Source organism: Corythoichthys intestinalis, chromosome 4 (assembly GCF_030265065.1).
Source record: "Corythoichthys intestinalis isolate RoL2023-P3 chromosome 4, ASM3026506v1, whole genome shotgun sequence".
NCBI classification, from domain to species: Eukaryota; Metazoa; Chordata; class Actinopteri; order Syngnathiformes; family Syngnathidae; genus Corythoichthys; species Corythoichthys intestinalis.
In genome coordinates this window covers 28,030,363-28,301,605 of record NC_080398.1, presented here as the reverse complement: position 1 = coordinate 28,301,605, position 271,243 = coordinate 28,030,363, and the positions used below count along the sequence as shown (strand labels likewise).

Here is a 271,243-nt window from a genome sequence, read left to right as displayed (position 1 = left end):
CATTTGATGGTGATTTTATGCAGAAATGTGAGAAATTCCAAAAGGTTCAGGAACTTATTCATATCACTGTATGCTTAGTCCTTTAGGTCATAATAGTAAAACGCAAGGCCCGGAGGGCAGATCCGGCCCACCAAATGATCTGGAGTGCCCCGCGAATGCAAATTATGGGCATCGATTTCATGGTTCTTTCCAAAATCAAAATTGCAGATATTACATGCAATTCTTTTTTCATTACTAGTCTTCCTTTTACTTGCTTCTGATTTCAAAACCAGCTATTTTTCAAGATGTCATATTTATGTACTAGTAGGGCTGGATGTTTATAACTCATTAGCTACAATTGACAGCAACAGACATCAGAGCCATTAGTTCATTCGCTGCCAACCCTCCAATTTCAAATGGATTGAATGTCTACTGGTGACATTTCTATTAGAGATCGGACGATTTAAAAAAAAAAAAAAAAAGTGATCCTTTTCTGGGCCAGATTATGCACTCAAAAAGATGTGAGAAAAAATAAGCTTCAAGCCGATGCATTTTAGGCTATGTTCATACTGCAGGTCTTAATGCACAATTCCGATTTTTTTGTTTTTCTGTTCTTTTTGCGTTCCAGTTCAGACTGCCTTTGTCCATTGAGCCCGTTCAAGTATTACGCATGCACACTAATTCGCAGTCCGACACGCCCTGAGCAAAACTGACCCGCATGCGCAGAAGCATCATAACAAATAACTACTTATGCTGGCTGTATTTCATTCCAGGGTGATCATATTTTGATTTCCAAAAAGAGGACACAAATAACAGACATTAATAATCCCAATTTAGTCTCTTATTCAAATTTTACATGGACTAATAAAACACATGACGCACGCACATAACCTTTGCGTATGTGTGTCAGTTTTCCCCGACTTGGCCATGTAAGCAATACTGAAATATTGCTCATTTGGTGCACAGACAGAAAATCGAGCATTATCAGGCTTATCCTTTTCTTCATTTTATTTTTTTAAGACTGGTCAAGCCCGCCTGCAACGTAAAAGCCGAGTTCAAGTTAGGCGCTAACGCTAATGCACAGCTCCATCCCTAACGTAGTGCCCTGTCTCCCTCGCTCTTTGCTGACGTAATTGCTGCATGAATTCCGATTTGGGAGACTTGACAGTTCAGACCTCCGCCACATTCTGGAAAAACGTGGCCCGGATCGGATTTAAACCACATACGAAAGTGACCCAGATCGGATTTGAAATGCTCCACATCTATGCGACTTGTCACGTTCAGACCGTCAAGGTAATGCCTCACTCAAGTCGGAAAAACACGAAAAAATCGGATTCGTGCAATAAGACCTGCGGTCTGAACCTAGCCTTAGATTCAGGGTATCTTTATCATAACAATGTCATTATCATTGCTCAAAAACCTCTAGAAATCCACTTGAATTGGCACTGGATTACAAGTATATGAAATCATAGACTTCATAATATTGACAGGACACGGGGCGTGGGGCCGATTCATAGGGGGCCTATCTCCATCAAAGCTAACCGAGTGGAAACACAGACAAAGAGCTTTTTACGTTGAAAATTCTTGTGAATAAATGCTTGAATCCCTGATTATATATATATATATATATATGTATATATATATATATATGTATATGTATATATGTATATTTATATATATTAGGGCTGTCAAACGATTAAAATTTTTAATCGAGTTAATTACAGCTTAAAAATTAATTAATCATAATTAATCGCAATTAATCGCAATTCAAACCATCTATAAAATATGCCATATTTTTCTGTAAATTATTGTTGGAATGGAAAGATAAGACACAAGATGGATATATACATTCAAAATACAGTACATAAGGAGTATTTGTTTATTATAACAATAAATCAACAAGATGGCATTAACATTATTAACATTCTGTCAAAGCGATCCATGGATAGAAAGACTTGTAGTTCTTAAAAGAAAAATGTTAGGACAACTTATAGAAATTTTATATTAAAACCCGTCTTAAAGTTTTCGTTTTAATAAAATTTGTAAAATTTTCAATCAAAAAATAAACTAGTAGCCCGCCATTGTTGATGTCAATAATTACTTACACAATGCTCATGGGTGCTGAAGCCTATAAAATCAGTCGCACCCAAGCACCAGCAGAGGGCGGCAAAACTCCATAAAACACAATTAACATGTGGGCATTTCACTCTACTGACATTTAAATCTGTCTGAGCGGGACATGTGTGTTAATTGCGTCAAATATTTTAACGTAATTTTAAAAAATTAATTACCGCCCGTTAACGCGATAGTTTTCACAGCCCTAGTATGTATGTGTATATATATATATATATATATATATATATATATATATGAACATAAAACAGTCGCAATTCTAGGTTAAAAGCAAAAAAACAGGCAGTTAGTGGTTATTTTACGTAAATATTGCGAATGTGATGCCATTGTGTTTAAGCCAATGTGGTGCCGCCTTATCACAATAAAGAGCTTTTTATGATGAAAATTCTTGTGAATAAATTCTTAAATCCCTGAATTCCTTATAGATATGAATGTAAAACGGTCTCGATTCTTGGTTAAAAGCAAAAAAAAAAAAAACGGGCAGTTAGCATTTATTTTACGTAAATATTGCGAAGTAGGACGCCAATGCTGTTGCGGCTAATTTCTCCCATTGATTTTTTTTTCTCCACATTTCAAAATGCATGCATGGTACAAAAAACATAATAATTACCTTGAATCCTCGAACAAATCACTCCTGAGACAATCCTTCCTGTTTGTATGCGGTACAGCTTTTGCACTTTTTCAATCGAAATCAGGCGTTAGATCGCTGCGTGCGTGTGTTTGAGAATAACTCCTCTTGATGCTAGGTGTGGGCAGGCTCCCTACCCGAAGGCGAGGCGCAGTGTTAGCGCCCCGAATCCCGTCAATATATTATGATGTCTATGGTCAAATTAAATATTTCCATACTCATATAGAACCATTTCTGCACACTTCTAGGACAACTACTTATCACTAGTGAGACAAAGCTGTGTCCTTCCTGAAAACTATAGTACATATTTGTCACTTCTACGAGTGAAATAACAAAATTCGATTGTTTTCTTCCAACATCTTTAAAACGCACACTATAGGTTAATTGAACACACTAAATTGCCCATATGTGTGAATGAGCGTGTGAACGGTTGTTTGTCTAAATGTACAGAGAATACACTACTGATTTAGAAGGCGTCTGGACACAGTAGAATAACTTGGCAACACATACAGACCGAAATCTGATTGGACAAAGAGAAAACTACAAAATTACGAAAATAGACTGTTGAGAATGAATGATTACGATTTCATTCGACACATATTAGAATTTTGGTTTTAAACCGCTGACAGACACCCACGTGCGGTGGTGTTAATAAGCCAAAGAAAAAGCGAAATTTGTCGACATCCTGAGTTCATAAACATTTTGGATGCTGTAAATGTGTTGGAATGGCCATCCCTAGTGCTTCCGAGTTCGTGAACGTTTTCATATTGCTGACTTTAACTGTGATTTTTTTTTTTTTTTTTTTTTTGAGGGGGGTTTTATTTTGCTTTCATGTCGAGGGACAACCCAGCGAGTCACTGTGTCCAACGCGAGTTTGCAGAAAATCTCTTACGGGGAGAGCGTGATTTCTTTTGACTCACCGCCCACTTTTTTTTCTTTCTGATGTGAATACTGTAAATTGTCTTCCAATAATAGCGATAAAAAAAAAAAAAAGATGCAACAAAAACGAATCGGTTTTGGCCTCTGTTCGTCTACTTTCCATTCTAATCCGTGTTAACAGTACTTCTTGTAGTGCTAGTCGTGTTGAAGATGTTTGTTCTTTGGGCATTAACGACAACCTCTCAGTTGGAAGGGAGAAAATAGAAAACATGTATAGAACCAGGCGCGAGCTGAATGCCTGAGTAAAGTAAAAAAATGAGTTAAAAAAAAAACAAAAAATTTCTTTTCTATGAGTCCCAAAGTGAGGCACTTCATTTTCAACTGCAAAAAAAGCATCATGTAAATGTGGGTTTGGGAGGGCGATTTAAAAAAAAATGTACATTGTAATTTATGCATACATATATTTGTAAATTCTATCAACAAAAAGGAGCTTTTGTTACTCGGACTCTTGGTGGTTTACCTCATTTGCCCCCGTGGCCCTTGACCCGCCCCCCTTGATGGTAACCTCCCCAAAGATTCTCGACACTGTGCTTCCTCGCTCCTCTTCTCTCTAACGAAGGTGATGAGAATGTAAGCAGCCCGGCACACGCTTCTCTTTTCTCTTCCTGCGACGTGATGCAACCACCAGACTTTCAACAAAAAGAAAAAAAACAAAGGAGACGCTTCCATTTTTTTTGGGCAACATTCTCAGAATTTAAAGAAAAAAAAAAAGTGACAAACGTGCGCACAGAGAGCATTTATGTGGGCAACATGAATCATATGTAGTAGATATATAGAGACAAATGATTATGGTTTATCTAAATGTGTGATAAACTCAGAACACTGTATTGCACGAAGTTTATAAAAAAATATGTTGAAGAATCAAAGCTGGCTTTTGTTGTTCTTGGCTTTCCTCATAATGTTTTTTTCAGAGGTTTCTGAAACTAAGTATATTTTTAATTTGATAATCATTAGGGTTGTTCGGATCATGTTTTTTTGCTCCCGATCCCGATCATTTTAGTTTGAGTATCTGCCGATCCCGATATTTCCCGATCCAATTGCTTTTTTTTTTGCTCCCGATTCAATTCCAATCATTCCCGATCATTTTTCCCGATCATATACATTTTGGCAATGCATTAAGAAAAAAATGAATAAAACTCGGACGAATATATACATTCAACATACAGTACATAAGTACTGTATTTGTTTATTATGACAATAAATCCTCAAGACGGCATTTACATTATTAACATTCTTTCTGTGAGAGGGATCCACGGATAGAAAGACTTGTAATTCTTAAAGGATAAATATGACTTTGTATATTGTGACTAAATATTGCCATCTAGTGTATTTGTTGAGCTTTCAGTAAATGATACTGCAGCCATTTAACTTCTGCCCAAATGCATGATGGGAAGAGCAACCATGACTTTGCGTATGGCTACCAATTGATATATCTTCTCTGCGTTGGGAAAGAACATAGGGTGTTAAGAAAATGATCAACTACTACCTTTCTTCCCCACATTCCCACGTTATATTTAATTGCCGAGAGAGGTATTGTAAGGCTTTAGCCACATAAAAAATGGCTCCAAAGGCTGCCAAAATTCTCTCTACTCATTATACGCTGCCTTTTAGCATCATCTATAGGCAAAACGGCGTCTTTCTAGATTGAACGCGACAATGCGTGAGTGGGTCGTGCAACGCATACGTTAATTACTTAACGTGATTAATTTAAAAAAAATTAATGACCGCCGTTAACGCAATAAATTTGATAGCCCTACTTTAAGCCAAAACTACTCTGGATGAGTGTAAGACATTTTGTCTGTAACGTGAAATACAATTAGAAAACGATTTAAATAAAAAATATGTATATATTAAAAAAAGGCTTGTCCGACATTTTTTTGCCGATTCCGATACTTTGAAAATGACGTGATCGGACCCGATCGATCGGCACATCTTTAATTATCATTAGTAAAGTTGTCTGATAATGACTTTTTAACAGATATCCAAATATCAGTGTTGTCACTAACGTGTTAGTATGCAAAGCAATACTTTATTAATTCATTTTTACAAACCACTAATCTGATTAGTTTCCTTAGTGTGTTACTAGTTTATTTTTGCTTCATATTGTATGTAGAATGAAGACTACTGTAGTAATGTACGAAGAGCATTTTGAATAGAAAATGTTAGAAAAGTTCCCGCTACGTGTTCGTTTCCATGGTAACCGCTCATAGATATTACCTGTTTTGGTTTCGAGTCACACACGCTAAGTGTTTTGGGACTGAGAAAGGCGTGTGACAGGGCGGGTGCACATTCAAGCCGAGTGCAGCCAATTGTTAAGATGCGCGAGGGAATGTTGATCTGTGTGCGTCCATGAATGAACGTGAGTATTTTTCCTTCATTCCCAGGGTTCCAGCGATAGGTTGGGGCCGCTACATGCGCGGCTGTTTTGTAGCTTTGCCATTGCAACGGCGGGTAGTCGTCGTTCCCGCTCATCCTCGCGAAGTCAGCGACCATTACTTACATCATATTCGTGTTGCACATTTATGCCATGAGGTGACATACATGTGACATGTGTTGTAAGTCCAATTGAGTGTAAAGTGCCTCCACGTTTTGTGGCCAAATCGACTGCATGTGTGAACGGCGTACTTTCGGCTTGGGCGCGCGCATTCACCCCCACCTTTGTGTTTATTGCACTGTGCAATTAATTTGTGTGTTGTTGATTATTGTGCAGTCAATTTGCATTGTTTTACATTGGCACTGATATGCTGTTAACTCTAAACCCTAACCTGAAATTCAGAATTTTTATTTGGCGTAATCTTCGAGTTAGTGGGATTTAATTAGTTGGTGGAGTTGATTTCAACAAATTCCATGCAGTTTGTCAGTTATTTGTTAGTTTCAGGGCGCCGGAGTGGCTAAGATAGCACAAGTCAATGGTGGTTGAATTCAACCCCATCAAATAATTAAACCTCGAAGATTAAGCCTTACGTGTAAAATTATGATCTTCCCCTTTAAATTCAATTATCACAAAGTCAATTACATGCAAGGACAGTTTTCTGTTGACATTCTTGTTTTGAGGCGGCAAAGGGAGAACAATTGGTAAAAAGTAACCGATAAATTACTTTCAAAGTAACTTAGTTACTTTGATAATAAAGTAATCAGTAAAGTAACTAGATTACCTTTTGAGGCGTAATCAGTAATCAGTAATTAAATTACTTTTTCAAGTAATCAGTGACAGCACTGCCTAATTTTGTCTGACTCCAAAAATCGGATACTGTTATCAAACCGATACCGATATATGCGGTCGTGGACTTAACATATTATGGCTAATTGTATTGTGAGGCCCCACTGGATGCTTTAATAATGATAATAGTTAATAATTTCCAAATAATAGTTTGTTTAGATGATATTTTGGAGACATCTAATGGTCATTAAGCATAACTACGTTGCTAAGCTGTGACAGTCCCTTGTACAAAGGAAGACGGCTTCTACATTCACTTTAGCTCCTTTCAGACTTATATCCTGGTAAATTTCTGTTTAAAGTGACATGGGATTTATGCGTGTTATGGCTTTCAGACATGGGGAGATGTACCGGGAATAACCCGGGTTGTATGTCTGAAAGCAGTGTTGTTTTTGGCAGCCCTTTGAAATTTGTTTTAGTCTTAGTCTTGTGGACGATAATACTTATTAGTCTTAGTCATATGTTAGTCATCTCAAAATGGGTTTGTCTTCGTTTAGTTTTTGTTGACTAAAACTCGACTAATTTCGTCTAGTTTTAGTCGACCTTTAGTCAAACTGTTTTTGTCTGTAAAATTAAAAATTTGACTCAAAAAATGAATGAATAAATAAAGGTTTCCGACTATTTCTAATTAATATTGAAAGACGAGCACATATTGTAGCATCTACAAGGACAACACCAACTTGGTGATAATACACTCTCAGCAGGAAAACGGTACATTATTTTCAATTAATTATAACAGTGTGGACGCCACAAACTGGGGGGGGGGGGGTGTCCAAGAGTTTAAGGGGACGCTCGCTGTTAGCATTAGGCTAATGCTAATGCGAATGCTATGCTAACGCTATGAGTTACATTTAATGTGTGATGATCACTCAACACAGACATTTAAAGGCTAAGCAACATTGCATATTCTCTCTGGCTAAGATAACAAAGCAAATCTTGCCATGTGTGGCGCAACACGTAAAATTAGTGACACAACCAAACACTGCTACGATGCAGGCAAAACTACATATAAAATGGCACACGTTGAGAATAAATGACGGAAACTATTGCGCATTTTTGTCTCGTTTTCGTCTCGTTATGTTCTAGTGTCCCAAAATATGTTTTTAGCTCGTTATTGTCATCATGAAAAAAAGTGTTCGTTGACGAAATATTTTCGTTATCGTCATCGTTGACATAAACAACATTGTCTGAAAGGGGCTTCTGATTTATTATCCCGTGTTGGCGACACGGCGCTCACTGTGCAGGGAGGGCGGCTGGCGAGATTTTATAACCTGGACATTACGTCATTTTTGGTCGGCGTTGGTGACAAAATAAACCACATATTTCTAAAGATGGACGATGGACTGTCACTTCCTCGGCTTTACGATTCAATAGCAATTTAATTTCGTTACTTTTCCAGTTTCATTTTGCTATTTCCACTTCACCATGTTGGTAATTGAGATGCTTGTTTACCGCGTTTAATCTTACTATGAAGAACGAGGTAATGACGATCGGCCCGCCATGATATCAGCCTTCGCGCTGTGACCCGGAGATTCAGCAACTGCTTTCACACATGCCACGTCCTGGGTAATTCACGAACATTATACTAGGACACGACCCGGTTAAAGTGATCTCCTTGTCAGTCGACCCGGGGTTCAGGTATGTGTGAAATGGCTGTTTGAAAGCAACACTCATATTGGCCCAAAACCAAGAATGAAAAACCAATGTCAATATTATCCGATATCATTTTAAAATGCTTTTATCGGTCTATTATATCGAGTAGCTGATAATATCGGGCAACTCTAATGATTAGCGGAAGAAATTCATTTTTTTTCTCCTTTAATTTTGAGGAAATTCAAGCTTATAAAATACAAGAAAATGTTTGACTAAAAAAGTCCTAAACGAGTATCTTAGAGGGTATGTAGCGGCAAAGGGGGTGTGAGACATCAATAGAACCGTTATGTGCCAAGATAACAAATATTGATAAAGTTAACAAAAAAATCAATCACATTAATGAGCAATTATCGAAAATAGATCGAAAATGACGAACATTTCCGAAAGTGTTCCGGAAACAGCCGAATGGGGCGGGGACGTCACGACAAGTGATTGACAGTCGAGGCGGAGCCAGGTGCCATTGTTTTTGATCAACGAGAGAGTAGCATTCGGGTTTGTTTGACCAAAACATCACTAGAATGATTCAAAACTGCTGTGCTATGTGGTGTACAAATAGCTATTTATCGGAATATAGTATCCATGAGTTCCTGAACGCGAAAAAAAAAGCTGGACTACGCAGACAATGGGTAAAGTTCGTCCGTGTGAAGAGGGCTAATTTTCTAGACCCAGCCTCCGGCACGGTTTTCTGTTATTTTCCACCTGAAAGCTTCTCGAACTATGGACAAGTGAAATCGGGTTTTGCTAAAAGATTGCTGCTCAAAGGAGATGCGGTGCTGACCATACACGCGCAGCCAACTAAATGTCCCGAGATATCTAGAAAGAGGACGATGACTGGCAAAGGAGGCTAAGGCTAAGCAAAGGAGGGGAGCAGTCAAGCTTGAAATGGCCAGAGTGAGTACTCTTTTATAATAAAAAAATGTCACGCATTGGATACAGGATTGGACACATGTATAAATTATCGTTCGTAAAATATATAGAACAAATCCTCTGATCCCATTCATATTTGTGTCTGTTGGCAGAGCGAAAAGCTATGATAGCGCAATAAATGATAATTATTCTATGCATTCCTTTATTTTGCAGTCACGGTGTATCAGCTTCACAAAAAGATATGCAAAACAAATCATTGGTGTTTCCCACACGATCTGCTGCCGATGTTTCATCAGTGTCATTGCTCCCCTCAATGACCGTTTCATTACGCTGCATTGGCGTTCGTTTGGGCTCAAATTGGTAACCTAAAACACCGATTAAAGCTTCGTAACTCTCCTCGTCACCATTAGATGAACATTCGTTACGTCCTTCTACGTCGGATTCATCGCTGAAACTAGAAATGAAATTGTCTTCCATCATCGCCGCCATTCAGTATTAAAGCACTGAGCCTTTTTCTTGTTGAAGAAACACCCCTCACTGTCAATTCTGAATTCTCTTTTATTGACAACGAGGGGTGTTTCTTTATGAGGGAACGTGGAATATGTGCAGGACGAACACAATGCATCAGCATAAACAGCTCAAAACACCCCTAATTCTCCCCTCACTAGAAGGAATTATATTGATGCAGACAGGCGCTGCCCCCCTAGAGGCCGGTGGCACTCTCTTCACTTGTCGTGACGTCACGCACACAATCTGCCAGATCTCGGGCGCCGGTCGTTTTAGCTTGACAAACGAGGCAAATTTCTCTCATTTTCTTGTGTGTAATTACACGAAGTGGCATGATATGAATACAAAAGGCATGCGTTTATGGATAAATGATGGAATATTAACATTTTCCCAGGGCATGACATACCCTTTAACTAAAAATGATGTAAAATGGTTTTATCAGTCCACATTTTTTTAAATTGAAAACTGGCGCCATCACCCTGCCACCTGGGATATTGCATTCAGCAACTAATATATAGTGAAAGTTATTCAAAAACCAGAAAGTTTGGGCTTTTGTTTGCTTGTTTCTGTTTTCTCAATGCGAATGATGGCTCTGCTTATGAAAGTACACTTGAACATAAATGTAAACCAAGACGTGAAAGTTTCTGAGGTGAGAGTTAATTCATAAGTATAAAGTATTTTTCTTTTATGGGGGAATAAAATACACAATTTACTTCTAGAGGGCATCACATCTCTTTTTGACAGTGTGAGAAGTGATGACTTTAGAAAAATGGTAATTCGTTCAATTCATATCATGACCACACTCATATCTCAAATCATCTTGGCATCGCCAGCATTTTTGGCTGCGTTGTCCAACTTAGACGATATTGATTTTCAGTAGTACACCAGTGCTTCTCAATTATTTTCTGTTATGCCCCCCCCCCAGGGAGACGTAGACGTTCCACGCCCCCCCAACTCTGCCGCCACTGTAAATATACCGTAGTATCATTTGTATATAAAATTCCTATTATTTAAAGTACACCTCTGCATGACACTGTGTTCTTTTTTAAATTAAAGAAAAAAAGTAATATAGATGCAAAAGTTAAAAAACAAAACAAAAAAAACCCACATCCATACTGTAAAAATACACTCAAGATACATTTTTTGGCCATTTGATACTGAAAAATAAAATTTCATAAAATCAATAAATAATGATTTCAAATTGTTTAGCAACATTAACTCACGAGGAAAATATGCCAAACAATTAGACCGAAAAAACAAAAATTAATTGAACAAAAACGACCGTTATTGGACAGAGGGACAGTTTTTATTTTTCCTGCAGGCAGTATCAGCTCCTTTCCTATGGTGTGGGATTATTTTGCACTGAGCAACTTGGTATGCAACCTTATATGACGCTGACAGTGCTTGCTGGTTTACTGATGTAACACTGACAAAGCGGGAGGATTGTTGGCAATATTCGGCACGTTTTTGCTGAGAAAATAATCCCTGCAACATTTTTAGACAAAGTAAACAGACTGGCCTTTCCTCATCTCCCACTGTACTAAAAGTCAAAGCCAAATGCTACAAACGCTTCGTCATATTTCCTTGTCTAAGCTTTTTATATCGCCAGTGCTCTTTGCTGTGTGCTCTTGTTTGGTTAAAAAATATTGCGTACACGATGAAAAAGAGAGCGGCACTGCCACCCACTGAGTGGATGTGCAATGGCGTACCGCACGCAGGCTATTTTTAGACCGTGACGTCGCATCGTAAAGCGGAAGTAAAGCCGAAGTGGGACATTATAGACCCGCCCTCGCATAGACCCAACGTAAAAAGTGCTACTTTTTCGCCGGTAATCTTTCAAAAACGAACATGCCGATCACGCATTGCTTTTTTGGAACTTGTAGAAACGACTCTAGACATTACGACCATGAAGGATGTTTTCTTCATACGTTCCCGGAAACCATAAACTCGAGAGGAAAAAATGTGAAAACCGAATCAACTTGCGCGGACTTTAACGCCAGCTCGGCGAATCCATTCACGTTTCATATGCAGTAAACATTATGTTGGTTGGCATGGTAAGCCATTTTTATATTTTTACTTTATTTTTTTAGCGTAACGTTGCGCCGTACTGCTTCTGTCTGACAATGAATGACCTGTAAAGAATTACAATGGTATCTGACTGCCACTGTTACCGTTTCTGTTATATATATATAACAACTTTAGTAAGGGGGAAGTGTAAATAAATTATAGGATTAAGATGTGTTATCAATGAAAAAATTAAAAGTGTTCGTTGGCTGTCACTGAGCGGCATTTGCGATCGCTACACAAAGCTAACTAAATTACCCCCAAGAACGATAAGAGACGTAGGACAACCAGAGGATATATAAGAAAGACAGGGCTGATGGTAAAGGATCGCTTGTTGAAATCGGAGAATGTCATTGTCAGTCGCGTCGATAAAAAAAAGCTAAAGCTATGCTTAGGTCGGCTCGTTTTTTTTCGTCTTTTTCAGCCTTCGACACTAAAGCCATCTCTTTAACTCAGTACTTCTCAAATAGTGGGGCGCGCCCCCCTGGGGGGGCGCAGAGCGATGCCGGGGGGGCGCATGTGACCTCGGGGAACATGCTTATTTTTTTCTGTTTTTTGCCGTACTGGAATAAAGTGTACTTGCGCATCCACTCAGTGGGTGGCAGTGGCGCTCTCATTTTCAGAGTGCGTGCAGTGTTTTTGAACTAAGGATGAGCACTCATCACACAGAAAACAAATTTGAAGAGCAGTGCACCGCCGCCGTTTTCGAAAGCCATTTTCCGACCGGACTCACTCACGCAGCGACCCACTGTCTTGTCCGGTTCTCACGCCGCCGCCCGATAAGTGCCATTTTCGGCTTGGGATCGTCACGACGACCGCCCTCACCTACGGTTCTACCTCGGCCGCCGAGAATGCGCTTTGTTCGTGCCGTTTGCCTTTTAGCTTTGACTTTTAATACTGTGGGTGATGAGGAAAGACTGTTTACTGTGTCTAAAAATAATTATAACGGACCGCCAGAAGCCAAATCAATTAAGACGCCACTTAAAGACATTCGACCCCAATCTCATTGATAAGCCGCTTGATTGTTTTTCAGCGAAAACGTGCCGAATATTGCCAACAATCGCCCTGCTTTGTCAGTGTTATATCAGTAAACCAGTGAGCATTGTTAGCATGCTCATTGCAAAATGACTCCACACCATTGCAAAGGAGGTAATACTGAGTGTGAGCAGCAAAAATAAAAACTGTCCTTCTGTCCAAGGACACTCTTTTTTTCCTTTATTCATTTTTGTTTTTTCGGTCATATTTTTTGGCATATTGTCCTCATGAGTGAAAGTTTCTAATCAATTTGAATTTGTTATTATTTATTGATTTTATTACATTTTATTTTTCTGTATCAAATGGTCAACAATGTACCTTGAGTGTATTTTTACAGTTTGAATGTGACTTTTTTTTAAATTCAGGCAAATTGATGCACGTCAAGTCTTCTCTGTTACAAACAAAACTAGGCCTGCAAGCAGGACTGAACGGGCCCTCGCAGTTTGGCGCAACTCGGACACCATGCAAACTCGGACGGCATGCAGGTCGAGGTGGTGGCAGACAACCCCCCTCTACATCTCCCAAGTTATGACTGTTCAAAATATGAGGAGAGAGAAAATGATGACACTCATAATCACTTTCCTTTTGGACCTTTCTGCTTTACCCAAACCTCAATAATTTTCATCAGCCATCTCAACACGTCTTAAGGCTTCCCTTATGCAGGTTTGAGGTTGATTGATTTTTTTTTTCCCTTAGAGGAGGAGTGTGTCCCGTAAAAAAAAGTGCATTTCCTGCTCCCACTAGGAGGCGCCAGGCACAATTGGTAATATTTCAATCCAGTCCTGTTCAGGCTGGGATACCTCACACACATGCCAGATTTAAAAGAGATTGAACGTTGTATGAGGGAGTTATCAGTCATTATCCGAATTTGGCGTTTAGCCGAAAAAATGGACGACTTTGGCACCTCCCCTAGGTCAGGCCCGTGAATATAAACACACCATTTTGATAAATTAAGATTCCATATGTCTCATGAACAGTCTCGCCAATTTTGAGGATGATCAAACTAATTCCCTCCGTGCCAAGGTCTCAAATGTGCACACTGAAAATCGATAAAAATTTCGAATTCAATCCAAAATACCCGATTTCCTGTAGGATTTGGAATGTGTGTGCATGAGACTTTTTGGAGCAGTTTTGCACAAGGTATCGACTCCCCAAATTTCATCACTCTATGTTAAAAAAAACTAATAGGAAACGCCTTTTTGAAAAATTCAAGGGGGCGCCACTGAGGCATTTTGTTACATTTTTTCGTAACATTGCAAGATTATCGAACGTTATCCAAAGCCGGAGTTTTTGTGCATATTCAAGCCTCCAAATGTAAACTCCTACTGTGAACCCATGAAAATTTCACATTCTATCCAAAATATCCGATTTCCTGTTGGATTTGGAATACGGGTGCAAGAGACTTTTTGGAGCAGTTTTGCATAAGGTATCTACTCCCCAAATTTCCTCGCTCTATGTTGAAAAAACCCAATAGGAAAGGCCTTTTTTAAAACTTCTTTCTGTCGCCACTAGTTGGCACTGTAGAGTTGATGCAAATGACCCCTACAAGAACCTTCAGGGTATGACTCTCAACAAACACGGGAAGTTTGGCGCAGATATGTTGTATATCTGCCGAGTTATGACTGTTCAAAGTTTTTTGCGTGACAAATTGTTGACATTCATTTTCACTTTCCTGTTTGGACCCCTCCGCCTCAACGAAACCTCAATATTTTTCATCAGGCACCTGAACACAGGTCTTAAGGCTCCCCTGATGCAGGTTTGAGGTCAACAGATTTTTTTCCCTTGGAGGAGGAACCTGTCTCGTAAAAAAAGGCATTTCCTGTTCTCACTAGGGGGCGCTAGACCTAATGGGTAATATTTCAATGCACTCGTGTTAAGGGTGGAATACCACACATACATGCCAAATATGAAAAAGATTGAACGTTGTGTCAAGGAACTATTAGTCATTTACTGAATTTGTCATTTTGCCGAAAAAATGGCCGACTTTGGCACCACGCCCAGGTCAGACCCGTGAATGAAAACGCACCATTTTCAAAACTTAAGATTTCATATGTCTCCTGAACAGTCTCACCAATTTTGAAGATGATCCAACTAACTCCCTCGGCGAAAAGGTCTCAAATGTGCACCCTGTAAATCGATAAAAATTTCATATTTGATCCAAAATAACCGATTTCCTGTTGGGTTTGGAATATGGGTGTAAATGCTTTTTTGGAGCGGTTTTGGACAAGGTATAGACCCCCCAAATTTCATTGCTCTACGCTGACAGACCCTAATGTTATAGGCCAATTTTAAAATTTCAAGGGGGCGCCACTGAGCCATTTTGTTATATTTTTTTGCAACGTTGCAAAATTATCGAAATTTACAATTTTCCGGACGTAAATTTTTGTGACTTTTCGTGCATGTTCAGGCCTCCAAATTGGCCGTTTTCATTTGCCCTGGAAAAAAAAAAAAAAAAAAAAAAAAAAAAAATCCTTTGCAAAACAATAGGGCCTTCGCACGCTTAGTGCTCGGGCCCTAACAATGTTAATAAAGTTATTCTTTATTATAAGTTGATCTATGTTACTTTTTTTCTTTATTAGAAAAAAAGGACACAATGTTAGGCAGATGCGTATTTATAATAGTAATTTTATAGACAAATAATACTACTTACAGTGGCGGCAGAGAGTTTGGGGGGGCGCGAAACATTTACGTCTTGTATGGGGGGGCGTAGCAGAAAATAATTGAGAAGCACTGCTTTAACTGAACATTTTTATGTTCTTCCACATCTATGCCAGTCAATTTGGCACCAGGCACATCATTTTCGGAGAGAATTGGTAGGTTTAGCGCTGTAAACATCTCCTTCGTACACAATTTCCATTCATTTCCTATTAGGGACAAACGGTGGCTTGTCCTAGCTTAGCAACAGTAGCTAATGCCATGAATATTAATGAGCGGAAGTGACATGTTGCTTGCGGTACGCCATTACACTTTATTCTAGTACGATAAAAAAGTATGTTCCCCAAGGTCACATGCGCCACCCCAGCATTGCACTGCGCCCCCCTGGGGGGTCCCGCCCCACTATTTGAGAAGTACTGTAGTACGCGTATGGGGACTTTTAAAACACTTTTTTTCAAAGTAAGACTGGATCAAAAGTGGATCAAAAAAATTTAAGCTGTTTTGCCATGCACTTTCGACCTTCCCTGTTACAGTGATGCCTGATGTATTAGCATATAGATGGAAAGTGGCAGATGGTTTGCGTTCACCTATTAGCGTGACGCGAAAGCCAATAGAAAGTTAACTGAGATATTTTCCCCTTTGCTTAACCGTGTGAGCGCATCAGTTTGTGATTGGGTCCATCTGGTGCCTCATGCATGTTTTACACGGCTGTCGTGGTCCCAACACGGTGGCCGCATTTTCTTGACCTTCGCTGACATCATTCTGACTTAGAGCAGGTGCAACAGCCATCAAATTCCCCGCGGTACTTCTTGTGATTTGAAACTTTTCTGACTTGTTGACTTTGTCACATAAGAGTCAGACATGATGTACAATGCAAGGCGCGCCGTGAACCTAAAATAGTGGGAGCGGTATTTTGGGGTGAAAGGTTGTCTGTAGTCTGAGTTTTTGTAGGTGACAGATTTTTTGTTATGTGTGAGAAAAACTTTGAAATGTGAGGTGATTTTTGTGTTAGTGCGAGAGTTTTCGATGTGCCTGTGAGTCATTTTGGTGAGCATAGGATTTTTTTTTTTTTTTTCTTTTCATCTGGATGAGTTTTTGCTGAAAAGAGAGTAGGAAAGGTATTTATTTAGGGGTGCTTGTTTGGAAGAGAACATTTTAATGAGTGTGAAAAGTATTTTGGTGAGAGAATTTAAGTGTGTGGCAGTTTTATTGGGGGAGTGAGGTATTTTTAGGTGTCAATGTGAGGTTATTTTCTTAGTATGTGTGAGAGGTATTTTGGCATCTGAGAAAGATTTGCTGTGGTGTGTAAGCGCTTTATGGTGTTTGTATGAGAGTAGTAGGAGCATGTTTTTGGTTCATATAAAGAGGCTTCTTTTGTATATGTGGAGGGGTGCAGCTATCAATTTTTTTAGCAGTCGATTAAAGGGTAAGTGAAGAATATTTGACATTAGGCTTAAAGTGCCTACGACAGGATTCAAAAAAGTATTAAAAAGCATTATTATGTGAATTAGAATCATATTTTGAGACGATTCGACTATATACAGTGGGGCAAAGAGGTATTTAGTCATCCATGAATTGTGCGAGTTCTCCCACTTGAAAATATTACAGAGGCCTGTAATTGTCAACATGGGTAAACCTCAACCATGAGAGACAGAATGTGAAAAAAAAAAACGGAAAATCACAGTGTTTGATTTTTAAATAATTTATTTGCAAATCATGTTGGAAAATAAGTATTTGGTCAAGACCAAAAATTCGTCTCAAAACTTTGTTATGTACCCTTTGTTGGCAATAACGGATGCCAAACATTTTCTGTAACTCTTCACTAGCTTTTCACACACTGTTGCAGGTATTTTGGCCCATTCCTCCATGAAGATCTCCTCTAGAGCAGTGATGTTTTGGGGCTGTCGTTGGGCAACACGGACTTTCAACTCCCTCCAAAGATTTTCTATGGGGTTGAGATCTGGAGACTGGCTAGGCCACTTCAGGACCTTGAAATGCTTCTTACGAAGCTACTCCTTTGTTGCCCTGGCTGTGTGTTTGGGATCACTGTCATGCTGAAAGACCCAGCCACGTCTCATCTTCAATGCCCTTGCTGATGGAAGGGGATTTTCACTCAAAATCTCTCGATACAGGGCCCCATTCATTCTTTCCTTTACACAGATCAGTCGTCCTGGTCCCTTTGCAGAAAAACAGCCCCAAAGCATAATGTTTCCACCCCCATGCTTCACAGTGGGTATGGTGTTCTTCGGATGCAATTCAGTATTCTTTCTCCTCCAAACACGAGAACCTGTGTTTCTCGCAAAAAGTTCTATTTTGGTTTCATCTGACGATAACACATTCTCTCAGTCCTCTTCTGGATCATCCAAATGCTCTCTAGCGAACCGCAGACGGGCCTGGACGTGTACTTTCTTCAGCGGGGGGGGACACGTCTGGCAGTGCAGGATTTGAGTCCCTGGTGCGCATTGTGTTACTGATAGTAGCTTTTGTTACTGTGGTCCCAGCTCTCTGTAGGTCATTCACTAGGTCCCCTCGTGTGGTTCTGTGGCCTATACTACGAACCGAGTTCAACCTCCCCAGAAGTAATCCAGTTTACCATCGGGTAACCGGAGTTGACAAAACCTGGTTGTCTAGTTTGAAGTCAATCGGTGCTACGACGCTGATTATGAGGTTGATTAGTCGAACCTGTGTCAACCCAGTCAGAGTTACTGCGCGTTCACATAAAAGGGGGCGGTGACCAGAGTCAAACACTACTTGTGACGATGGCACGGGCACCTTACTTCACGGAGGAGGAATGCGCGATGATCATGCGGAATTATGAGGAATTAAAATCCACCCCCACCGCAAAATCCAACACCGCTTCGGCGAGTAGAGTGCAACGGGTCTGTTGACAGCGAATTTACAGATCATGTGATTTGTGAATGCGTCAATATGCCAGTTTACTTATGTCCATGAAAAGAAATAAAGCCTGCTGTCAGGACAATAAAATAAGATTTGGTACATTAACAGTAAGAAATAATTGTCACGCATCATCACACGAAACATGATGATTGTATGTTTAGTCCCCTTGACTGTACGAATACGTATGTTCTTTTTTTTTTTTAGTTTGGGCCTAAAAAATCCAGCCCGACCCGACCCGAGTCCGATCAATAAACTTGATTTGCAGGCCCGAGCCCGACAACCAAGAAAAAAAATGTTATATTTGTGAGGACTCAGAAGAAGAAGGAAATGCGGGGATGCCATGCGTTGTTGCGTAAATAAAAGCCCGTCTTTTGTAACGATTTTTCACAGTTAAACAAGACTGTAAGATGCATATTCAATAAACATTTATATCTTTTATATTTGTGCGTCTGTCCTATCAGTGGATTTGACATTTAATTTAATCTCCTCGAGTTGGCAGAAAAAAACGCAAGTTTTCTCAATGTTTAAATAGTCTACATATTTCTATGATTATTATAAATGCATCAATTTGAAGCGTTTCCATACCCCACTCCGAATCGCACGGCATACAGTGTTCTTACGCAGATATTCAGCATCACCGATGGAATACATATATTGTCCCTGGCGAAAGAGCGCACGGACAGGCACACACAATCTGCGCGGTTGTGAGGGCCTGACTCAGCGGGTTACATTAGTGACGTCTGCCTAGATCAGTTGGCACAGGTAAAGAATTCCCTCAGCTGAAAATCTGTATCTTTCATGGAGAACATCTGCCGGGTACGCCAGCGGATTCTGGCGGTCCCGAAATACCCGTGCCCTCCGGAGAGAGCCCCTCACAATCCGCGCGCCAATGTCGTATGGGTCGTCCAAGTACGCTGTCATTGTCAGGAGGACACATCCGCGGAGGAGTGCTGTTTAAATAGAGCGTGGTTAATTGGAATCCTGATGTTAAGCAAGATCTAACTCTGACACGACCAGGTTTGGCGTGTGGCGTGTGTTGCCATGGCAACACTTCTCGGTTCCAACATATCCACCTTTCGTAGTCTCGTATAGCCGCGAACTTACGTCGCACGTGATAAAGTTACTCTCGAAGTTACCCTGCTAAGCCAGAAAACCGGCTTCGTAGTATAGGCCACTGGGATTTTTGCTCATCATCTTGTTATCATTTCGACGCCACGGGGTGAGATCTTGCATGGAGCCCCAGATCGAGGGAGATTATCAGTGGTCTTGTATGTCTTCCATTTTCTAATAATTGCTCCCACAGTTGATTTCTTTACACCAAGCGTTTTACCTATTGCAGATTCAGTCTTCCCAGCCTGGTGCAGGTCTACAATTTTGTCTCTGGTGTCCTTCGACAGTTCTTTGGTCTTGGCCTTAGTGGAGTTTGGAGTGTGACTGACTGAGATTGTGGACAGGTGTCTTTTATACCGATAATGAGTTAAAACAGGTGCCATTAATACAGGTAACGAGTGGAGCCTCGTTAGGAGAAGTTAGACCTCTTTGACAGCAAGGAATCGTGCTTGTTTGTAGGTGACCAAATACTTATTTTCCACTCTAATTTGGAACTAAATTCTTTAAAAATCAAACAATGTAATTTTCTGTTTTTTTTCCACATTCTGTCTCCCATGGTTGAGGTTTACCCATGTTGACAATTACATGCCTCGCTAATCTTTTCAAGTAGGAGAACTTGCACAATTGGTGGTTGACTAAATACTTATTTGCCCCACTGTATATGTGTAGGGGTGCAGCTATTTTTTTTAGCAGCTGATTAAAGGCAAGGGCGTAGGTTTGGTCTCAACATTGGTAGGGACGATATTACAGCATAACCTGCATGTACACTTTTTGCTCGGGATGAGACATTAATAAGACCAAACAGATTGGGTGAATGGGGGTCAGGGCTACATTTCTCACGAATATGAACCTAATTAATTGATATGCTAAATCAGTGGTGCTCATGACGTCGATCACGATCGACCAGTCAATTGCAAAGCTAGTGTGGGTAGCTCACCGCCCCCCCCCCCAAAAAACACTTTGAAAAAAAAAATAAATAAATAAACGTACATAATTATGATTGTTGTGTGTATGATGTGTTGTGTGAGCTACATATGAGGTTACGCAGCGCCCCTCTCTCTCTAAGCAGCTTCTTGCTAACGTTTCTCTAGTTCCATACTTTCCAGCAGAGTTCACTAACTTTCTCACAGTGTAGTTAATGTTAACAGTAGAAAACACAAAGAGAAGGACACTTCTCTCGAGGCAGCTTCCAACTTGATTTTTGCAGGTTAGCAAGTTCACACAGTTTAATGTTATGCTAACACTGATACAGGTCAGACCTACAGTAGCAAAAAAAAATGGTGTGTTCCCCACTTCTAAAACAATGATGTCTTTTTATATTTCTAACAATGGCTGCTGCTGGCTGACAAAAAAAATTCTCATATCTCTAATATCTAATGTGCGTATGTGTGAGGGTCAGGTCATCAGCCAATCAAATGTGCGTTTAGGAGGAGAAAATTAACCTGCACATTCAGCAAGTGAAAAGATGTACATGTAAATCTAAACATAATGAAAATAATTCACTTAACAAGGGTGGGGTCAGTTACAACAATTAAAACATATGGGAAGACAATATGAATGACCTATAGACTCTACTCACGTGACGTCACAGCCACGCCCCCGCGCCATGTTGTCCGGATACTCGTCATATAAATGCATTAGCGCTTCGTAAATTCCTCCTATTATTGCACGTTTTACTGCTCGTCAACATTAATACTCAAAATGGTGAAGTCGTGTGTGGCGGTCGGTTGCAATAATAGAGAAGATAGACAGAGAGACTTGAAGTTTTACCGGATTCCGAGGGACCCGGAGAGAAGAGCGAGATGGGCTGCTGCAATTCGACGCGAAAACTGGGCTCCAAACAACTACCACAGATTATGTAGTAGTCATTTTATATCTGGTAAGATGCATTTAATATATATTTAGAGGGTTTTGGGCTGACAACCACAATTAAGATCATTGCTAGGCTAATCGCCGACAACATACACGTATGTATGTAGTGAGTGCTATCGCTAAACCATATAAACATTAAAAGCCCTAGCTCCATCGACAAATGACATGAAATACATTAGACTTGGCAGTGGTTGTTAGCAAGAACAAAAGATTTTGAATTGAAAATTTCGTAACTCACCTTCCGAGCACAAGATTCCTGCCGAATTTTCGTGTACGAGGACCTGTTTCACCCAACCAGCAACGTAGCATTTATAAGCCTCCAAGCTCTTAAAGTTTTTCAAACTTTCGTGAGAATAGGCTGATTTTGTGTGGACAAGATAGTTGTAAATATCAGGATATCAGATGTCAGGCGAAGCCAGCGGGTCGAAAAACATCGATTTACGCATCAAATACGGATCTGGCGAATGGATAAACTGAAGCTTTTCCACGTAACGCCTTTTATGCAACGGATCCAATGAGTTTACAGCGTCAGATAACACCGGGGCTTCCATGAATTGCTCTATAACTTGCTCGACTAATTGAAAACAATGAGAATAGGTCTGAAAAAGAGGTACAATATGGCGGCCGGAAACAGCAACACGCCCATTTTGTGACGTAGGTGAGTAGGGTCTATATAACTGAAGTCATTTCATAATGGAAATAAGGTTGTTAAAAGTTGCTGGGAACAATTTGAGCATCCTGAAAAGTTGGTAGTGTTTTGTCCCAACCGTCCATATGCAAACCTACGCCCACGATTAACGGGTAAATTCATAATTTTAGACATTAGGGCTTAAACTGCCTGCGACAGGATGAAAAAGTCTTAAATAGCATTATTATGTGAATCACAATCATATTTTGAGACGATTTGACTATATACAAGAATTTGGCAAAGCGCAGATGACGAGAAATTAGTCTTATTTAGCAACGCCTACCGTTGTAGGGCTCGAGCATCCCCAACAGGAGGATGACATCGGCAGGGTCATGATTTCATCTGATTTAGAATTCAGCCCATTGAGGGGGAATTATTCAGGAGGAGGAAAATGCGACGAAAAGAGCCGCAAAATGTCATTGTTTCAGTCTCTCTAATCCAATATTTTTACAGGATATTCTTTTCATCGAAGTATTTTCCCCCAATTGCTAAATATATGGTATGATCATGACAAATAAGTCTTGTGCTAACTGGAATATGAAATATTAAAAATTAGAGATGTCCCGAACGATTGAGATGCCGATCGATCGGGTCCAATCACGTCATTTTCAAAGTATCGGAATCGGCAAAAAAATATCGGACATGCCTTTCTTTAATATATATATATATTTTTTAATTAAATCGTTTTCTAATTGTATTTAAAGACATAATGTGTTACACTCTTCCAGAGTCTTTAGTTTAAGTTTAAGGTAGGGTTATCAAATTTATCGCGTTAACGGCGAGAATTAATATTTATTACATTCATCACGTTACAATATTTAACGCAATTAACGCATTCGCTGCACGACCCACTCACACATTGTCACGTACAATCTATAATGGCGCCATTTTACCCATACAGTATATGGAGCTAAAAGGCAGCGTAAAATGAGTAAAGAGAATTTTGGCAGCCTTTGGAGCCTTTTTTTTAAATGGCTAAAGCCTTACAATCCCTCTCCCAACGATTAGAATAATCGTGGGAAGCAATGTGGGGAAGAAAGGTAGTAGTTGATCTTTTTCTTAACACCCTCTGTTATTTCCCAACGCAGAGAAGATATATCAATTGGTACCGCGACGCACAGTCATGGTTGCACTTCCCATCATGCATTTGGGCAGAAGTTAAATGGCTACAGTATCATTTACTGAAAGCTCAACAAATACACTGGATGGCAATATTTAGTCACAATATCCAAAGTCACATTTACAAGTCTTTCTATCCGTGCATCCCTCTCACAGAAAGAATGTTAATAATATAAATGCCATCTTGAGGATTTATTGTCATAATAAACAAATACAGTACTTATGTACTGTATGTTGAATGTATATATTCGTCCGAGTTTTATTCATTTTTTTCTTAATACATTGCCAAAATGTATATGATTGGGGAAAATTACCGGAAATGATTGGAATTGAATCGGGAGCAAAAAAAAGCAATCGGATCGGGAAATATCGGGATACACAAACTAAAACGATCGGGAGCAAAAAACATGATCGGAACAACCCTATTAAAAATGCATTTATTCAGTACGACAGGGCAAAATTAATGCATAATGGTCAAAACTGGCAACTTCTTCCTTTTGTCATTTCCCTGCCCCGACTTCGGAGACGGAGGAAAGCGTGTCAACAAAACAGGAGGCGTGACAGTTAGCCGACATGCTAACCCGAACCGAGTGATGTTTCAAAGTCTTATTCTTGGCCTTCAAAGCGAAAAATCACACAAAACTACCCAGGATCAAATCACACGGCGGCGGGGTTGTCGACGGTCTTCGCCGATCGGCAACCTGCCCAGCAGCGAGCAAATTACAGCTCGTCCGTCTCGTTCCCCTGCTGCGGGCAGGAGAGCTGGACAAACCGGCCTACGTCGGAGGAGCGCGTAGCTGCCTAATACTGTTGAAATTTGCCCCCCCGGCCAAGGCGCACGGGAACAGTGATGGCCGAACAAAGTGCTGCTCTGCCGATGCTGCCCCCGCGCGCGCCAACCGGGAAGGCCTAACTTCGCGCGTTTTCTTCTTATTTTTAACCCTTTGTACTGACTCCATGTTTCAAAAGTTTGAAGAACACTCACCGAAAACAGGTTGACAATTTATTCGTTGACAGTGGTCAAAAACAAGGCAAAAACAGACAACGGAGGGACAATTCTGGATCCAAAACAAGACTACATGTTTCCGAGCAGCAAAAATCTGTGTTATCTCAGTGTCCAGTCTTTTTAAAGTCCTTGGTGAAGCAGGCCGTGTCGAAAGTGTGTCCGAAGGTGTGTCTGGGCGTTGCTTTTGGGTCTTCCCCTCTGTGGCCGGTTATGGGCGGCTTAGGTTCGTGCGCGGATGGGACGCCCGCTATCAACTTTGTTGTCCGGGCTGGCTGTACTTGTTTTAGGACAAAGCGCTTTGTCCTTGGAATTTGCTGGGAGAGCTGATTGCAAGAGTTGGTGCGTCAATCTTGTTCGTGACGCACGCGTTGGGCTTCTGTGATAAGACGGCATTGTGTATCTCTTCTATTTCTTCTCATTAAACTATGGTGTGCTCTTTATTCTATATTAGTAGTGCAGTCTTACCGTAAATATGAAAATGATACTATTTCCTGATTAATTATATTACGTGTGTTAGAGTAATGCAAACAGTTAGACAGTGCCTACGAGAAACTGTACTATTTTTCTCATCTCCCCCTCATTAGCCCGGATAAGGTGATACACTTTACTGTGTCAAAGGGCATGTAGTGGAGTCTGCTTAAACAATAGTTAGATGAATGTGTTAGACTAATGCAAACAATTATATGGTGTGTGCGATGACGGTACCTTTTCCCTTCAATACGAATATGGCATAAAATAATGCTTTACTACACGGCGAAGATGTAAACAGTGAGAGAGCGGCATGCAGTTGTTGTGCAACATGGCAGGATGTCTCTGAGGAGAACTTTTCTACATGTCCGTCCATGATCAAACATAAGAGTGTGTTTGTGTATATCACATTATGGCCTTCAACCTCCATCATTTCGCAAATATTATTTGGACTACTTCTCAGCAAACATGCAACTAGTGTCCGCCTCCCACTTGTGCACCCGCCACACACTATATATACACAAGCGAGGCTAGAATGTCACATAGATCCAATTTCTGCCCAAAGGGAGTGCTTACTGCTGAGCATGCCTGTGTGCAGGTGATGTAAAGACAGATGCGGCTTGTGACACTAATTATCCCGACGGGAGGTGTCCGATATGTTTAGGCCTTGGTCGAGGGCGTGCGGAAGGTGCGAGCGCATTGAGGTCAAGGGTGGAAAAGTAAACGACGGGGAACGCATAGTTGAAATTCACGGGTAAGGTTTCCGAACTTCAGCATTGACGGCCTAATTATAGAGAGGCTGGTCAGGGGGTCTCTTGGTATGAAGGTCACTATTGAGTGGAGGGAGAGGGAATTGAAGGAAAATCATTCGTGGGGTAGATTAGATTGACATGGCAAAACATGCAAAGAAACGATACAAAATGAAGAGAAATTTTCGAAATATAGGTTTTAAATGTAAATCAGTGAAGAAGTGTGACTAAAGACTACACTGCAAAACAGTGACATTCATCAAATAGAAAGCAATACATGTTATGTACATTATGTCGCTTATAAAGTGAGTCTATACAGTTCTCAGATGTACAAAATCTTACATTTTTTTGTGTGTGATACATTCAAAAATAAACACTACAGCCTCAATTTTTAAAATGTAGTACAAAATGTGATTGCATACCTGTTGGTGGTCGTCTTTGTGGCAGGAGACAAAGTGGAAATGATGAGGTATTGAGACTTAACTCATTGACTGCCACTAACGGCGATAGACGTCTAATCCATTTGACATCTACCATTTATAAACTCATTTAAATTCACATGAAATAGTACTTTGGACGTCTATCCCCGTCAATGGCAGCCAATGAGTCTTAACTCTATGATGTTAAAATTGACTAATTCAAACAATAATGAAAAAAAAAATGAGAATCAGACATCATCAAATTTCCATACTAGGTGGCGCTGTTCTTCTGCGGCAAGCATTTTTGCCAGGAACTGACAGGATTTGAAAGGATAATAAAAAATAGCCCCCCGACAATGAGAATCGCCCCCGCCGCACCAACACAGGCCGCCGACCAGGACAGCTGGTGGTGTAGAGGGACCGTGTGATCGCTGGCGAGCAGAGCCAGCACCGATTGGTGGAACATCGCGATGGAGATGAGGACCAGGACGCCTGAAAGTGTAGAAAATGAAAGCAATGATTTGCAAACAGTTGTTTTTGTCAACAATGACGATAACGAAAATATTTTGTTAACGAGCACTTTTTTCGTGACGATGACGAGACGATAACGGGCTAAAAATGTTGTTTTGGGAGACTAAAACATACAGTGGTATGAAAAAGTATCTGAACCTTTTGGAATTTCTCACATTTCTGCATAAAATCACTATTGAATGGGATCTGAGTTTTGTCAAAATCATACAGATGAAACTATAGTGTCTGCTTTAACTAAAACCAACCAAAAATTTATAAGTTTTCATATTTTGAATGAAATGTTTATTGTCATCATCATCGGCATCATTGACAGTTACAAAATGTGGGATAATTTGGCCAAAGGAGGAGAATCATTGACATTGTTTGGGAATAATTTGCCCCAAAACACCGATGACAGACAAAAGAAGACGGGAAAAAGCATATGCTTATCAATACCCGTCCCCCTACAGCCCGGGACGCACAGTCTAGCATGGTAGAGTTGCATACATCATATTACATGAGCTTTTATCTTCCGTTTTTTGCTTTTGTCCATTTTTTCACTTATAATCAGTGTTGTTAATCTTACTGAAAAAAAGTAATTAATTATAGTTGCAAATTACTTCTCCCAAAAAGTAATTGCGTTAGTAACTCAATTACCTGAATGTAAGAGTAATTAGTTACTTGGCAAAGTAATTGGTGATAATTACTTTTTTTTTTTTTTTTTTTTCCTCAAAAAAAAAAAAAAAAAAACATTGGCCACACTATGTGAAGTTTTTTGTGAAGGTTTTTGGTACAATTGGCCCGAGCCCAATTCTTTACCCTAATTTACCCTTTACCCTGAATCAGCTGTTAAAAGTTGTTAAAATTGCTCCCATTATTGCATTAGTTCCCTTCTCTCTACTTTCGACATATGAAAGTTTTAAAACTGTTTCATCATTTAAAGATAGATTCAAGTCAAGATTTTGCCGATTTAGAAGTATTTTAGATAAAAAGTTTCTTAGGTTCGCTAGGAAGGTTCTCTACAAACAGAGCCGTCCTAAAAAGTCTACTGCTTTAAGATGGCAGCTGTCTACTAACTCATTTAATGCCATGTCTGTCATTTTGCATCCAGTTATATCTATGTACAGTACATGTGATATCTACCATGTCTACCATATCTACCATAACATGCGGGCGTAGTTTGTAGGCTATCGGCAACAACATGTATTATTGGAGCTACCTAGCATCGCATTTGCTCTGCGTCACAACTTTCTTGCCTCCTCCCTACTCCTGCTCTGCTCTGTCGTCTCGGTGAGTCCGTCTCCCTCAGACTTTTCGACCAATATAGTAACGCATAGTAACGCATGCCTTTCCGTCCTCAGTAACGGTAACGGCGTTGCCAGGATGAGAAAAGTAATTAATTAGATTACCCACTACTGAAAAAAATAAAGCCGTTAGTAACGCCGTTATATTGTAACGCCGTTATTAACAACACTGCTTATAATCATCCCAAAAGTCATTGATGGCCATGGCACCAGGGGTGAAAGTAGCTAGAATTTCTTGCCGGAACTCCCCGACGTGAAGGATCGCCACGGAGCCAGAAATTTTATTTACCGTATTTTTTTTTTCTTTCTTTTTTTTTGGGGGGGGGGGGGGGGGGTGTCAAACCTCTTAAACTACTGAAATGCAAAGAAAACTGTTTTAGCACAGTTATTTGTATAAAACATACAAAAACTGATTTTCATTCAAAATTGTATTTTTTCAATGATTTGCAAAATAAAAGTTAACAAACACAGCAATAACCCCAACATCCATCTCTTAATTTTTATTTTCCCTCATTTCCTCACATACTAAATGCCAAATCTTAATTTCAACTACTTAAGAGCATGGGATGTATATTAAAAATGAAGTTAATGTAAACATTTATTTTTGCTTTCTTTTTTTATATATAATAATGATAAAAGCAACATACATTCAGAAAAATAATTACTTATATTATGCACAGTGAAATGGAATTTATTTTGAAGATCGCGCAAACAATGACTTCTTCAAATCATAAGGAAATCAATAAGTAGCCTAACATACTGTAAATGAACAAATATAAGTCCAAAGTGCACATTGACAGCTAAGATGTTCTGAACCTTCCAATCAGAGCAAATAAAACTAAATATGATAAATAAGCCTCCTCAACTCCTTCCTTGCTCTTAAAGATTTGATCCATTTTATGTTGAATTGCTCTTTTTGTGTCGCATCAATTCAACATTTTTTTTTTTTTTTTTTTTGCTGTTCCAGAAAACATGCACATTTGAACCAATCTAACCTAACTATCTCTGTTGATCACATGTTAGTATGTCAGCCAATTAAACAGATAAATGAGTCCAGGCATTTTGCTTTGCTGCGTGCATTCGCACATTGACGTGACTCATCATCGTCAGACTCAGATGAATGCAGCAGCTGCGGAAACCTCCATGCCGTCCGTGGAATAAAATCAATAATATATATTGGTGGAAACGGACTACGTTACACAAGCACTTTATTATGCTTGTTGTGTAAGTAAATCTAATGTTGGTAGACTGTTATCTTCTTGGAGAAGAAATGCATGTGTGGCAGCTTAGCATTATTATTTTTTTTTTCTTAGCGTTTTGAGAGTTGCCGTCATATTTTCAGAATCAAAGCACCGTGTACCGGAACAGCATTCCGGCCCTGAATATTACACCGGAACAGCATTCTGGCCCTGAATCTTATGCCGGAACTGCGTTCTAGCCCTGAATCTTATACCGGAACTGCGTTCCTGACCGTTCTGGCCCACTTTCACCCCTGCATGGCACTACGCAATATTGTCAAGGTGTTGGCCGGACATGGCCGTTGGTTTGGTGTAGGTCGCATTGTAAGAAAATTCTGTCCAATGAGCTTAGCGTCCAGTCAAGCAGCTCCATTTCAGCGAACGTTAAAAGCACATGCAGATTGGTGATCTAAGTTTGCTGCAGGGCTTATCTTCAGGACGTACAATATTATGTCTTAGTCTCTGTCCCTGACATTCAATCATCCTTTTGTTGTCTTTTTGTTGTGGGAACATTTTGTTGTGGATGTGTGTGCCAGTGGAGTTATGTGTCATTTTGGTTCGAGTAGCGATTTAGAACGGTTTCCTTGTACATCTTTTTGAAGTAACTAAACTAATTTTAATGAGGATAGTATGCAAACAATGACAGAAGGGGAAAAAACGAATAAGTGAACCATCACATTTAATATTTTGTGCCCCCGCCCCCTCCTTTGGCAGTAATAACTTCAACCAGACACTTCCTGTAGCTGCACATCAGTCTGGCACATCGATCAGGACTAATCTTGGTCCATTCTACAAAACTGCTGTAGTTCAGTCAGATTCCTGGGATTGTCTGGCATGAATCGCTGTCTTTAGGTCATGCCACAGCATCTCAATGGGGTTCAAGTCTGGACTTTGACTTGGCCACTCCAGAACGTGTGTTTTGTTGTTCTGAAACTATTTTGAAGTTGATTTACGTTTTCCAGGTCCTGAGCTAGCAAAACAACCCCAAATCATGATGCTCACTCCACCATGCTTCACGGTGAGGATGAGATGCTGATGTTGGTGAGCTGTTCCGTTTTTCCTATACCCATGACGTTGTGTGTTACTCCCAAACAATTCAACTTTGGTTTGATCAGTCCACAAAATATTTTGCCAAAACTTCTGTAAAGTGTCCAAGTGCCTTTTTGCGAACATTAAACGAGCAACAGTGTTTTTTTGTTGTTGTTTTTTTTAGACAGCAGTGGCTTCCTCTTTGGAGTCCTACCATGAGCACCATTCTTGGCCATAGATTTACAAATAATTAATGTGTGCACAGAAATATTGGACTGTGCCAGTGATTTCTGTAACTCTTTAACAGACACTCTAGGGTTCTTTTTTACCTGTCTGAGTATTCTGCGCTGAACTCTTGGCGTCATCTTTGGTGGACGGCCACTCCTTGGGAGAGAAGCAACAGTGCCAAACTCTCTCTATTTGTAGACAACTTCACTGACTGTTGATTGATGAACATCAAGACTTTTAAAGATGGTTTTGTATTCTTTCCCAGCTTTATACAAATAAAAAATCCTTGATCCCAGGTCTTCAGACAGCTCTTTTGACCGAGCCATAATGCACATCAGACAATGGTTTTCATCAAGAGGTTTCTTACCAGGTGTGTGTTTTATAGTGGGTAGGGCAGCTTTGAACTACCCATCAGTGATTAGGCACACACCTGACTTACAATGTTTGGTAAAAATTGGTCTCAATTGCTTTTCAAGACTCCTTAGGCAGAGGGTTGACTTACTAATTTTCCCCTTTCTGTCATTGTTTGCATGTTATCCTCATTAAAATATGAAAACCTATAAATGTTTGAGTGGTTTTAGTTAAAGCAGACACCGTATTTTCATCTGTGTGATTTTGACAAAGATCAGATCACATTTGGTGGTGATTTTATGCAGGAATGTGAGAAATTCCAAAAGTTTCTGGTATTTTTTCATACCACTGTAACAACGCTAATCCCAGTTTTCGTCTGACGAGACGAGAATGAGACAAAAATGCGCAATAGTTTTCGTCACGTGTTCACATTGTGTGACATTTTATGTGTAGTTAGTCTGCATCATAGCAATGTCTGGTTGTGTCACTTACAGTGTGTGACGTGCTGCCCCCCCCCCCCCCCCCCCACTCACCAGTGCAGTGTCCTCACTACTCTCCAGTCAGATGCAGTAAGATTTATTTTCTTACTTTGGCCAGAGAGAATATACAATGTTGATTTAGTCTTTAATGGTCTGTGCTGAGTGACCATCACACACTAAATGTAACTTGTAGCATTAGCATAGCATTTGCGTTCGCGTGAGCATTAGGGTAACACTACGAGTGAGCATCCTCTTAAAGGGTACCACGGATAGAAAATCTTAAAAGATAAATGTTAGTATGAGTTATAATAATTTGATATTAAAACCCCTTCCTAATGTTTTTGTTCCAATAAAATTTATAACATTCTGAATAAAAAAATAAACTAGTAGCTCACCATTGTTGTTGATGTTGCAGGGCGGTGACGTCACATGGCCACTCTGCCGTACTTCATAGTGCCACTCTTTAACTATGTAAGGTAGTGATTTAAATACACCACAAGGAGTCAATAGCGAGTTTTGAATTAATAAGAGATCAAACCAATGAGTTTGTTTTGTCCCTCGACTGACACCGTACTTTCCTGTTTAGTGCGGGTCCATTGTGATTTATGTTCATTTGAGTGTTGCCTTCACAACAAACAAGAAAGATAATGGCTCCCAGCATCATAGATTGTATATTGTGACTAAATATTGCCATCCAGTGTATTTGCTGAAATGTTTAGAGTTTGACCAAAGTCTGAGTAAGTTTTAAGTGTATTTTATATATCTATTTAAGTGTATTTTATATATCTACTTTGATTGTGGATTTGTGAATGCCAGTTCTCTTTGCATTGTTGTTTAACTGTGTGAGAATAGGGCCTCATTAATACAGATTGAAGCAGTTTTCTTTTTGTGAACATTATTTTTTTAAAGATATGAAGATTATTTTTGTTGTATTTCCACTATATGATACTTATGTTTGTTGTGAAGGAGTTGCCGAAGCTTATGCCAATAAACGGCGCGGTCCGAGCTTCGAATGTCAACGCCTGTGTCCACTGTCATTTCTCTCTGCCTACTCACCCCACTTTGGATTGAAGCAGTGCTTCTCAATTATTTTCTCTTAAGCCCCCCCCCAAGGAAGACGTACATGTTTCGCGCCACCCCCAAACTCTCTGCCGCCACTGTGAATAGTATCATTTGTCTATAAAATTACAATCATAAGTACGCCTCAGCCTAACATTGTGTCTTTTTTTTCTATTAAAGAAAAAAAGTAACAGATCAACTTAAAATAAAGTATAATTTTATTTACATTGTTTTGTTTGTAACAGAAAAGACTTAACGCGCAACAATTTGCCTCAATTTAAAAGAAAGTCACATCCAAACCGTAAAAATACACTCAAGGTACATTTTTGGCCATTTGATATTGAAAAATAAAATGTAATAAAATCAGTAAATAAAAACAAATTCAATTTGGTTAGAAACATTAACCCATGAGGACAATATGCCAAAAAATTTGACCGAAAAAACAAAACTGAATGGAAGGAAAAAAATGTCTTTGGACAGAAGGACCGTTTTTATTTTCGCCGCTCACAGTATCACCTCCTTTGCAATGGTGTGGGGTTATTTTGCACTGCGCATGCTAACAGTGCTCACTGGTTTACTGATATAACACTGACAAAGCGGGACGATTGTTGGCAATATACGGCACGTTTTCGATGAAAAATAATCAAGCGGCTTATCAATGAGATTGGGGTCTAATGTCTTTAAGTGGCGTCTCATTTGATTTGGCTTCCGGCTGTCCGCTGTAATCATTTTTAGACACAGTAAACAGTGGTCTTTCATCATCTCCCACTGTATTAAAAGTCAAAGCCAAAAGGCGAACGACCTGAAAAAAGCGCATTCTCGGCGGCCAAGGGAGAACCGTAGGTGAGGGTGGTCGTCGTGACGATCCCAAGCCGAAAATGGCACTTCTCGGGCGGACACGTGAGAACCGGAGAAGACAGTGGGTCGCTGCGTGAGTCCGGTGTTGTACCAGGAAAAAAAAGCCGGAAAACGGCTTTCGAAAACAGCGCACAGCTCTTCATATCTCTTTTCTGTGTGCAGTGTGGACTGTGCTCTTGCTTAGTTCAAAAATACTGCGCGCACTCCGAAAATGAGAGCGCCACTGCCACCCACTGAGTGGATGCACAAGTACACTTTAATCAAGTACGGCAAAAAAATAAATAAAAAAGCATGTTCCCCAAGGTCACATGCGCCACCCCTGGCATCGCTCTGCGCCCCCCTGGGGGGGCGCGCCCCACTATTTGAGAAGTACTGGATTAAAGGAAAACTACGGCGTCAGTCAAGGGACAAAACGCACTCATTGGCTTGAATCCTAATTAATTTAAAACTCGCCATTGACACCTTGTGGCGTGCCACCTTACATAATTAAAGCATAATTTTGGGTTTTTTTTGTTTTTTAAAAAGTGACACGTGGAATTCCGGCAGCATGGCCATGTGACGTCACCACCCTGCAACGTCAACAACAATGGCGACCTTGAAAGAAAAACATTAAGAGGGGTTTTAATATCAAATTATTATAACTCATACTAAGATTTATCTTTTAAGAACTACATGTCCTTCTATCTTTGGTTCCCTCTGCGCCCCCTGGGGGGCGCGCCCCACTATTTGAGAAGTACTGGATTAAAGGAAAACTATGGCGTCAGTCAAGGGACAAAACGCACTCATTGGCTTGAATCCTAATTAATTTAAAACTCGCCATTGACACCTTGTGGCGTGCTACCTTACATAATTAAAGCATAACTTTGGTTTTTTTTTGTTTTTTAAAAAGTGACATGTGGAATTCCGGCAGCTTGGCCATGTGACGTCACCACCCTGCAACGTCAACAACAATGGCGACTTTGAAAGAAAAACATTAAGAGTGGTTTTAATATCAAATTATTATAACTCATACTAAGATTTATCTTTTAAGAACTACATGTCCTTCTATCTTTGGTTCCCTCTTAAACTCTCGGACAACCTTTTTTACATACAGTTCGTCGCGTCCAGGTGGATATAATTATAAGAAAATAATGTAATGTTTTCCTGTTGAGTGTGTATTATCACCAAGTTGGTGTTGTCCTTGTAGACGCTACAATATGTGCTCGTCTGTCAATGTTCATTCGAAATAGTTGGAAAACTTTATTTGTTTATTTTTGGAGTAAATTTTTTTTAACTTTACAGACAAAAACATTTTCAGTAAACGTCGACTTAAAACTGGACAAAATTTATGTCAAAAACTAAGCTAAACACATTTTAAGATGACTAAAATATGACTAAATACTACTTACTAAATACTGTATAAATATCCAAAAGTCTATGACCAAGACAAAAATTAAAAGGGCTGTCAAAAACAACACTGTTTATAAAAATGTCACTCTGTCGACGAAGGTTCTAACCTGAGAAGATGAAGCAGAAGGACGCCGGCTTGAGGAAGAAGGAAACACCTTTGCTGAGAGTCATGATGATGCAAATGGAGCCCGTCACCATCATGGTGAGACTTAGGAGAGCCAAAACGGCTGCCGCCAGATTTAAGTCTAGAAGAGTGACAAATTTGACAATCCAGAGATGATGGGGGGTGGTTTAGGAATTGTGGGGGAATAGCAGAGGATTGGACATGTGTTCATGACAGGTCTACAAATTGATCATCAAAATATACATTATTAACCTAAGAATTGTCCAATTTCGGTTAGTATTTTGATCTCATTAGTCCTCACTGGAAATATTGATAAACTCTGTAATTAACAAAATATTATGAAACATCTACTTTTAACTCCAGAAAACTGACAGTTACATAAGCTGCGTTTCCATTACCCCTTGTATTCGTTAGTCCTCACTGGAAATAATGATAATTAGAGCTGTCCCGACTAGTCGACGTCATCGATGACGTAAATGCGTCGACAGGCAAAACATACCGTCGACGGGTAATGACGGGTTAAAAAAAAATTACACGCGGATAAAGTATGGCAGGCGCTCGCGATGCAAGCGGTTGTTACCGGCACCTCCAAGGGGGCCACTGTTATTCTCAATGTGACCAGCATTGTCAGATTGAGTGGAGAGGAAGAAAGTGGGCGAGCGAGAAACAGGGCGCGAGATAGGTGTGATTTGGGTAAATGCGCGGGTAGCGCGGAGTTAAGTGGCTGCATCCCCCACGTTTTTGTTTTGGTCAATAAAAGTATCCATAAAAAGCCATCCGAGGCCTCTCGGTGTTTGTATGTACGCCGCCACCTTCCTGAGGAGGAAATCGGACGAACCGATGACAACGAGCCAATTGAATCGCCGGTTCACTCCTCACTACGGCGAGGAGTTGAAAACACCGCCAATTACCAAGAAGGGCAAAATTGGTAACACGGTGAAAGCGGCATAACGCGAAAGGCGGACCAGAATAGGAATTATTTCAAGGAAAATATGGAGGGTGCCAATGTATGTACTCTTTGCTAAGCTGAGCTCGCACACCACGGTAGCACGTCGGCTATGAACGAACACTTGAAGCGCCGTCACCCAGCTGTAATTTTTGAAGACACCATGAAACAACAAGCTAGCGGATTGTAAGTCCATACAACGTTCTAACAATTTTTTTAAATTGAAGTTGCCTTTATGTGCGTCGTATCAACGCGCATTTTTATTTAATAAAATTATTAATATATATACATAATATTATTATATAATAATTTATTTAATTATTATTAAATTTATTAGGATCATGGAAGCTCCCACTTACTCAGAAATGTGTGAGTATGAAAATAATCGTTTGTGGCAACACTAATTCCTATTTATTATTTTTGAGGGATTAATGTTAGGATTACACTTTGCAATATGAAAAACACATGAATTATACATTGCCACCATTTCATAAATATGTTTCCTATTTGCCCATTGCTTCCTTGGAGTTGATAAGCCAAATGTTGGTGGAAAATGAGCTACGTGCTGATTTGGCCCAACTTGAAACAGAATTTTCTGGCAGGTGAACATGGACAGGTGCAACCCATATAGGCTGTGCCAGTATGTGTGAGTGAGGCCTTGATGTTATCAGTAGTCCTAGTAACGGGCATCCCATTGATAAGTGAAGATGACGGCAAAGACGAATGACAAAAAGATTTTGTATGTTTTCCATTCATTATAAAATCGTGCCTTACTTTTGCTTGTCGTCTTCTTGAAGACGACAGCGTTTTCCCCCGAGGTGAAGAATTTGAAGTAGGTGCAGTTGGATTCTGTGGAGGAAAAGGTAACTTTAGTACAACATAGTGTATATGCATGCACACATGTGCTGCGGATGGCTGCTGGTCTTGTGCAATGTGTCTTCTACGTATGCATCCATGCACACACTATTGTCCTTCAAGGCATAATTTCTATTTATAGCCAAGTGTTGAGTCGGAATACGTACAGACACACACATTGCACATATGGCGCTGCCAGCAGTGGTGGGAGGTAAAACATACTTCATTATTATAGAGAAGTGCAGGTATGTTTTGTTTACTTTTTTAATATTTTCACTTATGCTCTCTATTTTGGAAATTGTCAAAAAGTATTTTTTCTGGCAATTAAAAGAAGTATTGTACAGTCCCTGACAAAAGTCTTGTCGTTTATCCATTTTGCAGGAACAATAGCTAATAACTAAAGATGCACCGATACCGATACTAGTATCGACAGGGGGCGCTGATCCGGCCCGAAATGGTGGTATCGGTATCGGCGAGTACCAACAAAGACGGCGCCGATACCATTTACCGGTCCATTATTATAACATTTGACCACAGCCTTTTTCTCCTCCTGGCGCTCACTACACTCTGTCTCTGTGTTGTCTGATGACACGTGAACACCAAGCAGCTATCGCTATTGGCCTGCTCTAGACCAATGAGAGCGGGCCAATAGCCACTCCTGACCAATCAAAAGGGGGCTTTTTCATATGGACGAAAAACAAACCAGGAAATATGGCGGCGGTCGGGAAATATTTCCAAATAGAAATCCCGTCGATTAAAATCAATGGCTGCATGCAAGATTTGCGGCCTGAAAGTTTGGAGATGTGGAGTTAAATCGGCCAGTTTCAATACCTCGAACTTGATAAAACATTTGAAGACGAAACGTGAACGAACACAACGAATTTGAGCCTGCAAGAGCAGGACTGCTATCCAGAGGAAGAAGGCCACTGGACCGGAGCAACAATCTCTGGTCAGTTCACTTCGTCTACTTTACTTTTATTGTCTTTTACTGAAAGAAATGCCGCAGTAATTTGGGAAGTGTTTCCAAAGTAGGGTTGCCACCTTTCAGAAATAGAAATAAGGGACTCCCACCTCCCGAAAAAAAGGAGAGACGGGATGCTGTGGTCAATTATTATTACTTATAATTGTTAGCGTCCGCAAATGCGGAAACAAGGTTGAACCTCGAAGCAGACAACAAGCGGGGGATACATAAAAGGGTTTAATGATTGCAAACAAAAAATAACACGCGATCGCGGGATAGTAGAAATAACAAAAGGAGTCCATGACAGCAGGTCGACGGACAAACTCGAAGGTTAACTAGAAGGTTAACTAAGACGATAGGCAGCGGTTACAAACGAGAGCAGCACACTAACAGAAAAACCCAATGCAGGGGTGTAACAAGCAAATGTAGCGAGATCATTGTGCCAGATGTCAAATAGCGATCAGCAAGGCAAATATCTCGGCAGCCTTCTCTGAGATCACCCGTGCTTAAATGCTGCGTTGATGAGCCTGCATTGGATTCAAGTGCGATGTCAGGAACGCCCCCACTACCAGCCCAGCAACAAAACACAATCTAGCCAGCAGCAGAATGTGACAATAATTTCATGAAAGTTGCACTGTTTGGACTTTGAGAGGTTTAAAAAAGTTTATTCAGTTCATTCAGAGTTTATTATTGAACAAAAAAATGTACCTCAAAGACAAAAACATGTTACTTAACATAAGCGAATTAAGTAGTGGTGCTGTGAGATCCAAATTTAATATTTTGTATGACATCCATGGGCTTCGGCAATGATTCACACAATTTATTGATGAAGTCATCAGGGACATCAAAGAAAGCAGTCTTGCATGCCTCCCAGAGTTCATCAACATTCTTGGGTTTCGTCTTCCATGCTTCCTCTTTCATCCTGTTCATGTCTGGTGACTGGGCTGGCCAGTCCTGGAGGATCTTGATTTTCTTTGCCTTGAGGAACTGTGAGGTAGGGATTGAAGTATGTGATGGAGCACCATCCTGCTGCAGAATTTGTCCCCTTTTTATGGTTAGGAATGTGAGAGGCAGCTAAGATTTGTTGATATTTCAGACTATTTATGTTGCCTTCCACCGTGCAGATCTCTCGCACACTCCCATACTGGATGTAACCCCAGACCATGATTTTGCCACCACCAAACTTCACTGTTTTCTGAATGAATCTCGGATCCATGCGGGCTCCAGTAGGTCTCCTGTAATATTTGCGGCGACTGTGGTGTAATTCAATGGAATATTCATCTGAAAAATCCACCTTTTGCCACAAAACAGTGAAGTTTGGTGGTGGATTTCAAATGGATTGGACATCAGTTGCTGTCAATGGCAGCGAATGAGCAAATTCCAGTTTATTTTTAATGTGTAAAATGTATCTGGCATGTGAGTAAATTAATCCACAAAATTCAACAAGAAACAATTTAAATTTGAGACATGAAAAGCTGATTAATGGAATCCAAGCATCGTGTGCCATTGAAACAGTGTGTCAGTTACAATTTTTTAAAGGATGGGTGGGCGAGTCTTTGGTTGTTCTACTATGAGGAAAACAATGTGATTGTTTGATATGTCACTTAATTTAAAAATATTAATGCTCAACCACCAGGTGTAAAAAAAAAACAACAACAAAAAACATTTTTATAAGAGGCTTGTTTTTTTTTTTTATCCAAACCAAGTGATTTGAATGTAACCAATCAATGTTCCACTTCTGATTAAAGGGAACCTTGGACTTAAAGACTTGTAGGCTCCAACAAGCCACAATTGTTCCCTAACAACCCTGACCCTGACCTAATTTCTTATTAGAAACACATAAAATATTGACATTGATCTAAAAATCTATAATATTTAGTACATGTTTTGACCTATGGAGGGTGCCATGTTTTTATACTTGCAATAGACACTCGGGGTGATGACGTCCTAGATTGTCACTGTCAATCGACGAATACTACCCATGTTTCGCCAAAATGTTTTACATCTGCGAAACGTCTACAACAGGCGAATTTGACACCCAAAGTACTACCTTGCGCTTTCAACTTGTTTTATTTGGGTGCATACAGGCAGAACGTACTAAAGAATGCCTTAAGAAAATACTTAAACGTAGTTATATCAAATAAGGATGATTTAAATATGCTACGTGACAAATGTGGTCAACAGATCAACACTGCTTTAAAGCTACCACAAGAAAACACAATGTTAAAAGTAAAAAGTAAAAGTGTTTTTGAGGCCGCGTACAAGGAATTTGCAGTAACCCCGTGTTCTGCAATTCCTTCTACGTGGCGAGACGTCCAACCAGGCCCGGAGTGACTAATAGGGAGCTTCTGGACGATTCCCGATTGTTTTTTCCCAGACGCATCCTCACGTGTGCAGACGAAAAATACAGCAGTCAGCTCTGCCCCCTAATTGTAGTCTGTACTGAGCCAAATTAGCTGCTATCTCGGTGCTCGGATTGATAAAAAGAGCAAGGGTGGCGCTGAAAAAAATAATTAAAAAGAGAAAAGCACTCGTGAAAGAATCTGCAAAATGCGCAAAAATAGCTAATTTTTTTCATGCAGCGACCTCGCTGCCTCAAACTACAGAGGATTACAACGAAAGTGGTAAGGCCAGATGGCGAATAAAATACAACTTGCACCGTGTGATACGACAATATGTAATTGTGGAAACTTTGGCTTCTTGTAGCACCTCACAAGGGATATGTGGCAGCAAGCATTAGCCATAATGAACACACCACAGGTGCAGAACTGGAAGGTAGGATTGCAATGTTGTTCAGTGATTGAAAATTAGAATTAATATAATCAATTACGTGGCGTTTTTAAAGTGCCATAAAGCTGACTTGAATTGATCAGAATGCATTGTTATGTTCAAAATTGACTATTTCTTTAATATGTGATTTAATGTCAGTGGCAGTGGAAGTGGTGAGGATGGGATTGCTGCCATTGATGCTGTCAGTGTTGAAAAAACAGGCGAGGCATTGTAACAGTGTGAACAAGCAAGCTTCAATTCTAATATGGTCACATTTTATGCCCAAATGATAATAGTGGCTCATTTATTTATCAAAAATTAGATTGCAATCAAACTATACATTTGAAAGTGATAGATGTTAGATGCAATTGACCTGTATATTTTACATATGCATACACATTTATATTACATATTATACACATTTTATATACACAGAATTACAGTACACGGCTTTAGAGAACACTGAACTTAACACGTGTATGTATAATAACATTATTTTAAATGAGTGGGACGGTCTGAGGCATGAAATTCCAGGGCCGAAAATGAGTCCCACTCCGGCCCTGCGTCCAACACATGCCCTCATCGGTTAAAAGCGGCGAGTACTTCTATTTGTGTTTTTATTGAGTCTTTTATTACCTTTTCATTGCCTCAAAATACGTTTTGCATGTGTTTCCCTCTCATACTTTTAACTCATTCACTCCCAGCCATTTTCACCGGAGCAAGGCCCTTCGCTCCCGGGCGTTTTGCTGGATTTTGACTGATTTTGCAAGGCCCACAGAAAATTCTGTTGTATTGCTATATAAACATGGAACCCACCAAAAGAAAGATTAGACTCTCTTCTTTCATAAGAAAAAAAGTTAGTTCATATCTTTTTCCATTCTTTAGAAACCAACATTAGAAAATTGCTTAGTTTGAGCAATTTTCCAATTTCTGATGAAAAAACAGAGAAATTGAGCTTTTTGTAAAAACATACATTTCAAACATAACTTTGACTTTAACACAGCTATTTTTCGCTTTTGTGACAACCCAAACCTCTGAATAATGTTTTTGTTCTACGAAATAACATAAGCAATAAGACAAATAGAGCTTTTGATTGCAAATTAACAATTTATTTACACATAACTACACTATTGAACTGTTGAACTATTTGCCCACATGTCAACGGGGAAAGCTCTCAGCTGCTCCCGGTTGAATGAGGTGGCTCCCAGTAATCTGATGAGTCCGGATCAAGATCGGTCCCACTTTTTTCATCATCTTCATCATATTCATCGTTGGTTTCAAACCCGGGCTCAGGAGTAACGCAACGTGAGCTCCGCAGAAGGCGTGTGGAACCTGACGCTGTTGTAGCCGTCACCGTCTGTCTCATCAAGATAGATTTTTTTTTTTATCCTTCTTTGACTATGGTTTCGTTTTCTTTTCAAACCACTCCTCCAGTTTGCCTTTTTTTTCGATCGTTCTCCACATTTTTCTCAAATTCTCACGCGTCTACACAAGATCCCTCCAACTTCCGTTTCCTGACTATTTTTCTTCACTTCCTTTCTTGGCCCGAGATGAGTTCTTACAAAATGCGCTACTGCCCTCCAGTGGCCAGTATTATTGCTTTAAAATGAGTTTTGAGCATTGTGCATTGCAGTTTAGGTGCAACAAAACCTAGAGATGCTCTTGTAAAAAAAAAAAAAAAAAAAAAAAAAAGGTAACAGACGTATGAATAGGTTTTTGGGACACTGAAACAATTAAAAATAGAACGTATTTGTACATTTTTGGGAGCAAATGAGTAAAGCATTGTGTTTTCTTGTGGTAGCTTTAAAGCAGATTGTTGATCTGTTGACCACATTAGTCACGCAGCATATTTAAACGACTCTTATTTGAAATTCTAACATTTAAGTATTTTCTTAAGCTATCTTTAGTATGTTCTGTCTGCATTAGAGCAGGGCGGTAAACCGAAAATTGACCATCACCGAAATTCTTCACGATGACCGACGTAATTTTGACCATGTCGGTAAATTCGGTAATTTAATAAAACAAGAAAATACAGTCTTTTCATTCCTCTTTGGCGCTGTGTTGTTCGGCTATGTTCATTCCCCTTTAAGAAAGCAGACAGTGTGCTTACGTATGGAGTCACGTGGTTTTCAGGAAGCCAAACAAACAGAAGCCCGGTAGGCTAACGCTAGCAGCTAACGCCACAAGTAAACGGGATGGAGTCGGGCTTAAGTTAGCTTCGCCAAACTTTCACCCGACATTAAGTAAACTCTTGGCGGGTTCCAGACGGACTTTCACCCGCTGTCCTCCCTGGTTCTCACGATATCAGGAGAGGATGCTTTCAATGCTTTGTTCTGGTAGCCAAGCCACAGGCTAACGCTAGCGGCTAACAGCGGCTACAAATGAACGTGAAAGAGTCGGATAGCGGCTCTAACCTTGTCGAAACGGCTGAAATTAATGAGTGGACTGGGAACGGATTTCATGTAGCGTTATTTGGCATCTCTGTTTGATTTCTCTGAAAGGTTTCATGATGGTAAAGCACTCAGCATAAAGTACAATCCAATAGTGAAGCCTATATATAATACGACAGTTTAATGGCCACAGCTATTTTTCTGTATGTGTTTACTTTATTCTGCCATAATAAAACCTTAAATGTTTCATTGGCATCAGAGCAATTCAGCCTTAATCTGGTTGTGTTTGTGTAGGGGGGTGCATGTATTAAAAATGTTTCGGGGGAAAAAAAAAAACAAAAAAAAAAAACCTTGACGTAAACACTTGTTTTGAATAATTATTTCACAGCAGCCATTACCAATAAGTTGTCTGAAGTGTACTGTTAAAGCTACAAGTCATTTGGGTTAGAATAATATGTTTGCACAGTCGTCATGTTGATTTGTGTAATGTACATTTTTCAAGTCATGCAAGCTGTTATAAATTTTCACACTAGAATTCTTATTGTTTACAAGATTTCTTTTAAATACTTAATGTTTAGACTGCATTTGCGATTTTTAAATTGGAAGCTGGATGAATAAATTTAATGAGAAACGGTTAATTTGTATTCCATGCATTGATTCAAATTTTCAAATTATATAACAGTTCGCTTGGGCGAATTTATCGTCATTTATCGTTATCGAGGTAAATATGCTCAATTTATCGTGATACGTACTTAAGGCCATATCGCCCAGCCCTAGTCTGTATGCTTCGAAACAAAACAAGCTGAAAAAAGCGGTGTAGCACATTTTGGCAGAACACCGTTTTTTTTTCTTCCTATTTTCATCTCATCCCATCGTACCTGTTCATTTTGCTTTTGCTGCTCATTTTGTGAAACATCGACAGTGCTGTCTTGCTCATTAATGTTCCTCTCGGGTTCAAATTGAAAGGGTTGAACAGATTACTAATATAGCACTAACATACTATGGAAGCCCGTTAGCTTAACCACGTGACGTTACCGCCCTGCGACGTCAACAACAATGGCGACCTACTAGTTAAACTAATTATACAAATTGTATGAAAACAAAAACATCAAGAGGGGTTTCAATATTAATTTATTTTAACTCATAATAACATTTATCTTTTAAGAACTACAAGTCTTACAATCCAGACCCACTTGGCAACAAACACTCTAAGTGGGTCTGGCATGCCACGAAAGATGCGCATGCCGAAAACCACCTTATACCCACTGTGAAGTATGGGGGTGGGTCAGTGATGCTGTGGAGCTGTTTCGCTTCTAAAGGCCCTGGGAACCTTGTTAGGGTGCATGGCATCATGAATGCTTTGAAATACCAGGACATTTTACATCAGAATCTGTTGCCCTCTGCCCGAAAGCTGAAGATGGGTTGTCACTGGGTCTTTCAGCAAGACAATGACCCTAAACATATGGCCAAATCTACACAGAAATGGTTCACCAGACACAAATTCAAGCTCCTCCCATGGCCATCTCAGTCCCCAGACCTTGTTTTGTTAGCAAAAGGGGGTTGTACAAAGTATTATCACCAGGGGGGCTAATAATTGTGACACACATTATTTGATGTCAAATAATTTTTTCTTTATGTGGGGTTTTTTCCCCACTGAATGAATGCACTTGTATTGAAGGTTGGATTTTTCTCTTTTTTTCCATTAAGGTCCCATATTGTTTGAATTAGAAAAATATATATATATTAGAAGCTAAAAACCATATTTTTCAGGGGTGCCAATAATCATGGAGGGCACTGTAAATATTGACAGATTATTTTACAATTAAATATACTGTACAGAAAGTAATTTTGGAACATTTTTGGTTTGTGGTGTGCCGCGACCTTTTTTTTCAAAGTAAAAACGTGCCGTGACACAGAATAGGTTGAAAAACACTGGTGTAAGTGAGCAGCTTCAGCGGATTTGAGTGGACTCACTCAATGAAGCGCTGAATAAAGCTAAGCATTTTTCTGCTATATTGTTGTTTAAAAATAATTTGGTGGGACAGTAACATGTTGAAAACTTATCATACTTATTACATTTGAAGTGCTTAAAAAACATTTTTCAAAATGTATATACAAATATAAAAGTTTTTTTTTAAGTGAAAAAACAATGTACTCTGTGTATCTTTTTTTCAATACTAAATCTGAATAAATACATTGAACAAACACAAAAATAAATAAATAAATTTTTTTGTTTGTTTTTTTTTGGGTGAGGGGAGCGGGGTGGGGCACTCCTTTGCGGTTTTTCACTTATCGCGGCGGGTTCTGGTCCCCATTAACCATGAAAAACGAGGGATCACTGTATTTAAATTATTGCATGCTACTTATGGCGAGAGAGGTCCAATTAATTTAAACCAGAAGAATTGCAGCGAATGCTCGTTTCAGGGCCATTGACGGCAGTAGATGTCCAATCCATTTTTAACTGGGAGGGGCGACTGAACGAACATTCCGTCTACTGCTATTAATGTCAGTAAATGACTGCCCTGTAAGGGTTTTTTTTGGGGGGTGGGGGTGTTTAAAAGAAAAAGTTATGTAAATTGCAAATTTTTTAACCTCTGATTATGGGTGAAAAAAACATTTTTACGAGCGCAGCCATTTTGTGACAACAGTAATACCCATGAGCATACGCATTAATAGCGACTCGAACACAGGTGCATGTGATGATGGGTATTAGAGACATCACAATGAAGGGCGGGCTATCTGGAATACTCGCATTTGATTGGCTTAAAAAGTCCTGACATTGATTAAAAGAGAAAAATGAAATCCTTTCCACTGTGATGGACATTATAAATAAAGATGTCCCGATCGATCGGCATCAAATCATTTTCAAAGTATCGGAATCGGCAAAAAAATATCGGACATGCCTTTTTAAATTTTTTTTTTTTTTTAATTAAATCGTTTTCTAATTGTATTTAAGGTTACAGACAAAGTGTCTTACACTCATCCAGAGTCTTAATCACATTAAAATATTTAACGCAATTAACGCATGCGCTGCACGACCCACTCACGCGTTCAATCTATAATGGTGCCGTTTTACCTATATATAGAGCTAAAAGGTAGCGTAAAATGAGTACAGTGAATTTTGGCAGTCTTTGGAGCCTTTTTTTAATAGACTAATGCCTTACAATCCCTCTCTCAATAATTAGAAATATCGTGGGAAGCAATGTGGGGAAGAAAGGTAGTAGTTATCTTTTTCTTAACACCCTATGTTATTTCCCAACGCAGAGAAGATACATCAATTGGCGCCACTACGCACAGTCATGGTTGCACTTCCCATCATGCATTTGGGCAGAACAGTTAAATGGCTACAGTATCATTTACTGAAAGCTCAACAAATACACTACAGTTGTGGTCAAAAGTTTAGAGTGCTGCTCGAAAGTTTGTGAACCCCACAGCGATGGTCAGATTTTTTGTAAAAAAAACTAAAATAACCTTATTAAATGTTAAGTTATACCCAAATCCACAATACTGACATTCCAAATAATGGACTGAAACAAAAGAAATAGTTATATTGTCATTCTTTATTTAACAAAAGTGGTTGATTTAAGAAAAACTCAGATATCATGTGTGCAAAAGTATGTGAACCCCTTCAGTTAATAGGATATTGCGCCTCCTTTTGCAGAGATTACCTCAACCAAACGGTTTCTGTAGTGACTAATCATCCTCTCACATCTACTTTGGGGGATTTTTGCCCATTCTTCCTTGCAGAACGCAGTCAGTTGAGAGAGGTTTGATGGGCGTCTGGCATGAACTGCTCGCTTCAGGTCCCGCCACAGCATTTCAATGGGATTTAGGTCAGGACTTTGACTGGGCCAGTCCAGAACACGAATCTTCTTCTTTTTCAGCCATTCCTTGGTTGTATTGCTGGAATGCTTTGGATCATTATCATGTTGCATGATCCACCTTCTGCCAAGCTTTAACTTCAAAACAGATGGCGTCAGGTTATGTTCTAGGATTTGACAATATTCCTCAGAATTCATGATTCCCTGGACTATGTGGAGTTGTCCAGGTCCTGAGGATGAAAAGCAAGCCCAGATCTTGACATTCCCACCTCCATGCTTCACTGTTGGGAGAAGGTTCTTTTGGTGGTATGCAGTGTTGACTTTTCGCCAGACATGGCGGTTTTGGTTGTGACCAAACAGTTCAATTTTGCACCTACATCAGTTGATGAAAACTCTTTTTAATTTAGTCTCGACAACACAACTGTTAAAAAAACAAAAAAAAAACTACTGAATTGATTGATTAGGAAATCAGGTTGAAATAATAGAAAATTCCAAAATGTTGAGGGGGTTCACAAACTTTTGAGCAGCACTGTACATACACTTGTGAAGAACATAATGTCATGGCTCTCTTGAGTTTCCAGTTATTTCTACAACTCTGATTTTTCTCCAATAGAGTGATTGGAACAGGTACTTCTTTGTCACAAAAAACATTCTTGAAGTTTGGTTCTTTTATGACTTTATTATGGGTTAACAGAAAAAGTGATCAAATCTGCTGGGTCAAAAATATACATACATGGATCTGAAAAAGCGAATCATTGAAATGAACATGTCAGGAAAGTCACTTGGAGCCATTTCAAAGCAGCTGCAGGTCCCAAGAGCAACAGTGCAAACAATTGTTTGTAAGTATAAAGTGCATGGCACTGTTTTGTCACTGCCACGATCAGGAAGAAAACGCAAGCTATCACCTGCTGCTGAGAGAAAATTGGTCAGGAGGGTGAAGATTCAACCGAGAATCACCAAAAAGCAGATCTGCCAAGAATTAGAAGCTGCTGGAACACAGGTGTCAGTGTCCACAGTCAAGCGTGTTTTGCATCTCCATGGACTGAGAGGCTGCCGTGCAAGAAGGAAGCCTTTGCTCCAAAAGCGGCACCTTAAGGCTCGACTGAAGTTTCCTGCTGATCACATGGACAAAGATAAGACCTTCTGGAGGAAAGTTCTGTGGTCAAACGAAACAAAAATCGAGCTGTTTGGCCACAATGCCCAGCAATATGTTTGGAGGAGAAAAGGTGAAGTCTTTAACCCCAAGTACACCATGCCTACCGTCAAGCACGGTGGTGGTAGTATTATGCTGTGGGGCTGTTTTGCTGCCAACGGAACTGGTGCTTTACAGAGAGTAAATGGGATAATGAAGAAGGAGGATTACCTTCAAATTCTTCAAGATAACCTAACGTCATCAGCCCGAAGATTGGGTCTTGGGCGCAGTTGTGTGTTCCAACAGGACAATGACCCCAAACACACATCAAAAGTGGTAAAGGAATGGCTAAATCAGGCTAGAATTAAGGTTTTCGAATGGCCTTACCAAAGTCCTGACTTAAACCCCATTCAGAACTTGTGGACAATGCTGAAGAAACAAGTCCATGTCAGAAAGCCATCAAATTTAACTGAACTGCAATGTTACGTGCCAAAGGCGGCTCGCGAAGAGCGTAACATAAAACAAGCCACATAATTATTCGAGTGGACACAAATTTATTTACAGAACAATCAAACTCGCAGTGAATATATACAGAATGCCAACGAAGCGTGACTTCAGGGTAAGCCCAGGCCAAAACAACAAACAAAAGGAACTACACTTAAACCTCACCCGCTAACTAAACCCTGATCACGTAAAAGGAACAAAGAAAAGACAGCGTCTAACCTAACTTCCTACTCTATACAAAACAGGAGAAAACGGGCTGAACAGAAATGGCGACTTACCCTTACTTGCTTCAGTGCTCTTATTTACAGTGGTGAACAAAAACGATCCAATAATGAATAAACACAAAAAGACCTCACCGAAAAAAGCGGGAGTGTATCAAAGTAGCGATCAAATGCAAACAAGAGTGAATGGCGAGCAAATAGCTGGCGAGGAGGACCGCGACAGAATGCTATCAAATGCGACCTCCGAGAACGTTGACAGCAGCAGGTTTAAGAAGCTTGGCGCCTTTTTCCGTGGCCAATCAGCGTCGGTGACATCGTCGGTCCATCCTGCGTCGATCAGCTGTCGTCACAGTGGGAGGGGAAGCAGCCAGCTGGTGGAAGTGACGATCAGCTGACTGGAAGAATCTCAGAAAATTAACTATTAAACGGCCAGGGCCGTCACATGCACCAATTCTGTCAAGAGGAGTGGTCAAAGATTCAACCAGAAGCTTGTGGATGGCCACCAAAAGCACCTTATTGAAGTGCAAATGGCCAAGGGACATGTTACCAAATATTAGCGCTGCTGTATGTATATTTTTGACCCAGCAGATTTGGTCACTTTTTTCTGTTCACCCCATATAATAAAGTCATAAAAGAACCAAACTTCATGAATGTTTTTTGTGACAAAGAAGTATCTGTTCCAATCACTCTATCAGAGAAAAATCAGAGTTGTAGAAACTCAAGAGAGCCATGACATTATGTTCTTCACAAGTGTATGTAAACTTTTGACCACAACTGTAGATGGCAATATTTAGTCACAATATACAAAGTCACATTTATCCTTTAAGAATTACAAGTCTTTCTATCAGTGGATCCCTCTCACAGAAAGAATGTTAATAATGTAAATGCCATCTTGAGGATTTATTGTCATAATAAACAAATACAGTACTTATGTACTGTATGTTGAATGTATATATTCGTCCGAGTTTTATTCATTTTTTTTCTTAATGCATTGCCAAAATGTATATGATCGGGAAAAATTATAGGGAATGATTGGAATTGAATCGGGAGCAAAAAAAAAGCAATGGGATCGGGAAATATCGGGATCGGCAGATACTCCAACTAAAACGATCGGGATCGGATTGGGAGCAAAAAAACATGATCGGAACAACCCTAATTATAAAGGTACTCTTTCTCTTTAAGGGGCGGAATTAGTACTTCATTTTTGTTTATAAATATCTACTTCTTACTAATAAACTAGAAACTGTGAGTACTTTTGAAGCCTCTGGATGCCAAAGAGCGAGTGAAAGACAAAAGACGGCGGTAAAAAAAGGTGTGGAAATGGTGCCGACATATGAAAGAAGAAGTGTGGGGACGACGAGCGCAGATGGAGGGGTGGTGAAAGCTAAGGAAGAAAGAAGGGAGCCACAGATGGAGGAGGAGGAGGTTGAGGGAGCGAGGGATGGTGGAGCGAAGAGGGTGCGACACAGGGGGTTAGTGAATACTGCATTAGACCTCCTATCCCTCGGTCCCTCGCTGTCCCTCTCCCTCATTGCCCTTTCACTATTTTTAGACAAAAACTGTGAAGTAGACAGATTCCACTCGGCTTCCCGAGCGCATAGTGACAAGTCTCACCCACTGAGCATTACGGGCTGTACATGCTTGTACATACACACACACACATGCATACAGCCAATGTAGACGATACTTATCAGCTTATGTGCGATCCCGCTCGCTCATTATGCACATATTGCATTCAAAGCTCTCAAGGGCCTGACGAAAAGACACCGAATAGTGATGGCAAGTTGGACGAGGAAACAGTTGTTTGTTGCTCCAAACAAACATGGCCGCCATCTGCCAGTGGCGCAAAGACGTGTGAGAAACATTGTCACAAGCAGACTGGCTGCCATCACACATCAACAGACTGTTGCGTACACACAACCGCGCCTCTTCACTCTACTTTATGTAGAATAATATTACATAATACTCCACGTGGCTTCCCACCGGTCTACTTCAATCAGACAACGACTTGTATTGTGTTTTATTAATGTTTTAATTGGCATGTGGATTGTGTATAGGGAAGCTGACCTAAATGCATAATATGTACACAGTATGTACACTTCATATTCACTCCTCTCATATTAATATTTATGTTTTCAAGGCCCTCACTGATGATTCCACTGACTTGAGTGCATCACTGTCATTACCATGGAGACCCTGACTCACTTATTTTCGTGGCCTGCTCATGTTATACTAGTGCGAGCGTGGGTGCTCATTTCACTGTTCAGAGTTGTTTTCAAGGTGTGTACAGACCTTTAAAAGCCTTGTATGCAACTATTAATAACAGGAGACAACCTCTGAAGCGGATTTTTTTTTTTTTTATCATACAGGTATCAGTCTCTCATGTTGCAGAAGCGCATGCTAGCATCGGTGCTAATTTTACTGTTTACAGTTGTGTGCGATGCAATAAGCGGACGAGAGCTCAATTCTTTTTAAAGCGGCAATGACTGTTGGATGCAAAGTAGGCTTAGCCGATTTCAACTCATTGGCAAAGCGTCCTATCCATTTGAACTGGGAGGATTAGCAGCATTCGTTCATTTGCTGAAAGTCCTTCTAGTTCGAGTGGTTTGGATGTCTAATAGTGAAAAAAAATAATTCAAGTTCAGCAGAAAGTTGAAAAAAAAAGTCACATGATTGGATGTCTCATCGTAAATGGTACTTAAAGAGTTTAAAAAGAGATCGTAGCGCAGTTCAAAAAAAAAAAAAAAAGTTGATTTTGGAAAAAAACAGTTCTAGATATGTTGATGTTTTGTAAGACGTTTATTACGACCATGTTGATGTAAATTGTTAAACTAAACAGAGACAACGACATATACTATGCATTACTAGAAAACCCAGCGTAGGCCAACTCGGCCTTTCCCGAGACAAATACTCCGAATATTCCCAAGCAATGGCCGATTTGGCCTCTTCTCCAAAAAAAACCCCCAGAAGTGCTTTTGAACTAGCAGGTCGTTGTCCGACAGACAGCAACCATTAATATGTAAAAACTAAAGATGCACCGATACCGATACTGGTATCGGCGGGGGCGCCGATTCGGCCCTAAATGGTAGTATCGGTATCGGCGAGTACCAACAAAGACAGCGCCGATACCATTTACCGCTCCATTTCCAGTTTTTTTCTCCTGGCGCTCACTACGCTCTGTCTGTGTTGTGTGATGACACGTGAACACCAAGCAGCTATCGCTATTGGCCTGCTCCAGACCAATGAGAACGGGCCAATAGCCACTCCTAACCAATGAAAAGGCTGCTTTTTCATATGAAGGAAAAATAAACCAGGAGAAATGGCGGCGGTCGGGAAATATTTCAAAATAGAAATCCCATCGATTAGAATCAATGGCTGCATGCAAGATTTGCGGCCTGAAAGTTTCGAGATGTGGAGTTAAATCAGCCAGTTTCAATACCTTGAACCTGATAAGACATTTGAAGACGAAACGTGAACGAACACAACGAGTTTGAGCCTGCAAGAGCAGGACTGCTATCCAGAGGAAAGGGCGCTGGACCGGAGCAACAATCTCTGGTCAGTTCACTACGTCTACTTTACTTTTGTGTTTTACTGAAAGAAATGCCGCAGTAATTTGGGAACTGTTTCCAAAGTAGGGTTGCCACCTTTCAGAAATAGAAGTAAGGGACTCCCCCCTCCCGAAAAAAGGAGGCTAATAGAGAGACGGGATGCTGTGGTCAATTATTAATACTTATAATTGTTAGCGTCCGCAAATGCGGAAACAAGGTTGGACCTCGAAGCGGACAACAAGCAGATGATACGTACATGGGTTTAATGATTGCAAACAAAAAATAACATGCGATCGCAGGATAGTAGAAATAACAAAAGGAGTCCGTGACAGCAGGTCGACGGAGCTCAATACTACAAACTCGAAGGTTAACTAAGACGATAGGCAGCCATTCAAAAAGCCAAAATAAAAACACTCAAATACCTGCACAGGGTAGAGGTTACAAACGAGTGCAGCACACTAACAGAAAAAAACCCAATGCAGGGGCATAACAAGCAAATGTAGCGAGACTATAGTGCGAGATGGCGATCAGCAAGGCAAATATCTCGGCAGCATTGGATTCAGGTGCGACGTCAGGAACGCCCCCACTAACAGCCCAACAACAAAACACAATCTAACCAGCAGCAGAATGTGACAATAACTTCATGAAAGTTGCACTGTTAGGCCTTTGAGAGGTTTAAAAAAGTTTACTCAGTTCATTCAGAGTTTATTATTATGAATTTATTTTTACTTTCTTACTGTTGGGCTAGTATTATACTTTGTACTAGTCTTTCTCCTATTTTGCAAAGGTAAGCAACAGCCTGACAAAGCCTTGATAGCAATGATTTCACATCCAATTATGTAGCTCTATACATATATATATAAAACGGGGTGGTATCGGTATCGGCTGATACTGCACAGCCAGGTATCGGTATCGGGGCCAAAAAATGATATCGGTGCAACACTAGTAAAAACAACCACTAGACATACATCCTGTTGGTTTGCGGCCCAAACGTTTGTGTCAGTTCAAGTCAAGCTACATTTATTTAATTACATTTATTTATGACAATTGACACTTTTTACATTTATTTAACTCACTTCTCCTATACTCCACACACAACGACAGAAAAAAATGGCCCAAATGTGTGCATTGTTTTGAAGGGGAAAAAAAGTGTCTTAGAGCTGCAATTTGAACATAAAGCAGGAATTGTGTCTATAGTTTAGAAGGACTGAATCAGGGGCATGGACATTAGTTGTGGTCATTGTGTCTGAAGTTAATGTATGTGTAGCAGTTGCATTTCCATATAAACGGCTGTTGTCTGTCGGACAACGACTTGCCAATTCTAAAGCACTTGGGTCATTTTGGCCACCTCTAGGTTTTCTGGGGGAGAGGCCATATCTGCCATTGCTTGGGACTAGTAGGAGCACCAGAATTCTCTGGGACTTCTAGTTTTAAAATCCTAACCTGAATCCTGAAATCCAACTAGCTTAACGCTAATATAGAATGGAATTCGCCATTCACACACTAAAATTAGAATCACGGCGCAAAATTTAACGCTCAAACAATGAATATTTACACACAAATCCCTAAGGGACTTTCGTGGACAAGAATTATAACAGCTCTCACTGGCATATACTCTTTGTATGCTGGATAAAAACAAGTTATAACAATTTTAATCAACAGTACCACTCTCTTCTACAACTTTATGTTACCTTCAGTGCTTTTTGCGAAGCACCACTGACTCCAATTAGCCAAAATGGACACCAATCAGGGTCAGGGAAAATTAATACATTTCCATAATTATCTTTAAATGTCATTTTTATTTCTGAAAGGGTAGTTTATTTATTTTATGAAATATGTACAGGTAGTCCCCGGGTTGCAACGGACCAGACGCGTCGTTTTTGTTTTGTTTTTTTAATGTTGACTTTTATTTTGTGACGCATGTTTTTATTTTGGCGCAGGAAGCGTACAACAGAAAGCTAGCGCATGTACAGACACACCCACTCCACGCACGCACACAGAGCAGCCGAGTGACAGAGGTGACAGCCTGCACAAAAATTTGTTGCTTGTGAAGTATCCAGCGGCGACAGTTACATATAATCCCATTTGTACTGTTTATTGTACTGTGTATTGTATTTTAATTGTGGTCGAATACTTGTTTGTATTTTTTTGTTTTGATTGTTTTTGATGATATGCGGACGCTAACTGATACATGCTAATCATTTGTTATTGCTTTACCAGCAGCTACTTGTAAACACAAATTTTGAATTGCTGTTATTGAAGATGGGAATTATTTAATTTCATTTTATTTTAGTTTCATTCTGCAAGTGTTGATGTCATGAGCAGTTGAATTAAGTCAGCAAACCACAAGGATGTCTAACATCGTCATTTCGGAGCTTAGCTCACCGTCTAGGACTTTGCGCCAACGTTTTGGCGAGGATGGTACAATAACGTATAATACATGTTTTTGTGTATGTATGTATGTATATATATATATATATATATATATATATATATATATATATATATATATGTGTATACATTAGGGCTGTCAAAATTATCATGTTAACGGGCGGTAATAAATTTTTTCAATTAATCACGTTAAAATATTTGACGCAATTAACGCACAAATGCCCGCTCAAACAGATTAAAATGACAGCAAAGTGAAATGTGTACTTGTTGTGTTTTTCGGAGTTTTATCGCCCTCTGCTGGCGCTTGGGTGCGACTGATTTTATAGGCTTCAGCACCCATGAGCATTGTGTAAGTAATTATAGACATCAACAATGGCGGGCTATTAGTTTATTTTTTGATTGAAAATTTTACAAATTTTATTAAAATGAAAACATTAAAAGGGGTTTTAATATAAAATTTCTATAACTTATACTAACATTTATCTTTTAAGAATTACAAGTCTTTTTATCCATGGATCGCTGTAACAGAAAGTTAATCATGGTAATGCCATCTTGTCGATTTATTGTTATAACAAGCACAGTACTTATGTACCGTATGTTGAATGTATTTATCCATCTTGTGTCTTATCTTTCCATTCCAACAATAATTTACAGAAAAAATGGCATATTTTATAGATGGTTTGAATTGCGATTAAATAATTTTAAAGCTGTAATTAGCCCTAACATATATATATATATATATATATATATATATATGGGGTGTCAAACGATTACAATTTTTAATCGAGTTAATTATAGCTTAAAAATTAATTAATCGTAATTAATCGCAATTCAAACCATCTATAAAATATGCCATATTTTTCTGTAAATTATATATATATTCTGTAAAATAACTTGTTGGAATGGAAAGATAAGACACAAGATGGATATATACATTTAACATACGGTACATAAGGACTGTAGTGGGCATTTCACTCTACTGTCATTTAATTCTGTCTATGCTGTCCTCACTCCGAAGCGTCTACTTTTTCCAAAGCTAGACAGCTAGTGAACGACGCCTTAATAATCAGACTTCTTCCTTTTTCATCTGATTTATTAATAAAATGGCCTCAAACCATTGTCCTCTTTAAACCGCAGTGAAACTACAAAAAAAAAGTACACAAGCATTGCTTTAGCAACAACGTTAGCTTAGCACGCTATACAGGTTCACTAAACATAAACAAAAAGCGTCTCATACAAAAAATATAACATTTCGCTTACTAACATAATATGTACATTTTTTACAACAACCATACTTACGGACAAATCTTGACCAAGGATCATATAAGCACAACATTACAACATAGGCATCAGCCCGAGACGTCGTGCAGCCATATTGAACTGGCAAGAAAGCAATAAACCATGTCGCAAAGCGACCACAAGAGTTCGCTGTTAGACAGCACAAAAAACCTTGCTGTAAAACTTACCAAAAGGCAGAATACTGTCTGAGCGGGACATGTGCGTTAATTGCGTCAAATATTTTAACGTGATTAATTGGAAAATTAATTACCGCGCGTTTACGCGATAATTTTGACAGCCCTAATATATATATATATATATATGTGCATTTTTTTAAAAAGATGCTTTGAGGTATTCAAGGGGTTAATTCCGATCTACACGGTTATATACACAGGTTATATAGTCAGCACAGGAGCGGACCTCGTTTGTAAACCGGGGACTTCCTGTATACCTAATAAATTTTTTTTTATTTTTTTTTAAACACCCCAATTTGTGAGCCATAGTTTTTTGTATTACCTTCCTTGCATTTTTGAATTGATTCGTTTCATTTTTCTATATTTGTATGATTTCATCAGGTCTGATGTTTCAAATACAGTTAGTGAAAACTATTGCTTGCAAGAGGCTGGCTTTATGTTAATACTCTAGCCAGATTGCCGGGCCCCATTGCAAAGTCGATGCCAGTAGGGCTCCCCACTCACCTCCTGGCAGTTCAGCGGGGCCACAGCTAGCCCTCTCGGGGTCCACGTCGGCCACCCACAGGGTTCGCACGCAAGCCTTCCACAGACCATAGTGCGCCATCTGGCAGGTTTGGTTGCCACCAAAGTTCTTGGGCTGTGCCAACTCCACCCAAAACTCGGTTCCCACTCCTAGCACAGTCAGCGTCACGCCCACCGCGCAAACTAGGAAGGCCAGCTTGATCTTGCCATCCTGGCTGTCACTCATCTTCTGGTTCCGCCTCTGAGTGCGGCTGCCCTTCAAGGCGGCCAGACCTCCACCTTGGCCTCCACCCGCTTGCCCCACGCGGGCCTCATCGTCATGGGGCACGAAGAAGTTGTTCCACATCTCGAGGTTGGATTTTTAGTAGCGATAAAAGAGTGTGGCTTTATAATGGTGAATGAAAAAATGACATCTAATACGAGATTACAATCAAATATAAAAAAATGTATAAATGGAATAAAGGGTGTGAATGAAGCTGTTTCCCTTTTCCGGTCCTCTGAAAAAGAAACAAACAAATAGATGAGACAGAATAAATCCAGTTGATGGCCTTCAAATTGCTCCAAGATGTGGTCCAATCACTTTTTTGCAGGAAAATTATACTTGCACTCTACAGTATATTGTTTGCAAATATGCTCACGTACAATCCTGATCAATAATAGAATTTGTATTTTGTTTGTTTTTTTCTCTGTCCTAACAGGGTACTCATTTAACTTAATGGGTGCCATTGACAAGGATAGACGTCCAATTTCTTTTGACTAGAAATTCAAGTCAAAATGATTGGACATATAGCGCCATCAATAGTACTGAAACATAAGCATTAAAGCCAGTCTTCCTGTATTAAATGAATTGGATGTCTATTGCCATATAATGCATAGAATGAGTCAACACTATGAGAGGGTAAAAAAAAAAAATCAACTTTAGTGGTATGAAAAATCACACAGATGGAAAGTGTTTGCTTTAACTAAAACCACCCAAACATTAATAGGTTTTCATATTTTAATGAGGATACTATACAATAAATGACATAAGGGGGAAAAATAAGTAAGTGAACCATCACATTTAATATTTTGTGGCCCCCCCAGCTTTGGCAGCAAGAACTTCAACCAGACGTTTCCTGTAGCTGCAAATCAGTCTGGCACATCGATCAGGACTAATCTTGGCCTTAATCTTCTCTACAAAACTGCTGTACTTCAGTCAGATTCCTGGGATGTCTGGCATGAATCATTGTCTTTAGGTCATGCCACAGCATCTCAATGGGGTTCAAGTCTGGACTTTGACTTGACCACTCCAGAACGTGTATTTTGTTCTTCTGAAACCATTCTGAAGTTGATTTACTTCTGTGTTTTGGATCATTGTTGTCATGATTGTTTGTATTCTCAGTTCATTTTCCTGTATTCAGCACCTGATTGAGCCAGCTGGGCGGGGTAACGTGACACACCTGTGCTGCATTAGGAAGGCTCAATATTTAAGGAAGCCTGTCACCATCTGCAAGTGTCGGATTATTGCTTGCTACTTGCCTTGCTTACCGCCTGTGTGTTCATCGTCAGCCTTCGAGTTTCCCGACGTTCTACGGTTGTATTTTGGTTTGGTCATCTTTACGTTAGTGCTCTTTTGGGCATTGTAGTTAGATTCTTGTACTCTGTTATATTCATGCATTCTAGCGTGCTCTCTTGGTTGCACTTGTTAAACTCGCGTTTGTTAGCGTGCTCTCTTAGTTGTTCTTGTTAAACTCGCGTTTGTTAGCGTGCTCTCTTAGTTGTTCTTGTTAAACTCGCGTTTGTTAGCGTGCTCTCTTAGTTGTTCTTGTTAAACTCGCGTTTGTTAGCGTGCTCCCTTTGTTGTACTTATTAAATACAAACATTTACTCTACTGATCTCCTGGTCTGTGTTTTGGATCCACATTAACGGCTTGCCGTTCATAACAGAATAATCCGACCACATGGATCCCACAGACTTGGAGGGGTTTTGCTATGCTCTGGCTGGTCACGGCCGCATGATCAGTCAACATGAGCAATCGCGACGCGAATTAGTGGAGATGATCAGTTCTTTAACTACAAGGATCGAAGACATGACATCCCCTGTACAAGCTGGTGGTACCGTTAATGTGGTCGCGGCGTCGGAACAATCCAACCCGCCGGCATCTTTTCGGGAGCCTATGTTGCCACACCCTCATCGTTACGAAGGCGAACCTGGCGCATGCCGACAATTTTTACACCAGTGCTCCCTCATCTTTGATCAGCAGCCATACACGTTTGCTAATGACAGATCCCGTGTAGCATACGTAATGAGTCTACTCACCGGTAAAGCTGCTACATGGGCCATGGCGGTAAGCAACACAAGGTCAGCGATTCGTGATTCATTTGAAACTTTCGAGACGGAATTCGTGAGAGTTTTTGATCATCCGGTTAGGGGCAAGGAGGCAGCCAGCCGCCTGCTGGATTTTTTTCAGGGTGATCTGACCGCGGCTGACTATTCCATTCAGTTCCGCATTTTGGCGGCGGAGTGTGGTTTTGGTGACGCAGCGCTGTGTGGAATTTTTCGACGCGGGCTGTCGTCTGAGATCAAGGATGAGCTGGCTTCCCGGGACACGCCTTCGAGTCTGGAGGAGCTGATTTCCTTGTCCGTCTCTGGATGGTCGGCTGAAAGAACGCGAGAGGGAACGGGCCGTGGAGCGCCAGGGATGTCCGTGGCCGTCGCCGAGAAGCTGCCCGACTGCCATCGGTGCAGACGGCTTCGTTGGCTCGCCGGTCGTCCGGGCGCCGTCACGGAGTCCAGGCTCGATGAGGGAGGAGTCCATGCGAATCGGCGGTGGGCGTCTCTCTGCGGCGGAGCGACGGAGACGGATGAGAGCAGGTGTGTGTCTGTACTGTGGCTTGCCGGGACACCGTCTCGCCGCTTGTGACGCGATCCCCTCGCGCCGACCTGGTTCTGCTCTTCCTGTGGTTCCCCTTCCCCGAGGGGGTACGGAGTTCGGGCATGACAATGTTCCATCAAGTGAGTCGCCTCGCGAGGAGTTAAAAGAACGAATAACCCCCCGGGGTATTACGAGATTGCAGTTACAGGGGGAAATGTCGCATGGTGGGGTAAATATTGGGATTACTGCTCTGATTGATTCAGGGGCGGACGATTGTTTTATGGATCGGAGTGTTGTCGAAGCACTTAAATGTCCATTAATAAAGCTCGCTAGGCCCAAAAGGGTTTTAGATCTCGATGGGCGACCCCTGGCGGACGTGACGTTTATTACGCCGCCACTTAAAACTAAGCTGTCAGGGAATCATTTTGAGGTCCGCAGTTTTCTGGTTATGCCATGTAAATCGGCCCCAGTTGTGCTGGGGCTTTCCTGGTTAAAGGTGCATAACCCTAATATTGACTGGACCAAAACACAAATAGTAACATGGAGTACGTTTTGTTATGCGCACTGCTTACGTTCTGCATGTTTACTTCCCACTCAAGCGCAGACGGCCACCGAGCCGGTTAATTTGGTGAACGTTCCTGTTGAATATCATGACCTCCAACAAGTTTTTAGCGAAGAGCGTGCTAAGACTCTACCACCACACCGTCCTTACGACTGTGCAATTGAATTGTTGCCTAACGCCCCACTACCCAGCTCTAGACTGTACAAAATCTCTAAACCGGAGCAGGAGGCAATGAGGGAATACATCTCCTCTTCCTTGGCTGCTGGCCTCATTCGTCCTTCATCTTCCCCTTTGGGGGCGGGGTTTTTCTTCGTCGGCAAAAAAGATGGGGGTCTTAGGCCGTGCATCGACTACCAGGGTCTCAACGAGATTACTATTAAAAATAAATACCCGCTGCCGTTGTTGGATTCGGCTTTCGCTCCATTAAAATCAGCCACCATATTCACAAAATTAGATTTGCGCAGTGCTTACCACTTGGTCAGGATTCGTGAGGGTGATGAGTGGAAAACCGCCTTTAAAACCCAGCTCGGGCATTTTGAGTACCTTGTCATGCCTTTCGGTCTCACAAACGCACCTGCCGTATTCCAGTCTCTCATAAATGATGTATTGCGTGACATGTTAAACATTTTTTGTTTTGTATATTTGGATGACATTTTAATTTTCTCAAGAAACGAGCAGGAACATCGCCAACATGTCCGCATGGTTCTACAAAGACTTCTCGAGAACAGATTATTTGTCAAGGCCGAGAAGTGCGAGTTTCACCGTGGGTCGATACAGTTCCTGGGTTTTATTGTGGAAAAAGGAAAGCTCAGGCCTGATCCTGCTAAGATCCAGGCGGTGGCAGAGTGGCCGACTCCCACGTCACGTAAGCATTTACAAAGGTTTCTCGGGTTCGCCAACTTTTACAGACGTTTTATTCGCAATTACAGTATGAGAGCCGAGCCACTCACTAGATTGACTTCTAACAAACGGCCCTTTGCATGGTCTCCGACGGCAGAGGCTGCATTTTTAGGCTTAAAACGGGCATTTACAAGTTCGCCTGTCCTAGTCCACGCTGATTCTGCTCTTCCTTTTGTGGTCGAGGTTGACGCATCAAGTTCCGGAGTGGGGGCCATCCTGTCCCAGAGGTCTACGGTCGACCAGAGACTGCACCCGTGCGCATACTACTCCCGCCGCCTCAGTCCGGCGGAAGCGAATTATGATGTCGGCAACCGGGAGCTGCTCGCTATCGTGCAGGCATTGCAAGAATGGAGGCACTGGTTGGAGGGAACTGAAGAGCCGTTCCAGATTCTCACTGACCACAAAAACTTAGAGTACCTTCGAGCTGCCAAGCGCCTCAACTCCCGCCAGGCCCGTTGGGCGTTGTTCCTGACCCGCTTTAATTTTGTGATCACTTACCGTCCAGGGTCGAAGAACGGGAAGCCCGACGCCCTGTCGAGACTCTATGAACCATTGGAGGAGGGACCTTCGGAGGAGCCGGTGGTACCAGACAACCTGATTGTTGGTGCACTGCGGTGGGAGGTCGAACGTCTTGTGGAGGAGGCTTTGCGGGGTGTAAGGGTGCCGGGAGGCTGCCCCGCTGGCAAATTGTTTGTCCCAGATGCACAGCGCGCAGGAGTGCTAAAGTGGGGCCACGCTTCAAAGTTTGCCTGCCACCCGGGCGTGTCCCGCACGTTTTTTCTAGTTTCACAGAGGTTTTGGTGGCCGGGCATGTGCAAGGACGTCACGGACTATGTCTCTGCTTGCAACGTCTGCGCTCGAGGCAAGGCAGTTCATCGTCCACCTGCGGGATTGCTGCACCCACTGCCTGTTCCGTCTCGCCCCTGGTCCCATGTTGCGCTGGACTTCATCACTGGTCTCCCACGATCCAGGGGCCATTCTGTCATCTTGACTGTGGTGGATCGGTTCTCCAAGATGGCGCACTTTGTCGCGCTCCCCAAATTGCCCTCAGCTCTAGAGACTGCTGACCTGTTAGTGACTCATGTATTTCGGACTCACGGCATTCCAAGTGACCTTGTGTCAGATAGAGGGCCACAATTCATCTCACGTGTTTGGGGGGCATTCTGCAAGGCCTTGGGGGCCACATCCAGCCGGTCTTCTGGTTACCACCCGCAGTCAAATGGGCAGACGGAACGCGTCAATCAAGAACTGGAGGCGGCCCTTCGCTGTGTGTGCCAACTGCATCCGGCCTCCTGGTCATCACACCTACCTTGGGTGGAGTATGCCCACAACACCCTGGTTTGCTCGGCAACTGGGAGGTCACCATTCATGACCGCATACGGGTTCCAGCCTCCGTTGTTCCCGTCGCAGGAAGCCGAGGTGGTTGTGCCGTCTGTCCAGGTCCACTTGCGGAGGGCCCATAAAGTCTGGAGGGACGCAAGGGCAGCACTGGTCCGCACAGCAGCCCGCAACCGTCGGATTGCTGACCGCCGCCGAAGGCCTGCTCCGGTCTATCGTCCGGGCCAGATGGTCTGGCTATCAGCGCGGGATTTACACCTTGCTGGAACTTCTAGGAAGCTGAGCCCTAGATACGTCGGTCCGTTCGCTGTGGACGCTGTGGTGAATCCGGTCTCTGTCAGACTGAAACTTCCATGCTCCATGAAGATCCACCCTGTTTTCCATGTCTCCCTGCTGAAACCGGTCTCCACCTGTCCCTTGAACCCTCCGCCAGTGCCTCCTCCTGCTCCTCGTGTTGTCGACGGTGGGCCGGTGTATACGGTGCGTACAATTCTTGATTCTAGGAGGCGGGGTAGAGGGGTGCAGTACCTGGTCGATTGGGAAGGTTATGGCCCAGAGGAACGCCAATGGGTCCCCCGCTCCTGGATCCTCGATCCGTCGCTGCTGCGGGATTTCCACTCCCTTCACCCCACGAAACCAGGTGGTCCGCCAGGGGGCGTCCGTTGAGGGGGGGGTTCTGTCATGATTGTTTGTATTCTCAGTTCATTTTCCTGTATTCAGCACCTGATTGAGCCAGCTGGGCGGGGTAACGTGACACACCTGTGCTGCATTAGGAAGGCTCAATATTTAAGGAAGCCTGTCACCATCTGCAAGTGTCGGATTATTGCTTGCTACTTGCCTTGCTTACCGCCTGTGTGTTCATCGTCAGCCTTCGAGTTTCCCGACGTTCTACGGTTGTATTTTGGTTTGGTCATCTTTACGTTAGTGCTCTTTTGGGCATTGTAGTTAGATTCTTGTACTCTGTTATATTCATGCATTCTAGCGTGCTCTCTTGGTTGCACTTGTTAAACTCGCGTTTGTTAGCGTGCTCTCTTAGTTGTTCTTGTTAAACTCGCGTTTGTTAGCGTGCTCCCTTTGTTGTACTTATTAAATACAAACATTTACTCTACTGATCTCCTGGTCTGTGTTTTGGATCCACATTAACGGCTTGCCGTTCATAACAATTGTCTTGTTGCAGCAGCCATCTTCTCTTTAGCTTTAGCTATCTGACAGACGGCCTCAGGTTTTCCTGCAAAACACCCAGATAAATTTTGAATTTATTCTTCCATTAATGATTCCAAGTTGTCCAGGCCCTGAGGCAGGAAAACAGCCCCAAATCATGATGCTTCCTCAACCATTCTTCATGGTTGGGATGAGGTATTGATGTTAGTGAGCTGTTCCATTTTTCCTCCACACATGACGTTGTGTGTTACCCCCAAAAATCAACTTTGGTTTCATCGGTCCACAAAATATTTTGCCAAAACGTCTGTGGAGTGTCCAAGTGTCTTTTTGCGAACATTAAACGAGCAACAATGTTTTTTTTCAGACAGCAGTGGCTTTCTTCGTGGAGTCCTCCCGTGAACACCATTCTTGGCCATAGTTTTACATATAGTTGATGTGTGGACAGAGATATTGGATTGTGCCAGTGATTTCTGTAAGTCTTTAGCCGACACTTTAGGGTTCTTTTTTACCTCTCTGAGTATTCTGCGCTGAACTCTTAGCATCATCTTTGGCGGACGGCAACTCCTTGGGAGCGAAGCAACAGTGCCAAACTCTCTCCATTTGTAGACAACTTCTCTGACTGTCGATTGATGAACATCCAGACTTTTAGAGATGGTTTTGTATCCTTTCCTAGCTTTATACAAATCAACAATCCTTGATCACAGGTCTTCAGACAGCTCTTTTGACCGAGCCAGATGCACATCAGACAATGTTTCTCATCAAGACATTTTTTACCAGGTGAGTGTTTTATAGTGGGCAGGGTAGCTTTAAACCAATCATCGGTGATTGGGCGCACACCTGACTTAAAATGTTTGGTAAAAATTGTTTTTAATTGCTCTTTAAGTCTCCTTACTTACTTATTCTTCTCCCTTCTGTCATTGTTTGCATGCTATTGTCATTAAAATATGAAAACCTATAAATGTATGGGTGGTTTTAGTTAAATAAGACACAGCTTTTACATGTGTGATTTTGACAAATATCAGATCACATTAGATGGGGATTTTATGCAGAAATGTGAGAAATTCGAAAAGGTTCAGATACTTTTTCATAGCACTTTATTTGTTTTTACTCATTTTCATTTTATTAATGTAGTTTTTATTAACATGTTCTAACCTGGAAATGTATTTACTGTATATTTAAAAAAAATACAATAATTATTAATGCTATTATTATTATTATTGAAATATAATACTATAATAAAAATCACTAAGATTTAACTTTTTTTTTTTTAATTACCAAAAATAGTCATTTGCCCAATAATGTGTTAAAGATCCTATGTGTCAAAAAATATACAAAAATAACAATAAAAACGGTCACTTGCATTTTAAAGGGTTAAAAGTCTTGAATAGCTGTCCACTGTAGTGACCACTGTCCCTGTGAAGCCTCCACATTTGGTCCGGCCCCCTGAACAAATTTTTTTAATAGTGTTATTTATTTGCCGGCTTTTTTCTGTGAAGAACCCAGAGAGGGTTATTTGGTTATTATCTATTTAATTAATAGTGCTATTAGTATTTATTATATCATATTGTATTATGTTCTATTATACAATGTTATATTATATTATTATTATTTTTTATTTACTTTTGTTCTGTGAAGAATCCAGAAAGTGTTATTTGATTGATTATTTGATTTGATTAAAAACAATAAATTTTTACATTTAGGCACTCCTTGTCACACCTTTTCTGTTACAAACTGACCCCGGCTCCTCATCAGAGAAGGGAAAAGTTATGTGGCTCTCACAGGAAAAAGCTTGGGTACCCCTTCTGTAAAGGCTAATATAGCCGCAAAAATAATGAATGTGTGAAATCGGCTGACAATATACAGTACACACTGAAACATATCTATTTATTGCTTTGTGTTACTTCAGGAACTAACAAAAAAAAATCCATCGTTACAAGGGTCAAATTTGGTTAGAAATTTGGGAATATGATCATCAGCTGTAGTAAGAAACCAGAATCTGAACAGAGTGTGCAAAAAACTCAAGACCAGGGGTGTCCAAACTTTTTGCAGAAGGGGCCAGATTTGGTGTCGTAAAAATTTGGGGGGCTGACCTTGGCTGACGTGTTTTACGTGGAACAATTAGTGCTGTCAAATTTATTGCGTTAATGGGCGGTAATTAATTTTTTAAAATTAATCACGTTAAAATATTTGACGCATTTAACGCACATGCCCCGCTCAAACAGATTAAAATGACAGCAAAGTGTCATTTCCATTTTTAATTGTGTTTTTTGGTGTTTTTCCACCCTCTGCTTGCGCTTGGGTGCGACTGATTTTATGGGTTTCAGGCTACAGCACCATACGGTAATTATTATTGACATCAACAATGGCGAGCTACTAGTTTATTTTTTGATTGAAAATTTTACAAACTTTATTAAAATGAAAACATTAAGAGGGGTTTTAATATAAAATTTCTATAACTTGTACTAACATTTATCTTTTAAGAACTACAAGTCTTTCTATCCATGGATCGCTTTAACAAAATGTTAATAATGTTAATGCCATCTTGATTTATTGTTATAATAAACAAATACAGTACTTATGTACAGTATGTTGAATGTATGTATCAGTCTTGTGTCTTATCTTTCCATTCCAACAATAATTTACAGAAAAATATGGCATGTTTTATAGATGGTTTGAATTGTGATTAATTCGGATTAATTTTTAAACTGTGATTGACTCGATTAAAAATTTTACTCGTTTGACAGCCCTAAGAACAATATGTTTAAACAAATTTTAGCAAGCCATTCTGTGCGTCACATTTGCTTTATTATGTTTTTTAATCAATAATTTCAACAATCTCACAACTAGCATTTGTGGCGTTCTCTTTCGACTCTCGGGCTCTTGCGAAATACTACTGTGAAATAAACTAGCTTCAAGTTGCTTCAATTTCTCACAATGTATCTTCCCTGTAATCTTGTCGTACATGTCAGCGTGTCTTGTTTGGTAATATCGCCTCACATTAAACTCTTTAAAAACAGTGACTATCTCTTTGCAAATAAGGCGGACACAGTTGTTGCATATTTTCGTGAAGAAATAGTCAAATTTCCACCTATCCTTGAAGCGTCGGCCGTCACAGTCAACTTTTTTTTTGTTGTTGAATGTCGTCATTTTAGAAAATTGGGAGTAAAGGGTCACATGTGGTAATGTTGCTTAGAGTGCTGCTGCCTTTTAGTGGGTAAATGAGGAGCAACATTTAGAGTGTAAGCTACTTGATATGCTGGTAGCAGTACTGGTGACCAATTTATTAAGTCTGTGTGCGGGCCAGACGTTATTGATTTTAGGACAGAGGCTGGGGGCTGGATGAAATTTGACCACGGGCCGCATTTGGCCCCCGGGCCGGACTTTGGACATGTCTGCTCTAGACGATGCGCCATTTCCTGCATTTAAACAATGCTAATTTCTAGATTTGTATGAATTTCATTGCGTAAATTTAAGTGGGGGTCAAGGTGAGTGCCATACTAGACCACCCATCTTTTATTGTCCCGCCACAGAGCTCTGTGGAGTCGCCCCACTGTGTCGGGCTTGAATTTAGATCCTGTCTGATCTGAGGGGGATAACACGATGCCACAAATACCCTACATCCAGCATCACGTCATGGCAGATACCAGGAATCAGGTGTGTGCGGGAGCCAGGCATATAAAGCATTTTCCGCTCGCCCCCTAAATATGCTGGAGTACCCGTGGGAGCATTTCAACAAGGTGGCAGCTGACCCACGATGGGTGTGAGGCAGGTGATAATTCACGCCTGCACTAGAGTGCAAACCGCACTAATTGACCCATATGGGGGGTCTGATGGGTCACACAGTGGACAAACAGGACAGAAGCCCCCCCAACAAGTTTGTAGTTCACTTAATTCCGAGCTTTGGGCCAGTGGTCTCAAAGGTTTTATAAAGGTATTGCGCTGCATGAAACCACCTGTTGATTTTAATGCTGGATTATGCTGTTAATTAATCATACTGGCCACAACTAAGTTGAAATAATAACATAGATGGAATCGGATAAGTCACATTATTAGATTCAACACAGCACAAGAGGGAGGGCGTAGTAATATTAAAATGTACTTAGTATTAGTGACTAGTTACTTATAGTAGTATTGTTTCTATTTATTAATTTTTTTGCTGGTCTTTAACGTATAAATAAATAGTTCAACAACAACAAAAAATGACCAATGCTATACAAAAATAAAGCTTTGCGTCTTGTGAAGCATCTTTGTATATCTACCGACTATTTCCAAAAACTGGAATTTCATGAAAAGTTTATTTTTATGGCAATTCACTCATTGGCTGCCATTGACAGTGATAGATGTCCAATCCATTCGAAGTAGGGTTTGCAGCGAATGAATGAACGTTACCTCACGATATAATGAGTTATGCCGAGTTGTAATATTACTGATTGATAGTCCATTGCAAAATTAATTCACAATATTTATCACCATCAACATGATAATATAGTTACAGGTCTAAAACACAGAAAAAACAAGTGGATTATAGAATACAAAATAACTAGGGGTGTCAAACGATTAAAATTTTTAATCGAGTAAATTACAGCTCAAAAATTAATTAATCGTAATTAATCACAATTAATCGCAATTCAAACCATCTATAAAATATGCCATATTTTTCTGTAAATTATTGTTGGAATGGAAAGTAAGACCGAGATGGATATATACATTCAACATACGGTACATAAGTACTGTATTTGTTTATCCATGGAAAGAAAGACTTGTAGGTCTTAAAAGATAAATAAAAATGATAAATAAAATATATCAATATATAAATAAATAAAATATATATTTATAAAAATTTATAGAAAATAAATAAAAGATAATAACTAGTACAAGTTATAGAAATTTTATACTAAAACCCCTCTTCATGTTTTCGTTTTAATAAAATTTGTAAAATTTTCAATCAAAAAATAAACTAGTAGCCTGCCATTGTTGATGTCAATAATTACATACACAATACTCATGGATGCTGAAGCCTATAAAATCAGTCGCACCCAAGCGCCAGCAGAGGGCGGCAAAACTCCGAAAAACACAACAAGTACACGTTTTACTTTGCTGTCCTTTTAATATGTTTGAGCGGGGCATTTGTGCGTTAATTGCGTCAAATATTTTAACGGGATTAATTTAAAAAATAATTACCGCTCGTTAACGTGTTAATTTTGACAGCCCTAAAAATAACATTTTCAATTTATTATGTATAATGACAAAAATATTTGTTGTTTTATATGTGATGTTTAATTTTATTATTTGCGGCACTCTATTAGAGCTGTAGTTGTTTTTTGTGATATAGTTACAAATTTTTAACTTTATTTACATTGATATCATTTTATGTATTGTATTTTATTATTATGATTGATTTTTCTTCATTTGAGAGCATTTTGAAAATGTTACTTTGTATGCAAAGAAAGTTTTCTAGAGGGTCAGCATTAATTACATTGCATAGATTTTATATATATTGACACACATATACAATATCCATTACATATGTAAATATTTAGAAAAAAAATAATCTAACATGTCAGAAAGGATCAAGTTTGACCTGCAACTTTACATAAGACAAATGAACACTTGAACCATAAAGTACTATGTTGGTTACATAATAAGTTGTATAAGGCGGAAAACACTAAGGTGACTTGTTCCACTCGGAGACCCCCAATTTGGCCAAATTTCAAAATTGTCCGATATGCACGTGTGATACATCGGACGTTGGAAAGCTTAAAATCTCAATTTTCTGAGGGAAGAAACATTTTGAACAGGAGGGCATTTTAAAAAAAAAAAAACTTTTTTTTTTAAAACAGCAAAACCCTAACTGGAGGCGAGAGCGGAATTAAAGACGTCACGATTTTCACGATATTATCGCGTACTTACGTTGTTTCGATCCAAAAACTCCACGTAGCATGTATCACCGAGTGTCAAGACACAGCTGTGAATGGCCACAGCTGGATATTTTTGGGATTTTATGGGTGAAACATGGTGATATAACAAGGGTCGCGATGCAGAAATCGCAGGAGTGGTTGAGATTTTCCTTTTCATATAGTTTACCCTTTTAAACATTATTTTTCTATTGTTGTTTGTTTGGATCGATTATTTATCATCTAATATATTAAGAGTATTAAGTAAGAATTTAGGGTCATTTGAATGAAATTGTATCAGACTGAATCTTAAATACCAATGCTTTTGCAGACATGCATGCAAAATAGAATAGCTCTTTGCACACATGACAGTTCATAACAGGACTTGTACTTCTCCCCCTAATTTTTACTTACCCAAACTTTGCTCGTACTTCAAATTTGAGCACTCCTAATCATTCTTGTTTGTTCCTATGGGAAATTTCCAACTGTATGAAATCAACAAATTAAAGAAAAAAAAATTCTGACCTGTGGTTGGGTGTTGAGTTGAAGAGACGTCGCTAGAAAGTTAAACTAGAGAGTGCTCATGGGGTAGTGAAAGAGAAAGAGCCACAGACATAGAAGGAGGAGCAGGGAGTAAATAACCCGAATGGAAAGTAAGTAAAACAGGGGAGGGGGGTCAGTGTTGCCAGACTGACCGGGCTATTTTCAAAGACTCGGGGTGGGAGAGAAATACATTATACGGATTGGTTAGATATGGGCTTCTTTGAAAAAAATTGGTTTCGGATAGAACCATTTTGATTTATGTTAACAGTTAAACTTGTATATCTACATCATGAAGTTCAGATATGTTGATTGCTTACAGCAGCATCTTCACTCTGATGAACTGAACAGGCATTTTAAGATCCCACGTGTGAGCTGTGAACTGCATGTCATGTCTGATTTGTAAGTGGACAGTCGAACTGGACAAAAAAAAAAAAAAAAACATTTTAAATATGAGATATAGAATTAAATTGTGTTAGATGTAGTCAGGGGCGGAACTTAGGGGGGTGCTGGGAGGGCGACCGCACCACAAAACACAAAACAAAACCAGGTAGTCCCTGGGTTACAAATGAGTTTCATTCCTACGTTGGCGACATAACCCGAATTTCCCACATAAGTCGGAATCAACCCTTTCAGTACCCCAGACTCTAAAACTAATTTTCCTAAAAGTCCAAAAGTATTTTGTTTAATGATGGAAGATACACTGCCCTCTGGTGGCAGCGTTGGGTCTGGCTTGACTATCGCCTCGCAGACTCGTCTGACATGGATAAAGCACAGCTGCGTTCTGGTTTGCTCCACATAACTCTGTAAGTTGTTTCAACTATTATATGTTTGTGTATGCATTTGTAACTAAGGTTAGAGCTAAAGTTTGTGAAGCCACGTGGGAGCGATTTGCTATGAAAATTGTAAATACAGTCCCTGACAAAAGAAACAATTGCTAATAATCTTTTAATTAGGGCTGTCAAACCAAATAAAATTTTTAATCGAGTTAATTACAGCTTAAAAATTAATTAATCGTAATTAATCGCAATTTAAACCATCTATAAAATATGCCATATTTTTCTGTAAATCATTGTTGGAATGAAAAGATAAGACACAAGACTGATATATTCATTCAACATACGGTACATAAGTACTGTATTTGTTTATTATAACAAATCAACAAGATGCCATTAACATTATTAACATTCTCTTAAAGCGATCCATTGATAGAAAAACTTGTAGTTCTTAAAAGATAAACGTTAGTTCAAGTTATAGAAATTTTGTATCAAAACCCCTCTTAATGTTTTCGTTTTATTAAAATTTGTAAAATTTTCAATCAAAAAATAAACTAGTAGCTCGCCATTGTTGATGTCATTACACCATGCTCACTCCCCAAACCCATAAAATCATTTGGACTCAAGTGCCAGCAGAGGGCGCACAACAACAAAAAAACAGGTAACAAGTAACAAGCGGACATTACACTGATGTCATTTTAATCTGAGCGGGGCATGTGCATTAATTGCGTCAAATATTTTAACGTGATTAATTTAAAAAATTAATTACCGCCCGTTAACGCGATAATTTTGACAGCCCTACTTTTAATATTTCAATTGGTTTCAGAAAAGGCTCATATGAAAGCTAAGACCCTCCCAAATGATGCTGAATGTACAAAAATATATTTGTTTCGCTGAAAAAAGATTTGTAATTTAATGAAGACATAAAGGTCAAATTTTGGCAAAAGTTTTGTTGCCTACACAGGCCATTTGGGGGGCCCTAAGCAAAATAATGCAAAGGGGCCCATATTTTTGGCCCACCATTTCGTCACAGTGTACAGTGAAACTCATACATGCAATCCAAGCCATACGTCCATATTTTGTATATTAATCAGATTTTGTTGCACTGCATACTTCAAACTTCTCACACCAAATGATTGTCAGTTCTTACAGTATAGCGCCAAACCTTTGTCTAAAAGAGGAAAGAAAGAAGTTAAGGAAGAACTTTTTTTTTTTAGGCTTGTAATCAAGTATCAAAAGTCAAATAATGCAAACTGTAGTAAACAAAATAGAATATAAATTAAACAATTGCCAGATTGGGGGCCCCCTAGTTGTCAGGGGCCCTAAGCAGCTCCATAGTCTGCGTATAGACTGGGCCGGCCCTGTGCCTACAGAAAGTAGTGTGAAAATTGAACAAGAAATGTACTTCAAATACAAAAATATGTTACATAACATTAGCGAATTAAGTAGTGGTGCTGTGAGATCGAAATTTAATATTTTGTATGACTACCATGGGCTTGAAGGACTGCATCCATGTTCGGCAATGATTCATACAATTTGTTGATGAAGTCAATAGGAACATCAAAGAAAGCAGTTTTGCATGCCTCCCAGAGTTCATCAACATTCTTTGGTTTTGTCTTCCATGCTTCCTCTTTCATCCTACCCCAGACATGTTCAATGATGTTCATGTCTGGCTACTGGGCTGGCCAGTCCTGGAGGATCTTGATCTTCTTTGCCTTGAGGAACTTTGAGGTAGAGATTGAAGCACCATGGAGCACCATCCTGCTGCAGAATTTGTCCCTTTTTATGGTTAGGAATGTAAGAGGCAGCTAAGATTTGTTGATATTTCAGACTAATTCTGTTGCCTTCCACCCTGCAGATCTCTCAGGGTGCAGAAAATTAAAAAACTGTGGCATTTGCCAAGGCCCACAGCCTGTCAAAAGGATGGACGCTGGAAAAGTGGCAAAAGGTGGGTTTTTCAGATGAATCTTCCATTGAATTACACCACAGTCGCCGCAAACATTGCAGGAGACCTACTGGAGCCCGCATGGATCCGAGATTCACTAAGAAAACAGAGAAGTTTGGTGGTGGCAAAATCATGGTCTGGGGTTACATCCAGTATGGGGGTGTGCGGGAGATCTGCATTAATAACATTTAAGCTAAGGGACTTTTGTTAGGCAAATTAAGCTAATATTACCTACTAAATTTACATATAGATCAGACTAGATGGACGTTTGAACACCAATTGTTTTGTGTCAAGTGTTTTGTTGTTAAAATGAGTGTCGTTTACAACATAAGTGCGCATATGTGTTTTTACAAATTGTCAAAAGTGAAGTAAAAAGCTTCAAACACCAATTTCCTTCTTTGCTGTCTGTCTAGCTAAAAAACTTCCCGTTCAAACTGAATATATCATATTAATAAAGTAAAAATAAGATACTATGAGGTACAATAAGATACTGTTTACACAACAACAAAAACGACTGGAGACAAAATGCGGACTGTAAAGTCAAAATCACATAAGTCGAGTACGTCGTAACTACCTGTATAGTGTTTTAGAGTGCAAGTGAAATAAGAAAGCATGTTTATTTCATATAACACGCGGTATTTTATGCTCCTGAATGAAATGGACCGCTTGGATGTGTGTGGCAGCAAATGATATATTTTTTCAACTTTTTGAATCCCGCACTATGAAAATTAGTTACTTCAGGCTAGAGTCTCGGGTTGAGGAAGAAGGCGAATGTGAAATCAATGAATGTGAACATCTCCACTATACAGCCATACTATTGTATGCAGAATGACGACGTATTCAGCCGATTTTGCGGATTAATTCGTTTATTTTTCGCATCACGCCTGCCCAATGTGCTACAGGCTTTTGTTGCTACACTATGGAGAGTGGTGTGAGCCTTTTCTGGTTTCAAAAAGATCCTGTTCACCGCAAAGAATGGGTAAAACAAATCCGACAATCGAGGGACTATTGGACAGACGAGGAAGTGAGTAATCTACGCGTTTTTGTATTACCGTGTTTTTCGGACTATAAGTCGCGTTTTTTTTCATATTTTGGCTGGGGGTGCGACTTATACTCAGGAGCGACTTATGTGTGGAATTATTAACACATTATGATATAATTTCACATGTTATTTTGGTGTTTTGCAGTGACACTGATGGTTTTGTAAAGTTGTTAGCATGTTCTTATGCTATAGTTATCTAAATAACTCTTTATAGCTATGGCCACGTTCGTGTTCTGCCTTTGGCTGTGTATGTTCAATTGTATTATTGACTTTTTTATCTTGAAATGGCTGCATTTAGTTTGTGGCGCTTTCACGCCCACGTGAGGGCGCACTCGCGCTTGTTTACGTGACACGCCAGAAGAAGACGGACAGCTACGTAGCTCTGAGTGAGTTGAGTGGGCGAGTTAGCTAGAGAGAATAGACGGCTGCGAACCTACTTTCATTGTTTATGCTTTTAAATCAACTCTACAGAGGCAACGCCTGCGTGTATCATCTTTTCTGTTGTTGTTGTGTGTTTTCCACCCGCGATCGGACACTTAGAGCCAGTTGTGTGGTTGTTTGAACGATGTGCTAATGATAGCGAACGCAATGTAACCTGTTACTTATTACTAATAGTACCTAATTATCATTTATTTACGTTGATGCGAACCTGTTTTCTATCGAGGACCAAATTGATTCAGCAAATTGTACGGACGTCGAGCATTGTCTTTTGGGAGTTCGCTGTATAGCCACGACCGAGCCTTAACGTAGGACAGTATATAAACATTTCGTTGTTCATACACTGTACACTGTACATTTATTTAGCATGTTGTTCTCTATTGTATTTTTATATTAAATTGCCTTTCAAGATGACATGTCTGTTCTATGTGTTGGATTTTATCAAGTAAATTGCCCCCCAAAAATCGACTTATACTCCGGTGCGACTTGTATATGTTTTTTTTTCTCTTCGTTGGGCATTTTATGGCTGGATCGACTTATACTCAGGAGCGACTTGTAGTCCGAAAAATACGGTATGTCAACTACTGGGATCATGGCACACGGTTTAATAAAAAGGTGGCTTGCATTTTGTGGATGACAATGCTCCCTGTCCACCAGGAGTGGCACTTTAAAATATCTCTGACAGCCCCACCCGCTTGACCGATTGCCTAGAAGGGCCCGCAAAAGAATTTCCCCTTGCACCACACAAACACACATATACTAAACGATCGTCTTGAGGGGCCCGCGAATAATTGCCCACTAGCACCACCCATTGGACGATCCACTTGGAGGGTCCCGTATATGTTCAACACACCCGGGCCCTGTTCATATTTGTTCCGCCACTGGATGTACTGTATGTTTTTTGGTTGTTGTTGCTTATTCTGGTTAGTTTCGAATCATTTCCTTGTGACAGGTCTGTCCGATCTGGCAACCATGGAAGGGGTTGCAGCCTGGTTGGCTGACATCTTTCTGTATTAAATTTCCGTTTATGTGCATGCATTTGGCGACCGTATACCAACCGGTAATGTTAGGAAGTAGTAAGCTGAAGTGCCACAGGCTTATGTCGTCCGCGTACACGTCGACACACGCATGAAGTCAGCCGCGCCAACGTTATTGAAAACATGTCTGTGTCTGTCATGCACTCGCCATGGTTGTGTGTGTCTATTTTGGAAAGCCACCTGTTAATGACATTAAGTGAGCGTGAAGGGGTGTGCGCTTATGCGGCTCGTTTTACTGCAGGATAGTGAGGTGAGGGAATGATTAAGAATGTTTAAAGTGGTCCCCTGCTACATCACGGATTCAAGTTGTTTACAATATACAGTCCAAATTTAGATTTTAGTTGTTTTGAACTCATTTGTAGAATTTAACTGTAGGATCTCGACTTATGTTAAGAGTGTTGTTTATTTCGTAGACGGTCGCAGTTTCTAGTGGCCACTGTGGGAGGCTGTTTAAGGCGGCTCCTTTCGTTCCCGTTAACCCTTTCTCTGCCATTGAAGTTGAGAGACGTCCAATCATGCGGCTCTTTTCATTCTTTTGTTGTCAATTGAAATGAGTTTATCACTAGTGGACGTCCAATCCATTTGAACAAGATCGGTGGCAGTGAATATCCACTCGTTAGTTCACTGCCATTTCAAATAGATGCCTTTCGCCATCAATGGAAATCAAAGAGTTAAATATGTCTGTTTTTCATTAAGTAGAAACCGAAATGTCACAATGCTATTAATTTTGGGTCATTAAAAGGTCCGTTCCCTTTCATTTTGGGTCACTTTTTTAATGTTAGATCATAGACTTCATAATGATATTGACAATTGAAAATTCTTGTGAATAAATAGTTAAATCCCTGAATTTTTTTTATAGATATGGACGCAAAACAGTCTCGATTATTGGTTAAAAGCAAAAAACAAAACAAAAAACCGTGCAGTTAGCATTTATTTTACGTAAATATGTCGAAGTACGATGCTAGTCTGTTAGTCAATGTAGCGGCCGCCAAATGTAAACAGCTATTCCGGTGAAAATTCTTGTAAACAAATGCTTAAATCCCTGAACTCTTAATAGATATGGACGCAAAACAGTCTCGATTCTTTGTGAAAAGCAAAAAAAAAAAAACCCTGCAGTTAGAATTGATTTTACATAAATACGCCGAAGTGTAATGCTAGTCTGTTAGTCAATGTGGCGGCCGCCACATGTAAACAGAGCTTTTCCGGTGAAAGTTTTTGTAAATAAATGCTTAAATCCCTGAATTCTTCATAGATATGGACGCAAAACAGTCTCGATTCTACGTTAAAAGCAAAAAAAAATGTGCAGTTAGCATCTATGTAAATACGTCAACGTATGATGCTAGTCTGTTAGTCAATGTGGCGGCCGCCATATGTAAACAGAGCTTTTCCAGTAAACATTTTGGTAAATAAATGTTTAAATCCCCCCTGAACTCTTCATAGATATGGACGCAAAACAGTCTCGATTCTTGGTTAAAAGCAAAAAAAAAAAAAAACCTGCAGTTAGAATTTATTTTATGTAAATATGTCGAAGTACGATGCAAGTCTGTTAGTCAATGCGGCGGCCGCCATATGTAAACAGAGCTTTTCTGGTGAAAATTATTATGAATAAATGCTTTAATCCCTGAATTCTTTATAGATATGGACGTAAAACAGTCTCGATTCTTGGTTGAAAGAGAAAAAAAAAAAAAAAAACGAGCAGTTAGTATTTATTTTACGTAAATATTTCGAAGAATGATGAAGAATTATAACCTTGAGTCCTCAAACAAATCACTCCTGACCTGGGGTGAAAGTGGGCCAGAACGGTCAGGAACGCAGTTCCGGTATAAGATTCAGGGCCAGAACGCAGTTCTGGTAAAAGAGTCAGGGCCGGAATGCTGTTCCGGTATAAGATTCAGGGCCGGAATGCTGTTCCAGTACACGGTGCTTTGATTCAGAAAATATGACAGCAACTGTCAAAACGCTATGTAAAAAAAAAAAATAATGATAATGCTAAGGTGCCACACATACATTTCATCTCCAAGAAGAAAACAATCTACCAACAACAGATTTACACACACAAGTGATAACAAGCATAATGAAGTTGCTTGTGTAGCGTAATGTTTGCATCGATATTTATCATTTATTTTATTCCACGGACGGTATGGTTTCCACAGCTGCTGCAGTTATCAGAGTCTGACGATTATGAGTCACATCAATGTGCAAATGCACGCAGCAAGCAAAACACCTGGACTCATTTATCCGTTCAATTGGGTGACATACTGATATGTGATCAGCAGAGATAGTTAGCTCTGATTGGTTCACATGTGCATGTTTTCTGGAACAGCAAGAAAAAAAATAAGGTTGTTGAATTGATGCAACAAAAAAGGGCAAAACATAAAATGGATCCATCTTTAAGAGCAACGAAAGAGTTGAAGAGGCTTATCATGTTTAGTTTTATTTGCTCTGATGGGGAGGTTCAGAACATCTTAGCTGTCAATGTGAACTTCTGACTTATATTTGTTAATTTATGTTAGGCTACTTTTTCAATTCCTTATGGTTTGAAAAAGTCATTGTTTGCGCGATCTTCAAAATATATTCCATTTCACTCTGCATAATATAAGTCATTTGTACTTATTTTTCTGAATGTATGTTACTTATATCTTTATTATTGAAAAAGAAAATGTTGACATTAACTTTAATTTTAATATACAATCTATCTTAAGTAGTTAAAATTGAGATTTGGCATTTAGTAAGTGAGGAAATGAGGGAAAATAAAAATTAGAAGATAGAGGTTGGAGTTATTGTTTTTGCTAACTTTTATTTTGCATATCATTGAAAATATACAATTTTGAATGAAAAATAAATATATAAAATTTCTGGCTCCGTGGCGACCTTCACGTCGGGGAGTTCCGGCAAGAAATTCTAGCCACTTTCACCCCTGCTTCTGACACAATCCTGTTTGTATGCGGTACAGCTTTCATACTTTTTCAACCTAAATCCGGCGTTGAATCGCTGCATGTGTTGACTAACTGCGACCGACTGCGAATAACTGAAGCAGACTGTAGGACGGCCCCCTACTTGAAGGCGTTGCGATGTGGCTGACAGATGTGACCCCTCAATACAATTATGAAGTTAAGATTGGGTGTGTGAAAGGGTCACGTCTTGTTGGTTTTGGGTCACCCACTATTGATTTGGGGGCATTTCCAGATCACTTCCTGTTGATTTGGGGTCACTTTCTCTTAGTGTGACCACTTGTTGATTTTGAGGCATCTACAAGTCACGTCCTGTTAATTTTGGGTTATTTTCTGTTGATTTTAGGGCATTCCAAGTCATTTCCTCTTCATTTCAGGTCATGTCCTGTTGATTTTGGGGCATTTCCGGGTCCCTTCCTGTTCATTTTGGGGCATTTAAGTATCACTTCCTGTTCATTTTAAGTCATGTTCTAGTGATTTAGGGGAATTTCTAGATCACCTGTTGATTTTAGGGCATTGATGGGTGCCTTCCTGTTTATAAGGGGTAACTTCCTGTTGTATTTGGGTCATGTAAATGCTGTCCATACATTATGTATAACAAGGGAGCGTAAGAGTTTGTGGAGTTGAGGTGACCAGTGGAAAACGGGACAAAACAAGCCCAAGGCTGTGTCAACTCCTGTCTACTTCAGTGACAGTATCCAGGCATCGCACTGCAGCTTTTTATTTCTCCATCCTCTAAAACAAGTCCACTCGTAACCATGCAGCAGCTTGCCATCAACGGACAGAAAAGGTCCATCCGGCCGCAGACGGAGGCGATCAATAATGCACCACCGCATTGCTGATGCCCCCAACCTTTTCGGCACATCGCTCAAGTGCAGCTGTCAGCGGGCCGGCAATCACGCGCTTCAACAGAGCGCATACATGTATGCATGTGTGCGCTCTGCATGATATGAAGTTTGCTCCACAAGAAGCCTTGACACAATTAGCGAAAATCTGAAAAGTAGCCCTTAAATGCGATATGGCGGCAAAAAAGTATTAGTTTTAAATGCAACTGGATTATAACTTGTCTACATGAAGCACCTCCTTTCAATTTACCATATTTGTATGGCATCAGGATGCTGGCAAAGCAAAATTATAAATATTATCCAAAAAATTGGAGCAATGTGCTTGGACACTGTATACCAGGCTGACTTGGTCACTGTTAGCATGTTGCTATAAAGTGTTTTTGGGCCAGAGTTTTATATAATTGTTTTTTTTTTTTTTTTTTTTTTGCTATTGCCCGGTTTTTAGGTGCACCGCACAGCTTGCACACTTTGCACGATTCACACCATTCTGACTTTCAAACTTTCCAAAAAGTCACGAGTCAATTTCGCTCCTAATGTTTTTTTTTTTGTTTTTTTAACCCAAAAATTTCTTAATGCAAAAACATAAAAATTTGTCATTTTAAAAAATGCTATTCTTTCAAGAGTTTTGGTTCCATTGACAAAATTCACATACCAAAAAGCTCGGCTTCTTCCCACACCTTTTCGAGCTACATATGTATGTAAATATATGTTTTGTAATTTTTATTGTCACAATTGCTATTATTTTTTTACCTCTTATTGTACTTTATAACTGCTTAAAATCAATCAATCAATCAATCAATTCAAAAGATCAAAGTGAACAAAAACTATCAGTTTTTGGTAAAAAATGTAGAATTATGCCAAAATTTGACAATGATCCCATAAATTTCTAATGGCACATTCAAATTGCAACAAAACATGTCCATTAACACCTGCAAAAAATATTCATTAGTGGTCACTATTTTTGACAAAAAATTTTTTTTTTTTAAATTGGTGCCCAAAAATGTATATGAAGTAACCTGGGAATGGCCTAAAATCATCGGGAAGTGACCAAAAATCAACAGAAAGTCAGCTGTAAATACTCTAAACCAACACAAAGGGACCCATTAACGCCCCATAGTCAACAGAGGTGACCAATGAACAAGAAGTGTCCAAGAAATGCCCAACAAACCCAAAATGGGAAGTGACCAAAAAAACTACAATACGAGTACCATAGGAGAGCAAAGCAAACCAGGTTGGCATGGAGGCATATTGAAGTAGCACTGTTTTAAAATACTTTTCACAATCAATCTTTTATCTAAGATGACACATACATTTTTAGAAATGACCCTAATATTTTGACCGGTGAGTACAGATCCATATATGCATAAGGGCATCCTCTGCTCGGTCTGCAATGTTGCCTCTGAATGAAGATCAATGAGGGAAGAGCTCCCCAGAATAACAATCAGCACTAGTGGGAGTTACGTCATCCACCATTTAAGGGATCGTAACGTGTTACATATTAGGAGGGCCTTCTGTTGCTTTAGTCTTTCACTGCCATTGACAATGATAGACGTCCAATCAATTGGCACTTTTCTTCCTTCTGAAGTGAATTTAAATGAGTTTATCACTGGCAATGTCCAATCTATTTGAAGGGAGGGTGGCAGCCCTCCCACTTCAAATGGACTGAGCCTCTACCTTTGTCAATGGCAGCAGATTAGTTAAAATGTGATAACAGAACATAAGTTTATTGCACAGAAATAGCACAAGAGTGCAGGATGGCAAGATAAATCAACTTTTATTATATTAATGATAAAGGGGAAAAAAGTCGATACATATATTGAATGGCAAGTGGGTTGGACTGATGTCTTATACGGCATACAAAAAGTAGAGAACAGCGCCATCTTCTGGGTATAACAACTAATTTAATAGCAAGGCAGAGAACGAAAAGTGGTATTTGGTATGTGGCAAAATTGATTTTAACATGTGGTAAAATGTATTTTTGCATGTGGCATTTTTTTGCCTCTCTAATTTAGTGTGATCGCCATACTAGCAAGGATTTAGACCGACTTTTAGAGAACTTATTAGATTTACAAAACAAATGCGCGAATAGTTCCGATAAGTAATTTTTTCTAGCTTTAGTTCTAGCTTTAGAAGAGAGCAAAGAACCAGACTAGGCTGATGCTTTAAAAAATATCGGCTTGATTTAAATTGTACAATTACAATATATGAAACTATTTCACTGGATTTAACAGATTATAAAGCGTACCATCAATGAACAATTTTAAAATACATAGAATATACGCATGTGCTGATTATTAGCTATTAGTGCATCATTGTACTGTTTGTCATTTGTTCTTTTGTCTTTTTATTCTATTTAATTTCATTCATGGTGTGATGAAGCATGCCTTGAGCCCTTTAAACTAAAGAACGGCACATTGGATCAGTCGCTTTGTCAATTTTTGATAAAAAGGTTGTTGTCCTAATGGTTCATAATTTTCATTATAAACATTAGAAATGGGCTAGACATAAAAAGTGTTTTATTATTATGATTCCTCCTATAATGGCTGGAGTTGTGCTTGTTATGAGTTTCCAGTACAACACAAGTCGTAAGTATTATTCATGTGTTTATTTGGTCTTGTCAAAGAGGTGAGACGATTCACACAAATGAAACAGGAAAAAAATCATCACCGGGTCCAAGCACAAATTACAGGTCAAATCTTTTAACAAGGGACGTGAATGGCAAAGCGAGGCAAAGTACAGGAGAGTGACGCCTTTGAAAGTACGGACGTGGTGGACTTAAGAAGGGTCAGCCGGATGAGTTTCTTTGTCCAATTATCGTGAAATCATCCGATTAAGGCTTTTGGTAAGCTAAACCCCCAATAAATATGTTTGAGTGCGGCCTGAACAAAAGCTGTTCAAAGAAAGGATCATTAGAAAAAAGTGGATGGAAAACGTCCTTTACTGTAGCTCAAACTTTTTCTACAGGCTGAGTACAATGTTGATGTTACAAGCTGGAGCCAGTGAAGCTACACACAGTATCGGAACAGTTAAGAGTTGACATTCACACAACACATTCTCTAGCGATCGTCCTGAGGGGGGCGAGGGGCAGTAGTCTGACAAAAACAAACAAACAAATAAAACCAAAAAAAAAAAAAAGAAACAATGACATCATCTCTAGTCTTTCTAATGGCTGCGAAATTTAACTGGACGTTACAGCTAGTGAAGAATAATAAGTACGAGGTGGCAAACCAAAATGCCCTCATCACCGTCTTGTCTTTTCCTTGCCGTTGTCGTGTTCATTCCCCTCGATGCACCGTTGACAAGTTCCTTCCATTTAAATACAAACATTGATGTATTACGCCCCCCCTCCCCCCAAAATGACATCTCCGGCTCGCAAAGTATAAAAATTGTTGACCCCACCCCTGACCTTTTTAACACACGTTTCACAAAAACCTTAGACCCCTCCCCACCTCCCGCTGAGGAACCCCCCGCACAAGCAGACCAAGCCCACTTTACTTTTCACATATGGTGATTTCCACGAGAAAAAAAACAAACTATAATCATTCGTTGGGCTAATCTGGTCATGTGGGAGGTCAAACCTACCCACCCAACTCCCTCCCCCATCAAATCCCCCTTTTTCTCTCCATCGCACCTCCTCTACCAGAAGTCCCGGCGATGATACGCGTCTGGGTCGCAGTACTTGGTCACCACTACTCTGTTGGCAAATTTCCTTCCTGTTAAGCCCTGCATGGCTTTCTGGGAATCAAAAACGGACATGAACTCCACAAAGATCTGCAGGAAGGGAGACAAGCAGTTTTAGAGAGGATACTCAATTCTATATAAAAAATATTACACATGCACTTTGTGTTTTTTTTTTTAGGTTGTTTTTGCTTTTGATCTTGTTTTGGTGGTGGAGATTTCCATGTGTTGAAAAATCAATGAAAAAATATTAGGGCTGTCAAAATTATCACGTTAACGGGCATTAATTATTTTTTTTAATTAATCACGTTAAAATATTTGACGCAATTAACGCAGATGCCCCGCTCAGACAGATTTATATGACAGTACAGTGAAACGCTCACTTGTTAATTGTGTTTTATGGAGTTTTGTCGCCCTCTGCTGGCGCTTGGGTGCGGTTGATTTTATAGGCTTCAGCACCCATTTACCATTGTGTAATTATTGACATCAACAATGGCGGGCTACTAGTTTATTTTTTGATTGAAATTTTTACAAATTTTATTAAAATGAAAACATTAAGATGGGTTTTAATTAGGGCTGTCAAAATTATCGCGTTATCGCGCGGTAATTAATTTTTTAAATGAATCACGTTAAAATATTTGACGCAATTAACGCACATGTCCTGCTCAGACAGTATTCTGCCTTTTGGTAAGTTTTACAGCATGGCTTTTTGTGTTAACAGCGAACTCTTGTGGTCGCTTTGCGACATGGTTTATTTTTTTCTTGCCAGTTCAATATGGCTGCATGACGTCTCGGGCTGACGCCTACGTTGTAATGTTGTGCTTATATGATCCTTGGACAAGATTTGTCCGTAAGTATGGTTGTTGTAAAGAATGTACATATTATGTTAGTAAGCGAAATGTTCTATTTTTTGTATGAGACGCTTTTTGTTTATGTTTAGTGAACCTGTATAGCGTGCTAAGCTAACGTTGTTGCTAATGCAATGCTTGTGTACTTTTTTTTTGTAGTTTTACGACGGTCTAAAGAGGACAATGGTTTGAGGCTATTTTATTAATAAATCAGATGAAAAAGGAAGAAGTCTGATTATTAAGGCGTCGTTCACTAGCTGTCTAGCTTTGGAAAAAGTAGACGCTTCGGAGTGAGGACAGCATAGACAGATTTAAATGACAGTAGAGTGAAATGCCCACTGCAGTCCCTATGTACCGTATGTTGAATGTACAGTGGGGAGAACAAGCATTTGGTACACTGCCATTGGGAAAACCCATTGGCAGTGTATCAAAACTGCACCGATTGGCACCCACAATCAAATACTTGTTCTCCCCACTGTATATATCCATCTTGTGTCTTATCTTTCCATTCCAACATTTTACAGAATATATATATAATTTACAGAAAAATATGGCATATTTTATAGATGGTTTGATTTGCGATTAATTGCGATTAATTACGATTAATTAATTTTTAAGCTGTAATTAACTCGATTAAAATTTTTAATCGTTTGACGGCCCTAGTTTTAATATAAAATTTCTATAACTTGTAGTTCTTAAAAGAAAAATGTTAGTACAAGTCTTTCTATCCATGGATCACTTTAACAGAATGTTAATAATGTTAATGCCATCTTGTTGATTTATTGTTATAATAATCAAATACAGTCCTTATGTACCGTATGTTGAATGTATATATCCAACTTGTGTCTTATCTTTCCATTCCAACAATAATTTACAGAAAAATATGACATTTTATAGATGGTTTGAATTGCGATTAATAGCGATTAATAACGATTAATTAATTTTTAAGCTGTAATTAACTCGATTAAAAATGTTAATCGTTTGACAGCCCTAATATATATATATATATATATATATATATATATATATGTGTGTCAGAAAACAGACAAGGCTGAAAAAGCAGTTTCTGCTCTTGAACCCCTCTTTAAAACACACTACTGTATTTAGAGCCAAAAGAACTGTTGTATTTGACAGAACAATATGTCTATATGCTGCCATAGCAGTTTCATGGCGCATTTAGCCCCCAAACTATTTTTAATTTGTCCGTTTTACCCTGGAGACCCCCGTTTAGACACTGCGCAACCGCTTTTGTTTCAACCCAGCCATAAAAAGTAAGCATATTATTCAAAATGTATTTCATCTTAAGCTTAGAATCATTAATTGATATCTAATATTTAGTTGAAAAAAAGACTTTATAAGATTATTCACTCACATATTTGAAACTTTAAACAAATTACAATGAAAAAAATAGTGTCTGTAAATAGGTCACAGATATCAACCTCATACCTATCGCTTAATTGTATTTTTTTTTTTTTTTTGTTACAGTCACATTGTGCCTGATATTTTAGATGATAATCTATCCCAACAAAGAAAAATTGAGGGGGGGAAAAAAACGTTAGAAAGGGTAAATATTAGGGCTGTGAAACGATTTTTTTTTTTTTTTTTAACTCGAGTTAATCACAGCTTAAAAATTAATCATAACTCCAATTCAAACAATCTCTAAAATATGCCATATTTTTTCTGTAAATTATTGTTGGAATGGAAAGCTAAGACACAAGACGGATTTATACATTCAACATACTGTACATAAGTACTAACTGTATTTGTTTATCATAACAAATCAACAAGATGGCATTAACATTATTAACATTCTTTCGGTTAAAGGGATCCACGGATAAACAAATAAAACACTAAATAACTTTCTATTTAATTAAGTTATTTTATTTATCTTTGTCGGTCATTTTGTTATGTTTGATGCTCCAAACTGCTATTGCTGAAAAGAAATTACTCAATAAAAACAAAGTTTTAAATTATTTAAAAAAAACAAAGGTTGGAGTAACAAACAGGCTAAAAAGCTAGAATCTGCTCCTGAGAAAAAGCTAACATTAGCAACGATTTGCAATCCTATTATTGTAATTATGCCCAAAATTTTAAATAGCAATTAAATTAAATAACCGTAAGTATTGTCACAAATATTATACCATTGATCTGTAAGTATTCTAGTTTATTATCTACCAACTCAATAGCTTTCATTAACAGTAAGACATTCAATCCATTTGAACTAGGAGGGCTGGCAGCGAATGAACATTCTTCGCTGCCAACCCTTGTAGTTCAAATGGATTGGATGTCTAATGGTTACAAATTAATATAAATTTGCAACAGTTTTTTCCGGAATGACCTGTAAATCCTCACCTTGCCAGTGCCGGGCACTTCCAGGCCGTCGACGGGCCGCGGGATCTCGATGCTCTTGACTTGGCCGTACTTGCTACACTCGTCCCGGACGTCTTCCACAATCTCCTCATACTCTTCATCGTCAAGCAACTCTTCGGGCGCCACCATGTTCATCAGGCATAGCACCTCGGTGGGCAGGCCACCCATTTGGGTGACTGTGCTGTTCAGGCCAGGCACCTGCAGCGTGACGGGGGTCTGGTTTATACTGGTCTGTAGGGAAAGAGCAACAACAAAGTTTGGGAGAGAGACCAAATCATCTCAACTCTTATTGAGTTACGTTACAACTAAGGCTTTCACAATTATTTGGATCATCGACGAATCACCAGTTTTTGGTTTCTGTTTGTGGTCTGTCGACTAATCGGCTTGTCGACTAATCGGCTCAGATATAATTTTCAAGTTTTGAAACGCATATATTTGGAATTATCCTTTTTTTGATTGGTGATACCGATATGCTTTCATCGAGGACAACATATATCACAATATTAACCCCTTGATGCCTAACACTGAATAAAGCACATTACAGGTCAAAGCTGCCTCAACCTTTACTTTACCAAAGATATCTGTTGTCGCCATTTTTTTAAATACATGAGATTACATTATTATATACAGTATATAATGTTATTATTAGTTATTATATCATCATCTATTTTCATTAACTTTCTCAAATTGATTTAGCATCTACCCGAAAGCATAAACAGGACTAAAACATTTTTAATTTTAGAAATAAGGGATTAACTTTTTTTCTTGTTTAAAAAAAAAAACAACACATTAGGGCAAACATTTTTTAAATAAATTATTTTAAAAATTACAGATGCATTTTTTCCTTTTTTCATAAACTGCAGGTTTCAACAGGCCAAATTTAAAAGACTTTTTAAAGAACATATTGAATACAATTTAAGACCCATTTACATCAATACCTGCAAAAAAACCCAAAAAGGACAAAGGAAAATGAGCGGGCAGCACAGGTAGTTTCGCTTTGTAGTTAGGTTTTGGCGTCTACAAATATCGAAACATTTAAAAGCGAGCCTGAGGTTTATGCATATTCCTAAATAAAAGTAATGTCAATTGATTTTTAAGACCTTTTAAATCGTATTTAAGACCTTTTGTGACATTTTAGGGGAATTTTAGACCTTTTAAGGCTTTAAATTCAAATGATTGGATTTAAGATTTTTTTTTTTTTTTTTTTTTTACTTTTTAAGACCATGTTTTCATTTAAAAAGGTAAAAACTTTTCTAAAGTATTTCCCCCCTTTTTAAAATCTATTCTTTTAAATAAATTCATTTAAAACAAATGAAGCCATTTTTGAAATGTTATGGTCAATATGTGAAGAAACCTGGCCTAGCTTTGCCATTGCAGTGAAATGCATTGAGCAGTATGTTAAAACTATTTCAAGACTGTCGTTTTCCAAGACTGCTTTAAAGGAGTGTTAATAAATGGCTTGTAACAACACAGGTAGTCCCCGGGTTAAGACGTACTCAACTTCCGTGATTTCGACTTTACGACGCTGGAGTTTCGACCACCATTTTGTCTCCAATCTTTATTATTTTTGTCGCATAAAGATTTTATTTTTATTTTTTTATTATTATTTTTTTAATATGACGAGTTCCGTGTTCACTAAACGGGAATTTGTTCAGCTTTACAGACAGCAAACAAAGCAATTGTGCTTTTAACTTCCTTCACTTTTGACAATTTGTAAAGCTGTAACATACATATGCACACTTATGTTCAAAACAACATGCATTTTAACATAAAATACTTGACACAAAACAATTGGTGTTCGAAGTCCATCTAGTCTGATCAGTATGTAAATTTAGTAGATTAAATTAGCCTAATTGGCCTAACAAAAGTCTGCTGGCCTAAATGCTACGACTGCTAACGTATTTCTCATAGCAAATCGCTCAAACAGAACTCCACAAACTGTAGCATTACACGCCCACCCCTACTTAGAAATTCGGGTTACATCGCAAGCGTATGAACGGAACTCGTTCGTAACTCGGGGACTACCTGGAGTCATAATTTCAAAATTCCTGTCAAGTTTTCTGAAAGAAACGCTGAAGTATTCTTAACCCTAATTTGATCAGCATTTACTCCAGTAAAAGTGGTAGCACATACCAGAGTTGCGTTCTTGGATCCCACACTGGCCCGCTGTACCAGGAGTTTCTTGTCTCCCAGTTGCATACCGTTGAGCCCGGCAATCGCCTGCAATCAAGCCAAGCCTTTCAAAGTGTCCGTCACCTTCACGATTTCGGTTTCACAGATAAGCTACCTGGTCATTTAGATTGACGTCAACGTATTCGCAGAACGCATATCCTTTAGACAGGCCTGTAGCACTGTCCTTGACCAGGTTGAAGGCCTTCAGAGGGCCAAATGACGTCAAAAGCTCCTTCACCTGGTGAGGAAAAAAAAAATAAAGATTGCAAAATACTATCCAAGAATGAGGTTTTTCGAAGTCAACCCATCGAGAAGCACTGACTAAAACGCTCGGTCGCCCGTAGTTACGGTGCAACCACAAACCTGGTCGTCATTTAGGTAGTTGGGCAGCCCGCCGATGAAGAGTTTGTGGGCCGAGTCGGGCACTACTGTGGAGACCACTCCTGTGTTGACAACAAGACCTTTGAGGACAGCAAACAGTGCCAGCTCCCATACATATTTACGCAAATGGTGTATGAATAATGCCAACAGGAGTAGTAATAGTAAAAACCATTAATTGTCTGTGTACCAGGCACATAGACACTGGGGTTCTCGCTCATGCCCGGCAGTGGCTGGTAATCGTGGGGACGACGAATTTTTAGGCTTTGGCCTTGAAAGATGATTCCATCAAAAGCCATTGCCTGTGTTGTCTCATCCACTGAGCGGAACTGGACAAAAAAAAAAAAAATCCATGTTATTGTGCCATTATTTTCCAAAGACACAGAGTGTGAGAAACTTTATAGGGTCAGGACAAACCTCAAGGAAGGCAAAATTCTTATCTTGATTGATCTGCACCGCAAGCACCGGGTTGCCCGGTGCCTGAGTGAGACCACCGAGACGCATCTGAGCATTAAAGAAATCCATCATTGACTCCTGGAAACAAGGAGATATTCAGAACGTCACCCAAACGAGGAAGTTTCTAACAAGTCGACTTTATAATTTTTAGTGTCTTAACCTCAGTGATCCCAAAGGGGATGTTCCCCACGTAAAGCCTTCGAGCCTGTCGGGTCATCTGGCTGCCCACGACTGGCACTGGGGTGGGAGTGACAGCCAGGCCGTCTGGAGTCATGGTGGGCAAGAGGGCTGTTGCTGGGATCTGGCCGGCAGCTGGGGAAACAAATCAGAACATTTTACAAACATGTACAAGGTGAACTTATGTCTTTATATTGAAACGACAGACAACAACCTGATTTTATGCACCCCAACGAAAATCTTGTAAAATAAATTGAAAACAAAAAAACGCAGATTTAAAAAAATTTTTTTTTATTTGTAACAATAGAGAAAAGTTGAGTTGTCGATAATGACTTTTTAAACAATAATCAATATTGAAGTACTCCAAAAAAACAGATACGGATACATGCAGTCGTGCAATTAACATGCTATTGCCAATTGTAGTCTTATTCCCAAATGGATGATTGAATTGCGATAAATGTAACAACTTCAAGGTTTTCCAAATAAAATAAAACATTCTGTGAAAAACAAGAACAACTTCAACTGAAGTTATAGAAAACAAGTACCCTCTGATATAAATAATATAAATTGAAATGAGCCAAAATAATCATAATTAAAGAGTATTATAATACTAAGGGGCTGTGAGATATCAATAGAACCGTTATGTGGCAAGATAACAAATATTAAGAAAGTCAGCAAAAAAAAAAAATCACATTCATGAGCAATTACCGAAAATAGATCGAAAATTAAGAACATTTTCGTATGTATTCCGGAAACAACTGAATGGGGCTTTGACGTCACAGCAAGGAAACAGAAGCTCGAGGCAGGTGCCATCGTTGTTTATTGACGAGAGAGTTGCGCTTAAATGGTTCAAACCTGTCATGCTATGTGGTGTACAAATAGCCATTTGTCGCAATGTAGTACCAATGAGTTCCCGAACGCGAGAAAAAGAGCTGGACTACGCAGACAATGAGTAAAGTTCGTCCGTGCTAAGAGGGCTAATTTTGCAGACCCAGCCTCCGGCACGGTTTTGTGTGGTACGCATTTTACACCTGAAAGCTATTCGAACTATGGACAAATGAAATCAGGTTTTGCAAAGAAATTGCTGCTGAAAGCAGATGCGGTGCCCGCCAAATACACGCAGCCACCTAAAGGTCCCGAGATATCAAGAAAGAGGACGATGACGTGCTCTGATGACCCCCCCCCCCCCCCAGGCTAAGCAAAGGAGGGAAATGGCCAGAGTGAGTACTCTTTTATAATAAAAAACATTTCACGCATTGGCTATAGGACCGGACACATGCATAAATTATCGCTCGTAAAATATATACAACAAATCCTCTAATCCCATTCATATTTGTGTCTGTTGGCAGAGTGAAAACCTATGATAGCACAATAAATGATAATTGTTCTATACATTATTTTGCGGTCACAGTGTATCAGCTTCACAAAAAGAAATGCAAAACAAACCATTCGGTGTTTCCCACACGATCTGTTACCGGTGTTTCATCAGTGTGATTGCTCCCATCAATGATCGTTTCATTAGGCTGCATTGGCTTTCGTTTGGGCTCAAATTGATAACCCAAAACACCAAAGAAAATGTCATAACTCTCCTCGTCACCATTAGAAGAACGTTCGTTACGTCGGATTCGTCGCTGCAACTAGAAACAAAATTGTCCGCCATCATCGCCGCCATTCAGTACTAAGCACTGAGCCGGGTGTTTCCTTGTTGTGACGTCACGCACACAATATGCTAGATTTCCGGGATCTCGGGCGCCGGTCGTTTTAGCTTGACAATCGATCCAAATTTCTATCATTTTCTTGGTGTTGCGATGTGTGTAATTACACGAAGTGGCATGATATGAATCCAAAAGGCATGCGTTTATGGATAAATGATGGAATATTAGCATTTCCCCAGGTGTTGTAATACCCTTTAAATAAAAAGAATCATTTATAATTAAATCAAGTCTACAGTCGATACCCCAAAGAGCAACAAGGGTAGTTGCAAAAGCATTACAAATACAGGTAGTACCCGGTTTACGAACGAGTTCCGTTCCTACACTTGCGCCGTAGCCCGAATATCCGCATAAGTCGGAATTAACCCTTTAAGTACCCTTAAATTTCAAAATAACTCCAAAAACATGTATTATACATCATATTAATGCAATAAAGTTATTTAAAAAAAAAATAATAGAAAAAAACCACTGTGAGGAACGCTGTGTTAACTGCAGTTATAGTCAATGACTATTCGGGCTTTACTCGCGGGTGAGTCGCCTTGCCGAGAGAAAAGGGCGCTCTAAAGAGAGTAGGGAGGTGAGGAAGGGGGGATATCACTGCCGCTCAGGTCGCCTCTCTCAACGCGAACCCGCCGACAGACCTCAAAAAGCCGGATCGGAACTCGTAAGAGGAGTCGGCGCCGGGGGAGAAGCAGCAGCAGCAGCAAGGAAACAAGGAAGCGGCACATCTCCCGGCGGCGGCGCTGCTGGGGGAGGAGGGGATTCTGATATGAAGAATGGCAACGGGAACTCGGTACTGTTTACGCGACCAAGAAAAAAAACGACTGGGCTATCGACTATGGTCGAAATCACCCAAGTTGAGTACGTCATAACCAGGGGACTACCAGTGCAGGCAGGCAATCGAAGGACATGCCAAAGCAGTGACAATTCCCGAGATGCATTTTTGCTGGAATTTTGCAGATTTTTGTATTTTATTACTTTTCTTGTTTTCTTAGTGACTTTATTTCTGATAACGCAGTCTTTTTTATGTCATGAGTTTATAATTCATTATTTTTCAATCTTTAGTGTTTAATTTTTGCACCATGAATCCAAATGGTCTGCTTACATAACTGATCCCAAGCATCTTCATTTGGGGAGATCTATTGCTCAATACGCACAACTGCTGTGCAAAACTGTGACCAGCCCTTGTACAATGGTAGAGGGTTTTTACAATCACTTTGAAGGCAACATGCATTATGGCCCAAATTATCCAACATAATTTTAAAATGCTTTTATTGGCCGCCATTATCAGCTACCGATACTATTGGACAACTCTAGATAAAAGTTGAATAAAGGCAGTATTTTTATGAAGTGGCTACCCGAAACCACGGAAGATGGCCAACAATAATGTTGTACAGAAAAGATCTTATTTGTCAACAGCCTAGCCGTAATTTGTTTGTACGCTGCCAGCTGTAGCGATTTTAACTCCGTACAAACAACAGTGACAGTACCTTGCATGGCTTTGTACTGCATGGGGCTGATGTTTTCAAAACCAGGTGGCGGGACATCCCAGTACTTCTTCACCTTTATCTTCTTCTTCTCACGGTGCGGAGAACGGCTGTGGGATACACACAAGACATGGAATCTGAGTATCAGTCTTTTAGCAGAACAATCAATTGAAGGTCATGCCAAAAAGCATGTCACAACAGTGTTGAAACATTTGTGGCAAGTTGAACACACTTGTTTTTTGTTCTGTAGGCTGGACATTAGATTGCGGCGTAACATAGCTTTGCGTTCAGTTTGCTGTATTACCTTGCAGTATTGTCCTTTGGGTAGCTCGATGGTGAGCTGAAATGACATTGAAGGGAGTTCACAAAAAGATTCTCTAACATTTTACACTTGTAGATTCCTAAGGAGTCACATCCGACACGATCGGCAAGATTTCTCAAAACAGTTTGGGTGGGAAAAAAGTGCTTCTTACTTCCTCACACTCATTTAAAGTGCCTGGACGCTTTCAGTGCATGTGCAAACATTATGGCTCTATTTTGTTACTTTTATTCTATTTTTAATCAAATATTGCCATAGCTATAATGGAATTTTCTTTAACTCATTCGTTGGCACTGGCCTCAATGGCGCTGAAACATCCAATGTCGGTATTAATTCCCTGTAGATAGATTTTTAAAAGACAGATTTTTGTAAGGTGTGCATTTGCTGCAAAAATAGAGTACGCCTAATTTACCAAGGCGTAAAACCCCCAAAAATGAATGAGCAATTGGCTCAGAAAGTGCTTCATGCTATGAAAATGTGTCCTTCCGTGAGTAAAATTACTTATTTGCGACACAAATTTCAGAATGTAAATAAAATGTACAAAATCAGTTTCAAAACAAATGAAATTGGTTGACGCTGAAGAGGTCAGACAGATGTTCCAGCTCGGTGGTCCAGACGTGGATGAATAGAGAGACTCACCTGCGTCTGTGTCTGCGATCCTTACTGTCGCCACGGCGATCCCGGCTACGTCTGTCCCTGTCTCTGCTCCTCCTCTTCCGGTCTCGGCTACGGCTACGGGAGCCAGAGCGGCGGTGGTGCCGGTTCTCTTTGTCCCGCTCGGCTGGGGCACAAAAAGAGAAATTGTAAATGAAAATGAATGACAAATGTGTCATAAGGTTTTTGTATATTACTGAATACTTTAAAATTGTCCCTTTATTCTTTCACCTTGGCACATTTAACGAACCTCTTACAGTAGAAGAGCAAATCTAGCGTAAAACTGACAAGAGTTGCAGGAAAAATTACAGGTTGACATTTTAGTAGAATGGCTATCAAATTATAGTATGGACTAGGGTTGAACGATTTCGGGGGAAAAAATAATTGCAATTTTTCTGGTCGCTACTACGATTTCAGTTTTCTTTAAAACAAAACTCACAACCTCCTGTGCCAATCAAGCAAATTTTAAATAAACTGTTGCCTTGGCAAGCTCAAAATTGAAAGATCTAAATTTACGATTTCAATACAAAATCAGTTTATCTTTGAGCCCTAGTACGGGCCAATGATTTTCAACTGGTGGGTCAGGAGTCATTATGAGAGGGTCACAGACGGGGAAAAAACGACATGTTAACAACTGCACTCGCATATAATGTTTCGAGGTCATCGAATAGTGCAAGCAATATATGATCATGTGTCATTTACTGTCACATTGTTTCATTTTGTTTTTTTATATCCATGGCTCACAAACGTTCTCATACAAATATTTACTGTAATCATTACTTGACTATTGTTTTGTAAGGTAGCAAGACTAGTGTGTTGCAATCGATGATACATAGTACATACATTTGATTTTGACATAGCAGTTGTACTATATCAAGTTCCCACTCAAATTATTAAGGAACTTAAAGACTAAACATTTCACAAGATTTTTTGTGATATTTTGAGCTATTTAGCGGCACGTTTTTGTTTACGTATGTGATTATTTTAAAAGTTTACATCGAATTGTAGCACTACGCAAAAATTACAATCCATTAATTTGAAAATGACTTGTAGCTCAATTTTACGCATTATTAAATTATTCTTCCTGCAGTTGGATTTGCGTGCTTATTCAATTTTTATTTGCAAGTATCTGCACTTACACATAAAGCAGATCTTTTGCAACACGGGTTTAGAAACCATCGAAGACACCACACCGCGATAATAAAGCTACTGTAATATTTTAACCATATGTCGTTTATTATGAGTGTCATCATATATATTTTGTATTAAACACGTGATTCGCTACAAACTTTTCCGTAGCAATAGTAACAATCGGTCCCATTTTGAGCAAACGACGGCGATGCCTTCCAGTAAATAGACCGAGCCCGAGTAGCACAGCGTCATGGCGGCAAAAAATATCAACGGAATTGGTGGAAATGCTTTAGAATAATGCTTTCAAAAATACGAAAATTGCTTACCTTGCTTGTTTTCGGATAGCTGCCGCTCAAATTCATCGAAGTCCGACATATCTGTAGGCTTCGGCGGCTTTCCGCGTCTGCGTTATTCGCTCTAGCTAAAAAGTGGACCTCGAATCCCACCCCCCTAAAAAAAGGGTCGCACACGGAAATTAGCTTCGACTTGCAACCCCCCGGAGAACGACTATGTTCGGATTAGCATATAAATCATAAGTGATCTTTATTTACAAAGCGAGGGACAAAGTCATTGGAGGGAAAAAACGTGGCTTAGCCCCGCTAGCATTAGCAACGCAAAGTCCAGCAAGAAAAAAAGGCCTGGCGCAGCTTAGCTTAGCGTGCTAGCACAGACAACGGAATGAATGGGGACTATTTCACCGAACGCCAAACATAAACTCCGAGGTTCGCTAGACATCCAAAAAGCACAGTCGCCCGGCTTCCAATTCCAAACGCGCGCTCTTTAGAGTTTGGAGGTCAACGAAGAGTATAAAGAACACAATATGCCCGCGTTTCTTTCTCCCTCCGTCTCCCTGGTCCTCCTCAACACCGGAAGCTGATTAACGGGCTTCCGGTAGATGGCAAGTTAAAAATATAAAGTATTTTTATTTTGGGGAAGTAAATTAGTAATAAAACACACTTTTATGTTTATTTTTCTTCTGGTTATTTTATTTATTCATTGTACCGTGTGTGTAGCATATTTTAAATTCACGGATACAGAAACCAACAAAATCATATTTTACATTGCTTGGAAAATTTCACATTCTGAAAGTTAAATTCTGTGAATTTTCTCCAAATTTCGAAGTGTATTGTGAGTCTCGTACGTTTATTAACAAATCGAAAGCAAATTATTTTTTTCATTGTTTTGTTTCTTAATTGAATTACGTGAATACATTACTTTATATATAACTTACTGTAATTTGTTTATGGCGGAAAACACAGACAAGACTGAAAAAGCAGTTGCTGCTCTTGCACTCCTCTTTAAAAGAAACTGCTGTATTTTAACCCAAACCAACTGTTGTGTTTGATAGAACAATATGTCTATATGCTGATATAGCAGATTCATGGCACATTAAGCCCCTGAACTATTTTTAATTTGTCAGTTTTACCCTGGAAACCCTCGTTTACAGACGTCGCGCAACCGCTTTTGTTTCAACCCAGCCATTAAACGAAGGTAATTAATCTTATTTATTATTCAAAATGTCTGTCATTTTTAGCTTTGGATCATTAATTGATGTTTAATACTGTATTTCATTAAAAAAAAAAAAAAAAAAAAAGACTTTAAATTATTCACTTGCATATTTTAAACTTTTAAACAAATAACGTCACAATGAAAAAAAAATGTCTGTAAAAAAGTCACGAATATCTACCTCATAACTATCGCTTATCTGTATTTTTTTTTTTTTTGTTACTGTCGCATTTTCTCCAATATCTTAGATGATAAATAATGGATCCAAACAAAGAAAAATGAATAAAAACGTTTGAAAGGGTAAATATATGAAAAAGAAAATCTCGACCACTCCTTCATGTCTGCGATTTCTGCATCGCGACCCTTGTTATATTACTATGTTTCACCCATAAAATTCCCCCAAAAATCCAGATGTGGCCATTCACAGCTGTGTCTTGACACTCAGTGATACATGCTACATGGAGTTTTTGGATCGAAACAAGGTAAGTACGCGATAAAATCTGGTTAAAGTCATGGCGTCTGTAATTCTGCTCTCGCGTGCTCTCAACTTCAGATAGAGTTTTGCTGTTTAATTTTTTTTTTTTTTAAATGCCCTCCTGTTCAAAAATTTTCTTCCCCCAGAAAAGTAAGATTTTAAGCTTTCCAATGATGTATCACACATGCATATAGGACAATTTTGAAATTTGGCCAAATTGGGGGTCTCAGAACGGAACTTCAAGTCACCTGAGTGTTTTCCGCCATATGACAGTATAAGATGGAAAGCTTGATTATTTATGTGTATCTTTAGTTTTGTTTTCATTGTCCCGTTCTTATTTTTTTTACTCCATTTGAGTCAGAGAATGTACATTTCTCATTGAGATACTAGTGTATTTAAAACACAAACACTCATTATTGTTTTTTCCCCCATATTTTGTATTTAAACATTATTTTCTCCATTATGAGAGGTAGAAATTTGCAATTTGGATACTTAAATACTTTTTAACGGTCTTTTACTGTACATTTGTAAAAGATGTTGCCTTTTCATTACAGTTCATTACATCCTTACATCTAACAAGGCATGTGTCAGATACCGGTGTCAAAGTTTACCGTGGCATGAAAACTTAATGGTTTCAAAACCACTAAAATTTTCCGTCATACCGTAGTACAGTATTAGGTATTTTCTATGTCCAAAAAAATGCAGCGAGAAATGGCTTGAAGTGGTAGCGCTTATCCCTACCCCTCTGGTTGTTGCTCCGTCCAGTGTGTCGGTGACACTGCTGTCACTGTCAAAACTACACCTGAACTTTTTCAAAAACCCTTCAAAAAAGTCTATTCTCGTGTGAGAGTATTTGGGCTACCGAAGAGAAACAGACAGCCGCGGCTTAGAGGGGGAAGGACAGCCAATGTGCAGGCAACACCTCCAACATTTCACATTTGCATGACCATCATCCGTCACTTTACACAAAATTTAAGGTAAGTAAATGCTGTCATGAATGTTTCCTAACAGCTACAAGAGTTCAAATCCAGCGTGTTTCGTTTTTAGCAATGGTAAAACAAATACCATAACGTAAGCTTGTTAACCTGGCCGGTTAGCATGCCAAGACGGCTAACTAGTTTTCTCTCTATTAGCGTGCTTTTGTAAAGTCTACCGCCATTGTAACATCCTTTCAAAATAACATTTTCATAATAGAGCCTTTGGTGTTTTTTCTCTCTGGTGACTTTCTATGTTGAGAGAGGGTGTGTGTGTGTATAATGTGTAAATACTGATACGAATCATACACACAAGCTGTCTCTTGCTCTCACTCTCCATTAATATTCAACTAATTAATATTAATAGTAGTTGTGGCATATCGACCCAGAAAAGGTGAACATACTCACATTCCTGCATCATAACTTGGACTGGGAGATAAATATGAAGAAAATGAGTACATCTCTAAAAATATTGAGATGGAGCTTTAAAGTCAATGAAGTGCCTGCAAAATAAAATAATTTTATTTAGAAGTGTTTTTACTTTTTTATGGAAAAGAATTATTTTTGTACTAATGTTTAGCAACTAGAGCTGTGGCTGTGGGTTTAGTCTCGAAGTTCTATTTATTTCATTTAAAATATTTCAGTTATTTTTTAATTTTATTTATTTTAACATTATTTCCATGTTGATGTTCCAATTTGCAAATATGTATGCTGTGATAAATAAATAAATAAATAAAACTGATTAATGGGGAAAAAATTAACCCATTCATCTCAAAATAACACATTTTAGAGCTATAATTACAATACCCTGATACAGTGAAAATGTGGTATTTTTGCTTAAGGTTATCATACCATCAAAATCTCATACCGTCACATGCCTACATCTAACTCCCTAAAACTGTGTCCGCACAAGGGGTGCAAGTGTACTGTAGCCTATCCCAGTAAACTTTGAGTGAAAAGCACCTCAAAACCGGGATTGGTCGCCAGCCAATCAGACAGAACACATATAGACAAAATACTAAATAAATCACCAGTGTTACTAAGAATAAATACAAAATTCAAAGAGACAAAACTTTAATTAAGGCAAAGTCAAGTAATTAAATAGGAACGACAAAAACATCAAGTAGACTCAAAACACAGTGACAATATGTAAAGTTCTCATTGCTTACAATTACGTAATGGCTTTACGAAAACATTTTTGCAGATTGCAGTATTATTGTAAGGTGTGAATACAAAGTGATTAGATTTACATTGTAAAGAAAATGCAGCTAACATTATCTAATTACTGAAATGGCATTACAAGTCACATTTAATTTTTAAACAGCATCACAAACTATGTCTGAAGGGAAGAAAAGATTATACCAAACCTTTGGTCTGACTTACAAAAATCCGAATGACGATGTTTTTTTTCGTTTTTAATTCATTCATTCATTCATTCATTTTCCATGCCGCTTTTCCTCACGAGGGTCACGGAGTTCGTTTTTAATTTGTTTCTAAATTACATTAGTAAGTAAATGAACCCCTATGAGAATAAATCATTTCTCCGTACCTGTAGACTTTCTTTCATCTACTTTAGCTGTTGAACAGCTTCATATGTCAGTGTGTCTGAACCTGTAAGCGATAGGCAGAAGTAAGTAGTTTTTCTTCAGAGCTTGCACCCTGTTAACAATCTCCCCATCCAGCGCCATGTAGCAGCGGCGAGCGTATTCCAGCAGTTTCTCCTTGGATGGGTCAAACTCTCCAACCACTGCCACCTTCTCGGGGGCTGCAAGCATGAGCTCTGCGATAGGTGTGGTAGAAGCCACGGTGTTGCGATCCACGCCATGGATTTGGAATGCCTTGGACATGTTTTTGACACGTTGGTATGTGAGGAGGATTTTCTTATAGCGGAAAAGCACTCCAGCAGGGTCTTTTACTGGATTATGGAACATAAAAATAGTATGTTAAAAGAGCAAAATGGCTGTCTACAGTGCTTTGACAACAATCCAAACTCCTCTCAGACTTGGTTCTGTTTTACTTCATTTTAATATATATATAATTCAGCGTAAGTAACTACAGAGTAGAGTATCACAAAACACTATTAATCAACTAGAGGAGCACTCGAGAGAGCAGACCTCAGCCTCAGCAGCCAAATTCAAAGCACCGCAACATTTGGTAGCGAGTCGGAACCAAACCTTTACCCTCATGCCCCTAAATATCATAACTCATTCTCTTCTCATCATATCACCTACCTTGCAAATTTAACTTAAAACAAGCTAATTCGTTATCAAGTTACCTTGAAATTTCTTTTCTGACCTCTGCCATAGACTCCATAATGTATTGACGGCTCAGATCGGTCATGCACTGCGCCTATTCACAAACACGCACACAGCGATCTAACGCCGGATTTCTATTGAAAAAGTACAAAAGCTGTACCGCATACAAACGGTAAGGATTTTCTCAGGAGTGATTTGTTCGAGGATTCAAGGTAATTATTATATTTTTCATACCATGCGTGCATTTTGAAACGTGAAAAAAAATCAATAAGATAAATTAGACGCTATTGCATCGGCATCATAGTTCGCAATATTTAGGTAAAATAAATGCCAACTGCACGTTTTTTTTGCTTTTAACCAAGAATCGAGACTGTTTTACGTCATATCTATGAATAATTCGGGGATTTGAGCATTTATTCACAAGAATTTTCACCGGAAAAGCTCTGTCTACATCAGGTGGCTGCTAGCTACATTCACTAACAGACTAGCATTGTACTTCGGAATATTTACGTAAAAATAAACGCTAACTGCACATTTTCTTTTTCTTTTTTTTTTGTGGATTTAAGCATTTATTAACAAGAATTTTAATCGGAAAAGCTCTGTTTTACGTCAGGCGGCCGCTAGCTACCTGACTATAAGCCGCCACCCACCAAATTGGACACGAAAACAGTATTTGTTCATAGATAAGCCGCACTGGACTATAAGCCGCAGCTGTTCTCACTGTATTATGGGATATTTACACCAAAACATATTAACTGGTAGCACTTTATCTGACACCGGCATCATAAGACCAAATGAACCACCATGAAGCTTTGAACCAAATGGCTGTAAAGCTTCTTCATTGCTTAAAGAAGCTTCATTTGGCCATCACTGCTCCCTTGGGGGAGACAGTCAACCTCTGCTGCCACCTGCTGTCAACTTTGTTGTCATCGAACATGCCACCTAGCATGCATTGCACCTCTACAGATGTACATAACAATCAAAATTCATGTTCTGTGCTAAATATTTCTTCAGTTACTGTTCTAGTTGTTTCATTAATTGTTAGTTATGAAATGTGGCAACACTTTATTTGACAGTGGCGCCATAAGACCATTATAATCATGAAATCACACTGCCATGACCTTTAATGACTGCTTATGACAGATGTCATTTTGGGTCATACGGCCAGGTATCTCACTTTTGAATAGTTGTAAAAGATCCAAACTGGATATATATGGAATTAATGACATAATTAGTGGATGATACTTAATGAAATCTGTCATAAGCATTCAGTAATGCCCATTAAAGTGTCATGTTACAATTATGACGGTCTTATAGAAGTGTTATGACGCCGCTGTCAAATAAAGTGTTACTTATTAACCCAAATAAATAAATAAATAAGCCACACTGGACTATAAGCCGCAGGTTTCAAAATGAGGGAAAAAAGTAGCGTCTTATAGTCCGATAATTACGGTACATTCACTAACAGACTAACATTGTACTTCGACATATTTACGTGAAATAAATGCTAACTGCACGTTTTTGTTTTTTTTTGCTTTTAATCAAGAATCGAGACTGTTTTACGTCCACATCTATAAAGAATTCGGGGATTTAAGCATTTATTCACAAGAAATTTCAACTAAAAAAAGATCTTTGTCTATGATTCCACTCGGTCAGCTTTGACGGCCTCGCCAACAATGATTTATGATTTATTTATCGGCCCCACGCCCCATGTCACGTCAATACATTATGAAGTCTATGCCTCTGTGCCATTGACCTCATTCCCCAAAATTGAATCAAAGCTTCCATTTCATTTTATAAACATATATAAAGATATAATCCAAGTTTGATAACAATCCCTTTATTTATTCATGAGTTACATCTTGAACACAAACAGGCAAACAGATTTACGGAACCGAATACATAACTGCCACTTTCCGTGGTAGGGTTCACCTACTAGCGGAAGTACTTTTTGCCAATTTATACAGATTACCTCGATTTTCAGGACTCAAAAGTATTATGATAAAGTGACATACAAAAGTACATTTTAAATAGAAAATCTTAGAGCACTTTATTATTATTATTATATTAAACACTAGAAACTGCAATTTCGGGAGAAATTACACACCTTGGTCTTTCCTCTGTGGAGATACAAATCTTAGCCCCACTCAGGTCTATCAATAGAATGGACCATAATGCCAGTCAATGGCACTAAACAAAGTAAAAGCCATTAGAAAAGATTGGGAGAATTGGACGTCCATGGCCGTCAATGGCATCACCCTCCATAAGCGGCAATCCAATCAGGGACATTTGGGGGACACGTCCTAATGATATTTAGTCATTTTCTGTTGATTTGGGAAAAAAAAAAAAAATTCCCATTGAAAATGAATGGGAAAAATTTTGGACGTCCATGGACGTCAATGGTATCAACTTACATAAGCGTCAATGGAATCCAAGTACATTGGCATCAATAGAATGAACAAACATGAAGAAATGCCATTGGAATTAATGGGAAGTTTGGACGTCCATGAACGTCAATGGCATCACCCTCCATAAGCGGCAATGCAATCGGGGACATTTGGGGGACACGTCCTAATGATATCTAGTCATTTTCTGTTGATTTGGGGGAAAAAAAAAAATTCCCATTGAATATGAATGGGAAAAATTTTGGACGTCCATGGACGTCAATGGTATCAACTGACATAAGCGTCAATGGAATCCAAGTACATTGGCATCAATAAAATGAACAAACATGAAGAAATGCCATTGGAAATGAATGGGAAGTTTGGACGTCCATGAACGTCAATGGCATCACCCTCCATAAGCGGCAATGCAATCGGGGACATTTGGGGGACACGTCCTAATGATATCTAGTCATTTTCTGTTGATTTGGGAAAAAAAAAAAAAATCCCATTGAAAATGAATGGGAAAAATTTTTGACGTCCATGGACGTCAATGGTATCAACTTACATAAGCGTCAATGGAATCCAAGTACATTGGCATCAATAGAATGAACAAACATGAAGAAATGCCTTTGGAAATGAATGGGAAGTTTGGACGTCCATGGACGTCAATGGCATCACCCCCCATAAGCGGCAATGCAATCGGGGACATTTGGGGGACACGTCCTAATGATATCTAGTCATTTTCTGTTGATTTGGGGAAAAAAAAAATTTCCCATTGAAAATGAATGGGAAAAATTTTGGACGTCCATGGACGTCAATGGTATCAACTTACATAAGCGTCAATGGAATCCAAGTACATTGGCATCAATAGAATGAACAAACATGAAGAAATGCCATTGGAAATTAATGGGAAGTTTGGACGTCCGTGGACGTCAATGGCATCACCCTCCATAAGCAGCAATGCAATCGGGCACATTTTGGGGGAAACGTCCTATTGATATCTAGTCATTTTCTGTTGATTTGGGGGAAAAAAAAAATTTCCCATTGAAAATGAATGGGAAAAATTTTGGACGTCCATGGACGTCAATGGTGTCAACTTACTTAAGCGTCAATGGAATCCAAGTACATTGGCATCAAAAGAATGAACAAACATGAAGAAATGCCATTGGAAATGAATGGGAAGTTTGGACGTCCCTGGACGTCAATGGCATCACCCTCCATAAGCAGCAATGCAATCGGGGACATTTGGGGGACACGTCCTATTGATATCTAGTCATTTTCTGTTGATATGGGGAAAAAAAAAATTTCCCATTGAAAATGAATGGGAAAAATTTTGGACGTCCATGGACGTCAATGGCAGCACCCTCCATAAGCGTCAATGGAGTTGGGGACGTTTGGGATATACGTCCTATTGATATCTGGTCATTTTCTGTTGATTTGGAGAAATTTAGTTTTTTCCCCATTGAAAATGAATGGGAAAATTTTTGGACGTCCATGGAAGTCAATGGTGGCACCCTTCATAAGCGTCAATGGAATTGGGGAAGTTTGGGGGACACGTCCTATTGATATCTGGTCATTTTCTGTTGATTTGGGGAAATTTTGTTTTTTCCCCATTGAAAATGAATGGGAAAAATTTTGGACGTCCATGGCCGTCAATGGCATCGACATCCATATAGTCAATTGAATCCAAGTACATTGGCATCAGTAGATTCGACATGCATGGCCGTCAATGGCATCAATGCAATGTAAATTCCATTGGAAATCCCATTGGAAGTGAATGGGAACTTTTCCCATTCGAAATGAATGGGATAGTTTTTGGCAAATTTCCGAGGAAGCGTAATTTTTTTCCAAATTCTGTATACAACTTTTATGCCCCTCACCGTCCCGGAATTTTTGATGGCCAAATTATGTGATTTGGTCAAAAATTGTAGGACTAGATACATTTTGAAAGTTTTTTTTTTTTCACGGAAAATTGCCGTTTACGGACGAACGGAAAAATTTTCGGGGCCATTTGTAAAGTTTCCTGTGTCACGCTAAAATTCCGGTCGTGCCGATACTTGAACGGTGCCGATCGGTCTAACGGTTCGGGCTGTGAAGCGCGCGTTTTTTTTCCATTCAAAATGAATAGGAAAGTTTTTGGCAAATTTCCGGGGAACCGTAAATTTTTGCCAAATTCTGTATACAACTTTTATGCCCCTCACCGTCCCGGAATTTTTGATGCCCAAATTATGTGATTTGGTCAAAAATTGTAGGACTAGATACATTTTGAAACTTTTTTTGTTTTTCGGAAAATTGCCGTTTACGGGCGAACGGAAAATTTTTCGTGGCGGTTAGAAAAATTCCCATCGTCACGCGAAAATTCCGGTCGTGCCGATACTTGAACTGTGCCGATCGGTGCTACGGTTTGGGCTGTGCGTTGGCTCAAAAAAACGCGGAGAATAAGATGAATAAATAATAAGTACAACTAGAAACTGCAATTTCGGGAGAAATTACACCTGGTCTTTCCTGTGTGGCTATACAGATCGTAGCCCCGCCCAAGGCTATCACTAGAATGGACAAACATGCCTATCAATGGCATTAAACAAATTAAATGCCATTAGAAATTAATGGGAAATTTGGACGTCCATGGCCGTCAATGGCAGCACCCTCCATAAGCGTCAATGCAATCGGGGACATTTGGGGTACACGTCCTATTGATATCTGGTCATTTCCTGTTGATTTAGGGAAAAAAAAAATTCCCATTGAAAATGAATGGGAAAATTTTTGGACGTCCATGGACGTCAATGGTATCAACTTACATAAGCGTCAATGGAATCCAAGTACATTGGCATCAATAGAATGAACAAACATGAAGAAATGCCATTGGAAATGAATGGGAAGTTTGGAAGTCCATGGACGTCAATGGCATCACCCTCCATAAGCGGCAATGCAATCGGGGACATTTGGGAGACACGTCCTACTGATATCTAGTCATTTTCTGTTGATTTTGGGGAGAAAAAAAAAATTCCCATTGAAAATGAATGGGAAAATTTTTGGACGTCCATGGATGTCAATGGTATCAACTTACATAAGCGTCAATGGAATCCAAGTACATTGGCATCAATAGAATGAACAAACATGAAGAAATGCCATTGGAAATGAATGGGAAGTTTGGACGTCCATGAACGTCAATGGCATCACCCTCCATAAGCGGCAATGCAATCGGGGACATTTGGGGTACACGTCCTTTTGATATCTTGTCATTTTCTGTTGATTTTGGGGGGGAAAAAAAATTTCCCATTGAAAATGAATGGGAAAAATTTTGGACGTCCATGGATGTCAATGGTATCAACTTACATAAGCATCAATGGAATCCAAGAACATTGGCATCAATAGAATGAACAAACATGAAGAAATGCCATTGGAAATGAATGGGAAGTTTGGACGTCCATGGACGTCAATGGCATCACCCTCCATAAGCGGCAATGCAATCGGGGACATTTGGGGTACACGTCCTTTTGATATCTAGTCATTTTCTGTTGATTTGGGGGGGGGGGGGGGGATTCCCATTGAAAATGAATGGGAAAAGTTTTGAACGTCCATGGACGTCAATGGTATCAACTTACATAAGCGTCAATGGAATCCAAGTACATTGGCATCAATAAAATGAACAAACATGAAGAAATGCCATTGGAAATGAATGGGAAGTTTGGACGTCCATGAACGTCAATGGCATCACCCTCCATAAGCAGCAATGCAGTTGGGGACATTTGGGGGACACGTCCTAATGATATCTAGTCATTTTCTGTTGATTTGGGGAAAAAAAAAATTTCCCATTGAAAATGAATGGGAAAAATTTTGGACGTCCATGGACGTCAATGGCAGCACCCCCTATAAGCGTCAATGTAGTCAGGGATGTTTGGGGGACAGGTCCTATTGATATCTGGTCATTATCTGTTGATTTGGGGAAATTTAGTTTTTTCCCCATTGAAAATGAATGGGAAACATTTTGGACGTCCATGGCCGTCAATGGCATCGACATCCATAAAGTCAATTGAATCCAAGTACATTGGCATCAATAGATTCGACATGCGTGGCCGTCAGTGGCATCAATGCAATGTAAAAAAAAATTCAATTGGAAATCCCATTGTAAGTGAATGGGAAATGTTCTCATTAGAAAAAATGAATGGGACAGTTTTGGGCAAATTTCCGGGGGACCGTAATTTTTATCAAAATTCTGTATACAACTTTTATGCCCCTCACCGTCACGGAATTTTTGATGGCCAAATTATGTGATTTGGTCAAAAATTGAAGGACTAGATACATTTTGAAACTTTTCTTTGTTTCCCATTAAAAATGAATGGGCCAGTTTTTGGCAAATTGCCGGGAAACCGTACATTTTATCAAAAAATTTACCGCTGTCATTTTTATGCCCCTCGCCATCCCGGAATTTTTGACGCCCATCTTGTGTGTTTTCGTCAAAAATTGACGGACTTGTAACAGTTTGAAAGTTGTCTTTTTTTCCCATTAAAAATGAATGGGCAGGTTTTTGGCAAATTTCCGGGGAACCGTATATTTTTTCCAAATTGTATTAATAACCTTTGTTCCCCTCCCTGTCCTGGAATTTTTGATGCCCAAATTGTGTGATTTGGTGAAAAATTGTAGGACTAGATACATTTTGAAACTTTTTTTTTCTCATTAAAAATGAATGGGCAAGTTTTTGTCAAATTTCTGGGGAACCGTAAATTTTTTTCAAATTCTGTATACAACTTTTATGCCCCTCACCGTCCCGGAATTTTTGATACCTAAATTATGTAATTTGGTAAAAAATTGTAGGACTAGATACATTTTGAAAATTGCTTGTTTTTTCCGGAAAATTGCCGTTTACGGACGAACCGAAAAATTTTCGGGGCCGTTTGAAAAATTCCCATCGTCGCGTGAGAATTCCGGTCGTGCCGATACTTGAACGGTGCCGATCGGTGCTACGGTTTGGGCTGCGCGGCGGGACGAAGGATTCCCATTCAAAAAAAAAAAACAGAATAACATATAGGGGGGAGGCCGTAGAATCTCACTACCTGATCTTTCCAAAGGAAAGACCAGGTAATAAAGTTGCACAACAACATAACCTTGTTCTTTCCTTCAGAAAGACCAAGGTAACTACAAGTACTTGTATAGTGCCAAATACTACATAATTTACAGTTTGCATTAAAACTTAGTTAGCTGGTTATTTTGTATTCACATTTTTTTAATGTGGAATTTGTTTTTTTAGTTGCTAAAATGATTGAATTTATCCGTGTAATGGTGAATCTAATTACCTTGGTCTTTCCAAGGGAAAGAACAAGGTAATGTTATTGTACAACTTTATTATTATTATTCAATAATTCTCCGCGTTTTTTTGAGCCAACGCACAGCCCAAACCGTAGCACCGATCGGCACCGTTGAAGTATCGGCACGACCGGATTTTTCGCGTGACGATGGGAATTTTTCAAACCGCCACGAAAAATTTTCCGTTCGCCCGTAAACGGCAATTTTCCGAAAATTAAAAAAAGTTTCAAAATGTATCTAGTCCTACAATTTTTGACCAAATCACATAATTTGGGCATCAAAAATTCCGGCACGGTGAGGGGCATAAAAGTTGTATACAGAATTTGGCAAAAATTTACGGTTCCCCGGAAATTTGCCAAAAACTTTCCTATTCATTTTGAATGGAAAAAAAACGCGCGCTTCACAGCCCGAACCGTTAGACCGATCGGCACCGTTCAAGTATCGGCACGACCGGAATTTTCGCGTGACACAGGAAACTTTACAAATGGCCCCGAAAATTTTTCCGTTCGTCCGTAAACGGCAATTTTCCGTGAAAAAAAAAAAAGTTTCAAAATGTATCTAGTCCTACAATTTTTGACCAAATCACATAATTTGGCCATCAAAAATTCCGGGACGGTGAGGGGCATAAAAGTTGTATACAGAATTTGGAAAAAAATTACGCTTCCTCGGAAATTTGCCAAAAACTATCCCATTCATTTCGAATGGGAAAAGTCCCATTCACTTCCAATGGGATTTCCAATGGAATTTACATTGCATGGATGCCATTGACGGCCATGCATGTCGAATCTACTGATGCCAATGTACTTGGATTCAATTGATTATATGGATGTCGATGCCATTGACTGCCATGGACGTCCAAAATTTTTCCCATTCATTTTCAATGGGGAAAAAACAAAATTACCCCAAATCAACAGAAAATGACCAGATATCAATAGGACGTGTCCCCCAAACTTCCCCAATTCCATTGACGCTTATGAAGGGTGCCGCCATTGACTTACATGGACGTCCAAAATTTTTCCCATTCATTTTCAATGGGGAAAAAACTAAATTTCTCCAAATCAACAGAAAATGACCAGATATCAATAGGACGTATATCCCAAACGTCCCCAATTCCATTGACGCTTATGGGGGGTGCTGCCATTGACGTCCATGGACGTCCAAAATTTTACCCATTCATTTTCAATGGGAAATTTTTTTTTTTCCCCAAATCAACAGAAAATGACTAGATATCAATAGGACCTGTCCCCCAAATGTCCCCGATTGCATTGCTGCTTATGGAGGGTGATGCCATTGACGTCCAGGGACGTCCAAACTTCCCATTCATTTCCAATGGCATTTCTTCATGTTTGTTCATTCTTTTGATGCCAATGTACTTGGATTCCATTGACGCTTATGTAAGTTGATACCATTGACGTCCATGGACGTCCAAAATTTTTCCCATTCATTTTCAATGGGAATTTTTTTTTTTTCCCCAAATCAACAGAAAATGACTAGATATCAATAGGACGTTTCCCCCAAATGTACCCTATTGCATTGCTGCTTATGGATGGTGAGGCCATTGACGTCCACGGACGTCCAAACTTCCCATTCATTTCCAAAGGCATTTCTTCATGTTTGTTCATTCTATTGATGCCAATATACTTGGATTCCATTGACGCTTATGTAAGTTGATACCATTGACGTCCATGGACGTCCAAAATTTTTCCCATTCATTTTCAATGGAATTTTTTTTTTTTTTCCCCAAATCAACAGAAAATGACTAGATATCATTAGGACGTGTCCCCCAAACTTCCCCGATTCCATTAACAATTATGAAAGGTGCCGCCATTGACGTCCATCGACGTCCAATTCTCCCATTCATTTCTAACGGCTTTTACTTTGTTTTTTGCCAATGACTGGCATTATGATCCATTCTATTGATAGACCTGAGTGGGGCTAAGATCTGTATCTCCACAGAGGAAAGACCAAGGTGTGTAATTTCTCCCGAAATTGCAGTTTCTAGTTAATATATGAGTTTAACTTTTCCATTTAAAAACTAAATAATATTTTTCATATTGTGATATTAAATATTGAATACTGTTTGTCACTCAGTAATCTTACTAAAACAATGATCATTTGGGCCCTTGAAAACATTAAAGTGGCTCCAATTTCTAAACTGCCATATTTTTGTGAACCCCACCAATTGAAACTAAAGCTTTAAAATCAGAACTATGTAAGGAAAAAATTGTATTGCCCTGATACTAAGATATTCCAATTATGTTGTAAGATCTCTTATCATTTCTTACCTCTTTGCCTCTCTCTGATCCCTCTGAATAGTCTCCTTCTCTTCAATAATAGTTTGTTGCTGTGAATGGGATCTTGCACAGGACCTTCTCCAGGCATCATTTCCTCCTCTTCTAGGTAGCCATCATTTTCCAAATATTCATCCGATTCCCCCATGAGTGGAAGAGGATCTCATAAAATAATGAAAGAGTTATACTGCTGTTGCTCATTCGCAGTTTCAAGAAACCACTGTACTGTTAATCTGGAGACGATTTATCTTGTTATAATTGTATTACCTGGATTTAAGTTTCGATGCTCATTCATCAGCGGTCTCGCAGAACTGTTAATGCCGCTGCCACCAGCTGAATTACTGGCAGTGCTGAGGCCATGCAGGAGGGCTGCGGATTGTGCCGGAGTGAACAGAGCATTCATGGAGGCCATCTGGTTGTTCATTGGATTGGAGACGTGGTTTTGGGAGGGAGCTGCTGATGTCACAGGGGGCCTTCGTTGGATCAACTGGTGAGAGGGTAAGCGTGGCGTGTCTGGTTTTTGTTGCTCTATGAGAAGAAGAAACCACTCAATATTTTAGTAAGATCCAGGAAGCTACTATCAAGTGAACTCAGGCCAGGTGCAGCAATTGGTTCAGCAAAAGAGTATTGGAATCTGTCAAAACACATCTTTAAGATATGCCGTTTTTGTTAAAATTTTAAAAATGCTTTGTAGTTTTTGTCTTTTTGCTTTTAGTAAAATTGAACTGATTGTTTATTGCGTTCATTATTACATATTAAATCGACTTTGTTCTCTTGGCAAGTATCGTATAGTTGTCCAAAGAATGGGCATCATATAATCATAAAATAGGTGATTTACACTCGTAGTACGCACTTATGTACACTTCAACTGCTGAATATATCTTACTCAAAAATGAATGCACTCGTGAGGTCAAATAGCAAACTAGTCCACCGATCTAAAGGAGGATAAAAAAATTCTTTCCATGTTCTCATACTTACCAGCAGAACGTTCACCCTCTCGTCTTTCCCTCCAATTGAATCGTCTTGACTCGTAACCTGTAAATGCAAAATTGTCAAAATCTGGATGGTTAAACTGTAGGGCTAGGCAACTACTCAAAAGTTTAGCCATAAATTTGGTTTCTAAAAAGAAAATCACACGAAGAAAAGAAAAGAACAAACAGTTGAATACAATTGAGAATGATATTGTGACAAAAAGTGATTTTATTTCAAGATCATACTGTCCAGTCTTAATATATCGTATGTTATCAACTGAATGATCTCATCACCATTACTGTACTTGCCTTGATCTTGTCGCTGGCTTTTTGTAGACGAAATAAAGCAGTCGAGCTGGCACCGCAGGAAGTCCCGCTCCTCTTCCAGGTCCTCAATTCGTTTCTGAAGCCAGGAGTTTTTCTCCATAGAAATCTGCAGCTGCGTCCGAAGGTTGGTGATCACCATGTAAGAGCTGTTCACGTGGGAGGTGCCAGCAGATGGCGGTGACTCTACAAATGAAAAGATGAAGATACATGTTAGGAAACCGAGTTTTCAATATCTAACATCCAAATTTAGTAAGGACTTTCACCTTCAAAATTTTGGTCATTTTGGTTGAAAAATCCTTGCTGCTCAAAGTTGCTTTCCTCCAGCGGAATCGCGATTTCGTAATTGTCTTCATTTTTTGGAACTTAGTAGGAGGAAAATATAATAACACATTATATTACATTATTTCTAAGGGAACATTTAGAGATTACGCAGACCAGTAGCTTACTCTGTAGGTGTAGAGATCCTGAGTGGTTTTTGGAAGTGGATGCACCATCAGATCTGTGTCCGTTCTCCATCATCAAAATCTTAAAATGAATAAATAAATAAATAAAAAATACCAATTGATTAAATTTATTACCTTATGTGTATTTCCAGATACACAAATTTTACAAGATACTATATTATTGTACGCGCACGTAATACTGTATTCTTCTTTTGAAAAGATTAAAAAAAAAAAAAAAAAGAACTCAATTATCAACAGAGAGGTGTACACTAATGAGGTGTCTACTCATCGAAGGCTTCGTGACAGCAGACATTTCTGTACATGCTATTTCAGTATATATAGAAATATATTTTTTAATCTCACATTAAACAAGTATTCTGTACACCCATATTACTACGTTTAGTTTTGCCGGTGCCGAGTCAACATGCTAGCGAGCTAATCAAAGCAAGGCTAGGAACGAGCTAGCTGCCAAAATAATACCATACAACATCATTTTCGTTTCATTCCAATGTTTCATTCTGTCTTTTGGACAATACATTTTATCATTTCGGTGTCAAAAGGGTCGAAGCGGGTACGGTACGTACCAGTTTAACGTTCGTAATAACCTTGTGACAAACATGTAATAAAACGTCGTTATTACTCCGTCATGTCGCCATTTCGCAAGCCCCTCAGCTAGCTAACAAGCTAACAATAACACTATTATTATTGCCATCAATATGACGTCATTTCCGGCTGAAAACCATTTACAAATTCTATTAAATTCGTAAAATGAAATAAACCTAAGTTTTTGTTCTAAAATGTAGGCTTTAAAATAATAACTTTGTTATAAAAATAAAATAAAATAATAATTTTTTTAAAAAATCACCGTTGTTGGCGCCTGTAAAAGTCAGGCAGGACAGGTAGAACAAGTGACTCCGGTGTCATGTTTCACTATTTACTGTTGACTCCCGAGTCATTCCTGTCGTCAAAACTATTTGCGAGCACGTTCACCAATCGTAGTGCGCAAATCTGACCACATTTTAGGTAAGATTACGAGGTTTATAATGACGCCAATTTGTTTGTAGGTTAACGTGTGTTGGATACTTTTAAGTTGTGTTTGTGAGCCGGTCCGGACTATGTTTGTCACCTGAACTTACACGACAGGTGTGGCACTTTTGACCGCTTTGACTTCGAGCCAATGTTTGCACATTTTGGTCAGTCTTACATTGTTTCAATTTATAATTTTTTAAGTTTTAGGTTTGAGGTCTGTATAGTTTGTGATTTGTTTTTATCCACTGCATTAAAAAAAGTACAAAAAAAAAAAAAAAAAAGTTGTATGTATTGCTTTTAAATTTCTTATGAGGCTTTCTCAACGCCTCGTATTTCTCATTTGTTGTCGTGTAGTGATTGTGTAATACTGCTGTGATAATTTACTAAAATAAATGTGTAATCTATCTTTTCTACGTGCTTAGCGATGCCCGCAAAGTACGACGGCCTGTCCCACTGCAAGCTTGCCCTGGTGTTTGCTGTGCTGATGGACCTTCTGGGTGTCATATCCCTGCTGCTCGGGGTCTTTGCACCACTGGAGATCCGAGGACGAGACTTTGGGGATTTTCTAGTGTACTCAGGAGCTCTGCTGGTGCTTCTGTCCTTGGCCTGTTGGGTCTTGTGGTACAGCGGCAACATTGAGGGTCTGACCTCACGCAAGGAACTGGGGGGTGCTATGGGCAGCGCTGTGGACCGCCTGGCCCGTTCCTTGAGCAGGAGGATAAGACTACCCAGGACTCGGAGCAGTCCGACATAAACACTGGATTACCTGCATATACGCACTGCCTAAAGCAAAGAATTGTTATTATGTACAGGGCCCAACAATTGGATTAAATAAATCGTACCGAAATACATACGCGTTTGTATAATATTCGGCAGTCATCCTCATTATAGTACAAGCCAGAACTGAAGCTATGAAATAAATCTTTTTTATGTACAAGAATGATTTCAAATAAACATTAGTTCAACCATATGCAACACTGCATTCAAATACTGCATACAACACAGGAATTAACACATCTTTGGCTTCAGAGATGGCATTAAAATATTAAAACAATCAACCCCCAACAGAGAAAACCATATGAATAAATAGATACAATATGCACTTAGGCTCACTTTTAAAGTGTTGAGTTATTTGCATGTACTAGTGTTCACCTCATTAACAATGTACTTAAAAGAAATAATATATACAAAGAAGATGAATGAACAATGCTGCAATCATCTGCTTGTGTTCATGATCTACATATGGGTTAATGACTTCTGAATGAAAAATAAATACAATATGTATATCTGGCAGAGATGTCCTTTAAAGTGTATCCGAGTGAAAGCATCTTTACTGCCATCAAGTAACAGAATTGTGACACGTTTGAATAACACCGACAGCAGAAAAGGCACACGAGGCTTTTTTGGGGGAACAATAGAAGATTTGACCAAGTATGTGGCATTTGAGTCATATTAGACGGCAGAGTTGGTCACAAGCGTGGCCGGATTCTGCCAAATGATCATGTGACTGCGTTCGAATCGCTGTGGCGTCACCTGGCACAACTCCACTGACCCGTCGCTCTCATCGTCACCTTGGGGCAAAAGAAAAATCAGTCAAAAAAGGTCACACTAGTTTATTTTCTTTTGACTCACCGATACGGAAGTTAATGTAGCCTTCCCCTCCACTGAGGATAAGCTGAGAGCTTGTAACGTCTTTGCTAGCAGTCGCCATCAAGCAACCTGAGATTTAAAAAAAAAAAAAAAAAAAAAAAGTCACTTAAAAACACGAATCTATCACATCACAGAGTCAGAAGCTATGAAAACTATACAAAACCTAAATACTAGGGCTGTCAAACGATTAAAATTTTTAATCGAGTTAATCACAGCTTAAAAATCAATTAATCGTAATTAATCACAATTCAAACCATCTATAAAATATGCCATATTTTTCTGTAAATTATTGTTGGAATGGAAAGATAAGAAACAAGACGGATATATACATTCAACATACTGTACATAAGTACTGTATTTGTTTATTATAACTATAAATCAAGAAGATGGCATTAACATTAACAGTCTGTTAAAGCGATCCATGTATAGAAAGACTTGTAGTTCTTAAAAGATAAAACTTAGTACAAGTTATAGAAATTTTATATTAAAACCCCTCTTAATGTTTTCGTTTTAATATAATTTGTAAAATTTTCAATCAAAAAATAAACAAGTAGCTCACCATTGTTGATGTCAATAATTACACATTGCTCATGGTGCTGAAACCCATAAAATCAGTCGCACCCAAGTGCCAGCAGAGGGCGACAAAACACCAAAAAACACAAGTAACAAGTGGACATGACACTGTGCTGTCATTTTAATCTGTTTGAGTGGGGCAAGTGCGTTAATTGCGTCAAATATTTTAAGGCGATTAATTTAAAAAATTAATTACCGCCCGTTAACGCGATAATTTTGACAGCCCTACTAAATACCACAGTACATGACTGCAGCACATACACATCACAAGCTAAAAAGCCATATGGCATTAACCCTTTCGTAAACAAATGATAGCATTTAAAAAAAATTTTTTTTACAGGGCAGTCCTTTAACCCGTTGGCCGCCATGGATGTCGTTCGGTGTCCAATCCATTTTGACTGGGAGGGGAGAATGAACGTTCATTCATTTTAATTCACTAACTTAGCTTATAATAATATAATATAATAAAACTTCAATAATGATTCATATTTAAGTTTTTTTAATGACCAAAAATATTGACTTGCTCTATAACCAATCAATCAATCAAATTTATTTATATAGCCCTTTACAAAACCCGAAAGGTCCCAAAAGTGCTTTACAACAAAGACAAACAAGGCTCATAGTAAATAAAAGGCAGGAAAGTATTTTACAATGACATTAGGAAGATGAAAAAAAAAGGAAAAAGAAACGAAACAACGCATCACGATAAAAGTCAGACAGCAAATAAAACAGATCAAATCCAAAAACATTAAAAACGCTAAAGAAGTAAAACCAGGCTAAACTAATCTTGGGGAAAGGCGAGTCTAAAAAGGTGTGTCTTTAAACGAGATTTAAAAAGGCCCAAATTTGTAGTAGTGCGGATTTCAGGGGGAAGACTATTCCATAACCTGGGCGCAGCAACCGCAAAAGATTGGTCTTCCCACTGTTTGAGTTTGGACCTCGGAATGCAGGCAAATGAAGTTGGCCGGTAGAGCGAAGAGTCCTGCCAGAATTACGGATGGTTAAAATTTCCAATAAGTAAGAAGGAGCCTGGCCATTAATAGAATTAAAAACAAACAGTAAAAGTTTAAAATCAATTCTAAAATGGACTGGAAGCCAGTGGAGCGATGATAGCACGGGGGTAATATGTTCACGTCTAGGTGTATCTGTTAAAGGGTAACTATAAAGGGTTAAAGGTTTTAAGTGTCAACTTTTGCATGGTTGTCAACTGTAGTGACAACTATCCGTGAAAGGGTTAAAGCACTCATTACCTGGTGCAGCAATGATAAAGCGGACAGCTTGTCGGTGTCCATGATAACATAGCTGGGCTGTTGCAGAAGAGCAATATGGGATGGAAATTGCTTCAGACGCTGTGGATGATAAACTCATCATTAAATGGGAGTCTTACAAAGTAAATGAAACCATCACTTCTTACACCATGACACTTACTTATGGACAAAGGGATGGAGATGATTGCCCCGCCTGCCGTACCCACCCACAGACGGCTGGAGATGACACACAGAGAGGTGATCTGAAGAGGCGAGAGTGTCAGGAAAGCCGGGCCTGGGGACGTGGATGAAGAGGCATTAGCAGCAGTAATAGGAAGCAACCAAGTAAAAATAGAGTGGTGCCCTTGGGATATATGTTAATTCATTGGTCAATCCAATTAAAAGAATGGAAATGTCCTTAATCCGCGCCAACTTCCTCTAGGAAAACTCAAAATATAAAAGCACTTTATGAGATATAAAACATACATGAGTGCAGTACTTTGGCCACCTGAGGGCAGCATAAAACTAATACAGAGAGGATTACAGTCCCCAAGTAAACTGCAGTAATATTTGTAAGTTTTTTTAAGATGATAAAGAACATATGCAGCAAAGCAGATGCTACAAGTGAACCTGTCCATGAGGTTATGCAAGGCTAGTTAAAAATGCATTGTGAAAGTCAATTTAGCGTAAAGTTAAGTGTTTTTTCACATTCACAGTACATGCATTTGTCAATGTTGAATGTTCAGTATGACAGCTTTAGAGCTGCTTCTTTCGAAGAATTGTGCCAAACTGCTACTTGTCTTAGTTAATTGAAGCTAAAATTCTATATATATCAATAATGTAATATGGTTACTCGTGAGACATTCATATGTCAAAGTACAACTATCTTTCAATTCCACCTAAATTGGTTCTTTCCATTAACTTTCTAGCGTAGTTATGTGTGAATATCCCTTGGAATATTTAATCTCCCTCGACAAATGAAAAAAATATATTTTTCATTCAAATTCTTCACATTCTTTGTAACAATTGTTAAAAATTGTAACAATAAAAAACAAATTTCACTTTAACCTAGTAACAAATCCTGTTTAACTTCATAATTGGCGCACACACCTAACGATTTGGTAACCATAGTAGCAAAATCCACTTCCTGTAACGGCTGTCCAGTTGCCCAGTCAAAAAGTCTGAGAATGGAGTCGAGTCTGCAGGACGTCCAGACGCCACTTCCTCCAGCACAGAGGAAACGAACCTGCTGCTCACTGCGCTCCGAGACTGGAAAAACATGCTGCAATGACAAAAAAAAGCTTGTAGATTCAAACTCCCCCAGAAATAAAACAAACAATCTTTCTGTTTTGTTACCTCCACCTTTCTCTTGTTAATGTCAACCACATGAACTTTGTTCCAATATCCAACCCACATACGACCCCCTTTGGCAAGGCAGCAGCGAATAGGCTGCACAGGGTTTGATCCCAGTAGCATCAATGAATGTGACTGCAGGTTCCAACCACCTGAATATAACAGAATATGATTTGAATATATGAGTCGTTCCAAATTGGGGGACCTTTTACATTCCACCCTTCAAATGTCAAATATTTCACATACAACATACTAAAACTGTTGTTTCTCATTACATTTACTAAAACAGCCAAGGGATTTTTATGTTTTGAGGATCATTTGTTTAGAAGAGGATCGGGTCAATGAAGAAAAAAAAATTCTCACTTTAAAGTCAGAATCTAACTTTAAAGGGAATCTCTGCCTTAAAAACTTGTAGGCTCTAGTATGCCACAATTGTTCTCTTTTACTAAAATATGTTATACGAAACACATAAAATATTGCCATTTATTTAAAAATCAGTAATATTTAGGAGGGCGCCATTTTTTATGTGTGCAATGGATGCTCGGGGTGATGACGTAGTTGGCCTGGACTGGGAGAATAGCTGTGATAGCTAGCAAGCGAAGGTAGTATGACAACTGACATAAGTTTGTCACATACTGCTGCTGGTCAGATTGTTTTGTTATAGAGCTGTGGGATGAGTTCCGGACGTCGTACCTGTCCAATTCCAGCTCATCAGCAGTGTCTTTAAACCGATCCTAGGCAGGTTGCCGAGATATTGACTTGCTGCCATTTGACAGTTTCTATTCTCTTCGTTGCTTGCCTTTGTTTTTTATGTGGCGAGACGTCCATCACATGCGCATATCGGGTAAAAGCGGCGAGTACCTACTATTTGTCTTTATATTGAGTCTTTTATTACCTTTTCATTGCCTCAAAATACTTTTTGCATGGGTTTCCCTCTCATACTATTAAGGATTGTGTTTTCTTGTGGTAAGTTTAAAGCAGATTGTTGATCTGTTGACCACATTAGTCGCGTAACGTATTTAAACCACCCTTATTTTATATTACTACATTTAAGTATTTTCTTAAGGCATCGTTAGTATGTCCTGCTTGTATGCATCTAAACAAAACAAGCTGAAAGTGCACGGTAATACTTTGTGTGTCCTCGTGTACGACGTTTCGCCGGTGTAGCACATTTTGGCAGAACACCGGTTTTGTCCTACTCTCGTCTCGTCCTGTCTTTCCTGTTCATTTTGCTTTTGCTGATCGTTTTGTGAAATATCGACAGTGCTGTCCTGCTAATTAATGTTCCTCTCGGTTTCAAATTTAAAGGGCTGAACAGATTACATGTTTTTGTTGCTAGTCATACTCTAAGCCCGGCAGCGTAGTCCAGTGACGTCACCGCCCTGCGACGTCAGCAACAATAGCGACCTACTAGATAAACTAATTTTACAAATTGTATAAAAACGAAAACATCAAGAGGGGTTTTAATATCAAATTGTTTTAACTCATATTAACGTTCATCTTTTAAGAACTACAAGTCTTTCAATCAGTGATTCCCTTGAAAGTTAGAATTGTGATTTGATTTGATATAGAAGACAACCAGGCTTATTTCCAATAATTCTGAAGCCAAAGTGCCCTCCAGTTCTGAAATGAAACAAATAAAATATTACCTGAACTACTGGAAAAGAATGCTAAAGTCCCATCACCTAAACCTGCTATGACTTGACCTTGGGTGTATCTGTCCAAGTACAACATTTGAGAGGAAGATGTTATGATAATTCAGACATTGAGTCTTTAGTTTAAAAAAAACAACAAAAAACTACCGTAACTTGCACTCACTTTAATGAATGAACACTTTCAGAGAGGGAAACTGAGTGCAAACAGTGCCCCCTGTCTGCAGAGGCCGAATGTATCACTACACTGCAAAGACAAAATAATTGTATTTTAAGTGACCATTCCAAAAATTTAACTTACAGTACAATGTGGAAAAAAATAACCAAGAAATTTAGTGTGATGTCATTCAAAAAAAGTGTGTGGGCATGTTCCTTCTAAGTGAAAGTGTGAACAGAATTGCTTGTTCAGCATACATTTACCTTCCTTCCTGAGTTCCAATCCATACAGTTCCGGGATAGTCTCCTGACAAAACAAAAACAGGAACACGTGAGCAGAAAATCCAGCCATAGCGGCGCTAATCAGTTTCCAGTAAAATGTTGGAAAGGGCGGGAAAAGACACAAATGTAGTGGAGGGAATGTTTGTGAGGGGTGCGGGCACTGACCGACGGGGGGCACGGCACAGATGCAGAGGGCAGGAGCTGTGGGGGGGAGGTTGAACTGATCCAGGACAGTGTTGGATCGAGCAGGGTCAATCACTGAGACGCCACTGTTGGAGGCGGGGCCAGAAACTACCCACACAGAGCACTGATGGAGTTTGGAAAATATGTTATTTAAGGATGAAAGGCAGAATGTTATGTGTGTGGTAGACTTACGGTTGCCTCTCCAGAGATCTCAGGTGGGACTGCAACGGCGCAATTCAGCTGAAAAGAAAACATTTAGGTTGAAGAATTTTTTCGTTAAGAGTTTAGTGAGAGTACTATAGTCGTCACCTTTGCAGTAGAGTCTCTTTGGTCCAGGAGTCTGAGCTGTGTTAAGACCGGAACATCTTTGGGGTCTTGGACAGATTCCTGAGATTCCTACAGAGAAAGCATTGAAAAGATTGCCGGCATTCACATACCTAAAACAACAACCAAGTCTCAAATACATTTTTGGTCTACTACAGTCCCCCTTTAAATGGAGTTTCCCCATTACCTGAGTATTAACCAGAGGCACACTCCAGCCGTGCAGCTGACGCTTTCCTAGCGTTCCCCAAACGTGAGAGCGAATCTCTCTGTAGAGTTCTCTCCTTCTGGCACGAGGAGATAAAACTGCAGCGGCAGATGATCTGGGTAGAACGCATAGGGAGCAAATGAGAACTGTTAAGAAACAGCAAATATTTTTATCTGTTTTCCAAATTAGAAATCATGACAAGCAAATTTAAAGGGAACCTTGGACTTAAAGGCTTGTAGGCTCTAATAAACCCCAATTGTTCTCTTTTACTAAAAAATATGTTATTAGAAACACATAAAACATTGCCATTGATTTAAAAATCTATAATATTTAGTACATGTTTTGACCTACGGAGGGCGCCATGTTTTATATGGGCAATGGACGCTTGGGGTGATGAAGTAGTTTGTCACTGTCACTAGAAAAACACTACCGGTGGTCTGCAATTTCTTCTTACACGGCGAGACATCCAACACATGCGCACATCGATTAAAATCAGCGAGTACCTAATATTTGTGTTTTTATTGAGTCTTTACCTTTTCATTGCCTCAAAATACATTTTGCATGTGTTTCCCTCTCATACTTTTAAGCACTGTGTTTTCTTGCGTAGCTTTAAAGCAGATTGTTGATCTGTTGACCACATTTGTCATGTAGTGTATTTAAACCACCCTTATTTTATATTACTATGTTTAAAAAAAATTTTAAGGCATCAATAGTATGTTCTGTCTGTAAGCGTCAAAACAAAACCAGTTGAAAGCGCACGATAGTACTTTGGGTGTCAAATTCATCTCTTGTAGGACGTTTCGCCGGTGGAGCACATTTTAGAACACCTGTTTTGTCCGACTCTTGTCTCGTCTCATCCCATCTTTCCTGTTCATTTTGCTTTTGCTGCTCGTTTTGTGATTTATCGACAGTGCTGTCACGCTCATTAATGTTCCCCTCAGGTTCAAATTGAAAGGGCTGAACAAATGGCCTGTTTATGTGGCTAGAGTCATACTCTGGAAGCCCAGCAGCGTAACCCAGTGACATCACCACTCACCGCTCTACAAGTCAACAACAATGGCAACCTAATAGTTAAACTAATTTTTCAAATTGTATTAAAACGAAAACCTCAAGAGGGGTTTTAATATCGACTTATATTAACTCATAATAATGTTTATTTTTTTAAGAACTATGAAAAAGATATTTTAATTAGCTCATTAAATTATTTATTTAGATGAAAAAGTAAATTTTTGAAAACTACATTTTGAGATCATTTCATCAAAATTGGTTTATCAGTAATAATAACTGTTAGTAAAATACATATACATTTGACTTTCGTTTTTTTTTTTTTTTTTAATTAAATGCAGTGAACTTTTGGACCATAAGACACCATTGTTTTTTTCATTTAGTTGTTTACATTTAAAAACTACATATTTTAGTAATGTTTTATGATTTCTTTTCATAAAATAATTGGTAAATTGCTTAATCGTTATTGGATTGTTCTTGTTTTATTGTACAGTATTTAATAAAACAAAAAAAATACATGACCATTTGACATTTTCCTATTCATTTTATTTATCAATTGGCAAATTATGAACATATAAAATTAAAAATATTCTTTTATTGTTCAAATTTTACATGAACATTTTCAGTATTAATTGTTATGCAGCCCTTTAAAGCAAAATTTGGGCAAATACTTTAAGTAAAGTCAATGAAAGAAAATGCCATAACCTAGCATTTCCGCAGAAGGACAACTTTCCAATCCAATGTAACAGGTTGACTGTTATTAACAGCGATACACGTCCAATCTATTTAAAATGGATTAGACATCTATCGTCCTCAATAGTATTGGCCACAAACTTACTCCGCCTGGCTTCGATTGACTTCCTGTCGCTGTTGAGGTGTCGGCACAAGAGGGAGATTGACTGATGGTAAAGTTGTACGAGGTAGAATCAACGGTTGTTTGCTCAGGCCAAAAAAACGATTAAACCTTTATAAGAAAGAGGACATTGAAGGTAAACTTGCTCTCTGTCACATGGTGATCGATTTAAAAAACCGTACTTAGCCCAAACGCTCGACCGTCTCTCTTCTGAGAGCCTTTCTTCTTTTGTCGCCCTTAAAGGAGAGGAAGGGGAAATGCAGAGTCATTTGGTAGGGAAATACAGAGTCATGCTGTGTAAAAGTGTCAACGCAGACAAAAACTAGCAGAAAAACACGACGTACCTGAGTGTCTGACTTTGCCTCATTGCCTCTTGCAGTTCAAACAGTCGCTGTTTGTACTGGTTCTTCTCCATGACCACGCGAGCCATTTCCGAGCGAGAGAAGTGTCGCATGGATGTGGATAATGAGGCCTGAACGGAAAGATTAATGTTGTTAAATGGTTAACAGGACATTCACTTTTTTTGCGCTGTAAAAAGTGAAACTTCCTATAGGTCATCCTAACTTAATATTTTTAGTAGAATATCGCGAATTTCTTAAGTTTTAATAACTAGTAGTAACTACTAACCAAGTAACTTATTCATTTTATGAAGTTAATATTGTATACCTTATTAAATGATAACTCCTGATGCCTTCAAAATAACACGTTGACAATTGAGCAGTTAGACAGCTTATTTAGGGCGCTGCTGCCTTTTAAATAATCACTTAAACTTTAAGTTCAGTTTACTTAAAATGTTGAATCCAAACTACTTAAAGGGAACAACGGACAGAGAGAGACTTGTATTTCTTAAAAGATAAATGTTAGTGTGAGTTAAATAATTTGATATTAAAACCCCTCTCGATGTTTTAGTTTTGATACAATTTTTAAAATTAGTTTAACTAGTAGGTCGCCATTATTGTTGACGTCACTGGGCGGTGACACCACTTGGCTAAACTGCCTGGCTTCCAGAGTATGACTAGCGAAATAAACATGTCATCTATTCAGCCCTTTCAATTTGAAACCGAGAGGAACATTAATGGGCAGGACAGCACTGTTGATGCATCACAAAACGAGCAGCAAATGCAAAATGAACCGGAAAGAAGGGATGAGACAAGACGAGAGTAGGACAAAACCGGTGTTCTAAAATGTGCTACACCGGCGAAACGTCCTACAAGAGACGAATTTGACACCCAAAGTACTATTGTGCGCTTTCTGCTTGTTTTGTTTAGATGCATACAGACAGAACATACTAAAGATGCCTTGAGAGAATACTTAAACGTAGTAATATTAAATAAGGGTGGTTTAAATACATTACATGACTAATTTGGTCAACAGATCAACAATCTGCTTTAAAGCTACCACAAGAAAACACAATGCTTTAAAGTAGGAGAGGGAAACACATGCAAAAAGTATTTTGAGGCAATGAAAAGATAATAAAAGACTGAATAAAAACACAAACAGTAGGTACTCGCCGCTTTTACCCGATGTGCGCATGTGTTGGACGTCTCGCCGCGTAGGAAGGAATTGCGTAGGAAAGAAATGTAGAACACCGGTAGTGTTCATCTAGTGACAGTGACAAACTGCGTCATCACCCCAAGTGTCCATTGCGTGCATAAAACATGGCGCCCTCTGTAGGTCAAAACATGAACTAAAAATTATAGTTTTTTAAAATCAATGGCCATATTTTATGTGTTTCTGATAACATATTTTAGTAAAAGAGTACAATTGGGGCTTATTAGAGCCTACAAGTCTTTTAAGTCCGAGGTTCCTTTAACTGGAGTCCAGTTAACTTCAAATGTTGAGTTCAAACTATTCAACTGAATTGTACTTCAAAGGCTTTAACTGATAACTTTTGGGGGGGGGGGGGTTCAATCTAAACTTTAAAATTCAAGTGAAATTGGTTGACGAGAAATGTCAACTTTTTAACGTTTTTTTTTTTTTTTTTTTTTTTTTTTTAATTGTGTTACACAATACATTACAATACAACTTACTGTAATTAGACACATTTGAAATATTGGCAATTTTTGTTACCGCTCTAGTAGTGGTACGTCTACATACGAATTTAATTCGTTTCAGGACCTGGTTTGTAATTAAAATGGTCGTATGTTGAGCGAGATTTGCTGGTACAATTACAAATAGCAAAACAAAAGAGTTATAAATACTAATCGGAATAATATAATAATGAATAGATTCTAGTGTGGCGTTTGGGTTTTTCATGACGTTCCTGAACGCACCGTTTGAATGACAACATAGTGAGAGAGGTGCGGAAGAGTTTTTACTTTCTCTTTTCATGTTGTTGTTGGCGTCGGCTACGGCGGACAGTAGTCATGTTGTGTTGCACAAGTTCTGAAAGAAATGATTAAAAACCTGACAAAGCTGGCGACTTCCTTGCCGATGTAACAGTAATAATAATTGTCAACTTAACTTATGAAGACTGGCTAACGAAGGTCAGAGGAGAAACGTCAAGATCACAAACATATTCCCGCCGTATTCTCAAGCCAGCTCACTGACGCGCACACTACGCTCATATTTTTCTATCATTTCCATCTTAAATTCAATGCTAGGCGTCGCCTTTTTCCTGTTTTCACCTCTTGCACTAACCTTCTTGGGACCCATGTTGATTTCTCTCACAAGAAAATCCGTCGTGCGTCTGTCTCGCGAAAAAACAATGAAATTGCGACGCTGTTTTAAACCTTGTATTTCGAGCATGTCGTCATGTGTCGAGACAAATGACGAGTCAAATTTTACACCAGATGTCAAGTTACTACTCTATTGGGTTAGCTAAGGTAATTTGAATGACATTTCACCTAAGCATTCCTATTTTCCCAAAACAAAAATCTGTTCTTACATCAGGATCTGCCGATTGATATTTCTCCAGTTTTTCTCGAAGTCTAAAAAAGAATGATCACAAGAGTACAACATAAACCATGAACTCATCAACTAAAGATGGACGGGGAAAAAAATACAGAAAACTTTTTACCTTTTAATTTCCTCCTCTCTCTCCTTTATCCTGCCGTCAACTCGTGACACGGTTTCCCGAAGAGAGGCAACTTCCAGTTTTAGAGTAGAACGGTCATCCGTCAGCTCCATTACACGAGATATGAGAGCCTTACGGGCAGCCTCTACCAACTCACTGGAGAAACAAAAGTACGTGAATATTTCACTTTACTCAATTTCTCATGGTCAGTTTTAATTCAACGCAGGACTCACTGGGTGCTTTTCAATTCCTCGTACTGAGAAAGAATCTGCTCAAACTGGTCAGCACTGCCTAAGAAGAGAAACATTTATGTAAATTCCCTGATTAGTTTTAGTGTTGAGCAAAGGTGTCAAACTCAAGCCCGCCACACACGCATCGATATTTTATTCAACAATAGTTGTTGAACAGAATGGCTTTTTATTTCAAAACCACTTATCGAGACATTAAAAAAATAAAAAGATGGTATCTCAAGTCTTCACACTGCAACTAATTGACATTTTCCCCCTAAAATTGACACTGTGCAAATTAATTTTTCATATTATACACGCATATTTAAAATATATTATAATTTTCCGTGTCATATTTTACACACACATTTGAATTGCATATATTTTTAAGATCATAAACCTCATTTGGCCCATGTATTTGCCCAAAATTTGATAAAGTGCAAGTCAATTTTTCTTCATTTGTAACTGTTTGACCACTGTTTTAGTTGATTTTAATTGTTTAAAAAATTTTAATAAAAAAAAAAAAAACATTATTAAAATTGACTATTTTGTGTTTTTGGCTGAAACACAACTTAAACTGCTTAACATTTAAATGAGTGGAAATGTAAATATGTACTTGGCAAGACAATTTACATTGTGCGCCCCTAAATTTTCAGGTTAGGAACTACAGTGCTCTCATGAGGGAAAAATAACTGCCACATTTTTTCGGACTATTGGTCGCAGTTGTTTTCGTAGTTTGGCCGGGGGTTCGACTAATACTCTGGAGCGACTTGTGTGAAATTATTAACACATTATTATATAATTTCACTTGTGATTCTCACACTAAGCACTAGGGATGTCCTGATCGCATATTTCTGCACCCAAGTCCAGTACCTGATTTTGAGAATCTGCCAATACAGACTCCCAATCCAACACCAAAAATAAAACTTTTTTTTTTTTTTTTCTGAACAAGTTCCAAACATGCTACTGTCCCAGTGTGCCGCCTTCATAATGTGAATTATTTTTAAAAATGAAAAAGGTAGAAAGATGCTTGCCTTTATTAAATTTCATTGAGTGAGTCCAATCACACTTTGACGATCACCCTGTAGTGAACAGCCTTTCACTTACACAATGAGTTGCCACAGCACACTTATGCAAATTTAATGAAGATTGACAGAATTGTGCCTTTGATCATAGCGCTACCAAGCTTCTCTGGCAAGATCAAAGCTACAAACCTGCCAATCATCGTTAACCTTAAGTACTAAACACAAGTTGGAAAGTTTGGCCAAACTGCTTAGCATGAAGGAGGGTGAGAGGCTGTGGCGCTGCATGAACATGATGGAGAAAAACATATTTCTCAATTAAAAATCGGATTCTTTTCACCTGATTCCGAGACTCTGAAAAGTAGTGCGATAAGCCTAATTTTCAATCACGTGATCGGATCATCCCTACCAAGTACTGTACCTTCTGTCTCTGCGGTTGGTGGAGTCGTTTAAAAGTAATAAGAAGGATGTAGATTTCATTAGCGATATTTATCTGAATAAGTCTTAGTAGCTAAATTACGTTAACATACCGGGGACTTTGTCATTTCGTTGTTTAAACGTCATGTAACGTTAGCATACCGTACTCTTATTTAGCCTGTTGTTCTCTATTTTTATTTTAGATTGCCTTTCAAGATGACGTGTCTGTTTTTGGTGTTGGATTTTATCATGTACATTTAACCCCAAAATGCAACTTATATCCTATGCAACTAATATATGTTTTTTCCCCTCTTCATTGCGCATTTTTTGGCTAGTACGACAAACTCGGGTGCGACTTATAGTCTGAAAAATACGGCATATACCGTATTGACCCGAATATAAGACGACCCCCTCTTTTTCAAGACTCAAGTTTGATAAATGACTTTTTGAACACCAAATTAATCTTTATACAGAAAATATTTACAGTACATCCGAAACAAATGATTATAACAATATATTTGAGACAAAAAGCATGTTATTTTGGTCCAATCAAATCTTAATATCTGAACATTTAAATATGTAAACTAAAGTGCAATCACATTCGTAAATGAATGGCTTCTGATTTTTGAAATGTAAATGAACCAATCTATAGTGATAAAACAACAAAATTGCAATAACTGCATTAACTATCAAAGTGAAGTCTAACTGTAACTGTAGTCTTGAAAAAAATCTGAATAAGGAAAAACATTGCAATAAAATAATGCAAACTGGTTAAACTTGAGAGTAGCTGAGATCTGTCATGACAGAACATCGCTTCAATGATGTCTGGCGCCATCTAGCGTCGTGAATGGGTATAATGTCTAGACCGCGAATATGAATCTTTTTCAGTCTTATTTCAATGCAAAAAAACACCGTCTTACATTCGGGCCAATACGGTAGTAATAATTAAGCCCTGTATCACTTAATGTGTTGTGTGTATGTAATAATAAGAGGCCATCATACAGGTTGGCAGACAAAATGGCCTTCCAAGGGATACCGTAACTGACATGGCCCATGACAAAGATGAGTTTAACAAATTGTGTAAAGCAAGGGTCTCCAAACCGGTCCTCAAGCACCACTGTGGGTCCTGGTTTTTGTTTCAACCGATCGAGTACCGACAGTTTAACCAATGAAGTTTCTACTAAAACAAGCAGCACTTGACTGCAATCAACTGATGACACTTGGAAGACACCAGATTGGTGCAATGGTGTCGTCTTGTTTTGTTGGAATGAAATCCTGCGCCCACCGCGGCCCTATGTGGAATAGTTTGGAGACTGCGTGTGTAGAGGTTTTAGTTGTTACCTCTGACACTAGCTCCTTGGTCAACACTCTCCACAAAATCCTGACTCAACTCCGACAGCTCTGAGAAAACCGAGTCTGTGTTACGTAGCTCCCATTCCATGCTGTCTTCTTCAAGCTCTTCATCATCGTGGTTATTCATTTCCTTCTCCTTGGACTGCTCCTGCGGCCCTCCTCCATTTTCTTCTTCCACCTTGTCCTTTTTGAGCTCATCCTCAAAGCTGGTTTCAGATGTTTCTGTGCTAGGTCTTGCTGGGGTGCTGACCATGTCAAAGGGAAGTTAGCGGACATGATTAATGCACACTGTAGCTCCTGTATCTTTCAAATGAACTACCTTGCATCATCCCAAGAGCTGTGGAAGTCTCTCAGTTCAGGAGTGGAGCTTATGATGTCGTTGACAAACTGATCAGAGGCAGATTTTATGATATCCATCTCCTTATCTTCTTTGGCTTCTACATCATCCAAATGGAGAGTACCAGAGTTGGAGTGGAGGCTCTAATTAAAGCAAGTGGGAATTATCTATAAATTGTTGTTGAAATTTTTCATGAAAATGACAACTTGGCTTAAATTTACCTGAGAATTTGTATCTGACAAGACTTCTTTGGATGGGACTTCAGCATTTTTGGACTGTGTGTGATTCCTGAATGTGTTGAATAATTCATAAAAAGCATTAGCTTAATGCATTTAAACTTTTTTTTGTACAAAATTATCACGACTAAAAAGGGTATCACGAGACGACTAGCTTTCAATTAGATTAATTAAGTGGGCTGCCTCATTTAAAAGGAATGAAAGGAGACGCCCTGATTGGCAATGATTATTGGTTGCCAGCCTCCTAGATCAAATGGATTGGACATCTATCGCCAAAAATGGGAGTGAATAAGTTGAGGGGGAAAAAATGAAAACACATTTTACTTTTGGATTGGTTTTTAGAATTTCTGGGTAGGTTCCATTACAGTGACAAAAATAAGCATTTGAACACCCTGCTATTTTCCAAGTTATCCAACTTAGAAATCATGGAGGGGTCTAACATTTTCAAAGAGGTGCATATCCACAGTGAGAGAGATAATCTAAAAAGAAAAATCCGGAAATCACAATGTATGATTTTTTAAAATGATTTATTTGTGTGATACAGCTGTAAATAAGTACTTGAACACCTGAGAAAACAAATGTTAATATTTGGTACAGTGGCCTTTGTGAAGTAAAACCTTTCCTGTAGTTTTTCACCAGGTTTGCAGTGCATGCAGGAGGGATCTTGGCCCACTCCTCCACACAGATCTTCTCTAGTCTCTATTAGTGTTGCACCGATACCATTTTTTGGCCCCGATACCGATACCTGGCTGTGCAGTATCGGCCGATACCGATACCATACCGATACCACCCCGATTATATATATATATATATATATATATATATATATATATATATATATATATATATATATAATTTAGGGCTGTCAAAATTATCGCGTTAACGCGCGTTAATTAATTTTTTAAATTAATCACGTTAAAATATTTGACGCAATTAACGCACTAGGCCCGCTCAGACAGATTTAAATGTCAGTACAGTGAAAGACCAACTTGTTAATTGTGTTTTATGGAGTTTTTCCGCCCTCTGCTGGCGCTTGGGTGTGACTTGCATATGTTATCTGGCGTAATGTCGCCCTCTACTGGCGATTCAGTGCAGCTGATTATTTGGGTTTCGGCGCGCTTTTCTGACGTAATTATATGTCGACGCGAACTCACACTAATAGACAGTGCTATTCAGACCAGCTAACGTCCGCATCCAGTATTCAGTGGCAGTTCTCATAGCCCCATCACACTGTTTGTGTCTAATACATGCATCGCTTGTGAGTTATATTCCTCCTTTGTTTATATTCATGAGCATTAGATAGTTATTGATGATGTGTATTTCAATTTGTTCCCATATATGGTGAAATGCAGTTACATTGTTAGATGCTTGTGAGCTAATTGGCTAGTGCTACTGCTCAAATGGACACGTGTGAGTACATTTTATGTTATTTTGTGATTTATGCAAGTTATTGACACATTGCCTTGTTATTTTCAGTTTTACAAAAATACAAGAAACGTGCTCCTGTCAAAAAGAGATGACTTCAGTAAAGCCCATGCAACTTTGCCACACCGTCTGATTTCTTTTTGGAACTTATGTTCGCTATCTGTCAATTTGTGTACTCACACACAATGAGGACAGAATAGGGCTACTAGTTTATTTTTTGATTGAAAATTTTACAAATTTTATTAAAACGAAAACATTAAGAGGCGTTTTAATATAACATTTCTATAACTTGTACTAATATTCATCTTTTAAGACCTACAATGTGGTGGTCCTAGCCCACGCTCCCCTCTACTGGCTTTTATTGTTGTTACACTTCCTGTTTTATGTGGCATGAGTTCAACCTTGGCAGACCTGGGAGCGCACCTGCAGCTCATCACAATCAACACTGCTTTTAAGGAGCGGCATGGGCAGCAAGCAGGTGCCAGATGATTCTGCCAATCACCAATGGACAACCACCCATCAAGCCACCACAGCCACAGCCTGAACAACAGCCACAGCCTGAACCACAGCCACAGCCTGAACAACAGCCACAGCCTGAAGCCCAGCCACAGCCATAACCATCGCCATTGTTCAATAAAAACCCTTCACTCCACTACCGTTTCCTGGTCGCACTTTGGTCCACCTCAACTTTGCCAAGTTTGCCGTGACATACAAGTCTTTCTATCCATGGATCACTTTAACAATGTTAATAATGTTAATGCCATCTTGTTGATTTATTGTTATAATAAACAAATACAGTCCTTATGTACCGTATGTTGAATGTATATATCCATCTTGTCTTATCTTTCCATTCCAACAATAATTTACAGAAAAATATGGCATATTTTATAGATGGTTTGAATTGCGATTAATTGCGATTAATTACGATTAATTAATTTTTAAGCTGTAATTAACTCGATTAAAAATTTTAATGGTTTGACAGCCCTAATATATATATATATTTTTTTTTTCCCCCAAAGAGCTACATAATTGGATGTGAAATCATTGCTATCAAGGCTTTGTCAGGCTGTTGCTTACCTTTGCAAAATAGGAAAAAGACTAGTACAAAGTATAATACTAGCCCAACAGTAAGAAAGTAAAAATAAATTCATAATAATAAACTCTGAATGAACTGAGTAAACTTTTTTTAAACCTCTCAAAGGCCAAACAGTGCAACGTTCATGAAATTATTGTCATATTCTGCTGCCGGTTAGATTGTGTTTTGTTGCTGGGCTGTTAGTGGGGGCGTTCCTGACGTCGCACCTGAATCCAATGCGGGCTCATCAACGCAGCATTTAAGCACGGGTGAGCTCAGAGAAGGCTGTCGAGATATTTGCTTTGCTGATCGCCATTTGGCATCTCGCACTATAGTCTCGCTACATTTGCTTGTTACGCCCCATGCATTGGGTTTTTTCTGTTAGTGTGCTGCACTCGTTTGTAACCTCTACCCTGTGCAGGTATTTGAGCGTTTTTATTTTGGCTCGCTGCCTATTGTCTTAGTTAATCTTCGAGTTTTTAGTATTGAGCTCCGTCGACCTGGTGTCACGGACTCCTTTTGTTATTTCTACTATCCCGGGATCACGTGTTATTTTTTGTTTGCAATCATTAAACCCTTGTACTTATCCCCCGCTTGTTGTCCGCTTCGAGGTCTAACCTTGTTTCCGCATTTGCGGACGCTCACAATTATAAGTAATAATAATTGACCACAGCATCCCGTCTCTCTATTAGCCTCGTTTTTTCGGGAGGGGGTGGGTCCCTTATTTCTATTTCTGAAAGGTGGCACCCCTACTTTGGAAACAGTTCCCAAATTACTGCAGCATTTCTTACAGTAAAAGACAATAAAAGTAAAGTAGACGTAGTGAACTGACCAGAGATTGTTGCACCTGTCCAGAGCCCTTCCTCTGGATAGCAGTCCTGCTCTTGCAAGCTCAAACTCGTGTTCGTTCACGTTTCGTCTTCACATGTTTTATCAGGTTCGAGGTATTGAAACTGGCCGATTTAACTCCACATCTCGAAACTTTCAGGCCGCAAATCTTGCACGCAGCCATTGATTTTAATTGACGGGATTTCTATTTTGAAATATTTCCCGACCGCCGCCATGTCGGCCATGTCGCCATGTCGGCCATGTCATTGGTCAGAAGTGGCTATTGGCCCGTTCTCATTGGTCTGGAGCAGGCCAATAGCGATAGCTGTTTGGTGTTCACGTGTCATCACACAACACAGAGACAAAGTGTAGTGAGCGCCAGGAGAAAAAAAAAAAGGCTGCGGTCAAATGTTATAATAATGGACCGGTAAATGGTATCAGCGCCGTCTTTGTTGGTACTCGCCGATACCGATACCACCATTTTGGGCCGGATCGGCGCCCCCTGCCGATACTAGTATCGGTATCGGTGCATCTTTAGTCTCTATATCAGTCAGGTTTCTAGGCTGTCGCTGAGAAACACAGAGTTTAAGCTCCCTCCTAGGTTTTTCTATTGGGTTTAGGTCTGGAGACAGGCTAGGCTATGCTAGAACCTTGATATGCATCTTAAATAGCCACTCCTTGGTTTTCCTGGCTGTGTGTTTCGGGTCATTGTCATGTTGGAAGCCGCAGCTACGACCCATCTTCAATGCTCTGACTGAGGGAAGGAGGTTGTTCCCCAAAATCTCACAATACAAGGCCCCAGTCATCCTCTCTTTAATAAAGTGCACTCGTCCTGTCCCGAGTACAGAAAAAAACCCTAAACCATGATGCTACCACCCCCATACCTCACAGTAGGGATGGTGTTCTTGGGATAGTACTTTAGAAGGGTCCAGCTCTTTTTAGGTCATTGATCAACTCCTGTCATATAGTTCTGGGCTGATTCCTCACCTTTCTTTGGATCACTGAGACCCCACGAGGTCATACCCAACATGGGGCTCCACTCCGATTGAGATTGACCATCATGTTTAACTTCTTCCATTTTCTAATGATTGCTCCAACAGTTGACCTCTTTTCACCAAACTCCTTGGCAATTGCTCCGTAGCCCTTTCCAGCCTTGTGGAGGTGTACAATTTTGTCTCTGGCATCTTTGGACAGCTCTTTGGTCTTGGTCATATAACAAGTTTGAGTCTTACTGATTGTATGGGGTGGACAGGTGTCTCCATGCAGCTATCGACCTCAAACAAGTGCATCTGATTCAGGATAATACATGGAGTTCAGGTGGACTTTTAATAGGTGGACTAACAGGTCTTTCAGGGTCAGAATTCTAGCTGATAGACAGGTGTTCAAATACTTACAGTATTTGCATCTGTATCACAGAAATAAATTGTTACAAAAATGATGCATTGTGATTTCTGGATTTTCTTTTTCAATTATCTCTCTCACAGTGGACAAACACCTATGATGAAAACTTCAGACCCCTCCATGATTTCTAAGTGGGAGAACTTGCAAAACAGCTGGGTGTTCAAATACTTATTTTCTTCAATCAATCATTTTCCGTACTGCTTAACCAACAAGAATATAAATTTCAACCCAACTTTAACATTTTTAGTACTTTTTGTAAAACCTACTACCTCTGCAGTACTTATCCACATTGTGATTAGTGTTTGAAAGCGTACAGCCCCTTAAATTTGCTAATGTTTACCAGGAAACTTTGTTTTAAAGTAATCCGAGTGACTAACAACAGTGCAGTGTCGCTGAAAAGTACATTTACAAGACGGCAATTAAGTGATGATTAATAACAACCTCGAGGGTGAATCTCTCTCTGAGTCCTTCCTCTTTTCTAGCAACTCTCGATATGAGTGAGCCAACTAAATGAAAGAGGGAACAACAATAAATCATTTACTTCTTAAAAAGTGGAAGTGTATGGATGATTTTTACAACAATAAGAACCTTGTCTGACCTTGTTATGTGTTAACCTCAGCGTACTCAGTTCTCTTCCCAAGGCTGACTTCTGCTCTTCCAAGGCCACCACTGCAATACAGCAACAACAACGATTACTCAAAGGTCAAGAGACTCGTAAGTGAAGGTACCATTGCACTCACATTGATCCGCTTGCTCCCTAGCTTTCTTTTCGAGGCGTTTTTCTCTGCTTTCTCGCTCCTTTTCCCTCCCTCTCATGGCTCTCCTTTCCTGCTCTATTTGGTCATCCAGCTCCAAATACCTCTGGGAAAAAAAATCATATAATTGGAACAGAAAATGTTTGAAATAACGTGACTTAATTGCCTTCTTTCCAGTTTCTTTAAATTACTTTTTTAATAATGGAATTATTTGAAGAAAAAAGTTGTTTTAAAAAAAAAAATAAAATAAAGATAAAATAAGAAAGATTAAATAAAAATCATTATATTAGACTCACAGCAATGTTTATTTTTTTGTATTAAAAAAATAAATAAAAATTAATAGAAAAAATAAAAAATAAAAAATAAAACCACAAAGGTCATGTATTTGAAATCATGTTTCAATTTTCAAAAATCACCTCTTTAAAAAATTGTTCAAATTAATTAAATTAAAAATTATAAATAAAAATTATTTTAAAAAATAAACAAACACCATAATATTAGATAATACTGTTCGAAATCACGCAATTATTTTTTTTGTGACAAAAATAATCTATTTAATTTAAGAAAAAAATCTAAAAATAAATAAATCTCACCTCTTGACTTTCTTTCCTTTGCGCTTTTTCCGCCTGGTATCGCTCCAGCAAGCCCTCACGTTCAGCTCTCTCTCTAGCCGCTTCATCTTCTCTTTCTCTCAGTTGGGCTTTGCAGCTAGCGAGGCCTTCTAGTACCCACACAAAAATGGGCACTAGCGACTCCACCACACCCTCACCATGAGTCTCGATAATAGTCTGTTAAAACAAAGCACCAGTTAGAATTTGCCACATTACTAATATATATTAAAAAAAAAAAAACACACAAGAAACATTACCTGTAGTTCAGAATACAACTTTCCCGCTTCCTCGCTGACAATGTTAGGATCCAGCTCCAGTTCGCCTGTTGCGCACAACACTCGCTCACTGTACTCCATTGGCGTTTTAGCGTTGCGCCCACTCAGCGACTGGGAGTGATGTTATAACTCCGCGGAATCTATCTGGTTTTGGAACAGTTGGGCAAACTGCAGCGCCACCCATCTTCCGCAACGTCATGTTTCGCTTGTGATCAACAGGGGCGGCATCTTTGTGGAGGGAAACTAAGGAAAAATGGATAAGAGAAATGAGTATGGTTTATGCAATTAATATAACATCTGTCACTTTATTTGGAAAAAAATATCAAGGTAAGGGTATCAGGGTCAGTTGCTCTGCTGTGGGCCATAAATGTGGATACTGTGATCCCTTGAGATACAAGTTCCATTAAAACACTAATTTCTGAAATCGTCTTTTCCCATTGAAATGGGAAAAAAAAACATCCTAACCTAAATAGAACACTCATTTAACTCATAGGCTGTCATTGACTGCGCTGGACATCCAATCCATTTTGACAGGGAGAGGCTACCAGCCATCCTAACTCTCCCAGTCAAGATGGATTGGACGTTCTGCGCCGTCAATTGCATTGAAAGATTATCATCAACTGCTAATCTTCCCAGTTTAAATGAATTCAACATCTATCATCATCAATGGCAGGCAAAGAGTAAAATACTTTGAAATACAATCGAAAAATATGTCATTGTTTTATTTGATTTTGTATTTGATTTATTTTGTTTTGAATTAACATGTTATTAACTTATAATTGTATTTATTCATTTAAAAAAAATAATGGTTAATCATTTTTATAAATAATATAACTATAATTGAGATTTGGACTCCACATACAGGGGTTGGACGAAATAATGGAAACGCCTTAAAAAATCAACAAAAACTAATTTAGTACAGTGTAGGACCTCCTTTTTCTGTAATTACAGCCTCAATTCTCCGAGGAATTGATCCATACAATTTGTGAATTGTTTCCAAAGGAATTTTAAGCCAGTCTTCAGTTAGAATACCTTCAAAGTCTTCTAGAGACGATGGCGGTGGAAATTGGCGTCTTAACTGAATCTCTAAAACTGACCATAAATGCTCAATAATGTTGAGGTCTCGGTATGGTGCCGGCCATATGAGATGCTTAACTTCATTAGAATGTTCCTCATGCTATTCTTTAACAATTATGTTCAATGATAATGATGCCAAAATGTTAGGTGTTTTCATTATTTTGTCCAACCCTGTATGTGAACATGGCATTTTGTGGGCAACACTTATCAAAGTTTAATCATGTGTTCACGGATATACGTGTCAGGTCTTTATGGGGTTTTGTTTTGTTTAATTACTAAAAAATGTCAATTGCTCAATAAAGTCTTTAATCCACTCTGCCGAATTATATACAATATATATATATATATATATATATATATATATATATATATATATATATATATATATATATATATATTAGGGCTGTATTGCGTTAACGGGCGTTAATTAATTTTTTTAATTAATCACGTTAAAATATTTGACGCAATTTGCGCAGATGCCCCGCTCAGAGAGATTTAAATGACAGTACACAGTGAAACGCTCACTTGTTGTGTTTCATGGAGTTTTTCCACCCTCTGCTGGCGCTTGGGTGCGACTGATTTTATAGATTTCAGCATCCATGAGCATTGTGTAAGTAATTATTGACATCAACAGTGGCGGGCTACTAGTTTATTTTTTTAATGAAAATTTTACAAATTTTATTAAAACAAAAACATTAAGAGGGGTTTTAATATAAAATTTCTATAACTTGTACTAACATTTATCTAACTAAGTCTTTCTATCCATGGATCGCTTTAACAGAATGTTAATAATGTTAATGCCGTCTTGTTGATTCATTGTTATAATAAACAAATACAGTCCTTATGTACTGCATGTTGAATATATATATATCCATCTTGTCTTATCTTTCCATTCCAACAATAATTTACAGAAACATATGGCATATTTTATAGATGGTTTGAATTGCGATTAATTGCGATTAATTAATTTTTAAGCTGTAATTAACTCGATTAAAAATTTTAATCGTTTGACAGCCCTAATATATATATATATATATATATATATATATATATATATATATATATATATACATACATACATACTCTATATTACAATATTTACGGCGGAAAACACTCAGGTGACTTGAAGTTCCGTTCTGAGACCCCCAATTTGGCCAAATTTCAAAATTGTCTTATATGCATGTGTGATACATCATGGAAAAGCTTAATATCTCAATTTTCTGGGGGAAGAAAAAAAATGAACAAGAGGGCATTTAAAAAAAAAAAAAAAAAATTATTTAAACAGCGAAACCCTAACTGGAGGTGAGAGCATGAGAGAGCATAATTAACCGGATTTTGGGGGGGATTTTATGGGTGAATCATGGTAATATAACAAGGGTCGCGATGCAGAAATCACAGAGATCAAGGAGTGGTCGAGATTTACTTTTTCATATATTTACACTTTTAAACTTTTTTTCCCCCCACAATTTTTCTTTGTTTGGATCGATTATTTATCATCTAAAATATCGGGGATAGTTATGAGGTAGATATCCGTAACTTATATACAGACACTATTTTTTTCATTATGAAAAATTGGCTAGACTGGTCACTCATTTCTCAAAGCACAACTGTATTTTATTAGGAAACTGTTATGTAATGTTAACACTTACACATAACAAGTCCTTAGTTTTTGTAGTAGAATACGACTTATAAATTACATACATGATTTAAGCTGTCACAATGCAAAATACAGTAGAATTAACGTGATTTCAAATGTGCCGAGAAACATTGTGTAAATTCAGATGAATTCGCAGGTAATTGACGGTCATGTCATCTCAGTTATCTCGGCCTTATCAGCATTTAGGAATAAGAAACTCGTGTTCTGTTAAATATTAAAGCAAACTGCATTTGTGAGGATTTATGGGAACTGTACATTTAAAGCTAGCTCCCAAAAGCTAAAGGTTCACTTTTAAACAAGGCACTATGAATAACGTGAGTGACAGGAGACACCTGAGAAGGCAAAGCCGAGTGTATGCGTTGTTGTTCGACACACTCACCTTAAACGTCTGACTCCCGGTAGGTTTTTATTTCACTTCTTCAAAAGAAAGTCAACTTTCGCTCGTTTACTCGTTGTTGGTGGGGGGGAAGTGTCAATTACGCCGAACATAGACAGTTTGGAGAAAGGGGGCCGGGTTTGTGTTTGACGCCTGTCACGTTTGCCATCTAGGCCAATCGGGTTAGAGTATTTGTAAGCGGAAACCAATAGGAAGGACAAAAGGCGGGGCTTGGATGGATGGTGTTTTTAGAGGGAGAAAAAAAAAGTTCCTGAAACTTGAACGGTGACACGTGACCAAGCGGTCCGTCATGTGACGTGAGGTTAGTGGAAAGGCTGATACCTGACTGTGGAAATACTTGGCATACCTGAAGGAGTAACCACACGGTTGTTAAATGCCGCTAGGTTGGACTAATGCAAACACCGTTTGATCTTTTTTTAAACAATCTATTTTAATTGATACAGGTGTCAAATTTCATTTTTTTTTAAACAATATACATATAAATTTAAAACATTTTTTTGTGACGGGTGGTAAAAGCACGGGATTTCTTTGAGCCAACTAGCAAAGAAAAGAAAGGTAAAGCTAAGAATAAATGATAATAAAAAATGTATTATATATAGTTTGCATAAAATGCAATTTTAAATAATAAATAAATTGAATTTTCATCCTTTTGTGGGCAAACAGGGAGAGCAAATGTAACTTTTATTATGCATAAGAGATTCAAATCAAATCAAAAACATATAGAAATAGTTTGTAAGAGTTTAATTCATCTCAAAATGTTTATGAAATGTGCTAAAACCAAGGTGTTACAATTACTGGTGCATTGAGAGAATTATCCAAATAACACATTATTCATGATAAGGATTAGTATATGAATATAATACACAATATCATTGTTGTATAACAATATTTAACTAGGCCTGCAAGCAGGACTGAACGGGCCCTCGCAATCTAGCGCAACTCGGACGTCACGCAACTCGGACTGTGTGCAGGTCAGGGTGGTGGCAGATCCTCCTCTCTAATCATCTCATTAGAACCTAACATGCTCGAAAGTCGCCTATTTACATTCCCACACCCAAGAGATAAAAACCCCTATTGGAGAGAGTACTACAAAAAAGGAGCCACTACTGAGCTGTGCAGCCAAGCCCTTATTCAAAACCAAAATTAATCTTCTAACTGGGCCAATTCGACCAAGTGTGCCAACTATTGTGGCTCTATAAGCTCCCTGAGTCTCTGAAAAAAAATATTTCCTTTAAATGGCGAACAAAGGGTCGTCACGGCAACAGACAGAGACACGTGGACATGGGCCGTAAAAAAGTATTTTAATAGGTCTTGAAACTACAATGACCAACATGAAAAGAACTGGACATGTTTTGGAAAAACGAGTGACTTTCTATCGCCACTAGTTGGCGCTGTAGGGTTGATGCAAATGACCCCTACAAGGCCCTTCAGGGTATGACTCTCAACAAGCACGGGAAGTTTGGCGCAGATATCTTGTATATCTGCCGAGTTATGACTGTTTAAAGTTTTTGGAGAGAAAAATTGTTGACAGTCATTTTCACTTTCCTGTTTGGACCCCTCCGCTTCAACGAAACTTCAATATTTTTCATCAGGCACCTGAAGACAGGTCTTAAGGTTTCCCTTATGCAGGTTTGAGGTAGATTGATTTTTTTCCCTTTAGAGGAGGAGTGTGTCCCGTAAAAAAGGGCATTTCCTGTTCCCACTAGGAGGCGCCAGGCACAAATGGTAAATTTTCAATCCAGTCCTGCTCAGGCTGGTATACCTCACACACATGCCAGATTTAAAATAGATTGAACGTTGTATGAGGGAGTTATCAGTCATTTTCCGAATTCGGTGTTTTGGCGAAAAAATGGAAGAATTTGGCGCCCCGCCCAGGTCAGGCCCATGAATGAAAACACACCATTTTTATAACTTAAGATTTCATATGCCTCATGAACAGTCTCACCAATTTTGAGAATGATCAAACTAATTCCCTAGGTGCCAAGGTGTAAAATGTGCACACTGTAAATCGATAAAAAGTTCACATTCAATCCAAAATACCCGATTTCCTGTAGGATTTGGAATGTGTGTGCAAGAGACTTTTTGGAGCAGTTTTGCACAAAGTTTTGACTCTCCAAATTTCATCACTCTATGTTAGAAAAACCTAAATGGAGAGACCTTTTTGAAAATTTCAAGGGGGCGCCACTGAGCCATTTTGTTAAATTTTTTCGTAACGTTGCAAGATTATCGAACGTTATCCAAAGCCGCATGTATGTGCAAATTTTGGTGAGTTTTTATGCATGTTCAAGCCTCCAAATGTAAACTCCTACTGTGAACCGATAAAAATTTCACATTCGATCAAAAATACCCGATTTCCTGTTGGATTTGGAATACGGGTGCAAGAGACTTTTTGGAGCAGTTTTGCACAAGGTATCGACTCCCCAAATTTCATCACTCTCTGTTAAAAAAACCTAATAGGAAACGCCTTTTTGAAAAATTCAAGGGGGCGCCACTGAGGCATTTTGCTACATTTTTTTCGTAACATTGCAAGATTATCGAACGTTATCTAAAGCCGCATGTATGTGCAAATTTTTACGAGTTTTTGTGAATATTCAAGCCTCCAAATGTAAACTCCTACTGTGAACCCATGAAAATTTCACATTCGATCCAAAATACCCGATTTCCTGTTGGATTTGGAATATGGGTGCAAGAGACTTTTTGGAGCAGTTTTGCATAAGGTATCTACTCCCCAAATTTCCTTGCTCTATGTTGAAAAAACCCAATAGGAAAGGCCTTTTTTTAAAACTTCTTTCTGTCGCCACTAGTTGGCACTGTAGAGTTGATGCAAATGACCCCTACAAGAACCTTCAGGGTATGACTCTCAACAAACACGGGAAGTTTGGCGCAGATATGTTGTATATCTGCCGAGTTATGACTGTTCAAAGTTTTTTGCGTGACAAATTGTTGAAGTTCATTTTCACTTTCCTGTTTGGACCCCTCCGCCTCAACGAAACCTCAATATTTTTCATCAGGCATCTGAACACAGGTCTTAAGGCTCCCCTGATGCAGGTTTGAGGTCAACAGATTTTTTTCCCTTGGAGGAGGAACCTGTCTCGTAAAAAAAGGCATTTCCTGTTCTCACTAGGGGGCGCTAGACCTAATGGGTAATATTTCAATGCACTCGTGTTAAGGGTGGGATACCGCATATACATGGCAGATATGAAAAAGATTGAAAGTTGTGTCAAGGAATTATTAGCCATTTACTGAATTCGGTGTTTTGCCGAAAAAATGGCCGACTTTGGCACCACGCCCAGGTCAGACCCGTGAATGAAAACACACCATTTTAGAAACTTAAGATCTCATATGTCTCCTGAACAGTCTCACCAATTTTGAAGATGATCCAACTAACTCCCTCGGCGAAAAGGTCTCAAATGTGCACCCTGTAAATCGATAAAAATTTCATATTTGATCCAAAATAACCGATTTCCTGTTGGGTTTGGAATATGCGTGTAAATGCTTTTTTGGAGCGGTTTTGGACAAGGTATAGACCCCCCAAATTTCATTGCTCTACGCTGACAGACCCTAATGTTATAGGCCAATTTTAAAATTTCAAGGGGGCGCCACTGAGCCATTTTGTTATATTTTTTTGCAACGTTGCAAAATTATCGAAATTTACAATTTTCCGGACGTATGTGCAAATTTTGGTGACTTTTCGTGCATGTTCAGGCCTCCAAATTGGCCGTTTTCATTTGCCCTGAAAAAAAAAAAAAAAAAAAAAAAAAATAATAATAATCCTTTGCAAAACAATAGGGCCTTCGCACGCTTAGTGCTCGGGCCCTAATAACACAGAAAATACTACAGTACTACTACAGTGTCAGCATTGCTGCAGAGATTGAAGAGGTGGGGGGTCAGCCTGTTAGTGATCAATTGGTGTGCATGGCTGTCACCCCAGGAGGCAGCATCTTCTGAAGATGGAACACAACAAAGCCCGCCCGTCTCATCAGATCACAGGACATGGTTCCAGTAATCCATGTGCTTTGTTGACATGTCTTTAGCAAACTGTTTGCGGGCTTTCTTGTGTAAGGTCTTCAGAAGAGGCTTCCTCCTGGGGTGACAGCCATGCACACCAATTTGATGTAGAGTGCGGTCTATGGTCTGAGCGCTAACAGGCTGACCCCCGACCTCTTCAATCTCTGCAGCAATGCTGAGGCTTCTGTAACGAGTCACATGACATTTAGGAGGGAAAATGACAAGCAGTATTCAATTTGCACATTTAGGGATGTACGTAGTTTTAAGGGGTGTACGCATTTTTGTTGTCAGGAGTTTGGATATTAAAGGCTATATTTTGAGTTATTTTGAGGGGAAAATAAAAATAACTCTATTATATAAGGTGCACACAGACTACTTTTCATTGTGTCAAAATGTCATTTTGTCAGTGTTGTCCCATGAAAAGATATTCTTAAATATCTGCAGAAATGTGAGGGGTGTACACACTTTTGTGATACACTGTACGTATTAACCGGAAACACTTTATTTGACAGCGGCATCATGAGACCAAATGAACAGCCTTTCATTGTTTCAAGAAGTTTCCATTTGGTCATCACTACTCCCTTGGGGGAGCTGCCACCTGCTGTCAACACTTGTCATCCAACATGCTTCTTAGCATGCATTGCAGCGCTGCAGATGTAAATAACAATCAAAATTCATGTTCTGTGCTAATTATTTCTTCAGTTACTGTTCCAGTTGTTTCATTAATTGCTAGTTATTGTATTTGGTAACACTTTGTTTGACAGTAGCGCTGTAAGACTGCCATAAGAACATTATGATTATGAAATGACACTGCCATGAACATTAATGAATGCTTATGACATGTCATTTTGTGTCATCCGGCAAATTATCTCACTTTTGAATGAATGGAATAGATCTGAGCTGTACATAAATGAAGTTTGTGACATAATTTGCCCTATGAAAATGACATCTGTCATAAGCATTAATTAATGCCCATGATAGTGTTATAATTATGACGGTCTTATGGCAGTCTTACGACGCCGCTGTCAAATAAAGTGTTACCAAATAAATCAACAAATAGGCCGCGCTGGACTATAAGCCACAGGATTCAAGATGAGGGAAAAAAGTAACAGCTTATAGTCCGACAATTACGGTAACCATAAAATGAGAACTATAATGATTAGAAAAATACTCTTTTAAAATAGTAGTAAAATAGTATTTTATTATTACATTTTTAATGACAGAAAAACTATTTGAAATATTGAAATGTTATAAAACAACATGGGAGTCAACCAGTAGTAGAACTGATCATTTTTTAGTATATGTTATTTGAAGCTGTAAAAATGTATTTTGTCTTAATTTCTTATCTTGGAGTATGTGTAAAATGGTGTGAATTATTTATTTTCTCCAATCAGATTTCAGCCTGTAGCATTTGTTTGTCTTATTCGTTTTAGTCTTATCTGCCTTCAAGAATGTCAGCATTTTCCTATCTTGTGATTGGTTGGTCAGACAAGCAAAACTTGCAGGCAACTTAGACTGGGCTTGATCTTCTGAATACATTTAATAATTAGCGTCTGTGGTATATATGATATCAAAATGTTTCATGTTTGTGTCATGCCATTGGATATCTTTCATGTGTTAACTACACAGTGAGCCGTTTAACCACATTCTCCTTCACAAGCACTTCCTTGCAGTCTTGCCTCTCCCTCCTCCTTTTTCGCCTTCTCTTGGTCAGAACATAGAAGGCCACCACACCCCCCACTACCACAAAACTCAAGGCCAGGATGACCAGTCCAAGCGCCAGTAAGTGAGAAGTTCCTTCGCTGAAGTGGTTAAGCTGGTCCCACGCGCCCACTCCCACACAACTGAAACCGATGAGAGTGCCCCAGAAGCCAAAGGCCAGCATGCAGGATGAACAGGACAACTCCACGCCACCGGTTACCACGGCGATGCCCGCCACTGACACTACACCTCCCGGTAGGGTCACAGCCTCAGATTTTGGGTCGTAGGAGACAGCTGAAGCTGAGAGAGAGGACGCGTCCAAGGTTTCCATGGTGCTAGTAATTGATGAAGCTTTTTCCATCTGTGTTCTTCCTAAAAAAATATCATAAGCCGTAATTACAGTAGCTCTGGACAAATGTGTTATAGCCAATTTATGTTAGCTTAATTATTAATTTTTTTTGCAGTCATTTAGAATTCAATGCCTTCAACATGTTTCATAAAGCCATTAGTACTAACGTACTTCCATACCATCATAGATGCTGACTTTTAAACTTTGCGCTGAAACAATCTGGATGGTCCTTTGTCTTTGAAGGACACAATGTCAATTACGAAACTCCTAAATTCCTTGTATGTTGACAAACACTTTTACAGTGGGGCAAATAAGTATTTAGTCGACCACTAATTGTGCAAGTTCTCCCACTTGAAAATATTAGAGAGGCCTGTAATTGTCAACATGGGTAAACCTCAACCATGAGAGACAGAATTTGGAAAAAACAACCAGAAAATCACATTGTTTGATTTTTAAAGAATTTATTTGCAAATCATGGTGGAAAATAAATATTTTGTCAATACCAAAAGTTCATCTCAATACTTTGTTATTTACCCTGTGTTGGCAATAACGGAGGCCAAATGTTTTCTGTAATTCTTCACAAGCTTTTCACATACTGTTGCTGGTATTTTGACCCATTCCTCCATGCAGATCTCCTCTAGAGCAGTGATGTTTTGGGGCTGTCATTGGGCAACACATTTTCAACTCCCTCCACAGATTTTCTATGGGGTTGAGATCTGGAGACTGGCTAGGCCACTTCAGGACCTTGAAATGCTTCTTACGAAGCCACTCCTTTGTTGCCCTGGCTGTGTGTTTGGGATCATTGTCATGCTGAAAGACCCAGCCACATCTCATCTTCAATGCTCTTGCTGATGGAAGGAGATTTTCACTCAAAATCTCTCGAGACATGGCCCCATTCATTCTTTCCTATACACAGATCAGTCGTCCTGGTCCCTTTGCAGAAAAACAGCCCCAAAGCATGATGTTTCCACCCCCATGCTTCACAGTTGGTATGGTGCAATTCTGTATTCTTTTTCCTCCAAACACGAGAACCTGTGTTTCTACCAAAAAGTTCTATTTTGGTTTCATCTGACCATAACACATTCTCCCAGTCCTCTTCTGTATCATCCAAATGCTCTCTAGCGAACCACAGACGGGCCTGGACGTGTACTTTCTTCGGCAGGGGGACACGTCTGGCAGTGCAGGATTTGAGTCCCTGGCAGCGCATTGTGTTACTGATGGTAGCCTTTGTTACTGTGGTCCCAGCTCTCTGTAGGTCATTCACTAAGTTCCCCTGTGTGGTTCTGGGATTTTTGCTCACCGTACTTGTTATCATTTTGACGCCACGCGGTGAGGAGGGAGTTGAAAGTCCGTGTTGCCCAACGACAGCCCCAAAACATCATTGCGCTAGAGGAGATCTGCATGGAAGAATGGGCCAAAATACCAGCAACAGTGTGTGAAAGGTTAGAGAAAATGTTTGGCCTCCGTTATTGCCAACAAAGGGTACATGACAAAGTATGGAGATGAACTTCTGGTATTGACAAAATACTTATTTTCCACCATGATTCGCAAATAAATTCTTTAAAAATCAAACAATGTGATTTTCTGTTTTTTTTTTCCCCACATTCTGTCTCTCATGGTTGAGGTTTACCTATGTTGACAATTACAGGCCTCTTTAATATTTTCAAATGGGAGAACTTGCACAATTAGTGGTTGACTAAATATTTATTTGCCCCACTGTAACTGTTGGCCTTTTTTTTGCCCACGCAGAATCACAGTGTGGTGGACATCAACTCATCTTTGCTTGGGAACTTTTGAACTTTTTGGTGTTGCTTCAGTTATACATAACCATGAAACTCAGCTGATTTTATTGAGTATTCCTCCAATTTTTCAGTCGTTTTGTTGTACCGTTTCCATTTTTTTTTTTAGGAATGTGTTGAGGGCATCAATTTAAAATTAAATATTTACATCAAAAATATACTGTTCATCAATTTTAAAATGAGGTCCATTGTCTTTGTATTGATTAAAATGAATGATTGAAAGTGTTTTCTTGCACACTTTATACAACATCCCAACTTCAATTAAATTTGAGTTTGTAAATATAGTTTATGGAAAAATCTACATTATGATATGAGATGATAGTGATTTCTGTCCCCATTTTTCCACACTTCTGAATACTGGAATTAAATGTACGCATTGTACTTTGTAAATATAAACCCAATAAAGGAAGACTAAAAAAATGGTAATTTTGCTAATCAATGTGAACCAAAAAAATGCATTAAATTATATACAGTGGTATGAAAAAGTATCTGGACCTTTTGGAACATCTCACATTTCTGCATAAAATCACCATCAAATGTGATCTGATCTTTGTCAAAATCACACTGATGAGGAAAAAAAGTGTCTGCTTTAACTAAAACCACCCAAACATTTATAGGTTTTCATATTTTAGTGAGGATAGTATGCAATCAATGACAGAAGGGGTAAAAATAAGTAGGTGAACCATCACATTTAATATTTTGTGCCACTCCCCCCCATTTGCAGCAATAACTTCAATCAGACACTTCCTGTAGCTCAGTACTTCTCAAATGGTGGGGCGCGCCCCCCCAGGGGGGCGCAGAGCGATGCCAGGGGGGGCGCGAGTGACCTCGGGGAACATGCTTTTTTTTTTTTGCCGTACTAGAATAAAGTGTACTTGCACATCCACTCCGTGGGTGGCAGTGGCGCTCTCATTTTCAAAGTGCGTGCAGTATTTTTGAAGTAAGCAAGAGCACACGGAAGAGACTCATGCAGAGCTGGACTCACGCAGCGACCCACTGTCTTTCTCACGTGTCCGGCCGAGAAGTGCCGTTTTCGGCTTGGGCTCGTCACGACCACCGCCCTCACCTACGGTTCTCCCTCGGCCGCCGAGAATGCGCTTTTTTCGGGCCGTTTGCCTTTGACTTTTAATATAGTGGGAAATGAGGAAAGACCACTGTTTACTGAGTCTAAAAATGATTATAGCGGAGAAGCCAAATCAGTTAAGACGCCACTTAAAGACATTAGACCTCAATCTCATTGACAAGCCGCTTGATTGTTTTTCAGCGAAAATGTGCCGAATATTGCCAATTGTCACAATCGTCCCACTTTGTCAGTGTTATATCAGTAAACCAGTGAGCACTGTGGTGAATCAGCGAAAATAAAAACTTTCCTTCTGTCCAGAGACCTTTTTCCCCCCTTCTATTCAGTTTTGTTTTTTTTTTTCAGTCAAATTTTTTTGGCATGTTGTCCTGAAGAGTAAATGTTTCTAATCAATTTGAATTTGTTATTATTTACTGATTTTATTACATTTTATTTTTCAGTATCAAATGGTCAAAAATGTACCTTGAGTGTATTTTTACAGTTTGGATGTGACTTTTTTTTTTTTTTTTTTAACTTCAGGCAAATTGATGCGCATTAAGTCTTTTCTGTTACAAGCAACACAATGTTAAAAAAGTTATACTTTATTATAAGTTGATCTATGTTACTTTTTTTCTTTAATAGAAAAAAAAGGACACAATGTTAGGCTGAGGCGTACTTATAATAGTAATATAGACGAATGATACTATTTACAGTGGCGGCAGAGAGTTGGGGGGGGCGCGAAACATTTACGTCTTCCTTGGGGGGGCGTAACAGAAAATAATTGAGAAGCACTGCTGTAGCTGCAGATAAGTCTTGCACATCGATCAGGACTAATCTTGGCCCATTCTTCTCTACAAAACTGATGTAGTTCAGTCAGATTCCTGGGGGGTCTGGCATGAATCGCTGGCTTTCGGTCATGCCACAGAATCTCAATGGGGTTCAAGTCTGGACTTTGACTTGGCCACTCCAGAACGTGTATTTTGTTCTTCTGAAACCATTCTGAAGTTTATTTACTTCTGTGTTTCGGATCATTGTCTTGTTGCAGCATTAATCCTCTTTTTAGCTTCAACTGTATGACAGACGGCCTCATTAATGATTGCAAGGTTATTCAGGCCCTGAGGCAGAAAAACAGCCCCAAATCATGATTCTCCCTCCACCATGCTTCGCGGTGGGGATGAGGTGTTGATGCTGGTGAGCTGTTCCCTTTTTTGCTCCACATATGACGTTGTGTGTTACTCCCAAACAATTTAACTTTGGTTTCATCAATCCACAAAATATTTTGCCAAAACTTCTGTGGAGTGTCCATGTGCCTTTTTGTGAACATTAAATGAGCAACATTTTTGTTTGTTTGACAGCAGTGGCTTCCTCTGAAGAGTCCTCCCATGAACACCATTCTTGGCCATAGTTTTACATATAGTTGATGTTTGCACAGAGATGTTGGACTTTGCCAGTGATTTCTGTAAGTCTTTAGCAGACACTCTAGGGTTCTTTTTGTTTTTTTTAATCTCTCTGAGGATTCTGCGCTGAACTCTTGGCGTCATCTTTGGTGGACAGCCACTCCTTTAAGAGCGAAGCAACACTGCCAAACTCTCTCAATTTGTAGACAACTTCTCTGACTGTCGATTGATGAACATCCAGACTTTTAGAGATAGTTTAGTATACTTTCCCAGCTTTATACAAATCAACAAACCTTGATTGCCGGTCTTCAGATCAGCTCTTTTGACCGAGCCATGATGCACATCAGACAATGCTTCTCATCAAGACATTTCTTACCAGGTGTGAGTTTTATAGTGACAAGGGCAGCTTTAAACCACACATCAGGGATTTGGCAAACACCTGACTTAAATGTTTGGTAAAAATTGGTTTCAATTGCTCTTTAAGTCTCCTTAGGCAGAGGGTTCACTTACTTATTTCCCCCCTTCTGTCATTGTTTGCATGCTATCCTCATTAAATATGAAAACCTATAAATGTTTGGGTGGTTTTAGTTAAAGCAGACACTGTATTTTCATCTGTGTGATTTTGACAAAGATCAGATCACATTTAATGGTGATTTTTTTGCAGAAATGTGAGAAATTCCAAAAGGTTCAGATACTTTTTCATACCACTGTATAGACATATCAATTGGCTAAGCTGAGTGCATTTCAGTTTTGTCAAAAAAATGACAACAACTACAACAACAAACACAGAATTTGACACGCTATAAACAAACTAGCAGGGTATTGTCTATAAAATATTTACTGTGATGTATTACAATATATGCCCTTGCTAATGAAATTCTATTCTTTAGCCAATCATTCCTCCGTAGAGTGCTTTAAAGATTCGTAGAACTAAGCGTATATAGGCTCACTCACCTTAGTGTGAAAATGTCCCAAGAGAATAAATGGTCCCCAGATGGATTTGAAAGCGACTGCGCCTCTCTTCTTAACCAACGTGGACCAAAATGAATGCAAGCGGCTTGAAGCACTCAGTTTATCAAATGCGTCACAAGCGGAGGCCTCTCAAGATGGTGGCGACTCTCGTCAAGATTGTTGTCGGCGGGCGTCGTGTTTTTTTGTTTGTTCCTGTCTTTACTCGCATCCACGAGGAAACGGTCGTCTGTCATTAAGCGTCATTATGAGCCATTAAGTGATATTTATCTTGGAGCTACTCCCTTCCTCTGCTCTGAGCTCTTGTCACTCTCTACATTGCAATGGTGTCCCACCAAGGCATTGTTTCAGCTCCCTTAACTATTTGGCTTTTTCCTACATCATTTTTCTGCAAACAAGCATTCTTGGTTATCGTAGGCCTGCCAGCAATGTTTGGACACTGCAAGCTATCGAGGTTGCAATTACTGAAACTGTCAGTACAAAAAAAGGGCCCTGCTAGCCCACCACTAACTATGAAATCGAATTTTTCCTCGACCCACGATGATAAATCAAGTTGACGTACTTCCAGAGGCCGCATTCAGTTAGCATTTCAGGATTTAAATATTTTGTTGTCTTTAGCTTTTGTTTTGTGAATTATTATTTAAAAGAACATTTCCACAATGTGTGTGAATAAAACAGGAACACAAGAACATCATACCACCAATTTTAGTGTGCAAAACATAGCTTTAAAAAGAAAAAGAAAAAAAAAAAAGCTTTTAATTAGAAAATTAAACACTGTAGCTGAGGTATACCTATCAAGGGCGTAGGTTTGGTCTCAACATTGGTAGGGACGATATAACAGCATAACCTGCATGTACACTTTTTGCTGGGGACAGGACATCAATAAGACCATACACATACAGATTGGGTGAATGGGGGTCAAGGCAACATTTCTCACGAATATGAACCTAATTATTTAAAGGCTAAATGATGATGATGAACTTTCATATGTATTAGTTCAAGTGATACATCGTTTGATTAAACCTTTGTTTTCAAAAGCTACTAAAGATACATTTTGAAAACTTAAAATGTCTGGACTTTTTTTTTCTTTTTAGCAAATTTAAAAATTGCTATACTTGAACAGAATTTAAATTATATTAACACACAGTGGGGCAAATAAGTATTTAGTCAACCACTAATTGTGCAAGTTCTCCCACTTGAAAATATTAGAGAGGCCTGTAATTTTCAACATGGTTAAACCTCAACCATGACAGAATGTGGGGAAAAAAACCAGAAAATCACATTGTTTGATTTTTGAAGAATTTATTTGCAAATCATGGTGGAAAATAGTTCATCTCAATACTCTGTTATGTACCCTTTGTTGGCAATAACGGAGGCCAAACGTTTTCTGTTACTCTTCACAAGCTTTTCACACACTGTTGTTGGTATTTTAGCCCATTCCTCCATGCAGATCTCCTCTAGAGCAGTGATGTTTTGGGGCTGTCGTTGGGCAACATGGACTTTCAACTCCATCCACAGATTTTTTATGGGGTTGAGATCTGGAGGCTGGCTAGGCCACTCCAGGACCTTGAAATGTTCCTTACGAAGCCACTCCTTTGTTGCCCTGGCTGTGTGTTTGAGATCATTGTCATGCTGAAAGACCCAGCCACGTCTCATCTTCAATGCCCTTGCTGATGTAAGGAGAATTTCACTCAAAATCTCTCGATACATGGCCCCATTCATTCTTTCCTTTATACAGACCAGTCGTCGTGGTCCCTTTGCAGAAAAACAGCCCCAAAGCATGATGTTTCCACCCCCATGCTTCACAGTGGGTATGGTGCAACTCAGTATTCTTTTTCTTCCAAACAAGAAAAAACTGTGTTTCTACCAAAAAGTTCTATTTTGGTTTCATATGACCATAACACATTCTCCCAGTCCTCTTCTGGATCATCCAAATGCTCTCTAGCGAACCGCAGACGGGCCTGGACGTGTACTTTCTTCAGCAGGGGGACACGTCTGGCAGTGCAGGATTTGAGTACTTGGCGGCGCAATGTGTTACTGATAGTAACTTTTGTTACTGTGGTCCCAGCTTTCTGTAGGTCATTCACTAGGTCCCCCCCGTGTGGTTCTGGGATTTTTGCTCCCCGTTCTTGTTATCATTTTGATGTCACGTGGTGAGGAGGGAGTTGAAAGTCCATGTTGCCCAACAACAGCCCCAAAACATCACTGCTCTAGAGGAGATGGATGGAGGAATGGGCCAAAATAGCAGCAACAGTGTGTGAAAAGCTTGTGAAGAGATACAGAAAACGTTTGGCCTTCATTATTGCCAACAAAGGGCACATAACAAAGTATTGAGATGATTTTTTGGTATTGACCAAATACTTATTTTCCACCATGATTTGCAAATAAATTCTTTAAAAATCAAACAATGTGATTTTCTGTTTTTTTTTTTTCACATTCTGTCTCTCATGGTTGAGGTTTACCCATGTTGACAATTACAGGCCTCTCTAATATTTTCAAGTGGGAGAACTTGCACAATTAGTGGTTGACTAAATACTTATTTGCCCCACTGTACACATTAATCTATTAACTATCCAGGAATGCAAAAAATAAACAATTGTCTGAAGACCACTCAACATTGTCTAAATAAATAAATTAAATTCATTCATTCATTCATTCATTTTCCATGCCGCTTTTCCTATACCTGAAAAATTATCTTAGCGTATAAAAAATAAATAAATCAAAATGGAGCCTTCCTTCAGGTAAAACACAACTGCTTTTGTCCCAAACTCGACCAAAAAACCAAAAAAAAAAAAAAAGAAAGAAAGCTCCTTTGGGCTGCTTTAAGACCATATAAATAAAATAAAAATGAAAATTGGGGAGAGGGGTTAAACCTCGGTTCACGACATTTCTCACAATTAACGTTAACAGTAGAAAACATACTGAAGGACACTTCTCTCTAAGCAGCTTCCTACTTGAGTTTTGCAGGTCAGCAAACTTTTACAGTTTAATGTTATGCTAACTCTGGTGCAGGTCGGACTTACAGTAGCAAAATTTGTGGTTTGTTCCCCACGTCCACAACATTGATGTATTTTTAGATTACTTACAGTGGTTGCTGCTGCTGGCTAAAATAAAATTCTAATATCCCTTGTCTTCGAAGGGGGTGGAGAAGGTGGCATGTTGTCGACATGTTGTATCTCTGTCTGGGCTGTGAGTCCGTGTGTGTGTGTGTGTGGGTGGGTGGGGAGGGAGGGTCATGTCATCAGCCAATCAAACGTGTGTTTGAGGTAAAAAAATGGACTGGCACATTCAGCAAGTGAAAAGGGGTAAATGTCAGCCTGAACATAATGAAAGTAATTCACATAATAACGGTAGGGTCAATTCTATCCATACAAAATCTGGAAAGACAATCTAAATTATCTATATATATATAACTGAACTCGTGATACAACGCCAATAAGGTTGCTTAAAAGTTGGTGGTGACAATTTGAGCATCCTAAAAAGTTGGTAGTGTCATGTCCCTACCGTCCCCATGCAAATCTACGCCCTTGATACCTATAATGATAATTACAGGCCTTTCTCATCTTTTTAAGTGGGAGAGCGGACACAACTGGTGGCTGACAAAATACTTACATGCCCTTCTGTATTAGTCCTTCACAAAATTTGGTCGCACAAAAAATGGCCTAAAATAAACTGTTGGTGTGCTTTAAGGTTGTGTTTGTGGATACTAATGTTAGCGTTGAATAGTAGCTTGCGTTAACAGTTGTGGCAAATACAATCTGGCAAAGAAAGTAGGTACTAATCAATCACTAACATAACCTGGTTATTTTATCCACAAAGGCAAATGTGTTGTAAAGCAACAAAGATGTGAAAACCCATGTATTAATCCTACGTATTAATACATTAGGACCAACTAACCTTTACTGCTAACGTATGGTGTGGACCACACCATGGTCTATCCATGGTGTTTAATATTTTCTATTGGTTGAAATCACAATTTCAAGCTCATAGAATAATTAAAAATATATATATTAATACAGCAATGTAGCCAAAACTATTGGCACCCCTGCAATTCTGTCAGCTATGGCTCAATTTCTCCCAGAAAATGATTGCAATTACAAATACTTTGGTAGTAATATCTTCATTTATTTTGCTTGCACTGAAAAACCACAAAAGGTATGGAGAAAAAAAATTAAATCATTATCATTTTACACAAAAGTAAAAAATTGGCCGGACAAAAGTATTGGCATCCATTGAAAACTCATGTTATGCTTCTCTAATGTGTATAATTTACAGCACCTATTACTCACCCGTGGCACATAACAGGTGGTGGTAATAACTAAATCACACTTGCAGCCAGTTAAAATGGATCAAAGTTGACTCAACCTCTGTCCTGTATCCTTGTGTGTACCACAATGAGCATGGAGAAAAGAAAGAAGACCAAAGAACTGTCTGGGACTTGAGACAAAATTATGAGGATACATGGGCAAACTCAAGGCTACAAGTCCATCTCCAAAGACCTCGGAATGTTTCTGTGTCTCCCGTGCGCTGTTTCATCAATAAGTGTACAGCCCATGGCACTGTGGCTCACCTCCCTAGATGTGGACGGAAAAGAAAAATTGATGAGATATTTCAACGAAAGATTATGTGGATGGTGGATAAAGAACCTCGACTAGTTCTAGACAAGTTCAAGCTGTCCTGCAGTCCGAGGGTACAACAGTGTCAACCCGTACTATCCGTCAGAATCTGAATGAAAAGGGAATCTATGGTAGGATACCCAGGAAGGCCCCACTTCTGACCCAGAGACATAAAAAAAGCCAGGCTGGAGTTTTCCAAAACTTACCTGAAAGAGCCAAAAACGTTTTGGAAGAATGTTCTCTGGCCAGATGAGACAAAAGTAGAGCTTTTTGAGGAAAAGGCATCAACATAGAGTTTACAGGAAAAAAAAACGAGGCCTTCAAAGAAAACAACACGGTCCCCACAGTCAAACATGGCGGAGGTTCCCTGATGTTTTGGGGCTGCTTTACTGCCTCTGGCACTGGACTGCTTGACCGTGTGCATGGCATTATGAAGTCTGAAGACTACCAACAAATTTTGCAGCATAATATAGCGCCCAGTGTGAGAAAGCTGGGTCTCCTTCAGACGTCATGGGTCTTCCAGCAGGACAATGACCCAAAACACCCTTCAAAAAGCACGAGAAAATGGTTTGAGAGAAAGCACTGGAGAGTTCTAAAGTGGCCAGCAATGAGTCCAGACCTGAATCCCACAGAACACCTGTGGAGAGATCATAAAATGGCAGTTTGGAGAAGTCACCCTGCAAATCTCAGAGACCTGGAGCAGTTTGCCAAAGAAGAATTGTCTAAAATTCCAGCAGAGCAATATAAGAAACTCATTGATGTATACCGGAAATGGTAGTTCGCAGTTATTTTGTCAAAAGGTTGCGCTACCAAGTATTAGGCTGAGGCTACCAATACTTTTGTCCGGTCCATTTTTGGAGTTTTGTGTAAAATGATAATAATTATTATTTTCATTGTATTTTGTGTTTTTTCATTCATTTTTCATTCAAGATATTACTACCAAAGCATTTGTAATTGCTATCATTTTCTGGGAGAAGTTGACCATTATCTGACAGAATTGCAGGGGTGCCAATACTTTTGGCCAGCAGTGTATATGTTTGTATAATGCCACTTTTAGTGACCAGCACATCTGTCTCAGATACAAACTCTTAGTCCCAAATATTAAAGTACACATTTAAAAACATAATGTATTGAACTGCATTATGTTCTATTTAAAAACATAATGTATAGAACTGCTAATCCTGGAAGTTGCTCCAGTCTGGGTCAGAGGTAAAATGTCAACATGTTTTTTTCCCCCCACTCTTAGTGGCTAGCTAATGCTATTGGCTGTAACAGTCCCGAGATGATGGTGGTGTTGCTAATTGGCTAAGCGTTAGATCGGGTGGGACAGGGCAGGGCACGGCTAATCCAATAGATGGATTCACTGGGAATATTTATGGCGCAAAGTCAATCCTGCAAGCAAAAGAGTAAATGGGTTTAATTTAGCATCATTAAAATGTCAAATTAAGGCCTCAACATGAGCATTTTATAGACGAAACACCTTTTTTGTGTCAAGAACAAACAAACAAAAAATGTGGGGCTTGGAAAAGGCAGAGATCAAAATACGTCAATATTAGTTTGATAAGGCAGGAAAGTCAACAAAAGGTTGAATTGGCCAATTCTAGCCTTTGCACGTCTGAAGGAAGTTGCACTTTAGATTGAAAACATGTTAAATAACCCCAATGAAAACTGTGGTTTATGAAATAAACGTGTAATCTCGAGATTAAATTGTACATATCGAGAATTACAGCAACACAATAGGCCAATACATGATTTAAAACGACACAAACAATGTCGCTCTTCCCAGCAGCGCTGTCAAAGAGGTTCATTTCAGTCAAAAGCTCAGCCACCTTAAATCCCGCATTAACAGAATTATCCTGGTCCCACATTAGCAGATAGTTTCCCCCCTGCCCTACTTACTTACCTCCAACTTATCACTTGCGCTCCTGCGACGCTCGACCTGCACACCGACAGGTAAGTTCTCCTCTCTTCTTTTGTGTCTTTGACAATTTCAAGAAAGAATATTCTATCAGGACTGTACTTTGACCTCCCACAGGGATCACTGTGGATCTCTATGTGACAGCCTGTGATCAGGAACAGGCTCAAACCACGCGTCTATTCTAAGACACTTACCAAATCCAACATGGGCAATAGCACAAGTAGCGCCTTGTCCAAGGAAATCCTGGAAGACCTGAAACTGAGCACCAAGTTCACCGAGCACGAAATCGGGCAGTGGTACGAGAACTTCCAGAAGCAGTGCCCGACGGGACGCATCACGCCCGAGGAGTTCGAGCAGATTTACACCCGCTTCTTCCCGGATAGCGATGCCAAGAGCTACGCCCGCCACGTGTTCCGCTCCTTCGATACCAACGATGACGGCACCCTGGACTTCAAGGAGTACATCATCGCCCTGCACATGACCTCTACCGGGAAGACCACCAGGAAGTTGGAGTGGGCCTTCTCGCTGTTTGACGTCGACAAGAATGGATACATCAACAAGACAGAAGTGACGGAAATCTGCCAGGTAAAATGAATGCCTTCAGATATGCACTAAGATTGAATGAGGGCTAAATCTAGGTTTTTGCAAACCTAGATTTCAGATTTTGTTCATTGTGGTGGTGAACATTTTTCAGGTATGAGTATAAGTACTTGTCTAGTTACTTTTAAATCTTTGTTAAGACAGGACGTTAAAAAAGACATTTATCCAACAATAAAGTCAACCGAAATTTAGATCTTGATTGATATAGCTATCTCGGTCTCTCGAGAACACGAATGTCAAATTTGCGACCTCGGGACCAGAACCGACCCTCCCCATCACTTTGTGTGGCCCTTTAAAGTAAAACGTGCGGTGACTTCGTATTCAGAGAATATGTGCTGTTTTTTAATTTTTAAAAAATGAAACAGATTACAGTGATCCCTCACGACTTCGAGCTTCAAACTTCACACCCTCAGTCCATCGCAGATTTTTTTTTTCAATTAAAATATAAATAAATAAATAAATACAGATGAGCTGTCCAGATCCGATCCCGTAATCTCACGCTCTCTCCTGCTGCTTTTCTTGGTCAGGCAATGCACTGGAGTTGCTTACTATAGTTAACGATGATTGACAGACGTTAAGGTTTGATCTTGCCAGAGATGCTTGAAAGCCGAAACTTCAAAGCGCCGCATGCGTCAATCATCGTTTAACTTGTTAAACAGTTGCTGTGGCAACTCATTGTAAGTGAGCAGCTTGAGCGGATTTGAATGGACTCACTCAATGAAGCATTTAATAAAGACAAGCATTTTTCTACTTTATTCTTGTTTAAAAATAATTCGGTGGGAAAGTTACATGTTTAAAACTTATCATAATTATTACATTTGAAGTGTTTCAAAAACATTTATTAAAGTATATATAAATAAAAGTTGTTTTTTTTAATTATACTTTGGGGAAAAAGTGAAAAACACGTCTCATATGTATTTCTTTTCAATGCCAAATCTGAATACATTGAACACACATTTTTTTTCTTTTTTTTTTCAATACTTCACATTTTTTTTTTCTTATCACAGCAGGTTCTGGTCCCCATTAACCGCGAAAAATGAGGGATCACTGTAATGGTGTTTCCATTTACGTTAATGTGGATTAATGATTTGAGATGCACGTGTTTTGTGTTACAATTTATAAATCAAAGCGCCAGTGGATATTATACACAACAAATGCTGATTATTATTAAATTTAGCCAAAGACGTATTGAGACAATTGAAATTGACTGTGATAAGTTTTGCTTTGACAAACCAGAGGACTGATAAACACTAACGCTCAAAACTTATTGGCTGCCAGACGGTAAGAGACGTCCAATCCATTAGCTGTTTAAAAACAACAACAAAAAAGACACTAAAAAAAGTACAACAAAATTTCGTTTTTTAAAAAATGTTTTTCGTTTTTCTGTTAAAAAAAGAGCTAAATATAGTATATAAATATATACTATAATTAAATTGGAAAAAATATGCAACAATGCTGTTTTTGGCTTTTTTTTTTTTTTAATTCAAAAATATATTTAATTAAATGTATCAGTAAGTAAAACGTATCATATTTACTTCCCCCTTCTTTTTTTATAAAAAAAAAAAAAAAAAAATTTGGGTGGAGTGGAATAATAATAAACAAGAAAATATCAATATTATTTCTTTAGCTCCTGTTGATAGGAAAAGACGTCAAATACATTTTGACTTAAAGGGCTATCAAAGATTATTTGCTGCCAACCTCTCCCAGTCAAAATCGATTGGACGTCTATTATTTTTCATATATATATATATATATATATATATACAACAATATATATATATATATACACACACACACACACACACACACACACACACTACTGTTCAAATGTTTGGGGTCTACCGTAGTGTACATAATGAAAAATCCCATATGATACTCTACGGTTCAAAAGTTTGGGGTCGCTTAGACCTCAAACTTTTGAACAGTAGTGTATACAGTATACAGCATATATATATATATATATATATATATATATATACATATACATATACATATACATATACATATACATATACATATACATACACAAGCACTGCCTGTCCGCCATTTTGTTCAGTTTGGAAGCCTCTTGTTTCTTACATTTTCAAAGGTGGTGATCCCTCTGCGCAGCTTTTAAGCACTAATTGCCTGCCTGCTTGAGCCCGACTCCTGTAATCTCTAAGATTCAGATCTCGGGCCGGTTGGTGGTCCGCTGATCTAATCTGCGTTAAGGTCTCCGTGCACCGGCTGTTGTCATTAAATCCGGCAAAGGAGGGTCATTGTTTTCCCTAAAATCAAGATCGCATGTGAAAGTCTTGTTTATTTTTAAAGCTCAAGATGGTTATGTGGAATTGTAAAAGGTTTAGGGATTCTCGTTGGCACGGTAATGGGATTTGTGTGGCACCAACTGGCCTGAGAAGCAAAAAGTATGGCACAAGATGCAAAGCAAATCTGCACTTGTACAGTATTTGCAAGGGTTACAGAAAACTAATACAGTTGTGTCCACAATTCTGGGCTCATTAGGACTTTGAAAGGTAATCTCAGAAACCTAATTAATTTAATTATGCATTCTTTTTTTTTTTTTTTTTTTTTAAACGAACATATACCGTATTTGATCTTTTTAAAATGAATAAAAATGCTTCATTTAAACCAAAATTTTCTTATAATAATTACAATAAATAATTACAGTTATATATATTACAATAATTACATTTACAATAAAATACGTAATTCAAGCAAACATAAACTTATAAAACAAGAAAAATGAAGACAAAATGATGATGATGAATGGTGATTTACCTACTCTGTATTGGTAAAATATTAATGAAAAATAAAGACATTAAATTCATATACAGGTACTGTATTCATAAAACTTTTTTTTTTTAACCTTGATAAATTTGAAGCAGGAGAACCGCTAAATGAATGCAACAATTATCCCAGAACTTCTGATATTATAATGGATTTCTATTTCATTATCATTGAATTGTAACTTTAACAAAATATTTATTAATTTATTATCCCATAAAATTGCAGTATATTGAGAAGAAAAAAATTATTTATTAACATACTGTCATATTATTATTTCCTTTTAAGAACCAATGGTTGAGAAAAGCTATTTTTAATGAACACACTTTAGGGAAATAATAGCTAACCTAATCAAATAGATATGAAAGGACCCCGCCCATAATTTTATTTAAATATAATTTTGTAGTCAATGCAATAATACAATTATTTAATAATTTTCTAATTATATTAAAGTACTGTTTATTTGACTTATATATTTTTAATTGTATCAATTAATTTAGCTTAGTGAACCTGAATGAATTAAATGAATAAATATTACGTAATTGTAATATAATTTTAGACGAAAATAACAGCTAAATGCGTGTAAAAAATTCTACTATAAATACTACTTGATACTGTACATATGCTAAGTGTGGCCCACCCTTGTATTAGCTAACCAAAAATGTGAAGCTGTAATCGCCCACATGTACTTCGACAAGCTCAAAATGAACTACGATCAACGGCTCACTCCCTAAACATCTCATCAGCCATGACAAATAAAAGCACAACCAAAGAGTGTCCATGCCCTCTACTGGCAAACTCGGAATTTTACAGGCAACAATAAGTCCACAATTGATCATTGTAATTGATCAGCCAAGAGGCAAAAAATTAATAATCAGATACCGCGGATCAATGCATACATTCCAAGAATCTACCTACCAAATTCAATTATTATTTGTCCACAGATAACAAAGGAGCAGCTATTTGAACACTGCCTTCACATGGTGTCGTAATTATGGTATATACCATTAGTCGAGACAAAAATTGTAAGCGAATGCCCCCTAACAAAAAAAAAAAAAAAAAAATTGAACAGAATTTTTATTTTTCAAAACATATTAGCAAATTTGAACATACATATAATGTTAAGTTGAAATAAATAAGAAAAAAATAATTAAAAAAAAATAACTGAGATATTCTAAATAAAATTAAAATAATTGCAGTCCTTTAGGTGAGCCTAAACCCACCACAGAACACCCACTATCAAGACAAAAATAATTGTATTATTTACCATAAAAAGCACATGTGCATGACTCGTATCATGTTTATATTACACACACACTCTCTTTCTCAACATAGACAGTTGCCAGAGAGAAAAAAAACACCACGTTATACCAATGCTAGACACGCTAAAAACGCTGGAGTTAACTCTCATAGCTGGTGGGAAACGTTCATGACAGTGTTTTACTAACCTTTAATTTTGTATAAATCACATTGGAGGAATTGCCTCCTCTAAGCCGCAGCCGTCTGTAACTTTTCTGTTGCCATAGTATTCCCATACCTACGATTTCGTTTTCTTGGATGGGGGAAAAAGTTCAGGAGTTTCATCTCCTCCAGCCATTGTATTGGACGGCTGACTCACTGACACTGAGCACAACCGATGCTCCAAGCAAGGGATTTCTCCCTGCATTGTTGGGGCACGAAAAATAGCTAATATTGTAGGGACGGTATGACGGAAAGTTTTTGCAGTTTTGAAACTGTGACATTTTCATACCACGATATACCTTGAAACCAGTAATCAGCACATGTCTAATTGACAGTTGACAATTTCCATAGATATCATAATGTATCCTGACTAGTTTGATTAATTACAACTAGGACTGTAAAATTATCGCGTTAACGGGCTATAATTAATTTTTTAAATTAATCACGTTAAAATATTTGACTCAATTTACGCACATGACCCGCTCAAACAGATTAAAATGACAGCCCAGTGTCATGTCAACTTATTATTTGTGTTTTTTGGTGTTTTGTCACCCTCTGCTGGCGCTTGGATGCGACTGATTTTATGGGTTTCAGCACAATGACCACTGTGTAATTATTGACATCAACAATGACGAGCTACTAGTTAATTTTTTTAATGAAAATTTTGCAAATTTTATTACAACGAAAACATTAAGAGGGGTTTTAATATAAAATTTCTATAACTTGTTCTAACATTTATCTTTTAAGAACTACAAGTCTTTCTATCCATGGATCGCTTTAACAGAATGTTGATGTTGATGCCATCTTGTTGATTTATTGTTATAATAAACAAATACAGTACTTATGTACAGTATGTTGAATGTATATATCCGTCTTGTGTCTTATCTTTCCATTTCAACAATAATTTACAGAAAAATATGGCATATTTTATAGAAAGTTTGAATTGCGATTAATTAAGATTAATTAATTTTTAAACTGTGATTAACTCGATTAAAAATTTTAACCGTTTCACAGCCCTAATTACAACATATTGTGACATATTTTAAAAGGATTCCACCCCCTACTTTTGTTTGTTCAAATATTCAACGTATAAAAAACGGACACTTCGTCATGTCTTTCAAAACGTGCTACAGATTGGCTACTAATATTCTACAAGAGTGGTCAAAAGCTACTTTAATCTAACTCCTTGCTATTGTGACTCATCCAAGACTTGGAGTTTACGAGAGGCCAAGATGGAGGCGAGAGCGCCGTAAGTAAGAGGAGATCTCGCTGTTTGGCTGCCGGCCTGAGTCTTGGCTCTAATCCATGTTAATCTAGGTGTCTTAAATGTGGCAGATGAGTGCTTCCTCTTCTCTAAGTGGGACACACACACACATTTAAGGGTGTTGGACGTTGCTTTGACAGCGTCGTGGTTTGCAGATTTTCGATGGCCAAGTGGCAGTCAGCAGATCTGCTTTGTGATAATGTAGTTTTCAACACAGCCAAGTAGACCTTCAAACATACACTGTAGTAGACAGGGACTGTGCATTTAGTACCTGGACGTCAAATTGAGATTTAACAGATTTAAATAAGGTGTCAACTATCAACTCACTGGTTGCCATTGACGGTGCTAGACGTCCAATCACTTTTTAATGGGAGTCCCAGTCAAAAGGGACTGGACGTCTAGCACAGTCAATGGCATTGACTGCTAAGCATTCACAGTCAGTCCTCACCTGTTCAAATTAGGCCTGTTAAAATTATCGCGTTAATGGGCGATAATTAATTTTTTTAATTAATCACGTTAAAATATTTGACGCATTTAATGCACATGCCCCTCTCAAATGGATTAAAATGACAGCACAGTGTAATGTCCACTTGTTACTTGTGTTTTTTTGGTGTTTTGTCACCCTCTGCTGGTGCTTGGGTGTGACTGATTTTATGGGTTTCAGCACCATGAGCATTGTGTAATTATTGACATCAACAATAGCGAGCTACTAGTTTATTTTTTGATTGAAAATTTTACAAATTTTACTAAAACGAAAACATTAAGAGGGGTTTTAATATAAAGTTTCTATAACTTGTATCAACAATTATCTTTTAAGAACTACAAGTCTTTCAATCCATGGACCACTTTAACAGAATGTGAATAATGTTAATGCCATCTTGTTGATTTATTATTATAATGAACAAATACAGTACTTATGTACCGTATGTCGAATGTATATATCCGTCGTGTGTCTTATCTTTCCATTCATTGAATGGCAATTAATTACGATTAATTCATGTTTAAGTTGTAATTAACTTGATTAAAAATTTTAATCATTTGACAGCCGTAGTTCAAATAAATTGAATGTCTATCATTAAACAAAAACAACTGAAACAAACACATTTTGCAATGCTAGATTTTAAATATAGGGCCTACTATGAAGGTGATTCTGTTGTTGTTGTTTTTTTCGTGAAAGAAACACAACAATAAAAAAATTACTAAACTCGAAACAGACATTCTATTTTCGTGTGATTTCAGAAGGACATTTTGCTCGTTATATGTTACGTTTTCCCTTAACATGTTTTCATTTGTCGATTTGGAGTAAACCGTTGGTGGCAAACTAATGACAAAGGGGCCAAATCCGGCCTGCCACGTCATTTGGTGTTTGCCCATGAAAGTAAAGCATGTGCGTTCTCTACGTTTCTAGCTAAAATAAAATTTCTGTTGGCCTCAATTTAAAATTGAGGACTACACAAATCAGGGAAGACTTTATTCCCCCCCCCCCCCCCCCCTTCCATGATTAAATAAATATAAATGAATGAATAAACTTTATTAAAAATTTAAATATAAAAGTATGTTTACTGGTTTCCCTTTTTTTTGTTCATTTAAAAAATATCAACTCATTTAAAAAGGGTTTGTTTTTTCACTTTTAATGTAAAAGAAGAAGAAAAAAAAGATGAAAAGTAAATGAGAGTATTCACCATTAACTTTGTTAATTGATAATACATTTTTTTCTAGATTAAATGAATGAAGAGAATATTTTTTGTTTCTGCCTCCTTTTTAAAATAAATAAATTAAAGGAGAATTTTTCCTGTTGTCCCCCCCCCCCCCCCTTTTTATTAGATAAATAAAATATAGAGGGAAAAAACAGGAAATGTTGTATATTTATATTAGGGCTGTTAAATTTATCGCGTTAATGGGCGGCAATTAATTTTTTAAATCCACATTAAAATATTTGACGCAATTAACGCATGCACGGAATGACCTGTGCATACGTTGCCTCAAACAGTTTACAATGACGCCGTTTTAGCACATTGAGAGCAAAAAGCAGAGAAATGCGAGTGGACACAGGCGTTCATTGGACCGCGCCTCTTATTGGCTTAAGCTTTGGCCAATCTTTCACAACAAATATAATATTGTGGTGAACGATGTGGTGACTGAACTCAACGCAGAACATACTGTATAGCATTTGCAGCCACTACTAACAGTCATGGTTGGCCAACTTCCCATCATGCATTTGGGTGGAGCAGGAGACAATCTTTTTCTTAACACGCTTAATTGAACACAACGCAGAACATATTGTGTACCATTTGCAGCCACTACTGACAGTCATGGTTGCCCAACTTCCCATCATGCATTTGGGCGGAGCAAGAGACAATCTTTTTCTTAACACACTTAATTGAACACAATGTAGAACATACGGTATACCATTTGCAGCCACCACTGACAGTCATGGTTGCCCAACTTCCCATCATGCATTTGGGCGGAACAGTTAAGTCGCTACAGTATCATTTAGTGAAAGCACAACCAAAATAATATTCCTATCTCTCAAATAAATAATGTTCACAAAAAGAAAAGCGCTCAATGCAAAGAGAATTGGCATTCCCAATCAAAATAGCTATGCAAAATACACATAAAACTTACTCAGACTTTGCCTTGGCTAGATCTCTAATTACTTTAAAACTCGCCATTGACACCTTGTGGTGTATTTCAATCACTACATGACGTAGTTAAAGACACTGTGGAAGGACGGCAGGGAGCCCAAGTGACGTCCCGCTCAGCGACGTCAACAATGGCGAGCTATTAGTTTGTTTTTTGATTGAAAATTTTACAAATTTTATTAAAACGAAAACATGAAGAGGGGTTTTAATATAAAATTACAATAACTTGTAACTATAACATTTATCTTTTAAGAACTACAAGTCTTTCTATCCGTGGATCACTTCAACAGAAAGAATGTTAATAATGCCGTTTGTGGATTTATTGTTATGGTAAACAAATACAGTACTAATGTACAGTATGTTGTATGTATATATCCGTCTTGTGTCTTATCTTTCCATTCCAACAATAATTTACAGAAAAATATGGCATATTTTGGAGATGGTTTGAATTGCGATTAATTACGATTAATTTTTAAGCTGTAATTAACTCGATTAAAAATTTTAATCGTTTGACAACCCTAATTTATATATTTATTTGTGTATTAAGGCAAAAAAACAAAAAAAAAAACAAAAAAAAGAATTTGGACCATTTAACAATGGTCAGTTAACAATGTCTCTAAACACCTCAACTATTATTATATTGACCATTGATTAGTTGATTAATTGTGTCAGCCCATACTGATAGACATACTGGCCATCTCAAATAAACCAAAACTACGATAGGGACCGTGTCAAATATGGCCTTGACACACAGTTTAAATCACTGTGTTTAAACTTACTCTCAAAACTTTAAGTTGTTAAGTTGTGCATGTGTAACTAAACACAAAGCTTATACAGTATACTCACGGGAATTTGACCAACACTGACTGCTTTAGTTTCCGAAATCTTGATCATATGTAATTTACAATCTACTAGGCCATCTTCAAGCTGATCCCCAAGGAGGACCAGAGCAAACTACCACAGGACGAGAACACACCAGAGAAGCGAGCCAACAAGCTGTGGTCCTACTTTGAGAAGAAAGACAATGGTAAGAATGATTCATGCTAGTATTTATAGAGTATGTGCTTTGGAAGTTAGTAAAATTTATATGAACCCTGTCAGAAACCGTGATCACGACAGTGGACATCTACCGTAATTTTCAGAATATAAACCGCTACTCCCCCCCCTTCATTTTAAATCCCGCAGTTTACAGTCCAGTGCAGCTTATTTGTTGATTTATTTGGGTTAATAGGTAACACTTATGACAGATGTCATGAAGTGTAATCCGGCAAATTATGTCATTAACTCCATTTATGTCCAGTTTGGATCATTTACATCCATTCAAATGCGAGATAATTTCCCAGATGACACTAAATGACATCTGTTACAAGCATTCATTTAGGGGTGCAGCTATCGATTAATCGATGAACTAGTTAGTTCGAATAATCGAGTAATCAGATAAGGAACATAACATACCTGAGTTGAGCCTCAAACGGTACAAAAAAATAAAATAAATGAGAATCCAAGCACAACAAAAGAACAACTGGCTATCTTACATAGCAAAAGTCCGCTAGCTTAAATGCTGTAAAATGCTATTTTTTTTTCAATGCTCTTAACAAATGGTTCAAACACATATTCCCACAACAACAACAAAAACAGCTAACTATACCTATAAACTAAATCACGAATACATTAGAAAAACATTAGCTCAAACAAAAACTTATCTATGAGTTATGTCGTATTAATTGTTGCCACTAGAGGACAGTCTATCCACACAAATCAATGAAACTAAATGCAAACACTTTCAAAACATACCATTACAACACCACTTTAATTCAACGAACACTTGAAGCAGCAAAATTTAATTTGAACCTTTTTTCTAATCGAATTACTCGGTATCGATTAATCATTGCAGCACTAAATTCATCAATGCTCGTGACAGTGTTATGTCATAGTTATGATGGTCTTATGGCAGTCTTATGGCACCACTGTCAACTGAAGTGTTACCAAATACCATAACTAGCAATTAATAAAACAACTGGAACAGTAACTGAAGAAATAATTAGCACAGAACATGAATTTTGTCTGTAATGCCGCAATGCTTGCTAGGAGGCATGTTGGACGACAACACTGTTGACAGCAGGTGGCAGCAGAGGTTGACTCTCTCCCCCACAGGGAGCAGTGATGGCCAAATGAAGCTTATTGAAGCAATAAAGCTTTGCAGCCAATTGGTTCAAAGCTTCATGGTGGTTCATTTGGTTTTTAAAAAAGTCTTATGAAGCCACTGTCAAATAAAGTGTTATCGGTTAATATCTTTTGGTGTAAATATGCCATAATGCAGTGAGGACAGCCACGGCTTATAGTCCGGTGCGGCTTATCTATGAGCAAATGCCGTTTTCGTGTCAAATTTGGTGGGTGGTGACTTATAGTCAGGAGTGCCTTATAGTGCGAAAATTACAGTATTCAAAAACGTCAAACGTAAATGTTGGCTTAATTTATTCACTACCAGCCCAGGTCACAGAGTATGTGCTGTGGTAGTTAGCAAATGAGGAAAATTGATTTTGAAAACACCTATTGACGCCAACAGACGTCCGATTTGTTTCAATGTATTTTTTAAACTTTAGTTTTTATCTAACTTATTTTCATTACTCATGTTTTATTAATTTATGTTTTTATTCTTTATTATTAAAGTAATTGATTTCCCCCCTTACCCCCACCTCTCCAAAATGGTTTCTTCAAACACTTTCTTTTTTATATTTTATCTAAATGTTTTTTTTTTATTTTTTTACATTCTTTATATAATTCTCATTGCCCATTGCAAAATACATGTGGGTAACACAAATACTATAATTGGATGTCAAATGGTGAGGATGCAAAATATTGTCATGTGGGTCGCAATTGGCCCCTGGGCCTTTGGTTTGAGACCCTTGTTCTATCCAAATGGAATGATAAAAAATTACAGAAACAAAAAAAAAAAAAAAGAAAGAAAGAAAAAAATTGTGCTTGAAATGAGTAAAAAAAAAAATTATAGCAATACGCATCCAATACATTTGGACTGGGAGGAAATTGCTGCCAACCCTCCCAGTTGAAATGGATTAGACGGCCATTGCTGTCAATGGCAAACAAAGGCTGAACATAGATATTAGACTGCCATAGCTGTAAATTCCAGTGAATGAGTTAAAAACTCAAACTGAGCCGCACTTAAATTTGGAGGAAGGGCATAAGCGGATTTTAAGGGGGGGGCAGGCCCCCCCTGGTGGCCGAAAATCGTCATTGCATGAAAATGACTTTCCTATTTATATAAAATTTGTAAAGCAATAAAACTGCAACAAAAATGGATGAAAAAAAAAAAAAAAAAAAAAATTATAATGGGTCAAAATGATTTTTTTGTCGAACAGAACATGTGACTAGCACCTTAGATGGTCATTTGCTTTGGATATAATTTTCAAAAAACAAAACAAAACAAAAAAGTGAGGGCAATTTTATTTTTCAAATGATTTTTTTCTTTGATTGAAAATACTTTTTTTTTTTTTTTTTTTTTTTTTTTTTGATTTAAGCAACTTTTTTTGGATTGAATGATTTAGAAACAAAAGTCCGACTGATAATATGGCCCAGACACAAAAAGGATTGATTCAAATGCAATTCAAATGGTGTTCAAATGCAAATTTTTCTCAAATAGTTTTTCGCATTCAAAAAAATTTTGTATGATTGAAATGTTTCTTTTTAAAGTGATTTTTCTTTTTGAAAATATATTTTTTTTGCAGCAACTTATTTTTGGATTGAATAATAAAGACAAAAACGTCCTAGCCAAAATGTGGCCCAAACACATATCAACATTACTTCAATCAAAAAAGTTGCTTCAATCAAAAAAAAAAAAAAAAAAAAAAACCCAAGAAATCAGTCAAAGAAAAATAGCTTTGACATGCATTTTTTTGAGTTTCAAATTTATTTTTGCATTCAAACACATTTTTTTTTTCAATTGAAGCGACTTTTTTTTTTAATTGAAAATATATATTTTGATAGAAGCAACTTTTTTTTTTTTTTTTTAATTGAAGCAACCTTTTTTTAATTGAATAATAAAGACACAAATCGACCTCCATATGGTTCCGCCCAGGCGACACAAATTTTGACTGGGGTAACTACATTGGCATGACACCGGCTGGCGTACCATATTCAATGGATGACGATCTTGGCGAAAACTATTGCCTAATCAGCCTGATTTAGAATTCCCCCAAGAATGATGGGAAACAAAAAACGCTCATTGTCAACTTATTATCATAAATATTCTTGTAAGTTAATTCTATTGCTTACACTGCGTTTCGAGGTCATCAACATGTTGTGCCCCCAACCCCCAAAAGTCAAACTCCGCCTATGAGGAAGGGTGAATATGTGCGTGCTACCTTTCCTCAACAGCTGTTCCTACACATGCACGGAGATTAGATTTGACAATCAGCTGTTGGGCACAACAAAAAAAGTAAGAATAAATCCACCTGTGGGCACGCGAGTTCCGTTCGGACCTCAGCTGACTCCTTCGCTTTGCATGTGTATTAGATAAGAACGGATTTCTTGGTAAAGTCATTTTTTTGTGTGTTTGTTTTTCTCCTCATAGAGCGACTGGCCGAAGGAGAATTCATCAAAGGAGTGACTGAGAATGAAAATGCGATGAGACTCATCCATTACGAACCAATAAAACAGTAACTATAGTGTTAAAACAGGTACTGTTGCTCCCTGCTTTTGAATACGTTCGGGTTTTTTTTGTATATATTCATGATAAGTTATTGGTTCAGAACTTACAAAAAAATGTCACATTTTTTTCCTAATGTTTGTCAAGTAAGATATAGCCTATAATCCAAAATTATTCATATCTTGATGGAATTTAGGCGAAAACTGCAAGAATTTGTTGTAGAGATATTGAGGAAAGAAAAATGAAATCTATTTGAAAATAATTAATTGACAGATTATTTTAAATTAGGCGCTTAACTGTATGAAAAGTTGTCAACCTACTCCACAAAATAGAACAAAATATCAAAGTAATCCAACCAAACTTGTATTTTTTTGTGGGTTTAACTCATTAAATTTAACTTTGTGTAAAATTTAAACATAAATATATGAAGTAAAAAAGTTTTTTTTTTTTTTCTAAATGAAAAATAGAAACAAATATTTTAAGGCAACACTAGGTAACTTTTCAACCTATATAAAATATAAAATATTTTTTCGTAACATTTGTGATGATATGTCGACTGACAACTAGTTGAATGACACCTCTTTAATATCTTGACGGGATCTGTTTCGTTTTCACCTGCACTTATTAACTTTGAGGAGGGTGGCAGGAACTACAAACTAGAAAACTATAAATGTGCTGACTGCTTTACAGCGTGTCACTTCCCCATTCACTCTAAAGACCGAACGCTTTCGCTCGAATTCTGCAAAGATGGCAGAGCAACAAAAGACACAAAAAGTTTTGTTTGAGTAGGAAAAAAAAGGGAGGCTACCATCATATACAGAATAAACATTGGCCTGGCTTTCACTCGCTGGTGTGCCCGAACTCGGGCGGTTTAGTCACCATAAGCCACATGTTGCTGACCGTCAAATGCTATTGTTTAGCCACAACTGGATTTATTATCATATTACTATTCATCCCACACAGAGCCGCTGGAAACAGAAATGTCGTTTAATCCATCTGCAAGCGACTGGGAGATCAAGATTTCACGACAGTAAACAGGTGTACGCTATTCCTCATGGGAAATGTAGTCTTCCTTAAGGCAAAACACTACCGCTTTTGTCCACCGGCATCGCTAAAATCTACAAAAACTGAAAAGTTACCTAGTGTTCATTTAAGCCATTATCGCACTGTCTTTAAAAATTTGTACAGCCCAAAAATAAGATTATGTGAGTAGCTACTGCAAATTTGTGATTGTGATAAATACAAGATAAATAGCGACTGAAACTTCAGAATACATAAATAAATGAAGACGCCAAATTTCTGACCTCTGTGACATTTGACTTCATGACCCCAAATTTGAATCACCTATTCAGTTTCATATTCATATTTTGCAAGTTTGAGAATAATCCCTTTATTCATTATCTTGAACTCCTTCGCCTTCCGTAGGTTTTCTGTAGTTAACTCACTGGCTGCTATTGACTGCTCTAGACTTCAAATCCATTGAAACTGGTAGGGCTTATAGGTAGGGCTCCATCCATCCTAGTTTCGCAATTGACAACTCATTTCACCTCACAGCAGAAAGATGAAAAGAGACACATGATTGACAGGTAATCCCTGGGTTACGAACCAGTTCCGTACCTACGCTGGTGACGTAACCCAAATTTCCGCGTAAATCGGAATTAACCCTTTAAATACCCCTAATTACCCTCCAAATCTGAAAATAACTATCCAAAAACATTTATTATGAATTATTGTACTGTCTTCGCCTGGCGCTAAATCCTAGCTAGACAGCGAGCTAAGCTCCGAAATGACGATGTCAGATATCCGTGTGGTTTGCTGACTTTATTCAGCTGCTCATGACATCAACACTTTCAGAATAAAACTGAAATAAAAATTAAATTAAATCACTTTCCTCTTTAATAACAGCAATTCACATTTGCGTGTCTGACTAGCTGCTAATACAGCACTATGAATCCACCAAAACAATTAGCATGTATCAGTTAGCGTCCACACATCATCAAAAAAATAAATAACATAAACTCAAGTATTCGACCATAATTGAAAATGCCCACTAAACAGCACAAAATGTGTGATTTACAGGTGTTGCCTCTGTGGATGCTTCTCAAGCAACAAACGTGCGCGCAGGCTTGCAGCTGTAATCTTTCCCCTCTCTCATTCGGGTGCACGATTTCTTCGTGGGAGCAAATGCGCTTTTCTTCGTGTGTGCAAATACGTTCTTCTCAAGGGCGTAGGTTTGGTTTCAACATTGGTAGGGACGATATAACAGCATAACCTGCATGTACACTTTTTGCTGGGGACTGGACATATATAAGCCCAAACAGGAACGGAGGTCAGGGCTAAATTTCTCACCAATATAAACTAGTTAATAGATAGGCAAAATGATCAATGCAAAATAAACATGTAAACTAATTTTCATGTGTATTGGTTCAGGTGATACACCGTTCGATTCAAACCTTTGCTTTCATAAACTACGACAGAAACATTTTGAAAACTTCTAGAATAAATGTCTGGATTTTATTAGCAAATTTCAATTTCAATATTTAACCACAAATTATATTAACATACACAAGAAATACAAACCTGTTAATCATCAATTAACTATCTATAAGGGTGTAATCCTTAGTTCACTACATTTCTTACATTAATTAATTAACGTTAACAGTAGAAAGCATACAGGAGGATATTTCTCTCAACGCAGCTTCCTCCTCGAGTTCGAGAAATTCACACAAATTAATGTTATGCTAACTCTGAATAGAATAGAATACAATAGAATATGATAGAATAGGTCTTTATTGTAATTGTCAACAAAAGAACATTGTGAACTACGAAATTGGACGTGGCACTCCAGTATAAAAATGTTTTTCATAAATATAATATATAAATAGGAAAAATATATGCTCTAGAGCTATAAGTGCATAATTATTGCTTACTTAGACTGAAATATGTACGTGACGGAAATAGTGCAATGCTGTCCTAATTTTAGCAGCGTCATTTGTGCAAAGAATAGAATATGAATTTTTTAAAAAAAACATTCTTTAAATAGAAAAGTGGTCCAAGTAATGTGCAGGTTCACAGTTTAAGTTAAAAAGTGTTGAAAAGTATTTCTTAGGAGTTCATAGTTTTTTTGTGTTTAGGTAGTAATGGCCCTGGGAAAGAAGCTGTCTCTCAGCCTGTTAGTCCTTGTTTTGCCGGTTGGATTTTCAGGAGCAAAAATAGTGGTGTGTTCCCCACCTCCACAGCATTCACGTCATTTTACAATATCAAAAGTGGCTGCTGCTGGCGGGGAAAAAAATTATAATCTCCCTCTTCTTCTAAGGGGGCGCAGCAGGCGCCATGTTGTATTTCTGTCAGGCTGTGAATGCATGTATGTGTGTGTGTGTGTGTGTGTGTTGGGGGGGGGGGGGTGAAGTCATCAGCAAATCAAACGTGTGTTTGGGGGGGGTAGACTTGCACATACAGCAAGTGAAAAGGGGTCAGTCTGAGTCTGAACATAATGAAAGCACTTTAATTCACTTGATAATGGTCGGGTCAATTCTATCCTTACAACATATGGGAAGACAATCTAAATGACCTCTTAACTCTAAGTCATGATATAATGCAAAACAAAACATAAAACAAGCTGGATTGCGGCTTTCGAGGATCAGAGTTGGCCACCCCCTGGGCTAAAAAAACAATGCAAAATAAATCCGTATCTACTGATACTAACTTTTACGTGGATTGGTTCAGGTGATACTGCTCGATTCAAACCTTTGTTTTCAAAAACTACTAAAGAAACATTTTAAAAACTTTGAGGATAAATGTCTGGTTTTTACTAGCATACATAAATATGATGAAAATAATCCACTTAATAATGGCAGGGTCAATTCTATCCTTACAACATATGGGAAGACGATCTAAATTCCCGATATAACTAAAGTCATTATATAATACAAATAAGGTTGCTTAAAAGTTGGTGGGGACAATTTTAGCATCCTGAAAAATTGATAGTGTTATGTCCCTACCGTCCTTATGCAAACCTACGCCCTTGGTTCTTCTTCGCGTGTACATGCGCTCTTATTCGCGTGCCATTAGTACTACCTACTCTATGCTTCCTGCGCCAAAATAAAAGCATGCATCACAAACCACAAGTCAACATTATTAGAAAAAACAAAAGACTCTGGCATCGTAAAGTCGAAATCACATAAGTCTGGTACGTCGTAACCTGGGGACAACCTGTACTTTCATTCACTGACACCTACATAACTCACCAGAAAGGTCCCGCCTTTTAAAGCCATACACACACACACACACACACAAATCACAGATACAATACAATAATGTGAGGATGGTGACCCCATAGTAAATTAAACAAATTAAGAAATAGTGAATTTAACATTACTATTTTTTATTTGAGTATTAGACGAATAATGATAAATAGTAGAACTATTGTGTTTAAAAAATATTTGATGGTTGCAGATATAGTCCTGAGTTTTTGGGGGGGATTAATAAATCATATATTGGAATTTTAGGGGGGGGGGATAATCCAGGTTGTAATGTAGTTTTTCTCAGCTCAACTTGCTATAAAACTCATGGTTTTCATCTGAATGTTTGGTCCCAAAAGCTTTGTTGTTGTTTCTTTTTGTTTTTTTTTTAAAACAGCTATTGGAATGTAAGTAGCTGTTTTACGTATTTCTTATGTATTGTAATCTTAACACTGTATTGTGAATCAGAATGACAATAAAGATTTTCTCATACATACTGTATACATAGTTGGATTTAAGAGTTTATTGTCTCCAAAACTTGTGTCAGTGCATCGGAGTTCAAATAGATTGGATGTTTAATATTGACAAACCTGTGATGAACTCATTTAAATGCACAGCAGAAGGATGAAAAGAGCTATATAATAATCAGTGACGCTGAAAGAGTTACTAGCTACTTAATTACTTAATTAGTATTTAAGAGTTACTATTCAGTAGAAATATACCCGTTAGCAGTGTTTGTACTGGCTGATAATACTGTTAAGATTTTCCATTTTATTTATCCCAGACGGTAAATCCAGGATAATCCTAAAATGTGTAAACTTCAGAAATTCCGGGTTAATTAGGCCAACAGTAGAAGTCATAATTATAAACATAGATGAAGGGAGTGGTGCGTATATTCTGCATAATTCCCATGAAAGTGTGTGCACCATTATTCTTGCGAGAGGTTGTGCCAGCACCTCTTTCCAACTTTCCTCCTGACCCCCTGCAACCCTCTCCCCCATCCCTCCAGCTCTCCTCGCCCGTCTTTCCGTCCAACTGTGGATTACTGCTTTACGCGTAATCTTCTGTTCAACATCAGAGAGCAGACTTTTCAAAATCTCCATAATCTTACTATCGCGCTGCGTCTTTCTACCGTATCTATCCATCTAGCGCGTGGGTTTGTTTCCAGCATCTATTGCGTTAAAAATGTAAATAAGAACACAAGTAAGATGATATCAATAGAGGAACAGCGGGGTGTGAATGTTATGCCATGATGACAATGAATGTTTCACTCAGAAGAGTCGTTTTTACTTCAAAGTAAGTATTTTGGGTATCAAAAGGAGAAGAAACTCTTCACTCCACATTTTAGAGTCCTCTCATGAATTAATCAATCAGATCAAAAGGTAATCCACACTGTAAAAGAGAGGTACTCTAAAAGCGGTCTCTTGTTTTTCATATTTAAATGTTTCATTTCATTTGCATGCCAATGAATTCAATTACAATATTGTAGGAAGCTGCAGCGACCGATTATTAGGGCCAAACAAAGAAAGATAAACAATAGGACTGTGAGAATAAAATAATAATATTAAAAGGTTATAGTCGCAATATCACAAGAATAAATTCATATACAGCGATCCCTCGTTTTTCACAGTTAATGGGGATTATTTTGGGACACCCTGTATTACTATATACAGTTGTGGTCAAAAGTTTACATACACTTGTGAAGAACATAATGTCATGGCTCTCTTGAGTTTCCAGTTATTTCTACAACTCTGATTTTTCTCCGATAGAGTGACTGGAACAGATACTTCTTTGTCACAAAAAACATTCATGAAATTTGGTTCTTTTATGACTTTATTATGGGTTAACAGAAAAAGTGATCAAATCTGCTGGGTCAAAAATATACATACATGGATCTGAAAAAGCGAATCATTGACTTGAACAAGTCAGGAAAGTCACTTGGAGCCATTTCAAAGCAGCTGCAGGTCCCAAGAGCAACAGTGCATGGCACTGTTTTGTCACTGCCACGATCAGGAAGAAAACGCAAGCTATCACCTGCTGCTGAGAGAAAATTGGTCAGGAGGGTGAAGATTCAACCGAGAATCACCAAAAAGCAGATCTGCAAAGAATTACAAGCTGCTAGAACACAGGTGTCAGTGTCCACAGTCAAGCGTGTTTTGCATCTCCATGGACTGAGAGGCTGCCGTGCAAGAAGGAAGCCCTTGCTCCAAAAGCGGGACCTTAAGGCTCGACTGAAGTTTGCTGCTGATCACATGGACAAAGATAAGACCTTCTGGAGGAAAGTTCTGTGGTCAGACGAAACAAAAATCGAGCTGTTTGGCCACAATGCCCAGCAATATGTTTGGAGGAGAAAAGGTGAGGCCTTTAACCCCAAGTACACCATGCCTACCGTCAAGCACAGTGGTGGTAGTATTATGCTGTGGGGCTGTTTTGCTGCCAATGGAACTGGTGCTTTACAGAGAGTAAATGGGATAATGAAGAAGGATGATTACCTTCAAATTCTTCAAGATAACCTAACGTCATCAGCCCGAAGATTGGGTCTTGGGCGCAGTTGGGTGTTCCAACAGGACAATGACCCCAAACACACATCAAAAGTGGTAATTGAATGGCTAAATCAGGCTAGAATTAAGGTTTTCGAATGGCCTTCCCAAAGTCCTGACTTAAACCCCATTGAGAACTTGTCGACAATGCTGAAGAAACAAGTCCGTGTCAGAAAGCCATCAAATTTAACTGAACTGCACCAATTCTGTCAAGTGGAGTGGTCAAAGATTCAACCAGAAGCTTGCCAGAAGCTTGTGGATGGCTACCAAAAGCGCCTAATTGAAGTGAAAATGGCCAAGGGACATGTTACCAAATATTAGCGCTGCTGTATGTATATTTTTGACCCAGCAGATTTGATCACTTTTTTCTGTTCACCCATAATAAAGTCATAAAAGAACCAAACTTCATGGATGATTTTTGTGACAAAGAAGTATCTGTTCCAATCACTCTATCAGAGAAAAATCAGAGTTGTAGAAATAACTGGAAACCCATGACATTATGTTCTTCACAAGTGTATGTAAACTTTTGACCACAATCGTACACACTGTATATTCTATGTTCTGTTGCCAGCTTGCCCGAGTGTTTTGTGAGCACAGTTTTTTTCGTGAGCGCATTGGAATGCATCACACGGGGGGAAGAGCGTGGTCAAGACCTAGGGGGCGTGTGCGTAACAGTGGTCGAGACAGGTGGAGCCTTGCTCTCCTGGAAGTGGTGACAATTTGACAGTCACGAAAGTGAAAGCGATGGCCCGCCTGTGTGACTTGGGGTATCAGTGGCACCTCCAGAAATGTTTCATAGGGGTGGCCAGATCGGGCCACTTAAAATCTTGGGGTGGCCAAAACTAATAGCCATAATTTCAGGTTTTCATTATATTATTGCAGTAAAAACGTCAGGGGAAAACTATCAGAAAGACTTAAGGACACGGCTACTGATATACTTTGGTGTATTGTGTAATATTTCATGTTACTAATGATTTAATGTGCATAGTCCATCAACTGTCCAGTCACCATTTTGAGTTCCACAACAATTCTGTTTTATTGTGTTATGTATACGTATATTAGGCATAAGGTGTACATTTAACTAGGGCTGTCAAACGAATAAAATTTTTAATGGAGTTAATCACAGCTTAAAAATTAATTAATCCGAATAAATCGCAATTCAAACCATCTTTAAAATATGCCATATTTTTCTGTAAATTATTGTTGGAATGGAAAGATAAGACAAGGCGGATATATACATTCAACATACTGTACATAAGTACTGTATTTGTTTATTATAACAATAAATTCACAAGATGACATTAACATTATTAACATTATTTCTGTGAAAGGGATCGACGGATAGAAAGACTTGTAATTCTTAAAGGATAAACGTGAGTTGTAAATTGTGACTAAATATTGCCATCTAGTGTATTTGTTGAGCTTTCAGTAAATGATACTGTAGCGACTTAACTGTTCTGCCCAAATGCATGATAGGAAGTGGTGCAACCATGACTGTGTGTGGTGGCTGCAAATGCTATAGCTTCTCTGCGTTGGGTACATTACATGGTGTTAAGAAAATGATCAACTCCTGTCATTCTTCCCCACATCACTTCCCACAATATTTATAGTTGCTGTGGGAGAGATGACAAAGCTTTTGCCAATTAAAAGCCCGGCCCGAATGAATGCTTGTATCTACTCCACTCTGCCTCTTATCTCTGTATATAAGTAAAACGGCGCCATTGTAGGCTGTTTGCGGCAATGCGTGAATGAGTCGTATCACAAATACGTTAATTGCGATAAACATTTTCACGTGATTAATTATTAAAAATTTAATTACTGCCCGTTAACGCGATAAATTTGACAGCCCTACATTTAACATAACAAAATAAATGCATTCATTTGGGATGAAATGCATAACTGATGCTACAACAATCTAACGATATACTGGCAAGCGGGGTGGCCAGTGGGTTGGCCAACCAATTTAAAGGGGTGGCCATGGCCACCCCTGGCGGCGCCACTGTGGGGTACCACGCGGTTCCCTTTCGTAGTTTAATTTTCCCCTATGCAGTTTTTATATACTCCAGGTCGCTCAGCATCAAGTCAGGAGGGGCCGACCCCGCCGCTGTTGTATTTTGCTTTGGAAAACCAGCTCGTTACATGACCGCCAACTAGTGGATTTAACCGTAAAGGAGTTTTTCAGCAACAAAAACAAACAAACAAACAAAAAAAGGCAATGTTACTGGTCGCGCATGTGCGAGTGAATGGAAAAGAAATGACTCGTACTGGCTCTAATTTTAGTCGAAAAATGCAACCAGTCTGGAGCCCTACCCTAGGGTTACCATAAATACGGTATGTGAAAATAAATCCACTGTTTTATTACACAACCCTACTGGTACTACTTTCTGAATACAACTAACTGTAACAAAGTATGTTTTGATATTCCATTTATTGAAATTATCCTTTGATGGTCTTGACGTTACAATATTATCCATGTACAATCAGTGTAATACTGTGAAAGAAAAAATACCTCTTGTTCAGGAGCAGAATTAAGACGCAGATCTGCCAGGGACGGCGGTGCTGATAGTCGACCATTATTGTCATTGTTGATGTGACCATGGGACATTGTTCTCTCATCTTTTCCTTGGATGTACAAAGAGTGTATTAGCGCACCTAATAAAGTGTCCGTTGTGTTAACACACGCACATTGCCTTCCTACCGTGAGGCACTGAGAAAATCCCCAGAGAAAAAAGCTTGTATTAAGAATAGTGAGATTTGATATGTATTGAGTTCAACATTTTTTTTCACCTTTTCCGTGAGTGTCTTCAGTTTTTAAGCTCCTTGAAATGTGGAGTCTTTCAGCACGGGGAGTCCACTCTATCCACAGGGCCCTCCATCTCCCTCTCGCAGTCTTCACAGCCCTCCGGTCCACACCCTCCCACTAAAACCAGCGTGGGCACGTCCCCGTTGCCCACTCCGACCACGCTGCCGTTTGGGGCCCACGCTACATCAATCATGCCGTCGGGGCACTGCAGCAGTCCGCTGACGGAGTAGAAGCCCCCGGCTCCTGCGCCACCGCTGGGTTGGACCACATCCTCGTAGCAAGGGGCCCGGGCGGTGGCCCTCGCCTCTTCCAGACGCAATCTCTGTTTGCGGCGGAGCTCGATGATGGTCTTTGTGTAGGAGTTGAGCGTCACCACGGCAGCGCCCATGCAGCAGCTGAAGGACACCCAGGCGAGACTGTAAGAAGCATATATCAAAACATTAGTGTCATTGACAGTGGTAGACATCCAATCCAATTGAACTGGGAGGACTGCCAGTGATTTTCTTTATAGTTTATATTACAAAAATAAGTGAATAATTGTTGTAGTTTTTGATCTTTTCTTTTTTACTTAAAAAAATAATTCAAAATTTTGACATTTTATTGAGATGAAAACAAGAATAATTACAGTCCCCCCCTTTTTTAATTTAAAATATATTTTACTAAAATGAAATAGAAAAAATAAGTAAAAAATAAAGATTATATTTAAGGTTTCCTTTTAATTTTTTGTGTAAAATCTAAAGCAACACTTGGTAATTTTTCAGTTTTGGTCGATTAAAGCGACACCGATGGACAAAAGTGGTAGTGTTTTGCTGTTTTCCGAAATTTCCAAGTTCGCGGTGAATCAGTAACAGGCACACTTTTGCTCAATAGACGATGTTTATTGATTAGAAAATGCAGAATAAATGAGATTTATTGATTACAATCCCACAAGAGCAAGCATCAAAAACAAGCCAAAACAATGGTAACGTGATGCTAGATTTGAGTTTGTCAATCCCAGAATCCCCTCGTTATCGTTACAGCACAACTATGTTGTCCCTTAGCAATGAAAATCGCTTACCGTGACAAAATGAGTGGGAAGCCAGGTTTATTTACATTTCAAAAACCAGAAGCCATTCATTTACGAATGTGATTGCACTTTACATATTTAAATGTTCAGATATTAAGATTTGAATGGGGCAAAATAACATGCTTTTTCTCTCAAAAATATTATTATCATCATTTGTTTCTGATGCACTGTAATTATTTTCTGTATAAAAATCAATTTGGAGTTCAAAGAAGTCTTTTTTCAAACTTGAGTCTTGAAAAAGAGGGGGTCGTCTTATAATCAGGGCCGTCTTATATTCGGGCCAATACGGTATTATCTCAAATGTTATGAAAATATTTTATAAAGGTTGAAAAGTTACCAAGTGTTGCTTCAAATTTAAAAAAATATATATATAAAAAATGTAAAAAGACAATATTTACTTTTTATTATTCCTTTTTTAATCTTAAATGTTTTGAACTAAATTTAGAAATATTAAAACAAATGAAAACAAAATATTTATGATTAGTAATTTGTCTGCCAGTAATGGAGATAGACGTCAAATCCATTTTGACCGGCCCCTTCTAGTCAAAATGGAATGAACGTCAATGACTTACTGTAAATTAAGGCAGTCTGGAAAGAAAATATGTACTGTAATGTACGTTGTGGCAATATGCAGTACTTGTCCTTTGAAAATTGCACAATGTTTTATGGTTCAACATAAACTATATTACGGTGCAGTGTCATCATGAGTAGCGTCTATATCGTGAATGGTAGCAACCTACGCAAAAGACCAGCCATAATCCCAGGTTTGAGGTCTCCAGTCTTTGGGGCCCACAATGACCGTCATCTGGAACACGGTGGTATACATCATGTGGGCCACCATCCCCAGAAGGCCTACAATGAAGATAGAACGGTGGATTAAACAAATGGTTATGGCCACCAATAACACTGTAAAGTTGACTTTTTTTTCTTTCAGATTTGATTGCATTTTATAGAGTAGCGGGTTATAACCGGGGTACATTAGCAGGAGCAAATACTGTTAATTCCTACATTGTTATACTACATCACTTTGCTGTACAAAACAAAACACATCTCAACTCGCACGACCTCTTGAAGATATCAAAATGTCCATGAAAAATAACATAACAACACACTAAAAATGCTGTTCCTTACCTGACAGCACAGTGCACATGGCAGCGTAGGCACTGATTTTTAGCGAGTGCATTTCTTTGTGAGAGCATAATACTTCCAGCCACATGAGCAAGAAGCCCATCCCGAGCAGACCGATGTACGTGAACTCTGAGATGACCGACAGCCAAAGCACACCTGTGGTGACGACAGCAAAGCTCGACCAATGAAGACCTCAGTAATATGTGCTCATGTCCCAACTGAAAAATGAGGCATTGTTTTCACCTTGCGTCTCCCCTGGAGTCAACTCTATAAAACTCCTGCATTTCTCCCCTGACAACAAACATAAAGAGTGTGAGAATATTTACATTGGAGATAAAAGCGTAACACAGGAGAAACATGGAAAATCGACTTTAGTGTCGTATACAGTAGATCAGGTGTGTCAAAGTCCTCTTTGTTGCAGGCTACAACCTAATTATGTTTGCAACCTAGGGCTCCCAGAATTTATCGACTAGTCGACAAACATTAAATAGCAAATGAATCGACAACTATTTTGATAGTCGACGAATAGTTTAGAGAGCTTGAACTAAAAACACTTCTTTTTCAAGCCTTGCAAATATTTCCCAACAACACAATACATATACATACTAGGGTTGTTCCGATCATGTTTTTTTGCTCCTGATCATTTTAGTTTGAGTATCTGCCGATCCAGATATTTGCCGATCCGATTGCTTTTTTTTTTGCTCCTGATTCAATTCCAATCCTTCCCGATAATTTTTCCCGATCATATACATTTTGGCAATGCATTAAGAAAAAAAATGAATAAAACTCGGACGAATATATACATTCAACATACAGTACATAAGTACTGTATTTGTTTATTATGACAATAAATCCTCAAGACGGCATTTACATTATTAACATTCTTTCTGTGAGAGGGATCCACGGATAGAAAGACTTGTGACTTTGTATATTGTGACTAAATATTGCCATCTAGTGTATTTGTTGAGCTTTCAGTAAATGATACTGTAGCCATGCCCTAATGCATGATGGGAAGTGGAACCATGACTGTGCATAGTGCTACCAATTCATATATCTTCTCTGCGTTGGGAAATAACATAAGGTGTTAAGAAAAAGATCAATTACTACCTTGCTTCCCCGCATTGCTTCCCATGATATTTCTAACCGTAGGGAGAGGGATTGTAAGGCTTTAGCCAATTAAAAAAAAGGCTCCAAAGGCTGTCAAAATTCACTCTACTCATTTTAAGCTGCCTTTTATCTCCATTACAGATTGAGCGCGACAATGCATGAGTGGGTCATGCAATGCATGCATTAATTGCGTTAAATATTTTAACGTGATACTTTTTTTTTTTTTTTCCTTAAATCAATTACCGCCGTTATCGGGATAAATTTGATAACCCTACCTTAAGCCTAAATTAAAGACTCTGGATGAGTGTAACATATCATGTCTGTAACGTTAAATACAATTAGAAAACGATTTAATTAAAATATATATATATATTAAAAAAGGCATGGCCGATATTTTTTTGCCGATTCCGATACTTTGAAAATGACGTGATCGGACCCGATCCCGATCAATCGGGACATCTCTAATACATACCATACGGTATATACTGTATGTAAACAAAAATGTGGCGGAAAACACTCAGGTGACTTGAAGATCCACTATGAGACCCCATTTTGGCCAAATTTCAAAATTGTCCGATACGCATGTGTGTTACATCATTGGAAAGCTTAAAATCAGACTTTTCAGGGGAAAGAAAAATTTTGAACAGGAGGGCAATTAAAAAAAAAAATAATAAAAATGTTAACAGTAAAACACTATCTGGAGGCGAGAGCACGCGAGAGCAGAATTACAGACGCCATGACTTTAACGAGATTTTATCGCGTACTTACCTTGTTTCGATCCAAAAACTCCATTTAGCATGTATCACTGAGTGTCAAGACACATCTGTAAATGGCCACAGCTGGATTTTTTGGGGAGTTTATGGGTGAAACATGGTAATATAAAAAGGGTCGCGATGCAGAAATTGCAGACATCAAGGAGTGGGTAAGATGTTCTTTTTCATATATTTACCCTTTTAAATGTTTTTTTTCCCATTTTTTTCTTTGTTTGGATCGATTATTCATCATCTAACATATCGGAGAAAATGTGACAGTAACAAAAAAACACAATTAAGCGATAGCTTTGAGGTAGATATCTGTGACTTTTTTACAGACACCATTTTTTTCATTGTGACGTAATTTGTTTAAAAGTTTAAAATATGCGAGTGAACAATTTTTTAAAGTCTTTTTTTTTTTTAATGAAATATTAGACGTCAATTAATGGTTCTAAACTAAAAATGACAGACATTTTGAATAATAAATATAATTAATTACCTTCGTTTTATGGCTGGGTTGAAAGAAAAGCGGTTGCGCGACGTATGTAAACAGAGGTTTCCAGGGTAAAACGGACAATTTAAAAATAGTTCGGGGGCTTAATGCGCCACAAATCTGCTATTGCAGCATAGAGAGATATTGTTCTATCAAACACAATGGTTGTTTTGGCATAAAATACAGCAGTTTCTTTTAAAGAGGAGTGCAAGAGCAGAAACTGCTTTTTCAGTCTTATCTGTGTTTTCCGCCAAATATTATATATATGTATATATATATGTACATATATATATATATATATATATATATATAGCATGAATATTATTTTTATATTTATTTACAATACATTAAAAACAAAATGGGTGCACAGTAAATATTCCCTTTATTTATTTAATTAATTGTTAAATTTTTGGGAAAATAAAAAACAAAACTGGAGAAAACCAGTAAATATTGTCTATTTAATGCAATATATATATATATATACAGTGGGGAGAACAAGTATTTGATACACTGCCGATTTTCCTGGTTTTCCCACTTGCAAAGCATGTAGAGGTCTGTAATTTGTATCATAAGTTCTCTTCAACTGTGGGGGACGGAATCTAATACAAAAATCCAGAAAATCACATTGTATGATTTTTAAATAATAAATTTGCATTTCATTGCATGAAATAAGTATTTGATACATCACAAAAATCGAACTTAATATTTGGTACAGAAACCTTTGTTTGCTATTACAGATACCAAACGTTTCCTGTAGTCCTTGACAAGGTTTGCACACACTGCAGCAGGGATTTTGGCCCACTCCTCCATGCAGATCTTCTCCAGAGACTTCAGGTTTCGGGGCTGCTGCCGGGCAACACGGACTTTCAGCTCCCTCCATAGATTTTCTATCGGGTTCAGATCTGGTGACTGGCTAGGCCACTCCAGGACCTTAAGATGCTTCTTACGGAGCCACTCTTTAGTTGCCTTGGCTGTGTGCTTTGGGTCGTTGTCATGCTGGAAGACCCAGCCACGACCCATCTTCTGGGCTCTCACTGAAGGAAGGAGGTTGTCATCCAAGATCTGGCGATACATAGCCCCATCCTCCCCTCAATACGGTGCAGTCGTCCTGTACCCTTGGCAGAGAAGCAGCCCCAAAAAATGATGTTTCCTCCTCCATGTTTCACGGTTGGGATGGTGTTCTTGGGGTTGTACTCATCCTTCTTTTTCCTCCAAACATGACGAGCCGAGTTTAGACCAAAAAGTTCCATTTTGGTTTCATCCGACCACATGACCTTCTCCCATTGCTCCTCTGGATCATCCAGATGGTCAGTGGCAAACTTCAGACGTGTCTGGACATGCACTGGCTTCAGCAGCAGGACCTTGCGTGTGCTGTAGGATTTTAATCCATGATGGCGTAATGTGTTTTCCGATGGTTTTCTTCGAGGCTGTGGTTCCAGCTCCCTTCAGGTCATTGACCAGGTCCTGCCGTGTAGTTCTGGGCTGATCCCTCACCTTCCTCATCATCAGTGATACCCCACGAGGTGAGATCTTGCATGGAGCCCCAGAACGAGGCAGATTGACCGTCAACTTGAACTTCTTCCATTTTCTAATAATCGCTCCAACAGTTGTTACCTTCTCACCAAGCTGCTTGCTTATTTTCCTGTAGCCTTGTGCAGGTCTATTATTTTATCCCTGATGTCCTTACACAGCTCTTTGGTCTTGGCCATTGTGGAGAGGTTGGAGTTTGTTTGTTTGAGCTTGTGAACAGGTGTCTTTTCTACAGGTAACAAGTTCAAACAGGTGCAGTTACCTCCGGTAATGAGTGGAGAACAGAAGGGGTTCTTAAAAAAAGAACTAAGAGATGAAATATTTACTAGTTGGTAATGTATCAAATACTTATTTCATGCAGTTGAATACAAATTTATTATTTAAAAATTATACAATGTGATTTTCTGGATTTTTGTATTAGATTCTGTCCCTCACAGTTGAAGAGAACTTATACAAATTACAGACCTCTATATGGCTTGCAAGTGGGAAAACCAGCAAAATCGGCAGTGTATCAAATACTTGTTCTCCCTACTGTATATTTTTCTTTTTTCTTTTTTGAGGAAAAACCTTTATTGAATTTTATTTTATCAAGAATCATGTTCACAATACTTTTGCGGTCTACTGAATCTGACCCCTGGGCCTTGATTTTAACACCTGTGATTTTGATTCACAACATAAATTCACCATCTACAGAAACGAGCATATCATTGTTCCTTGACATTACTTAATTTATTCATATCTCAAATCAGTGTTGGCATCAGAACACATCCGGGTGGGGGGCATTAGGTCAACTGCGGGGGGGATAATATGAGATTTCTGTCAACAACTAATACACTAATCCATCACTTGTACCAAAACATGCCTTTGCATTGCCAGAAAATGTGAGCGCGTGGTCTTGCGCTTTCTCTCTTGCATACACTAATAACCCTGAACAATTTTTGAAAACATTCTTTTTTGTCAAATTCATGAGCTCAATCATCACCATTGACAGAAATAGACGTCCAGTCCATTTGGAGGGAGAGGACTGGCAGGGATCATTCACTTCCAGCTTCTCACAGTCCAAATGGACTGGACGTCTATCATCGTCAATGGCAGCCAGTCGGATAAGACGTGGATCAGCTCACCATCACTGTGTTTCTCGCAGCTTTCCCAAAAGCCGGTGTGGAAATATCTGAAAGCGAACTTGTCCTCGCCCGTCTCCCAGATGTAGTGGACGGCGTTGGCCAACTGCCTCTGTCGGATCTTGGCCAGCTCCTCGCGTCTGGCCGGAGTCAGCGTGCGGTTGAAAGGGTTTTGGGTCGGGCTCTCTGTGGGACAACACAGAAGTAGGGCGACGCTCACATGCACGAGAGGGTTTGGATGTTTGGACATTGTGGCTCAGTATTGGACACAAACAAATAATCATAGCAGTGACCCTTTTACTGAGAAGAAAATCAAAAACATGCTAAAAAGTCGCAAAAATAAAATTCAAATAAAACTTCTGTAGTCTATGAAGATAGAGGACAAAAGAAATAAAAGCATACTGTATTTAATGATTTTTTTTTTTTTTTTTTTAACCCTTACAGGAAAACTCATTAAACTACCGTGTTTTTCGGACTTTAAGCTGCACCCGAATGTAAGTCGCACCAGCCAAAAAAATGCAGAAAAAGATGAAAAAAAACATATGAGTTGCATTGGATAACATATTATGTTTTTTATCTCTTGTGTTGTGTTGTTGTGATTTGAACATTGAGTTTGTTAAATAAATCTATCCAATCTATCTAACAGGCCCGGATCTAGGTTTACCCACCAGGGTGGGCACCAAGAAAACTTGAGGGGGCACCCCAAATGCAGGCTTTTTTTTACCCTCTGCATTTCTCCAGGCTTGGGACCGGTGCAAGTAGGACACTGGCTTGTGTCCCGTTGAGGCTGCATTAATTTTTGGGGGGTTTGTTTTTTGTTTGTTTTTTTTCATTCTCGCTGTCGGCGTGATGTCACGATGACGTCATCTCGCATAGCAACGTGTCGCCATTTTGAGATGGGGGCACACACAGGTAAACATCCGTAGACAAACGCCTGAAATTCATATATTTCAGGTGTGTTTTGCGTCTTTTTTACATTAAAAACGTCTTAAACATGACTTATTATCACGAGTCACTGCCGACAGACGCGAGGAGGCGATACAACTTAAAATTAGCGTGTATTGGCCTGCAAATCTGCCCATACAAAGTCGCAGCTGATAGCTGGATAAACAATCCAAAGGAATTGCCTGCAGTGGAGTTCGGTAACATCTACAACTACCTCACAAAGTCACCCAGTAAGTTGACCTTTACCAATTACGTGGAATATGTACTGTGAGGAACTAAGAAAACTGGTAGTATATAGGGAGTGATCATTTCTGCCGTAACCGGTAATTCGCCTCCAAGCGTTATTTAGCTGTGAACACGTCACGGCAAAATAACCAATTCCCACCAGGCCAATAATATACCGATTGACCGATCAGAGCAGTTCATGGCAAAATAAAAAAACGCTTTGCAAGTTGTCAGTTACGGTAATAATAAAAATGCTTAGTCTATTGAATCCTAGCAGCTAATTGGGGCAAGAAAAATCGATTAAAGTTTACTCACCAGTAATAAAACGTCAGCTGCAAACGTACAGTAAATGTGCCTGGATTTAGGTTCCCACCGGCGAGAATGGTCCACTGAACCGTCTTGTTTTACTGTTCCTTAATTAATTGCTTTCAGCCATTTGCTTGTCCTTTTCTTCTCACGAGGAAGAATAAAGAACTTCAAATGCGGCTCCGAACTCTTCCTTGTGTTACAAACCTCAACACGGCAACTTTTAGTCATTCCGATGGAAAAAAAGACCGCAAATAAGACAAAAGTTCAATGCGTTTGTACTACAATAAAGGACAGAGCAACTGCTTGTGACTCATGTTTTGCCCCCATTTCAATATGGCGACGCTTTGTTGTGGCTGGTGACGTCATTAATGCCCGGATGTCCGACTGCGAGAATGTGTCTGGAGGAGAGAGAGGAAGCGTGCGGATAACAAATGAGGTTGGAAAAACAGCTTGTTTTGGTGATTACTTGTTCGGCGTGGTTGCGGCCAACAGTAACCGTTAATCCTGCAATAAAAAAGTAGGTGAGACCAGCTCTCCGTGCGTTCTTTATATCCAGTGCGACGCTAAATAGAGACTGTGCCGTCACGATAGTCGTGGCTATGAACACCTTTCTCGTATCAACGACTCTACAGACGTGGCTATGTCTAAGCAGGTTTATTAACACTCAAAAGGGTGAAACTAAAGAAAACAGACAAAACAACACAATCAAATTATGCACAATATATGAAATCGCATATGTACTGCCCTATCTGTAGCAAACTGCATATGAAAATATGAATAAACAGTTAGCAGAGCGCCCGAGACGCCATTTTGCCGACCCTCTAACTCGTGAGTAATTAACATATCAAAAGTTTCATGCAAATTGAACCTGAAAACTATAAATGTTTGGGTGGTTTTAGTTGAAGTAGACACTGTTTTTATATCTGTGTGGTTTTGACAAAGATCAGATCACATTTAATAGTGATTTTATGCAGAAATGTGAGAAATTCCAAAAGGTTCAGATACTTTTTCAAACCACTGTACATTATAGCCAAGGACGTAGGTTTGCATAGGGACGGTAGGGACATAACACTAACAACTTTTCAGGATGCTAAAATTGTGCCAACCAACTTAAAAGCAATCTTATTTGTATTATATAATGACTTCAGTTATATGGGGAATTTAGATCGTCTTGCCATATGTTGTAAGGATAGAATTGACCCTGCCATTATTAAGTGGATTATTTTCATTATATTTATGTATGCTAGTAAAAACCAGACATTTATTCTCAAAGTTTTTAAAATGTTTCTTTAGTAGTTTTTGAAAACAAAGGTTTGAATAGAACAGTATCACCTGAACCAATCCACGTAAAAGTCAGTCGAAATCAGTCGATACGGATTTATTTTGCATTGATCTTTTAGCCCAGGGGTGGCCGACCCTTGTCCTCGAAAGCCGCAACCCAGCTTGTTTTCCATGTCTCCCTCCTCCAACACACCTGAATAAAATTATCAGGATTGTTATCAGGCAACTGCAGAGCTTGCTGATGAGCTAATCATTTGATTCAGGTGTGTTAACCCTTTAACACCTAAGCCTATTTTGGCTGAATTTGCATGCATTTGATGTTGCCTTTATATTTCAAAGAAAAAATTGTTGACACTGGCCAAGTTGGGTCGCTTTTTTAAGGACACCTTGAACTTCATGTCCAAACTGTTGCTTTCTTCACTGACCAATTATAATCCACATTTTGGACCCAAAAAGACAAAAAAAAAATCCCCAAATATTTTTTCAAAATTTGTAATGTTGATGTCCCATTGACAACCAAACATACTCGACCAACCTTTTTGAAGCTTGATAATATTTATTCTACTTGTTAGGATAAACATTCAATAGAAAAAAATAAGATTGAATAGTTTTATGTTTGACAATTCAACACAAACAGCAAGTATGGTTAAAGGTGTTTTTGGCCTTTGACAAATACGGCTCATCTTCTTCCTTGAGTTAATGAAATAATGCATTAGCTTGCGCTAAATTTAGTTTTTGATTCATTCTGCACATTTCAAAGTCGCTCGCTCAAACCAACCGGCCGTTGCTTGCTTTGCAAGCCTCCTTTTCCTTAGTTGGCGCCTCGACTGGAAATTTATTAAAAATATCCACATTCGGTTCGTCCTTCTTGACATCACAACGGCTCTTGGGATATGTAGTCTTTTGTGCTGCTTTCGGTTTTGAAAAAGGACAAGAAATGATGGAAATATGGAGATAGATACATGGTCCATGCAGCGTTTTAATGCATATTTATGAGTGCAATAAAACTATAAAACTCAAATGACATAATCTCCCGTTTTTCTTGGTCGATTGACTTCAAATAAAAACTGGTGTGGACATCAACTTCCGTACTTTCAAATGAGACAACCCAGCGGCACGTAGGTGACGTAATTACAGCATGACGAAGCTTCAAAGATGACATGCGTAAATGCGTCGCTGCCGAGACATTCGGTGTTAAAGTGTTAAAGAAGGGAGACATGGAAAACAAGCCGGATTGCGGCTCTCTAGGACTAGGGTTGGCCACCCCTGATTTAGCCTATCAATTAATTTGGTTCATATTCATGAGAAATGTGGCCCTTTGCCCCGTTCACCCGATCTGTTTGGTCTTATTAATGAACCGTCCCCAGCAAAAAGTGTACATGCAGGTAATGCTGTTATATCATCCCTACCAATGTTGAGACCAAACCTACTCCCTTGATTATCGTAGTAATAGAACAAAGTGCTAAATACTGTAGGTATCTGTTGACATATTAACAGTTATTCAGATAACAATAAACAAAACAAAATCTCGATCTCACTCCAAATCAATACCAAACCCATTCAAGTCTTCATCTTCAGTATCACTTTTGACAAGCTAAACCAACTCAAAGTAGAGGGCACGCCTCAAGTATAAGTATCAACATATACAATAAGTCACACCTGAGTATAAACTATGGAGAAAAAAAAAGTTTTTTTAGGTCAACAATTAATTGAGAATAAAAATATTTGTTGATTCATTTTCTAATTCATTAGTTGTTGATTAGTGGGTTAATCATGGCAGCCAAAGTTGGCAGACATAATAGCCCTCTGAATTAAACCATAACTTCGATGTGGCCGGTGACAAACATGAGTTTGACACCCCTCTTCTACTGGGAACAGTCAACCACCAGTGTTTGTAGTCCTCGCCTATTGTGATCAAATATATGCAAGTCCAGCAATGTTGTAGCATCCAAAACAAATTTCCCTCTAGGATAATGAAGTTCACTCTATTCTATCCCGTCCTACCTTCAATCTCATATCCATAAATCAGATCTGGGGACACAGCAATGACTTCAAACCGACACCGTACATTGCCAGAAGTACATGCTGTATGGTCCTCATAACTACATCACATACAGGTTGATCGTAGGTAATTCCTTCCTGACGTTAATCCAATTGTGAATTAAGCATATATGACAGAGAAATAAAGTGCAGATGAGAAAATCGTTCCCTAAGCGGACAGTGTAAGAACTGTAGGGGGTGACAACAGATTAAAGTAATCCATAATTAAAAATGAGCTATGGGTAAAACGAGATTAAAAAAAAAAAAAAAAACACCAAGGACAATGAGTTTTTTTTTTTTTTTTTAAAGCCTGACATTCATCCACATGGATTAATTCCAGGTATTGGCAGAGGGAAAAAATGGGAAAACGCGCGACAAGTGTAATCAGGATCAACCCAGGAAGAAAATGCTTTGAGTAAAAGCAGACATGAATGCGATTTGTGTACTAATTATTATGCACTGAAAGTAATATTCACTCACTAGAGCAGTACTTCTCAAATGGTGGGGCGCGCCCCCCCAGGGGGGCGCAGAGCGATGCCAGGGGGGGCGCGAGTGACCTCGGGGAACATGCTTTTTTTTTTTTTTTTTTTTTTTTTGCCGTACTAGAATAAAGTGTACTTGCACATCCACTCCGTGGGTGGCAGTGGCGCTCTCATTTTCAAAGTGCGTGCAGTATTTTTGAAGTAAGCAAGAGCACACGGAAGAGACTCATGCAGAGCTGGACTCACGCATCGACCCACTGTCTTTCTCACGTGTCCGGCCGAGAAGTGCCGTTTTCGGCTTGGGATCGTCACGACCACCGCCCTCACCTACGGTTCTCCCTCGGCCGCCGAGAATGCGCTTTTTTCGGGCCGTTTGCCTTTGACTTTTAATATAGTGGGAAATGAGGAAAGACCACTGTTTACTGAGTCTAAAAATGATTATAGCGGAGAAGCCAAATCAGTTAAGACGCCACTTAAAGACATTAGACCTCAATCTCATTGATAAACCGCTTGATTGTTTTTCAGCGAAAATGTGCCGAATATTGCCAATTGTCACAATCGTCCCGCTTTGTCAGTGTTATATCAGTAAACCAGTGAGCACTGTGGTGAATCAGCGAAAATAAAAACTTTCCTTCTGTCCAGAGACCTTTCCCTCCCCCCCTTCTATTCAGTTTTGTTTTTTTTCGGTCAAATTTTTTGGCATGTTGTCCTGAAGAGTAAATGTTTCTAATCAATTTGAATTTGTTATTATTTACTGATTTTATTACATTTTATTTTTCAGTATCAAATGGTCAAAAATGTACCTTGAGTGTATTTTTACAGTTTGGATGTGACTTTTTTTTTTTTTTTTAAACTTCAGGCAAATTGATGCGCATTAAGTCTTTTCTGTTACAAGCAACACAATGTTAAAAAAGTTATACTTTATTATAAGTTGATCTATGTTACTTTTTTTCTTTAATAGAAAAAAAAGGACACAATGTTAGGCTGAGCCGTACTTATAATAGTAATATAGACGAATGATACTATTTACAGTGGCGGCAGAGAGTTGGGGGGGGGCGCGAAACATTTACGTCTTCCTTGGGGGGGAGTAACAGAAAATAATTGAGAAGCACTGCACTAGAGCATGTTTGTAATCTACAAAATGGAGAGCATTGCAAGAAATATTTTTAAATATCTTGTTTTTGTGCTTAATTCATATTGGCAGTCCCTGCCTTTGGCGATAATAGACATCCAATTAATTTGAATAGGGAGGGATGGCATCAAACTTTGTATAAGTGCAGTGTATCATACGGTGAGATGAGAGTTTAGCGTTACTCGTACAAATACGAGGCACAGATGCAAAAAATGACATTTAAAAACACTAAAAACTGTACTACTTTTCTTTTTATGGTGCTATCTTCAAAATATATACATTATATGTGATAAAATATGGGAAGGTAATATAATTATGTTTGCTAGTTCTTGCTTGAAATCCATTCTTTACATACATAATCACGATCAAAAATAGATCATTTTCAGAAAATATTTGATTATCTTAAGGTTTACTATATGAATAGCAATACAGTGCTGCTCAAAAGTTTGTGAACCCCCTCAACATTTTGGAATTTTCTATTATTTCAACCTGATTTCCTAATCAATCAATTCAGTAGTTGTTTTTTTTTGTTTTTTTAACAGTTGTGTTGTCGAGACTAAATTAAAAAGAGTTTTCATCAACTGATGTAGGTGCAAAATTGAACTGTTTGGTCACAACCAAAACCGCCATGTCTGGCGAAAAGTCAACACTGCATACCACCAAAAGAACCTTCTCCCAACAGTGAAGCATGGAGGTGGGAATGTCAAGATCTGGGCTTGCTTTTCATCCTCAGGATCTGGACAACTCCACATAGTCCAGGGAATCATGAATTCTGAGGAATATTGTCAAATCCTAGAACATAACCTGACGCCATCTGTTTTGAAGTTAAAGCTTGGCAGAAGGTGGATCATGCAACATGATAATGATCCAAAGCATTCCAGCAATACAACCAAGGAATGGCTGAAAAAGAAGAAGATTCGTGTTCTGGACTGGCCCAGTCAAAGTCCTGACCTAAATCCCATTGAAATGCTGTGGCGGGACCTGAAGCGAGCAGTTCATGCCAGACGCCCATCAAACCTCTCTCAACTGACTGCGTTCTGCAAGGAAGAATGGGCAAAAATCCCCCAAAGTAGATGTGAGAGGCTGATTACTCACTACAGAAACCGTTTGGTTGAGGTAATCTCTGCAAAAGGAGGCGCAATATCCTATTAACTGAAGGGGTTCACATACTTTTGCACACATGATATCCGAGTTTTTCTTAAATCAACCACTTTTGTTAAATAAAGAATGACAATATAACTATTTCTTTTGTTTCAGTCCATTATTTGGAATGTCAGTATTGTGGATTTGGGTATAACTTAACATTTAATAAGGTTATTTTAGTTTTTTTTTACAAAAAATCTGACCATCGCTGTGGGGTTCACAAACTTTCGAGCAGCACTGTATATAAGGCAAAGCTATTTCTTAAGGTTTACTATATGAATAGCAATATATAAGGCATAGTTGATTTTTTCATGATCGTTGTGAGTGAAAAAAAGGACATTTAAAAACACTAAAAACTGCAATACGTTACAGTACAGTGGTATTTTCTTCTAAATATACGAAACGTATGATAACATATGGTGAAAAAGATAGTCTTTTGAAATTAAACAAATTACATTATTTTGAGAAAATATTTACACAGCCTATTTCTTATGCTTTAACAAAAATGAAGCACTTAAAAACATGTGGCCAAATATCGTCTTATTAATCTTTAACATGAGCAATCCAAAACGTGGCAAATACTTATTGGTAAATTTAACCATTTTAAATAGGCACTTGAATAAAAGAATATAAAATTTTCTGTTTTGCTCAGTATTTTTATTTATTTATTTAAACCAGTACTAATATCATATACCTCTCCCAATCATATTAAATTATAATGACAGTCTTATCACTGTGAATTGTTATTTTCTGTTTCGCTAGAGGCACAGTGCTGGCCAAAAGTATTGGCACCCCTGCAATTCTGTCAGATAATGCTCAACTTCTCCCAGAAAATGATTGCAATTACAAATGCAAATTAGCTTCATTTATTTTGCTTGCAATGAAAAAAACACCCCAAAAATTTTTTTTAACATTAAACATGATCATTTTAAACAAAACTCCAAAAATGGGCCGGACAAAGGTTTTGGCACAATTTGAAAAATCATGTGATGCTTCTCTAATGTTTTGTAATTAAAAGCACCTGTAACTTACCTGTGGCACATAACAGGTCGTGGCAATAACTAAATCACACTTGCAGGCAGTTAAAATCGATTAAAGTTGACTCAACCTCTGTTCTGTGTCCTTGTGTGTACCACATTGAGCACGGAAAAAAGACCAAAGAACTTTTTGAGGACTTGAGAAGCAAAATTGTTAGGAAGCATGGGCAAGCTCAAGGTTACAAGTCCATCTCCAAAGACCTTCCGTGCACAGTTTCATCAATAAATGTAAAGCCCATGGCACTGTGGCTTATCTCTTTAGATGTGGACAGAAAACAAAAATTGACGAGCGATTTCAACGAAAGATTGTGCGGATGGTGGATAAAGAACCTCGACTAACATCCAAACAAGTTCAAGCTGTCCTGCAATCCGAGGGTACAACAGTGTCAACCCGTACTATCCGTCAGCGTCTGAATGAAAAGGGAATCGATGGTAGGATAACCAGGGAGACCCCACATCTGACCTAGAGACATAAGAAAAAGCCAGGCTGGAGTTTTCCAAAATTTACCTGAGAAAACCAAAAACGTTTTGGAAGAATGTTCTCTGGTCAGATGAGACAAAAGTAGAACTTTTTGGGAAAAGGCATCAACATAGAGTTTACAGGGGGAAAAAACGAGGCTTTCAAAGACAAAAACACGCTCCCTACAGTCAAACATGTCAGAGGTTCAATGATGTTTTGGGGTTGCTTTCCTGCCTCTGGCACTGGACTGCATGACCATGGCTTGTGCATGGCATCATAAAGTCTGAAGACTACCAACAAATTTTGCTGCATAATGTAGGGCCCAGTGTGAGAAAGCTGGGTCTCCCTCAGAGGTCATGGGTCTTCCAGCAGGACAATGACCCAAAACACACTTCAAAAAGCACTAGAAAATGGTTTGAGAGAAAGCATTGGAGACTTCTAAAGTGGCCAGCAATAAGTCCAGACCTGAATCCCATAGAACACCTGTGGAGAGTTCTGAAAATGGCAGTTTGGAGAAGGCATACTTCAAATCTCAGAGACCTGGAGCAGTTGGCCGAAGAAGAATGGTCTAAAATTCCAGCAGAGCATTCACACAAACTCACTGATGGATACCGGAAGTGGTTGTTCGCAGTTATTTTGTCTAAAGGTTGTGCTCCCAAGTATTAGGCTGAGGGTGCCAATACTTTTGTCCGGTCCATTTTTGGCGTTTTGTGTCAAATGATCATGATTTAATTTTTTTTTCCCTTTTGTGTTTTTTCATTGCAAGTAAAATAAATGAAGATATTACTCCCAAAGCATTTGTATTTGCAATCATTTTCTGGGAGAAATTGAGCATGATCTAACAGAATTGCTGGGGTGCCAATACTTTTGACCAGCAGTGTATGCGACAATGTAAAATAGGGGTGAATGATTTTTCTGGCAGATATTGCCATTTCGATTCATTTTCTTCAAATCAAGCTTCAGTGCAAAACAGTCATATCCACAAACATGTCAAAACAATAACAGGTGTGACTAATACTGCAAAGACAATGAAGTGTTCTGCAGTCCTTAAGTTTTTAAAAACTGTATCCAAAAAGCAGTGATTCTTGTTACCGTACATGTCAGAATATGTTAAGTAATACTGTATTAAAAAAAATATTGGTAACACTTTATAATAACTATCCGTTTTACTAGTTAATAGATCATTAGTAAACTGTTGACAAATGATTTATTGTTGATTTGTGAAGTATTTGTTAATAGTTTGTTAAGCATTTACAGGGTGTTCCATTATGGTTGACCCCATTCTAAATGCCCATGCTAGTTGATGGATCTTAATATAACTATATACACTTTATGTTGAAGGTCATAAGTTTTATTGGTTAAATATACAAAGAAAAGTACAAATATTTGTTGGTTCTATGGCAGATTTTCATAAATGTGCAACATGAGCGCTGCCTGCAAAATGCCTTATCAAAATGCCTTTTCTTTTGATGTGAACGGCATTTCTTAACCTGAAAAGCTAGAAATTCCAAAAACTTGAAATGTTTCTACCCAAACTGTTTCAGGTTAAGAACACCCTGTAAATGCTTAACAAACTGTTAACAAATACTTCACAAATCAACAACAAATCATTTATTAACAGTTTACTAATGATCTATTATCTAGTAAAACGGATAGTTATTATAAAGTGTTACCAAAATATTTTATGGACTTAATATGCTGTTTATTGTACATGTAGTATCACATTTAGATAGGTTTTTTGGGGTCATTAACTAACTGTATCAAATAGAGACTGAGGGCTGAGCGATATGGCATAAAATTAATATCATGGGATAAATTGAATCCCTCGACAGTAACGATATCGCTATGTCATAATTCCAAATTTTTGGTTCATGTGTTATTAAAATGTGAGATTTTAAAAATGCTATTTAAAAATGGGCAGAAATGAGAGTATTTATTAGTGAGCACAACAAATCTTTGGTCAGTCTGGCCTCAGCTTTTTCAGAGTTTACATGATTGCAATATTAAAATCAATTCATTTTTAGGTTAATTACAACTGAGTATAAATATCTTTATAAAGTAATAGCAATTGCATTAGACCTGATTGAAATATAAAAGTATGGATTAAATTAAAAACAAAAACTGCATGATGACACCAGCTAAAACACATAATTCGGAATAATACTGGTCTCCATGACATATTGGGGTTCTACAGCAACAAGTTTAAAATATTAAGCATAAGAATAAAGTATGAAAGGAAGTACGTACCTGTGGTGTAAGGCTCGCTGTTGTTCTGCCCGCAGTTCTTCATCTTGACAGGCGACAGGCAGAGGGGTTTGACCACCTTGTGGGTGCCCTCGCACCAGTAGGAGGTGCACAGGGCCAAAATAGAGAGCGCCAGGGCCAGAGAGGTCAAGGTCAGGGAGAGCAGGGAGCGAGAGCGACGCGACATCCGCTCCGCCATGGCCGAGGTGGTGGCGGGGGGCTGAAGGCACCGGGGCAGCGCGGGAGAGCGAGGCGGCGCGCAGTGTGGCGGCTACGGGGGGAAAGAGGGACGGGAGAACAGATGCTTCCACTGGGGAGGCGGGTCGGGAGGTGAGGAGCTGCCAGGTTTAATAAACTGTGCAGCAAAGATGAATGTGACGTAACCGCGGGAGAGTGATTAAAACGAGAGGCAGGAGAGGAGGAAGATGCTGTCAAGTTGATGCATGTGCAGGCAAACAGATGGAGGTAAAAATGGACAAGAGGGGATTTCGAAGGTTCGCCTAAGGAGAAAACTGCGGGAGGAGGGCTTGCCTGGAAAGCTTGCTATTGATTCCGACTATTACCCAACTGGACCTTTGTCAAATCCTTTGAGACAAGATGCACCCGAGGCTGAAAGAAAAACAAGAAACTTGTTTGAATTCTCTCCAAAAATAACATACCGATGTTATTTTGCACAAAAATGTTTTTCCGGTGATAGACGTCATCTCACATGGCTCTTTTCTGATGTGAATTTAAATGAGTTTGTCACAAGTAGACGTCTAATCCATCTGAATTTAGAGGGTGGCAGCAAATGAACAAGCAAGCTGTTTTGCCTGAATTCTACTTTAGTAAATTACATGTGAGCAAAACATCCTCTCACCTCGAGTTAAATGAACAAACTGAACAGAGCACACACAGGTTTTAAAATGTCCGTCGTCAGATCTTGGGCTTCGCTTTCCAGTGGCTCATGACTTTGTGATTAAAACTCCCCGGCCCGCTGCTCATTATGGATTCCACAGCTGCATGACGCCAAAAAAGGAGATAACAAAAGCAGAGATTATATATTTCGGGGAGTTTTGATGAAATTATGACTAAAGCGCCGACCGAATTGTGGTCAGTAATCCCAGACAATCTGTAATCTGTTGGTGCTATAGGTGTGATTCTAACTGTGGCCTACTAAAACACAATCAGACACAATGCCGTGTCATTAGTTCAATATTTGGGGGTGTTTTCTTGTACTGTACTGAATGACAACTAATATGAGTCAAAACATGCTTTCGTTAATTTGAATGTTTGCAAGTTACCTGTTACTGCCAGCAGTACTGTGGGAAATATCTAATTCAATAGCAGCAAAATTTCTGTGATCACAGCAGCGTTGTTTTTGGCAGACCTTTTAATTTTCGTCTAAGTCTTAGGTTTTTGGACAATAATACTTATTAGTCTTAGTTGGGGTGACCAAACGTCCTATTTTGCCCGGACACGTCCACTTTTTACATCCTGTTCTGGGCGTCTGGATGGTTTTTATAAAGTCATGAAAATGTCCGGGTTTATTTTGTCTGACGATTTGCACAGAATACTACGGTATACTACAAATGGTCATGTACCTAAAAGTGTAATTAAGTCAAAAATCCCTTTATTCTACTTTGAATGGATACAAATTTGCACATACATGCGCAGACACAGACTGGTTTTATTATGGCGTCAACTGTCAATTCTCATTCACAAACAAATTTTCGTCATGACAGGAGCTCATAGGCTATCGGTATGTTGTACACTTGCTAAACTTACCTTTCAGCAATTGTTTTCTTCTTTTGGAGCTTTGTACTTGTGTGATCTGTAAAATCCCGGTTTGTGTAGCATCGTTATGCTGCCGATGATTTTAAACTTTTATAGCAATGTTTGATTTTTGCCTCGACTACCAGTTCTAGCTGTCATTGAGGTAAGCTGCGCTAGGCATTATGGGATATGTAGTTTTGAAGTGCTGCGTTTGGAAACATGCTGGTTCAATTGTTTCATTATTTCAGTTACTGTTTAGGTGTAATCTAGAACATTGAATGAGAATAATAAATGAGTGGGAATAACAATTTGTCAATGACAGTTGTAGTGGTAGTCTTGTGGCTATGGTTTAATTTACATTATTTTCTGGACAGACAAATGAGCTTTTTGTTAAATCTGGATTTTCTACAAAGGAGATATTATTTAGAACATTGTTTCAGATTATTTATTGTACATTAAGAATTGAAAAGACGGCTATTATTTTGTTCAAGGATTTGCAAATACAGAAAAAGCTTTTTTTTTTAATCACTATTTAACTGCGTTATTATTTTAGGAATAGCAAAGCCTGTTAGGTAAACTGCGAATTTTGTGTTTTCGTTATATAGCTATTATTATTATTTTTTATAAAACTGATTTTTTCCTATCCAGACGGAGGACGCACACCTTCAATATATTAAAGTGATAAGGAATCTTTGAGTGAACTTCAAGTAAAATTTAAGAATCTCGAGACCGGGCCGAGTGTCCTCTTTTTTGGAAATCAAAATATAGTCACCCTAGTCTTAGTCATATTTAGTCATCTCAAATGTTGTCTTGGTCTAGTTTTTGTTGATGAACACTCAAGACAAATTTCGTCTCTTTTTAGTCAAGGTTTGCTAAAAATGTTTCCGTCTCTAAGATAAAAATTTAAAAAATACTCCAAAAATAAAGGTTTCCAACTATTTCGAATGAACATTGACAGATGAGCCCATATTGTAGCGTCTATTTACATGGACAACGCCAATTTGGTGATAATACACACTCTGCAGGAAAACAGTACATTATTTTCAATTAATTATACCCATTTGGACGCCACAAACTAAGTAAAAATAGTTGTCTGAGAGTTTAAGAAGACGCTCACCGTTAGCATTAGCACACTATGCAAATGCTACGAGTTACATTTAGTTTGTGATCACTCAGCACAGACCTTTAAAGGGTAAAGCAACGCTGCATATTCTCTCTGGCCAAGAAAACAAATCTTACCGTGTGCGCAAGCCTGCATGGAGACTGGAGACGACACACTGGTGAGTCAGGAAGGGCGGGGGGGCGCAGCACGTCACAAATGAAACAACCAGACACTGCTACGATGCAGGCTAACTACACGTAAAAATGTTACACATTGTGAACATGTGAAGGAAACTATGGCGCATTTTCGTCTGATCCTCGTCTCGTTACACGAAAACTGGCATCCGGCTCATCATGTTATAGTCTCCCAAACCACGTTTTTTAGCTCGTTATTGTCTCGTCATCAAAAAAAGTGTTTGTTGACGAAATACTTTCGTTGTCGTCATCGTTGATGAAAACACTGGATCCAGTATTAAAATTGACCAGTTACTATTGGAAATAAAGGGGATTCAATATTAAAGAGCTTATAGGAGTAACATGGTCAGCATTAGCTAACAACCATTAACCAAACATTAAACAAACATTGATAGTGTCAGTTCACAGTTAAAATGTCAATTATATGTTGAATATATGTTAAAATTCTGTCAGTTCATGGTTGAAACACAACATCATTTAAACTTTTCAAAAAAATTGTTTTGTGTCATTTCAATGTTATTTAAACTGACCAACTAGTGATATTTTGTCAGGCCATGGTCAACACACGTTGAATAAAAGCTGATATTGCGTCAGTTCATGGTTGAAACAAAACATCGGATGAACAATGAATAAACTATGATAATGCGCCATTTCATGGTTGAATGCAACATTGATTAAACACTGAATAAACAATATGTCAGTTCGTGGTTGAAACGTTGATTAAACATTGAATAAATGTTGATATTTATCATTTTATGGTGGAAACACAGCGATTAAACGAATAAACGTTGACATTGCGTCATTTCATGGTTGAAACCATGTTAAATAAACGTTGAATAAAAATGGACATTGATGATTGATTGATGATCTTGATGGTGATAGACGTCAAATACATTTTGACTGGTAGGCCTTATGAGAAAAATGATTCAATTGCAGCCATCCCAGTTAAAATAAATTTGATTACATATTGCTGTCAATGGTAGTCAGTGATTCTATTAAACACAGAATAAATATTGATATTGTGTTATTTAATTGTTGAAATAAAATGTTAATTAATATTACATCAACCCTAATATTGTGTAATTTCATGGTTTAAAAAAAGTTAAAAATGTTCTGGTTTTTGAGGTAGTGGACCTCATGAAGACTTTATGTCAAAGTCAAAACATTGTCACCACGTGCTGGTTTTCTCAAGTATTTGGAAGAGTATATTCATGAGACAACTTCGGACAAAATGAATGAAGATACGGTAATTGAGACATTCCACAACATGCCAGAGCAAGTTTGGCTTTCAACATAAATTAAACTTGCCTGTTAAGACACTGCATTACTTACTAAAAGTCTTGCAGCCTGTAGGTCAGGTTGGGCACGAAGCAAATCACCATACAAAATGTTGTCCAGTGGTCACCACTCGCACTAGATAAGTCTCACAGTCCTCGATCATCTTTCCTAAAGGAGTCTTCCAAGTCAAAAACAATATTTATCCATCTTGAACGGACGCCCCGCAGACACTGTAGAGTCTTTTGCTCATTATCGCCGGCGTTCTCTCATCCAGGATGAGCATCAGTGACCCTCACCTCTGTGGCTGCACCCAAGCCTCCGCGACTGCACTGCTGCTGCCTTGTTAATCCTCCCGGCCAATAGTAAAGATGCAGAGTTGGACTTCTTGTCTCCACGCCATTCGACTGTCTTTCTTAGGAATTGATGTCGCAAACTCACTCTGATTCGTGTAATCCCTCTAAATCCATCTGCTACTGTACTTGCCCCCCTTCTACTTTCATGGTGAACCCTTTCACCGAGGCTTCCTCTGGTGACCTTCACCACTAGAAACATTAACCAGCAGAATCTGAACACTAATTTTCCCTCTTTTGTTCTCAACCAAATTGTTTGATTTGAACAGCTGCTTCCATAGGAATGAAGAAACTAAGAAAGAGTAGATTGTGTGGACAATTTATTTACAATATGTACATGATACATAAAAAAAACTGTTAGTTGTGACGTAAAAGAGAACATAGTCATTGTTTTAACACAGTTTAAAACAGTTCCTTGGCGTCTTAATAAAATACTGTATGATGAGTTTTTTTTTTTTTAAATGCAGATGCACACATAGTGGTTGCAAAACTGTCTTAAGTCTATAGGTTAGTTTGACCAAAATGTCACAAACGCAAAAGAACCGTTTTAATCTGTGGAAAATGCTCACAAGTCCCCTTTAAGACACACAATCAACCCCAAGCTTGAGATTTACAATAATGTAGAACCAGTTTGTTGTCACTGCCAAAACACTGCAAGAGAAAAAAAATACAAAACCATTTTTAGCAACAAGATGAGATGACTACAATGAGATGCTCACTTTAAAGTTCGTCTAGTTAATTCTGGGTTTTCTAAACTGCCTTCCCCCAGCACTTTAATCAGAAGCCAAGGATTTTTGGCATAGTCACAATTGGGTTGACTGCTCTTGCGCCCTCTGCTGGTCAAGGCTGCTACTGATAAATTGAATTGAACTGCCTGCATTTTTGGTTTTCTTTGACTGATTGATCAGCAATTTTCTATCTTATATGCACTGTTTTATGTACTCACGTCAAAGAGGATTCCGACTTCTTGGTCCGGTGATGGAGCAAACGACTGGTTAACATAGATGAACTGTAAAGAAACACCAGTGCCACAATGAGGTGACGGCTCAGAAGAAGATGTGTCTACATGGAAATATGAAAGCAAACATGGTGTTTTCCTACCAGTTGTTCATTGGCATCCATTTTAAGGAATCGAGAAATGAACTGAGAAAGCGACTGCACCGTCCTGCTTCTGTCCACGGCCCATTTCTTTGTTTTCATGATGGGGGTGTCTCCAACTGCCTTCAAAAGGACATCAACTACACGTTGCAAGAAGAGAAGAAACTGCTTAGTTTTCTTTGTATTGAAAATTAGAGCGTGAATATTTATTTATTTATCTGACGAAGGCGGAAGTGTTCGCCGAAACATGTCAGGTAAATAAACCACCTACTATTGCCTGGGATAAAAGAAAAGTTTTGACAAATTTATAAGTGTAGGCAAAATGAACTCAATACAACTGTGAATATTTATTGTACAAACATTTTATTTTTTGCTGGATTTGACAACAGATTTGTATGTTCTACTTCTTACAACGTAAAGAAACATTATATAACATAAATGATTGTAGTCAACTGTAGTGTGTGAGACAGCTTTTTTTTAAATTTTATTTTATTTTTTTACTTTTACGAAGAACTAAATTAATATTTCTGCTTTTAGCAGTTTTTACAATGTTTTTTGTTACAATGTTTTTACAATGTTTAAATAAGTAGAGTCAGAGGACTTTTGCCACCTCTACAGTCTAAATTAAATACCCTTTAAAAATGACAAGTATTGTTCGGTTAGTAACTCGACTGTGTGAATTTTTACAGCTGAATAAAAATTTCAACGTAAACATTTCACATTACTCTTAACTCTCTCGTTTTACTTTATTATAATTCATAATTTATACAGGCAACCATATGAATTAAAGAGGCACATTAATAAAAAGACTATCAATATTTAAACCAATATTTATTAAAATGTTAGCATTAGCTGCTTCAACAATACATGACGTATGAACAACCTACATTCTCATTGGTTGGAGATCGAAGATGCAACAACTCAATTGGTCATTACTATAGCCATGTGACTTTTACGTCATATATGCGGAAGAAGGTATACAACGCCGATTTGACAGTCGCTATAATACATTGAATTATGAATACACTTTCTTACTCTTTTTCTTTTCTTCATTTGGCGTCGAGTCTTCAACAGGCGAGTGTAACTCCTCTTTTTGCGCGTCTGTTGGTGACTCCGCATTGTCAGACATCTTGGGCACCACGACTGTCTTGCTTTACTCGGTAAACTCCCCCGGATCACAACGAGGCGATTCGCTTTCCACTTCCGGCTGCAATTGGCTCAAAATAACGTCAATCATTTTGAAGTCTGATTCTATTGGTTACTGAGTCTGGGGCGTGGCTTACAGTACACAAACCAGTCTGCACTCTGCACTTGTGCTTTGAGCTGTACACAAGCTAAGGTTTGTTATTGTTACTCATTGTTTATTCCTTTAATAAGTCAGACGCGATGCCGCCTTGGAGTTAATTATGTTTTCTGATTACTTGGATGGAAGTCTTTCTTTGTCAAGTGCATGAAAAGTCGGTGCAATTTCTCTTTTAACTTAGGTGGTGGTGTCACATGAGGACAGTTTAACAGTGGAACTTTAAAGTGTCGTTTAGAGCCAATCAATAACAGTAAGTCACCTTGTTTTTTTTTTTTTTTTATTACTCCTGTAGTCTCAGTTCTAACAGGAAACTGTATTATATTACATGCATTAATCAGAAAAAAAAAAAACAATACATGTCTGACCTTCTTCCTATTCAAACGTATGTACATCTTGCAATATTGACAGTGGCAGGCATTGGTAGGCTTTCCACTAAGGATGCTGTGCTCTTCCTGTGCGACATGCAAGAAAAATTCCGACCCAACATCTTCCAATTCACCAACATCGTCAGCAACGCGGCTAGATTGCTCCAGGTTGCCACGACAGCCTCGTAGTTCAAAAAACCTTTCTTTAATGTTAACTTATTCTAGTTGTGATAGGCCAGCCGGGTTCTGGGTATCCCTGCCATCCTGACCGAGCAGTACCCCAAAGGTTTGGGCCCCACGGTGCCCGAGCTGGGGGCTGAGGGACTTACAGCTCACCCTAAAACATCCTTCACGATGATGATAGAGGAGGTGGAGAAGGAAATGCAAGCTCTGGGGAACCCCAAGCAGGCCATCTTGTGTGGCATTGAAGCGCACGCTTGTATTGCGGTAATTTACCATTTCTTTAGTAGATGAGTAACAAGCTCTCTTATTCACTTCTGCTCTGATTGCAGTGTACGACATTTGACTTACTGGAAAAGGGAATCGAAGTCCACATTGTGTCCGATGCAGTTTCATCGCGAAGGTAGCCACTCACACAACATTGTATACATTCTACTTTTCTGCAATTGAGGACATACTGTGTGTTTTCTCTTTCCGCAGTCAGACGGACCGCTTGTTTGCCTTGTCCCGCCTGAAGCAGAGCGGTGCCTTCCTCACCACCACCGAAGCCGTCCTGCTGCAGCTTGTCCAAGGTGCCAAGCACCCCAACTTCAAGGAGGTAAGTATGATGCATTCTACTGGCCACTATGTTAAGGAAATTTTAGGAAACACAAGAGGGTCATTAAAAACATGACTATCTACTAGCATCGGGCTATATGCCAATATATATACAGTATCTGACCAAAGTGATAGTTATTATGTAAAGTCGCAAATTTCTTTTATTGTCAAGTTCGTTAATGTATTCAAAAGATAACCTGTTCTCCACCTTAAAGTTCAAATATAAAGTATAAAATCAACAATGCAGTACTGCCACGAGATGTTCATCTATCATCAAATCAGGGGTGTGATAAATTACCACACAACACCAATATATGGTGCATAAATATAACACATAGTTAAAAATATTTAATAAATAATGAGGTATTGAACATCATTAGACACCACAGGAAAAAAGTAGCCACTAAAAAAGACAAAATATACGTAATTATTGACAACTTTTTGCAAAAGGTTACTACAAAGCATGCTGGGAATTCAAGCATAATATACTATAGTGTGGTATATGTTATTGTGATATAAAATGGGCCACGATAGAAGATTCTACCAGGTCTTAATTATATACAGTATATATATATTTTTTTAATAATTCGATTTTTTCCCCACTATGAGATCATGTGCTTGCAAAAGTGTGCACAGCTGCCTGCAACTGTTTTCAAAATTAGCTAATCATAGTAGGGCTATCGATTATTTAAGTAATCGATAAATCTATCAATGAGGTAGTTCGAGTAATCGGATTGTGAAAATTTAATGCATTCCAGAATCAATTTTAGGAGATGTGAAACAAAGGCTTTCTGAGGTTTTAATTAATGCTCTTTTGAAAGTCCAAATACAAAATAAAATTCTTGGGTGTTTTTTCAAACTATGCAGAATTGGAGTTTCGTTTCACAAGTGCAATAAATGCATTTAAAAATAAATTATAAAAAAACATGAGCTTAACCTTAAACAGTATAAAAAATTGATAAATGAGCATCAAAGTACAACAAAAGAACAATTGGCTAACTTTCATCGCATAAGTCCGCTAGCTTAAATGCAATTGAATGCTTTTTTTTTTTTTTTTACAATGCTCTTAACAAATTGTTCAAACACATATTCCCTCAAAAATCTTCAATATATACCTCTAAACTAAATTACAAATGCACGAATAATCATATTAGCTCAAACAACAACTTGAACAACCTTATGTTGGTCTTAACAGGGAGCAGCAGGATCCAGACATGTTAGATGAGTTATGTCATATTCACTGTTGCTTCTAGAGGGCACTGTATCCACCCAAATCCATAGAACTAATTGTAAACACTTTCAAAACAAACCATGACAAATCCACTCTTATTAAGGAATCCTTGTAGCAGAAAATTTGATTCGAAGCTTTTTTATAGTCGAACTATTAGAGTTAATCGATTAATTATTGCAGCTCTAAATCATAATCAAACCTATCACACACTCGCCACCATTTAAATATTTTATATGTATATTGAACTCTGTGATCTGTTATTCTCAGTTTGGCTACTGGACATTTTTATTATTCATACTGTATAATTAAGACTTCTGTCACCCACCAGATTCAGCAACTCATGATGCAGCCGTCCCCTGACACCGGCCTCCTCGCCTACTTCAGCGCGCTGTAAGAATCGAAAAAGAACATCCCGTCATACTTGCAAATTATCTGGTATTCCAAAGCCTTCTAGTACATACTAAGTGCTTCAATAAAAGGATGCTGCATTATTAATTGGATATGTGTGTTTGTCTGAGTGCTTGAAAACAACAGTAAAATGGAAAGATATTTGAGCATTTCATCAATATCCTTCATATGGAGCGCGCTATTTGTCCTCACTAGTTCTACGCAGTAGTAATGGTTTTTCCAATATTGCCTGTGTTACATTTGTGACCTGGCGGAGCAGAAGGAGTCGGAAGTCGGACAAAAATTTTTTAGATATTCCTAATGATTTTGGAGCTATTTTGGGTTAGCATCTTCTGTTAATATGGGGTCATTCTCATTTCCTATTGATTTTGGGGCAATTTTGGGTCACTTCCTATTGTTTTGGGGCTTTTCCTGGTCACTGCCTATTGGTTTAGGACCTCAACCATTTATTTTGGTGAACTTTCTGTTGGTTTTTGGATCAATTTCTGAAAATGTTGAGTAATATTGGGTCACATTCGATTGATTTTAGAGCAATTCCAGGTCACTTTCATTTTGTCGAAAATTTTGAGTTCTGGGGGTAAACCTTTAATTTTTTGGCCAGCAAAAAAAAAAATTATAAAATACATTTGTGGAACTTTTTGGTTGAAATGGTGTGAATCGGGTGTAAAATGTGGGAGGAGATCGGTGCCTCGGCAAAAAAAAAAAAACAACAACATATTTGAGATGCTTTGAATTTGTCAAACCGTTCAAACAAAAAAAGTGCTATACATAAATACGAGGGTAATTTTCTTTTGATTTTGGGGCGATTTTTGATCACTTCCTATTGATTTTGTGGCATTTCTGGGTCACGTCCAGTTGATTTAGTACCGGTTTCTTTTTATTTTCGGTCACCTCCTGAATTTTTTTGTGTAATTTTTGAGTCACTTTTTATTGCTTGGGCATTTCATTCAGGTCACTTCCATTGTAAGTAAATGGGCGTTTTTTTGTTGTTGAAAAATGTGAGTTTTAGGGGGAAACCTAAAAAAAAAAAAAAAACAGACAAAAAAATACAAGTCTGTAATTTTTGGAACTTTTTTGAAGGAAAGGTGTGAATCGGGGGTAAAATGTGGGAGAGATTGGTGCTAAAGTTTTGGCAACTTAAAAAAAAAAATGCAATAACATATTTGGGATGCTTTGAATTAGGGTTGTTCCGATCATGTTTTTTTGCTCCCGATCCGATCGCGATAGTTTTAGTTTGAGTATCTGCCGATCTCGATATTTCCCGATCCGATTGCTTTTTTTTTTGCTCCCGATTCCATTCCAATCATTCCCGATAATTTTTCCCGATCATATACATTTTGGCAATGCATTAAGGGAAAAAATGAATAAAACTCGGACGAATATATACATTCAACATACAGTACATAAGTACTGTAATTGTTTATTATGACAATAAATCCTCAAGATGGCATTTACATTATTAACATTCTTTCTGTGAGAGGGATCCACGGATAGAAAGACTTGTAATTCTTAAAGGATAAATGTTGTGACTAAATATTGCCATCTAGTGTATTTGTTGAGCTTTCAGTAAATGATACTGTAGCCATTTAACTGTTCTGCCCAAATGCATGATGGGAAGTGCAACCATGACTCTGCAGAGTGGTACCAATTGGTATATCTTCTCTGCGTTGGGAAATAACATTGGGTGTTAAGAAAAAGATCAATTACTACCTTTCTTCCCCACATTGCTTCCCTCAACATTTCTAATCGTAGGGAGAGGGATTGTAAGGGTTTAGCCAATTAAAAAAAGGCTCCAAAGGCTGTCAAAACTCGTTTTACGCTGCCTTTTGGCTCTATATATAGGTAAAACGGCGCCATTACAGATTGAACGCGACAATGCGTGACTGGGTTGTGCAGCACATGCGTTAATTGCGGTAAATATTTTAACGTGATAATTTTTTTTTCAAATTAATTACCGCCGTTAACGGGATAAATTTGATAACCCTACCTTAAGCCTAAACTAAAGACTCTGGATGAGTGTAACATATTATGTTTGTAACGTTAAATACAATTAGAAAACGATTTAATTAAAAAATATCTATAAAAAAAGGCATGTCCGATATTTTTTTGCCGATTCCGATACTTTGAAAATGACATGATCGGATCCGATCAATCGGGATGCCGATCGATCGGGACATCTCTACTTTGAATTTGTCAAAGCATTCCAACAAAAAGTGCTTCAAGTATATACTTTATATACGAGGGTGATTTTCTGTTGATTTTGGGGCAATTCAGGGTCACTTCCTATTGATTTTGTGGCATTTCTGGGTCACTTCCTGTATACTTGCAGTAATTCTGCGTCTATCGCTATTGATTTAGGGCATTTTCAGTTCACTTCCATTGGAAATGAATAGGCCTTTTTGGTAGAAAAAAATTGAGATTTTGGAATAACCCTGAGTTTTTTTGACCAATAAAAATACAACCTTGTGTCTTGTGAATTTTTTGAACATTTTGGTTGGAGCTTTGTTAATTGACAGCCAAAAAGTTAGGGACTCTAAATTGTAGTAGGAACTTTTAAAAGTGTTGTGTAGATGTCAATTGGTGCAGTTTTGCAACACAGTCTAACAGTCAAATTATTCATATTCACTCCTCTTTGCTGGAAGGAGGGAGTTGTTCCCACACGAGCAAAAGCATGATGTCACCCATGAGGGAGGAGCAACAGGCGTCATCCATGCACGAACAGAAAAGGGAGGGGAAGAAAAAAAGGAAGCTTTCCCGATAGGTCTCGTTGTGTATAAAGTTCCACAAAACTTTTTCCCGACTCGGGCCCTGGAGGGGATTGCAATGCCGAGGGGGCAGATCTGAAGGTGAGCCTGAGGGAGAAGGTGGGATTAATGCTTTGGAAATGACACCATCTAAAATGAAACCTTTTTCAAGGCCTAGGCCCTCGAGTGGCCATAGAAAAGCAAGGCTGTGTTATCCTAGTGGAGCAATAGGAAGTGTGTGTATATGAAGTGTGATTTTTTTTTTTCTCAAGTGAATATACAAAGTTATACTCAACTCACAATGATTCCTCTTCAGACTCCCAACATGTCCTCTAACCTGGACTCCAGTCTCACCAGCATTGACTGGCTGCCGCAACTGGGAATCAGCAGCCTGCGCTCAGGTAGAGAACGAGGAGGAGAGAGGGAGAGGAGGAGGGAAAGAGTGGGGGAGAAAGGGGACTCCCAGCAGGACAACCCCAAAGGTAAACCCCCGCATAGCTACTCCACACTCATCGCCATGGCTATCACAGCCGCGCCGAAGAGGAAGTTGAGCCTGAATGACATCTACACATGGATCAGTGACACATTTCCTTACTATAGCCGGACAGGACGGGGATGGAAGGTATTCATTTTTGTCTGTTAGCCTAATTTAACTAATTCGCTGCCATTGAAGACGATTGACGTCTAATCCATTTCAACTGGGACAGGCTGGCAGCAAAATGGATTGAACCTCTAGTGTCGTCTATGCAAGGGCGTAGGTTTGCATAGGGACGGTAGGGGCATAACACTACCAACTTTTCAGGATGCTCACATTGTCCCCACCAACTTTTAAGCAACCTTATATGCATGATATAATGAGTTCAGTTTTATATGTCAATTAGATTGTCTTCCCATATGTTGCAAGGTTAGAACTGACCCTACCATTATTAAGTGAACTATTTTCAAACTTAGATTTGCCCTTTTTCACTTGCTGAATATGCCGGTCCATTTCCCTCCCTCAAACGCATGTTTTATTGGTTGATGGCTTGACCCACCACCGACACACACGATCACACAGCCCCAACAGAAATACATATCAAAAAACATGCCGCCTCCTCCACCCCCTTTGAAGAGGAGGAATATTACAAGTTTTTTTTTTTTTTTTTCGTCCAGCAGCAGCCAATGCAAGTAATTTAAAAGACACCAATGTTGTGGAGGTGGGGGACACTCCACTAATTTTTCTACTGAAAGTACGACCTGCATCAGAGTTAGCATAACATGAAACTGTGTGAACTTGCTAACTTGCAAAACTTGAGTAGGAAGCTGCTTAGGGAGAAGTGTCCTTCTGTTTGTGTTTTCTACAGTTAGTGAACTCTGCTGGAAACGATACAGAACAAGAAAAACGTGAGCCAGAAGCTGCTTAGAGAGATAGGGGTGCTGCATAACCTCATATGCTGCTCACACAACACAAAATACACACGACATATTCATAATTAACTATGTACATTAAAAAAAATTGTTTTTTTTTTTTGGGGTGCCGCAAGCTACCCACAGTAGCGTTGCAATCGACTGGTCGATCGTAATCGACCCCTGATTTAGCATATCAATTAATTAGGTTCATATTCGTGAGAAATGTAGCCCTGACATAGCCCTGGCATTCAAGATTTAATGTCGTCAGTGGTAGTGGAACATGATCATTTACTACCTGTGCCCTGAGTTTAAATGGACTGGACGACCATCGCTCTCAATAGCCGCCTATGAGTTGACAAAATCACCATTATACCCAGTGTTGTCACACATTAATTGAAAAAGTAATTTAATTACTGATTACGCCTCAAAAAGGTAATATAGTCACTTTACTGAATACTTCATTATGAAAGTAAGTTACTTTAAAAGTAATTTATAGATTACTTTTTACCAATTTTTCTCCCTTTGTTGCCTCAACAAAAGAATGACAACAGAAAATTGTCATCGCATGTGATTGACTTTCCAATAATTTAAAGGGGATGATCAGAATTCTTCACTTAAGGCTTAATGTTCGTGCTAGCGGGGTTTAATTATTCGATGGAGTTGGTTTCAACCACCATTGACTGGCGCTAGCTGAGCCACTCCGGAGCCCTGAAACTAACAAATAACTGACAAACTGCATGGAATTTGTTGAAATCAACTCCACCGACTAATTAAACCCCCACTAACTTTTACTAAAGTCAAAAATCTGAAATTCGGGTTAGGGTTAACAGCATATCAGTGCCAATGTAAAACAATGCAAATTGACTGCACAATAATCAACAACACACAAATGAATTGCATAGCCCAATAAACACAAAGGTGGGGGAGGGCGTGAATGCGCGCAAAACCCGGAAGTACGGCAACCATGCACTTTACACTCAATCGGACTTACAACAAATCCCAAAGATGCTAAACGAACATGTCACCTCACGACATGAATGTGCAGCACAAATACGATGCGGGCAATGCTTGCAGACTACCTGCTGTTGCAATGGCAAATCTACGAAACGGCCGCACAAGTAGTGGCTCCAACCTATCGCCGGAACCCTCCAGAATGAAGGATAAATACTCACGTTCATTCTTCATACATGGACGCACACAGATCAACATTCCTTCGGCTCGAATGTGCACCCTTGCTCCACACGCCTTTCTCAGTCCCAAAACACTTAGCTTGTGTGACTCAAGACAAAAACAGGAAGTAGCAATGAGCCGTTACCATGGAAACGAACGCATAGTGGGAACTTTTCTAACATTTTCTATTCAAAATGCTCTTCGTACATGACTACAATATTCTTCATTCTACATACATCATGAGGCAAGAACAAAATAGCACACAGACACTAAGGAAACTAACTTTAATCAGATTACTAGTTTGGAAAAATGAATGCTTTAGATTGCTTGTTACTGAAAGAAAATCATATTAAAATAACGCGTTACTTAGTAACGCGGTAGTGACTACACTGATTATACCCCTTAAACTCATTAACGCTTTATAGGGCAACTGACTATTTTGGGTAATTATAAAAAAAAGTAATTAATAGCAATTATATAATTCATTATTATTTATATATATGTTATCAGGGGCGTCACTTGACCTAATGTTGGGGCACAGGCGAGCAAGCTTTTTTTTTGTTTTTTGTTTTTCGCACTTGCAGTATCTATCATAAAAAGGCAGAAACAGTGCTTTAAACCATATATATATATATATATATATATATATATATATATATATATATATATATATATATATATATATATATATATATTAGGGCTGTCAAACGATTAAAAATTTTAATCGAGTTAATTACAGCTTAAAAATTAATTAATCGTAATTAATCGCAATTAATCGCAATTCAAACCATCTATAAAATATGCCATATTTTTCTGTAAATTATATATATATTCTGTAAAATAAATTGTTGGAATGGAAAGATAAGACACAAGATGGATATATACATTCAACATACGGTACATAAGGACTGTAGTGGGCATTTCACTCTACTGTCATTTAAATCTGTCTATGCTGTCCTCACTCCGAAGCGTCTACTTTTTCCAAAGCTAGACAGCTAGTGAACGACGCCTTAATAATCAGACTTCTTCCTTTTTCATCTGATTTATTAATAAAATGGCCTCAAACCATTGTCCTCTTTAGACCGTCGTATAACTGCAAAAAAAAGTACACAAGCATTGCATTAGCAACAGCGTTAGCTTAGCACGCTATACAGGTTCACTAAACATAAACAAAAAGCGTCTCATACAAAAAATATAACATTTCGCTTACTAACATAATATGTACATTCTTTACAACAACCATACTTACGGACAAATCTTGTCCAAGGATCATATAAGCACAACATTATCAGCCCGAGACGTCATGCAGCCATATTGAACTGGCAAGAAAATAAATCATGTCGCAAAGCGACCACAAGAGTTCGCTGTTAGACAGCACAAAAAGCCTGCTGTAAAACTTACCAAAAGGCAGAATACTGCCTGAGCAGGACATGTGCGTTAATTGCGTCAAATATTTTAACGTGATTAAAATTACAGCGCGTTAACGCGATAACTTTGACAACCCTAATATATATATATATATATATATATATATATATATATATATATATATATATAAATTAAAGGAAAATACAAAAATAAAAAAGATTAATTCTGGGGCACGTGCCCCAGTAAAGTATGTCTGGCGACGCTCATGATTTAACTGGGTGGCCCATAAAGGGTTAACTGCCAGCGCATGTAGCATATTCACACGGTATGTGCTTGTTCTGTGGCAGCAAGTAAATGAATAAAATTTATGTCCAGAACACTAACACTAATTGATTGAATTAACAACATGTATCTAAGCATTACCTAAATGGATTTGATCTGAAATCTGATTTGATATACCGTACGTACAGTAGTTTATATGATAACAAGCACTATTGAATCGGAAGGCCTGCAATTGGCTTGGAACCTCAATTCTGATTGGATGTTGTATTTTATATTGTTGCTGCCAGTGAAAAGCATGTGTTTTTTAATGTCTAATATATGAAGCGAACAGACTCACACACTTGTCTGAATTTTTTCTTGACATTATTTTCTTTTTACCAGAACTCCATTCGCCATAATCTATCCCTCAATAAGTGCTTCAGGAAAGTTCCGCGTCCTCACAACAACCCTGGAAAGGTGACTACTTGATAATTTGTTGTTAAATATTACACGGAGTATACAAAACGTCACGTTTGGGCTTATTTAGGGCTCCTATTGGACTATGGACGGCCCTGCAGAGTTGAATCAAGTCAGGGCGCCCAAACGACCCTATCCAGAGGAGGAACGGGAAAGACTGAATGTGTGTTAATCATCTAATTAAGCCTAAAATGGCTCGTATATAATCCAATTTAATATTCTCAATGTTCTTCCAGCAAGTCCCAGCAAGGGACCCATCACCTCATTCAGTGTTCCACAAAGAAAGCAGTATACAGTCACTGCAGCAGCCACCACGCTCTCGGTCACCCTCGCCACCTCCTTGCAAGGTAAAAGAAAAATGCTGTCCCTTTCACAATATTTATCCAATAAAATGACAAAAATTTAAAGCATTGTTGGAAAAAATATAATACATTTTGCTGAACAGTAATGCTAATTGCAGTACAGTTTTGCTCTTATGGACTATTAAGGATGGATTTTACTGTGGGCCAGTTAGCCCTATGAGGGCTAATTTGAAACTGAAGAAATACTGTAGTCCAATTGATAATATAGGTTTAACCTAATAGTTTGCGCCAAAAGATGGCAGATGTTGGCGCAAATAGCAACTACATGAGGCACCATATTTGCAGCTCTGGCTTGTTAAAATCAGCAATGTTTACGCTTAAAGGGTTAAGTTACATTAGCACCAGGGGTCGCGTTAACCGAATATTTTCCGTCGTTGACCGGTTTTTTAAAACGGTGACGGAAAAAACTGAAGTCCATCCGTCATTTTGACAGGTTGCAATTCACACCCCAGACTACAGGGTGGCAAGTGAGCATATTAATTAGCTATTGTCTCTCTTGATGCATGACGTCGTTGGCCTTACTCGGAAAAATGTCAAGGCAACTGAGTGTTTGCCTGGCACGGCCAGACTGTTCTCCCTATATTTTGCAAACACTGAGAGAAAAGTCTGGGACACAGAGTGGGTACAAAATCAATCGACAAATCAGATTTGTTTATTTGCGTGACGTGTTCTTCACGAGCAACGTCACTCTTGCGCGCCCAAAGTCGTCTCTACAACAACACGGATGGCGGGAGAGCCGAGAATATGTTCCAATCCGCGGTAAATTCAGTTTTAAATGAGCTAAAACACATCGACACGAGACATTGACAACAGTCTGTCTCGCGCTCGCCATGTTGAACAAACTCCGTTCTCCTCGTATGTTTACTTCCGCGCGCAAGTCCCTCGTCCTGCCCTCGTCGCTTTGCTAACGGCACGTCTGCCCGTCGCTGACTGGTGCACTCCGCTGTCTGTTTGCCTCTTGTTAAGCTTGTTTGGACAGAATATTAATTAAAAATGAATGAAAACTAAATACTCTTGAATATGTCATTATTATCATTTTAAAAATGTAAGTGACGGGTAAAAATAGATTATGACCGGATTTTTATGACACTGTCAGTCAAAATGACAGACAACGAAAAAGTCTAGCGCAACCTCTGATTAGCACTACTGATTGTGAAGATTTTGTGTGGATCAAGTTGACATAGCAACACATACAGGCTGAAATCTGATTGGATAACAAATGCATCATGAAACAAAATATGTTAGCTGTGACACAGAAAGCGTTTTTATTACAAAATGAGATATGCCATCCTCTCGAAGCAAAGTGTATTTTCGATTTATAAATAAACTCTCACCTCAGACACTTTCATTACAGCTTTGCCTCCTAAATTGTGTTAAAATGTGCTTTTGTGAGTAGCGAAAAACATTTAGCAAAACAGGTTTGAAAATTTCATCAAAAGTATAATAAGGGCAGCCGATAATCCAATTTTTCAGTTTATGATCCAAATGTCTTCTGTTTCGATGGTATGTGCTCACACAGAATTAAATAGTGTTAATTTGCACTAATACAACATGTTAATGTCTTTCCAGCAACCCTACACACCAGCGCTCACGTCCCCAATCAATACTTCCCCAAGACCGGACCCCACTCTTCCTATTCCACCATTTTCTGCAGCTATATCCCGTCCAACATTCTGTGCCCACTCTGGAGCGGAATGCGCTCTTACTTCCTCGTCTACTCACTTGACCCCCTCGGCTCTCACTTTTTCTTCCCCTTTTCCTATACCCGTGGCCACCCCTTCCTCAGCAGGGTCGGGACCCCCCACGGCGGACCCCCCGCTGCGATTCACCTTTGACGAGATGAATTTACCGGACTTGTACGCGTCCTTTAAGTCTCTCTTCAAGAGTATGCGGGAGAGAGGAGGTTCACAAAGTAAGTGCAGTATTGAGACATAGCTCTTAGATATTGGCTGCCATTGATGGTGATAGATCTCCAATCTATTCTGACTGGGAGATCAATCATTTGATGTATTTTTTTAAACAGCTGATTGTGCTCCCGCAGCCATGGCTAGCAACGACATCACCCCACTGCACACCCCAGTTCTCCTGCCCATGTCTCCCCACCTTGCAACACAACCACCCGCTGCAGTGACACCACTTGCACCACCAAGCGACACAGTTCGGGTTACACAACACAGTAAGTTCAATTCATTTCAATTCAATTTTATTTGTATAGCCCTATATCACAACAAGGTTGTCTCAAAGGGCTTTGCAGAGGCAGTATGACACACAGTCAGAAACAGTAGATGAATTAAATAAAGTTCTAGTCCAAGTCCCGGGCATCCCTCATCCTTAGACCCTCCATGTCGGCAACGAAAAACTCCAAAAACTCTTTGGAAAAAATGAGAAACCTTGGGGAGAACCACAGTCAGGAGAGATCCACTCCCAGGACGGACAGACAAGATGCACCAGGACTGCTAATGGGAATTAGCAGACGGAGTTACAGTTTATAGAGATGAAATAGAGTAAGGGAAAAGGAGGAGAGTTTATAGAGATGCAATAGAGTGAGGGAAAAGGAGGAGGTCCATCTAGCCCAGTACTTCTCAAATAGTGGGGCCCCACAGGGGGGCCCAGAGCAATGCTGGGGGTGGCGCATGTGACCTTGGGGACCATACTTTTTTGTCGTACTAGAAGAAAGTGTAATTGCACATCCACTTAGTGGGTGGCAGTGCCGCTCTCATTTTCAGCATGTGTGCAGTACTTTTGAACCAAACAAGAGCACACAGCAAAGAGCACTGAAGATATGAAAAGCTAAGAAAAGGAAATATGACGAAGGATATGTAGCATTTAGCTTTTTGGCTTTGTCTTTTAGTACAGTGGGAGACGAGGAAAGACCAGGCCGTCTACTTTGTCTGAAAAGGTTTGCAGCGGACAGGAGGAATTATTTTTTTTTCAGCGAGTGCCACATATTGCCAGCAATCCTCCCGCTTTGTCAGTGTTACATCAGTAACAGCGAGCACGGTTAGCATAATATAAAGTGGCATACCAAGTTGCTCAGTGCAAAATAACCCCACACCATAGCAAAGGAGTTGATACTGCCTGCAGCAAAAAGAAAAACTGTCCCACTGCCCACTTTTTGTTCTATTAATTTTGTTTTTTTCGGTCTAATTGTTTGACATATTGTCTTCATGCTGGATGTTGCTTATCAATTTGAATTATTATTATTGATTTCATTAAACGGTCAAAAAAATGTATCGAGTGTATTTTTACAGAATTATGTATTTTTTTTTTTTTTTTACACTTAATTGTAAGTTGATCTATATTACTTTTTCTCTTTATTATCAAAAATAACACAATGTTATGCAGAGTTGTACTTACAATAATAAGAATTTTATATACAAATGATACTACAGTATATTTACAGTGGTGGCAGAGAGTTGGGGGGGGCGCGGAACGTTTACATCTTCCTGGGGGGGGGCGTAACAGAAAATAATTGAGAAGCACTGATCTAGCCAGATGAGACTGGAGGCTGCGGCTGAAAAATAGCCCCTCCTCAGAGGGGAGGGGGGAAAGGGGACACCGGGTGACTAGTGATGAAAAGACTAGTCAACTAGATATTTAAATTAGAAAAGAGAAATAAAGTAAGACAGTTGGTAGGTAGAGTGAGAAAAAGGAGATAGGACTCAGTGGCTGTACTTCCCCCAGCATTATAGACCCTACTCACCTACGTCACAAAATGACGTGTCGCTATATCCGGCCGCCATATTGTCCGTATTTTTTAGACTTATTCTCATTGTTTTCAATTAGTCGTGCAAGTTATAGAGCAATTCATGGAAGCCCCGGTGTTATCTGACGCTGTAAACTCATTGGATGCGTTGCATAAAAGGCGGTATGTGGAAAAGCTTCAGTTTATCCATTCGCCAGATCCATATTTGATGCCTAAATCGATGTTTTTCGACCCGCTGTCTTTGCCGTCTTTGCCTGACATCTGCTAGCTACCCTGATATTTACAACTATCTTGTCCACACAAAATCAGCCTATTCTCACGAAAGTTTGAAAAACTTTAAAAGCTAAGAGCTTGGAGGCTTATAAATACTTCGTTGCTGCTTGGGTGAAACAGGTCCTCGTCCACGAAAATTCGGCAGGAATCTCGTGTGCTCGGGAAGGTGAGTTACGAAATTTTCAATTCAAAATCTTTTGTTTTTTCTAACATCCACTGTCAAGTCTAATTTATTTCATGTCATTTGTCAATGGAGCTAGGGCTTTTAATGTTTATATGGTTTAGCGATAGCACTCTCACTACATACATATATAATACGTAATAAATGCGAAGTGCGATAGCACTACTCCAGATTGTCCCTAGTTGAATTTATTTTTTGGCTTTTGACCTCAATAGTGAAATTGTAAATTAATTGTATGACAACTGTCTGATTATCCCCTTATAATTATATATTTTCAGGTAGTTCATTCACAACGTCTGAGTGTATGTTGTCGGCGATTAGCCTAGCAATGATTTTAATTGTGGTTGTCAGCCCAAAACCCTCTAAATATATATTAAATGCATCTTACCAGATATAAAATGAATACTACATAATCTGTGGTAGTCGTTTGGAGCCCAGTTTTCTCGTCGAATTGCAGCAGTCAATCTCAGTCTCCTCTCCGGGTCTCTCGGAATACGGTAAAACTTCAAGTCTCTCCGTCTATCTTCTCTGTTTTTGCAACCGACCGCCACACACGACTTCACCATTTTGATTATTAATGTTAACGAGCAGAAAAACACGCCATAATAGGAGGAATTTACGAAGCGCTAATGCATTAACATGACAAGTATACGGATAACATGGCGCGGGCGCATGGCTGTGACGTCACGTGAGTAGTGTCTATAGCTTCTAGTGCAGCTTAGACTGAACTGTGAGTCTCGTCCGATTTCAACTAGCCTGACCATAAGCTTTATGGAATACGAACGTTTTTAGTCTAATCTTAAATGTACAGACTGTGTCAGCTTCTTTAATTGAAGCTGGAAGCTGATTCCATAAGACAGGACCTTGGTAGCTAAAGGCTCGAGCGCCTACTGTACTTTTAGAAACCCTGGAAACTACCAGTAGATTTCGCGGAATATTGCAATAATAAATAAAGCAAAGTGGCTATTGACTCCACACTCTATATGGTTCACTAGTCTCTCCTTACTTGCAATACAGTGCCGAAGTATGGGGCAATAATTACAAAACTTCGCTATATTCAGTAAATGTACTGCAGAAAAGGGCATTACGGATCATACACAAAGCTGGTTATCAGGATCATACAAACACACCATTTCATAAGTCAAAATTGCTCAAGCTTTCGGATATTGTACAATACCAAACAGCACAAATAATGTTCAAAGCTATAAGAAATGTATTACCTCAGAATATTCAGCAGTTGTTTACAAACTACGAAAAAAGTTACAATTTACGGGGATATTGGGACTTCAAAGAACCCAGATTTCGGACGACAAGGAAAAGTTTTTGCTATCAGTATGTGGGGTGAGGCTACTGAAGAACTTTTGTGTAGATTTAAGACAATGTATAAATATTGGACAATTTAAGAACCTGTATAAAGATATGATTTTCAAAAAAATATAAGGATGAGGGCGATATGGATAACAACTAGGGTGTTGTGGTTTTTGGGATATGGGACATTGCGGTCATTTATTCATTTATTTATGTTTTCTGGGCTGATTAATGGACTGGGCTTTTGCACCATTTGTGTATAGGTAATGTGCAGGGTTATATGGTGAGATTGTATATGTGTTAAACAAGAATGTATGTATTTAAATATAATGAATGGAACTGATATGTCAGGACTTAAGGACAAGGGGTGGGAGTAAATAAGTTTTTACTTCTTCTCACTCCTTTTCGAATACTCATATTTTGTTTTTCTTTTTTTTTCATCATTGTCACAGATTATTGGTATCGGTATCGATTATTGGTATGTATTAAGTATTCGAAATAAACGTGTTCAATCAAAGATACATCGATTTGGTCTACAGTGGTGAAGTTATTTAATATTATAACGGGGTATATAGAAGATTCTGAGTCTAAGTCTCCCAAAAATATCAAATGTTGGGCCTAGATTTTAAAATCGACAAAAACAGCATTATATTGTGGTTGGGGGTTCATTCGTAGGGCCATTATTAAGTTAGTGAAATAAGGCTGCTGCGAATAATTAACAACTAATCGGTTAGCAAATAAATGGATAACTATTTTGATTGATCATTTACGGACATGGCAGACATTGCCCAAATCTTTTTCTGATCTTCTTAATAGCAAATATTTTCTTATTTCTTTTTCTCTATTTAATAGATATTTAATAGTTAAAAAGTTCTATTATTTGGTTTTAATTACAAAAAATGAAAACAATATTTAAATATGTATTCATTTGTATTGATTCATATTAACTAAAAAGGGGAACAATTTTAATTACGAAAAAATGAAAGCAATATTTAAATATGTATTCATTTCATTTGTATTGATTCATATTAACTAAAAAAAAAAAAAAAAAAAGAGGAAAATAATACATGTTAAATTTGTATTTTATTTTTTCAAATAAAATCAGAAAGGAAGGTAAATGTGTTTATGTGCAAATGTTCTCTCCATTTTTTCTAAAAAAAAAAAAAAAATAATAATAATAACAATACTAATTTATTTTTAATATTATGTATTCTCCCATTTCTGTAGCGAGAAACATGAAGTCAATTCATTTTCACAGACCACATTGAATGATGTGCGTTGAGTTTGACACCTGTGATGTAAATTATATTTTCATACTTTCTGAAATGTTCAATCTGAACCCCTGTATGTTTTTTTTTTGTCTAATCCTGAAAATCCTGAGTGAGGGTGGTGACTTCTGTAGCTAAATGCTGAAACTGTAAATTGTTGTTTTTTTTTTTTTTTTGTTCTAGTGGTTCCAACAGACTGGTTTACGAGCACAGATTCACTGAAGGAGAGCTTCCGCATTGCCAGCAATCTTGACTGGGCCAACATTGACCTAACTGGTCACCCAGGTTAGACTGCTGATTTAAAAAAAAAAATGCTTTCAATACCTTGGTGTTTTTAAAAATGTGATAATAATTTGCAAGTTTGGTATTTTAGCAAGTAATGCAAGTCAAAGCACTTGATTTGCTTTCATACAAAATGATATAGAGGGGCCACATCTGGGCCTCGAGTATGACACCTGTGCTTTAACGCAAATTAAATATTTAGTTTCTTGTACAGTTAAAAGTTCGGTTGATGCTTGTCTGATAATTAAAAAAAAGAAATACGGACTATTTTGAACTCATCTTTCTATGAGAAATGATGACTTTTAACTGTGCAAACAAGATAGTTATTAATTTTTTCCACTTCAAGCCCCCCCCACCCCTTAAAGCTTTAAGTTTTCGGAACATTACACATATCCAATATAAATACAGATTAGGGATGTCCCGATCCGATCACGTGATCTAAAATCAGGCCGATCGCACCATTTTTCAGAGGATCGGAATCGTGTGAAAAGGATCGGGTTTTTAATTACAGAAATTTATTAATGCACATAAAGTATTGAAGGTATAGAACAAAGGTAAAGTACATAAATATATTATCATTAAAAAAATAAAACAATATGGAAAATTAAACATTAGCACAAAAAATACTTTTAAAATAAACTTAAAAAGTAAAAATATTGTATTTAAAAAAAAAGGTTTAAATTATTATTTTTAAAATTATGTTTTTGACTTAGGATTTTCAAATTTTTAGTTGTACTGTATTTTTTGATTTGAATTATTATTACTCATGTACAGTACTTATGTATTCCCCCAATGCTTTTTGATGTCAACAAATTCAGACGTCAAGGGGTTAAATCTTGAACTTCACCGTACTAATTCATTTGCTGGCATCCCAGTGAAGCAACAGTAACATATTAGATACTAACCCAACATTTTTTTGTGTGGTCAGACCTGCTGGAAAGCATGCGCCAAGCGGAGCTATGCGACTGGGCCTTGGACCCGGCGCTCTTCACTTCCCTGTGCGATTCCCTCAACCGCTTCTTTGCACAGAAAGGCATGCTGACCTCGGGCAGCCACTCCCCGCTGGCCCCGGGCGGACATCACCCGACACAGGCGCTAACTTTCAACGTCAACAGCCCGCATCTCGCAGCCCATCCATCATTCCACTACGGCTCCACCAATGGTGCGACGCCGTTGCTTCGCAGGCCTCTTCACGTGCAGGGCCACAACAGTCATAGGCCCACACAGACGCAGCCTGCAAACACAACTGGTAAGACCTGGTTAATGGCATGTCTGAGTTTTAAAGCTATCCCTTGAGTATTTTCATTTGCAAAACAAAATTTGTTGTACGAGTGTGACAAAAACTACAAATACAGTAATTCTTTTATAATACCATTTAACAGTACAGTTAAACACTAAAGTGACTAAACATCCTCTTTTGCCTGGACAAGTCCTCATATTAAGTTTCATAAATTCATGAAAATGTCCGGTTTTTATGATTTTTCACAGAACCAATTTGAAGAGAATCTAGTACTAGTAGGGGCAGGAGAAGGAGTAGATCTTTTTTGTTGGCAGTTTACCCATTTGTTTCATGGGGAATTACCACCATCTACTGACGGTTTGGTGAGAGATCAGGCAACAGTAAGGAGTTCAATAAGGAGCTCTATAAGACGTGGCTCTATACACCTTTCTGTAAGTTTATCTCCTGTTAACGTGTCTTCTGTTGTATATAGGGTTATATGTGTACACAGAGATGCAGTATATTGTATGAGCCTTTTAATTGCTCTGTGTTAGTTTTTGTGGTTGAATGCCAGTATTATATTCTAAATAGCTGTCTTTCTTATGTTTTTTTTTTTTAACGATAAATACGTATATAATGGCAACTGTTGACTTCTGTCGGAGATTTGTACTGGTGTAATCTCTAAAATCCCATTTGGTGTCGCATCTTTCCGCTACCGATGATTGGAAACTTTTATAGCAAAGTCTAATTTTGCCACGGTTCCCGTAGTCGCTAATAGGGTAGCAATCAGTGTGCTCAGCTGCGCTAAGCATTATGAGCAATGTAGTTTTGAACTGCTGTGTTTGGAAACGGGCTGGTTGAATAGCTTGTTAGTTTATTTCGGTTATTGTTTGCGTACAATCTAGAACATTGAATGAGAATAAAAATTGAGTGGGAATAACAATTTGTCAACGAAAATTGTCGCGATATTAATTTAAAATAATGTTGAGTTGGCACATAGCCGACTGTGCGTGTGTATTGACTGGACTACATTTCCATGGGCCTGCATTATATATATATATATATATATATATATATATATATATATATATATATATTTTTTTTTTTTAATCAATATTTGTTTTTGTGTTGTTTTTTTTTTTTTTTACTATTCAATAATTTTTTTTAGGAAGAATAAAGCCTGTAAGTAACCAGTTCAGTAAAAAACAAGTGGGTGATATAGGCATCTTTGAGTAATCTTCGAGTAAAATTCAAGTATCTCGAGGCCGGGCCGAGTGTCCTTTTTTGGAAGTCAAAATATGGTCACCCTAAGTCAGGGGTGCCCAAGTTCAGTCCTCGAGAGCCCCTATCTAGCTTGTTTTCCATTTCTCCCTCCTCCAACACACCTGACTCAAATAATCAAGATCATTATCAGGCTCCTGCAGAGCTTGCTGATGAGCTGATCATTTGATTCAGCTGTGTTCAAGGACGGAGACATGGAAAACAAGCTGGATAGGAGCTCCCGAGGACCAGACTTGGGCACCCCTGCCCTAAGTTAAAGCCAACTTTGAGGGCACTGTTGTGTACCTATACAGTACAGTAGTACCTCTACTTACGAAATTAATTGGTTCTTAAAGTTGTTTCGTAAACTGAAAATTCCGTGAGTAGGGATGCGTTTTGCATGTACAGTAAATGCCCTAACTTGTTCCAAGCCTCCCAAAATTCAGACATAAATCTTAAAAAAAAAAGCATAAAAATGCATCAAACATGTAACAAATACATATTATTAGATTATTACACAATAAACATGAGTTGTGCATAATGTAAAAACAAGGAAATAATAAAATTTAATACACTCACATACCTGTTAACCCGAGGCCGTTGGCAATCTTACAAATAGTGACGTATGCCCTTACAAACTGGTGACTAATCTTACAACGTTCTATATAGCGTGAAATATGAAACAAAAATAAATCTCAATTTTTAAATTAATATGAATTTATTGGTAATATTGTAACATAACCTGGTACAATCAAAGAACAATCAATATCTTCAGCTACATCATGATTACTAAAAATTTAACACTGACTTTTGTTATAATTGTATGTAGTACTTTTGGCAATTTCTATTATATCTTGATGGCTGCTCTTCAGCTGGCAATTCAGTTTGACTTGAAGGCAGTTCATTAGTCTGTCCAATTATACATTAAAAAGGTCAATTCATAAAATTAACTTACCGATGCAATCTTTGAGTCAGGGAACATTTTTTTTGCTAATTCTGAGAAGTGATCAGCAATAGTTGCAGGCAAATTGTGTTCGGCAACAAATTGGCAGAATGAAATCTCCGCTTTCGTCACTTTTCATACTGCAGACTTCATCTTTATGACCAGTGTTGTTCATCTTACTTTAAAAAAGTAATTCATTACAGTTACAAATTACTTCTCCCAAAAAGTAATTGACTTAGTAACTCAGTTACCTGAAGGTAAGAGTAATTAGTTACTTGGCAAAGTAACTGGTGTTATCTTTCATGTTTTTTTTTTCATCAAAAAAAAACAAAAAAACAACAACAACAAAAACATAGTAACCTTTACTATGTTTGGAAATCGTTTAATGTTGTGAATCAACTGTTAATGATGTTAAAATTGCTACCGTTTTTTATTAGTTCTCTTCTGTCTACTTTTGACATGTTAAAGTTTTAAAACTGTTTCATCATTTAAAGATAGATTCAAGTCAAGATTTTGTTGATTTAGGAATATTTTAGATAAAAAGTTAATTAAATTCGCTAGGAAGGTTCACTACAACAGTCTTTCTGAGAAGTCTACTGCTTCAAAATGGCGTCTGTTTATTAACGTCGCTGTCTGTCATTTGGTATGTAGTTCTATAAGCATTTGATATCTAGGCGTAGATTGTAGGCTGTCGGCTACAGTCAGGAAATATTGGACCCATCTAGCCTAGCATCAAGTTTGCTACAGCGTCATAACACTCTTCTCTCCAGTGTCTCTGACTTTTCTCATGTCATTCAACTAACGTAGTATCGCTCGAATTGTCTCGTTGCCGAAACAGTGACAAAATCCGAACGGGAAAAAAAAAAAAAAAAAACGTAATGCACGAAAAACTTATAGATTTTGAACGTATGCCGTACAGGCGTACACATTTAAAAATCAGTGCTCACTTGTACAAATTACGCCGAAACCATACAACTTGACAGGTATGCACTCACATAAAGCGCTCGGAACCTCATGGCATGGGGGCGAATGAAGACGCTGGGATACACGCATGCAGTAGAGGTCCCTCTTAGCCAAATGAATGCCAGGAAGATGCTAGGCAATAGCCATTGACAGAGCAGCTGTAAGTATGCTACGTTCAGTAAACGGTACCAAACTATTTTTGCATTTCGTATCCTGAAATTTCTTTCGTAATAGGAGGCAATATTTTCCCATTGAGGCGTGTCGTAACCTGAAAATTCCTTTTGTAGAGACGTTCGTGAGTGGAGGTACCACTGTAACTGGCAGCACTATGTATAAATATACTGTATTTATACCTGTTAGGGTTGGGCAATTAGACTAGAAAAAGATCTTTTATTTTCTACCAAAATTCTTTTCACTATTTTCAAAAACTTGGTTTGAAGAGTTTTATTTTTTTTGCCTGGTAGTTTTTATACAATGGCGTCTACCAACATACAAGGGTTGGACAAAATAAGGTCCACCTTTGTGACAATTACAGCCTCAATTCTCCGAGGTATTTATTCATACTTGTGAATTGTTTCCAAAGGAATTTTAAGCCATTCTTCAGTTAGAATACCCTCTCACTCTTTTAAAGATGATGGCGGTGGAAATCAATGTCTTAATTGAATCTCTAAAACTTACCATAAATGCTCAATAATGTTGAGGTCTGGGGATTGTTCCAGCCATACGAGATGCTCAACCTCATTAGAATGTTCCTCACGCCATTCTTTAACAGTTTTGGTGAATGTTTATGATGCCAAAATGTTCGGTATTTCCATTACTTTGTCCAACCCCTGTATATTAGTACTACTGTATGTATTTAAATTGCAAGGATGAGGACATCATTGTAAAATGTGTAAAATAATTGATAGCAGACAACCAATCAGATACTCAGGTGTCAAAGTATTTTAACCTAATTTAATCCATTAACCATTTTTTCCCATCATGATAGTTGTAACGTGAACCAAAGTAGTCTTGTAATGTACAATAGTACGTAATTTTCTAAAATATTTTATATTTCATGACTGCCTTTAAGAGCAGGGGTCTCCATACAATTGTACATAGGCCGCAAGGTTTCATTCCAGCTAGGGATGTCCCCGATGAAATCATGTGATCGGAAATCAGGCCGATCGGGCCATTTTTCAGAGCATTGGAATAGGTGAAAAGGATAGTTTTTAGATTAAAAAAACAAAACTAAAGACTTTTTTTCGGTATCGGATCGGGACTCTGTATTGGCAGATTCTCAAAATCAGATGACTCTGACTGGGAATCAAAAATGTGTGATTGGGACATCCGTAATTCCAACAAAACAAGACGACACCTTTGCAGCAAGCTAGGGTTTTACAAGTGTAATCAGTTGATTGCATCCAGGTACTGCTTGTTTCAGCAGAAACCTCATTGGTTAAAAACCAGGACCTACAGTGGCCCTCGAGGACCAGTTTGGAGACACCTACTACAGAGCAAGGGCGTAGGTTTGGTCACAATATTGGTAGGGATGATATAACAGCATAACCTGCATGAACACTTGTTGCTGGCGACGGGACATTAATAAGACCAAACAGATCGGGTGAACGATGGTTAATGCGTCAGATTCTTGTACTTATTAAGTCCATACATCTAAGTCATTTTTCACTTAAATCAAGAAAAAATGCTTTCAAATAATTTTTTGAACAATATTCTTGAAGAAAATTTCTGACATACAAGTTTCAAGATTAAATATACAAATTTCTTCCTTAAAATAAGTCTGTTAAGAATTTTTTTCTTATTTCAAGAAATCTGAGTAAAATTTACTCAACACACTGGCAGATAAATTTCCTTGGTTTCAGTGTGAATCTACTAGAAATAAGTGAAATTAAGTTTTTTTTCTTTTTTTCAGTTTTAAGGAGGTGGGTTTTTTACCGTGCATATGTATTGGTTCAGGTGATACACCGTTCAATTCAAACCTTGTTTTCAAAAACAAACACACACACACACAAAAAAAAAATAAAATAAATTACATATGGCAAAAAACTTGGGCAATAACAAAAATAAATAAAAATGGAGCCTTCCTTCAGGTATAGCACTACTGTTTTTGTCCACAAGCACAGCCAAACTCAAAAAAAAAAAGAAAGTTCCTTTGGGCTGCTTTAAGACCACGTAAATAAAAATGAAAACTGGGAGAAGGGGGTAAACCTTGGTTCAATACATTTCTTGAAGTTTAATTAACGTTAACAGTGGAAATCATCCAGGGGGATATTTCTAAGCAGCTTCCTGCTCGAGTTCGAGAAATTTGCACAGATTAATGTTGTGCTAACTCTGCTGCAGGTCTGACTTTCAGTAGCAAAATAAGTGGTGCGTTCCCCACCTACACAACATTTACGTATGTACTAGGGCTGTCAAATGTATCGCGTTAACGGGCGGTAATTTTTTAAAATTAATCACATTAAAATATTTAACGCATGCCCGGAACGATCCACTCACGCATTGCCGCAAACAGACTACAATGGCGCCGTTTTATGTATATTGAGAGCTAAGAGGCAGAGGCAAGCGTTTGGAGTGGACACAGGCATTCATTGGAGCATCGCTATATATTGGGAAAAGCTTTGGCATCTCTTCCACAACAGTTATAGCTATTGTGGCGAGCGACGTGGGGAAGAATGACAGGAGATGAAATTTTCCTAACACCCTGGTTTGAACAGAACGCAGAGAAGATATACCATTTGCCGACACCACTGACAGTCATGGTTGCCCAACTTCCAATCATGCACTATCACTTAAGTATCACTTACTGAAAGCACAACAAAAATAATATTCCTATTTCTCAAAAAAATAATGTTCACAAGAAGAAAAGCGCTCAATGCATAGAGAACTGGCATTCCCAATCAAAATGGTTATGCAAAATAATACTCAGACTTTGGTCAAACTCTATTCAAACATTTCGTTTAGCTCAACAAATACACTAGATGGCAATATTTAGTCACAATATACAAACTCACATTTATCTTTTAAGAATTACAAGTCTTTCTATCCGCGGATCCCTTTCACAGAAAGAATGTTAATAATGTTAATGCCATCTTGTGGATTTATTGTTATAATTAACAAATACAGTACTTATGTACAGTATGTTGAATGTATATATCTGTCTTGTCCATTCCAACAATAATTTAGAGAAAAATATGGCATATTTTAGAGATGGTTTGAATGGCGATTAAGATGAAATAATTTTTAAGCTGTGATTAACTCGATTAAAATTTTTAATCGTTTGACAGCCCTAGTATATACATTACTTACAGTGGCTGCTGCTGGCGGAAAAAAACTTCCAATATCCCTCGTCTTTGAAGGAGGAGGCGGCGTGTTGTGTTTCTGTCGGGTCGGGGGCAATCAAACGTGCGTTAGAGGGGAGAACAAAAGGATTGGCACATTCAGCAAGTGAAAAAGGGTCAATGCAAGTCTGAACATAAGTACTGTAATTCACTTAATAATGGTAGGGTTAATTCCTTATAACATTTGGGGAGACAATCTAAATTACTTATATAACTGAAGTCATTATATAATGCGAATAAGATTGCTTAAAAGATGGTGGGGAAAATTTGAGCATCCTGAAAACTTGGTAGTGTTATGTCCCTATGCAAACCTACGCCCTTGCTATAGAAGATAACTTCTTGTTGCTAGGTAGAATTCACATTTGTGCACTAATGCAATTTTTTTCTTCCACATTTGTCTGATTAGCAGGGTAAATGTTCAGGATTACCTTTTCCCCCACCAAATAGTTACTCTAGTTGCTATCAGGAGTGGGAACCTCCTGGTACCACACGATATGATACAATTTGCGATACAAAGCTCACGATAACGATGATCTGACGATATGGCGATACAACGAACATCGATACACTGGTCAGGAAATCATTTTAAGATATTCTACAAGCAATAAATAAACAGAAAAACAAGTTTCTGCTGTGAATTGGAATGAATTCATCACGAGTAGAAGTCCAATCCTTTGAAGTGGGAGGGTGGCAGCGAATGAACATTCAATCACTTGCTGCCATCCCTTCCACTTCAAACGGATTGAACGTCTATGGCCGTCAGTGGCACCCAATGCCAGGCAATGAGGTAATTTTGGGCCATTCGGGCTCCCTCCCACCTTCCTCACTCACCCTCTGCTTAGATGACATTAACTCCTGGTTCTCCTCTAACTTCCTCCTACTTAATAGCTCCGAAACAGAAATCCTCTTAGTTGGAACCACCGCAACGTTCTCTAATGTCCATAAGTTCTCTATTACCATCAACAATTTACCGATCTCTCCTTCAGTCTCAGGTTAAGAGTCTGGGTTTCTTCCTCGACAGCACACTTTCCTTCTGGTCACATATCAACAGCATCACCAGATCAGCCTATTTCCACTTTCGCAACATTTCTCGCCTCCTCCCTTCTCTCACCCGCCATACCGCTTCCACCCTGGTCTGTAATCTAATAACCTCCCGGCTCGATTATTGCAATTCCCTAACAAGTCTCTCCAGAAATTGCAGCTCCTCCAGAACTCAGCAGCACGCCTAATCACTCAAAACCCCGCAACACACCACATCACCCCCATCCTCAGTCAACTTCACTGGCTTCCTGTCAAACAAGGAATCAACTACAAGATCCTAATCATCACCTTCAAAATACTCCATGCCCTGGCCCCTCCCTACATTTGCGATCTTCTCCGTCCCCCGTGTCCGCCTCTCCACCTTTGGTTCCAGAGCTTTTGGTCATTGGGCCCCCCAGCTCTGGAACTCCCTACCCCCTGATCTTCGCAGCATATCTACCCGATCACTTTTCAAATCTAGACTGAAAATACACCTGTTCACTCTTTCTTACCCACCATAACCCCTAGCTGTTATATTTTTACTTCTTTTTATTGTGCTTTTAATTTTTTATCCTTTTAGTACCTTTTATCGTACTGTGATTCCATGTCTCTTGTGAAGCGTCTTTGTGGGCTTTGAAAAGCACTCTAGAAGTAAAATGTATTATTATTAAGATCATTTACCTGTTGGTTTTCAGTTACTTCCTGTTGATTTTGGGAAATTTTATGGGTCACTTCCTGTTTGAGTTACAGAACAGGAAGTGGCCTGGGAATCACCCAAATGAGTAGGCAGTGACTCAAACTCAACAGGAAATGACCTATAAATGCCCTAAAATGAACAGCAAGTGACCCGAAAATCAGACCAAATGACTGGGAGTCCTCTGGTTTTGAATGAAAAAACGTTCTGGTCTAAATGGATTGGGCGTCGAGCACCTTCAATGGCAGCCTTAGAGTTAACTGAGATACTATTATGGTGGAAGATTTTGGTAGCAATTTGTTGGTTTTTAAATTGATATCTCGATTCTTGGCAGGAGCATATGGATAACCTTTTGGGATACAAAGTATCACGATATATCACCATTTCGATATTTTGTCACACCCATAGTTGCTATCACTATAAAAATATGGCCATATTTTTGTGTCTCAGCCAGTGCACAGCCTCAAGGGACAACGCCCCGACCGCGTCCTCCTTTTAAAAGTCTCCACAGCAACAGCGAGGAGTTCCAGGATGATTTTGACTGGGACTCTCTACTAGTCTGAAGAACTTGGCGTGAGCAACCAGAGAACAACTGTTTATCTTCTCATTAGGCTTCTCCCAAAGTATGATTTTCACATTTTTACCAGTTTCGCTCTGCCGGACTGCTTCTTGCCTCATATATTCCGCGGATAATCACCAGGAAGTGTTCTTGCTTTGAATTTAAAAAGCTATTGGATCAAGGAAAATAAAATATACATTTATTTTTGTCACATTATTGTACTCTGCAGCAGTAAAAATTGCAAATAGGATAAAGACATTAAAGTACAGCACAAGCATGAAACCAGCCATATCCCCTCATCCTGTTTGCCCCCCCAATAAAATCTCATAAATTTCTTTTGTCAAATGTGAATGTTCACAGTCAACAGCACACAATTACCCGCTATAAGATTAGTTTTTCCTTCTTCTTGTCGATATAAAATGTGTAAATTAAAAGAACAGCATTGGCGCACATTGTCAAGTCTCTCATGTTTGTCTTTTTCACACTCATTCATCATTGTCTATTCACAACAGCAACGTGGGGCGAAACAAAAGGACGTACAAACGTGGTTGAAATGGTGTGGATTATCAAAAATGAATTCCCATTGGCAGCCAAAATGTGCGACCCTTAGAAATACCTTGAAATTCCAAGATTGCAGAGTAGTAATACAGGTTAGTCTTTCAAAACAAAACGATAGGATGCAAATGTCTTCTCGTGAGTCACTGAAACAAGACAGAACACAAGAAAAGAACGACATCTTGAAATACGTACACAGAAAGGCATTGGAAATATTTCAGACTTGCACGAATAAGTTTTCGCCACCGTCGCGTTACTTTTCTCATACATGAGTCAGATCAGTCGAAGCGCCGATTCGGCTTCCACAGCAAATAGGAAATAAGGAAAATAAGCATTTGATTTATTTATATATGGCGTGATCACATTAGATTTTTCTTAATTCTTCCCAAAAGTGGATAAAAATACAATAAATTAATCTTAAATTAATTAAAATGATTCGACCACATTGTACCTGAAATGTTGATTTTTTTTTTCTCCTCAGTCCATGTGAAGTTGGTTAAAAAAAATCATTCTTCATGCACACGTATCTTCTACCAGGTTCAGTGTTAGTCTTCGGCGGCTGCAAATGTTAGACATGAGTGTCACGCGGAACATGAAGACGACTAAATAAATATTTTTTTAATAACCCCTCTGGAAATGAACGTGGTGTAAATGAGTCGTCTGTGAAATGCTTTTGGACAAACGGAAAGGAGGTTTTCTTTTGTGGACATTTGTGGATGTTAAAAAGGGAGCAGCAGGTTGAGACGAAGAGGTTTTAAAACGGAAGGGTGGCGACTCGTCCTCAAAGAAGAAAGGGATTAGTGCTGGCTCCTGTCGTTCCTGCGCCTCCCACCGCGCCGCCTGTGCCCATCACTGCACCCGCCCTACCAGGCCCGCCCAAAATCAGCTGAGGGGGAGCCACCGCTCCGGGACCTAGCATAGCGGAACCCGGCGGCGCCATCGGGGAGAGCCCGCTGTAGCTCATGGCCACGGGGCCGGCCGGCATCATGCTCAGGCCCATTCCGGGGGGCCCCGCGTTCATGGGCCCCAGGCTCATTCCGGGGGGCGCCATGCCCAGCAAGGGGTTGGGAGGCACGGGGCTGGTGCGAAGGCCGCTCAGGCCCAGGGACGAGGGCTGAGGTGAAATGGAGCTCATGGCAGGAGCCACGCCGAAAGGGTTGGACGAGGCCGGTGTGGGAGACACGCCGCGGCTAGAGATGGTGCTGCCCGGGGTCACGGCCATGCCGGGTGCTGGAGACGAGCCTGAGGGGAGAAGTGGGCACAGTCTGATAACGTCTTACATACAAATAGAGTGGTACCTTGACTTACGAGGATCACGACTTAAAAAAAGTTATTCTTTAACATTTTTGTTTGTAACGCCACATAAGCATTGTCGTATTTCCTCGTCTTAGCTCTTCAAATTAGCTGATGCTGTTAGCCGTGTGCTCTTGTTTGGTTCAAAAATACTGCACACACTCTGAAAATGAGAGCGCCACTGTCATCCACTGAAAGGATGTGCAATTTAACTTTATTCTAGTACGGCAAAAAGTATGTCCCCCGAGGTCACATGCACGCCCCTTGGCATCGCTCTGCGCCCCCCTGGAGGGGCCCACCCCACTATTTGAGAAGGACTGGCTTAAATGCTATGAATGCTAACGTATTAACAATTCTCATAGCAACTCGCTCACACGTCACTCCACAAACTATAGCTGTAAACTTCATTACAAATACATACAGTGGGGAGAACAAATATTTGATACACTGCCGATTTTGCTGGTTTTCCCACTTGCAAGCCATGTAGAGGTATGTAATTTGTATCATAAGTCCTCTTCAACTGTGAGGGACAGAATCTAATAGAAAAATCCAGAAAATCACATTGTATAATTTTTAAATAATAAATTTGTATTCAACTGCATGAAATAAGTATTTGATACATTACCAACTAGTAAATATTTTGGCTCTTAGTTCTATTTTAAGAACCCCTCCTGTTCTCCACTCATTACCGGAAGTAACTGCACCTGTTTGAACTTGTTACCTGTATAAAAGACACCTGTTCACATGCTCAAACAAACAAACTCCAACCTCTCCACAATGGCCGAGACCAGAGAACTGTGTAAGGACATCAGGGATAAAATAATATACCTGCACAAGGCTGGGATGGGCTCCAGAAAAATAAGCAAGCAGCTTGGTGAGAAGGTTACAGCTGTTGGAGCGATTATTAGAAAATGGAAGAAGTTCAAGTTGACGGTCAAACTGCCTCGTTCTGGGGCTCCATGCAAGATCTCACCTCGTGGGGCATCACTGATCATGAGGAAGGTGGGGGATCAGCCCAGAACTACACGGCAGGACCTGGTCAATGACTTGAAGAGAGCTGGAACCACAGTCTCGAAAAAAACCATTGGAAACACATTACGCTGTCATGGATTAAAATCCTACAGCGCACGCAAGGTCCCGCTGCTGAAGCCAGTGCATGTCCAGACACGTCTGAAGTTTGCCACTGACCATCTGGATGATCCAGAGGAGCAATGGGAGAAGGTCATGTGGTCGGATGAGACCAAAATGGAACTTTTTGGTCTAAACTCGGCTCGTCGTATTTGGAGGAAAAAGAAGGATGAGTACAACCCCAAGAACACCATCCCAACCGTGAAACATGGAGGAGGAAACATCATTTTTTGGGGCTGCTTCTCTGCCAAGGGTACAGGACGACTGCACCGTATTAAGGGGAGGATGGATGGGGCTATGCATCACCAGATCTTGGCTGACAACCTCCTTCCTTCAGTGAGAGCCCAGAAGATGGGTCGTGGCAGGGTCTTCCAGCATGACAACGACCCAAATCACACAGCTAAGGCAACTAAGGAGTGGCTCTGTAAGAAGCATCTTAAGGTCCTGGAGTGGCTTAGCCATTCACCAGATCTGAACCCGATAGGAAATCTATGGAGGGAGCTGAAAGTCCGTGTTGCCCGGCAGCAGCCCCGAAACCTGAAGGCTCTGGAGAAGATCTGCATGGAGGAGTGGGCCAAAATCCCTGCTGCAGTGTGTGCAAACTTTGTCAAGGACTACAGAAAACATTTTGTAACTGTAATAGCAAACAAACGTTTTTGTTCCAAATATTAAGTTCGATTTTTGTGATGTATCAAATATTTATTTCAGGCAATTAAATGCAAATGTATTATTTAAAAATCATACAACGTGATTTTCTGTTTTTTTGTATTAGATTCCGTCCCTCACAGTTAAAGAGAACGTATGATACAAATTACAGACCTCTACATGCTTTGCAAGTGGGAAAACCAGCAAAATCGGCAGTGTATCAAATACTAATAATAAAACAACTTACAGCCTTTTGTGGGCCAAACCACAATTCCTTTATCCATGTCAGACGTCTGAGCCTGCTTCTAAATCATACAAGGTGACAGTCCTGCCAGACCCAATACTGCCACCAGATGGCAGTGTATCCTCCATCATTAAACAAAATACAATACTTTTGGACTTCTTGGATAGTTATTTTGTAGGAGTACTTAAAGGGTCAATTCGAACTTGCGTGGAAATTCGGGTTACATCGCCAGCATAGCAACGGAACTCGTTCATAACCCGGGGACTACCTGTATTTTCTATGGGGTTCAGGTCAGGGGTGTTTGCTGACTAATTAACCCTTGCCTTTCAGGGACAGTGGTCATTTATTCAAATGTTACCATTAGCTTAACTCATTCACTGCTAGTTTAGGCCACAGAGCATGTGTTGTGGTAGTTAGTACATGAGGGAAATTGATACTGAAAAACCTATTGACGTCCAATCCATTACAACTGCGAGTGGCTGGAAGCGATCAAACCGTCGCGCCCAACCCCTCCCAGATAAAATAGATTTGACATCTATTGCAGTCAATGGTAGCTAAAGAGTTCAGCTCTGTGAGATCACAAGAGATTTATGAAACAAAACAAATAAATACAATTCAGTGTTTCCCACCAATGAACGAGACTGTGCCGGCCCGCCACAGTCTCGTTTGGGCCCGCCACAGTCTCGTTTGCCCCCCCGCCGAAGGAGGGAAGGAAAAAAAAAAAAAAAAAAAAAAAAAGATAATAATCAGATGCGTCAGTCAGCCGATTACACAGCTGTAGCCCACTCCACTCTACTACCCGAGCGAGCGAGAGCGCGCGCGTGCGTGCACACACACAGACACACGCGCCAACAGGTCGCGCTCATAGACGGGACTACTAGCCTGGTACACCAGACTCATAGCTGTGCTATGCAGGCATTAAAATCTCTCACCTTTTGGCGTAATTTGCCGTTTTGAAGTCATAAAGGGCGACCTACGTGAATTGCGTAGATCCGAGGAGAAATTCTTTTTGGGAGGAGGGGGGGTCGGGAGGTTTTATTTAATTATTATTATTATCATCATGTGATTAACTTAGTACGTAAACTGATCGGTTCTTTAAAATAGTGACATGGACAGTCAGCAAATCCTTCTAGATGCTTCGCTGACGAGAACCAATCATTGGCCCAAGCTGCGTGCCATTATTCCAAACACGCGCACTCCTTACGTGAAACAAGGAGTGCTCGGCGAGCCTTTGGTTGCATTGCAAAGCTGCGAAAACAAAAAGCAGGCCTTATCCACACCGGGGCAGACCAGAGCGCAGCATACACACTTGCCTGTATTTGCCAGCAGATTGAATTTGGTGAGTAATGGTTTCAATCGTTTTCATATTTTGCGATATAAAAAAGTTAATGCCATTCGTTGCAGCTTGCGTTGAACACTGCCAGAGCTAGCCAAATCTCCCATGAAAAAAAATAGCTCCCGTTAAATTGGCGTCAAGCTTGTGTATTTAGCGGTAATATAAACGAAGAAACACACTGTTGAGTCAAATTAAGCGGCATGCTCTTGGATGGAGGGGTCACCTCGCATCGCTCCCGTCGTCCGCCTTAGACGCGTTATTTTCGGCTGGGACTTGAGCTGACGGCCGAGTGGTGGGAATGACTCTTGCTTCTTAAAGCTTTTCAGAAATACAGGGATCGCTCATTTTTCGCGGTTAATGGGGACCAGAACCCGCCGCAATAAGTGAAAACCGCGAAGTAGCCCCCCCATTTTTTTGTGTGTGTTCAATGTATTTATTCAGATTTTACATTGGAAAAAAGATACATATATGTAAGACATGTTTTTTCACTTTTTTCACCAAAGTATCATTTATAAATGGTTTTCAAGCACTTCAAAATGTAAGAATTATGATAAGTTTTAAACATGTTACTGCCCCACCGAATTATTTTTAAACAAGAATAAAGTAGTAAGAAAATGCTTCATACTTAGTCTACTCAAACCCTCTCAGGCTTTATTAAACGGTGATTGACACATGTGCAAAGTTTTGTCTTTTAATATATTTTTTTATTTTGAAGCAACTTATTTGATTGAATAATAAAAACACAAATGTCCTAGCCAAAATGTGGCCCAAACGCAAAACAACATTACTTCAATGGAAAAATTTGTTTCAATCAAGAAAAATAGTTTTCAAATGCTTTTTTTGTCTCAAATTTATTTTTGCAATCAAAAACAATTTTTTTTATTGAAGTGACTTTTTTGGGATTAAAAGTATAACTGTATTTTGATTGAAGCAACTTTGTTTTTGATAGAAGTAACTTTGTTTTTTGATTGAATAATAAAAACACAAATCTACCTCCATCGTTATTGAGAGAGAAAGAAATTAAGAAAGCTTTAAAACTAAAAGCCACCGGGGAGTCTGTTTTTTTTTTTTTTTTTTTTTAAATATTTATATTTCATTACATAGACATGCCTCGTAGGGAAAGGAGATTGAGGGATAAAAAAATGAGTTGGATGAGGCTGCTAAAGGCAGTGGATACCTCATCAGCTGGGTGAATAGCAGACCTGGTAAGAACAGGTTTGCAAGGATAGTCGGGTATTAAATACAATTATAAACACAATTACAATGTTATTTTTCTATAAGATTTTATGTCATTGCTTTATTAATCATTAGGTGCTAGAGTTGTTAGGTATGGATAATAATGAAATAATAGTTTTGAGAAAACTGCGGTTGGTGGCTCAGTGACCATCTGATGTGGTTTGTTCTCAGATGAACAAGTTGAGGAAGGAAGTTTTGATGCAGAGGTTGAAGGAAGAAAAGAGGCAGACTGACTGAGTCACAGCCAAAAAGTGTGGATGACAGTTTTGATTTCTATTCACTGTTGCCCCCTCCCAATTAAAGTATGTCACAGTCGCAGCCAATTATTATCTAAAGCTGGTTAAAATTGAAGTTATGTTGTTTTAAGGTGTATTAAATACTTGTTCATGTGCCCCTTTTGATCTACGAGCACCCGCCCCTCCACCGGTCTCTGCACGGCCCTGCGAAACACAGTGTGGGTCGACAGAGCTCAATATTTTGTTGGGGTATACAGTGTACTGGAACATATTTCCTCCACACCCTTCTCACCTTTTTAACCCCTGACCCATTTTCATGCCTGGCTATGAGAGTATGAGTCTGGCCACCATTCAGCAGAAAAAAAATTCCAGGGCGGAGCCAGCCACAGCAAATAGACAGCAGAGCGGACCAATCAGCGACGGGCTGACGCGACGTCGGTAAAGCGACAAGAAACTAGCGAGAGACATTTCAACATATTCAACATGGCTAGCGCGAGACAGACTGTTGGTTTTAGCGACTCGATGTGTTTTTGGTCATGTAAAACCGAATTTACCGCAGATTGGAACATATTGCCGCTGAGTCTGGTGTACCAGGCTACGGGACTACTGTCTGCTGCATTCTGCTGCATTTGGCGCGATCCGGCGGCACCGCATACAGCAATTTATATTACATTCAGTGGTCTCAAAATGCCCCAAAGAGATACACCAGGCTTGAAAATGTACACACACACCCTACCCGAGGGTCAGAGACCCTCCCACCACAGTCTCCTAAAATCCTGTGGGAAACACGGCAATTTATTTAGCAAAATACACATGCGCCATACTTTTTTTTCCCTATTTGTTATATTTTTACGTTTAATTTTCTTTATTTTATTTTACCGTATTGGCCCGAATATAAGACGGCCCTGATTATAAGACAAACCCCTCTTTTTCAAGACTCAAGTTTAAAAACAAAGACTTTTGAACACCAAATTAATTTTTATACAGAAAATAATTACAGTACATCTGAAACAAATGATTATAACAATATATTTGAGACAAAAAGCATGTTATTTCGCCTCATTCAAATCTTAATATCTGAACCTTAAACTATGTAAACTAAAGTGAAATCACATTCATAAATGAATGGCTTCTGGTTTTTGAAATGTAAATAAACCAATCAATTGTGATAAAACAACAAAATTGCAATAACTGCATTAACCATCAAAGTGAAGTCTAACTAACTGTAGTCTTGAAACAAATCTGAATAAGGAAAAACATTGCAATAAAATGCTAACTGGTTAAACTTGAGAGTAGCTGAGATCTGTCATGACAGAACATCGCTTCAATGATATCTGGCGCCATCTAGCATTTTGAATGGGTATAACGTCTAGACCACGAATTTAAGACAACCCCCACTTTTTCAGTCTTATTTCAATGCAAAAAAAAACACCGTCTTATATTCGGGCCAATACGGTATTATTGAATGATGAATATTTCTATTATTCATTGATTAAAAAAATAATTATTTGACTTTCTTTCTCCAAAATGTATCCTTCAATATATTCATTTTATTTGAAACATTTTCCATTTTTTCCCCCCACTGCCCATCACAAAATATGTGCGGTTAACACTATTGCTACAATTAGATGTCAAATGGGGGCCGCAAAACATTGACCGACGGGCCACAAGTTTGAGACCCCTGTCCTAGATGAATGAAATAAAAACATTTAAGGAAATCATAATTTGTGCATGAAAAGGTTAAGGGTGTTATGATTACTGACGTTTCAGTTTATTTCAATGGTAAAAATGGAATTGCTAAATAAGTGAAATGAGTTACAAGCTTGTAGGAAGGATACAAAGCCTCAGGTCAAGGTACCACTATATATCAGAAAATTAAAATTCTAAATGAAAATAGCACACTAAAATGAACTCTATATGCTCTTTAAAAATTGGATAATGAGAGAAAAACACACACCTGGCCATGGAACAGATGAGCTGCCAATTGTCCCATTACTTTTGGTTCCTAAAAAATTAGAAGGCACACAAACAAAATGTCATTCTTACACTGTTCACCTGATTTAAATGTACTGTAAATAGCCTTAAATTCAAAACTCTTAAAAATCTAACTCACATTCTGTTTGTTTCACTTCAAATCAATAGTTGTGGCATTTATAGACCAAAATATGAGAACTTTGTTGCCGTTTCAATATTTATGGACCTGATTATCTTGTCGACACGCTACACTTAGTTGAAACACGATAAAAAATTAAATTGGACACAAGCAGTAACAACTTGTGAGTCTGGGCATGACTGTTCTTGTTTCGACGTTGTCAAAGCTCATTTTGCAGTGGTTATATCTCACCTGTGTTCTGGAGGAAGGGGTTGTGCGCCGATGAGGCGTTGATGGATGGAGGGGGCGGCTGTTTGGGTTTAGGTTTGGACGACACCAGTGAGTCGAGATCCACCAGAGCCGCATTGGGCCCGAGGAAGGACTCTGGGGTCTTGCGAACAGGTAGGGAGGAACCTAGGGAGGAGAGGTCAAAGGGAACTGGAGAGCCGGTGCTGTTGCATCCTGTCGCTGAGGACCCTCGTCGCTCGGGGTCTCCTGAGTTAAGAAAAACACAAAGTCGGCTTCTGTCCTAAAACCACCCTAATAATTATGTACTGTACTTGAAGGGGATGAAATGTTGGACAAAGACAAGTGTATAACTTCAACGTCCGGTAGTACTTGAACGTTGCGCATGTACCTGTGCCGTTAGTGTGATTGGCAGAGTCGTTCCAGATGTCGGAGGTGATTGGGTCAGAGGCGGGGACAAGCACGTCCTTCGCCCAGGGGTCTATGGGCCCCCCTGAGGAGGAAGTGCTGGGTGGCATTGTGGGGCCCCAGGGGTCGACACTGGGGGGTGTCACAGCTACAGGGAGGGAGGGAGGGGAGATGCAAGGGGTGAGGGGAATGTTAACACAACACCTTACAGATACAAATTAGGGCTGGGCTATGACATTTCAAGCCATTAGTTGCTCAGCCCTAGTACAAATACACTATAAGGAGAAAGCAGGAAGCTAGTTTCTTAATTAGAGGCTCTCACGTGACACACTGGTGGTCTGCTATTTTGTGTATTGTAATTTTTAAAGAAATTGTTAGAGCACCCTGCTTGAGAAACTGGAAAAGTTTTATTTCCTGCTTCAGACACAGAAGGAGAATGTATTTTAACAAGCATGCTTTCTTCGACATTAAGCTGAAAGCATGTGAGTCAATGACAAGAAATGGCAGCATGAGCGGTAATGACAGGGGCGAGTAGGGAAAGATTTACTGTTGCCTACCTGAGCTTCCCCAGGGATCCACATTGTTAACTTTGTTGGATGTCTCGCCCCACGGGTCCGGAGGAGGAGCTATGGTTGGCGGCGGCCCTCCGCCCCAGGGGTCAGCGCTGGTAGGGGAAGTGGGTGAGGCCACACCCCATGGGTCTGCGGCAGGTGCTGCCCACGGGCCTGAAGTGGCGATGGGAAGTGTTGGCGGAGGGGAAGGACCGGCTGAGCCTACGGTGGGTGTGGGAGCGGCGGCGGCGGCAGCAGGGGCCCCCCAAGGGTCCACAGCACTCAACTCCATTAGAGCACTCTGTCAAGCACACAAAAATATTTGGTCATCATATAAAACGTCCCATTTTCAACTACTTCACCACATAAAACTCCAGCACGACTAGTCTACAGGATACTAATTTCTTAAAGATGGGTATTGCCTCTTTTTCAGACATATATCATCATTCTAAAGCACATTTTTGCAATAATTTAACCTTTAGGTGATACGTGAATGGTTCAGAAAACCGCTCTGGATGTGTTTTTAATGTGGTAATGACCACACGATTAAAAGCTCAAAAAAAGTCAATTTTGATTAAAACGGGACGGACCAGGACTATGTATCAGCAGAGCTTCAAAATTAGGTAACTCAAAACCAGTGTCGTTAATCTTACTTTAAAAAATTAGTTAAAAAATTACATTTCCCAAAAATTGAGTTATTAACTGTTACCTCAACGTAAGAATAATTAGTGACTCGACTAAGTAACTGTCGTTACTTTTCATGTTCTACACGTTATTACACGATCCATTCTATGTCGTCTTTCACATCAAATATGTTTATATGAAGTGATTGAATTGCAGTCTTTTTCATTAAGAAAAAAAAAACAAAAAATCCATAGGTCACCCTTTTTATATTTTCTTAGATTTCACCTATATAAAAGTGTACTTTCAAATGCTAGGACAAAAAATGCCTTATGGTTTCTCCTGTTGTACTGAACCCGCACCAAACCGTGATCCCCATACAGAGGTACGTACGGAACCGTGACTTGTGTGTACCGTCACTCACCCCCCCAATATATATGGCGGAAAACACTCAGGTGACTTGAAGTTCCGCTCTGAGACCCCCAATTTGACCAAATTTCAAAATTCTCCTATATGCATGTGTGATACATCATTGGAAAGCTTAAAATCTAAATTTTCTGGGGGAAGAAAAATTTAGAACGGGAGGGCATTTAAAAAAAAAAAAAGTTCATTAAACAGCAAAACCCTAACTGGAGACGAGAGCACGCGAGAGCAGAATTAAAGACGCAATGATTTTAATGAGATATTATCCCATACTTGCCTTGTTTCGATCCAAAAACTCTATGTAGCATGTATCATCGAGTGTCAAGACACAGACACAGATGTGAATGGCCAAAGCCGGATTTTGTGGGGATTTTAGGGGTGAAACATAGTAATATAACAAGGGTCAAGATGCAGAAATCGCAGCCGTCAAGGAGTGGTCGATATGTTCTTTTTTTCCCCAATTTTTCTTTGTTTGGATCGATTACTTATCATCTAACATATCGGCGAAAATGCGACAGTAACAAAAAAAAAAATACAATTAAGCGAGTTAAGAGGTAGATATCCGTGACTTTACAAACACCATTTTTTCGTTGTGACGTAATTTGTTTATAAGTTTTAAATATGCGAGTGTATAATTTTTTAGTTTATTTTTTAAACTCAATATTAGGCATTTTGAATAATAGATATAATTACTGAGCTTTTTATGGCTGGGTTGAAACAAAAACGGTTGCGAGACGTCTGTAAACGGGGGTTTCCAGGGTAAAACGGACAAATTAAAAATAGTTCAGGGGCTTAATGCGCCATGAATCTGCTATGGCAGCATATAGACTTATTGTTCTATCAGACACAAGAGTTATTTTGGCTTAAAATACAGCAGTTTCTTTAAAAGAGGAGTGCAAGAGCAGAAACTGCTTTTTCAGTCTTGGCTTAAAATACAGCAGTTTCTTTAAAAGAGGAGTGCAAGAGCAGAAACTGCTTTTTCAGTCTTGTCTGTGTTTTCCGCCATATACAGGTGAGGCTCTGAATCTCTTCCCTCTTCCATGTTTGCTCTGGGTGTTTTGATTTAAAAAAAAAAAAAAAAAAAAAAAACACTCAAGGTTTATGGATACGTCATTCAAGAAAAGTTTCGGGCAAATGACTATTTTTCTTAATAAACAAAAACAATTATCTTGTAGCATCTACAGGGACAATGTCCACCAGATGATAATGCATACTGAACAGGAAAACAGTCCATTATTTTATTAACTGTACTCACCTGAACGCCATGAACTGGGGAAAAAAAAAAGTTACCCGAGAGTTTAACATGACGCTAAGCTTGAGAACGATAAACCGATACGACTGGATATCCGGTTTTACAGGTGAGAGATACAGCTGTATCGATAGTAAAGTTACCATTCGACGGTAATTAGCCAATAGTCAATGAACCGATAGTAGAGATAGAATTCGGCTATTGCGAGCACAAGAATCAGCTTCTAATGCCTAGTTTAATGCATTGCATAATATGATAATAATTTAGCTTTTACCTCACATGCTGCGCTTGTGTCATTCACCACACAGCGCACTTAGATTGTGACCGCCGTCGTGGTTGCCTCAACTTCCCATTCATTTCGGCAGAACCGCTACTAGTCGCCGTCATAACCCGATCATCACGGGCGTGTCATAACAACGCGAGAGCTAACAAAACCACTGTAATGCACGCTCCTTAGCGTTTTCTTCACAGCCCAAAATGAAACTAGTAGTGGCAACGAAGCAACATGCTAAAACAATGGACAGTTTGCGCACCACGCCAGCGACGTGCAGCGATTCATTTTCAACGCACCCCGGAAAACAAAAGTCAGACTTTGAAGTGACGAAAGCAGCCAGATTTGTTCGCATGGGACAGAGCTAGTGTGAAGTGTGAAGCGGTACAGAGATCGTGAGTTTTTAACCCTAAAAAATAACCCACTACAATGGTGGAAAGGTCGGCATATTGTTTCCACGGAACGTAGTCTACTTAAACATGAACATGGGGATCAGTTGATCTTCCTCAATATAGTGATGAGGAATAAAAAAATGTGGAAGCACAGGCATAAGTGAATGACTTTGCTGTGTATAAGGTTAAAGTAATGATTATAGACCTGTCTGTCTAAAACACCATGTTTTTATTCCCCCAGTTATACCAGTGGTAAAGCATCATTTTTTATTTATGATAACACTAACAGTATTAATTCTTTTTTTTCTAGAGCTGCTGCATATAATTAATATTTTTTGCTTGTAAGATGTTTACGTTGAAAGTTGCATTTAAATTACTTACCTATTATGTTCAAAACACCAGGAAATACAGTAATTAAATTACTGCACTTTATTGTTGACTGTCATTGGAGTTTTATTTATTATCAATCCCATCCAACAAAATGACGGTCATATAGTAAGCTTTTTTTTTTTTTCATAAAAAAATAAAACATAACATTGGTATGAAATTTTGTTGTTTAATCTTTAATCTTTTTTTTTAAATGTTTAAAATACTGTACGCACACACACAACAAATGTTTACTATCGGAGCGTTTTCACTCTGTATCGAACTGTATTGTTCTTAAACTATCGAATCGCTCGGCCTTAAAAATGTATCGTTTTTTAACCGACTCGTAACCTGTGTATCTAGATACATATCCAATCGGCTTCATGCCAGAGATTCCCAACCATAGACGCTCGCCACGCAAAAGACTGATGCCAGCGAGAAAGCGAATGCTCTGCTAACGCTCCAAGTCAACATCACGTTTGCAAAAGCGTCACAACCCAATTCCCTACTCCCCTCTACAGCTCTGCTTTCTCAGTGACTCTCATACAACCAAATTGTAGTTACGCACGCGTTCACATCGTCAGTAACGCCGTTGCAAAGATGGGAAAATTATTAGATTACTCACTACTGACAAAAATAACGCCGTTATTAACAACACTGCTTAAAACAGACATGCAACAATTGTGCTCGGGACATCCCTCCTTAAACCAATACAAAAGGCCCATTTATCCACAGGGAGATATTACTTTGACATGGATTCCCAGCACATTATCAGCACTGCTGACAAATGTTTGATTACTCAAATGTGAGTACTGCGCAAACACAGCGCCTTTGTACTTATAAATGCGCATGCGCCTTTTCTACAGCAAAAAAGCTTCACAGAGCTTAAACAGGTCTGTTTGGGTCTGACAAACTTCAATTTGCATTCGCGTGCAGTGGTTGACCTGCTGATTTTATTCCAGAGATCATTGCCATTTGCAAACACAGACAGAGACAGCCTTGTATATTTCTCCAGCTCCAAGTGGAGATCCTCATAAACATGAAGAACCACTTGTGAAAAGCAGATGGTGCCGTGAGCATGACGCAAACCTCTTCTGGCTTGGCCTTCTCCCTCTTGCTCTCTTCAATGGCCATCTGCAGTCGCAAGTCGTCGCCTCTGCGCAGTCGTTCCTCCTGCCAATCACACACACAGTCATAAGCAAAGTCATCCATAAGTTACTAACAATGACAGTCTTTTAAAAAAGGCCCCTGGGGTAAAGTAAGATTAACCGCGGTCTATTATGTAGGGACAGTTCATAAAAAGCTCATTTAAACAAATAGATCCTTACAGTTTCCTTTATTATGTTTCAAAAGACTGGTCTGTTCACAAACATAAGCACATGCTGACCCATCTGCCTTACAGTTTGAAGTCCTGCATGAACAGCACTTTCTGGATAATGATCAACTAGGGGGCTTTTTTGGAGGAAGCAGACCATGGAACTAATCAAACAAAGGATCAGCAGACACCATATGAGGATCGTGGAATTATATTTTATCTTAATCAAAGCTTGAGAAAGAAATACTGAAACTGTACATGTTGTGTCATAAAGAAGCAACATATAACAATAACAGAAGTGAGGTGTCAGTAGGAGAGATCTCATATCAAGCCCAAAGTTCATCAAAGGAAAGGAGAATCATTGTTCATAGGCCACTTGTGGTTAAAACGGGATATAATAGATGTTTGGCATGCAAATTCCATGACTGATTAGATTCTAAATAATTAAATACGTGATGAGGTAAAGATGATACATTTCTGTACTTGGCCTTTTAAAGTCAAAGTCTAGCTCACTTTCCCCTTTGGTGTGGTCTGTTTAGTCAGGTGTTAATGTAGAACAGTATGAACTTTGGTCACAGATCAAATGAACAGTTTTAAACTAACTGTGCTTGGTGTATTTAAGGTATAATGGTGATGTATTTACAGCTGACTTGTAAAGAGTTAAGACTTAAGGCTGCCTCGATTATCAAATAAGTCAACTATTTTGATAGTTCATCAGAACTGAGGTGCCCGAATCCACTTTTTTCCAGCCTCTTTACACGTTGGCTGTCATTGATGGTGATAAATATGTAATCAATTTGACGTCTGTCAATGTCAGCTAGAGAAAAAAATATTGTTCTCTTATTAATTTATCGAACGTTTTATTAAACGTTAATGAATAAAAACTAAAAAGATGATTTTTATGAGACGAATGGTCGACTAGGAATCGCAAAAATAATTGGTGAGTAGTCAACTGTCAAAATAATCTTTTGTGGCAGCCCTAGATAACCTTTCTGCACACTGTTCATTAGAGGTGGGAATCTTGGGGCACCTAACAATTCGATTACGATTCAGAGGCTACGATTCGGTTATTGATGCACCCCCCCCCAGCTATTTGCTGTTTTTAATGTTTCTTACATTTGTTACAAAAATTCCTCTCAGGCTTAAATCAACTATTAAGGTATCAAGTTAACAGTTCAAAACAGTAAATAAAATACTCAAGTCCCCATTTTGTGTCAGCAGCTTTAAACTACATTCAATTGTTTTACTGTTGTGAATCAACCGTTAAAGTTCAAATTGCTCCCATTATTCGATAATTTCCCTTCTGTCTACTTTTGACATGTGAACGTTTTAAAACTGTTTCATCATTTTAAGATAGTTTCAAGTCAAAATTTTGCCGATTTAGGAGTATTTTAGATAAAAAGTTAATTACCGGTAGGTTCGCACGGAACGTTCGCTACAACAGCCTTCCAGAGAAGTCTACTAATTTAAGATGGCGGCTGTTTACTAACGCCGGCGAGTCAGTCATTTCGCATCTAGTTTTCTATACATGTGCTGCTAACACCGCCGAATCTGTCATTCTTATCTAGTTCTTTATACAAGTGATATCTACCGTAGCATTATGTGGGCATAGTTTGTAGCGGCTGTCGGCCGCAGTCAAGTATTTCTTTTTTTTTTTTTATCTAGTGGCATGCGTTGAGCCAGAGCTGTGAGTTACCATGATGTTTATTCTCGGTCCGCTCCTCATTGCGTCCCTAAGACCGCGCTGACTGTGTTTTAGTTCCGCTTTACTTGGCCTATTTCAATAATCAGAATTTCAATGTGAATCGTTCTCGAGTCTTCCACAGCCGAATCGAGAGTATAACACCATTTACCATAATCTAAGAATCGGAAATTTCGCACATCTCTACTGTTCATATCTGTTTGAGGAAAAAATGACATGAGAAAAGTCAAGTGGTTACTTTTTTTCCTCTATATTGTAAAACAAAACCAAACCGAGGGGAAAATGGACCAAACTGATGTGAACCAGAGAAACCGAACCATAGGTGTGAAAGAACCTCAAACAGTATTACTGCAGTCTGAGTATGACACGTGACAAATGTAAACTATAAATTAGTCGTCTTGATTGGACAATATTGTAAGTTCCAGCCGAAAGAAAGACAAGATGGCTGGATGCGCCGACTGCCCCCTAACCTCTTGGAGCATCTCTTTGCTGAGTGTGATTGCATAGCGGATCTCTGCATCCTCCAGAGGGTCCTTGCTAGTCTGAGGGAGGTCAGGGGTCACATGGTGAGAGCAAAGCTAGGTGTACGTGTCGCTTAGCACCACTCAATGTTGCTAGCATAAATTGAAACTGCAGAGCAAAGTATTATTAGTTTCTCTTCTCCACTCGGTGGGTTTGCGTTACCTGCTCGGCTTCTTCTTTGCTCATGGCCAGAGCCAGTTGGAGCTGCAGGTCTTCCTCTCCGGAACTCTGCGGCCACGCCTGCTCGGGGTCTGCGCCGCCGGAGTGGGACCCCAGCGACAGGCTGCCCCCGAGGTTGGGTGCTGAGGGTGCCGAAGAAGCTATGTGAAGAGATGAGTGTGTTGACGGGGTGGTGAGATCACCACCTTGATAAAAAACAAAACAGTCTTACCACTGGAAGTCTGTGCCATCTTCTCTTTGGTTTTGAGGGCGTGGATCCGCTCCTCTCTTAGTCGTTCTTCGTCTTTCAGCAGGGTCACCAGCTGTTTGGCTTTTTCGCGCACATTCACACCCTGGAAAAGCCATGACAAAATTGAAGTTTTGCAATGATTTATACTACAGTGTATGGGTGTGACACAATATCGAAATCGTGATATATCGGGATACTTTGTATAACAAAAGGTTATCGATATGCTCCTGCCAAGAATCGAGATATAGTTTTAAAAATGTGTCAATGTCTAAAAAACATAAATAAAAAGGAACCAACAAGTTGCTACCAAAATCTTTCACTATAATAGTGTCTCAGTTAAGGCTGCATTGACGGTGCATGATGTCGAATCTGGGAACGTTTGTTCATTCATTCGAAACCACAGCATTCACAGTCATTCTGTCCAATTTTCAGAGCATTTACATATCATTTCCTGTTGAGTTTGAGTCACTGCCTATTCATTTGGCTGATTCCCAGGTCACTTCCTGTTCTGTAACTCAAAATGAACAGGAAGTGACCCGTAAAATACCCCAAAATCAACAAGAAGTAACTGAAAATGAACAGGAAAATGACCTTAAATAGCCTAAAATTACCGTAATTTCCCGAATATAACGCACCCCCCCCCCCATAATCAACTTGTAAAATCATGGGTGCGCGTTATACATGGGTACATGGATGGAGACAGAAATATATATATATTAGAGGTGTGCAAAATTTCCGATTCTTAGATTATTCGCGATTCGGCCGTGGAAGATTCGAGAACGATTCACAAACATCCAAATTCCGATTATTGAAATATGCCAAGTAAAGCAGAAGTATGACACACTCGCGCGCCGCGCGGTCTTTGGTACGCAATTAGGGACGGAGCGAGAGTAGCTAAACATCATGCTTCTCATTACCCGGTCCCTCGGGTAACGCCAATGCTCAACTCACGGCTCTAGCTCAACTCATGCCACGAGATAATAAAAAAAAAAAAAAACATACCTGACTGCTGCCGAAAAGCTGCTACAAGCCACATTATGTTACGGTAGATATCATTTATATAGGACTAGATGCATTATAGCTTCGGTATCGTTACCAGCACATCTACAAAAAACTAGATGCAGGCGTTAGTAACGGCCGCCATCTTAAAGCAGTACACTTCCCTGCAAGGCTGTTGTTGCGAACCTTCCAAGCGAACCTAATTAACTTTTTATCTAAAATACTCCTAAATCGGTAAAATATTGACTTGAATCTATCTTTAAAATAGTTTTAAAACTTTTACATGTTGAAAGTAGACAAAAGAGAAATTATGGAATAACGGGAGCAATTTTAACAACTTTAACGGTTGATTCACAACATTAAATTAATTGAAAGTAGTTTAAAGCTGCTGATATAGAATGGGGACTGGAGTTTTTTATTTACTGTTATTTTTGTATATTTGTTTACTGCTATATGTTAACTTGATACTCAAATAGTAGTTTGGTTTAGCCTGAGAGGATTTTTGAACAATTTTGGAACTAATGTACAAAACAAATTTAAAAAAAATAAAATTAAAAAAAAAAAAAAAAGGGAGTGGGGTGCATCAATAATCGTTTTATAATCGAATCGGAGCCTCTGAATCGTAATCGTAATCGAATCGTTAGGTGCCCAAAGATTCCCAGCTCTAATATATATATATATAAAGACAGATTTTTTTAAATTGACACGGCCATGTTGTGTTGAAGAAAACGTATGCGGCGATCCGTTGCAGACCATTACGTTGCATGACATTACCATTTTGTTTCTGTAATACTTGTTTCGGTAATACTTCACTCTGATTGGTCGAATGATTTCGTCTGTGTTAAATCCTGCTTTTTTCACTCTTCATAAAGCACAGAATTTAGTTTCTTGAACTCATTTGAGTCAACGTTTATTGCAACTCGGCAACTCGGACCATAACAAACATAATACAACACAGACTTCCTGTGTCCGTCAACTATATCTGTCCCTCGGGAAACTCAAACCCAATTAACAATAGTTCCTCTTGTTACAGTCCACAGCGATGCGCTTTTTCCATTTCCGACGTCAGTCCCCACTTTTATTTTACTGTATCAATCCATGGAAGGAACATTTATTCATCATGATGAAATGAGCAAGTTATACAGCAGCCTTTAAAAGAAAAGTCACATCTGTTTTGTTTTCTCCTAGATTCTGGTAAGTTGGAGAAGTTGTCAAATCATATTATTACCGTAAATACTGTCAGTTTATGGTAGGGCTGGGCGATATGGCCTTAAACATGTATCCCGATAAATTGAGCAGATTTATCTCGATAACGATAAATGCCGATAAATTCGCCCAAGCGGACTGTTATATAATTTGAAAATCTGAATCAATGCATGAAATACAGATTAACTATTTCTTGTTGATTTATTTACCAGCATTCAATTTGATATACTGTATTTAACAACTGTACATGCAGTCTAAACATTAAGTTTATAAAAATGTATTGTAAGCAATAAGAATTCAAGTATGAACATTTATAACAGCGTGTATGACTTGAACAATGTACATTGTCAAAATCAATATGCCTGTGCAAACATGTAATTGTAACACAAATGACTTGCAGCTTGAACAGTACACTTCAAAAAGACAACTCATTGTTAATGGCTGCTGTGACATAATTATTAAATACAAGTGTTTACTTTATGGTTTAAGGGTTTTTTCCCCCCCAGTGCATTTTTTAATAAATGCACGCACAATAAAAATAGCTGGGGCCATTTCTCGGTCATTATAAGTTTTGCCGTTGGATTGTACTTTATGCTGAATGCTTTACCATCACAAAAGCTATCAGAGGAATCACACACAGACAGATACAAAATACCGCCACATAGTAATTGCTAGATGCAGTCCGTGCCCAATCCACTCATTAAGTTCAGCCGTTTCGACAATGTTAGAGCCGCTATCCGACTCCATAACGTTCATTTGTAGCGTTAGCCGCTAGCTAGCGTTAGCCTCGCTACCAGTAGAAAGCACTGAAAGCACCATCTCCGGAAATCGTGAGAACAAAGGAGGACAGTGGGTGAAAGCCCGTCTGGATGCCACCAAGAGTCTACTAAATGTCGGTTGAAAGTTTGGTGAACCTCCCTTAAGCCACACTCCATCACGTTTTGCTTGTAGCGTTAGCTGCTAGCGTTAGCTTACCGGGCTTTTGTTTGATTGGCTTCCTGATGATCACGTGACTCCCTACGTAAGCATATTCACTGCTTTCTTAAAGGGGAATGAACATAGACGAACAACACAATCAAAGCGGGATGAAAAGACTATATTTTCTTGTTTTATTAATTTACCGAATTTACCGACATGGTCAAAATTACGTCGGTCATCGTTAAGAATTTCGGTGACGGTAAATTTTCGGTTTACCGCCCTGCTCTAGTTTATGGTAATGTTTTGAACTACCAATGTGCTATGCTTGTGCTGCGTTTCACCAGTCAGTGAAATGACATTTCTGTATCTGTACACAAGCTCTGTTTTCTTGTATTCTTCTATTTATTGGTGCCAAAATTAGGGTGCGCGTTATAAACCCTACCCACCGACGTCACAAAACCACGTGCTCGCTGTGTGGTTCCGCCCACTTGTCCGTCATTTTGTCTCTGTATTAGCATTGTTTTCAATTGATCGAGGAATTTAAAATGCATTTCATGGAAGACCCGGTGCTTTCTGATGCCGTAAACTCACTGGATGTGTTGCATAAAAGGCGTTATGTGGAAAAGCTTCGTTCTATACAGTCGCCAGATCCATATTTGATGCCCAAATCGATGTTTTTCGACCCACTGTCTTCGCCCTGTCTGCCTGACATCTGCTACGCTGATATTTACAATTATCTTGTCCACACAAAATCAGCCTATTCCCACGAAAATTTGAAAAACTTCAAGAGCTTGGAGGCTTATAAATACTTCGTTGCTGGTTGGGTGAAACAGGTCCTCGTCCACGAAAATTCGGCAGGAATCTATCTTGTGCTTGGAAAGGTGAGTTACGAAATTTTCAATTCAAAATCTTTTGTTATTGCTAACATCCACTGTCAAGTCTAATGTATTTCATGTCGTTTGTCAATGGAGTTAAGGCTTTTAATGTTTATATGGTTTAGCGATAGCACTCTCACTACATACATACGTGTATGTTGTCGGCGATTAGCCTAGCAATGATCTTAATTGTGGTTATTTGTCAGCCCCGTAGACGAGGCCAGTTTCTTTCACTTGGTACCAGCTAAATATTATTCAAAAAATAACGATGGTGGAAGAAAGGGAAGTCACAAACATCTTGAATTTGAAACTATGTCGTACTACGTCGTATGTTGTCGGCGATTAGCCTCGCAATGATCTTAATTGTGGTTATTTGTCAGCCCAAAACCCTCTAAGTATATCTTAAATGCATCTTACCGGATATAAAATGACTACTACATAGTCTGTGGTGATTTTTTGGTGCCCAGTTTTCACGTCGAATTGCAGCCGTCCATTTTGCTCTCCTCTTTGGATCCCTCGGAATACGGTAAAACTTCAAGTCTCTCCTTCCATCTTCTCTGTTAGTGCAACCAACAGCCACACACGCCTTCCCCATTTTGATTATTAATGTTAAGGAGCAGAAAAACACGCCGTAAATAGGAGAAATGTACGTAGCCGTAACAGGTTAACACTATGTTTTGACGGACAAGTGGGCGGTACCATTCAGGAGAGCGGAGTTGTGACGTCACGTGGGTAGGGTCTATAAACGGGTACAATAATGTTCCCAAGATTTTACAAGTAAATTTGGGGTGCGCATTATACACGGGTTCGCCTTATATTCGGGAAATTATGGTACCGCATTGCCTGGCATTGGCTGCCACTGACGGCCATAGATGTTCAATCCGTTTTAAGTTCCCAGTTCAAATGGATTGGACGTCTACTAGTGATAAACTGATTCCAATTCACAGCAGAAGCTTGTTTTTCTGTTTATTATTTGTTTGTAGAATATCCTAGAATGATTTCCTGACCAAGGTATGAGTAATCATCGTATCGCCATATCGTCAAATCGTTATCGTGAGCTTTGTAACGCAAATCGTATCGTATCGCGACGTACCAAGAGGTTCCCACTCCTACTACAGTGCGTAGGTGTTTTATATAAGTTAGTGTTTTATGAGTTGCAAATATGTTATAGCAGGGTTGCAAATGCAAACTAATGTTAGCATTTTCTTAGGAGTAGAAGACAGCTGTTTATCTAGCCGTTACTAGTGATCAAAAGGATAAACTTGCAAAAAAAGTTGTTCCTTATTTATCTAATTGCTATTGTCAAATCATGAACACAACAAGGCTGCATGAGGTTAAGTGTAGGGCTGCAGCTATCGATTAATCTATTGATTATTTAGTTCAAATAATCGTGGAGTCGAATTAAACATTTTCAATGCCCTGCAGAATAAAGTTGAGATGTAAAACAAAAGAAACAAAGAAACGCTATTAGCTGCTAGTATTGTTTCGTACATTAGTTACAAAAATAGTACAAAAATCCTCTCAGGCTTAAATAAATGACTATTTCACTATCAAGTTAACAGAACAGTAAATTCAAAACATTAAATACTCAAGTCCCCATTCTGTATCAGCAGCTTTAAACTACATGCAATTAATTTAATGTTGTGAATCAACACGTTGTTAAAATTGCTCCGTTATTCCATAATTTCCCTTCTGTCTACTTTCGACATGTGAAACTTTTAAAACGGTTTCATCATTTAAAGATAGAGTCAAGTCAAGATTTTGCCGATTTAGGAGTATTTTAGATAAAAAGTTAATTAGGTTCGCTACAACACAGCCTTCCTGAGAAGTCTACTGCTTTAAAATGGCGGCTGTTTACTAACGCCGGCAAGTCTGTCATTTTGCATCTAGTTCTATATACATGTGATATCTACCATAGCATTATGTATGTGGGCATAGTTTGTAGCAGCGTGGGCGAAGTTTGTAGTGGCTGCCGGCGGTTTTTTTATCTAGCGGCATGAGTTGTGGAAGTTTACTCTCGGTCTGTTCCTTATTGCGTCCCAAAGACCGCGCTGACCGTGTTTTAGTTTTACCGCTTTACTTAGCATTTTTAAATAATCAGAATATGGATGTTTGTGAATCATTCTCGACTCTTCAGCGGCCGAATCGCGAATAATCTAAGAATCGGAAATTTCACACACCTTTGGAAACAAGTGTTCATGCTTTAAAAGAGAATTAAATGCGAATACAAAATAAAATTCCTGAGTGTTTCTTCAAACTATGCAGAACTGAACTTTCAGTTCATAAGAGCAATGAATGCATTTAAAAATTTAAATATCTGAGCTTAGTCTGAAACGGTATAAAAAAATTAAATGAGGATCTAAGTACAACGAAGGAACAATTGATTAACTTGCATAGCAAACCTCCGCTAGCTTAAACGCTATAAAATGCTATCGTTTACAAAGCTCTTAAATAGTTCAAACACATATTCCCCGAAAAAAGAAATTCTGAATATACTTCAAACTAAATTACGAATGCATAAACAAACATATCAGCTCAAACAAAAACTTATTACCTTACGTTGGCCTTAACAGGTAAGCATTTTGATTTAGCCGTTAGACGAGTTACGTCATACCCACTGTTGCCACTGAGGGCCGTGTATCCACCCAAATCAATAAAAAAACAATGCAAACTTTCTAAACAAACCATTACATTGCCATTCTAATTAAATGAATCCTCGAAGCAGCAAAACTTGAATCAAAGCTTTTTCTAATCGAATTACTCGAGTTAATCGATAACGGTAATCGTTGCAGCACTAGTTGATGGTGACATTTGGTGACAATCAAGGCCAGCTGTTCTAAAAAAAAATATATATATATATATATATATATATATATATATATATATACTAGTATACAGTGTATCACAAAAGTGAGTACATCCCTCGCATTTCTGCAGATATTTAAGTATATCTTTTCATGGGACAACACTGACAAAATGACATTTTGACACAATGAAAAGTAGTCTGTGTGCAGCTTATATAATAGAGTTCATTTATTTTCCCCTCAAAATAACTCAAAATATAGCCAATATTATCCTACCCCCCGGCAACAAAAGTGAGTACACCCCTTAGAAACTACGTGCATCCATAAATGTCCAAATTGAGGACTGCTTATCATTTTCCCTCCAAAATGTCACGTGACTCGTTACAGGAGTGCTGTCAGCATTGCTGCAGATTGAAGAGGTGGGGAAATCAGCCTGTTCGTACCCAGACCATACGCCACACTCTACATCAAATTGGCGTGCATGGCTGTCACCCCAGGAGGAAGCCTCTTCTGAAGACGGTACACAAGAAAGCCCGAAAACATTTTGCTGAAGACGTGTGAACAAAGCACATGGATTACTGGAACCATGTCCTATGGTCTGATGAGACGGGCGGGTTTTCTTTTGTAATACACTGTATATTTGTAAACCACAAGCAAAGAAAACTTTTCTCGAACAATTCTATTAGAAAACTGATGGAGGCAAGGCTAGCGTATCATATGTTTCGCTGCTTTCGTCGTCTACCATGTTAAACTTATTTGGTATTTTTGAAAACTATTTTCATACATTTTTTTGTGTGGTTTTACATACAGTATATTACATACATATACTACATATATTAATATTTTGCATCTGGATTATTGTTTGTATGAAAAAAACACTTTTGGTGTGGTTTTCGGCATACATTTCAGTTAATTCAGTATGGAAAATGGATTTGAAAATTATGAGCTTGGCCACAGAATAAATTGAAATGAAATCAAAGTACCACCGTATCAAATACTTAATAAAATCTGTTTATTGACCCACATTGCAGAGTTTCTGTAAGTGCTTGTAAAAATTCCAGCCATTGTTATCCCATAAAAGCACTATTTTATTTTTATGGCTAGCTTTGTGAGATTTGCTGATATGCATTTCGTTCCAGCATGCTTTTGACTGTTTTTGTTTTTTATTATCTAAAACCCATTGTGGTTGTTGTTACCTGGTCTTTGCCGTCCCTGTCGATGTATTGAAAATCCTTGAGGGTCTGGACTGCGTAAATGTTTTCTCGACATTGCTGGGCGACCCGCTCAGAACCCGTCTTGATCAGATACTCCATTAAAGTCATGGCCTGGCAAACAAAACAAAAAAACGGATTGGTCAAATCCATTTAAACTCATATGGCTTGCATCGAATGATCAAGTTTCAGTTCGATATCAGGGAATAATTATTATATTTTTCGTTATTTTCTTTGATTAAAAACAAAATTAAAACAGATAAAAGAGATTACAATAGGTGCGGTTTAGCCTTTTTAAAATTTGAAATGTTTTCAAATTAAATGGAAAATGGAACAGAAGTTTTTCAGTTTTTTTTTTTTTAATTCTAAAATGAAAAAAAAAAAGCCAAAACAAAAAATAGACAAGCAAAATTAAATTTTAAACAAATAATTAATAATAACAATATTAATTAATAATAATAAATAAATAATTATTAAAAATAACAAATAATATATATACTGTATCCCTCTTTTTCTTTCTTTTTTTTTTTAACATGGGAGGGAAAAAAAAAAAAAAAAAGTAAATCAAAAAACATTGTTTGTTTGCTTCCGGCCCCTGCCAGTCAAAATCAGTTGTACCTCCATGGCAGCCAATGTGTTGAAGGGACCGGCAACACCTAGTTTAAATGACCATGTGGGAAATGGTTGGTTTAAGAGTTTAAGTATGCAAGTTGCAAATTTCTTAGACCTGTAATCATGGGACAAAAAAAAATCTTTAAACAAACAAACAAAAAAACAAACAAACAAACAAAAAACGACACTGCTTACGGTTGCAGCAATTTCGTGATGTCATTTTTACTCATACACAAGGTGCATGTAACACAGGGTATTAACAACATAATGCAGAAGGGCAGGCAATATAGGATATTCGCATTTGATTGGCTAAAATAGTATCTGCATTGATAAAATGTCTGCCCCCATGTTGGGCGACCACTTGCTGGAAATACTGGCTTCTGCCACTTTTACACATCAGAAAACTCAATTCTGTGTTGTTTCCATTTGGTAAAGAATTTGCACAAGATGTTCTTTCTCTCTTCGGTTTCTTTATTTCTAAACAATTTAAAAAGTATGTTAAGTAAGGCACCTTGTAGACATGTCTCCAGTTCTTGCCGTGGTCATTGAGGCGCTTCCACACCATGCTCATAATTTCAGAGAAGGCCACGACATTGTAGGTCAGATCGGCGATCTCTGACATCAGAGAGCTGCTGGGTCCCCATGGGTCATTGGATGTCGCTTCTCTAACCTAAACAAGAGAAATTCTTCAATGAAATCACATTTACCAGTCCGGTCATTTTAGGTCAACCTCAAGGTATTGTTATGAGCGTTGATGGAAGCAATCAGGAAAAAGAGTTGGAGGATGCAAATTAATGAAGGCTTAATGTGGTTATGTTAGGTCATGCAACATATAATGAGAGGGAAGGGGAGAAAGATTGCTTCAAACAAATATTAAATTAGCAACAGACATTGTGCCATCGGTGCGGTGGGGGGAAATGAAACGGGCTGTTGGACATCGTGCACACAAAAAGGGGATGTGGGTCTTAAAAAAAAAAAAAAAAAAGTGGAAATAGTTGCAAGACAAGGCATGAGAGAACCTTGATTTCAGCCTCTGAATAGTTGTGGACGATGTTCTTCACTTGTCGCCGTAGCGATGAGGTCGACATGGCAACCGTCGGGCCTTCGAGCTGAGTTGGAATCTGAAGAATGGTTGTAAAGGGGATTAGAAAAAACTCATTTAACTCATTGGCTACTTTGAAAAACAAGAGTTGCTTTAAAAATGAGACGTTTCCAACAATGTCAAATCATCGCTTACGGCAATGAAACTAGAACTGAAACGAATACTCGAGCAACTCGAGTTTAAAAACTGATCCGAGTAATTTTATTCACCTCGAGGAATTGTTTAATTTTGCCAGCTCTAAGCATCATGTTTTGCCCGGACTACTTTCAATGCGGGACAACGTGCTGATGTCACATGCGTAGAGGAAGAAGCAATAAAAAATTACAAAAAACCTTTCTGCAGCCGACAACAGCTACAAACTACGCCGATGTTGCTAAAAACTAGCCCGCATGATGCTACAGTGATAGCAGGTAGCATCTGATGCGTCTCATAGATATCACATGTATGTTGAACTAGATGCGAAATGACAAAGTCAGTGGTGTTAGTAAACAGATGCGTCTCATTGATATCACATGTATGTTGAACTAGATGCGAAATGAGAGTCAGCGGTGTTAGTAAACAGCCTCCATCTTAAAGCAGTACACTTCTCAGCGCTAATAAATAAGATTAACGTTACTGTCACTCGCTCACGTAAAGTTAGCCCTGCGGAGGGCTATGTTTCTATTAATTAAGACTACTGTCGATGCGTGGCTAACATGTCTTACATACAGGCTTTATTTAATCTGTGAAAACATAGCGCTGTAGAGTGATGAGGGTGTAAAATGAAAATATGATAAAGCTGACTGTCAATTTTAGCTCAGTAGTCATTGCTGGATAAAACACAAAATAGCACTGGTCCCTAATGTGCTCTAATACAGCAGGTATATTGAAACGTTGATGTTGTAAGAGCCAGCCGCTTCGTTAGGTTCAATTATTTCTTTTTTGGGAACTTGTGGAACGACAACAACAACAGGAAGGCACGTCTCTCGCTCTCCATCACCTCCCTCACGTGACGCGGTGCATTCAGGAACGCATACAAATATCCCCGCCATATTATAACCTCATATGTTCCAATACATTTGAGGAACATATGAGGCAAAAACTCACTGCAAAAACTCAAAATCCTATCAGGACTTACAGTTTAGACTAACTTAAAACTTAACTAGAACTTAAAAATGGCTTGACACAAATGGAAATTCAATTGAAACACGTGGGAAAAACACCTAACTTTTAAGTGATGTGTGTTATCAAGCGTAATGGCATTTATAGGTAAGAAATATATATATAATCTTTTTTTTTTTATTTTTTATAAGATCTAAAAGTTTTTGGAGTGAAAAAAGTGAATTGGTCTTTTTTTTTTATTCTTGTCACATTTGAGAGGCAATTGTTGGCTGTTTTCAACAATGTACATCGAAAATAAAGACATTGATTGACTGAAAATGGTTCAATATTAGCTGAAATGTCTTGTTTTCTCATGTATATTTATAACTGCTCTTTACCTAAAAAATATTTGTTTTATCCGATTACTCGATTAATCGATAGCATTTTCAGTCGATTACTCGATTACTAAAATATTCGATAGCTGCAGCCCTAAATGAAACCAAGGCAACATCAACAACCTTACTAATGTTCCATCAGCTTTAATAAGATTTCATTAATTAACTTTGGCTGGCATTGACGGCAGTAGACGTCCAACCCATCTCAACTGGGAGGTTCGTCAAGATGGACTCAACGACTGTCGCCGTCAATTGCACTGAGAATGAGATAAAAGTCAAACTAAATAAATGTATCCCCAAAAATATTTTTTGGGGCATTAAACCATCAAACAACCCAATGAAATGAAATATCAGTGTCATGCACACCTGTTACGCAAGAATAATGCAGAATCGGGGTCTCTCCTCTCAGTACGCGGGGTGGCCTTGCGTTCTGGTGCGCCACACATTCACAGCGAACAATGTCTTTTCTCTTCCCGTGGCAACATCGGATCACAAAATTACAGACGCCGGAAGATGTAGACTGCAGGGCGAGAAGACAAACAATACAAATGAATGACACTGTCGCTCGGTGTTGACTGCTAAGTCACCCACGCACAAACACTGGCTGAGCAGCAGATTCCAACATGCCTGTGATAAAATGAGGACAAAGCAGATATTCAGTGGGAAAAAAAAAATCACATGATTGGAAATGAACAAATAGCTCATGGGCAGAGAGAATAGATTTTATTTGCTTGGGCTGGCAGATCAGATCTAGGATTTATAATCATAAATGACAGACACTGTTTAAAAAAATGAAACGGCAGCGTGAAACACAGCCCTATCGGATTTCTTGTCACGGATAGGAGCACATTAACATGGGAAAAAAACGTTCGTAACTGTAAGTTGAGATGTTAAAACATGCTAACTTTACTAGCTCGGGGAACAGCTCTCACTTAAAAAAAGTTAAATGCTTTTACACCCACGCAGTATTTAGGTCATGCTGAAATGAAAAAAGTCCACACATACTAAACAAATTTTGAATTTCACATCAGTAAAAAAAAACTAAACATTGTAGTTGTGTATTTAGAAAGAAGTATATTTGAGAGACTTTAGTCTGAATTTTAAACAAGTAAATCCAAATATGCCTACAAATTTCATAAAACTTATCTTTGCATTGTTATGAAATTCTCTTGGAAAACTAAAATTGTTTTTCCCTCACAAAATCTTGACTTCTGTGCCATTAAAACTTTTTGTTGTTGCATTAGAATATTTTTTTTTTTTTGTAAAATGATGGCTTTTCATTGCAATTTGTTTTTTACTTTACTTTGTATTTTCACGGCATTATGCCCACCTAAAAATAAAAACATCTCTCCAATATGGACAGTGCGCCTAATAATGTGGTGCGCCTATTGTGTGGACTGTGTACAATAATGTGTCTGTCTGACACATAAGATAAGAGAGCGACATGAGAACCTTAAAGGGGGAGGTTAAGTTTGCGTATAATAGGGACGCGCCCCCAGTAGCTGCAACATTCATGTGCGTTAGGCTAAACAACACTGGTTTGGCGAAGGACCCTCGAAAATGGCATCAACTGTTAAGAGACACGCTTACAAAGCCCAGTTCAAACGCAAGGCTATCACCTACGCGAAACAAAATGAAACTGCCGCGTATAGTGATTTTTAACTCATTCACTCCCAGCCATTTTCACCAGAGCAAGGCCCTTCGCTCCTGGCCGTTTTACTGTAATTTAACGTAATTTCCTGAATATAACGCACACTTTTCCCCCCCAAAATCAACTTGTAAAATCACAGAAATATATATATATATATATATAAAGACCGATTTTTTTTTTTTTTTAATCGACACGGCCATGTTGGGTTGATGAAAACGTAGGCGGCGATCCGTTACCGACCATCACGGTACATGACGTCACCATTTTGCTTCGGTAATACTTCACTCTGATTGGTCGAATGATTTCATCTGTGTTAAATTCTGCTTTTTTCACTCTTCATAAAGCACAGAATTTAGTTTCTTCAACTCATTTGAGTCAACGTTTATTGCAACTCGGCAACTTAGGCCATAACAATATCTGTCCCTCGGGAAACTAAAACCCAAATAACAATAGTTCCTCTTGTTACCGTCTACAGCGATGCGCTCTTTCCGATTTCCGACTTCAGTCCTCACTTTTATTTTACCGTATCAATCCATGGAAGAAACATTTATTCATCATGATGAAACGAGCAAGTTATACAGCAGCCTTTAAACGAAAAGTCACATCTGTTTTGTTTTCTCCTGGATTCTGGTAAGTTGGAGAAGTTGTCAGATCATATTATTACCGTACATATTGTCAGTTTACTGTAATGTTTTGAACTACCAATGTGCTATGCTTGTGGTTTGTTTCACCAGTCAGTAAAATGACATTTCTGTATCTGTGCACGAGCTCTGTTTTTTTGTATTCTTCTATTTATTGGTGCTAAAATTAGGGTGCGCGTTATACACGGGTGCGCCTTATATTCGCAAAATTACGGGTAACTGATTTTGCAAGGCCCACAGATAATTGTTCTATTGCTATATAAACATGGAACCCACAAAAAGAAAGATTAAACTCTCTTCTTTCAGCAGAAAAAAAAAGTTCATATCTTTTTCCATTCTTTAGAAATCAGCATTAGAAAATAGCTTAGTTTGAGCAATTTTCCAATTTCTGATGAAAAAAACAGAAACTGAGCTTTTTGTGAAAGCATCCATTTTAGGGCTGTCAAAATTATCGCGTTAACAGGCATTAATTAATTTTTTTAATTAATCACATCAAAATATTTGATGCATTTAAAAAACGCACATGCCTCGCTCAAACAGATTAAAATGACAGCAGTGTCATGTCCATTTGTTACTTGGGTTTTTTGTCGCCCTCTGCTGGCGCTTGGGTGCAACTGATTTTATGGGTTTTTTAGCACCCTGAGCATTGTGTAATTATTGACATTAACAATGGCGAGCTACTAGTTTATTTTTTTATTTGAACATTTCACAAATTTTATGAAAACGAAAACATTAAGAGGGGTTTTAATATAAAATTTCTATAACTTGTACTAACATTTATCTTTTAAGAACTACAAGTCTTTCTATCCATGGATCGCTTTAACAGAATGTTAATAATGTTAATGCCATAAATCAACCCTTGTTGATTGTTATAGTAAACAAATACAGAACTTATGTACAGTATGTTGGATGTATATATCCGTCTTGTGTCTTATCTTTCCATTCCAACAATAATTTACAGAAAAATATGGCATATTTTATAGATGGTTTGAATTGCAATTAATTACGATTAAATAATTTTTAAGCTGTGATTAACTCGATTAAAAATTTTAATCGTTTGACAGCCCTAATCCATTTCAAACATAACTTTGACTTTAACACAGCCATTTTTCGCTTATGTGACATCCCAAACATCTGAATAATGCTTTCGTTCTACAAAATAACAAACAACAAGACAAATAGAGCTTTTGATCGCAAAGTAACTATTTATTTACACAAAACTAAACTATTGAACTGTTGAACTATTTGCGCACATAACAACGGGGAAGGCTCTCGGCTGCTCACGGTTGAATGAGTAATCTGATGAGTCCGGATCAAGATCGGTCTCACTTTTTTCATCATCTTCATCGTTGGTTTTACCCTCGGGCTAATAAGTAATGCAACGCGAGCTCCGCAGAACGCATGTGGAACCTGATGCTCTTGTGGACGTCACAGTCTGTCTCTTCAAGATAGATTTTTTTAAATCCTTTTTTGACGATGGTTTCGTTTTCTTTTCAAAACATTCTTCCAGTGTCGTTTGCCTTTTTTCCCCCCGTTTGTTCTCCACATTTTCTCAAATTCTCCCGCGTTTTAACAAGATCCCTCCAACTTTCGTTTCCCGACTATTTTTCTTCACTTCTTTTCTTGGGACGAGATGAGTTCTTACCAAATGCGCTACTGACCTCCAGTGGCCAGTTTTATTGCTTTAAAATGGGTTTTGAGCTTTGTGCATTGTATATTAGATAGATCAGAACCTATAGATGGCATTTGTAAAAAAAAAACAACAACAACAAAAAAAACACAAAAGACCTATAAATACGTTTTGGGGACACTGAAGCAATTAAAAATAGAACGTATTTATACGTTTTGGGAGCAAATGAGTTAAGAGGAAGACGCTGCCTAAAGAAAAGCTGAGCTCCCCTGTTGTTCAATTCAGATACAGTAGATGATGACTTTGATGGATTTGTGGGTTGATTAAGATTGATGTGAGTACTTTGTTAAATTCTTTAATAAAGCTCAATTTCGCTCCCGCTGCCGGACGACGGACTAGGGCACACGCTGGTGTATGTTTTTCATGCCCCCAATAATGCGATGTGCCTTGTATGTTAAATACAAAAATCTCACCCGAACATGAGCCTGCACCTTTAATTACGGTGCACCCTTTGGTCGCGAAAACATGGTAATTCTTCTATACTATCCTGTAGAGCTGGGAATCTTTGGGCACCTAACGATTCGATTACGATTACGATTCAGAGGCTCCGATTCGATTATAAAACGATTGTATTGATGCACCCCCACCCCTTTTTTTTTTTTTTTTTTTTAAAGTTTTGTACATTAGTTCCAAAATTGTTCAAAAATACTCTCAGGCTAAACCAAACTACTATTTCAGTATCAAGTTAGCATATAGCAGTATACAAATATACAAAAATAACATTAAATAAAAAAACTCCAGTCCCCATTCTGTATCAGCAGGTTTAAACTACATTCAATTAATTTAATGTTGTGAATCAACTGTTAAAGTTGTTAAAATTGCTCCCGTTATTCCATAATTTCCCTAAAGTTTTAAAACTATTTTAAAGATAGATTCAAGTCAATATTTTACCGATTTAGGAGTATTTTAGATAAAAAGTTAATTAGGTTTGCTTGGAAGGTTCGCTACAACAGCCTTGCAGGGAAGTGTACTGCTTTAAGATGGCTGCCGTTTACTAACGCCCGCATCTAGCTTTTTGTAGATGTGCTGTTAATGCTACCGAATCTATAATGCATCTAGTCTTATATAAATGATATCTACCGTAACATTATGTGGCTGTACTTTGTAGCAGCTTTTCGGCAGCAGTCAGGTATGTTGTTGTGTTTTTTTATCTTGTGGCATGAGTTGAGCTAGAGCCATGAGTTGAGCATTGGCATTACCCGAGGGGCCGGGTAATGAGAGCATGATGTTTAGCTACTCTCGCTCCGTTCCGTCCCGAAGACCGCGCGGCGCACTGAGTGTGTTGCACTTCCACTTTACTTGGCATATTTCAATAATCGGAATTTGGATGTTTGTGAATCGTTCTCGAATCTTCCACGGCCGAATCGCGAAGAATCTAAGAATCGGAAATTTTGCACACCTCTACTATCCTGGCGGGTGGCCATTCTCCTTGTGAACTCGGTGGCTGTCATTCACAACAATCGACATCCAATGCAGTCAAATTTGGAGGGTTAGCATTAGCTAATCTATGTGGGGATAAAAACACTTTTGTTTACCACAGCTTATCCATAAGTGTCTATATATTTCAAATTTCAAGCTATTTGCTTTTTATTCATTTTTGCTTTATTTCCATTTCTGATTTCAATTATTACTAGTTGTGTTTTTTAAATTCTAGCCATTTTTTAAATGCGGTTTTTATGTATAATTTTATTTCCTGTTTCGATTGTCTTTTTCACTTTTTTGATTTAGTGTGATTTTTATGATCTGCGTGTGATGTAAAGCACTTTAAATTGCCTTGTGTTGAATTGTGCTATACAACTAAATTTCCCTTGCCTAGTATCGAAAATGGTAAACTTTCTAAAATCAATAAGGAGTTGAAAATTTAAGTACTTTGACAAAAGTAGATTGATTAAATATACATGTAATTCGATTTGCTTTATATTTGTTTTCCTGAATACTGGGAAAAGCCAGGGCAAACAAACAAACAAACAAACAAACAAACAAACAAACAAACGTAGCAACTCCTATCCATATATATATATATATATATATATATATATATATATATATATATATATATATAGGTTAGGTCATGGTATCACTGAATATATTTTCTTGAGCCACAAAACTGGACTTTTTACCCAACTCAAAGTACTCAACCACACCTACCACCTACTAAGTCACCAAGCATGCAAGCATTTCAAACCCACAGAACAACCTTCTCACAGCTTGGATATTATTACATTGATATAAGACTATATCAAGACAGTGTGGCGAAGTACACAACTTGACCTTTAAAACATAGATACAGCCATGTATGTTTACTCAAACTATTTCAAAACTGTACCCATGTTCCTAAATAAGCACTTACAACGTGCATCAAAATTGCAGTTAAGCGAATTTAAAAGGACAAAATATCAATTTGAAAGAAACATGTACGACTACATGCAGGTCAAGGGGTTGCATAACAAATCAGGAATGAACCATTGCATCAGTTAGTCACCGCTGAGTCTCAAAGTTCACGCAAACCAATTGATAAAGGAATATACAGAACATTGCATGCCTTGGATTTCCCCTTTTTCAAAGTTAAAGCCTAATGATTCAATGCAAATAATTGAAAGACACTTTGTGGAACAATCAATTACTTTTGCACGACTAAAAATTTCAAGAAAAATGGGTGTCAAACTTTCATTAGGCCACATGACATCATATTTATGGCTGTACGGTTATTATCGTGAAACCGCTTCTTCTTAGGAAAGTGCAACAACTATCGTGTAACTTTTTAGGAAGTGAATGATGCAGATATTAGCAGCTGTCCCACATTTATAAAAGGTCATTAAATGCCATCTTTTTTTCCCATAACATATGACCTTGGTTAGCCTGCAGCTGATATCACTTTGTTCACAAATTAATATTTCAATTTAGAGTACGGTTACAATCATCTTATTAGTATGACTGAACGTCCCATCGGAAGCATTTTGATGGTTTTGGTGGCAAAATAAAGTACCATAATTTTCGTACTATAAGGCGCACCTGCCTATAAATGGCCACTCACCAAATTTGATACGAAAACAACATTTGTTCATAGATGAGCTGCACCCGAGTATAAGCCGTAGCTGTCCTCCTGTATTATGGGATATTTACACCAAAAGATATTAACCGGTAACACTTTATTTGACAGACTGCCATAAGACACAATGAACCACCAACTGACTGCAAAGCTTCATTGCTTCAAGAAGCTTCATTTGGCCATCACTGCTCACTTGGGGGAGACAGTCAACCTCTGCCGCAACCATCTGTCAACACTGTTGTCTTCCAACATGCCTCCTAATATGCATTGCAGCACTACGGATTCATGTTTTATGCGAATTATTTCTTCAGTTACTGTTCCAGTTGTTTCATTAATTGCTAGTTATGGTATTTGGTAACACTTTATTTGACAGTGGCACCATAAGACTGTCATAAGACCATCATACTTATGACATGACAATACTATAGCATTAATGAATGCTTATGCCAGATGTCATTTTGTGCCATCTCACTTTTAAATGGATGTAAAAGATCCGAGCTGGACATTTAATGGTGTTAGTGACATAATTTGCCAATGACACTGAACTCATTTGCTCCCAAAAACGTATAAATACGTTTTATTTTTGTTTCAGCGTCCCAAAGACGTATTTATACGTCTTTTACGTTTTTTTTTTTTTCCTTCCAAAAAAGACATCTCTGGGTCGTTATTCAACTAAGCTCCAAAGCACAAAGCTAAGAATCCATTTTAAAGCAATAAAACTGGCCACTGGAGGGCAGTAGCGCATTTGGTATGACCCGCAACTCGATTCGAGGGCAACAAACGGCCAAGCCGCACGGCCGGGCGCCGGCGGAAGATGACTGAATGGATGACAGGCGCTGGACGACCGAGCAGACCGGGACCACTAAAGCAGCGGACGATGCCTTTGAGTCCGTGCTGCTCGCGAGCAGAGCCCGCAAAGACAAAAAAATTCATCTTTATGAGACACGGAAATGAGGGAAAAGTTAAACCGGCTGTCGCGGCCAGAACAGCGTCATCTTTCAGTTAGTTATGTGTAAAAAAATTGTTACTTTGCTATCAAAAGCTCTATTTGTCTTGTTGTTTATCCTATTTTGTAAAAGGAAAACATTATTCAGGTGTTTGGGATGTAACTAAGTATGAGTCAAAGTTATGTTTGAAATGTATGCTTTCACAAAAAGCTCAATTTCTTCGTTTTTTCATCAGAAATTGGAAAATTGCTCAAACTAAGCTATTTTCTAATGCTGATTTCTAAAGAATGGAAGAAGATATGAACTCTTTTTTTTTTTCTACTGAAAAAAGAGAGTCTAACCTTTTGGTGGGTTCCATGTCTATATAGCAATAGAACTGAATTTTCTGTGGGCCATGCAAATTCAGTCAAAATCCAGTAAAACGGCCGGGAGTGAAGGACCTTGCTCCGGTGAAAAGGGCTGGGAGTGAATGAGTTAATGACATCGGTCATAAGCATTCATTAATGCCCATGATAGTTTCATGTCATACTTATGATGATCTTATGGCAGTCTTATGACGCCGCTGTCAAAGTGTTACCTATTAACTAAAGATGTCCCGATCGGCATCCCAATCGATCGGGTCCGATCACGTCATTTTCAAAGTATCGGAATCGGCAAAAAAATATCAGACATGCCTTTTAAAAAAAAAATTTTTTTTTAAACTTAAATCGTTTTCTAATTGTATTTAACGTTACAGACAAAATGTCTTATACTCATCCAGAGTAGTTTTGTTTTAAAGTAGGGCTATCAAATTTATTGTGTTAACGGCGGTAATTAATTTTTTTTTTTTTAATTAATCACGATAATTAACGCATGCGCTGCACGACCCACTCACGCACTGTCGCGTTCAATCGCCGTTTTACCAATAGATAGCGCTTACAGGCAGCGTATAATGAGTACAGAGAATTTTGACAGCCTTTGGAGCCATTTTTTATGTGCTTAAAGCCTTACAAAACCTCTCAGCAATTAAAAATCACGTGGGAGGCAATGTGGGGAAGAAAGGTAATAGTTGATCATTTCCTTCACACCCTATGTTCTTTCCCAACGCAGAGAAGATATATCAATTGGTGCCCCTACGCACAGTCATGGTTGCAGTTCCCATCATGCATTTGGGCAGAAGTTAAATGGCTGCAGTATCATTTACTGAAAGCTCAACAAATACACTAGATGGCAATATTTAGTCACAATATACAAAGTCACATTTATCCTTTAAGAATTACAATTCTTTCTATCCGTGGATCCCTCTCACAGAAAGAATGTTAATAATGTAAATGCCATATTGAGGATTTATTGTCATAATAAACAAATACAGTACTTATGTACTGTATGTTGAATGTATATATTCGTCCGAGTTTTATTCATTTTTTTCTTAATGCAATGCCAAAATGTATATGATCGGGAAAAATGATCAGGAATGATTGTAATTGTGCAGGAGTCTTCGCTCTACCGGCCAACTTCATTTGCAAGTCCCAAGGTCCAAACTCAAACAGTGAGGAGACCGATCTTTTGCGGTTGCTGCACCCAGGTTATGGAATAGTCTTCCCCCGGAGATCCGCACCACTACAAATTTGGGCCTTTTTAAATCTCGTTTAAAGACACACCTTTTTAGACTCGCCTTTCCCCAAGATTAGTTTAGCCTGGTTTTATTTCTTTAGGGTTTTTAATGTTTTCGGATTTTATCTGTTTTATTGTTTTGTTTGCTGTCTGACTAATCGTGATGCGATGTTTCGTTTCTTTTTTTTCTTTTCTTTTCTTCCTAATGTCATTGTATAATGCTTTCCTGCCTTTTATTTACTATGTGCCATGTTTGTTTTTGTTGTAAAGCACTTTGGGGACCTTTCAGGTTTTGTAAAGGGCTATATAAATAAATTTGATTTGATTTGATTTGAATCGGGAGCAAAAAAAAAAGCAACCGGATCAGGAAATATCGGGATCGGCAGATACTCAAACTAAAACAATCGGGATCGGATCGGGAGCAAAAAAAAAAAAAACATGATCGGAACAACCCTACTATTAACCCAAACAAATCAACAAATAAGCCGAAATGGACTATATGCCAGAGGGTGCGGTTTTGAAAACCACGCGAAAGAGCACATAATTCAAGAAATAACTCATGAAAATTAAGAAATAAACTCAATATATGTAAATTCAACTTTTTGTGTGTTTGTCTTGGGGAGCAACTAATGCTTTATTATTAGTAGTACTATATATATTGATATATCCACTCTTTAAAATACAACAACATTTCAAATTGACAGTGAAGAAAACATTATAAATTCAGTTACTGTTTTGATTGTCGGGAATATGTCAAAAATGGGTAAGAAAGGTGACAGTTTTTCCCCCTCAAGTAAAAGCTGACGATTGCAAATGTCTTATTTTACTCTGGTGTATGAGAAAGCTTGGTTCTTCAGTGCCTTGACACAACGACAGTAAAATTGACATGTCAGAGGGGAATTTGCCAATGGTCCTTATCGTTCAACAGACCATAGCTACACTGAATTTATGAAATAAAACGCTTTTATTGACTTGTTATAATGAAATCTTGTAATTGATAACAATTAAATCGACATTTAAGAAAGTCGCCCTCACTCATTAATGTAGCCTGCCTGACACACCTACCAACTTAGCATGTTGGCATGCTAACTTAGTTTAAAAGCATTATTATTATCATGAACAAGCAGCTGATCAGACAAAAATGACTTCACATGTCATTGGCGATCGCTAACTCATGCTAACCGCTACCTGAACTATCGAAACACTCAGTTTATTTTGCCCCCCAAGCTTTGACTTGGAGTCTGGCTAAAGCATAAACAAGCCACAACAAGTAGCTTAGCTATCTACGAACAAGCAACGACTCTTGTTCAAGCGCACGGCTACGCCATAATGTTAACATTTAACCACAGCGGTCGACAAATAAGTGTTATGTTACCTACCAGTGAGTGGTCAAAGGTGTCACTTGCTGCTTGCGGCTAGGACAGATTAGCCAGCGAGCTAGCAGATGCTAGTTGGCCAGCTGGACTGCGAAACGGCCCGAGTTTAGCGGAGGCATGCCCGGCTTCGAGAGCAAGGCAGAGCGCGACGCGGCGCCATTCAAATGCAAAACGTTAGCCACATAAGTGACGAGAAAGCACGAGAAAGGTTCAAATAGGAGCGTGTGGGCTGACCCCGTTGGTGTAGCCCGAATGTTTGAGCGAGGAGGAGATGGCCGAGTTTCCGCTTCCGCTCGCAACGACAGGCAGAGCTGAGCGGAGCGGAGCAGACCGCACCCCCGCCACCTTTGTTTTCTTCACGCACACACAAGTACGTAACTACAGGAGGTGGTTGTTTCTTGCAATATTTTATGACAATGGCAAAAAAAAAAAAAAAAAAAAAAAAAAATACTCGTACGAAAACCTAGAGGTGCAAACACATTTATTTGACAAAATGTTAAATTTATCAATCTCTATCTATCTATCTATCTATCTATCTATCTATCTATCTATCTATCTATCTATCTATCTATCTA

The 271,243-nt window shown here is 38.7% G+C and overlaps 12 protein-coding genes across 26 annotated transcripts; 4 read left to right on the top strand and 8 right to left on the bottom strand.

Annotated features, from left to right (window-relative positions):
• Window positions 1-24,454: 24,454 nt before the first annotated feature.
• cacng6b (calcium channel, voltage-dependent, gamma subunit 6b) lies at window positions 24,455-69,428 on the bottom strand. 2 transcript variants are annotated; one of them, XM_057833169.1, is made up of 5 exons: window positions 69,342-69,428; window positions 56,090-56,604; window positions 36,296-36,370; window positions 34,559-34,696; window positions 24,455-26,498 (listed from the first exon to the last, which is right to left on the bottom strand). In XM_057833169.1, the coding sequence occupies exons 2-5, from the start codon at window positions 56,451-56,453 to the stop codon at window positions 26,278-26,280; spliced, it is 798 nt and encodes a 265-aa protein (XP_057689152.1). In that variant the 5' UTR covers window positions 56,454-56,604; window positions 69,342-69,428; the 3' UTR covers window positions 24,455-26,277. The 2 variants fall into 2 exon arrangements, with proteins under 2 accessions (XP_057689152.1, XP_057689153.1); XM_057833170.1 differs by having other exon boundaries at window positions 69,231-69,408.
• An 11,552-nt stretch (window positions 69,429-80,980) lies between these two features.
• Window positions 80,981-94,650, bottom strand: u2af2a (U2 small nuclear RNA auxiliary factor 2a). 6 transcript variants are annotated; one of them, XM_057835057.1, is made up of 12 exons: window positions 94,099-94,650; window positions 92,627-92,768; window positions 91,973-92,008; window positions 91,672-91,778; window positions 88,453-88,604; window positions 88,254-88,370; window positions 88,009-88,165; window positions 87,822-87,919; window positions 87,574-87,696; window positions 87,420-87,506; window positions 85,269-85,517; window positions 80,981-82,161 (listed from the first exon to the last, which is right to left on the bottom strand). In XM_057835057.1, exons 1-12 carry the CDS (start codon window positions 94,145-94,147, stop codon window positions 82,027-82,029), a joined length of 1,452 nt encoding a protein of 483 aa, XP_057691040.1. In that variant the 5' UTR covers window positions 94,148-94,650; the 3' UTR covers window positions 80,981-82,026. The 6 variants fall into 6 exon arrangements, with proteins under 6 accessions (XP_057691040.1, XP_057691041.1, XP_057691042.1 ...); XM_057835058.1 differs by having other exon boundaries at window positions 87,822-87,901; XM_057835059.1 differs by having other exon boundaries at window positions 88,027-88,165.
• A 3,147-nt stretch (window positions 94,651-97,797) lies between these two features.
• ccdc106a (coiled-coil domain containing 106a) lies at window positions 97,798-111,421 on the bottom strand. 2 transcript variants are annotated; one of them, XR_009062979.1, is made up of 9 exons: window positions 111,287-111,421; window positions 110,706-110,784; window positions 110,523-110,621; window positions 110,242-110,442; window positions 109,940-109,996; window positions 109,229-109,489; window positions 108,956-109,123; window positions 98,216-98,642; window positions 97,798-98,148 (listed from the first exon to the last, which is right to left on the bottom strand). XR_009062979.1 is itself a non-coding variant. In XM_057834024.1 (8 exons), exons 2-8 carry the CDS (start codon window positions 110,776-110,778, stop codon window positions 98,317-98,319), a joined length of 1,185 nt encoding a protein of 394 aa, XP_057690007.1. In that variant the 5' UTR covers window positions 110,779-110,784; window positions 111,287-111,421; the 3' UTR covers window positions 98,203-98,316. The 2 variants fall into 2 exon arrangements, 1 of the variants encoding a protein (XP_057690007.1); XM_057834024.1 differs by lacking the exon at window positions 97,798-98,148 and having other exon boundaries at window positions 98,203-98,642.
• Window positions 110,250-113,479, top strand: LOC130914643 (transmembrane protein 238-like). 2 transcript variants are annotated; one of them, XM_057834028.1, is made up of 2 exons: window positions 110,250-110,383; window positions 112,154-113,479. In XM_057834028.1, exon 2 carries the CDS (start codon window positions 112,156-112,158, stop codon window positions 112,483-112,485), a length of 330 nt encoding a protein of 109 aa, XP_057690011.1. In that variant the 5' UTR covers window positions 110,250-110,383; window positions 112,154-112,155; the 3' UTR covers window positions 112,486-113,479. The 2 variants fall into 2 exon arrangements, with proteins under 2 accessions (XP_057690011.1, XP_057690010.1); XM_057834027.1 differs by lacking the exon at window positions 110,250-110,383 and adding an exon at window positions 111,602-111,725 and having other exon boundaries at window positions 112,154-113,474.
• si:dkey-17m8.1 (C-Jun-amino-terminal kinase-interacting protein 4) lies at window positions 112,040-155,339 on the bottom strand. 2 transcript variants are annotated; one of them, XM_057834023.1, is made up of 28 exons: window positions 155,126-155,339; window positions 134,175-134,435; window positions 133,900-134,094; window positions 133,292-133,412; window positions 133,150-133,220; window positions 132,993-133,057; window positions 127,808-127,874; window positions 127,569-127,729; window positions 127,238-127,494; window positions 124,464-124,521; window positions 124,234-124,386; window positions 124,102-124,144; window positions 121,559-121,686; window positions 121,397-121,450; window positions 121,200-121,325; window positions 119,339-119,471; window positions 119,137-119,223; window positions 119,020-119,067; window positions 118,810-118,951; window positions 118,627-118,669; window positions 118,373-118,453; window positions 118,204-118,271; window positions 116,558-116,706; window positions 116,312-116,483; window positions 115,383-115,496; window positions 115,205-115,303; window positions 113,364-113,450; window positions 112,040-113,302 (listed from the first exon to the last, which is right to left on the bottom strand). In XM_057834023.1, exons 2-28 carry the CDS (start codon window positions 134,271-134,273, stop codon window positions 113,184-113,186), a joined length of 2,940 nt encoding a protein of 979 aa, XP_057690006.1. In that variant the 5' UTR covers window positions 134,274-134,435; window positions 155,126-155,339; the 3' UTR covers window positions 112,040-113,183. The 2 variants fall into 2 exon arrangements, with proteins under 2 accessions (XP_057690006.1, XP_057690004.1); XM_057834021.1 differs by lacking the exon at window positions 155,126-155,339 and adding an exon at window positions 137,306-137,550.
• Window positions 141,528-149,038, bottom strand: LOC130914642 (transmembrane protein 100-like). The gene is made up of 2 exons (XM_057834026.1): window positions 148,592-149,038; window positions 141,528-143,404 (listed from the first exon to the last, which is right to left on the bottom strand). The coding sequence occupies exon 2, from the start codon at window positions 143,391-143,393 to the stop codon at window positions 142,953-142,955; it is 441 nt and encodes a 146-aa protein (XP_057690009.1). The 5' UTR covers window positions 143,394-143,404; window positions 148,592-149,038; the 3' UTR covers window positions 141,528-142,952.
• Window positions 155,088-173,297, top strand: LOC130914641 (visinin-like). The gene is made up of 4 exons (XM_057834025.1): window positions 155,088-155,175; window positions 155,258-155,725; window positions 164,807-164,918; window positions 168,480-173,297. Exons 2-4 carry the CDS (start codon window positions 155,345-155,347, stop codon window positions 168,566-168,568), a joined length of 582 nt encoding a protein of 193 aa, XP_057690008.1. The 5' UTR covers window positions 155,088-155,175; window positions 155,258-155,344; the 3' UTR covers window positions 168,569-173,297.
• Window positions 173,298-176,992: 3,695 nt separating this feature from the next.
• Window positions 176,993-201,207, bottom strand: LOC130914812 (germ cell-specific gene 1-like protein). 2 transcript variants are annotated; one of them, XM_057834332.1, is made up of 8 exons: window positions 198,401-198,427; window positions 197,493-197,631; window positions 196,637-197,242; window positions 185,339-185,521; window positions 180,576-180,623; window positions 180,336-180,488; window positions 179,945-180,056; window positions 176,993-178,554 (listed from the first exon to the last, which is right to left on the bottom strand). In XM_057834332.1, exons 3-8 carry the CDS (start codon window positions 196,830-196,832, stop codon window positions 178,173-178,175), a joined length of 1,074 nt encoding a protein of 357 aa, XP_057690315.1. In that variant the 5' UTR covers window positions 196,833-197,242; window positions 197,493-197,631; window positions 198,401-198,427; the 3' UTR covers window positions 176,993-178,172. The 2 variants fall into 2 exon arrangements, with proteins under 2 accessions (XP_057690315.1, XP_057690314.1); XM_057834331.1 differs by lacking the exons at window positions 197,493-197,631; window positions 198,401-198,427 and adding an exon at window positions 201,017-201,207.
• Window positions 201,208-201,627: 420 nt separating this feature from the next.
• On the bottom strand, window positions 201,628-203,615 carry atg12 (ATG12 autophagy related 12 homolog (S. cerevisiae)). The gene is made up of 4 exons (XM_057834434.1): window positions 203,446-203,615; window positions 202,414-202,550; window positions 202,259-202,321; window positions 201,628-201,963 (listed from the first exon to the last, which is right to left on the bottom strand). The coding sequence occupies exons 1-4, from the start codon at window positions 203,537-203,539 to the stop codon at window positions 201,904-201,906; spliced, it is 354 nt and encodes a 117-aa protein (XP_057690417.1). The 5' UTR covers window positions 203,540-203,615; the 3' UTR covers window positions 201,628-201,903.
• Window positions 203,396-206,586, top strand: isoc2 (isochorismatase domain containing 2). Its single transcript, XM_057834433.1, has 7 exons — window positions 203,396-203,749; window positions 203,895-203,963; window positions 204,122-204,246; window positions 204,313-204,525; window positions 204,591-204,661; window positions 204,739-204,856; window positions 206,415-206,586. Coding segments are annotated over exons 2-7 (594 nt in total). The 5' UTR covers window positions 203,396-203,749; window positions 203,895-203,962; the 3' UTR covers window positions 206,481-206,586.
• Window positions 206,587-209,197: 2,611 nt separating this feature from the next.
• Window positions 209,198-232,817, top strand: foxj2 (forkhead box J2). Of its 3 annotated transcripts, none has more exons than XM_057834008.1 (10): window positions 209,198-209,340; window positions 209,555-209,860; window positions 213,829-213,903; window positions 213,974-214,066; window positions 214,140-214,250; window positions 215,835-216,177; window positions 216,307-216,441; window positions 221,185-221,286; window positions 222,212-222,532; window positions 231,171-232,814. In XM_057834008.1, exons 2-10 carry the CDS (start codon window positions 209,564-209,566, stop codon window positions 231,281-231,283), a joined length of 1,590 nt encoding a protein of 529 aa, XP_057689991.1. In that variant the 5' UTR covers window positions 209,198-209,340; window positions 209,555-209,563; the 3' UTR covers window positions 231,284-232,814. The 3 variants fall into 3 exon arrangements, with proteins under 3 accessions (XP_057689991.1, XP_057689989.1, XP_057689990.1); XM_057834006.1 differs by having other exon boundaries at window positions 216,289-216,441; XM_057834007.1 differs by lacking the exon at window positions 209,198-209,340 and adding an exon at window positions 209,359-209,472 and having other exon boundaries at window positions 216,289-216,441; window positions 231,171-232,817.
• Window positions 231,457-270,971, bottom strand: epn1a (epsin 1a). 3 transcript variants are annotated; one of them, XM_057834003.1, is made up of 14 exons: window positions 270,672-270,971; window positions 260,088-260,241; window positions 258,164-258,265; window positions 257,656-257,814; window positions 256,518-256,646; window positions 248,502-248,622; window positions 248,273-248,430; window positions 248,059-248,130; window positions 245,661-245,744; window positions 241,256-241,550; window positions 240,682-240,846; window positions 240,297-240,539; window positions 239,910-239,957; window positions 231,457-233,076 (listed from the first exon to the last, which is right to left on the bottom strand). In XM_057834003.1, the coding sequence occupies exons 3-14, from the start codon at window positions 258,230-258,232 to the stop codon at window positions 232,616-232,618; spliced, it is 2,004 nt and encodes a 667-aa protein (XP_057689986.1). In that variant the 5' UTR covers window positions 258,233-258,265; window positions 260,088-260,241; window positions 270,672-270,971; the 3' UTR covers window positions 231,457-232,615. The 3 variants fall into 3 exon arrangements, with proteins under 3 accessions (XP_057689986.1, XP_057689987.1, XP_057689988.1); XM_057834004.1 differs by having other exon boundaries at window positions 248,273-248,412; XM_057834005.1 differs by lacking the exon at window positions 248,059-248,130.
• Between the last annotated feature and the right edge of the window lie 272 nt (window positions 270,972-271,243).

Excerpts from the sequence above, each read along its gene's own strand:
- foxj2 (XM_057834007.1), top strand. The coding sequence starts at position 209,564 with ATGTCCTCTAACCTGGACTCCAGTCTCACCAGCATTGACTGGCTGCCG. Across the intron at positions 214,067-214,139 it reads AGGAACGGGAAAGACTGAAT|CAAGTCCCAGCAAGGGACCC; the intron begins GTGTGTTAATCA and ends ATGTTCTTCCAG. Across the intron at positions 221,287-222,211 it reads TGACCTAACTGGTCACCCAG|ACCTGCTGGAAAGCATGCGC; the intron begins GTTAGACTGCTG and ends TTGTGTGGTCAG.
- LOC130914643 (XM_057834028.1), top strand. The coding sequence starts at position 112,156 with ATGCCCGCAAAGTACGACGGCCTGTCCCACTGCAAGCTTGCCCTGGTG.
- u2af2a (XM_057835057.1), bottom strand. The coding sequence starts at position 94,147 with ATGTCGGACTTCGATGAATTTGAGCGGCAGCTATCCGAAAACAAGCAA. Across the intron at positions 87,920-88,008 it reads TGGTACACAGACAATTAATG|GTCTTGTTGTCAACACAGGA; the intron begins GTTTTTACTATT and ends CTGTCCTCAAAG. Across the intron at positions 85,518-87,419 it reads GATCCAAGAACGCAACTCTG|ACCAGTATAAACCAGACCCC; the intron begins GTATGTGCTACC and ends CTTTCCCTACAG.
- si:dkey-17m8.1 (XM_057834023.1), bottom strand. The coding sequence starts at position 134,273 with ATGGAGTACAGTGAGCGAGTGTTGTGCGCAACAGGCGAACTGGAGCTG. Across the intron at positions 119,224-119,338 it reads TGCCTCTGGTTAATACTCAG|GAATCTCAGGAATCTGTCCA; the intron begins GTAATGGGGAAA and ends CTTTCTCTGTAG. Across the intron at positions 116,484-116,557 it reads TTAACAAGAGAAAGGTGGAG|CATGTTTTTCCAGTCTCGGA; the intron begins GTAACAAAACAG and ends TTGTCATTGCAG.
- atg12 (XM_057834434.1), bottom strand. The coding sequence starts at position 203,539 with ATGTCTGACAATGCGGAGTCACCAACAGACGCGCAAAAAGAGGAGTTA. Across the intron at positions 202,551-203,445 it reads AAATGAAGAAAAGAAAAAGA|TTGATGTCCTTTTGAAGGCA; the intron begins GTAAGAAAGTGT and ends TGCAACGTGTAG. Across the intron at positions 202,322-202,413 it reads TGGATGCCAATGAACAACTG|TTCATCTATGTTAACCAGTC; the intron begins GTAGGAAAACAC and ends GTTTCTTTACAG.
- isoc2 (XM_057834433.1), top strand. Across the intron at positions 204,247-204,312 it reads ACGCGGCTAGATTGCTCCAG|GCCAGCCGGGTTCTGGGTAT; the intron begins GTTGCCACGACA and ends TAGTTGTGATAG. Across the intron at positions 204,526-204,590 it reads AAGCGCACGCTTGTATTGCG|TGTACGACATTTGACTTACT; the intron begins GTAATTTACCAT and ends CTCTGATTGCAG.
- LOC130914812 (XM_057834331.1), bottom strand. The coding sequence starts at position 196,832 with ATGGCGGAGCGGATGTCGCGTCGCTCTCGCTCCCTGCTCTCCCTGACC. Across the intron at positions 180,624-185,338 it reads CTGCGAGAAACACAGTGATG|GGGAGAAATGCAGGAGTTTT; the intron begins GTGAGCTGATCC and ends GTTTGTTGTCAG. Across the intron at positions 178,555-179,944 it reads GATTATGGCTGGTCTTTTGC|TCTCGCCTGGGTGTCCTTCA; the intron begins GTAGGTTGCTAC and ends TGCTTCTTACAG.
- ccdc106a (XM_057834024.1), bottom strand. The coding sequence starts at position 110,778 with ATGATGGAGAACGGACACAGATCTGATGGTGCATCCACTTCCAAAAAC. Across the intron at positions 109,490-109,939 it reads AGAGGGTGAACGTTCTGCTG|AGCAACAAAAACCAGACACG; the intron begins GTAAGTATGAGA and ends TTCTTCTCATAG. Across the intron at positions 98,643-108,955 it reads GATCAGAGAGAGGCAAAGAG|TAAAAGACCCTGCTGGAGTG; the intron begins GTAAGAAATGAT and ends TCCATAATCCAG.
- epn1a (XM_057834003.1), bottom strand. The coding sequence starts at position 258,232 with ATGTCGACCTCATCGCTACGGCGACAAGTGAAGAACATCGTCCACAAC. Across the intron at positions 248,431-248,501 it reads GATGGCACAGACTTCCAGTG|CTTCTTCGGCACCCTCAGCA; the intron begins GTAAGACTGTTT and ends CTCTTCACATAG. Across the intron at positions 241,551-245,660 it reads AGAAGGCCAAGCCAGAAGAG|AGTGCTCTAATGGAGTTGAG; the intron begins GTTTGCGTCATG and ends TGTGCTTGACAG.
- cacng6b (XM_057833169.1), bottom strand. The coding sequence starts at position 56,453 with ATGTGGAACAACTTCTTCGTGCCCCATGACGATGAGGCCCGCGTGGGG. Across the intron at positions 36,371-56,089 it reads CCCCGCTGAACTGCCAGGAG|AATCCAACTGCACCTACTTC; the intron begins GTGAGTGGGGAG and ends TTTCCTCCACAG. Across the intron at positions 34,697-36,295 it reads CAAGAAGACGACAAGCAAAA|ACTTAAATCTGGCGGCAGCC; the intron begins GTAAGGCACGAT and ends TCACTCTTCTAG.
- LOC130914641 (XM_057834025.1), top strand. The coding sequence starts at position 155,345 with ATGGGCAATAGCACAAGTAGCGCCTTGTCCAAGGAAATCCTGGAAGAC. Across the intron at positions 155,726-164,806 it reads AAGTGACGGAAATCTGCCAG|GCCATCTTCAAGCTGATCCC; the intron begins GTAAAATGAATG and ends ACAATCTACTAG. Across the intron at positions 164,919-168,479 it reads CTTTGAGAAGAAAGACAATG|AGCGACTGGCCGAAGGAGAA; the intron begins GTAAGAATGATT and ends TTCTCCTCATAG.
- LOC130914642 (XM_057834026.1), bottom strand. The coding sequence starts at position 143,393 with ATGGAAAAAGCTTCATCAATTACTAGCACCATGGAAACCTTGGACGCG.